Source organism: Nasonia vitripennis, chromosome 3 (genome assembly GCF_009193385.2).
Source record: "Nasonia vitripennis strain AsymCx chromosome 3, Nvit_psr_1.1, whole genome shotgun sequence".
NCBI classification, from domain to species: Eukaryota; Metazoa; Arthropoda; class Insecta; order Hymenoptera; family Pteromalidae; genus Nasonia; species Nasonia vitripennis.
The window spans coordinates 11,684,971-11,967,642 of record NC_045759.1 but is presented as its reverse complement, the minus strand read 5'-3'; the positions used below and the strand labels follow the sequence as shown (position 1 = coordinate 11,967,642).

Genomic DNA, 282,672 nt, shown 5'->3' with positions numbered 1-282,672 from the left:
CGGCGCTGCGTTTTTGATCCAACATCAACTCGTCATTATCGCTCATTTTGAGTGTTTTGCCTATGTGCGAATGCAAGGCGTATAAAACTTGATTTTAGCTTGCGAGCCGCTTTACCACCGTATAATCTCACGAGGCGTATACTGTGAAGCGTTCAAATATAAGTAATTGGCAGTTGACCATGAAGAGAACCTCGCGTACACTGGACAGCTTATTTGAATATTGTGTGTGTTGTTGTTGTTGTTGACTTGATCGCTCGCGTGAGTCGATGAAAGTCTTATTTGGCACTGTGCAGGGCAGCTATCCGTTATTGACAAACGAAGACGCTGCTTTATTCAATGCTCGGTAAAATCGTAGAAATGATTTCTTGCCTGTTTCTTCTGCGCAGTGTTCCTTCAGAATTTTGTGGAAATTAATCTTCAGAATTGTCTTAATTTTCGCGACACTCTCCTTGAGATTAGAGATGCAGTAGTGTCGTATTTATGCTTTTGAACTTGAAATCGTTCGCGCAAGCGCAACTGACTAGCTCGACGTGGCAATCACGCAATATTTCGACGATAAGAGAGGGGCTAACTCCTCGAAATAACAGACTATTCTTTTGAATTGTAACGGCCTAAACAATAGAGAAAAATAATTTTCATATTAGTTAAAAATTATTATAAATAATCTGCGGTTGGTAACAGTTGTGCATGATATATATTAATGAGATACTCAAATGAAAAATTCGAAGAAAGTTTGATAATAGGTGAAAAAATTTGACGCGCGCGTATAAAAAGATTTATTTCATACTTTACGTTTTAGTTCGTTTTAGTTCAATGTGACACATTGGGCGTATTCCGAAACTCGAGCGTCCAGTGCAAAACCGTTCCGAAATACTTACATAAGATTGCGTGTGTCTGAGAGAGACGGAAAATGCGGACGCTCGAGTTTCGGAACACGCTGATTATCAAATACCTATCCTACTAAGACAATTTGTTAGTGCGCATCAGAAGCCATTGTCAAACACTACGGGCGACCGTGCGTCGACTGTTTACATTTTCCTTATACTAAACTCCAGATTAGTTGTACGAATTAATTGACCTAAGTCACAGTTGGTTGTAACCAATTTGACAAGGTCACAAAATAAAGAAAGTACGAATTAATTATACGCGTTAGAGGCAGAATGTATTATATTTATAAACCTTTGTTTTTCAGAAAATATTCGACAGACGATCCTAAGATGCGATCGGCCCTTTTCACGTGTGCAGTACTAGTCTGCTCCATATTGGTAACTCATGGCCACTATAGGCAATGGGCAGCGACAGTTGATTCGTTGATACACCTAACCGACATTGTAAAAGCCAAAGATCGTCTTTACACTGTGACATTTTCAGGAGACGTAGTTACCATAACCTCAATTTTTGACAGTGAATCCAAGACGTGAGATCTCAACGTAATGCAGCCGAACGAAACCTTGAGTGACATAGATTTCGGGGTTTTCACGTTGGGCAATGGTAAGATAGTCGTGAGGGCGAGAGCATTGGGCAAAAGCAAAGCGTATACAGGAAATAACACTCTTGGCCAGGATTTGTTCATCATAGACGATCCGACAGACTGCTCGAGTCTTAAGACTTTCAGAGTGCAACAGCAAGAGCATCGAGTACTACTAGCCTTCATACCATATCAAAATACCTTTGATTTAATTTACCGAAGTCGTCCTACAGAGAATCTGCAAAAGGCTCCTCAACGATATAACGACCAGGGAGAGCAAGTTCAGTTGGATTCTTTTCTCTGCAACGAGCATGAAGTCTCGCCGAAGTTCAGAATAGCAACCATAAAGCCGTACGACTCATCAGCGGGTTACATTGCAATTAATGGCACTAATTATCAGCTGGTACTCAGACAACTTGATTCGCGATTTGAAACAATAATAGAGACACCCATAGATGAATTTGAAAGTCTGTCGACAGCCCATGGTAATATCACCTATTGTCAAATAACATCGGACGCTATTTCAGATATAAATAAGAACGAAAAACAGCAGCGCTGCCACTGCCATTTCCTCGATGCTAAACTGAATAAGAAGGCGACTTTTATGGTAGCCAAGAATAAACACGCTCGTCAGGCCGTTCTCTCTAATTTGCCTAACGGTGGAGCTGTAATCGCTGTGGCCTACGAAGATAAGCCTAATGTTAAGACTGGGAACAACGATCCAGATGTGAAACAGTATTACCTGCAACTCATCGATACCGATAGAAAATCCCGAGAACCTGTCATGATCACGGAAAAGTCAATCTGGAACCACAAAATGAAATTGTTTGATATGGGAAACGGACAGATTTGCTTTTACATCGGCGGCGAAACGGTTCATTTCAAGGGGCCTGGAACCCTAAAATATGGCGTGTGGATCCATTGCGTCAATGTCTCAGATTTGTAGATATATGCCAAGGTTTGTTGTTGCCAAAAGAAGAGCTGATATTCTTGACAATTAACTATGCACATCAAACGAACCTTGAAAAATTAGTTTTATTAATATTTTACCAAATTTTAACGACATTACAGAATGATTGTAAGAATGTGTATTCATGATTTTATTTTGTACGTTTAATTTTTTCTTATTGGAACCTATTGTAAAATAACATGCACGAATTCTGTATTCGAATTGTGGAATTATTGAATAAATGGTTCAGAAACAAAATTTCCACTGCTTTAAAAAAAGATTCTCTCATTTTACACGAGCCACCCCGAATATGGAATACGAAAAAATGTGCAAAAGTATTCTGCTGCTCTCAGACAAATTGTTTTTCGCGAAACCAGGTAAAGACAATCAACTGCATGCGCATTTTACAGCATTCGAAAGCCCTTCTCGTATGTATTTCTAACCGAATGTTCGCACACAATACCCTTTGCAATAAAATCCATGAAAATCATTTCTACATGTCAATAATTCTACTGTAATATAATTGTCTAATTCAACGATGCGTTCGGCTACTCCATAAGAGCTCAGCTGTTTCACAGCCATCAAATAACAATAATCATCAGCTATTATTGAAAACAAAGGAAATAAATAAAAACAATAATCCAGAATGGAATCGCGAACGCACGAGGTCTCGTAAAGTTCCGGCCGCCGATTTTCACATATACATTCTTCAAACGGCTCAATTACACAGTCGTAGAGAGCGACTAATAAACACTCGGTCCGGTTCGTAAAATCCGCGTGTATACACGCGCGTATAGAACCGCGCGAGACTGGAACCTTTCGTCGGGCTCTTAGAACGGCCAGCGATACAGCTTGTTCTAAAGAAAGCGCGATACACAGACATAAACTCGTCGTTATCACGAAGGGGCAGCGCAATAACAATATCGCGCGCATAACGAGCGCAGCTCGTGCCGCGATCGTAACAATCGATTCCGAGCTGCTGCCGTCGCTGCTGCTCTTCCTTCGGGATCTCACTTTCTTTCTTTCTTTGCGGCCACGAAGGAGAGGTCGGGGAAATTTTCATGGCACCGCACCGCGAGAGAGCTTTGGGATTATTATGCTCGTGTGTGCGGTATACGATGGTTCCGTGCACAAGGGGAAACGGCACGGAATTCGCGTGAGACTGGTAGGAATGAAATTTGATTGTTCTGGCCGCTATCTTTTATTTACGATGCTTCGCTACTGCTGCGGCTTTAGTCGCCCTGCATTATATTCAGCGTTTATGTAATTTTAATCGAACGTTTTACTCGACTACTGTTTCGGAGACTCGTAGAAAACGGATGACAGCCTTTCGAAATTTCGATTCCAGCTCGGCTTTTACACAACTATAATACCCTCAGATTGTATCTAAATTGTCGGAGCTATTAACCTCGGGATATGAGCGGGCACGCAGGCGTCACACTAATTCACCGAAGATGCATAATATGGGTATAATCTTCTTCGGCGAGATAAAGTCGCGCGATAACACTTGCTGAAGCTTTTATTCTCATCTCGATCGAAATCGGCGTCGACTCGACAGGACTTTCGAGCGTCGGCTCGTGTCAACGAAAATAAGTTTATCGGCTCATAAACTCGTGCCGTTCATTATCCGGCTCGTACATAGACCAGCGCTTCCGGCCTGATCCGCCATAGATCCAATCCAATTAGCCCAGAGTCACGTGCCACGAATCAGCTGCACATATACTGTGGGCTCCAAAAAAGCCTTTCTCGCGCAGATTTATCGTCTCGTGCATACGTACACGTATACACAGGCGCGTCTGCTGTCGATTTACAGTCGCGCGAGAAGAAAAAATCGAGAGGCTTCGACGGCTCGTGTGTACATGTATTATGGGCGCCCAAGTACCTAAAGGGAAAAAAGAGCGTAGCCTTCGTGCATCTATAAATAATATCGCTCTCTTGGAGAAAGCAGCCGCTCGCTTTGGCAGTTCCGACAGTATGAGATGGCATCTTTGCCTGTAAACTCGCGCCGCCGCTCTCCCAAGAGCCTGTATATTGTATTATATTGTGCAGCTAGAGAGGAAAAAGCCTTCGGAAACAAGAGAATGTGTGTTTTGAATATGTAAAAACACTTGTGCACGCAAGGCTGCGCCGTAGTCTATCGACACGTGTACGGCTGTCACCTTTGTATTTTACGCAATAAGCCTGTGTGCATATGTGGTCGAAAGTGCTACGCATATAGAAAAAGAGAGAGATATCGGATTATCGATTTTCTCTCTCTCTCTCTCTCTCTCTCTCTCTCTCTCTCTCTCTCTCTCTCTCTCTCTCTCTCTCTCTTTGGGTCTGCTGTATGGCGTAGGTGTGCATTATTAATTTTACCGCTGCTTTTGTTTACGAGGGCTAACTATATGAGTCATTCTACGAAAAGTCGGACACTTTCCTATCGAAAAATCGAACTCTTATAATTTTGAGAGCACACGTACCAGACCAAGTTTTTTACATGCGTTTGGGAATATAGTATGCAAAAAATCTGGGTAGCACCTCCAAACCATATGCCAACAAAAAGTTATGGGCCAATTATTAATTACCGAAAAATAGCCAAAGACGGATTTTTCCACGTTGATGTTGCAGAGGATAGCCAGGAATACTTAGCGTTTGTTACACCATGGGTGCAGTACATACCCTTGGTAGCACCGTTTAGATTCTGCAACTCGCCAGAAATTTCCACCGATATAATCGGAGTTAATAAGAGAAAAAATAATGGTTTTATAAATGGACAACATTTTTATTAAAGCGTCAACCGAGGAAAAGGCACTGCAGTGCCTAGAGCGGGCGCTTAATGTAGCAGCGAAGCACGGTCCCCATTTTAACTGAAAGAAATTCCAACTAGTGCAGAGACGAGTAGAATTTCTCGGTTACATCGTCAAGAATGGCACTATTAGGCCATCGAAAAGAAAGGAGAACGACGTGAGAAATTTTCCACAACCGAAGATAGTGAAGCAGCTGATGAGGTTCCTGGGGCTCTGCGGATATCAGAAAGTTTATTGAAGGCTATGCAACAATTGCAAAGCCGCTCAATGACTTAACCAAGAAGAACGCCAAATTTATTTGGAGAGAACCGTAGGGCAAGCGTTCATCGCACTTAAGAGAGTGCTCGTTAGAGCAGACGTGCTGCACTTGTTCAATAAGAACAAGGAGACAGAGCTCCACACGGACGCGTCGAAAGACGGTTACCGTGCAATCTTGCTCCAGAGATGTCAGGAGGACAAGCAGATGCACCCGGTCTACTTCATGAGTATGAAGACGACACCGGCTAATAGGAATTACCACAGCTACAAGTTGGAGGCTCTAGCAGTCGTAAAAGCCTTGGAGGAATTTTTAAATATACTTGCAAGGCATTTCATTTGAAATCGTTACAGATTGCAAAGCATTCGAATTAGTGATGTTTAACAAGCAGTTGAAGCCACGGATTGACAGATGGGACATGCTCTTGGAAATGTTCAGGTATAAGATCGAGCACCGCCCAGGCAGCAAGATGCAGCATGTGGACGCATTAAGCAGGCGAGACTGCATCCTTGCGATCCGTGACCCGCTAATCGACAGACTGCAGAGAGCGCAGCAGCACGACTGTAGATTGAACGCGATACCGACGCTATTAGAGCGAGGTCCATACAAGGATTATATCCTTGAAAATGGATTAGTGTTCCACAAGGGCGAGTGCAATCGTAGGTTAGTTATGCCTAGATGCATGCACAACGAAATAATCAGAAGAGCGCATGAGATAGGTCACTTCGACAAGAAGAAGACGGTCGAAGCGATCAGAGAAAACTACAATATCGATGGACTTCAGGGCAAAGTTCCGGATTACCAAAGAGACGACGTCAATGCACTCTATCCACATCGATCACATTGGACCGTTGCCGTCTACAAGCAAGAAATATAAGCATTTGCTAGTGATAGTCGATGCGTTCACCAAATACACTTGGATTTTCCGAACGAAGTCTAACGAAACAGAAGAGGTCATCAAGAAGATGAGTTTCTTGCAGCAGCATTTCGGAAATGAACAGACTTTTTGAGGCTGCTAGAAATACAGCGAGCTGATTCTGATTCATTGTACGATATAGTCAAAAGTTTCATCGATGATATTGTAAGAAGACATTTCCGCGCTTCCCGATATCAGAGGCCAAGCGACGCTTTCTCGTTGCAGATGGCGGCGAACGAAGCGATGCTTTACCTTTCCCGCACGACCGAAGTACGTCGCGGGGAAACCCCAAACCCCGAACCCCGGCGAAACAACCCAAAGCCTCCCGAACGAGCGGCGGCAGCAGCGTCCCAACCAGCCCGAGCCCGTAGGGCCCAGGGAGGGAAGAAAGCCGTCGGCCGAGAGCCTCGACGCATAAAGGGCCCGACGCAGGCGACGGAGCTTAGTTTTTTAAAATTCAATCGAGTAACTTCGTTCCAATCGACTGTATAGCCTTTTTCGAATCAACTAGGTTGGTTTGAATCGATCAGGAGTACTACCCTGGTAGAAATGAGTCTAATAACAGGCTAGTAACTGGCCAGTTCTTAGGATTTAACCTAGTTACTACCTAATGAATGGCCAGTTCTTAGGGTCATTTCTACCAGGGTACAGACTCTGTTGACAGGAGCTTCATTAACACGCAAATCTTCATGAAGGATGAAGAATAAAGGATATGTTAGACTTCGTTGCACAAAGTAAATTTCAAAATCTAATATTTGAAAACTTCATGTCTGAATATTTCCGATACATAAAGGAATGTCATTCATAATATTATTCAAATATGATGCAATAGTATATATTCTAATTCACTTCATGATACTGCATTAAAAAAGTAAATATCGTCGCCCCTACGAATAGTACACGGAAAAAAAGGTTAGTAAGAGTAACAAACCGCTTGGCAAAATCCGCACCAACTATTGTTTCTTAACACGTGCATGAAAAAGACCCGTTTCCATGCCTCTGAAGTGAATGGCAAGCTGTTCATTTCGAGCGTGCGGGAGGGAATCATTCCCTCCCGCTACTCATAAACACTCAAAAACACTCAAAAATAATCAAATTTTTGAAAATTTTTGAAAAATATTGATATTTTTTGAAAGAGAGTGGTTTATGACTCAAAATGCGCAACTTACCATTCACTCTATATGCATGAAAACGGGTCTTTACAGGAACTTGTCAAAAAAAGTACAGTGTGCAACAAGGGGGGGAGGGCAATTTCTACCTCGGGTGAAATTTGCGCACGAGTTGGAGTCGAGGACGCCGAAAGCGCCCGAGACTCCAACTCGTGCTCAAATCTCACCCTCGTTAGAAATCGACCTTTCCCCCTCCCCCCCCCCTAGTTGCACAATATACTACTTTGGTTAACCTTACCAAGTACTTGGTAAGTATAATAAAATGATTGGTAATTTACCTGCTTTTTTGGTAGCATTTATCAAGTTATTGGTTAGGTTAACCAAAAAAACAGTCGGTGCGTATTTTTCCAAGCGGTTTGTTACCGTTACCAACCATTTCTTTCCGTATATGAGATTTCATTTTCACGCGACGAAGAGTTTTACATTTCAAATCTCGCCACGAAGAACTTCACATTTCAACAGTTGCTGCGAAGAATAGCTTACTTCACCCTTTTGCCACCAAGACTAATACATTTCACGTTTTTTTCCGCAAAGGCTAACACGTTTCACATTTTGCCATGAAGACTAACACGACGACTATTGTGTTTCGGAGGCAACATGTTAAAACAGTGAATTAATGTAACATGTTAACATTACATCCGTTCGCGCAAACAATCATATTGTATAAATGAGTTACGGCCCTATTGAATCTCCGATGTCCGTTCGCCTTTGGTGGTATGTGGGTAGTTTAATGAATTTTTTATTGAACGTAGGTATATTTTATTATTAAATCAGGACTCGTTATATATTATTATTACGACTAAAAATAATCAATAGTGCGCATCTGCGGTTATAAATTCTAGAAAAACAGGATAGCTTTTATAGTATTGAATCTAAAGTATTTTTATGTTTGTATATTAAGCTACTTAGAGCTTTTCTTCAATCTAAGCAATTTTCTTTATTGAGTTTAGGTTTTTCTAGTTCAGTATATACACTTGAATTTTGAAAGTGAATTGTACTAATTCAGCTTAAAAGATTTAATTAATATAGCGTACGTCGTTATATGATGCCAAGTTACACGGATTGTATTCGGCGATTACGTATTTCCTAAATTATGCATTTTTTATGTAAAACGTAAATCCGTAATGCTTTATGGCAATTGGTTTTTTAGCTGTAAAAAATCGATTTTGGGCTGTAAACTCGAGTTCTAGGCATTTTCATGATTTGATGTTAATAGGAAAAAGTTGTATTTTTCAAAGATCTATAATTTTTCCATTTAACTTTTTTTTGTAGAATGCTTAGAATTCGACTTAGAGCTAAAAACCGTTTTTAGCGATTCTTGGAGGTAACCGCATTCTGCGTATACGTGCAGGATCAAGCCCAAAATATATCTGTCAGCTTCGTATTACGAGGGGAGTTCGCAAGCAAATTTGTAGCCCGATTGATTGAAGTCTTTCCGAGATAATCGCATCACAGGAAAATTTTTATTAAAAAAACGCTTAAAAATCGAACAAATTGTGCCCGTATTTCAAAACGACGTAGAGGATCGGGATAAAAAAAAATAGTTTTTTAGCTTTTGCAAAAGGAGACCTAAAATTTCAGCCCGATCGGTCGAAAATTGCGTGAGATATCGCATCTCACACATTTTTCGCACACGAAACTATAAAGCACTTCCATGTCGCGGTCGTGCCTAAAAAGTTGTGTGAAAATTAACAATAAATTTAAAAAAAATTAAAAAATAACAAATAAATTTTATGTCAAATAATATATATATATATATATAATAGTAATAAATAATAATGATAATAATAGTAATAATAATAATAAACGAAAGTATATACACTGGAACAAATATTTTATTACAGTTGACAGAATATAACCTATATGAATTTTAAGGCGGTTCTGTTGGTATTCTAAATATCTTTTTAAAACATTCGCCTTTGTATACTTTTCTTTCAGTTTTTGTTATGAATTTTTGTAAACTAATATTTGATGAACTATATTGTTTTTAATGGCGATAAGTAGATACCTCTACGCATAATAATTAATTACTGGCAGGGCCACAACGCTTCTAACGTCGATTGGTTGATTAGGTATATATATTTATAGTTCTAAAGAAAATTAACTACAAAAAATTATGAGGTTACGCTATTAAAAATTTTAATGAATTTTTATTAACAAAATTGGATGCTCGATTTTGATTTCGATGAATCAACCAATTATGGAGAATGATTTAGATAGCATGAATGTAATATGTGCATTCTACAATGCCAAACATTACAAATTCGAAATATTATGTGATAAGAGTTTTCTAATCGTCGCAATAGAGGTATCATTTTATCTGACAATATCAATTATCCTTAACGTTTCAAAGAATTAGTTTCTGGATCATATACTGACGAAAGTTAACACTTTTCAAATAATATTAGACAATATAAACTGCACTTGCGTTTGCAAGTTTTAATATAATATACGTGCACTCCCCTGTTGAAAATATTTACATGAAATTTTACATAAAATTATATGTAAAGATTTCGAACTTTTACATGTAAAATTTTACATGTATCAATGAAATAGTAAAACTGTACGTCAAATTTTACATAAAATTTTATATAAAGATCTTTATTATTTTAATGGGATATAGTTTGGCACGTGACCCATCGATGTGATTTTTTTCGGGAGGTTATGACGTTTAGTTTCAGAGATTTTTTTTTTATTTTTCCATTACCGGCGCAGCCTTTTCGGCCTAGCTGCCTGGGGCCTTCCACCACCTCTGTGTGGAAGTAGTGCCCCATCCTATCTCTTTCCTACGTCACTATCTCCCATGCCTATATTTTTCCACCCTCAGAGATTTCTCCGATGAGGACCATATTTTCAGACACACACCATGCTGGTTAAGCCAGCACTCTCTGCCCCCTAGAGGGCATCGGGTTCGTCTCTCAGTGTAGCTTTCCACGGAGAAGGTCCCGTATTAGACCAGCTCCACACCGGTAAGGCCGGCCGCTCCCTGCCTAATGCATCGGGTTGGCTACCTGAATTCCTACCTTACCTTCGGTCCCTACACCACTGTTTCGCATTCGCCCAGGCTTACGCCTGTGAAACAGGGAAAAATTTGCAATCACACTGAAGGAGAATTCCGATTTCCGGGGATAAAACCTGCCTCGAAACAGCCAGAGTCTGTACATGATGTAAATTTTATGTAATGTACAATTAATGATTTAGCCTTTTAAATCTTCGCGCGTTTCAACTATATTAGTGTCGCGTTTGATCAACGTAGTATAGCTGACGCGTACGTCTAATTTGCATATTAATTCGAGCATTCTTCTCTCTCGTCGCAACCGTCGAAGGATTCAGACGTGCTAGCTTCGCCAACTCTCAATAAAGCTACAAGTGTTGAATTAAAACTAGAGTGTCTCATCTTTAATTTACGACTCCACAACCTAAAAGCTTGCGAGCTTCCCTATAACTTCAGGTTATGGGCCCAGGACACTCATCAGCGGAAAACTGAACAAGTTATCTGTTGCCGAAATTTGTAAGTCATCGGGGACGCTACACGCCTGTAGGCATTCATGACAGGTAGCTACAAATTTAAAGTGAGAGGTAAGAAAGCGCAAGGATCGCGACGGAATTCTAACATCCGATGCTATAATTGCAATAAATTCGGCCACTTCGCGAATAAGTGCACCGCTCCGAAACGCAGTAATGCGAACGCGTGTACAACAGCAGCAGATGGTGAGAGCGACGACGAGGACCCTGTGTGTACGCTTTTCGCCTCGCATTCTGCGGGATCTACTCACACAGCGGAACTTCGCAGAGCCTCAGTCGACTCCGAAACTCCAGCGCCGAGAGCAGACGACACATTGTTTGCAGCGGGCCTGCTGAGTGAAACAAATAAACATGAGTGGATCCTGGACTCTGGTGCCTCGATGCACATGTGTTGCCAAGGAGATCATCTCACCAACGTTCGTACCCCAAAGATCAGAACTGTCACAGCAGCCAACAAGGCGAAGATACCAGTAAAAGTGCAAGGAGACATCTGTATTCAGAATAGTGGACCAGTGGGACGCAAGAAAATCTTGCTCCAGAATGTTCCCCACATACCTGATCTGACTGCTAATCTTGTTTCCGTGAGTGCCATAACTAGACAAGGTGGCGAAGTGACCTTTCGAGGTAGAAAGTGCCAAGTGCTGGATAACAGAGGCTCAGTGGTCCTGGAGGGAAGCTTGAGTGCGAATAACATCTACAAGTTGAACTTACAGTCTGATTTTACTCCAGCCAACGAAGTCAGTAAGCCAGTTGCATTGAAGGACACACAGAATACCAGCATAGCCCTGTGGCATCGCAGGATGGGGCATCTCAATACAAGCTACTTAAAGCAACTGCGTAGAGCAGCGGTTGGAGTTGATTTCAATGATAATGAACTGTATAAGTGTGAGATAAGCTCACAAACAAGCCTTTTAGAGCCAGTGATAACAGAGCTTCCAAAATACTTCAGTTGGTACACGGTGATGTATGCCAGGTAGAGGATTTGTCGCTCAGCAAGTCCAAGTACTTTGTGACCTTTCTGGATGATCACTCCAGAAAGTTGTTCGTTTATTTTATTAAGCACAAGGATGAGGTTCCAGATATTGTGCTAAAGTTTATTTTGTTTGCAGAAAAACAAACAGGTCACAAGCTCAAGGTTTTGAGAACGAACAACGGATGAGAGTACAAGAACATCAAACTGCAGTCATCTCTGGACCAAATGGGAGTCAAACACGAGACATCCATGGCGTATCATCCACAGCAGAATGGAAGGGCGAAAAGAGCTAATAGGACCCTGCTGGAAAAGACCAGATGCATGTTGGCCGAGTCAAAACTCCCCAATAGGTTCTGGGCTGAGGCGGTATCAACTGCATGTTACGTCTCAAACAGGAGTCCAAGGAAATGTCTAGGTGGAATTACACCAGAAGAGATTTGGTCAGGTCAGAAACCGGATCTAACGTCACTCAGAGTATTTGGCAGTCGAGCCAGAGCGTATATACCTGGTCACATGAGGAAGAAGATAGAACCTACGTCAAAGCCATGTATCATGCTAGGTTATTGTGAAAACCAGAGAGGTTACCGGTTATGGAGCCACGAAGAGCAGAAAGTTTTCACAGCCAGCAATGTTGAATTTTTTGAAGAAGATCAACCGGCAGTCTCATGACGTAACTAAGTATTACTACCTTTAGAGAACGAGGGTGTTCTAGAGTTTCTAGAGTTTTGTATTCTTTTAAATTTTTATTTTGTGATAAGAATTGTTAGTTGCTAGCAGGAGAAATGTTTGTATATGTAATAATCTATGTGATACTAAATCATTTAATTGGGGTGGCGTGATGTAAATTTTATGTAATGTACAATTAATGATTTAGCCTTTTAAATCTTCGCGCGTTTCAACTATATTAGTGTCGCATTTGATCAACGTAGTATAGCTGACGCGTACGTCTAATTTGCATATCAATTCGAGCATTCTTTTCTCTCGTCGCAACCGTCGAAGGATTCGGACGTGTTAGCTTCGCCAACTCTCAATAACGCTACAAGTGTTGAATTAAAACTAGAGAGTGTCATCTTTAATTTACGACTCCACAACCTAAAAGCTTGCGAGCTTCCCTATAACTTCAACACACTTTATTACTACTTCAAATAGGGTTAGGGTGCCACTTTTCAATAGACATGTTGTACATCTACACACTCTTGGTAATGATTAATTTTTACTAAAATTTCTTACTAGTTATATTACATATATTTTATCTGTTATCAAGGTTTCCACATTTCATTTTAAACACCTTAAACATTTCTACCAGGGTTATGAATTATGACTGTTTTGAGGGTTATGCATTTAAAGCGCGGTTCTGATCTCGTTGCCTAGGCAACCAACCAGCAACCAATCAGAATCACGTATTAAATGCTTCACAACAAAGGCCATCATTTTTTTAAGAGAGGAGGATTGAGAGCTCACGTGATCAATATGGCGGCGCAAAGGATGAAAATATATATGGATGTATAAACGCATGTAAATTTTAATACATAAAATAACCTTATTGTTTTCTTTAAAATCATAATAGAGATGAGAGATAATGCTTCAAAATCAAAATAGATTCATGATGACTGAATTTATATACTCAAATGCCCGTATGTTAGGTTAGGTCTTTATCCTTTGAGCCGCCATATTGGAGAGCTGCCGTTTTAAAAACTACTCAAACATAAGAATTTTTAATTAATCATATTAGGGCCTAGAGGTATTAAATCAGCAAAAAATTGATGCATAACGTATTCTTATGCTATTTTCTACTGTATATAAGTATTTACATTTATATAGCAGAACCATGTCTGTTCCCTATTGTTTGTAACTCTATGAAAAAAAAAAAATAGTTGAGAAAATAAAGAATAATTGTTTTCCGAATTTAGAATCCAAAAATAGATATGCATGTCAAATTTTATTGATATTGACGAAGTAGGTTCAGAAATATTACGGTAAACGTACACACACGCACGCACGCACGCATACACGCATACACACACACACACACACACACACACTGAGCAACTTTCCGCGCGTCTCATACACTTGTGTAGGAGCGCCCGAAGCGCCATGGGTCCAGCGCATGCGGTGTCTCGAAACGGAACTTCCCCTACTCGTATAACGCGAGCACTGCATGCTCTGAGTGATCGGAGTATGGGGTACTCCGATTGTCGGAGCAAACTTGGAAGATAATGCGGAAGCGCGCGTACATCACTACAGCGCGTACTTTTTAGGGTGAAAGTGATCATTAGCATTACATGTTTTATTGTATTACTATAATTATATAGTTTATTTTTTTACTTACTTTTTTAAACAATGTTCGAATGTTGTAACAAAGTAGTCGAAGAAATAAAGCAATGGACTATCGATTTTTTGAGTAGTAAGACGGATCTCAATGCGGTCTTTTGCATTCGATTCGTGAGAGCGTCTACAAATTTTGTGCCCTAGTGTGATTAATTACTTTTTTGAAAATGCATTATTGCAACAGTATGCAGAACAATATGCATTTTAATAATGCATTTGTAAGAGACACTAAATAAAAAATTGACAACTCGGTAAATATTGATGGAAATGAGTCCAGTTTTGCTTCTCGGGGGTTTTTGGGGTAGCTGAACACGAATATCGCAACGGAAACGGTCTCCGAGGTACCTGGTGCCCAGGGTGGACGGTATATGAACGTCGTCTCCTAGAGTTTTACGGAAAATTGTAACACAGTGAGTCGAAACTCGTTACTCGGGGGTTTTGGAGGTCGCTGAACACAAATATAGCCACGGCAACGGCCTTTGAGGTACCTGACGCCCAGGGTAGAGAAGATGAACGTCGTCTACGAGAGTTTTACGGGAAATCGTAACACAGTGAGTCGAAACTCGTTACTCGGGAGTTTTTGGGGTCGCTGAACACAAATATCGCGACGGCAACGGTCTCCGAGGTACCTGGTGCCCAGGGTGGACGGTATATGAACGTCGTCTACTAGAGATTTACGGGAATTATTAACATAATTAGTCAAAACTCGATAAAATCACGATATAAATAAATACTGTATAAAAATATTTATTTTGCTTATAAAAGTTGAATATACAAAATATTATAATTATAATACATAACGTGGTATAATCCAATAATGTTCTCCTTTTTTTAAGGCAGCGACAGTTGGCATACTCGGTATGTTACTATATTTAAGCGTTACAATTTTTTCGGTACTAGCAATGACGTAGACCATAAAGTGGTCATCGAAGTAAACCTCTTCGTAAATAAGAACAGTGAATTGTACCAGTGATTCAATTTGATCTCTACTTTGATCAGTCAATGAAAGTTTTTCAATTTTAATTATTTTTCCAAATTGAAAATCTGGTTCATATACACTAATGACTATAAAACATTTAAAGTAAACTCCAACAAATTTCTCCACACTGAGCGACTTTTGGAGCACCCCATACTCCCGAAGTGCATAGGGAACTCTGAACTGGTGTAGCACGGGCTACTCTTGCCGTCGGAGCATGGCATACTCCGATCGGAGTATGCCATGCTCCGAATCAGTGTCCCAGAAGCGCCACGAGACGGTGTAACCCACGAACCTTACCTCAAGAGCATCTGTGATACTGTTGAAGCGTTCGATAAGCATGTCGATTCTCGGGCGGCTGATGCACGTGCACTCGTGCACACGCACGCACACACACATCTATACGGACATTTTCTAAAAACACTTGGTTTGAACTTCTAACACATTAAAAAGTATTTTCTAGAAATTTTGACGAAAATAAAAATTTTACCATTACAAAGCTTCCTCTAGGAGGAAGCAAAACTTGGTCTGGTGCCTCTGTTTTTTTTTAACGTAGTGTGCATTTGCAGATCACGTATATTTAAACAATGAATTTTGCACACATAGAAACCTAAACTTTTGGAGAAAGCCATGTCCCAGCTAATCGGCATCGATTTTTTTAGCGTGTCACACCGCGCGTTTCACCTTTTGGATACAGTAAAACCATCAATTCGCACTCAAAATTTTACGAACCACTTAAAAATCAATTAATTACAATACTCACACCTAGCGGGATGACGTCAAAATTGATGCCTACCGGCCCCAAGAGCCAATACTTCATTTGGCTTCCGGTTGCGCGGTATCGATCATCCCGAATGACTGTTCTCCGGCACGAAGTAACAGTAGTAGCATTGTGAGTCTTAAAAAAAGCAAAATCATCTAAGGACCTCCCGGGCGCAACACAACGTTCGAAAGGTGCCTAAACACAAAGCGAAAGTCGCGCCTATATGTATACTTAAATCGGGGACACGATTGATGTTTAGCAATCATCAAACTGTTTTTCGGCTGACAGTTTCCCGAATCATAATCATGCCGCTCGCTGCGCACAGCCACCCGTCCTCGTGGAGCTCGAAATTGAAAACTACTCGTAGTAAAATCGAGCTACTACGAGCCCCGCCGCTTATTAACAAAAAGAGCATCGCAAAAATTCAATCAACGCGCGAGAAGTGTCCAGGCAGTTTCCGATTCGACAGCTGGTGGAAAAGGGAACCGTATTGACAAATTCTGTGTACGTATACGCGCGTGCGAGAGAGGGTTATTGCGCAACGTTGCGCGATATATTCCCGGCGGCTAATTACGAAAGGCTTCTTTCTCTCCTGAAGAAAGTAGTCATCGCCGCTGGATCGCACACACTACGCCAGAGTAGACTCGAGAGTGTATACTTTTTCATCAAGAGGGAAGACTGCGTTCGGCGAACTCGAATTTCGCCACGCTGTAATCGTCCCGATTTATTTGTAGATATGCGATTAGAAACTAATAAGCTCTGGGAACGTGTATGGTAGTAAAATTTTTGTATATTTTCACCTGACCCAAAAGAGTAGTAATAATCACTCGCATGAAGTAATACACTCGTGAGGATCCATATTCAATTCAACTCTTCTCGAGATGAGAGAAGAAAAAAAAAGAAATATCATTTCACGCCGACGAACACAAAAAGACAAAGAGCCCCCCAGTCACGAACGCCCCAATCATCGAATCGTTCTCCGCGCGTTTCCTTCTCTGCCAATGCATCTGCACATCCATCAGACTACTGTTACACTCCGATTTGCTTTCTCGCGATGAAGCCCGACATTATCGCGGAGGACCGATGAAAAAAAGTCGAATCCGAAGGAGGATGCGGATATGCATAGCGACGGGAGGAGAGCTTTCGATAATACTTACCGCCGCATCGCAGCGGCGAAAGTTGCCGCGTCGAATTTTCGTGAAAGTCCATTCGGGAGAAGAGTCTTTCGGCTAGAGCAGCGATTACACGCAGTAGGGGCAGTGGCCGATCCGCGCTGATTCGAGAGCAGCGTAACGCGGCCTAATTACACGTGCGCCGAGATCTGCATTCCTCTCGGTTGCGTGATCTTCGCGCTGCGCTTGTAATCGAGCAGCGAGTGATAACTGCCATTTTTTCACGACGACTCTACTCTCTCGCGCGTGAAAAGAGCCCCATCGGAGGGGGCGTGACGTGAATCATATCCGCGAGAGGCTGTAGTTACACGTTTCGGGTGAAAAGCCCGCATCAACGGAAGGGAAATTTACGCGTATATGCATGAACGTCTCTGGGCTGTTTACGAGGGCCATTAGACGCGGCATTTATGTGGGAATTTCGACTTTTTTGGAGCCTTGAACGCGACCGCGCGCGAGAAGGTAAGGACGTGACGAATGCAGATTTTGGCGGACGATGAGTTGATTGATGGTCGATGTGTTTATGTGCGCGGAGGAAAGAGCCGTTTTCTCCTCCAGTGCCGCAGCAGCGCAGGCGTGGCTGTCCGAATCGTGACGTTGGTTTCGGCCCGCGTGCAACTATTATGATGCGTTTCTCCGCGCAACTTTTTCTTCCTCTAAACGCCGTTCATTATACACTGAGTGATTTAGCTGCGCCCGCGCGCACGTACCTATACTGGAGAGAATATATTTACGATATAAGTTGAATTTATCTCAGCGCGCGGCGATGAGCCCATTGTCTCTCTCTCTCTCTCTCTCTCTCTCTCTCTCTCTCTCTCTCTCTCTCTCTCTCTCTCTCTCTCTCTCTCTCTCGTGAAATTGTCAGTCGCCCTCAGTCTAATACTGCCGAGGCCTCTCAACATTCGTCTCAGCGCGGGCCTCGCCCAATTGTGTTTTGTATACGCTTTAAAAGTATTTGCGTGCGCGACGATGTATTGCGAGCGAAGCGAGTATTTGGCCCACTCAAGTTTAGCGATATCTATCCAGGAGGTAGTGGCACGTTTATCGAGATGCACGATATGTTGTCCCCGTTTCTTCATAATTTACGCTTAGCTGTGAAAACGCGTGCAAATGCCCTAGGCTACAAATATGTTTGGGTACGCGATGATAAAATTTTAGTTAGGAAAACAGACGGGTCTGAAATTATTCCGATCGTTACGATTAGTGATCTGGAGCGCATGGTTTGACAATCAGAGCCGAGTATCCCTAAGGCGGTCCCTGCACCTGTTCGGAACTCTAGCAAAATTCGTATTGCCCACCTCAACGCTAGTTCTATCAAAGCCCACTTCAACGAAATAGAAATTCTTTTATCTGACAATAGTATCGATGTCTTGATTATTACTGAAACCTGGCTTACTCCACCTGTGCAGTCCTCACTTTTTTCTATTCCTGGCTACAATTTTATTCGCAACGATCGAGGTCTTGTCTCCCAGAGAACTCTCAACCCTGCCAATGCGAAAGGAGTTACGTATATTCATGGCGGTGGTATCGGGTTTTATATTCGCGAGGATTTGCGTTTCTCTCTATTGGAAGCTTCTAACATCAATAATATTAATGAGACTGAATATATGCTTGTTAGCATTGATTGTGGTTCAAAAATTTTGCTTGGCGGTGTTTACCGCAGACCAAAAGGGCATACTCTTTCCACCTTCTTTAACGCTCTGCAAGATCATTCTCACCGGTACGGGAATGTTGTCGTTGCGGGCGATCTTAATTCCGACTTGCTCTCTGATAATTATTACGGCAATCATCTCCGTAATCTGATTAATGAAAATAATTTTCACCTTGTACCGTTTGGTGCTACGCATCATACCAATAATTCCGACACGTGGATCGATGTCATTCTATCGGATTGTGGTGACAAGGTCGTGCACTATGAGAAATCCACTGCACCTTTCATCAATGGCCACTATTACCTCATGATTGATTTCACGTTTGATCTCCCTGTAAAGCACGAGCTGCAGATCATATCACGTGATTTTCGAAGGTTCTCTTCAGCTGCTTTTCTGGCTGACCTTCTACCTGATCTTTCCCTGCCAGCTTCCTTCGATCCTTTAGCTAGTAAACTAGTAACCTACTCCGTGGTTTACACTAGACCTCAAGAATCGTTGTAAAGCTCGCGATCGGCTATACAGCGCCGCTAAATTCTCCAGAAATCGGTCAGCTATTACCCGCTACAAGATTGCTCGCACGGAGGTGAAAAGTGCAATTCGAAATGCACGCGAGAAGTATTTATTACACGGCTGCTCTGATAGAGCGAAATGTTGAGGCTTTCTGCGTCGAATTGGTTTAGTCCCGGTCAAAAGCAAATCACCTCTCCATTTCTTCGATAAGGATACCCTCATCAAGTATTATTCCTCTGTCACTTGCGCCCATCCAGTTTGCTCGTCTGATTCTCTAGGTGCTATCCTCGATGGGCATTATAATAGTTTTGCGCATGAATTCAGGTTTAGGAATTTAGATTGCGTCGAGGTTGCGCAGTATATGTTAGCTTGCCTCTCTAAAGCCAAAGGTCGAAGCTGTGACGAGTTATCTCTCTCATATATCTCATATTTTGAGCAAGTATTACCTCAAATTGCCCCGTTTTTTACGGAACTTTTTAATCTGTCGATTGCGAGTGGAGTCTACCCGTCAATTTGGAAAAGGTCGGTCATTTTGCCACTTAGTAAATGCGTGACACCTAGCTCTCCGGGTGATACTCGCCCTGTTGCTAACATCCCGCACTTTGCCAAAGTGTTTGATAAAATAATTACAGACCAGGTTATTGCTTACCTCGAAGATAATAATCTTATCTCTCCGTACCAATCTGATTTTCGTAGCAACTACAGCACGCAAACAGCACTATTGAATGTTACTGAAGATATCAGGCGGGGCGCGGATAAGGGCCTTCTGTCTCTGCTTCTACTGTTTGATTTTAAGCGTGCTTTCGACTCGATTGACCACGCTACCTTGCTTACCAAGCTGAAGTCGATTGGTTTTTCAAACGATGTGGTTCGTTGGTTTCACTCGTATCTAACTGGTCGTTCACAGGCTGTTGTCGGCCTTGATGGCACCCTTTCCGATTTTCTTCCCAACACGTCGGGTGTACCTCAAGGATCTTCTCCAGGCCCTGTGATTTTTCTCATCTATATTAATAAGATTATTTCAGTCCTTCGACACTGCAGTAAGTCGTACATGCTGTTTGCCGATGATTTGCAAATATATATACAATGCCTACCTGGTGATATTAGCAAAGCAGTCGCATCCCTTAACGAGGATGCTAGCCACATTCTCAAATGGTCTCAGGATAATGGCCTCCTTTTGAATGTTGGTAAAACGAAAGCTATGATTGTTGGATCAACTCAGCACCATATGCGTCTGGGTTTGCAGCAAATTGAAGCAATCGTTGTGGGTGAATTACTGATTCCCTTTAATGATTCTGTGAAAAACTTGGATGTAATTTTTTCGAAAACTCTCTCTTGGAATGCTCATGTATCTCGCACCTACTCTAACGCGCATTTTGCTCTCCATCGCCTTAGGTTTAAGGATTATTGCCTTCTTACTAGTTTAAAAATCCAACTAGTCCATGCTCTAGTTCTTCCATATATCGACTATGCTTGTCTCGTTTATATGGACCTTCCAGATTAACTTGCAATCAAACTGCAAAGGCTTGTAATTCTGCGGTACGCTTTATCTTTTTTTTTTTTTGAGGAAAGACTCTGAGCTTGGTCCGTACTATGCCAAGTTGGGCTGGCTATCACTTAGCCACCGGCGAAATTATTATTTAGGAATTACTTTGTATAAGCTCTTCGTTCATAAGCGGCCTGGATATCTTGCTGAGTTATTTGTGCCACCTAACGAGGACTTATGGCGCTCGGCTAAAAACCAGTCGTCTGCGTTTGCGATACCGACTGCCAGGACCGAGAGTTTTAAAAACTCATTCACAGTTAAAGGCATGCACTTTTGGGATTCTATCCCTACAACTATTAGGCTTAGCAAATCGCTAGGCGTATTTAAACAGCGCCTTTATGATTATCTTTTAAGTCTGCCGCAATGTTATGTGTATTATTAACTTTAGGTTAGATTTGAATGTTACTGCGAGTTTACTTTGTGCTTAAATATTTTGCTTCTGTTGTGCCATTGAAAATTTGTTATTATTTTGTTACTTTTATTCTGTATTTTTATCTTGCTTTGTTGTATGATTTGCTCCTCGCCCTACGGCCATCTGGCCACGGCGTTAATAAATTTGTTTATCAATCAATCTCTCTCTCTCTCTCTCTCTCTCTCTCTCTCTCTCTCTCTCTCTCTCTCTCTCTCTCTCTCCGGGCAAAAGTTTCAAAAGCAGCACGTCAGCCTCGGTCCTTGTTAGCCGACAATTTGTTTGTCCTCACGCGCGCGTGGAGGAGAAAACAAAGCAAAGCAGCAGATAGAAAAGCAATAATTTTTCACGACACGCACACGCCGCGGAACAATTAAGCCGCTGCGATGACGGCGAGATAACATGATAGCTCGCGTTGCACAATCGCTTGTACGCGTACACGCATTAATCCCATAAACGTCCGCGAATAATATCCAAAAGCAGACAAAGCGATGTCTATCAGCGGCAGCGCGCGTCGTCTCGTCGATTATAGACGAGGAGAAATTCGCGGAAAATTTACGCAACGCGCGAGCGCTGTCTCTTTGGGCATTTCTGCGGTAGCGGCGCGTGGGCGGGACACGAGAAAAGAAGCGCCGCTCGCTACCGCGTTTCTACCTCGTTCAACTCTTCTTTTCTTACACACAGCTCTATGAGATTCGCGCGGCGGCGGGACATGCACTATCGCTGCGGGATCGCGCTTTGCGCGGACGTTTTCACCCGAGAGAGCGAAGCTCATTGTGATATGTGTTTGTGTGTGTACGTATGTATATGCTTTTTTCAGGTTTTGGAAAAAGCGTGGGAGTGCAGCTCTCTGTTACACATCACGCGCGTGTTGATTTTTTAATTGGCTCTCCTGGCGCACCGCTTTCTAGGATATAGTATAGGATGTAGCGGGCCACTGATGTTTCGGATTTTACGATATTGTCTGGCTGTCTTCGATCGGCTGCTGCAACAACGGGACGAGAGGCCGTAACACGCTGGGATTGATTTTACGCCACGTTGAAATTATATCACGCGTGTTGCGTCGTCAGGGCACGAGTACACGAGTGGCTGTAAGAATCGTACTGCCATCCCTTCGTGGCCGGTAAACAGTGGTATGGATCGTTGAAGCTCCACCCATCGCGATTATCCTGCGGAATAATCCCACAGCTTACGAACACACACGCGCGCGTCCACTTTCGAACGCGGAAAGGCCGCGAGGTCAGATGCTCATCGCGCGGGAAAAACGAAAACCCGCGCTCTGCGGCGAGCTCAATGAAAACGAGAGTTAACGCTGTACGCGCGTCCTTTGCACCGACAAGCTCTATTACGAGCGATGCCGCTGCCGTTGTTTACGGTTTTGCACTGATTTACGGCTGGGGGGAGGGCCGCCGCAGCTGCGCGAAAAATTCGGGGAAAGCTCGAGAGGATTCGCGGCCGATTGGTGTATACTGGCACTGCGTGTCTCGCGCGATTCATCTCTCGACAAATCCTGCAGCGCGTGTAATAACAACGAGATAGCTTCGCGCGATCTGTACGACCTCCGCGTAATAGATTTCCCGAGTCACGAACGAGCATCGACGGCGGCGCATCACTCGGCGTCGAATCGGCCAAAGCAAAGAAGCTGCAGCTCTCGATGAGCGAAAAAGAGTCCAGCGACGGTCGTTAAAATCCCCGGGCAGGGCCATAAATCAGCCAGGGTTCCACAGCCAGCCCCAGCCTACCCGGTGCACTATGGTTTGTATACAGCTCCGCCGGATAAGTCGCCCGCGCGCGCACGTACACACGACACACAGGAAAGTAAAAGGATCTAGGAAACGAACGTATGTACCCCGGCGGCGGAAAAGTATCGGGAGGATGTGCTCGTGACTGCAGCGACAATGGGCCTAGCGCGGAGGAAGGCGTGGAGGAAGTGCGCTCTCGCATAAGGGTACACGGCGCTGCACACGTGGGCATCGCGACTTACATCGACCGGACGCACGCGAGAGAGCTTTTTCCGCGCGGATATACGGCGACGACGGTCGATGGGATTGTGAATTTTCAATAATCGTATAGGGCTCAAATCGTTACGTAAATTAAAATAACTCGAAAATTCCGAGGCATCGCCGTGAGAACCTCTCGATGGAGCTGTCCTCATCTCTCGCGACAGCGCCGATTTATACACACAGACAATCGAAGCCGATCACTGGACAGATCGACCGAGTGAGAATCGGCTCGCAACAATGGCGAACTGCGACTGTCACGTAATCCCTTCTCCGCGGCGCGCATCCTTCCGGCAGAGCGGCGCCTCGTGTATGTATGTATTATATGTACAGAGGAGAGATAATGGTCTCAATTAAAGCCGACTCCCACGCCGGCGTGTATGTGTGCGATACTTTCGCCCGGATTTTTCGGAAGGCCGCGATTTTCGACTAACGCGCGTGCGCTCGTCCCCTCGATTTCCTCATGTATAAACAACCATCCTCACAGTAACAACGACGACGATCACAAATTAAAAATAATCGACAGGCATCGCGGTGCACCGCAGAGCGCAAAATTGAAATCCGCGCGCGCGCTTAATCAAAGAGCGCGTAAATTCGCTTTTACCGGTGCGCGCTCGCGCTTCCTACTTCATTAGGCCCCGCAGACGCTCGTTTTCATTACACGCCGACAACTGTTGTGTCGCTGCTGCTGCTGCTGTTGCATCTTCGCTTGTCGCCTTCTTCTCTCCGACGGCTATAGAGTAACCGAGGGCTGCACAGCTATAGATGCCACGACGTTGCGTTCAATTAAATATTACAGCCTTCGGCGCGGATGTATACTTACTTTCCGGGTTATTGGCCAATCTCGTCTGGCTGAAAGTGAAAGAGTTAGGCGAGACGAAAAGTGCCGCTGCTGTTGTTGTCGACGAGAGTGATGAGCGGAGGCTTTTTTATCTCGGCTCTCGGTGTAATGGAATTCGCCGCTTTGTTATTAGCCGGGCGCGCGTCCCGTAAGAATGTAGTTTTCGCGCAAAGCAGCTATACAGGAATACACATTAGCATCGTATTGAATTCAATGGGGCTCATCATTGCCTGATCGGTAGAGGGAAAAAAGGACTCGATTCGCATCGGTAAAATGTAATGGCCCATACCGTTCTAGCAGCGGCGCTTACATAAAGGTTTAAAGAGCAATCCATAGAAAAGTGGTTAAATCGCGGCCGGGACGTAAAACGCGAGGAAGTACTGCGCACTATTATAAGCTCTCAAGCAATTTCGCGTATCCTCTAACGCTATTAGCGGCGTTTCGACATTCGCCGCTGCCGCCGTCGGGTTATTAATTAAGCCTGCGTTTCGAGTGGTCCAGAAGATAGCACTTTTCAGACTCCAATGCTCCGTACGCTTTCTCCCGCGAAATCCAATAGGAGAGAAGGTCGTGGATAATGGCCATTGTATCGGCTTCTCTATATACTTGGGAGGAAAAAAATCGCGCCAAAAAGCGACTAAACACACACGGGCTGCGCAATTTCGCGGCTCGTAAATCATGTGTGTCCCTCGATTTCGCAAGCGATTATTTGCTGATGAGAGTTGCGCGGCTTGATTTAAACGAGGAGCCGACGAGGATATCTACCTATGTGCTATGCCTTTTTTCAACATGTGTGCGTATGGCTTGTTTGATTGTCGATTCTTGATGCAACTTTGCACATTAGTCCCATTGACCAATCGCCGTTTAGAGACTTTCCAATCGTCGCATAATTTCGCGGAGAAAAAATATCAGTTGTACGTGAATTTTTGGGTGCGAGTAAAATTACTTTCTAAACATGAGTTTCGTTTAAAGGTAAAATGTCTATAGATTTGTGTAAAAAATTATTCTATTTTTATAAATAAAGCACAATTTCTAAGCAAATACATTTGAATGAACTATTGTTTTTTGTAGCTATATACAACGTTGTTCTGCGCCTTTATAGCATGAGTGGCTCTAGCAAGCCTGAAAAAAGGCAATTTTGGCATTGTTACAGATGGCACATATAGAAAAAACCTAATGCCACACTCTTCTGTTATTAATTTGGAAAATTTCTGAAAGTCGCGACATAATGCTTCATGTTAGGTATGGTATCAGTGAAACAATGAGAAAACGCAATAATGGATAAACGAGTATGCCAAGTATACAAATGCAATTATTTACGACGAAGATTTGTGATTTTATTTATATTTTTTTTTTATCTAAAATTCCTAAAGTATAGTATATAGCCAACATATAATAATAATATAGTCAACTATCAAAATTGAAGCTTAGATGAAGAGCTGCAACTTGCAAGAGTTTAAAAAATATGTTGCTTTTTTTTTAAATTTATAATATTTTTTCTCGGAGAATGTACAACGTTGAGGCTATTATTCCATATAAATCAGTTTATTCCTTTTAATTAATTGCAGAATTCTTGTTACAAGTAATATATCTTTCTGCTTAGTATAGGTTGTGCAATCGAAGCATGAGTGGCCCAAGCAGATGTGATGAGAAACCTATCTTTTCTGGCCAATCCTTCTCACATCGTTGATTATAAACGCTGCAAAACAGTTCGCTCTACCTATACTATATCCAAAATGTACCTATATGTATACGTAATCTAAGCATCGAATTTCGAAAAAATACAAAAAAACATCTTATCACACTCTGAGTGCACGGGTGGGTTCGTGCTACTCATTGATGTAATGACGAAAATGGCAAAAAGTGAATACCATCCGAATTACGACATGTACACTCTGATATAAGTTCGTGCACAGAATTCCTCAATATCAAATCCTTCAAATATATTCAAATCAGACAAAGCTTCGAGCCATTGTGCGTATAGAACCTTGCAACGTTCCGCGCCCGAAAATTTCAATTTCCACGAGAATCCTCCGTCCGTATGTGTGTATACGTATATAGCCCGCGTAGTGCAGTCAGACTTGATATAAAGTCTCGTGTAAATCCCTGGGCTGCGCCTCTGATATACCTATACGTACACGCGATATACCGCCGGCACGCCGCGGGCTTCCAGAATTTACGATCTCATATTCCGAAGATTCACTGAATATTCAGCCCTTTTAATTTATTGCGCCAGCGTATATAGGCTCGTCGTGACTTCGGCAAAAAAAAAAAAAAATAGAAGAATCAAACGGGAAGACCGCGGAGAAGACAAAGGAGCGCGCCGAACGAAAGCACAAGCTCACGGCTTTTAATGCGTTTTTAATTAATCGAGCGCGCGCAGGGAAAAACAGAGAAGGTGAAGTGCCGTCGCACGTCTGCGCTGGAATAGAAAGAGAACTTCCGTTTTTAATTCGCATTAATCCTTAATGACTCGGATTCGGCTCGGAGCGCATGCATAATGAATTTCACGCGCGCGGCTTTCATTATTCGGCTTTTAGAGACGGCCCGCGCGTATTAGATCAGGATATGAAACGCGCGCGCAGACATAGAGAAAGAGAGATTTCGGGTATGATACTCTTTTTTCTGAACGAGCCTTTCGAAAAGTGTGGGAAAACGTGTCCGCGCGCCGATTGTTTACTTTGGCCGCCGTAATTGAGAGTAACGAATTCTTTACGTATACATATACTTGCGCGCGTGTAATGCGATGAAATCTGCATAAAATTGCATGCCGCAAGCGCTTCGAGTTTTGACAGTCTGGCTCTAAGCTCTCGACTCGAGAGAAGGAAGCTTCGAGCTAATTTTCTCGTCAAACGTAATACACAGAGGGATACCTCCAGGAACGAGCAATTTCATGCGCCTTCTAATTCTGTTTGCGCGCGGGCGCCTAGGCGAAACAATGTCGAGCTTTGCGCGCGTAACGCATCCTCCCGAAAGCAGCAGATGCTCGCACGCGAGCGAGTTCTTCAATTAAAATGATAACGCGGAGTTATTTTGACATAACGTTAATTAAATAATTGGACTCGCGGCAATTTTGAATTACGAGGCTGACGATCGGGCCAAATTTGTTTTATGTAACGCAAATACCTATCGCAGATGTCTCAGCTGATTATTCGAAGAAAGGAATGGAGTGGATGTGCGAAGATTGTGTGGAAGAAACAATGGCGGACGACGGCTCGTTCGAATGGCGAATATATATAGAGCAAAATCTAGAGTAACTATTCACCTCGTTTACTACTCCGACCTTTGCCAATCTCCGTTTGCAACTACGCGCGCGCGCAACGTATACAGAGCGATTAACATTACATGCAATAATAACAATGACGATAATGGTAAAAATAATAATAGAAAAGCTGAGGCGGAAGTGCGCGACCGCGAGGCTTCGTGACTGCCATCTCCTCTTTCGTTCCACCTTCTCTCAGCGGCTCTCCTGTGAGAGCGTTTCCGCGGCGCCAATATTCATCACGGCCGTGCGAAAGATTCCAAGAGGCTCTTCTTAATATACCTACATATATATAATAGCATATACCCGCGAGGAGGCAACTGGCGCGTCAAAGCACGTGCGTCGAATTATCTCTCAGGGGACCGCGCGCATATCGTAATGCTTTGAGAGGAGTATTCGTGAATTTTCGAATGGCAATATTGTATACGATTTATAATGTATTTGCCGACGTTTTTCTAAAGATACGACTACACGCTTTCACACCGAAAATTTTTCCAGCCATCAACGCGGAACGAAACGTGACTTAAAAGTAGAAGAAGAAGAAGAGGACTCCGTATAACGGGAAACTCGAACGGGGCTATTACAGCCGCGCTTAGTTTACATCCTTGCTTTTTGCGTTCGTCGACTCCGCGCGCGAAATATGATACATTATTTTCAGAGTCGCGCCATCAGAGAAATTCCCGATATTTTTATCCATCGATCCGCGAAATTGCCAGTTGCGCCTCGCCGGCAGCCGTTGTTTTTCTTTGCTTTATATATGCACAACGGCCGCGAAGATTGCGACGTCGCTGTGTGGAGCGAAAGTTTCAATATAGGGCTATGGCCGCTGCATCGAAATCATCGCCACGGAATGATAGAAAGTGAATTTTTCCAGACGCCCCGCGCGATCATTCTCTCTTAATCGTATGCAAAACGTAGGAGGAAGAATCTTCCGGCTAAGTTGTAAATAATTCGCGCTTCCAAACCATTGCCGAGCGTCGTTAAATCATATATAGCGCGCGCGCGTGTTTGTGTGGACAATGAATTGTGTGACAGACGAATGGATTTGCATAGAACTTTGCAGCGTCGCTTAAAAATCCGCACGCGGTAAAGAGAAAAAGTCGGAAAACATCTCCACCCCACGACGCTTATATATCGAGGTAATGCCATCCGCGCATATACCCCCGAGGAGCTCTGGCTCGCGTTGTTTGTTCAGCGAGCCGCGCGCGATCCCGGCAATAACAATAGAGCCGATTTCCGCGCTCTGTACGACGAAGGCCGTGAGCGTCTTCTCTCTTCTCCGGCGCACTTACTCTCCGCACGGCGCATCGGGGTCTCGCGGGGTCATGCTTTCACTATGCGCGCAGCAAGCCGGGCTTGCCCCCGCCGCCGGCGAAAATGTCACGGAGAGCACCGCGCCGCTAAGCAACTGAGAGCACACCGAGCGCGAGATCGAATCGTCCCGCGCGCAAAAATACCCGTCGCGCGCGAGGATACTCTCACCTTGATGCGCGGGCATTTCGCACACGGGATCGAGGCGAACCTCGCTCGATGACGATCGAAATGTGCCGAGGCAGGTTAGTTCGGATTTTTCAGGAACGCCTTCTCGAGTTAATAAGCGATCGAGCCGTTGAACGATCGGCGCGTCTGGACATGCCCGGCCGGTATCTACTTGCGCCTCATTAAACGCGCTCGCCGAAACTCCGATCAATCAGTCGGCAGCATTAATCAAACTCAACGACGTTTACAGAGAAAGTCAAGTGCACGTATCCACGTGTACTGACGGGTACAAGTGGATCGTGAAGTCGACCAGTCGACCCTGAAAAAATCGACACAAATTCAATTGTCAAGATCGTCCCATTTCGCTCCAAGTGTACTTCTGATGCGCGCGCGTGAGCGACATTCAACTCGAGAGCGCGAGGCTTCTCTCTGATTTAGGCGCTCGGAATTTCCGATTGGAAATCGATGATTGATGACGACGCAGCCGTGTGTCTTATCGGCGTCAGAGCCGTCGTCTTGTGTGTCATATTGTCGTGAGGCGAAAAAACACTGGAACTATAATGCTCAGGGATAACGGCCGATTTCGCGCCTATTTTATGTACAAACTATACGGAAAATAGTCATAATTTATTCGATTTTGAATTCTGAACGGACTATCAAGATGGGATAAACGACTGCACGGCAAGCAAGCAGCGCCAAAAGTCAGCGAGAATATAACAAGAGGTAAACCCCAAACGGCAGGAAGACAATTAAGCGTAGCATACCACGACCCCACCTCTGGCCAAAAGTCCACGTTTAACAAGCCTACACAAGGTAATCCTGCGGCCGAGTTATACGTACGCGGAGTAAGTACGAAAGGTCGCTATGGTCAAACCGCTAATCATTTGGCGAGGACGCGCATATATAACGGGAAAGCCCCGTGTGTAGGAGTATGCACAGCGAAGAGGATCAGCTCACATGGTCTTCTAGGGAAAGGTGAAACGTATTTATGACAGCGCCGCCGCCGTCTAGAAAGTCGCTCCGCCGCGCGGCGACAGTGGAGGATATAGGCTCGACGATCTTTTCCCCTCTGTCCTTGTCTCTTATAGGTCGATGATAATTTCAGCCAAGATCTTCGTTTCTGTATTCTCGCCCTTTTGCATCCACTGTTCTTGGCATATCTCCTGCAACTCCAGCAGCAGCCATCTCCACCGGCGCATAATTGCATATTTGTTTTTCCTGTATACTGCCACTGGTTCGCTCGACCTCCGACCCCCCGCGCAATCGATATGCAATTAAGAATGCGGCAGCCGAGCGCTCGCGATGCATAATCGCTCGCGAGGGATTTTCTTCTCGGAAAGAGCCGCCGCCGCCACGATTCGAATGCATCGAGCGGAGTAATTAAGACGTAATTAGGAGACGAGAGTTGCGCTCGGAGGGACAAGCTGTACTTGCGATGCTGCTGCAGCCGTGAGCTGATGTACATACATAAGAATGGTTAATGGCTGAGAGGAATTTCCATTCATTTGTTCGAAGGGAAGAGATAGGAGAGGTTGGCTTTACGGCTTTGATGGGAAAACGAAGAAGAGGCTGTAATGTATGCGTCGTTGATTATAAAAACCTTTGATTTACATGGAAGACGAGCGAAATGTATTCTGTCTCCAGGCGTTTTGATATTTTTATTTTTTGCTTCCTCCTAGAGGAAGCTTTGTAATGGTAAAATTTTCAGTTTCGTCAAAACTTCTAGAAAATACTTTTTAATGTGTTAGAAGTTAAAATCAAGTGTTTTTAGAAAATGTCCGTATGAATGTGTGTGTGTGTGTATGTATACCGTAATATTTCTGGAACTACTCCGTCAATATCAATAAAATTTGAGATGCATATCTATTTTTAGATTTTGAATTCGGAAAAACCATTTATTTTTTATTTTCTCAACAATTTTTTTTTGCCATTTTTTGATTTTTGCAAAACACTATTTAGCGTTTTTTTCAATCATTCCATTATTACAAATAATTTAGCTAAAATGTATATCAGAGATAATAAAATTACCTACTTTTCCTTGTTTGGTCCTCGGGATCGACCGCTTTGTTCGGCAGATAAAATGAAAAAGGTAATTTTTTTTTAAATTCATATTTCTAAAACCAAACATCATAACCTCACGAAAAAAATCATGTCCATGCCAAACTATATCCAATTAAAATTTCAAGTGATTTGACCACTTATTTTTTCAATAATAAATCGAAAACTGAAAAAAATGAGTTTTTTTGTGCCTCGATTCCGGACGTAAAAAGACCTTATTGCACTTTAGATTTTGGGAAAAAGATATTTTATGTGTTTTGGCTAAGTTCATTGCGCAGCTTTCAAACCCCTATGGTTCTTAAGATATCAAGGTTTCAATTTTTTTGAAAATTTTTTTATTCCGTATATCTCTAATACAATGTAGTCAAATGCTTCAAAATTTTATTTGGCGATTTAGCATAAAAAAGCTGTCAGCTGCTAAAATTTTAAACGATTTCGTCAAGCGGTTCTCAAGTAAAGAACTAAAATGTAAAAATCGTTTTCTCGAAAATTGCGCGAGCGACCTATCTAATGAATAGCCTGTTGTTTTGATGGTTAGATTGGTTAGGAACACGTGTAAACATGCGTGAATTTTTGTGAAAAAAAATTGACGGCAGTGTTCGTATTCTATAATAAAAAAACAGAGGGGCCTGCAAACTTTTGGACAATGAACCATCCAAAACTTATATGTTAAATTATGTATCAAAAACCGCCTCATACATTAGCAGACAGATATACTGTATATTAAAACAATATTTTATTTATTGGACCTATAAATTTAATTCGATAAAGCTACGTGCCAATGAATTGGCAGCGATTTTTTTTCTCTAGGGTTTCGATACGTCGTAGGTCCGGAAAAGACAATACAAATGTATTATTTCATGCTGACACGATTCTCATCAACTGTTTTATTGATTAATCTCTTTCGCGGTAAAAGGACATTACAGTGATGAAGCTGGTCACTCGGGCGAAATTTCTTTATTTTATATTTATTCTTATCATCGTTTCTCCAATTTCCAAGCACTAATCATTGTCTTTTCTCATTCTTCTCCATAATACATACGTTATACGCTTCTTTAATGATGTGCACACTCATACACATACGCCAAGCGCATAAATATATATATATATATATATATATATATATATATATATATATATATATATATGTATATATATATGTAATCTTTTATTTGTGTGTGTATACAATATACTTTATACCTTTCAATTTTTCCTTACACATGTCTCGATATTTCATCTTTTTTTTCTTTACTTTGCATGTGTATATATATATGTATACTGTATAATATAACTGTATTGTACATGTACAAGCATAGACGGTGTGTGTAATGATATTCCCTTTAATTTTAGAACTAAATAACAATGAAGCTTTGCTATAGATATAAGCGTACTTTTGTCAAATGAACTAGTCGCGCATTTCCTTTATAATAGAAGATGCAAACTGCATCTGCTGTACACTTTGCTTTGTTCAAACAAAAAGTTCAGATACTTTTTGCATCTTCTCAAAAAATTGTACTCAATACTAAATTTTTAAGTATCTTCAATGATTCAAGAGGAGTCTGTGCTCAATGTGTTGAGAAAACTTACATCATCATGCGTTCATAAAAAATTGTTGTAAAAATTTAGCAAAAAGATAATTTAGCATAATACATGTAACAATAACATTCTTTTTTTTTCAAATTTTGTATACAAATATATTGAAAATTGTGCACAGCGTTGCATGCAACGATTCTATAAAAATTATTCGTTGGTTATGCATACATTGTATTAAAAGTTTGAATATCAATGCCCGTTAAAAAATGCGTATGATAATTTACTCAAGACTTCCCTATAATCAAAAGTAGATACCATATAAAGTAACTTTCGGCGCTGAGACTCTAAGCCTCCGAGTTCAATTGACAGAGTGAAGTGAAACACGTTCTTAGCATTACTAATATACAGAGACTATTTAAAAGCAAAAACTAATTCTACTGTTCAAGCGCGACTAGTCGATTCAACTATTCATGATTTTTTTATTACGTCAATTTTCTTTACTCAAAATTATATCTTTTTCGTAACGAGTCAACCCGTCTCTTTTTTAATATACACAGAGAAATATATATATATATATATATATATATATATATATATATATATATATATATATATATATATATATATAACTCGTCACAGTTCTGCCTTATAGTTTAACGCTATTGTATGTGATATAGTATAATATTGTCCTGATACGCTTCATAAACCGTTTTAGATATTATATTCTATTTCCAATGTCGAGTATTTTCAAAGGCATGATAAACGGTCTTTGCCAAAATTACGCTAATTGTTGATTGTATATCGTAAAGTACTCTATTTTAAAATAATTAAAATGACGTTCCTTCGAAAATACCCGATGATAGCAGGTAAAGCTACAAGTTTAAGGTTTTGCAATGCATTCTATTCTCTTTATGTTCGAATACCTCGGAAAAAACGCTCTCACATCGTATATTAATCTTATTTATATTTTTTTCTATGCGCAAATCATAGCTAAATAAAGACTTGCGAGTAGCAAAGATATACAATTTTACTTTTATAATATATCTGTTAATATCACGCGTCCATAATTCTTTCGGATATGCCACATTTAATAGGCTACAGTGGATTTTGTTTTCTTTTTGATAATTATATATATATATACTTTTTCAATTTCGAGATACACATTTTATACAAGTTTTTCGTAATATATTCTAATAATTGAGGAGTTCGATATCGCAGTGTGAGGAAATTATTTTTTCGTCACGGGAATGAAGAATGCTAAATACTTTGAAAGCTAAATTTACTTTTGCTTTTTATTTATTTACATAATCATATCTTCGATGTTGCATAGTGATTACTCTACATAAACGATCGGATCACTAAGGAAAATTTTGTTATTTGTCTTGATATCATATATGACAATATTTCATGCATGTAGAATTCAATTAGAAAATTTTCCTCAGTTTTACAAAAAATATGTTCACATCTTCACCTGTACATGCTTAGAAAATCGAAATTTCTCTAATATAAATGGGTACACAATAGAGTAGCAGCTACGGAAATGATAATAAAAAAGTAACATATTTGTACAAATAAACATAACTGTATACAAAATATTATCGACACTTTTACAGATCAACTAACTGAAAAATTTCATGCTCAATTTTTCGATTCTTCAAACGGAACGATAAATTCTTCGTAGATAATACAAAACGATTTACCTTGCGTGAGCTGTAATATAAATTCTCAGAAAAACAATGATTAATAATAGAAATCAAAATAATAATTTAATGATGACTACATAATAAAAGTGTCAGTTTCAAAATGGACGATATATATATATATATATATATATACATACACACCGTCTTATTGAAATGTTTGTGCCTGCTTCTCTTAGGTACGCTAAAACATGTCATACCTAACTGATAACTCCATGATTTTAAGCTATATTTTATGTATATATATATTTATATATTTAAAATTTACAGTACAGTCCCACGTACAGCCACGTTCTATTTGTTTCTGCTAAGGAACTCTACGCTTTCCCAACGACGCCACTCTTACTCTCTTTCTCGCATTTATATATATATATTTTTTTTTTTCCACCCACTTTTTGTTTATTACAGTAACTCCGTGCAGGTGCGAAAAATTATTGCATGTTACAAGATAATAGATGATAAAAAAAAAGAATAAAAAATAATATACATGATGAATACGAAAATCAAATTTTAATAAATATGTATATACTTCGTAAAAGTTTCACTTTTTAAATGCTCGCAAGTTGCATCCATATACATATACGCATTATATACTCGAATTGCACTCCACAGTCAGGTCAATTTCGTACACTGATTTTTCATTTTGTTATTAGGCATTGACCATAAGCGATGTCCTTTATTCCCGAATGTCGATATTTTTGTTATTTCAAAACGGATTAAAAATATTTGCATACATAATAAATTATTTGAATTAAATATTTTACAAAGCTATTTATAAAGCATAGATATAGGTATTCGTCCTAAAATCGGAGTTCTTCTTTTTTAATAAATAAGGTATTGATACAATTACTCTGTTTCAAATAAAACTATCGTTTTCGAGTCATGAATTTCTACGATGCTTTAGTCGATCCAACGAAAATAACACAAACATACGATGACACTAGCATGCTACACACAAACATTTTTCAACAATGTTACTATAGTACGTATAGATTTTTGTTTTTTTGAAAAAGAAAATAAAACAATACACACGACGAAAGAAGAATATTGCGAATTCCCAGAGCCAATTCAACTTAAATTAACATAATTTAACTTCGTGATTGTTTAACGTCGCACTCTGAGAAAACAATGATGCATCATGTTAAATAATCATTAGATAGAACTACGAATTCCTTTCAAGGACTACTACTTTTCTCCGCGTTTAAAGACAAAATTATTCATTTAAAATATCACAAACTTTTCATGATTTATTTTTTGTTTTCGTAATATATAATCTAAATCATTAATAGAAACACAATGTACCACTTTTGAAGCTATATTTTGCCAAATCACAAAATATGCCATGTTTATTGTAACAACAGTGCTCTACATGCACAAAGCTTGCAGATAAATCAAGCGTATTTGTTTAAAATACAAAAAAAAAAAACAATAAATAAATTCTAGTAAGACAAACGGATTGAAAGCAGTGTAGCAAAGTATTACTACAACACGACACGAAAAACCAAATACAAATAAATTTGGAATCACGTATGGTTTCTAGTTTATTGATGACATGGGAGAACGTTTCGCTCTTTGGGTACGACGATGATAGTTCGGAATCATTAAAATATATCATATTTATACACATACATAAGAGTATCAGTGTGTTTCTCTTATATACTCGTTTACGTGATGTAATTAACTACCTAATTAAGATATATTTAAACAGTACAATGATAGAACGGTTAACGAGGAGACGGAAACCACACAATAATTGTTTTTTATATTTTTTTAACGTCATTGTCGCCGTAGAACTTGGTCGACCTTTCAATTGTTTATTCATATGCGCCTTCGCTCTTATTCATACGCTAACACTTTAGATATTACATTATATTTAATACTTCAACAAAGAATATCTCGGTAAACGCGTCTCTCTCACCCGTCGATCGCATACAATAATAATCATCATGACAATAATATTATTAATAAATCGCAATGATATAATAATATTGATAATATTATATACCTATTAATAATAATATTGATAAAAATAAATGAAAAAAGTAATAATAAAGCAAATGTACAATTCAAACACAATTAATTGCGTTCCTAGCATCATAATTTTTTCTTCGGCAAAGAAAAACTAATTATCAGCCGTCATCTATTATAGTAACCTTTGTAGACATATAAGGACCATGTAACATTTTTCATTTCTCGTATACGCTGCTCAAATAAAGCCGTGTGATGTTCGTTGCCGATGCTCGTGAAAAGCCTCGAAGTTATCTCGGCCCGGCGTTTTATTCTCCAGCAGTCCTTCACGCAGTTTCTCGCTGATCCGGTAACGAAAGAGAAGTATGGTTCTTTGTATACATGCTCTTGTTTCGTCGCGCTACGGGTGAGCGAAAGTCCGAGAAGCGAAAATAGACGGAGGAAAGTAAAAGAAGCCAGGGCGTTACACATCTCGGTAATATAGGCATTATTACACAGTATTTACAAAAATTGGTGCTTCGTCCCATCCTTACTTCCAATTGAATTCCTGAAAAGAGCGGAAAGATACGTTAGTCTATACTGCAGCGTTGAGTATGCCGATAGATTTTTTAATGAAAAATTTTAATGATTGAAAATGTTTTTTCTCCAGATATTAGTCTGTACAGCATGTGCTTTGAATTATTGTACATTATTATTATTTGCTTAGCGCGCAGTTATTCACAAGGTTGGTAGTTATTGTTAAAGACTTTATTATCTCAATGTTTACTTTGAATTAATAGATATACGTGCGCTGTATTAAGAATTAGTGTTAGTAAGTGATTTCACTATCGTGAGGAAACTACAGAGGGTAAAACGTGAATCTTGCCCTCCTCCGGACCCCTCACGATTCGGTGCATTTTATATATATACGTGTTTTATAACTATTGTATAGCTGTAACTTCTAAATCTTCCAAACATAAAACTAAGCATCATACATGATGTGACGAGTGTACGACCACTTTGTTTTGTCAGATCTTTATTCGTACAATTTTTCGCCAACACGTTTTCTTTTTGTGTCGAATGAACGATAATACTTGGAAACGAAAATCGAGCCACCGCCTACCGACGGAGCAATGATTCTACATGGGAATTCATCTGGATGATCTGCCGTCGGTAAGCTGGATGGGCTCGCAGGAGCTGCTATAAATGACGATCCAGTTGTGGTGGTATACCTAGCCAGCTCAGAGTGCACCGAAGGGATCAAGCTGCACTTGGTTGCCTTGGGGTGGCTGCTGGGGCTGCGGCTGCTGCTGTATCGGTGCTCCGGGCATTACCGGCTGTCCGGCCTGCGGCGCGCCGGGCATCATCGCGCCAGGCGCCCCCATCATAGGTCTCACGCCCTGCATACCCTGCATGCCCATTGACATACTTTGCATACCCTATACACAGACACCACCAATAACCACATGACCCTCAGTTGTTCTCGTTGTTTCATTCTAGCTCGTATACGAGCTGTCATATAATATACATTTTCTTTCTTTTTTGTTTATTTTGAGAGAGCGACAACAGGTGATTCATTGACTTGTGCTCGGCGTTATCGACTCCGCGTGTACTATGTGCCGCTGATGACTAGATTTTATTATTAGGTGTATCTACACATACACGCGCAGTCGGCCAAGCGACGCACGAGTAATATTCCACATCTTTAATGTTGTCGCGCAGAATTGACACTTTTTCAATAACATTTTATGCTAAATATTCTCATTCATGAGTAATCCGATGTAATAGTACATTCTGCAACAAGGGACTAAAGTCATTGACTTTAGCCCCGTGGTGCATATAAAACTTTATTCACGACCTAGCTGTGTAGCCACTATGTTTCCTTGAATAGTAGGACTTCCGTCAATACAAATAAACGTTTCAAAAGTTTGAGAAGTTTCTAAAATTAAAATTTTTTTTAATTTTCCAAAAAAATTTTCTCCCGCATTCGCGAGAATAAAGTGACTTTATTTTCTCATTTGCGGGACAAAAAATATATGAGGGAATAAAAAGCTACTTTAGTCTCGCTTATCAGGGAATAAAGTGGCTATTATATTTAATCCGTGAATAAAAATATAAATAAAGTAAATTATCATCGTTAATGCGATAAAGATAGATTTATCAGAAGTCCATTTAAAAATAGGGTTTTGATGTGCTGGCACGGTAAATGAGGAAAAAATTATTCCCTTCAGACTGAACTATCGCACTACAATAATGGCTCAAAATTGAGTAACGCCATTTTAATTTAAAGTCGATTCCGCTAATTTGCATACAATGTGAATGATAAAATCGTCGCCAGACATTTGACGGCGAGCGTGAAGCGAAGATAGCTTGAAAGAATTGAAAACTTGCTTCGTATTCAATTGTGCGCTCAACTCTGTTAATATAAAGCTGCAACAGTCTTTTGATAGTTGAGTGACTCGGCGTAGATAGATCAAAGGTAAAAAGGAAAATGGAGCGTTGGGCGGGAAAAGTGGCTGTGATAACAGGAGCAACGTCTGGAATATGTTTAGCGACTGCCCAAGCATTTGTTCGCAAAGGGTTAATCGTAGTTGGTCTCGCTTGGAGAAAAACAGCGATGGAGGTATGAATAATTTTAACAGTGACATTTTTATGTTACTGCAATTCTATGTATAAACTTCTTAACATTTAGAATGGCATGAAAGACATCAAAGGACCAGGAAAATTCCATATGAGGGAATGTGATATATCGTCCGACGAGAATATCGAAATTTTTTTGAGTGGATAAAAGAAACTTTCGGAACTATTCACATTTTGATAAACAATGCTGGACTAGTAAGACGAAGCTCCATAGCTGGTAATAATTTCGAAAACTTTTATTCTGTGAGAATTTCCGGAGATCACTCACTATATTCAGATGATTCGCTAAACGTATTTCTACTTATAGATGCCAGTACAAAAGATCTGCAATTTTGTATTAACGTCAACTTCGTGGGAGCCGTCATTTGCGCCAAACAAGCTATGTAGCTGATGACAGAGAACGGAGAGGAGGGCTACATCGTCAATATGAGCAGATAAATTAATTTCGTTTTAAGGAAGCAGTGCGAAATAATGTAATGTGTTCTCGCGTAAATAGCACTGCAGGTATAGAAACGATAAAGGCACCAGACAAAAACTTTAACGTTTATTCCCCGACGAAGTACGCTATCAGATCATTGTCGGAAACTCTTGCTCACGAGCTGAAGGATACTAAAATTCGCGTTAGCGTGAGTATTTTTTTCAATTAAAAAATCAATTCTTATCTGATGATTTATATTGGTATATAGTGACTACTTGTCTATCGTAGAGCATTAATCCAGGATTAGTGAAAACTGAAATTTTCGCAGCGGCAAACTTGCAAACGGATTTTCTTGACATAGTTCCATCGTTGACGTCAGACGATATCACCGATGCAATAATGTACATCGTTGGATTGCCTTATCACGTTCGAATATCTGAACTGACTATCAAGCCAACTAATGATGTATACGATTAGTTCATCGTAATATAATGCTTACTAATTAAGTCACACGTATCGTAATGTACTCTTATTCCCGCAAATCGGGGACAAAAAATATATGGAATAAAAAGCTACTTTAGTCCCACTTTTCAGAAAATAATGTATTTATTATAGTTAAGCCGTGAATAAAATACTTTATATTGCTACGGGGATTAGACTCGAGGATACTGTCGGCTATTTCCAAAGTGTCAATATTGCACTGGCTCCTGTTTTTTCGAATTATTGTCAGATTGTATCGTCAACCAACGTCTTATATAAGAAGTGCTGTATTGAAAAGCATCAACTAATTTTCGTACTGTGTGCGATTATGCCTACGTAGAGATTGCTGTATAAAATAAATCTCACATGCATCAATACTGCGCAAGCTTGATTGGTGCAATAATAAAAAATATCAAGATGTTTAATAAACTAGCTACTTGTTAATCTCATTTGTTCAAAAATTCAAAAGATTCCCAGTTGACAAATTAAATAGAGTTTGCTTTAAAGTGTCAAGCGGGCGATTAAAAAATGATTAAAAAACAGTGCATTAATATTTGCTTATGGTTACTTTGTTAGTGACAGATTGGTTCACCGAACAACAGCTGCAAGTTCCAGTGTAGTTACGAGAGATTATGTTTTTGCTAGCACACATAAGAGACCGAGCGGATTATCAAGATCTTAGTATATAAACGGCAGAACTGAGGGTTTGGAATAATTTGCACAAATAAATAAAAAATAAAAAAAAAACGGAGAACTCGTCGGTGCCTCGTAGAAATTAAAACTCACCAGCGGCGTAGGCTGGGGAGGGAAGCCCATAGTGGTGGCCGCGGGAAGTTGCGTCATTCCTTGGCCCTGTAACAGCCGGTATCATGCCGTATGCTGTGCATGCATCACTTTGCTATTTATGCCGATTCTACGCAGTTGGAGAATTTTCCAGTTTCATTCGATATCTTTACAGAAAATTTTAAACTTAGGTGTCCAACTTCAAGTAGTTTACTCTGTTACGCGTATCTATCTCCAACTACGTAAAACGTGAACAAAAATATTTCTATCGGCTAAAATATAAGTAAAATGCCAAGAAGCTTGCTAGAAACGTTTACCATAATTAAATGCTAATATATCTATTCGAAACTGTATAACTTAAAATTATAAAAAAAAAATACGTATAAAAATATGTATAAAAAGTGTGTGAAAAGGAGTAGTCATACTTTATAAAAAATACCAATACTAAATTATGTGATCAAACTGTATATGCCCCAGTTGGGTGATCGAAACGATCGAGTGCGTTTTGTTAATAAATATATATTTACATCGAGTATATATCAACGTGCTTGATTAAGAGAAAAACTCGGCTTAATAATAGTCAAAGCGCATATTATTGACGCGAGATCTTAAGATGGACTCACCATAGGACGATAACCAGCACCCGTTGTGGCTGCCATTGGCTGAGGCGTCCACCCAGTCGTTCCACCGGATTTCGCAGTATTCTTCGGAGAATTCCATTGCATGCCTCTGTGAATAGAAAATTAGTCGTAAATAAAATATGTTTGATCAACAAAACGAGAGTCCGGAGTTCGATTCGAGTGTTTAGCGACGGCAAACATTAAGCTTTGAAATACTAACTTGACTTGCTGTTGAGCGCTCTTGTTGATGCTGAGATTCTGGGCTAGACTGGCGAGACTGCTGTCAAGGTCACCAGTGAGCACCTTGCCGGGGGCTGCAGCCGCGGACGCGGCGTTAACTGGCTGTCCAGCTGCTGAAATGTTACTAGCTACAGGTACACTGCTGAAGGGTATAAGGATAGCAGCCAAATCGTCAAAATCTAAGCGGTGATGCAGAACATAAGACGAAAAAAGAAACAGAAAGCGTGAAAACAAAAGTAAAAGCGCAGAGATAGAGATATATAAGCAAAAGCCAGGCAAGAGTCATATGTATGCCCACAGCCATCGTTAGAAGGTATAAGAACTGCTTTTATCGAATACTTCGTTCTACGGTATTATTTGGTGATGCCAAATTTTTAAAAACAGTTGTTACGACCTTAACAAGCAAGCGAGATAAGAGTTATTATTATAAAGCATGAGATAAGCAGCGATAAAGCAGTCTCTAGAGGTTGAAAACTCAAATGAACCAATCAGATAGATCATGCGGTAATTCTCGTTATTATGTGTGTGAGGAAGCATTCCTTCTTTTACACGCTAACCAAGTGCTTTGATTAGGACTGTTGCTAATTTGTGTGGGGGAGGGGGGGGCTATAATTTAAGGTGGAGGTATCGACTGTTCTTACGTCGATGAGGAATCTGGGATGATTGCGTAAACGATACAAGTTAAATTTTTCTTATCCGAATTTTTTGACATTCGCTCTCGTCATTAAAAAAAAATTCGTTGCGTAAAAATTTAAAATGCAATTACTTTTAGAAAATAGTTTTTTAACTTATGTTATAAAAAAATATTCCATTGTTAAGCATTTAAATGACATACTGTGATATCTATGGAGACACTTGTCGAATGATTTTAGTCAAAGATATAACCATACAGCAACTATCTATTTAGCCTAATATTCCATTAATCAACAATTATTAAAACTTCTATTCTATATAACTGGAACTATAAACTAATGGTTCGCAAAATTTATATCGCTATTTTTGTATTAGTGTCGATTTGTAAGCAAAGTATACAGACAAAATGTATTGAGCAGTGATTTAAAAAAAATCAATTTGAATTTATTTTTGATAGACACTTTTCGTGGATTTCTTGAATTATCCATCTCTACGGTAGATGTAATGATCCATAAAATAACATAAAATAAAAATGCTTTCTCTAAAAGTAATGATCGTCGACATCCGAAGGACGATGAAATTTTCTTTTTATTTTGGAATAGTCACCACTAGTGCAAGGCTGCTCGCTCGCTTTTATCGTACCAACGAAACGAGATATTTTTAGGCACATGTTAAGGATAGCCTAGTCTTTATTCTCTGGCTCGTGAAAATAACTGATAAACAAAATAATGAAGAATAATAATAATAATAAAAAAATTAATTATAATCGCAATGACAGCCTATCGTAACAGAATACTCGATGATTTCTATAGAAATTTGTAAATGTGAAAGTATACGATATAAACAATTCACAACCAGATAAAACAAACAGCGAAGAAACTATATTGATTACGAATGGGTCGCTTGAAAAAATAACTTGAGAAAACCAACGCAATTCATTTTTGCAGTCAGAAAATATTCATATTAATACAACAGTTTCTTCGAACGACTCATACGCATTGTCAAATCATTCAAATACGAAGCACATCTTTAATAACGTAAAAAAAATAAGTAAATAAAGATAATGACCGACGATAAGGATTGAACGTAATATCGCACGATATCAACTGTAATATCTGATTGTAACGACGCATGCGACGACAAAGGTGTACCACTGTCTTTGCTTATCAAACTTGCGGAAGTATAGAAAACTGGACGTGTCGCTAAAAATCTAACAAAAAAAAAAAACAGTGGTACACCGTAATACGTGAGCAGTTTCAAAAAATAGTAAAGTAACCAAACGAACGACGACTTAACAAACGAAATGAACGGATCAAAGTATACAACAGACTGTTCGTAATCGTGATAAAATAAAATAAAAGAATAAAAAAAATACTGAATAAATAATGACAAGAAGCGTGACTCTTTTCTCTTTGTCGGATAGTCCCATCACCTGCCATCGGCTGCTTAGCCGGGGATCCGTATCCCATGGGAAGTTGGGCTTGGGAGGGAGCGACCCCGTAGCCGATCATCGGTCCGCCCTGGGGCATCATCGGCTGCTGCCCCATATCAAAGACCGCGAATCCCTGCTGCTGTTGCATCTGCTGAGCTTGCTGCTGCTGCTGTTGCTGCTGCTGAGCAGCCAAAGGAGCCGGACGTGAGGGAGACCCGCCCAGTGCCATCCTAATGCTGTCGTTGAGATCGTCGAAGGCGCTCTTGTTGGGCTGGGCCGGCGAGGCCGAGCGCGGCGTGCCCCCGGCAGTGGGAGGCGGCGGTCTGGGTGGCGGCGTGGCAGTGGACTTGCCGAGCGCGTTGGCCTGCTGCTGGTCGCCGAGAAATCCGCCGGCACCGGCCTCGCCCGGGGCACGTGCCACTGCCGCGTCGGCCCCAAATAAGTCTGCCGTCTGACCACTGCTGGCACTGAACAGGTCTCCAGATGCGCCGGGCTGCGTTTGGCTATCCGCACCTGGTTGCTGATACTGTGCCGCTGCCGCTGCTTGCTGCTGCTGGTCGAAGCCAGCCGTGGCTTGGGGAGCCGAGGATGGGAAATCGGAGGCGAAGGGATTCGGTATGTCGGCTCCTGGGACAGCAGCTTGCGCAAAAAGTGACCAAGGTGCATGTACGATTAGTCGATTAGAGAGAAAGATAGAGGCGGTTGTTTTGTGTTTCGTTCGTGTTAGTCCGTGTGTTGGCGATGTAGGTGGCAGAGGTGGGATGAAGAGCGGTTCATTGGCACACCCACAGGCAGTTATGAAGAGAAAGAGACAGGTTGTAAGAAGAGAGAAAGAAAAAGAAAGATTAGTTTTTCATGTTTGGCGTATGTTGTGGTTATGTGTTTTATCAAGACAGTGTTCGCACGATGCCACATGTCGACAATGTCCCGCAGCAGAAAGAGAGAGAGAGAGAGAGAGAGAGAGAGAGAGAGAGAGAGAGAGAGAGAGGAACCTTTAGCTTACTACTTAAGTATCCATCATCACCAAGATTATCGTATCGATTCTACAGTTCTCTTTGCATAAGCGAAAGCCTCCTCGAAAGTGAAAGTATTTTAAGTAAAAAAGGGTGCATCCAAAATTATATTCACATGGGATAACAGATACGGACAAACTATGGACTAAACTAACGCGTCACTAGTACGCAAAACCGTTATACTAAATAATGAAACGTCTAATACAAACAAAATAAATGTCACATTTGTGTACTCCATATTTGCATGTACCTGATCATATGTGTTAAATACAAAGAGTAAGTATATAAGATAAACTAAAGTCAAATAAAAGAGAAATTCATTATTAGCAAGTCCTCAATGATTTCCCTTTATGTTAATAATAAATCACGTTTGCAAAAATATAAATATATATATAGGTATACAGGCTGAGCAAGTAAACCGATACAACTAACTTGATGCTATGGGTTTTATACATAAGTTTAAAAAAAAAACAATGATAGATAGACAGACTGGACCAAATATACACCGCAAAACGAAAATGCGGAACTCTTTGGTGTACTCACCCGCCTGCTGGTCCTGATTGCCAAAGACAGATGAGAAGTTATTATCTGTAACAAAGTTATTAGTTGCTGGTGGTGCCACGCTGAAACCTACAAAACCAAAAATGTACGTGTGCTTGATAAAACTGAAATAAAACAACTAAATCGGTACATAAATAGCGTGCAACAAAATTAATGATCAATATCGGCGTAAAAGTTCTTATCATCAGCAATACTAACTTACGCTACCGATATCGGCCGTCTACAAAAAATACGATGAGATGGCACAAATAAAATAAAAATTCTACGAGTCCTGTATTTACCATTACCATTGGTCATCCACATATTATTCTGTACCGGAGCCGGCTGTACCGGCGCAGCAGGTTGCGCGGGTGCACCGAACATATCTGCGAATGGATTGCCTGCCAGTTGCAAAAGATCGTCCGATGCTTTCTGCTTGTAAAAATGAGATCAACATTATTTCCGCAGAAAGCCTTAAATTGAATCGTTCAATGTTATATTATATACTGCACGATTCTTACTTGACCATCTGTTGCTGGCGCTCCACCGAACAGATCGACAATAGGCTGGCTAGCATTGTTGGTTGGAGAGCTGAGGAATGGATTTGTACTTGGACCACCAGTCGGAGATTGAACTTTAGCCTGCTATATTTCATTGATCATTAGTATGCATTTATATCTTTCGACAAATATTTTCTTTGATTCTAATATCACAAACTTTATTTTGAACATCTCGATATTATAACACTAGATAAGAAATTTATTAAAATATACAGTTCTACACCGATATCAGGTAGAAGAAAAGCAGAACTAGAGAGGAGAAAGAGAATGAAGAGCCGGTAACCTTGTACTGATTCATGACGGCCTCCTCCTCGGCAAGCGCCTGCTGCCTGAGCGCCTCGTCGATGTGCCCGTTGCCAGTCTGTTCAAGCCGCTGATTGCTCGCCGCTGTCCCGAAGGCAGTGCTGGTGGAAGATAGGGCGGACACTCCCGACTTTACATTCGTTCGATTGCTGCTTTTGGGTCGTTTTGTACGGGAGATGTCAAGAGACAGAGAGACGGGGAGAGATAATGACGGTCGAGAGGAGTAGGAGGACAGTAGCGGGATCAACGCGGGAAAGTTGTTTTTTCGAGAGAGACGGAGAGAGAGAGAGAGAGAGAGAAGAGTGTTGTAGAAGAGTGTGTGATGACGGGATTTGATAATTGAGAGAGAGATAAAAAAAAGGAGAAGACAAAAAGAAAAAAACCGTGTAGTACATATAAATGCAGATTTACGTAAATTTATGTATACGTGTTAATGTTAGTTTTATTAAGTGTTTGTATTTAAAAAAGACTGTTTCTCTGTGTATTAGTATAGTGTGCTGTTCTTTTAATACGTGTATTACAACATACCTAACAACTAACTGAAATATATTGCCATGTTTTTGGGCTTGGGTAAAAATCGAACGATTGCTTCTTGTAAACAGTATAATTTTGATAACGACTTTTTTTACCCAAGCTACAGCTTATTTCAACGTGTCGAACTGAATGTAATAACATTTGCATAATTTGTGCATTGCAAAGATAAATGCTTTTGCTTATCTTGTGATACATCAACGAAGATTGCCATGCTCAATTAGAATTATGTTAGTGTCAAATTGCTATTGCTAGTACTATATTTTATGTTAACTTAAACACAGATACATCAAGCAATTATGGATTAATCAGTAAACGCCTGGAGAGTGGACATAAAGTATCAAGCACTGCATCCATTAATGAGCTCTGGTGTGCATACATCCTGAGTTCATTGTACTTGTAATAATACGTTAATGAATTGGACATGAGATATTACGTGAAAAATGTTTATTAGTACTATGAGAAAAATTACTTTTTACATTTTACACTGACTAATCGATGTACTTTCTATCTTGTTTTTTTTTATGATTTGTGATAAACCAAACTACTGGTCAAAATTCAAAAAAGTCTGTATCAAAATTACGGAACTCACTTCGTATAATCATCATAGATGAAATACTGATCAACGAATAAACGGCATACACTCAAAAATCAAGCAACAGCGTTACGGATTCAAATTATTCAAAACTCATGTTAGTATCCAATTTTTGACAAATATAACAGATCGATCAATTTTGTGTGGCTCACAAGAGAGGGACTTGTATTGAAATTTGTGTGTTATTCTTGTGCAGTTAAAAAGAAAACATAACTTGGTTTGGTGAATGAACGTCTCAAGATTTTGGTGCACGTGATTTATGATCGATGTAAGGTTAAAGGACAGGGCAGTGAAGAGGAAAGGAGCCAAAACGGCATGTCCACGTAGCCATTTTTTAAAAAAACATCGTTGCTCCATTTTTCAAAAAAAGTCTCTAAGGTTTCATTTTCTTTCGGATAAACGCAATAAGTTTTGTGATTATGAATGAAAAAGTAAGCAACGAAAATCATCGCGAACTCAGGCTAAGCAGTAAAAATCCATGGACATGCCAAGAAAGAAAATTTCAATTATATATCCCAGACATAGAATCAATTGTTAGAAAAAAAAAGGTTTAAGAATAGGCAAGTTTGAATTGTCCAACAGAAAGATAATTAAGATCCATTCGTCTCGACATTCATAGATAAAGAACAGTGGGAAGAGAAAGCAGCCTTCCTTTAGCTATTAATCGACAATATCTCGTGTTAATAATGTCGATATATACACGTTATTGGTTATTAGTCAGTTAGTATGTATCAGTTTGTTAACAAAAATTAGGACCATCTTCCCACTGGTGCCCGTTTAACATTAGAATACAGAGATATAGTATAAGTGACGCGGAGCATAGAGCTTACCTGGCCGATTGAGTCGGCGTGTTGGCCGCCGAGCCTTTCCTTCCCTCTAGCGAGGCAAGATGCTGCTCTAATGCGTCGAGCAAACTGCTTGGAGCCTGCAAGAGGAAAAATTCACGAGATCAGAGTCGAAGACGCTAGACACGGAAAAGTATGTGAACGACAAGAGCAAACTGTGTACTTTACCTTAGTGAGATCTGGAATGTCACCTTTGTCTATGCCTACGTTCTGCAAAGAAAAAAATACGTTGGTTATATTAACACACCATTGAGGTAGATGAACCTTCGAAAAGAATAGTCCAACTCACCTCCGCAACTTTCAGGAATTCCCCTACTCTATCCATCCTTATGAGGAATTTTTTATACAAGTCCAAGGCGTCCCGGCACTGCTTCTTATTCATATCGAAGTATTTTTCTGAAAGCAAAGCACATCGTCGATACGTTGTACGCTGCAGCGTGAGAGAAGCAACGTAGCAGAGACGGACATATCTCACCTAAGAGATTAATGATGCCGTCGTTGTAGCAGGCGAAGAGCCGAATGAGATCTCGGAAGAGGAGCATAAAAGCCATGTTAATGACTCCGTTCGTGAGATCGTTGGCCGAGCAGTCAAACTCGAGGAGCGAGTCGAGCTGGGCCTGCAGCACCGGCAGCGTCTTCAGCAGCTTCTCTGCGTTCATTGTGCGCAGTGTTCCATCCTCCTTCCTGCAATAACAGAAAAATGTATCAGTGCGCATCTATCAAATATCGTAGACAGAGTTCCGTATCTCTCACGTATTCACTAATCAAGAGCGGCGCGAAAAATCAAGATGTAGCCGTATAACCGATCACATATACAATTTGCTGATGGATCGTTTCCGTGTTTAAAACCGTGCCGGTTCGATAGCGCGAGCTTTACAATCGAGCGGTGACCGTATAAATGGCATTAAGACGGTAAACGGCCCGTATCTGGTATGTACTACATTACTCTTTTAATGATCAATGAAATTAGACATTAATCCATCAACACGACTAGAAGACTCTAAATGGCACAGTAGCGGCTTTATGAATACAGCTGTTGTAATTGAAATAAGAATAAGATTGTGGAACTTACCCTCGTTTAACCTTGCAGAAATCAAAAGCGACAGTCCTGTACGAAAGAGCCTTCTCGTTTAAGTATTTCGCGTACCTCCTGATGAATGGCGACATGTCGTACCCTACAAATACACAACGCAATCAGTGAACCGTTTGATCGGTCATAAGCAAGAAGCTCGAGTGGTCATTACTTTCCATATATTCTACATACAAAAAATTTGTATACCTACGATATTAGACACAAAACGCTACAAAAAATTTTAAAAAGAAACATCAAGAACTCGAGCTTCTCGCGTGGATACACAGTGATTGAAAATAACCACGAAAAATAAAAGAAAAAACATTAAAACGAAAATGAAATCAAACCAAATGAGAATCAAAGAAGGGTTAGTAAATTTTTTCTTTATATGTATAGGAGAAGGTAAAAACAAGCGAAAGGAATTCCAAAGTGATGTAGGACTCACCCACGCGTGCTCCTGCTGCGCCCACAGAACAGAAAGAAAATTATTCCAGGTTAGTCAAGTCGCCAATAGAGGAGAGAGCAGAGAAGAAGTCGGGCAGACATGGGCGCATTTCGTTTCTCGTTAATCTTTTCTCTGTTTCGGCGACGGCGATTGCCGGTTTTTGTTTTATCGCCCCACCGACGCGATAACTGCTGTAAAATCGTCACAGTCGCGTATTGTGTACTGAACGCGGGGGCTTTTAAATTTCATATACCGAGCAAATAGCTAGTATGTTTTGGAGCAAAGCAAATTTTTTATTCGACGCCTAAGCGCGCTCTAGTCACGGATATCCAGGCCGCGATTTTTCCAAGATAGCGTTCATGGAAAACATCGATGACTGCAGTGTCTTATCGGAATTTCCCGCAGTTTGCAATTTTTGCGAAGTTTCATTTCGCCAACAAACAAACGATTCCTACGAAAATCTCCCATGTCTGCGAGACGATAACGCGCAGGTGTGATGCGAGAATATAGGTTAATATGAAGTTCGTCTGCATGGATCCATGAAAAAAGAAATCGGTTGGTTAGTCATCGTTCATACATACATAGAGATCGAGTATAATAAATCTCCCGTCTCGAAGCATCTCACCCTGAAAGTATGCGACGTACAAGACTAATAATGCCGAGGCTCGAAAAGGGTCCGAAGTCAGTTGTTTTCCGCGACTGAACGCGAGTCGGTAAATTATCGCGAACTCGTTACACGCGTGATGCTATTTTTTCCTGTGCCGTTCGCCGCGCAGCCGACGTGTTTGTATACGGCCTCGCGTGAAAGTAAGAGCAGCCATAACGCGCGGCCGCAAGCTTCGCCGCGGCGATACGAGCAATCCAAATTAGTTGCGTAATAAATTTCGCGACTGCGATGAAAAAAGTAACAAGGCGTGCGAGTGCGTCGAACGTTATTACTCCGGTGCTTAACAAGATCAGCGTGTCGGGAGGTGGTTGGCCTTTTTGCTCTGCTGGGTGCTTAAGATTGAGATTGATTGCTTTTTAAAGAGTTAGTTTTGTGCGTGTAAAGTGACAGCGGCGAGAATGATTAGTTTTTTAGTCGTGATGTGATATTCGAATTCGAAATATAATTATGTATAGATTGTCAGCTCATTTTGATCCGAGGTGTGCACTAATATCTGCTATAACATAAACATTTTGCAATAGAGACTAAAAATATAAAAATTTACAATATGCGAATCAAGATGCACACGCTTACGTAACGTTGTGTAATTTCGATGCGCGTAAAAAAAAAATCAGAACCAGAGCTTATGTGAAAAATTCCTAACTAGTCGTATTCCCAAAAGAGAAAAAACCTTAAGTTAAAAATTGTTAATCAAGCCTCATCGTCGATGAAAAGTAATTAGTAATAAATTAAGCAAGAGAGTAAGACCAGCCTAAACAGAATCACCCCAGGCACATTTCAAAAACCGGAAGTACTCTTGAACCCGGAGGGGCCAAGCCCGCGCCATTAATTTTCGTCGTTCCTACTATACACATATATAGCCAGTGCTCTCTTTTCGAGTATTCTTCGTCGCACACATCGTTCTTATATATATAGTTACCTTGTACGCCGCTTTTGTCGAGGAAATTACTGAGCTGAAACGTACTGTTGCTGGAAGCGAGGTACTGCGTAAACCTCTGAAAAAAAGCCCAGTAAAAATGCACGGGTTAACGATTGTACTTGGAAAACTTTGATGCGCCGACGCACTTTGGACTCGCAGTCGTCGCTGTTGCTGTTTCGCTTTTTAGTTTTTCGGCAAACGGATGGCGTTAATCATTTCGCGCGCATATAGGCTTTTGATGCGTTTTTGTCTACGATTCTAAAATTGTCCTTGTCTGCAGGCTTGGCGAATGCATGTAGACGGCTGCGTCGAAAAGCGTAATTACTCTTGTTTTTTCGTTAATTTGTCAGAAAACTCGAAGGTTGCACAACTGCTGCTGCAGTGCAGTGTACGCCTCTTTCGAATAACAAACTATGTGACTTCCTGTCATCATTTCGGTGCACAAAAGAGAAACATCGAACACCCGCGTTTTTTCGAAATTATTTCTCGTTCCATTCTGAATATAATATGCAGAATATTCTACGCCTTTGCAGATAGCAGAAACGAGATTTTGCAAATTCGCCAGGCGGAGAAATCCATAATTCATCGTAATTATACAGAAACTCTGTTTACGCCGTCGCCGCGTGTATGCGAGAAGCAAAGGTAAATATTGACCGGGAAACTACGGCGATTCGTAACGACGCAGAGCACGCGGGCAACGGAACAAAAATCGGCGCCGGGAATCTCGTCAAGGCTAAATTAAGCTCCGGCCGTCTATGCACGTCCAATGTCAAGTTGAAGCGCGCAAGCGTGTAGAGCCCAGGTGTCTCTCTTTCCCGACTGCTCTAAAGCGCCGCGAGTGTAAAAATAATTATCGCATGTGGTCAAACTGGCGCGTCGGCTGCAGCTTCTTCTTTGAGAGAGACGAGCGGCGTAAAAACGGTTCAGTGGCCATCCGTATTTTTGAATTTTTCATCGCCGAGTCGATAAACTCGAGCCCGGTGAAACAGCAACAGCCACGGACGCCGCGAAAAGTTATACGAATAAATTAAAAGATTGTCGTCGCGCACTCACCTCGTTCCCGTAACACATCATGTGATGCACTGTGATTAGAGCTTTGAACACTACCGTCCAGTTTGTGTTTTGCGATCGCTCGATCAGCAGGTTCGCCAGCTGTGGAATCGACACATTTGGCTCGTTCGTACAGTGGACGAGGTCTGTAACACATCAAGAAGAAAAGGAAATCAACAATCGCTCAATTATTGGTACTAAAAGTATACACAGTTGTTTAAGCGCTGGGATGAAGCACGAAGTGCAAAACGGGCGCCAGCCTCTTCCCCGGGGACTTACTCCCAGGGCCCCCGTCAGCGAAGGAGATTCGTTAAATCCAGACGCTTTGAAAACTCGCGACTTGACCTTGACCTACATCAGAAATTTCTCCCTCGCAGCTCGATTAAGCCCTAAATCCCAGAGGACGGGTAGAAGTACACGCGCACGCATCCGGGAAAACAAGTTGAGTCGCAGACACGTATTACCTAGCTGATAAGAGCAAATTGCAATTGTACATAAAGCTGGGAGTACCTCGCGAAAAACGCGTCCCCAGCGCGTCATCATATGCACCGTTGAGCGACTCGACTAGAGCGGAACTGTGGATAGGTGCATATCTTATATGGGCAGACGCGCGAGAATTGCCCCGTGTTTTATGCCTCGATCGCGTTGCCTTGTAGGGTCAGCGCGGAAGAGACGCCCCTTTTACGCGGGACGAGTTTGTGCATGGCGTAATTGTTCTTTGTACTCGACTTGATTAACTCGAATTTCTGTTTGCTTTTTACTCGCAGTTTCTCAATTACAAGCTAAATGATGTACACCTAAACCCAGGCTTATTTAAAGGAGAACCATGGCAACGCTCTGTCAGCCTCGCATCTCTCCGAGAAAGCTCCGCTCGTCGTCGTACAAATCCCGCGAATTAGCGCGACAATCACGGCCTCATATACCACATCCAGCGCGCGGCTATGGTACTCATGCACGTATACAGAAGAACACTCACACACACATACGGCAGCAGCGGTATCAGGTCAAGTCGACGCGTTAATCAGCACGGGCAGCAGGAACTCAAGAATCCGAGCGCCGACGCAGGCGTTATTAGATGAAATAATAGTCAAGACGACACAGCAGCGCAGCCTTGACCTTCCAATTACACATCGCAGCTCACACACGTCCACGCGCCTCTCGAGTTCAAGAGACCTGCTATGCACACTTCATTCTCTCTCTATAGCGACAGCTGATTTATGTGCGTCAGCGATATCTCTCGGCCACGTCGATAATGAAGCGCGAGCGTGAAAAAACAACAACACTACAAGTGGGCGTATAAACGAGCGCTAAAGTCGCGCTCTGTATGTGTGTGTGAATGAATCCAGAGGTCCGGCGGGAGATTATTGACTTTTGCAGCGATGCGCGTGTGCGTTGAATAAGTTTGCGGAAAACAATGTGAATGGGATGAGTAATCGAATGGCGCATGCGCGATTTTTGCGAGGCAAATCATAATGATGAGTCGACACGGAGTACATTCCTTAGGAATTATCGAAGGTTCGAAAAAGTCGAAAGAGATTAGAAAGTTATTCTTGCTACTTATTGTACAACGAAGATTATTCAACCAGTTCCACGTTAGGCTATATAAGCAATAACGGGTTTATAATTGCTCTCGCGGTGCTTGTCTGGTCGTACAATAATTCTTCGGTACATGGATAAACGAGGCAAGGCAACTTGTCTAGGAAACCGACGGCTGAACAAACATCACACACACACAACTTTCCACACCCCTTTATAACATATAACATCCCCCTCGACGCATAAATTCTCTGTGAAAATTCACGGCACAGTGATAAATTAACGCTTGCCTGTAAAGCCACAAATCGCAACGCCACAATACGAAGCAATATATAGTCCCTATATATATAATTTATATGGAAACTGACAAATCACTTTCGCATTCATATACGCGTGCATCTATGCAGTGTAACATCGCACATAATGCGCCTTATCGATGAGACAGCCGCGCCTATACGCGCAGTGGAATCGCACTTTTTACATACGTAATGTCTCAGAAAGTTACGAAAGCGGTTTCACTTTCGTAGAACGGGCGCGATACAGGTATACACGCACAGACGCAGCGTATAATGCCCGATGGCGTAATAGAGTTGTACACTCTGCGACGGCGGCTGAATCGGATCGCTGCAGGAGTCGTCTCGAATCTTCGTTTGTTTTCGGGTAATTGGGAGCAACGTTTACTAATGCGCCAAGTAACGGTGAATCCGCACAGTCGGCTGCGCGTATATACACACCACACGGCGCCGGAAAGGAAGATAACGGGCTTGTAATTGGCTGAATTTTTTCCACCTTCGCGCTATTCTTACGTATCGTTAAAATTAAATTATTAAAACAATTCTTTTCGCAAGAAAATTTGTTTGCGCGCACTATAGAGCAAATATTCTAATACTTCTGAGCAGCTTCTTATACAAGTTAGGTTAGTTTTTTCCACATCTCGAGGAAAATATACGCGAGAGCGCTATCTCTGTTTATTAGATGCTAGTGTGCGTCTGACTCGGTTCTTCCGTTATCTACTTTGACGTATCTGCAAGGTGCCTAGTATACTTTGGCTATTTCACCTCGAAGTTAAGTAGTTGACAAAGTTTATGAATTCATGCTGCGTTCTCGTTTTGTGTACGCAATAAACTACGAAAGATGCATCTCCGTCGCATTATTATCCATATGAAGAATATGCGAGAGAAAAAACAACCGCTGCCAAATCTAGTACACGTAGCTTCCTTCAACATAATGTATTGCTTCGATATCAAAATTGTTTTTACTTTAGATATAATTTTCTTAAGTTTTTGTACTTTTTTGTTTGATATATAAAATGATTTCTAATCAATTTCATATGCATAATTAATTGTAACTTTCTCTCTCTCGCATAGTTATTGTTTAAAGTATATACATATGTTCTGGCGCTTAAACATTATTGAGTTTAAAATCGACTTTCAAAATAATAGTAGTGCACCAATTTATAAAATTGTGATGATTGGAATATAATACATTTCAAAAATATTTTGATATAACTCAATCTAAAATTTAAACTCAAATAAAAAATAATAAAATTAAGTCTAATTGAATTCGCTAGGCAGTTACAGCTTGAGCGGCCAAAGAAGATTGTTTTGATATAGGTGACAACCACTATATAGATATGCACTGTACTCGCACATATTGTGATGACGTGAAAGGACCTATATGCGCCACCTAGATATCTTTGTTGTCCAGAAACACGGAGAGTTATAGCGGTCGGGGCGAGTCCAGTCCAAAACTGCGTTGTTTTGCTACGACATGTCGCGGTGGCTATACTTAATAGTTATCTAAATGATAAAAACTTTTGTTAGAAATATTAAGTTGAAGGAGAGAGAGAGAGAGAGAGAGTGAGTGAGTGAGTGAGAGAGAGAGAGAGAGAGAGAGAGAGAAAATGCACATCAACACAGTACGCCTCGTGCCGCTCTTCACAGGCAACTCACCATCGTCCCATAAAATGTTGTCACTTAAAAAAAAAACATTCGCAAAACGCGGTCTAGCGCGTAAACATGCCGATGATAAGCCGTACGACGTCAGCAGCATCATAGCGAGGATCAATTCGAGTTGGCTCGAGATCCAATTCCGCGCTGATTGGCTCCGAGTGATTCCATCAAGTGCGCGCTTGCGCCTATGAAATCGCGGCGCCGATAAACCCTATAGATATAATAATACACCCACCGATTACGCGCACAGCATATGCATGCGCGGTATTCTAGCCGCTACGTGCACCAAGCAGGTTTTACGCTTGTTTAGCCGCACCAGATGTAATTTAGAAGCGATCGCTGCACGGCTGATGGGAGGGAAAATTTTCGTCGAGTTTTGAAAAAAATCAGAGGAACGTGCTTGGCTTTCGAAACGCGAGTCGTGTGTCGAGGCAAGGAATAAAGCATTCTATCTGAGCTAGCACGAACTTCGACGGACCGGTCAATATGCGTGGTGCTTGCTTGCGAGGAAATGCGATACAAGCTGATGCGAATTTGGTTTGTTAACGAAAGCTATTCATTTCTTGAATATAAACATATAGTTGTGCGCTAAGTCTGCGAAACAGTAATGAAAGTAATGAAATCTAAAGTTTTCTAGTCCAGTTGAAAGGCGCGCGCAACTTCGCAAATAGAGCAATCTAAAGCTGCCACCCAGTATTTCCAAGAAAACTCGAGCAAGATTAACATCGACTCGTCGCATTAAAAAATGTCCTCGTAAAAGATAACCATCCTCCCATACATATAGTATCATTATTATCTAAAATGCCAACGCCTTACAACCGCTCCAAAAAGTCAAAATCACGAGAAAAGCCAGAGGCTTAGTCAGCATTACGGACTAGACTGCAGCGAAATACATGCCACGACGAGACGGCCAAATTAACGGGGCTAAAGCCTCATGGGGCCGCCATAATGCGATCAGCTGGAACGAGCGGGAAGGCGACGTCAGGCGCGACAAGTCGAGCCGCTGCCGCCGACGACGACGACGACGGCGACGACGACAAGGGGAAAGAGAGAATGCCTTTGGTGCCGGCAAGTTGCTGGGGAATATTGATCGGAAAGAGAAAATACTCGGCGGCCCCGAGAGAGAGAGAGAGAGAGAGAGAGAGAGAGAGAGAGAGAGAGAGGGAGAGAGAGAAATATCCTTTTCTCTGGGTTATTTACAGACCTGTAGTTTTTCTTAGTCATTGCGATATTGAGTGGATTTCGAGTTCAATGATTCATTTCGCGCAGAGGTTCATTTATCAAAACACCCCTGGATGCGAGGACTGGACCGTTAATATTTCAATTATTGCTTCATCATTTATCTGCGGATAAGGAGCTTTCCTCGCGTCAAGGCCACACTGTGTATTAATAAGTTAATACTGACCTACATTAATTCGACAGCTTCAATAATTGAAATACTAATTTTGCACGCGTACAAATCTGAGTACCTCAATGCACACAGCTAAAACAATACGCCAGAGAAATGCATCAAGCGCTTACAAACTCGAGATTGACTCTGGGACGCAAAATTCTGCGCGAGCGCTAAATTATCTTGCAATAATATTCCAAGATTTCCAGGCAAGTTCTATTGTTAGAACAATTCGAATACAATTCAAACGAAAACAGCCGTGATTGTGAGATACATCCCGCACGTATTAGTAAACCGACGAGAAAAAAATAGTAATGCCATGCGCAGAGCATAATCTTTTCAACGACCGGAAAATAATACGCGCGCCAATAAAATAAAAGTCAGCTCGCGAGTCTAATATTCATATCACAGTGTGACAATGAAAGTGCATTGCGTGCGCGAGCAAGCGAGCGTCAAGAGCGGCGCTGATAAAGGGATATGTAGCGCTACACAATCAGCGAAGCGACGAGCTTTTCCGCAGCTTTGGCCGCCCGCGTCGAGGTGCGGATGACTTAATTGTCCAAATGCGCTCGGCCGGGCCGGAAAAACCGAGTTCTAATCCGGGCCGCGTCGTTCGAGGCACGAACGCTGGAGTCTTCACGTGCGCGTGCGCGTGAGGTTTGTATATGTGTGCGCGCGTGTGTGAGTGCGAGTGTGTTAGCGTGTGTTTGTGCGAGTGGGTGCTGTGTGGCCACCACAGTTCTACAAATGTAAAGAAAACGTCTACGACTCCTTCCCTTTCTATAAAAAGACCGTCTTCTTCTTACCGGAACGACGATCGAGTCGAATTCTCCAAAATCCTTTTTAGCAGAAAAAAAGACCAGCAGCGCAACGGTCAGCCGATCCTGACAACCTTAATCCAGCCATACAACACACAGATGACAATTCGCCCAATGCACGCAGGCACGCAAGCGAGGAAGCTCGGTCGCCGCTCGCAATCGTGCGTTAACCCGCTCGATTCGCCGAAGGAGGGATCGAGCCTGGGGTCATCATGCGCGCAAAGCACACACTCTTGACCGTTAACCTGCGCTGTACGTTATACTCCGATCGTTGTGTCCGCCCATGCAGCACGCGCGGAGTACTGCGGTGGTGAGGAAGGGTCAAGTGAAAGATCAATCGGCCGAGTGTGTGCGGCATGTGTCTCAAATTTTCGTGCGGCCGCCACACTCTCCGTCTCGATGTTTCGGTGATTTTATTGGCAGTATTCGAAGTATCTCGATAAGATCGAGGCTGGCGATAAGGCGTGTCGCGTGTGAGACGGCTGTTAGGCTGGTGTTTTTCAGCGCTCTCGACGTTGCTCCATATAACTCGGAATTATATGAATAAGTACAATTAAACGCGCGCGTTTTTTGCTTGTATTTTTACAAGCGAAGTAGGCTGGAGAATCTAGAAATTGCTGCTTGCATTAACATCGTTCCTGATCCATCATTCGCAAAGCTTACCGATTATACGTACTCCATTATACGCATTTCTTTATCGTTTACATATTTATGATATTTTTGGTATAAGAATAAAATCCACTGCTACTTTATTCTGCTTTAACAAAATGTTTCTTGAATTCGCGTCGAAATAATTTAATCGGAAAAGACTCTTTATTCGATTCGAAAAAGTTAAGTCTACTTTTTCAGGATAGGATGAATCAGATGGAACTCTTATAAGATTAAATTCAACATAAAATGGAACACAGTAGTGAGTAAAGAAAGAAATAAAACTATCAGAAAGTGAGGGAATAAAACCTTTCCGTATATTTCTCTTTTTTTTCCTACACTCCTTTATATCCTCTTACTTTATAATCTCTCTAGGTTAAAGTAATTGAAGAAATAGTTTAAACTCGATCTTTGAACGGCAAGTTGTCAAAGAAAATATCTGCTCTATCAACGTGCTCACAAGTTAATTTTTCCAAAACCTTCGTGGTTAATAACCGATAACTAATTTGGCCTTCGCTAGATTACTTTGGTCGAACACAAAGTCACGAGTTCCTTGTTCAATCTTTAAGCGCAAAAAATCATAAAACCTCACTCTTGACAATGAATGATTTTAAAATTCTTTTATAGCACAGTGTGGCTAAAATCCGCTGTTAAGTCACGCCTATCTGTGACTAAAGTAGTCCTTTTTTGCACCGTGTTTATCACACTCGCTACGCTCGTGCGCTAACCTCACGGTGCAAATAAGGACTACTTTAATCGCGAATAGGCGAGACTTACGAATTTTAGCAGTCTGTGCTATAAAATTTTATATGATACTCTTGACTTAAATGGTTCAGTTTTACACGGCGGTAAGCGGACTCGCTACGCTCGGGTGCTAACTGCTCCGTGTAAAAAAGAACCATTTAAGTCACACGTATCGTAATGTACTATTTCCGATACTCCCCAGTTTATTAATTTCCGAGAAAGTAATTTCTTCGATAAGAAGGGCGTAAAAGCGTTTCTTTACTCTCTCTCTCTCTCTCGCTCTCTCTCTCTCTCTCTCTCTCTCTCTCTCTCTGTTGCACAACCTAAACCTAAAACTTTATTTAACAAAACACGATATTACATCCCTCTAAATATTCACATCCAAGCCCAGTTCAAGCCTTTTTGATCCTCCTGCCCTCTAAATCTTTCATCTCGACCTAACCTCGGATCACCCCGTAGTCTCCCCCCAAAAAGGAGCATCCGCGAGAGTAAGGTAAACTTCGCTTCTGTACACTTCTTAATCTCTCCAGAGTGCAATCTCTCCCTCCCCTTCCTCGTCCCATCCAATCTTCGCGCGAGAAGCGCATCGGTCTCGCTCTTATGTACGCGGGTAGGTATCGACGCCCTTTAGCGACCTCGTTCCTTTAACGATTTTCCATGCGCGCCGCCTGCCAAGCCCACGTGACCCTTTTGCCAAACGGCGTACACCCTCTCTCGGTATACCTATATATAGCTATACGTGGGCGACGCAGGAGGTGGAGGGGTTTGCAGGACTGTAGTCGCGCCATTCACCGCGTTACTAGAATTATGTGTCTCTCTGCTCTGTGTGTGTGTGTGTGTGTGTGAGTGCACTGTGCATGCGCCTTTCGCCCACACGGATCGTGACGTTGCGGATGACGCGAGCGAGTGCGCGCAAATGAAATTCTGCGAGCGCCGGAGTCCGCGGATGAAAGTCGAGCTTTGGAAAGCAAAGCAGCGGCTAATTAGTCTAGTCGGTTCTGTTTGAGTTAAAAGTGCTGCTGTTGTGAAGCTGCGGGGAGACAAATATTTCCAAACTGGCCAGACAGCGGATGTGTACTGCAGCAGCGAGCCGCTAAATTGAGCGCTTGATTGTGTTGGATTACGATGCGAGCATCGGTGTCATCGATCCGGACAGATTTCAACGTCTACTGTAATGGCAGTAGGAAGCGTTTCATAATTAGTAGCAGCCTGCGTGAACTCTCCTTCTCTCTGTTCTGATACGGTTGCAATATCGAATCGAAATTTTCGGCTCATTACCTCTCATGCGATTGGGGTTGCATGAATAAGATGAAGGGAGATTCCATCACAGTAGAATGGATCGTGCTACGGCAAGAGGCATTGTAAGCAGATATAACAATCGGATTTACATCTGAAACGCATTTCTCTGAAGGCACGTAATAAAACTACATTTCTCTTCTGATGTTCTGTTCGGAATTCTAATTGTGACTTCCTCATTTTTAATCTGTTTAGCGAATCCCTGAACTGGTAACCCGCTCTGAATCGTCTTTCCAAGTATAATAAAGTCGAGTCGTAAGGTAACATAACGTAATAAGTAACGTTGGACTCTTACGTTCTTAATCACAGAAACTCAAAATTCACCCACAAAACTGCCATAATATTTTTATACGAGAATCTAGTAACCGATAACTTGCGGGTGCTGCGTTGAAAAAAATACACCACATGACATAAATCAATCTGCATTTTCTCTTGAAAACTATATATAAAAATACTGGAATATCAAATGTTTTATTGAACAGGCCATTACGCCTTTTATGATTGAATGCGAGTAATAATAAACGCCATACCCAGATTGAAATGCATAAAGCTCACACAAAAGCTCGTAAAACATTCGAAAGCTTTTATCTAGCTGCAGGCTTCTAATTTAAAAAAACAACGAAGTCCTAATTCCCTCGCGTGCATCACAACGCACGAGCGACAGCATTGCACTGATAATTCGCAACAACGCTCGACTCGAGCAAAAAGCGCGAAAAAAGGGTTCCCGGGTCGCGGCGTCGGTGGGCGATATGTATTTCACTTTGACCGAGTTCCCGGACCGGCGGCAACAGCGCCTGCTATCTTTAAAGGGCCGAACAGTAGCCGCTCTAGCAGCGAACAAATAAGTGTGTTTGTGCCAGGTCATGAATTCGAACCGGATTTTCGTGGCGAGTATTCTAATATGCTACCAGCAACGCAGACAGATTGTGCGCTGCGCGTGTACAGGAAAGTTACCAGGCGAAAGTGAAGCGCGAACGCGTTGCGATTTTACGTAATTCAACGAGAGGGAAGTTGTTTTAGTATCCGAGATCTTCTTTATACCGAAAGGTGATATATCGAGAGTTGAGGAGGTATTACGAGGTTAGAGATTACGAGCAAACTTTTTTATTTGATTTTAAAGCGAGGGAAATGGAAAAATGGAAAGGAAAATGGCAATTAAAAGCAAACCTCGTGGCATTCGATACGAATCTAATTAAGGCGCAATTTATCGCTCTGGAGAGAGTATATCCAGGAAAGCCGGGAATAATTGATGGGAGGCCATCTCTTGGCCAACTTTCGTCGTTAAAACTTTGCGATCGATTAAACAAGATGTTCGAACAGCTCTGGTACAAGCTACCTCCATATAAACATATCACTATTTAGCAGAGTAAAGACATTGATATTTCACCTCAGAATAATAGGTCCGAACTGCAAGCGCACTCCATCCATTCCTCTGCACATATGACTCATCAAATCGAGATCGAATGCAAGCACAGCTGTCTCTCTGCAATCGAAAGTCATTCCGCACAAGCTATAATAGCGAAAGAAATCCAAGCGTGCGAACGTCGCGAGCACCTAGCAAAACACTCCTAGTGAAAGAGAGATAGGAGGAGGAGCGACATTACAAAGAGCTGTCACTGGTCGACGGCCTAATGGAATCAATTTACGCAGCCGCGGAAAAATTAAGCTCCTCTGTCGCGGCTCGTCATCGATGAGTTGCCGGCTTCTTTATATATGGACTATCGATCGGTCACCGAGGAGCTAGTCACGAGAACAGAGGAGGCCGAGCCCATAGGAAAAAGGAGCTTATTTGCGCTCGGCAAATTTGTCGAGCGCCGACTGCGCGCGCCGCGGCTGTTTGTGATTGTGAAGTCATGAGTTTAAAATGGCTTTGTTTTCCTTGCGAAATGAAAGAGCGCGCGATTGCTTTGCCTTAGAACACTTTGCAGTTCGACGTTTTATTAAAAAAGAAATAAACTTGAAAATATATAAATGAAATGAGATAAATAGTTTGACAGAGATTAAATCCGATAACACGCGGATCATTCAAAGGCGTCGTATCGTGTACGAGACTTTCCCAGCGCGCGAGCGAGCTGTTACTGGATCAAGTGTTTAGCGGCTTCTCGCTTTTCCGCCGAGAGTCGCTTTTAACCGCTGCTGTACACCGGCGGTTATACCGACGCCCACGGGATGATGCACGCCATCGCGCGCGTGTGCTGCTGCTATTATGGTCGGGCGAGAACGAGGAATTCGTACAAGTAAATTCAACATTTTTTTATCGCGTCATGCATCTTTATAATCAATTAGAGAGTATCCATGTGATTGTATATAGACCCCCAACAGTGGACGAACGCGGGGGCGGAAAGAGAGAAGAACTTGCAGCGACGCGCGTGCAGGACCTTGATTGTTTAACGATCTTTCATTGAAGCCCAGCAGCTACAGCATCAGAGGTAGGATTGAGTGGACGACATCCGTCTCGAGTGAGCCGACAGTGCTTCCACCCTGACGTGAGTTCGAAAGATTCGACGTACGTGCCTGCAGCGATGCTCTCGGTCATTATGCCAGTGAGTCGACGTTCTGTCGAGAAAAAAAATCGTCGGCTCGTTCGTTGTGCCATGCGAAAAACGTACAGCGCGTTGATTATTATGCTTTTATTGTTGTTTGAAATGGCAAGCGTGTGAAGAAAAGTATGCTTCTAATCGTTTTTATCTGAAATTTTTCATTGCGTAAAAAGTTGGATTTGTGTTACATAGTAATTATTGTTTGAAATTGAAAGTCGGATGATACGGATCAGCTTCTATCAAGTGTAAAAAAGTATTTGCGTGATTAATGCATCATGCAAAATCCCTTTATTTGTCAAACATATGAAACAGAAAAATAATGTTTTTTGAATTATTACAATTCCATTTAACGGTTCGTCTGCGGCAATGGACCAATTACTTCCGTCCGAATGTGAATACACAACAAAAAGCTCAAACAATGCACATTATAAGTCGCGTTTCGAAAAAAAGCAAAAAGGAAAACGCTCGCCGCGCATGAGTGCCGGAGTGTATGCCAGCTACTCATTCGCGAGTCGCCGAGTGCACTTTCCCCTCTCTCCACCTGCAATTAGAAACGTGCGCTCGCTCTTCTGACGTTGCATCGACTCGGTCGCGGTCGTGGTAACGCAATTCTTGCCTTCTCATCATGCAGTGTTGGCAGCGAAAAGGCGAGTATTGTACAAATTCTTTATAGGATTTCAAAAAGTATATTGTTTTTTTTAAAGCACAGAATTCGTATCTGGTGTATACAGCGAAATCGATCTCGCAGACTTCACTTCAAAGAGGCTCTTAAAATCAGACGCCCTGGTAAATATATTTTAAACAACAGCATACGAGTCTTTGGCTCGACTCCCGAAATTTCATGCACTCAATTAACCAGCGAAATTTAAGAGAAGTTTCTCGCTAGCAAACGTTGCTCATCGGGACTAGATAATCTCTCGTTCCGGCTTAATAAGCGACGTAATGTATGCAGGCGCACCAATTAATAGCAGAGCAATAGAATCTTTATTATGGTGAGTCATATTTTCCTACGCGTGGCGATAAACGTTTTATCGCGTCGCTTGAATATCAAACTGCGCTCGCGCTGTCTCTGTTTATATTGTATGTACGAAAGTGTGTAAGTACGCGTGTGCGAGAAAATTGAGGTACAACGATACGTTGCATTACCTACAATACTCTTGGATGAAAGAGGCTTAGCGTTGGACTTCAAAAACTACGGTTTTTAGTAGGAAAACGTGTATTTATATTCTAAACGACTGCAAACGAGTGTGTGTTACGAAACAGTAGCTGCAAATTCAAGCTTCAGTAATTTGACTTTCCCGTATTAGAGATTGTACAACAACCGAGTTACAAAATATTATAACCTGCGCTAATATTACATCTCTCATATTCTCCACTTCGTCGAGCTAGAAAAAACTTTCCGTCCTCTCTGGCGCTCTCCCCGTCTAAATGCTAACCAGCTCCAGCAACTTTCCGCAGATCCACGCGATGAAAAACTAAAAAACGCATCGCGATCTCAATAATCCATGCACCTCGCTCGCTCACCCAGCAGCTCGCGCGCGTCCATTACATAAACTCACTCCGCACCACAGAGACAACAATTACGCGGGCAAATCCCACGAGGCAGTCTCGCCGATCCCAAGAAGATCTCCCCACCTGCCTCTCTCTCTCTCTCTCTATATATATATATATATATATATATATATATATATATATATATATATCTTCTCTCCAGAGTCATTCACCTATTACATGCACGCGACTATCCGCGAGCCATTCGATAACTGCACATAGTCCCTCTCTCGCGAGCGCGCGCGAACTGTGCCGTGAGAGAACGCGTTTGCTCATTATACTCACACACACATATGGATGCAGATGTATAGAAGAGTACGTAGCGATGCCGCCGCGGCGATAGCATAGTCTCTCGCGGAGGAGCTTTTGTGAACTGAAAGGAAAACCTGACGACGCGCCGCGCGGAGGGAAGAGAGAGGCAGACTAAACGAGCTTGATTGAAGAGGCGACGTAAGAGCATCGTTTTCTATGAATACGTGAATGGATGATTGGATTATAGGTGTATTTAAGTCCTGATGGTTTTCATAGAAAAGTCGCCACCTTCTGTTTTGGAGATTAATTCATGCGTCACTGTACAAAAGCCACTGTAATTAAATCATACGTCGTCCACTGCGAACTTCGATACACCCAGCGAAAACAGGTTCAATTTTTTTCTAAAAATGCGCAACGAATAAAGTCGAAGCGTGTCGTCGTAAAATTTCTCCACGAGAGAGAGAGAGAAAGAGAGAGAGAGAGAGAGAGAGAGAGAGAAGAAAGTACACGCGCAGAAATTTCGCAAATCGCATACCTCAGCGTCGGTACAATGTTGCCGCGACAGGAGCTCGGGGATCGTAGACGTCTAATTGCCGCCGCGGCGCAACATCAAGTGGCCCTAAAACGCGCGGGCTTCGCTTTTCTATTCCGTCATGGCTCTGCTGTAGGTATATGTATACCGTAGCGGCGGCGGCGCTGCGCTTCTGTTGTTGCCGTAACGCCGACGTGAGATACCGTAAAATTAAATGAGCAGAGAGCCGAGTATACACTGGAATCTCTTCATCATACTCTGTTCTACTGCAAAGTTCTTCTTTACGAGTATGGTTTTTTATTTATTTAGCCTTTGCCGTGAGAGCTTGCGAGCGTTAACGAGTCTTTTGAACTATATTTCGCGTTAATCTATTTTTTTTTTTTTTTTTTTACATGGCATTTGGAACTCGAAAGTTCATCGCCTCATCTACGCAAGCCTTCCACGCTGCCCTATCTTGTGTCAACCCCACCCAAGATGCACCTCTCCGATCGACACCCACCCGTCCTATTTCTACTAGATCCGCTTTTACGTTGTCCTCCCATCTACGTCTAGGTCTACCTAGAGGTCGCGTTACCATCGGCCTGTCCTTCATGACACGCGCTGCCGTACGGTCGTCTCCCATTCTCGCTACGTGCCCTGCCCATCCCAATCTGCGCGATTTTATTATTCTGTTAATATTTGGTGACGCGTACAGATTGTGTAACTCATCATTGTGTAGTCTCCTCCATTCCCCGGTTTCTTCATCTTTCTTCGGCCCGTATATTTTTCGCAAGACTTTATTTTCAAATACCCTAAAACGGTTGTCCGCCTGCTTAGTGAGAGCCCACGTTTCGCACCCGTACAGAACCACCGGCAGTATTATTGTCCTGTATATTCTTATTTTAACGTTTTTAGACAACAGCCTCGACTTAAGTAAATTACTCACGGCGTAGAAGCAAGCATTACCCGAATGGAGTCTCTTATATATTTCGACATTAATCTCGTTTCTATCATTTATGGTCGTACCCAAATACCTGAATTCGCTAACCTTTTCAAAAGTAAAATTCCCAACTCTGAGATCTTCCTCCCCTCTGCAGATGCCTAGCATATCCACAATCATGTACTTTGTTTTTGATTCACTCACTTCTAACCCTGTATACTCCACCGCTTTTATGAGGATTTCCGCGTTTCTTGCTACCGTTTCCCTACAATCCCCCAGTATATCCAAATCATCTGCGTAGCCTAGTATCTGCGTTGTTCCATTAAGCGTTGCGCCCAGCTGGCTAACCTGCATTTTTCTAACGGCATACTCTAACGTTAAGTTGAACAGCACCGTAGAGAGCCCATCCCCTTGTTTTAAACCATCGCGTATCATGAAGGGTTCTGATACATTACCGCCTACTCGGACCTTTCCCGTGCTTCCGTTCAGACATATTTGAATTAATCTCACGAGTTTTTTCGGTACACCGAGAAGTACTAGAATTTGATACATTTTGCTTCGCTTAATAGAGTCGTACGCTTTTTTAAAATCTATAAATAGTTGGTGTATGGTTTCGCAAAATTCCCACTTTTTCTCTAACAACTGTCTTATGGTAAACATTTGATCGCTCGTCGATCTGTTGCGCCGAAATCCGCACTGATAATCTCCTACTATATCTTCCGCGAATGGAGTGAGTCTAGCTTGTATTACGTTTGACAGAACTTTGTAGCACGTTGCTAAAAGTGAAATACCCCTATAGTTATTGCAGTCTGTCGTACCCCCCTTTTTAAAAATCGGTATAATGATAGATTCCTTCCAATTTTCGGGTATTGTTTCATTTTTCCAGATGGCACATACTAGTTTATAGATTTTGAAAGTGAGCTCGACGCCCCCATATTTGAGTAACTCAGCTGGTATAGAGTCATTTCCCGCGGCTTTGTTGTTTTTTAGTTTTTTAATCGCGGCCTCTACTTCTTGGTAGCTCGGTTCCTCCACGTGGGGTTCAGCAGTGTGAATTTCGTCCCCTAATTCTTCGCTATTTTCGTGCACGTTTAATAATTTATCGAAATAATTTTTCCACAGCGACAGTAATTCGTTGTCATTTGTTACGAGGTCCCCGTTTTCGTCCTTCATCAATTGCGCTCTACTTCTAAAATCCTTTCTGATGGCGTTAATCCCTCTGTACATTTCGCGAGGGTTATTTTCCTTACTGTTAGTTTCTATTCTCCTAATAAGATTCTTTTGATACTCCCGCTTCTTATTTCTGTAGATCGCGCTCGTCTGTTTCCTTACGTTAGAATACTCTTCTACGGTCCTATCGCTTCTATTTTGTAAGCTATATAATTTAGCCTTTTTGCGCCTTTCAAACCAGAGTTTGCACTCTTCGTCAAACCATGGTTTGCTCTTTGGCTTTTTCTTTTTACCCAGTACTTTGTTCGCGGCCTCTTTTACCGTTTTTTCGATGTCCCCCCATAATCTATTCGGTTCGTCATTCCTCTCCGGCGATGTGTTTGCTTCTTCAAGTGCCTGAAACCTGTTATTAATTTCTATCTGGTACCTAATTCGCTCTGTTCTATCTCGTAGTTTCTCAATATCGAAGCTTTCTACCTTGTTTGCTCGCTTACTATTTTGATTCGCTACTAGTCCAGCTCTTAATTTGGCTACTACTAGGAAGTGGTCCGAGTCGCTATCTGCCCCTCTGTAAGCCCTTACGTCAAGAACATTAGTATGACGTCTTTTTTCAATGAGGAAATGATCAATTTGGTTCTGTGTGGCCCCGTCCGGCGATGTCCACGTTGCCTTGTGTATGCTCTTGTGCTTAAAACACGTAGTTTTGATTATAAGATCTTTTGCCGCCGCGAAATTTATGACCCTAATACCGTTATCATTGCTGGCTTCGTGCAGGCTTTCCTTACCTATAGTAGGCCTAAACATTTCCTCCCTACCTATTTTAGCATTGAAATCGCCTAATACTATTCTTATGTCGTAAGACGCGAACTGGTCGATTACCTGCTCTAAAGTTTCGTAATAGAGATCCTTAGCTTCTTCTTCTTTGTCCTCCGTAGGACAGTGTACATTAATAAATACATATCTATACCATTCACCTTCGATAATGATGTACGAGAGCCTATCATTGACGGATTTGAAACTTTTAACCGAATGTACGATGCTTTTGCTTACGAGAAATCCGGTGCCTAGAGATCCCCCACTCCCGGCCCCATACAGGTACGTGAAGTTACCCGATGCTAGTACTCCGCCATCTGGCCACCGCGATTCCTGTATTGCTACCAAATCTAGATTGTACCTATCAGCTTCCTTTACGAGTTCTTTAAACGCACCTGCTCTGTATAGACTGCGAACATTCCAAGTTCCGACCCTTAAGTCCCTTTTGGTTCGGATTTGATTTTTTTGAGCCATGATGTTATGTTAAACCCGCGCGCTACGGATCCTGTTCCGATCGCAGGTGAGTCCACCGTTCTAGAGGTGATAACCTCCATACCTCTCTAGAACTAAGTATGAGAGCCTTCCGACTTTAACGAGGACAGTGTCAATTCGTCGTCAGACACACTACGGTTTCATTCTCGCATCCTAACGCCCCCCTGCAAGGCAGCATCCCCTTTCGGGGCAGTTGTCATCGCTCCCGCATCCTCCTCGGCAGCAGGATTTTTGCCCATTTTTGTAATGTGTGATGAAAGAGATAAGAGATAATGTGAAGTGTTTTTGTTGTTGTGGTGCTTGCGTAGTGTTTCTAGATGAATGCGTTCGACAGTGTGGGCTCATCACACCCACGCCTGTTCCTATCGGCTGCCCGCGGCTGCTTATTCAATTTATTCGCAGCTAACCTGTTTCTCAGGGGCTGTTCCTCTATCCGCAACCTAAGGACGCGCTGTGTAGTGGTGATAGGCACCCACCCGTCCGATCTGGACGACAACGCCCAAGACCCGCTTAGGGTAGCGGCATTGTAACAGCGCGTTAATCTATTAATGAGGGAAATTTCTAATTTTCTCGCGAATAAATTACGTACCGCCGGCGACGCAAATTATAATGAAATTTGTTTATCAATCGGATACGAGACGAGCAGGGATACACTGTTGCAGCGTCCGTCAGTTTCAATTTTCTATATTAGAAATTCGATTTGACATTTGGAACAATAATTAACTTTGCAGAGGGACGCGTGCGTTTGCAATGCCAAAGCGACAAACTGACAAGTCAATAAAAGCCGGCGTAAAAAAGATAACGATATTCGTTGAGCCGATGTTTGCATTTCATAACGATAAAAAAGATTTTTTCTCGGCAGTCAATATCATCACGCCGAAGAATACCACAGCGCCGCTTTTCACATTAAATCTGGTATTAAGGATCATGAAAAATAACGACAGCTTCGATCTCAAGCGTCCTGCCTATATGAATCAGAGTTTCCGGATCTACATAAAAGCAACTTATATATACGACTGATGCAGACCCGTACACAGCCTCGCATATCCTACACCGACAGACACTTGCGAGGCAGAGGCCATCGTAATGTCCTTTTCAACGAGCGACGAATTTACGAGCTTCGTCGCTAGGAGACCTTCACTGATGTAAATATTGCTCGTTTCATTGCAGCTGCCATATACGTCGAGAAGATTTGATTTCTGCAGCTCGCTAGCTGTCGAGATTTTATGGGCATAACTCGTAGCGTATGAAAATCGAAATTTAATATTGCTAATTAGACTAGAGCTGGACGTGTGAGTATTGCTGCGGATATGTATGTCGAGATAAAATTCGCCGATTTGACGGCGAAACAGTGAAATTAACAATTTTAATTTTAATTTGTACTTCGTATAAATTTTTACAGTTAATTAGTTGGTAAAAATCAATAATTTGTTGTTTGCTGAGAAAATCGTTTTAAAAAACTTGGAAGGCAACAATTAAAAACTCATATTTCATTGCTCCGTATCAAACTTCGGGCGCACACGATCGCAAAAAGCTCTAGGGATTTCGCAAGCTTAATTAATTATCGCATCGCTAATGCCTTCGCATGAAATTAATCTGCAGATCCCCAAGCGTATCGCCAATAGCAGCGTTGCACACGCTATCCAGCGAAAGTAAGATAACAAAACGTTTCAAAAATTGATTTTTGGGCGTAAATCATGTGTCTCTGGAAATTGTGACACAGGCCATTACATTGCGGTTCGTATCCGAAATCTAAAAATAACGTATAAATATTTAGAAAAGAGAGCTTTTGTACGCGGAGAATAATCTATCGCGCAGAGGGGTGTTGCAAAGACGACGACGCAACACATACACACACTGGCCATCATCAGGCCGGTGGGCGTACGCCGATAGGGGAAATCACTTTGCCTTCCAGATCCCGAGACTGGAGTATATTGTGCAGCGCCGAGAGAGCCGATAAAACAAGAGCCGAACCGATAAGCTACGGGGAGTCAAAGTGAATTTTAGAGAGAGAGAGAGTCGTTTTTTTCTTTCTTATCGTCGGTAGGCAGTCTCGCGTAAACAGATGCAGAAACGATGATGATTGTGCGTATTTTGAAGAATCGTCAGGCGGATGAAAATATGTTTGATACAGAAGAGAAACGCGTCTCGTTGCATCACTTATTCATAAATTCAAGAGAGGCCACGCCACTTTGAATTTCCATGACAATACAAAGCAATCAAATTAACATTCACCCCCTATAAATCAAAATACTTATCGCATTCAAAACTCTTCATAACTCACTTCTCCCAAAAAAGAGAGAAAGCAGCAGCCATCATAAAAAAAAATTTCATAAAAATCCTCCGCAGCTTGTACGGTTGTTCACGGAGAAGTCCCAGCCTCTCATGGGGTAGAAAAACGAGCCTGGATAAGCCGGCAGAGGTGAAAAAGAAGAGTTGGAGGCCTAACGCTTCGAGCGTCGAGAGAGAAGATGGAAATGTAGAGATAGCGGCAGCGGCAGCAACCGGCTGTGGTACTGCACGCGAAACAAAAAAGCCAGAATGAAAGGAGTCGAGGGAAAGAACACAGGCTGCTTCTACGACAAGCATCTCTGTGATGCTTATCCGCATTATACACACACCGAGGTGTAATATACTTCTTCTCTTTTTCCCGATGAGTGAAATATTACAGACGCGGACGAGCTCTGTTGACAAGTCCAAAGCTTGCATTGATTTGTATTTTTCGAGTTACGCTCACTGATTTGAGTCGTTACTCTGCCTGCGCTAACTATAAAGGACGTAGTCGGTATAGGAAGCCAAAGACAAAGGGGAGAAAGAGCCTATATCCGAGCTCAGTCACAAGTCACGATCTCGGCCCGACGAGAAGAGGTTCAGCCACATTCTTATGCACCCCCACGAGGAGAGTAGCAGGAGCGAGTGAATTTATTTTGCGAAGCTGAAGCACAAGTCGAGTGTAACGATGAGTCGGAGTTGCTTTCTTCCTTTGACCTCTCTCAAACTGCATTACACAAAAGACTACCGGAATAGCAATGCTCCCCCCGACGAGGACGGCGACGTGTATTTGCTCTAGTGAGAGTTTCTGGTTATTTTAGAATTTTGCAAGATCACAAATGGACGAGACCATTCATCACCTCAGAACAGATGTCTCTCAGAAAAAGCCAGCCGTTCAATCGTGTGACACATGACGCGGAAGTGCATCGCTCACGAGAGATTTTTCTTATCTCGAGCACTTGACACATATAATACAGTCCACGCACCAGAACAGCGAACGATATGCCATCTCTCTCCCTCTTATTATCGGATCAACAGTATGCGAGGAGATGCATTAGAGACTCGGGATGCGGCGCAAGCGATGCATCAAACCGCAAGAACTCGCGAGGCCAAGCTACTTGATTAAGCGAGGAGAGAGCGAGAGAGATGCTGCCCTTTCTGCTAAACAGGATCTCACCTTACCGGAGTGCTCGCTGATCTCGCTCTAGTGCACTTCGTCAACTGGGGACCGTAAACGCCACGAACATATACTAACAACAACATCACAAAAAAGACAACCACATGCTACGTGTTTGTTACTTACATTTTTGTCTGTCCAGATTAGAAGTTTTAATTAAATATACGTCATGAACGATCGGACTGTGTATACGAGACATTTAGATGCAGCGGCCGGGAATTTAGCTTGCTGGATCAAGAGCCTTCATGGTCTACATACAACAACACTTGCTACCAGTCCAGTTTCATATTTCGCGCGTTCGAGCGAGGAGAGTTGAATTTCTGGTTCTTTTTTGGTTTTTGTTTTCAACGAGTTTTGAGAAAGAATTTACTCGGTAAACAACGCTGCTCATCGTAAAGCTGGAGAACCACCAAACCCCATCTCGTATGTTGCTCTCTTATCCAGTTGGATGCATCTGAGTTACAACAACAAACCAAACACTGATTTGAAGTTATATTCGAAATTGCTACACAACTGCCGTAACTACCAAAGGAATAATTCGAATAAACTTTGGGTCTAAGAAGCTTACGCGGAAACTCTATTACTATATAGATCCTCACGCGAACAAGCCAAAACTTCATTAAGCTCTCTGCACCTGCAGGAGGCGCCCGAACTGCCGATAGCCTAGAAAAGCACCAACACCGCATACCGGTAACCTCAATGCAGACCCGAGCAGTGCCTAAGGGCAGGAACAACAACAGCAGTAGTAGTAGCAGCAACGCAGAGAAGGCGATGCGAGTGCGCCGGAGTTGCAGGATGATGAAATCAAGTTCGGAGATCCGTTTACGAGTGCGGGCATAATATAGTCGAAGGCTTGTTCAGCTCTGCGGAGCCGGAAAATTTTGCGCTGAACAATAAGGTGCGCTCTCTCCGCGGCGTTGCCGCCTTTCGTTTTCAGTGCGCGCGTTTGAAGTTGGCACGCGCGCAACTTTGCTTCCTAGTTCGAGCAACGGGACTGCAGTCTCTGATGATGTTTAATGGATGTTTTTGTTGCTGTTTAATTGGATGTTCACCGCGAGAGTTGGTATAAAGTTCGAGACGCTCAATTACTGAATCGCTGATAGTGTGAAAAGAAGTAATTATACATTGCATGAATTTTCACTGTATACACGTCACAGTATTCTCCGGAGGAGTTTCGCTTTCTGCGCTCACGATAGCAACGCGTACTCGTGTATATAATCGAAAGTGTATTAGCAAAGCTGCTGCCGGTATTATACACAAAAAGGAAAAATAAAAATAATGAAAGATATATAACGGAGCTCGAGCAACTTCCTCTTTCTTACTGGGAATGCGAAGTGCGTCGAGGAGAAAGCCGCCGGCGATGCAACGTATGTATAGGCATATGAGTGTGTATGTGCGAAAATACGTGTGCATACAGAGCGTTTCGTAATCGAACGGAGTGTGTATTGTGTCACGCGTCGTTGAAAACTGATCGTAATTATTTTTTCCTTTTATTTTCTTTCCTTGTTATTCGTCGAGGGGTCACCTGCGTAAACAATTGCGTTGCTCTCGTGGATTGCAACATTTTAATTTAATGAGAACCGAGAGGAAATAGCACGTTATTTTTACTTTTGGACAACCTTACATGTTATTATATATATAAAGTGTATGATTGTATACTTTAAGCGTCAGGAGGAAATGAACTTTAATAAAACTATAGTGGCCTTGTATATTTAGACCTATACATTTACTATAATTAACAAATTAATAGAGGTCGACGATTCCAGGCTAAAATAAAATGGGCTTCCAAACGAGCTTACAGCTCTAATCAGCAATATCGAAAAAAAAATATTCTGCAGCGTATTTTTACAGCCCCTAACGTTTACGATCTCCTCATCAATACAAAAGATTTATAGCTAGAGTTAATGAGTACTTTCAGATCATGTCTCGCAGTGCATTAATTTTCTAAGTCATAACCCGATTCCAACTGAGTAAAAATCGCTCGCCGACATTCTAAACCAGAAAAAAAAAATAACAACCTCAGCGAATACCTCCCGCAGTGCGCGCGCTGAATTCCCACTAACACAATACTCGCGAAAAAAAGGAAGCCCACGACGTCTTGTGCAAACGCGACGGCGGTGGCGTTGCATCGAAACTTAATTGCAGACCCACGCATCCGCGAGAGATTCTCTGTGCACACGTCATTACAGAAGAGAAAAAAGTACGCTGATGTACGCACACTGCAGGCTTGGGAGCAGTAGCGTTATCGCGATGAATCGAGAGTACACACAAGCTAGCGGCGTCTGCGGCTGGTGCTCGGCTGCTTATACAATTGATATAATTAAAACGACCTCAGGTTCTACTTTCGTATACACGCCGTCGTCGTTCTGATGTATCTTTGATGCGGCGACGACGTGTCAGTGACGTGACGCTGCGGCTAATAATCCGAGACGCCTTAGCCGTCAAATCAGACTATCTCTATTTCGCCTTTTAACCCCTTTTAGTAGTCGTTCTAATTTTCGTCCCTGTGCCTAATGCGCGAGCCAGACGCCGACGACGATTCTCTATTCCGGCTTTCTTTATTTTCGCCTATTGTATCTGTGCGAAGGTTATTTTTGGTCAGCCAGGAGATGGAAATAGTATGTCAATGTCGCGATCGCTTTCAATACTGTTTTCAGTGTGTAAGCTTCGGATCGATGGCATTTAAATCCGAGAGTGGGTGTACAGCGGCTTATTGTATGTTAAGCGAAGCGATTAGAATGTTAAGAGGCAACTTTAACAAACGAGACTGAGTCATTTTAGCTGATATCTGCTCCGTACTACTGTTCCAACATGTACAGAGCAATTTGTTTAAGCTTGATTTATTCCGGCTATAAATATTAGATAATACGACGACGACGACTCGACGTACGCACGTCCATATTCGAAAATAAAAACCAAGCGAACAGAATCACGTAACGCGCGGCGCAAACTAAAATTTTTCAAAACCCGCGCACACACGGCTGATGCGCTTATACCATTTGCATAAAACCCGCAAAAAGCGCATTCAAAAAGCAATTCGCTCACAAAGAGCATGTTAAACGTCATTACGCGCTCCGTGCGAAAAAATATTTTTTACAATCTGACGCACGCGTTATGTATATGTGTATATGTGTATCTCCGATAAAACGCATAGCGGTGTTTCCGCGCATTGTTGTGAAGCGTAGTACGAGGCGGAAAAAGAACGACACATTTTCGCTCTTGGTTCCATTCACACTTTGCTAGCAGAGAGGCTTTTCTGCGTGAGAATTCGCCGCGAATGTATAAGAAAGCGGTGCGGGTTCTAGGCGTTTTATAGTCTCGAGTAAAAGGCTTATGTCGTGTAATTGTATATAATGCACACCTGCTTATTGTATCGTTCATTTCGATTGTGGTACAGAAATAAATCAAGATAGACGTGAAAAACCTCATCGACGAAAAATGTAGCTGTTCCTCCTCCCTCTCACATCCTCTTTCGGCCGCCGACAGACATCCCATAATATACCGTTGAGCAGACGTTGGCTCAACGCCTCGCTATCTCTCCGAAAACAGGATTCGCGTGGCTCGCACGTATACATACATATATAGGCGAGGCGAGGAATTCGCGATACGCGTCGGCGGCGGCTCCTCCCACCTCTTTCTCTCTAAACTCCTAAAGCGCGCAATAAAAAGAGAAGCCCGACGACGACGATTTTATTTTCTCAGTTGCCTTGCAGCGGCGGCTCTCGTGAATATGCGCTGCTATAGGTATTTCGGGTTCGATCACTTCTATCGAGGTATCATGCGGTGGCCCAACGGCTTTAGCGTTATCTTTGAATATTCAACATCGCGGGTGAACGACCTCGCGTAGTCGCTAAGGCGCCTCGCGAACTTTTTCTTTTCCGCGAGTTTGCAGTTATTACATGAGGACGTCTGTTTGAAATGACAGAGAAGAAGAGTCCCAGGGGGTAATTAAAAAGGGGGTTATGATTAAAATTTACGGAATACGGAGCATAAGTGCTTTGTGCCGGCAATTTTAATAAGCGCACTCCTGCGGAGTGGGTTTATTCAATATATGGAATCACGGCGGTTTCAAGGAAACGTACATTTGAACAATCGTATACAGCTCCGCGGTAAAGAGACGATTTTGAATTTTGTGAAATTCTGGTTCGATCTCGTAGAGAGCGCGGGGTATATGAATACCACTTAGGCAACCTTCACCTCCTTTTTTTCTCGTCGAGATAGTATCGTAAGCCGGAGTGTGACGTGCCACCTGAGGCTATACATATTGCCGAATCACGAAGAAAACATGAACCAATGTACTAAGAGCTAGTCATCGTCATTTTTCACCAAAACACGCGCATACGTATTTTGCAGTTTAACACAAAGGCTGTACGAGCCGAACGACCAGCGAGAAAAGCCGTTTAGCAACCCGCTCTCGCGCATAAAATCGAAAAAAATCACGTTCCTCTGCAGCGCCCGTGAGAAAGAAGAAAACGGAGGCCTTCTCTCTTACTCATACACGTCCTCGTGACGCATCGCTATCCTGGCGCGTCGGCGGCGCACCCACACCATTCTCTCTGCGATTTTCACGAGCAAACAACATTCGTCCCGAAATCCCCTAAAGCAACCTTCCATCAAAGCTATCGGGTATACGTATATGAGCGCAGTGAAGAACAGAAAACTCTAATGCACATAGCTCGCTCGCGTTCGCACGCGGAAGCTCTTTCCCCTACTTATCTCTCGTTGCTGCTCTCGGCTCTTCGCAGTGCCGGCCGGCTCCGAAGCGATTCGCGCTTGGGAGATAAAAATCGCGCGCCGCTGGTGCGGAAACGCTGCTACGGCTCTGTGTGTACGCTCTATGTGAGGCGTTGTTTTCAACGACGAGATCGTACTATATGGAGTGGATGTAGGTGCATCGCCACTACTATATAGACGTTTACAAACATCGATAGGCTGTGCAGTTTTTAAACAATGTGTATTCCAACGAAATCGATTGGGATATCGGTCCAGTTACTAAACCTGATAAAAATATAACTAGAAAACTCAATCCACCGCTGCAGGCTGTGTGTTGATGACTCAGCCTTGAGAGGGCGAGTGCGTCGAGCAAACAAGCAGCAGCTGTGTTTCAGCGGAATTAAAATCAACATTGGAAAACGGATGCAAGCGTGAAAATAATCAAGAGAGTCTGTCCCGGCGTTATCGAAGCCGCAGCCGAGCGTAATGTATAACGAATTTCGTGAAGAAGGTCGCCGCGCGGAGAGTGTGGACTCGGTGCGCTCCTGCTGTCTGGCGCGCGCGTGCAGCCAACGGGCGAAGGGGGAAAACGGGAGCAAATCGATACGTAAGGGGCTCGCTACCGCCGCTTCTTTTCTCTCCCCGCGGCTGCTACTTCCTGCAGAAGCCGAACTTTCGCTTATTCTTTTTTTTTGTCTCCGCTGCTGGTTTCGGGGGTCGCCGAGTGATCGATTCAATAAATTTCGGAGATGAATTGATTCGTTATAAATAATGATTCTTTCTACTGTTTTCTTTTTCTTGCAAGCGGTGGTTAATTTTTTCGGAGTAAAATTTTCAACTCCTTCGAAAGCGAGATTGAAAACTCCTGTGCGAGAAATCACTCTTTTTTCCGGAGAGAAAATGCTTGCAGGAATATTGTCCTGTATTCCCGCGAGGAAAATGTATACACGCCGGGCGGGGGAAATTCTAACTTTTTAAAAACTTGGGACGTGATCGAGAAATGCCATTTGCATGCCATACGCGCAAACTTTGCGTCGAACAAAATCGAGCTCCATTATTTCTCTGAAAGTCTAAGCATCCCTCGAACTACGTAACGAACTTCTTCGCATGAAAGCACGCCCTTACAACGAGCGCTCCGTAGCAGTTAAGGCCGGCACTCCCGGAGAGTGTAAAAAGTATCGCACTATCAGTGTCGCAGCTCTCGCTCGATGAACAGAGCCTGGGCCACCCTTTGTAAAGCGCACAATGTACGAGCGCCCAGATACGTATAGGTGTACACGTATATATGTGTGTATGCGTCTATAAAGGCGACAACGACGAGTTTTCCCTTTGCTCATATAAGTACGTACGAAATCCCCGCGCTTATCGATCGTCCGTGACCCACGCGACAGCCGGAAGGTTATTTGCGTCGAGAAGAGCGGATCTCTCTCTCTCTCTCTCTCTCTCTCTCTCTCTCTCTCTCTCTCTCTCTCTCTCTCTCACTCTCGGGTTTTCATATGGCTCACGCGTAGCTCTTTATGTTAAATTTCGTATAACGCGAGTCGCGATTCGCTTTTCGCGCCAGTTACGGTAATGGAAATGTTCCGGAAGTGGGTCACGCGAATTTGCATCGTGTTTGTTGCTCAGGATCGTTAAAAACACTGTACCATTCGTAGAGAGAAATGCTTCATGGCCTTTTCGCTGCTCTTGAATTACACAAATGTAACACGAGACGACTTTGGACAGGAGATAAGTAGCATAGCTCTGGGAATAATGGGAAAGAGTAGCGAAGCGCATCTCCTCGCTTTTACGCGTCCCGCATCTTATTTTCGTGTGCTGATTGATGAGAGCGGAGAGCTTTTACGGGTGAGGTCAACTCCGCGAGGCTGATAAATGGATTCCTCGCAATCTCTTTTCAATTCACCAATTTTCAATCCCATCACCTAAACTACCACCATTGTCTTCCGTATGGATGGAAAAAAATAATGTTTCCCAATCCTAAACGGCCAATCTAGCCGGCGACACACTCGGCGTAATCCAAGCCAAAAAGAGCACATCGCTCGCGACCCACATCCGCGCTAATACCCCGCCGCAGGAGGGTAGTCTCTCTCTCTCTCTCTCTCTCTCTCTCTCTCTCTCTCTCTCTCTCTCTCTCTCTCTCTCTCTCTCTCTCTTCCTCCAAAGGTCATCTCTCTTTCCCAGTCTGCCTCACTCCCTCGTGAAAGAGACAGCGGCTCGTTCTGAAATTCCGGAATCGATAGAGACGCGCGCGCGCGCTTCTACGGATTCCCTCTCGCCTGCCAGATACCGTGTGTGTGTGTGTGTTCACATCGCACCGTCGCGCGCACGTGTAACCGAAATAGCCCGAGCTATACTGGAGAGGAATTCGTCGTCGTTGTCGTCGTCGTCGCATTGTAAGACGAGGATGTCGCGCCGGAAGGGACGTCTTTCGCGCAACGCTTAACTCTATCGGCGGCGAAGACTTTTACGAGAGGCGATCACGGCTTATATTGCTTTCTCAATTTTCGAAGAGGAAGCTCGAGGTGAATTTACGCCGCGTCGACGTACTTTTAATTTGCATTTCTCGTATGGAATCTCTTTGGTATGCGGCATCTAAATCAACCCTTATTGAAAAGTGAAACGAGCTCAAATTGAAATTTCCACCTGACCAAGCTTGAAAACGCAGATGAACTATGCGCAAAAAATTAAAAACCTCTCGCATCGCGAAGCCAGTATATCCAGAGTCGATGTAGCCCAAGGACAAAGCCTCTCGCTGTCTCTCTCTCTCTCTCTCTCCCTCTCTCTCTCTCTCTCTCTCTCTCTCTCTCTCTCTCTCTCTCTCTCTCTCTACCGCCTCCCTTCTCAACGCACACTACAGGCTCACGAGAGTAGAGGCTCGCTAGTGTAGAGCAATGCCGGCTGGAACTAGCCGCAGCAGCGGCAGATAGACACGTGAGCCAATGCTCGACGAGATAAAAGTTCGCTCGTAGTCAAGAGTGCATCGCGCCGCTGTCTACCGTTCTAGTTGCGAAAGTAAGTATAGATTTATCGCTGCAGCGGGGATCGAGAAAAGAGAGATCGCTATGAACTTGTAATTTTTCAAATGAACCGTTGTCTTCATAACCTCGATCGTCTTTGCACGATTGAGGTAAGCGAAGCCAAGGTGAAATAAGCAGGGAGAGAAACAAGGGAGAACTCGCAGAGAAACCGCGGCGAAGCGCAAAAAGCGCGTAAACTCGGCCGTGCACTTGGCGACACACAGAAGGCACACGCATACGAGCAGCCGATACTTCCGCAATCTCGTCACGTCAATCAGCGCACGAGCTGCGCCGATGGCTCCCACCCACGTAATACACGCCGGCGAGAAACGCCTACCGCGTGAGCGCGACCGCGATATATGTATACACCTCTGCAATACATACTATACTCTCTCTTTTACTCTTATCTCGGCCCGGCTCTCATCGACTGCGGACAGTGAGAAAGAGAGAATGTATACAGCGGTCGAGGTTTCATTTCGTTTTCTCCGCGACGCGCGCGCGCGTGTGTGTGTGCGAAAGCCGCTAGTCCGTGCTCTTGGCCAATTCAATTAACTCAAGGACGACGCGTTTCGGCCTCTCGCCGGGGGAGAAAAAGGAGCCAGCTGTGAGCCGCTCGAGATTCGCCGATGGCCATCTCGCGTTATGTATACGCAGAGGTGAGCGGGTGTCGGGTTGTTGTGTATCGCGGTGATGCGGACACGCTGAACGACTCTCTGACTTTTGGTCATTCTTTTGCTATATACCATCTCTCGGCTTTCGGGGTTGCTGGCAGAAGCAGCAGCTCCATCATCTCCGCACGGATGGTAATCTTTTCTCCCTTCTTGTACACATGATATAGTATAGTTTACATCCCGGAGCAACTGCTCGACTTCGAGCAAACTTCACGAAGCTAATTAAGCATCAAGGCGAACTGCACTCCCTTGCAGAGGCTGAATCTTATCCTCGCACACATTTCTAATTACGCGAAGATAAGCCGTACATATAGCGCCGGTCTACTCTTACGCGCAAGGGAAGAACAAAAGAACTGCCATTGCACGATCCATGCGTGAACTGCAGCACTCTAACAGCGAAGTGCGTAAATTTGACAGCAGCGAAGAATCTCTCGCTTTATTTACCCCCAAGAGAGGCGCTCGTTACACATTACACGGTTGGAGTCGCGCACAAAGGACGAAAAAAGCCGGGAGAAACTATGAATGATCGCATCGCGCGCCGCGCGAGCAGAGGAGCCTATAAACGTGCGTGCATTATGTTAGTTTCTCTCGCAGAGAGTGGAGAGAGAGAGAGAGAGAGAGAGAGAGAGAGAGAGAGAGAGAGAGAGAGAGAGAGAGAGAGAGAGAGAGAGAGTTAAAGAACGTGTCCCCCTGGCACTAGCAGGTATGTGTGCACCTATGTACGCTCGTGCCCTCGAAGCGGCGGCCGGAGGAGAGAAACCAGTCCTTTTCGTAATCGGAGTGAGTGACCGCGCGGCGTCTCTCTCTCTCTCTCTCTCTCTCTCTTTCTCTCTCTCTCGCTCTCTCGCGGCCGTGTGCGGCTCATAATGCGCCGGTACGAGGAGTCGTGCCGGCATGAAAGCCTGTTGTTGTGCACCGCGGCCGACTCTGGTACTCTCTAAATGTACAAGAGTGAAAAATCACTCTAATAGAGTCAAATATCACTCTTTTGGGAACATAAAACAGAGCCAGTCGGAATAGAGTGAAAAGTAACTTTTTTCAAGAGTGATTCATGTCACTCAAATCCTTGAGTGACATGATATTTCTACTAAACTACAAACCTAACCTAAAAGTAATTAAAAATGTATGTTTATCATCACGCTGCGAGTAACTTTAAAAAAGATAAATTTTCAAAAATTTATTTATTTTTACTATTATATTTTAGATTCATTATTTATTAACTCATTATTTAATTTATTGTTCGTATTATTATTAATTTATTATTCATGCATTTATATTATTATTACCTAATGTATTGATTTAGTATAGAGAATTAAGGAAATTAAAATTTTTTGATGGCGACGGGATTTGAACGTGGACCCCCGCTTGACAGTCGAGTACACTAACCACTCATCCAAACAGAACTCATGTGTACACAGACTTTCGGATCGAATATATCAACTACTTTACATATTAACTAAAGTTAATAATATATGAACAATAATTAATAAATAAAATCAACAATACTTGCATAATGTCACTAAACATCTGATTATTAGATAAGTCAATTTATACCTTTTAAATTTGCATTATTTTCCGTGCGACATCACTCCAGCATCGAGTGATTCAGAGCAGGAAAATTTTATCACTCGATTACTTTGAGTCATTTTTATGACTCTATAGCTAGAGTGACAGAAAATCACTCTATAAGAGTGATTTGGATCATGTTATGACTCAAACTTGAGTGATCTTACTGATCACTTCTTTTTAGAGTGAAAAAATCACTCTTGGAAATTTAGAGAGTATGTGCCTATAGTAGTATTTCCGCGCGCTGCAGTCCTGATTCTTGCATGACCAGGATTACTTGTACACTGTAGTGCAGATTACCAGCAGATTACGTTCGTAGGGACGAATCGGAGAAGTGGATTCCACCTTTGCGAGAAACATTGTTTCCCCGGTCCCCCACTGCCGTCAGCAACTCATCGACGTTGCCGGCAATTTATAGATACAGTCCCTCATCTTCAGAGCAGCTCGACCCACGCACACACGCACGTATACGAGCGGCTCGACTTTGGCCTCTCTCTCTCTCTCTCTCTCTCGCCCCTCCTCTTCCTTTCCTCGCATCGTCCGTCCGTCCGTCCCTCTTTTTGTCTCTAGCTCCCTTCTTCCTCCCTTTCCCCTTGCACTTCCACTCTCACTCCTTTCATTACGCCGAGCTGCTGTATGCAGTACACTGCGAGTGTCTATACACACCACGTTGTAAGCCCGGTCCTTATGCGTAGCTATACACATTCCCCGCTTCGACTCTCCCTTCATCTTTCGCCGCGGCCACCGCCACTAACTCGCGAGTCGTTAGACGCGCAGGATATACACCTATATAGCATCGATTTTTTCTCGCTTTTGTTTTATATAAGCGTTCCGTGTCTCCGGCTCGTTGCCCGCGCTCTCTCTATAGTCGCTCTATGGGTGGTGGCCGATAACGACTCTCCCGCACGCGCGCGACTGTTTTTCCCTGTACGTGCAGCAGCTCCGGTTCAGGCCTGATTGGCTTTGTTTATTCAAGGGCGGTGGTGCTGATGACGGTTTTGTCGCAGAGAAAGAGACACTGATTGTGCCGACGACATTGATTTTGCTCGATATGAAAATCCACAGCGATTTTATTCGATTCGAACGTCGGTATATCAGCTGATTATTCCTGCGATGAACGCAAAACGGAGACGACTTTCCTGCTCAGAAGAACGCCGCTATTTGTTTACACAGAGCGCAATGTTATCGCGGTAAATTAGCGGCTCCTAGATTATGTACGCCGTATAAACGCGTTCGGTGCTAGTGTTATAATATACGTTTGAGGAATTTTCGTACAAACGCTAAAGGCGTAGCGAGATATAATTGAAACGTGTAATCTACAGTGTGTTTACGCTGCAGGACAAATATTTGAGGAAATTTCTGATATTAGCTTGGATTTCAGAAATCATTATACTTGCTTCCAAAACTCAAAGATTGTGTTGAGCAGAGGCACACGATATCTCCAGTATCGCGCGTTTGTCAGAATACAGCGCGTTTTTATCTCGCGATTCTGCTCCAAAAACTCCGAAATGCCAAATCGGCGACGTATAGCAGCTGCTGAGTGTTATCGATTCGCATAATTGTGCCGAGCGATATTCATCACATCGACACTCGAAGGTACTTCCCCGCAACTATGCTTAAAACCGACTCGAATTCGATTACAATAAGAAACGCGCAGTCCTAATAAAAATCGCTCGAATCACGACACTCATTCACCTGTCTTCGTAGGATATCGCCTCTAATAGATCGCGCCCAACAGGGCGCCCCTCGTGTACACGTGTATACGCATTTCATTTCGAGTCTGCACGAAACGTGAGCCTGAATGTGTATACTCACAGATAGAGACTTTAGTGCAGAATCGTGTTCTCGCAGTATAAGCGCGTGTATATCGATACACATTGCGAGATCGCTCGTCAATAAGTGAGAAATGTACAGCTTGTAGCTCGTGCACGCGGCTGGGAAGAAAGGAAAGAAGAAACTCTCGGCTCTTATCATAATGGAGCTTTAAGTGGCACTCGTTTCGATGCTTTGGCTCTATGGATTTTCAGCGGACTTTGTTGCGAAAAACGACGAGCGATTTCGTGGGCTTTACGAGAGTTATGAGGAATTTCGTTCGTAATCCCGGACGCGAACGCAATTTCTTCTTTCTCGGCTGGAATGAGAAAAAATTTCTATTTTCGTCCCGATAAACGTGACGACGCCTTGAAACTCTCGTCTATACGTACTCGAATACAAAACGATCCGCGAAAGGTATATTAAAGCCGGCTTATTAGTTTTGAGCGACGCGTGGGTCGTGGCGGGGGCAGATATCGCGTTCAATAATAACTCAGACATTCACGTATATACATATCGTACGTACGTTTGCACCATTAAATATTGCCGGCTGCCACAGCAGCACAGAAATCGATAATGCTTGTGTGTACTATATTAAGCGTTCTCTCGCGCGCGCGCTCCGATATTGTATACACATAAGCACATGACATAACAGCCGAGCACTTCAAAATTAGCGCCGAAAACAGGTTCTCTCTGCACGGAACAGTCTATTTTTGCCGTCGTTGCTCGAAACAACTCGATTCCATTATATATAACATGTTCAGCGACTACTGCAACTTTTTCAATTCGCCGATCTAACCTATTCGTTTCAAATTCCACTGGGAAAGTTCGTACTCGTAATTTCGTCCGCGCTCCTCGACGCTCGAGAAAAGTTAATCGCACCTTTAGAATTGAGAGTTGAGCGATCGCCTCTCCTCGCCGCTACGGAGTTTCGCGTTACGCCGTTAGTCGCCGGGAATTACGGGGTCATTTAATCGAGTTAAGCGAATATGCGCGCGGGGATGAAGTCGGAGGAGTAAATTCGTTACTTGATTAGGCGCAAAGAGGGAAACAATTTTCAGCGCATCGCGGGTTGCTCCGAAATGTCCATAGGTCGCTAAGAATTTTTTCGTGCGCCGTGACCCAATTTTCTCGGTAAATCAGAAGCCAGTGTAGCAGCAGTCGGTGCTGCAGCGAAATCGGAGCAGGTCAGCCGCGAGCGAGTCTTCCAAAAAAACGGAGAGCGAGTGCATAGGGGGTAGATATAATATAATACATAAATCGCGCGATGAATCGATAAGGATAAAGTGGCGTGTGTACTCACAGTCCAAGTGCTTCTTCTTAGGTCCGATCATCTCCTCGGTGGTGGCCTTGCAGACGGACTTGGCAAGGCCCTGGCCGGCGAGGCTGTGCCTCGCGGCCAGCAATCTGTCGTTTATCGTCTGTCCCGCCATACTGCCTATGATTGCGCCTTTCTGTTACTACTGCTCTTCTTCCTCACGACTACTCTTGTACGAGGGCGGCTGCACTCGCGCGATTCTCGATCACTGTCGGTTATATCAAAGATTGACTAAACCGCACCTTGCACTTTTCCGAAACTCTCCTTCTCTCTCTCTCTCATATACAGAATACTCATTGTATCACGTATGCAATGTGAATGTAAGTGAAAAGAGTGCGAGAGTGAGAGAAAGGAGAGCGATAGCGCGCGCACACACAGTCCGATAACGATCAGAACCTTCCTCCCTAACAACGAGTGAGAGAGAGAGAGAGAGAGAGAGAGAGAGAGAGAGAGAGAGAGAGAGAGAGAGAGATCCATACGTATACGTCTCTGCTATGTCCTCGCTGCTCTAAGAAGCGAGTCGACGCATACGCGGGGATCTGTCTCTGCCTCTCCTCTGTAGGTTACAACAGTAGGCGATGCGTGTACGGGTATTGTGTGCAGAGTAAAAGTACCACTGCAGCGGCGAGAGAAGCAGCAGGTACGCAGAGTGCGAGCACTGCGGATAGACACGCGCGACGAAGGGCACACACGACGGAAGAGGCGGCGCGCCTCTATGTCGTCGTCGTCGTCGTCGTCCTCGGCGTCGGCGTCGTCGCTCGCACTACAATCCTCTCCTCCGGGTGACTGCTACTGGAGCACTGGCCCTCTCTTTCTCAGCGGCGGCTCGACTGCCTGACACCCACTGCTCGCTTCGATCGCCCGCTGCCGCACCGAGCCTGCGCAAGCTCCCTCTCTCTTTCTCCTCGACTCGACTCGACGTACTCGCTGCCTCTGCGTGTTTATGGACTGTACGTGTGCGCGGCTTTTGACGCAGAGATAGCTGCTGCTGCTGCCCACGTATGCCCAGCCGGGGTTCCGTCGATATAATGCTCTCTTTCCGAGTTTGAGGTTAGAACCGCGGGGTGTGACTGCGCGATCGATGGAAGCTGTTGCTGACCTCGGGTTGCCCGGCAAAGGCCAAAGACGACGGGTGTATTCTATATAGACTCGCGGATCTCCGTGTATGTGTGTGTTGTATCCGCGGAGCAAGATGGCGGCGCCCGGTTTTCTGTGCCCCTCTCACTCTCCTCTTCCGAGTAAACTATTATCTCGCTGTGTCTACTTATAAACTCCTTTCTCGCTCTGCACTGCGGGTATGTCTGTATCGCTCTCGAGTTCCACGCGCAAGCACACTCTCGCGGTTACGGGTTTACTGGATGGATTATGGTGCTGCAGGCAGCTGCAGAGCGCAGGTGTTTGACTTGACTGCACAGTGCGCAACTGTGCCAACTGAGCGACAGAGCGAAATAATGACGATAAGGTAGAGACTGAATATGGTTCGCGGAATGAATCAGAGAGGGCGGGAGAAACGCGAACTGCGTGAATCAATGAACGATATAAGAATAACCAGTACCTATACTTATATATATATATATACACACGTACTTCGACAACCGTGAACTTGTTCCTCGAAACATTTTTTATAATAGCATTAGATACTCCATTAATTACCCATAATTTTGAAAACAAAAATAGTAAAACTGTGTTTTCTTGCCCCCGAAATGAAACTTTATTTTCTCGACGAATTTTGTATCTATATTAAAAATCTAAAATTATGATTAAATTTTTTAATTTTCTAAAATTGCTCCCATTAATTCCTTTTATGATCAGTTAATTATTGTTTAACAAAATTAATATGACTTCGAGTACAATGCTTCGACGTTATGAATTGTTCGCATTTCTCGAGGGCGGGTAATTTGAATGGTTACAAAAATCATCGAAAAAAGTTGTCGGAAATTTTTTTTATATTCGAACATTTTTTTGCTATTGAAAGAAGAAAATTTATTGTAAAAAAATTATTTTTTAACTTTTAAAAAACCATTGGAACATCTACGTATTCTACTTCAATAATGCGTATCGCTCAAATACGTGGACAATAAGTCGATTGATGTATCCCATAGATAGGCCGTGTACATACATATAAAATATACTCTATACTATTATAATTATATACAATAGATACATTAATAATAAGACTAGTCATTTATGATTGGTCAATTCTTGATCTCGAGAGTTTTGAAACCGCACCTAGTGGAAAAAAATGTAAGAAAATGTAAGAAACGGTACCTTTTTGTTGGATTTCGGACCTTTTTTCTCATACGTTTTTGTACACTTTCTTACATTTTCAGATTTGTTAACTTTTTTTTACATTTTATTACATTTTATTACATATTTTATTTTACCGCCTAATATAGACATTATATTTTTGTATTCATTAATTTTATAATAAAATGTAACAATGCATAAGAAATTGTTAGAAAAAGTAAAAGGATGTAAGCAGAAGTAAGAAAATAAAAAAGTCGCCATTTTCTTATATATTATTACGCTTACAGACAATTTTTTACATTTTGTTATACTTTTTTACGTATTATTACATTTGTCATTTCAAAGAAGAGGCCTCCATGAAATCCTGGATCAATGGATTTGTAATAATAATTGTAATAAAACGTAACAAAATGTAATAAAATTTAGCAAACTGTAATAAAACGTAAAAAAGGTCCGAAATCCACAAAAACGTACAAAATGGTACGATTTGTTATATTTTCTTATATTTTATCACACTTTATTACATTTTTTATTACCACTAGGGGCAGCATTTTTTTTTATTTGTGGAAGTACAATACCGACAACACACGGCACAGCGATGATTTATCATTATTAGTTATACACATTCATTACGTAGAATAGTACATACATTATTTCGCAATACTATAGTCACGATTGAAGTAAAATTTTAATCCTGAAAAAAAAAACTCAACCGATTAGGACCTTAGCGACAGCCGCATCGTATACTTATTTATCCTCCAAGCTTGATGCGTAAGTCTTATAAGTACTTGGATAATCGCCAGCTTCAAACGCCTCGGGAAACACCTTGTTTTTTGCGTAGCCGAGACACAACGTCTATTTGAATTTGTTGCGTCGCCCGAATATATATAAGAGTGTGGAAAGAGCACAAGCGAGGGCGCTGCTAGTCCGTCGTGTGCGGTGTGTCGTATCTACGGAGCACGCGGGGAGTTTAAAAAAAAAAAGAAAGGCGCAGAGAATCGGCATTTTCACAGCAAAGAAAAAACGGCGAGACAACAAAAGCAGGAGAAGATCGATAGATAGACTAGCAGCCTTACGAGAACTTTGGGTTAATTTTGACCGAGAGACGACGGGAACCCTGAGCTAGCGCCCATCGGTTTTCCAATAACGAGAAGTGCCCCATAAGCGACTCGAGAACGACTTTGATTTTTCAAGCGAGTGAGAAAAAACAGGTATGCTTAACTCGACCGTTATTGAACGTCAATATCAAACGGTCAATTTCGACATTTCATTATCTATTGACGACAGGCGGTGAAGAAATTGCAAAATAATTTTTTCATCAAAAAAAGAAATTATTTCGCGAAGTCTTTGTTTGCCTTGAGAGCAGACAAGACCGAATTAAGTTTTTAGATATATTGAGATTCGAATGATTTTATTATTACTGATTTTACGATTTTCACTGATTTTAATATTTTTGAGGGAAGTTAAATAAAATAACACTTTTTATGGGAAAAAGTCCGCAGACATAAAAAACCCAATTTATTAAGAAGAACACAAGAAAAAAACGTTGATTAAGAATACAAAACTGCGAGTGAAGTCGACACAAAGAAAAACGCCGTTGAGCGCGCACGCAACACGCGGTACACGCAAATCACACATTCACATGCACACACGATTGTTCAATTTTATTGTTGCTGTCACAGTTTGACAAAAGAAAAGAAAACCGAACGTGGGTCGGTTGATGAACGCAACACGCGACTCGTGGGGTCCCGTATATACGTCGCTAGGCCACAACAAAGGCAAACCGCTCGTGGGTCGGTTATGAATAAAATGCGATTTAATTGAATATTAAACTCGCGATATTAGTTTGAACTTTATAATCGTAATCGCATAAAGCAAAGTCAAAAACGAGGAAGACTTGGGACCGCTCGTTGGAATGGCTGTCGACTGACTGACTGGCATGCACCCGCACGGGAAGATGTCAAAAAACGTGGCGCGAATGCGCGCGCAAGAACGAAGCGCCCGGCAGGTGCTGCCACCACCTCGTGAGCCGTGTTGCGACGCAACAGGCGGGATATCGCATATCCTTAGCCACAATCATTTCGCTACACTACTTCTTGCACAAGCAACTCTATAAAATGAAAATAGGAAACAATTGAAATCTGTTAATAAACATGCGAGAAGCCTGCTGGTAAAATATGAAATCGATAACCTTAAGGAAGTGAAGCGTACAACTGGTGCTTACGTCTCCTCAAAATTCACTCCTTTTACCTGTGTAAACCCCTGAGCAACCAACCTGGCCTTGTATTTCGTAGACCCATCAGCTTCCTTCTTCTTCTTATATACCCACTTGCTTCCAATGACAGGTTGCCCATGGGGAAGATGGCATAAAACCCAAGTGTTGTTGCTGAGTATAGAGTTGAACTCAGCGTCCATGGCTTCCTTCCATTGAGCTGCCTCTAATCTGTCAATAATTTTCCTCCCATCGATCACAGGATAAACCTCTCAACTGCGTGAAAAAGCAATTTTGGGGGGTGTTTTTTGAGGTTAGGAACAAACGCTTGAGGTATCGGTAAAAAATACCGTCGGTTTCTTGTTCAGCAGCTTAAAATACATGAAAATAGTCGTTGCTTAGAATTTTTCTGAGCCCCTGTGATTTCTGACAGCTTGATCATTTCGTAAAGTAGTAATTTTTTAAGGTTAGGGAACACGTAGCTCCGTCTGGGAACAAAATTTTAAAAAACGCCTCTCACTAATTGAAAGTACATAAAAAATGCTAAATTTTCCATATTTTTACAAATTTTTAGATCAAAAGGAATTTTGGGCAGAACTTTGTTACGTTTGACGTGGAACGTCCCATATATATATATATATATATATATATATATATATAATATATATATATATATATATATATTTTTCAACCACCATTCTAAATCTAATTTCATATCGTCTGATATTTGCATCTGTTTTTCATAATTCCCATTGTTGTTACAAAGAGCTAAACATTTTGCTCGTTCTAATCTTTTAGTGTAAAGCCAACCGTAGCACACCGCAGGGCAGGCTGATATGAGTGTACCTATTACTTTCGCAAGGTGTATGATAATGAAAGATTTCCCATTATATAATTCATGAATTACTTTTTTAATTTTTTCACGTTTTTCAATTGTCAAATAAATACTATATAGTTGACTGTCTAAAAAATCTAAGAAATTTACATTGCTTCGACGGAATTAGTTGACTTTTCTTTGTATTGACTATAAGTCCTAAAGAGTTTAGTAAATTTTGTACTACATAAATATTACTCAAGCAATCTTCTCTGTTTTAAGATATCAATAAAATGTCATCCAAATATATAACAAGCAAAATACCGTATGTTCGCAATTTTTCTATAACGGGTTTCAATAGTTTCGTAAATATATATGGCTATATATAGCTATAAATATATATAGCTATCGAGAGACCGAAAGGAAGAACCTTAAACTCGTATAACTGATTTTTATATGTAAATCTAAAAAATTTCCTCGATTTTTTGTGAATTTGAACATGTAAATAACCGGTTAATATACATATATATATATATATATATATATATATATATATATATATACACACACACACGAAGAGTAGCACTGTTCAAATTTCCCGTCATAAGTATCACAACTCATTTCACTCACGCTAGACTAGCACAACTCAAACTTTCTCACAGCTTAAACAACGAAGTCCTATAAAAATTTCCCGGTTTTTGCGAAACTGTCCTAAATGAACATTTTTAAATATTCACAATTTACAAATTTTTACCGAATTTGAAATTGTTTTCACAAATACAATAATTTATTACAAACATTTTTTTAAATTATTCACTTTTTTTAGAAACCTTCTAAAATTTCCGCGAAACCTTTTTAAACTCTGAGGTTTATCTGTTGTTGTCCAAGATTTTCATGAACTTAACCAACAAAATAACCCAATAAAAACGTAAAATACTCACATTTTAAGTAATATAAAGTTGCGAGTTGTGCTACTCTTGACCGTATTTCTGAACTGTGCTACTCTTCGCGGCAAATCGCGAGTTGTGCTAGTTTTCGTTTGAAAATTTGAACTGTGCTAGTGTTTGTACGGAGCGACGATATGCGCATTCCTGAATAAAAGCTTTAATGCTGTTTTGATATTTTCCATTTTAAAATGTGGAGCATTTATGAATTTGTTTAATTTTTTGAGGTTCAAAATAAACCGATAATTTCCGTTTGATTTTTCACGCAAAAAGTAAGTCGAAATAAATTAATTATGGCTAGGTTTACATTTTGATATTTTTTTTAAGTAATGTAAGTATCGAATTTTCGCATGCTAAATTCTCGTTTTTCGAAAAAGATGATTCTGGCGGTATATTAGACTGTATTACATTGCGACTAAACGTAATTTTATAACTTCGTACACAAGAGAGAACGAAACGGTCACTGGTCATTTTTGCCAAGATTTCTCGAAAAATGTAATTCGACCTCCGATTTTACTCACGTCTTCAATTACTTCTTTCTGTAGTTCTTGTCTGGCTCCGATTGTTGTATTGTCGTTTCTGCCCCCTCGGATAGCGTAAGTATGTCGTGTTGCGTCGGAGGGGGCCCCGGTAGTTTAAATCGGTTCGTTGTTTGGGTTGGTTCCTGATGTAGTTTTTTGGCCCATAATAGTTGTCGGATTTCTTCTCAAAACGGTTCTGTTTTGTAACGTCATTCCCAATCTTCTCGACCTTGGCAACCTTCAATTTTTCGGGAAAATTATGACCAAAAGAAAATCGTCAGACACACTATGGTTTCATTCTCGCATCCTAACGCCCCCCTGCAAGGCAGCGCGCCTTCGCTGGCATCGTTACCGCGTAAGACCAGGTGACGAATCATTCTACACATCCCCTTTCGGGGCAGTTGTCATCGCTCCCGCATCCTCCTCGGCAGCAGGATTTTTGCCCATTTTTGTAATGTGTGATGAAAGAGATAGATTGAGAGATAAGAGATAATGTGAAGTGTTTTTGTTGTTGTGGTGCTTGCGTAGTGTTTCTAGATGAATGCGTTCGACAGTGTGGGCTCATCACACCCACGCCTGTTCCTATCGGCTGTCCGCGGCTGCTTATTCAATTTATTCGCAGCTAACCTCTTTCTCAGGGGCTGTTCCTCTATCCGCAACCTAAGGACGTGCTGTGTAGTGGTGATAGGCACCCACCCGTCCGATCTGGACGACACCGCCCAAGACCCTCTTAGGGTAGCGGCATTGTAACAGTTCTTAAGTCATATAGAACCCAAAAAATCTTGGGTTCCCAAGATTAAAAAATACCTATTTTTTGCCGGATAGTTTAAATTCTCTTATGGGAATTTAACATGGGGAAAATTATCGAAAACAAGCCACGATTCAACTTTACCCACTCAGTGTACGAAGGTGCAATCCAAAAATGTGTATTGCTAGAATCGAAGTATCAGAAGAGAGCTTCAATTTAAGGGCTTGTGAGTTAAAAATAATTGCCTGCGCAAATAGTTGTCTAGCCTTGAAAATAGTAAGAGTTACTATTACTAATTATTGAAAGACAAAAATATTGGAGCTCACAGCCAGAGTTTTCGTGTTATATGTAGTATTTCGTGGTATATTATAAGAAAATAGTAAGAGTTACAAAGAGTAAGATGTTTTACGAAAATCAGCGATCTTTCTCTTATTCTTAAAATTCTTATAACTTTTGATCCAAGCGGCCAATTTTAATCATCCAGGGCTCAAATTAAAGCTTTTTTATTCTATTTTCGTTTAAAAAAACTGGATGGATCTGGACAATTTGAGCCCCTGATGGTCGAAATTGATCGCTTTTTTTTGTAAGTTCGTGATTACATATTTTATGCGAATAAATTGATTAAATTTTAGGACAGAAAAACCTTGATGATTTAATACAAAATGAAAGTATTTTTCAAAGCGATCGCTCAACTGTTGCATATTCAACAACTGAAGAAGTTTCTAATTTCACTGAATCTGACAAGGCGTGGAATCAAATTGGGTGTGACGATGACTGTATCTAGGTAGAATTTCAAGATACAAATTATTCAGATGAGTCGAATAAAGAATTTGAACCGAATTCTGAATTCCAAGCAACAGATTCAGAAGAGGACGAAGACTGAAGTCGAAATGGATACACCAATTATACCAGATAAGATATAATATTTTACCAATCAGGAATGAAAATTCAAAATGTATTTCATATGGTTCAAGCCCTGTACCTGCGGTATAACTTATCAAAATCAGTTAGACAAAGTATTTTAGAAATGATAAAATTATTGGCTGCACATGATTTTGATTCTCTCAATATTTCTGATCATTTCACACAAAAAGTGTATAATGTTAAAGATGACAAATTATAATTTTTTTTTTTGTAAAGAATGCAATATACCTATCACAACGGTGCTCGAGAAAAGAGAAATCAAAAGAAGGTGGTTTGCACAAGGTGGTTTGCAAAAGAATGTTTCAAAGGAACATTATTTGCAAACTACAAGGAAGGTGCATCCCACCCACGTGCGGCCAGGGCTTCTCGTTGTGCCGTCCACGTTCGTTGCGATAAAGGTAGGAGAGCTCTCCAGCGTGCACAAAGGTACCTCGCGGCGATATCGTTAATTCAAGTGCATTTCTCTCTCTCTCTCTCTCTCTCTCTCTCTCTCTCTCTCTCTCTCTCTCTCTCCTTTATCTATCTTAGAGTCTCTTTCATTTGTAAAATTTATTTTGTTTAATTAATAAATAATTCGCTTGCCCCGGCTTTTCTCTCTAATTCGTGAGTTTTTATGCTAAGACAAGTCGTCTTTTTTCCCGCGAAATTTGTGTACGATTGATTTAAATGCCCAACCTTCCCTCACTCATTCCACCATTTTAATTTAATGTGTGTGTATATATATATATATATATATATATATATATATGTACATATCGATTGAGTTTCCGGGCATCGCATTTTCCGGGCATTATGATTTCCGGGCATCATATATTCTGGGCATCCTCTTTTCCGGGCCTTACCATTTCCGAGCATATCATACGTCTGGTGTTATAAGAATAGTCATTCATGTGTATTACTTTTACATGTGTCGAAACCTTTATAGCTGTATGGGCAATTACGAAGGCGGTTTTTTTCCATCGTCATCACCGGCCGCATACGACAACGAACAAAACGCATATAGCCAAACGCATATGTACAAAATATAATATTTACAATTTACTAAAGTCAATCAAAATGGAGGAGAATGAATCCGATGAAATACTTTATTGTTTTATGATAAAAATGGCAATGTGTTATGCAAAAATCTAGATTCTGGTAATATTTATATTATTTATTTTATTTATTTATATATTATTATTCCAAAACTGTTGCTTTTACATTGCACATTTCTTTGCCTCTTCTTGACTCTTCCTCGAGAGTACTTCTTATCTTGCTGGGTACACGCAAACCTGCCCTTAGTATCTTAATGATCACATATATTTTCAAACTCACTGAGCTTTACACTTTAAAAAAAAAACTTCACTACTCTGGTTTTAGACAAACACTTCACTTTGTTTTCTTTTTGGAGTTATAAACTATTAGCTTTAACCCCAAAAACACTACAAACACTACTTAGATTAATTTGAAAACACTTCTAAAAAATATCAGCTTTTTCTATGTATTAAAACATCGGCTGTGTTTGAAGTAATTGAAGTAATTGATGTAGCTTTCTAGGTTAGAATACTGCACCCTGAATAGGAATAAGAGGCAGGTTACCTGCGAGGAGTGAGCTATTGAAAAAGCAGAGCTTAATACATATCTCTTTAAAAAATTAACTTTTAAACAAGTAAAGGGTTAGGCGAGTTTGATCTATTCCGTAACGAAATTACAGATAAAAAAGAACTGAGATTAATCAAACAAAGTCAAGTTTATTATATTGAGGGCCAGTACTAAATTTTTTATTTAAATTAAATTATTGAAAGACAAAAATATTGGAGCTCACAGCCAGAGTTTTCGTGTTATCATCCTTATGGTAACACCAGTACTGGCCCTCATTATGTGCAATTTGTAAATTTTACTTATTTTAAACAATTTATAATAAATATTTAAAAGATTACAAATTTTGAATGATTATCACCTGATTATCACCTGATTATCATTAACATTTTATATTACATAAACGCATATTTATAACTATCAGCTTCAATAAAAATATTGAGCTGAAATCACCTGATAATCAGCTGACGTTTTGGCATGATTATCAATTGATTATCAGCTGATTATCAGCTGATTATTAGTTGATTGTCCCCTGATTTTTTTCAGTAGGGAAGACAGTATCTTTCTTCAAAACCAGACAACTATGTCTCTTTGACTACAGACTTAATAATGCCAGCCTGATTAGAGTTGGGGATATAAGGGACTTAGGAGTTATCCTGGACTGCAGCCTATCCTTTGATAAACACATCAATCACGTTGTTAGTAAGGCGTCTAGAGTGGTAGGCTTCATAGCTAGAGTCCCAAACGGTTATTGCACTTTACAAAACGCTTGTCATTCCGTACTTTTATTATTGTTGCCAAATATGGCGTCCATTCTTAAATTATGATGTAAATTTCATTTAATCAGTTCAACACCGCTTCCTTAGACTTGCGGCTAGAATAGGATATGTGTAGTTTCATAGGTTTGATCACGATTATACTAGGATTATGCAAATTATGAAAATTAGCCCTATCGAACCTGTCTTCGATTTTCACGATGCGCTGCTAGCATATAGAACCATGAATAATCTAGTAAACATCACCGATATCTCTGAAATTCTCGCTCCTAGAATAGTTTGTTACAATTTTCGTAATCCTAACGTGGTAATGGAGTCCACAGAGGGCCCTCTTAAAAATATTTACATGAAATTGTATATCAAATTTTATGTAAAGATTTTAGACTTTTCCATATAAAATTTAACATAAATTATTTAAATTGTAAAACTTTACGTAAAACTTCACATAATTTTATGTAAAGATCTTCATGTAAAATTTGATGTAAAAATTTACATACAATTTTACAATGTGAAATGGTATGTGCAAAAGTCTAAAATCTTTACATAAAATTTGATATAAAATTTCATGTAAATATTTTTAAGAGGGAAGCTTTATTCAGCCGCCTTGAACTATCATCCCCTTGGCCCAATATGTACACTATGGGAGATTTCACCTTCATTATTTCATATGGCCTTCCCGATAAGCTGTCAACTTCTTTGTCGTACTATTCGACAAAACGTGGGTCATTTATATGACCCAGTCGCCTTGTTGGAAACTGACATCTTTCCTCCCTTTATTGTACACTCTCTCCTGCTTCTCTGTAGCCAAGCTAGTGAATTTTGTCACTAGGTCTCTCAGCGCATCCAATCATTTCTTTCTCTCAACCCATTCCTCTGGCTCTCGTCTTTCGACTGGCTTTCGACTCTTGACTCCCCGGCATAGACTTAACACGGGACGAGGATGTTGTCCGTAGTTTAGAAAAGCCAAAGAGACTTTAGTGGATGCCTGAACTGCTGTATTTATAGCGTGTCGAAATTCCTGCAGGAGTATGCATCCCAATCACGATGATCATTCTTGACGTACGTCGCGATCATCGTTTTAAGCGTGCGGTTTGTACGCTCTACGGCCCTGCTAACAGTTGGAGATTAGAACAGTTTAAAATATCAAAATGAAGCAGAAATACCGATTAAAGTAAATAAAATGCTAATTAAAATCCATTAGTTTAATCTATTTTAATCGGTATTTGTGCTCCATTTTGATATTTTAATCCGTTCTAATCTCCAAATGTTAGTAGGGGGGTTCGCATGCGGATAATATGGCGAAGTTGTGAGATGCTTCACTCCATACATCTTCAACGTCTTTTTCAGGAATTTGTTATTAAACTCTTTGAAGTTATCTGATAGGAAGTACCCTGTTAAAAATAGTCTATAGGAATTGATTTAATTATTAATTGAATTCTAAGCTATATCTGAATTCCACTTTTCGTATTAAAACATGATTAAAATCAATAAGATCAATAGGAGTCTACAAAATTCAATATGAAAAATGACAATAAAAATCAATAGCTAATACAAACTGATTGATTTCTATTAACTCCAATAGTTATTTGTTTGTAGAATTTTATTGATTCCTATCGATTTTAATTGATTTCTAATACAAAAAGTGGGATTCAGATTTCGCATACAATTTTTGATAATTTAATCGATACCTATTGACTATTTTTAGCAGAGTACTCCGGAGTTTCCCACTTTAACAGGATTTAGCAGCGAGTCGTTACGCTAACGATACAGCATGCCGTCCTCTATTCTCCATCCCTGATATACTTCTGCGAGAATTTTTCCCCCTGCTTAAGCAGTTTGAGATACTCTGGATCAAAGATTTCCTTGAGAGCAGCGACGGCGTCTCCGTCATCCTCACCATTTCGAGATAGAGCATTGGGAAAATGATTTAATTCACCTTTACGGTGGATCGCGTCAAACTCTCATTGCTGCAACTCGATCGCCCATCTCACCAGACGACCAGACGGATCTTTGAAATTTCTCAACCACTGCAGGCTCTTGTGATCGGTTATCACGTTGAACTCGTATCCTTCAATATACGGCCTCAGCTTTTTGATCGCTGCCAAGCATTCTTTCTCCGTCGTTGTGTAGTTCCTCTCTACGGCTATTAACACGCGGCTGATATACACGATTGGGTGCTCTCCCTCCTGCGTTAGATCAGCTCGTATAGCTACGCCACTGGCATCGCATTGAACTTTAAGGGGATGTGGGAGCTAAAGCTTCCCAAATATACCACGAGGTATTGCGTATTTCAAATGACAAAAAAAAAACTAAAAGTCTAATCAACTCTTTCTTTCGGTAGAATGATTCATTAAATTTAATAGAATGGCGCTGTGCTGTTCATATTTGTGGAAATTCAAATAATAAAAAGTTTATTGGTAAAATAAGGTACTCCCTATTGCAAAATCTCATCTGTTATTTTGGTCCAGAAGCTGCCAGATCCTCATATTTGTTTAAAAAGTTTGTTTTTTAATATTGGTAGTCGCCTATAAGGAGGAGCCTCCCCCCAAATAAGTTCAAAAAACTAGTTTTCAAAGAATTTTAGACATTTTTTTGATTTTTAAAAATATCTCATCTAAAATCTCACCTGAGATCTCAGATAAAAAATTTTTTAAAATCAAAAAAACATCTTAAATGCTTCGAAACCTAGTTTTTTGAACTTATCTGAGTAGGAGCACCTCCTTATAGGCGACTTCCGATATTAAAAACCTTATTTTTTATTAATTAAGAGGATCCAGCAGCTTCCGGACCAAAATTACATATGAGATTTTGGCATGAGATCTCACGCGAGATCTCAGGTGTGATCTCATGTAAGATCTCACGTGAGATTTTACAATAGGACTATACTTCGTTTTAAGGTTAGCGCTGAGATCGCGCTGAGATTGCGTAAACACCCAGTCGTATTTCAAAACTTGTTAAAAAACGAAGAGTTCAATTGACAATTTCTTTCGGTAGAATGATGCTTTGAATAAAACACTGTTGCGCTCTTATCTTGGTTTTTCATTACATGCTCGCGCGCTGCGCAGCTTGTCTGTGATCGAGTCCATGTTCGGTATCGAATGTTGATCCTTCTTAGTCATTCGATTAAGATTTCTGTAATCTACGCAAAATCACCGAGTCCCATCCGATTTACGGATTATTACTGGCCTACACTAGCCGGCCACTCGATTTTTCCCTTATTGAAAAATTGCTCTACCTTCTCTACCGCCACCTGTTGCTTCGCAGGGGATTCTCGACGAGACTGATGTCTTATCGGCGTAAAATACACCAACTCAATATGGTACTCGGTTAGATGAGTCATTCCTAACAAAGAACTTGATCTCGAAGGATCCTCTCGACTAACTCTTACACCTGCTGCCGCTTCTCATCATTGACGCTCGAAAGCTTTGCACACTCGGCGCGGACGTTGACTTCTCCTCCACTAACTCCGTTAGCGAATGGTTGATATTCGCCCTCGCCTGTGCGCCATAAGCCTCTTCCTAGATGCACGTCGCAGTCGAACTTTTTGCAGAAATCCATGCCTAAAATCATCGGCTGTTCGAGTGACGACGTGGCCATGAAAGTCACGGCCTGCATTTCTCCTCCAACGTCCATCAACACCTCTAGTTCTTCGAGTACCTTGCTAATGTGCCCCGTGGCGATGCGTAGTAGCGTATCACTCTAACGCTGATCTAACGCAGGAGGGAGAGGAGGGAGAGCACCCAATCGTGTATATCAGCCGCGTGTTAATAGCCGCAGAGAGGAACTACACAACGACGGAGAAAGAATGCTTGGCAGCGATCAAAAAGCTGAGGCCGTATATTGAAGGCTACGAGTTCAACGTGATAACCGATCACAAGAGCCTGCAGTGGTTGAGAAATCTCAAAGATCCGTCTGGTCGTCTGGTGAGATGGGCGATCGAGTTGCAGCAATGAGAGTTTGACGCGATCTATGAAAATTTCGATTTTCAGTATTTACTCCAGCAATAGTCTCTTCGGTATCGCTTGACACCTCCTGTGTGTTGAGAGGGGTAAGAGTGGCAGGTGGTTTATTTTCCACATTATCCGTAGTTGTTTTGCAGCGGAATGACCTCTGAAGGAGATTGCGAAAATGTCACTCTACTTCCTAGCCTCGCCAGACCAGATTGTTTGCCTTAGGAAACAGTTTGGCTTTTCCCTGTGCCCCCAATCCCAAGTTTCTCATACCTGCAGTTATTCGATTGCAGTCGGGGCACTTGAGAAGTGTGTAACCAAATCGACCGCACAGCTGGCAATGTACCGATGGTTCCTCCTTCTGACTCCAAAGAGGGCACGCCTTGGTCGTTTATCCCTTTTGTTTGCAGAAATAACAGGTTACCTCAGGACATGCTGAAGTCCTGTGTCCCACCCGGTGACACGTGAAACATGCTCCGAAAAATTATTCGTTGCTTATATTTGTGGAGCTCAGGCCTAACTGAACCGCCCTCCACGCCTCCCGGGTTAGTGGCGCGTGGTTTTTTCTCTCTGCTGCCTTTCTTGTTTGCCGTCTTAGGAGCTGGTGCTGCTGTCCCTTCATTCTTCTTCTCTTTTGCTGGCGTACTCACGCTAGCCGCTTTCTCTAACTCCGAGGAAGATGGCGTCCTTGCCTTTTTTGCTTTCTTCCCCTTCTTCCTTCTTCGGAGCCTCCTCTGTTTCCTTGACAGTCGTCTTGACGGTTGCCTCTACGGCCGCCACCTTTTGATTCACCGTTGCGACACTAAATGCCGCGCCGAGATCATGCATTTTCTCGGCTGGCAAGGGTGGCACATAAGGGCTATTAAGGTCTCGCTGTTTTTACCAGCGACGGTCGTACCGTTGCAAATCTTCTAAGCTATCAATGAGCTTGTCGTTGATAGCTTTTCTATACTCCGGGAGTATATTCCGGTAAGCGATGTATACTCAAACTTCGTAAGATACGTAGCGATTTTCTCGCCCTTGTGATACCCAACTTGAGTTAATGATATTATATTTTTCCGGTCTATCTACTAAAATCCATACATTGTTTTTATACATTGAATTTAATTCATTGTTAATTGATTACCTCAATACCCTATTGAAAAACATCACTTGAGAATCAGGTGAGATCTCAAGTGATTCTCAAGTGATAATCATGCCAAATTGTCAAGTGATTCTCAAGTGATTCTCAAGTGATTATCAAGTTGAGTTTTACTAAAAATTTTAATTGTAAATGCATAATTCTGTAGAAAGAAAAAAGTTTTTGGATGTCATTAGATACGCTTAAGACGTTCGAATTATAATTTTTCCTAATGTTTGGTTTATATAAAGTTAAATAGAGTTACATGCGCTTTCAAAAATAAAAAAAAAATAAAGGGCAACCTTTATTTAAAGTTAACATAAATTTTATTTACTGAAACAGTTTACCTATTGAGGTCGGGAATTCATGCATAATTAGTCGCGCGCGTAAACAAAGAAGACATTTTTATAGGTTATGTCGTACATTATACTTTAGTAGCTAGAAGCAGACAATATAAACTAAACATAATTTGTAAAAACCTCCTTTTATGCAAATACTTATACTTTTAAAAAAATAAATTTTTATAGGAAAAATTAAACACATGATATTACATAAGTTAACGAAAGATAATTTATTTATTCGTTACATGACTGAGCTTTTTTCTCATCTCTGATATGGAAACTAAGACTTTCTGTCGAATTCTTTATAAGAATATCTTTGTTATCGACATCGAGATGAGCGTAATACCTTGATTTATTTAAATAATCGTTGTATAAACCTATAAAACAAATGAAAATATTAATATTTATTTTTAGGTAAAAATATCTAATTTTGATCTATTTTTATTACTTAAATATAAATCTAATTTTCTAGGTGATAGTAGTTGAATTGGCTGTCCATTCAATTGCTTTTCTTTGGTCTTTGAGATATCCAAGCATCGATTGGCTAAGGTCTTTTTGGTCCATAAAACAGCTCCTAAATCTCTTAAAAACCTGGATTTTCTTTGGCGATTTATCATTCTCCAAGTTTTTTGACCCACATCGACATTTAATCCAAGATACACCTTATCATTTACTATCTCATACCTTTCATGAGTTTCGTGAATTTCTATAATAATAAATATGCAAATATTACGTATTTTTATTATTTGAATATAAAGATTATATCTGTTAATCTGTTAACTTTACCTGATTGAACATCGTACCCTGCTTTAACATACTTTTTAAATAATTTTGGTTTGTATTCTCGAAGCATTGCGAAAGCGCTTTCTGCTGCTTCTGCAAAATATTTTAATTTTTAATTAATTTACTATAGGAAATTTTCTACTCATTTTTGCAAAAACAAGTAATTATTAATTATAAAATTCTTAAACGTTATATTTTTAAAAGCAAATTGACTAGATTGAACTTTAAAGAAGTACAATAATGAATATCAGGCTATAACTATGGATATAAAAGATTTACCATGGTTGGATGCAGTAGCTTGACTGACATCTCCTACATTATCCACTGGTCTGTTCGTGCGATCTTGCAGTGGTGGCCTCTGTATTGTATTGACTGTTTTAGACCTTGGACCAGGCCTTCTAACTGCAGGTATAGGAGATAAAGAAGGACCGCGAAATGAAGGTAATTGTGACATCTGGGAGCGTGACCTACGTGGCGTCCGAGAACGTGAAGCCCTACGTGGCGTCCGAGCACGTGAAGCCCTACGTGGCGTCCGAGCACGTGAAGCCCTACTTGGCGTCCGAGAACGCGAATGTCGAGAACCTGACGTATGTTGGGTGCTCGATCGAGAAACCTGAGATCGGGATCGATGTGGTGTTCGTGCACGTGAAGCCCCAGAGCGTGAGCGGTGTCGTGACCGTGAACGTGAAGGTCTAGAGTTTGAACGAGATCGCAGCCGCGGACGCGAAACCTGCAAACGTGATATACGCGATCGTGACGATGGAGAGGGCGATCTACGTGACCGTGCGTGGGAATCCCCAGAACATGAGGGACGTTGTAACCGTGATCTTGAAAGTCTAGAGTCTGCACGAGATGGTGGACGTAAATTTGAAGCTCCAGGGAGTGCGGGAGATCGATGGGGCGATCTACGTGGTGACCGTTCATATGAATTCCCAGAACGTGAGCGACGTTGGGACCGTGACCTGGAAGGTCCAGCGTCCTCACGAGGTGGTGTCCGCGAATTTGAAGCTCTAGAGCGAGCGGAAGGTGCTCCAGAGAGTGCGGGAGATGGTGTCTCTGAACGAAGTACTCGAGGTGGCCTCCGCGAACGTGAAATCTGCGAACGTGACAGGCTCGATCGCGAAGGCGACGATCGATGGGGCGATCTACGTGGTGACCGATCATATGAATTCCCAGAATGTGAGCGACGTTGGGACTGTGACCTGGAACGTCCAGCGTCCTCACGAGGTGGTGTGCGCGAATTTGAAGCTCTAGAGCGAGCAGAAGGTGCTCCAGAGAGTGCGGGAGATGTTGCAGAGAGTGCGGAAGGTGCTCCAGAGAGGGCGGGAGGTCCTGTCTCTGAAGTAGGTACTCGAGGTGGCGTCCGCGAAGGCGAAACCTTCGAATGAGACATGCGCGATTGCGATCGCAATCGTGAGGGCGATCTACGTGACCGTGCATGGAAATCCTCAGAACATGAGCGACCTTGTGACTGTAACCTTGAACGTCCAGCGTCTGCACGAGGTGGTGTCCGCGAATGTGCAACTCCAGAGCGAGCGGAAGGTGGTGTCTGCAAACGTAAACCCTGCGAACGTGACGTAAGCGATCGCGATCGCGAAGATTGAGAGGGTGATGTACGTGGTGACCGAGACTCTGAAAATCCAAAGGATTTTCTTACTACTGAAGGAGAGGATTTATTAAAATTATCGGACTTTTGCTGCACAGATTTTTTTTGAGAGGTATGTGCTATCTCTGTCGGACAGGTCTTCGGTGTTGATGTAGAAAGTGGCATCTTAGGAGAGAATTCGTGGTTTTCATAATCCTTCATAGTATGATCTAAAAAAATATATATACAGGGTGAGTCATTTTAATCTTTAATCTCAATTATCTCGTTGGCAAAGCATGCCAGCGAAAAAAGTTTCGGGTAAAAGTTTTAGGATTTTTCCCTGGCTATCTAATGATGACCTTGACAATGTCATTGAGCGCGACCTTCAAGGTCATTTGAAGGTCAAGTCGATTTTTTCAAATAGAAACCCCTACTTTTGGCACCAGAAATGAAAAGAGCGGGAAATTTTACGTTTGAATATGACCTTGCCTTGACCTTGAATTCAATGGTCAAGGTCATTGGTCATGCCGATAACAGTACAACTGGTTAGCTGAACTCTAATGCATTCAAGGAGAAAATGTTACCCACAAAAGTTTTCAGTTTTCTCCCCGGCTGACGAATGGTCATCTTGACCCTGTCGTTAAACAGGATCTTCAAGGGCATTTCAAGGTCAAGTTGATTTTTTGAAATGGAAACCCCTACTTTTAGCCCCATAAATGAAATGAGAGTGACATGCGTTCAAAAATGAAAAAATTTTCAATATTTCCAGAAATTTTCAAAGTCATTCCATCATTTTGTATTAGTGTCCATTTTCAAAATTCTTGATGTAGTTGTCATTCCATTATTTTGTATTAGTATCAATTTTTGAGAGTGAACTACTCTTAACAGTTATGTAGATAGCAAATTAGTGCAGAAAAACATAATCGTATTTTTTACTTCTTGTAAATCGATAATTATTATTGAAAAAAATCTGTTTCCCTGTTTACTGGTCTGTAACAAATTATTTTGATTTTGATCATGGCTGATTATGGTCCCAACGAAATCGTTGATATGATCATGATTTTGGGAGAAAGTCGAAATAATTATGCAGCAGCTGCCAGACTTTATGCTGAACGCTATCCCAATAGGAGACACCCAAGTAATGTTACTATTCAAACCTTAACTCAGAGAGCTCGAAATGGAGCTTTTGTTCGTCAACGCCGTCATCATGAATACGACGAAAACGATCCTCGTGTTATTACCATTCTAGCGATTATTCATCTTGATCCTCACATTAGTACTCGACAAATAGAAAGAGAAATAGGTATACCTCAATCAACAGCATCCCACCCTGTATATATATATATATATATATATATATCTCTTCCTATATTATATAGTCATTTTGGCAAGACTCCCCCCCACCACCACCCCACTACCCCCCCACCCCCCCCCACCACCCCTCCACCACCCCCCACCTTGGCCCCCCACCAAAACACGTAAAATTCTTTCATTTTTCTGTTATTTTCGAAAATCTCAAAAACCCCCCCACCACCCCCCCCCACCGCCCCCCCCCCCCCCCCCCCACACCACCATCGCCCCCCACCACCCCCCCGCCTGGCCCCCCCACCAAATAACATGACTGCTCTCTGCGTTATCGGGCTTGAGACCGTCATACTTTCACAACGCTATTGCGTAGTAAAATAAGGCCGCATTAACAGTCCAATTAAATACAAATTTATAACATATTATGATTAAATAGATTTAAATTGGATAATATTAAATAGAATTAAGGTTTAGGTTAAGGTAAGAAGTATCAGTTCCAAGAGAACCAGATATTGAAGATCTCTAATTTTATTTAAGTTATAAGATTAAAGTTAATTATTAATAACGTGTAAATAAGTTAGGGAATAATTGAGTTCAAAGAACTCAAAGAACCATCATAAAGTATAATCATTATAGATGATTCACTGATTGAATAAACAACAAAATGGACAAGATAAGCGAGATCAAAGACCTCGATGAATTTTCAGGTAATATGAGTAGTCAGACAGAACTAGAGAGACAGAATAAAGAGACAGTTTTCCAAATAATTTAATTTTCAGGATCACCTCACGTCTCCCAATGGCGCGCAACTCGAAAAGTCTATCATTTTATAGATGCCTTTTGCGGCACAAAGATTTAAACATTAAGAACATTAAAAAAAATTAAAATTAATTTTAAAAAAATATATATATATAAATTCAAATGATGAATTTCAAGCGTCAGAAAACTTCAAAAACTAGCTAAAACTATTTTAAATGCCATTAATAGTAGAAGTTCAATGTTAAACAATACTTTTACTTCCAGTAACAGGTTTTCTTATACAATAAGATCGATCATTTTCAACCATCCAGAACATAATTATCAGTTCATGAAAATAAAATTTTGAAGATAAAATCACACAGAAACTACAATAGGGGGTTGGCGAGCGAAGCGAGCAGGGGGGCGGAGCCCCACTAGTATATATATATATATATGTATATATTTATACACATATATACTAATGTGGCTTCGACCCTTTGCTCGTTTCGCTTGCCAACCCCCATTTTAGTTTTTGTGGATTAATCAAAACACGTTTTAGTCGGCTTTACTTTTCTCTGTTCTTTTTTATAAGAAGAGATGATAATCACGTAAATACACGTGATTATGCTCGTGATTATATATGTGATTAATTACGTGAAAATTCCGAGCATTTTATCACGTCAATAGTCACGTGTACAATCACGTATATAATAACGTGATAAGGGAAAAATTTTCAAAAATCCATGCACGTGAATAATCACGTGATAAAGGAAAAATTTTGAAAAATCCATGCACGTGAGTAATTACGCGCATAATCACGTGTACAATCACGTGCATAATCACCTATACAATAACGTGATAAATAAAAAAATTTGAAAAATTTGTCAAAAACATACGCATGTATAATCATACGTGAATCTTTATGTACATGTTTTTTGATAAATTTTTTAAAGTTTTTCATTTATCACGTGATTACGTACGTGATTATTCACATGCATGGATTGTTCAAAATTTTTCCTTCATCACGTGATGATTCACGTGCATGGATTTTTCAAAATTTTTCCCTTATCACGTTATTATATACGTGATTGTACACGTGACTATTGACGTGATAAAATGCTCGGAATTTTCACGTGATTAATCACATATATAATCACGAGCATAATCACGTGTTTAAAGTGGGATTATAGTACCTTTTTATTCCTTCACATATTTTTTCCCCAGCATTTGCGGGAATAAAGTAACTTTATTCCCCTCATTCGCAAAAATAAAGTTACTTAACCCCTCCCCTCAAAATGCGCGAAATTGTTTTAAAAAATAAAATAAAAATAAACAATTGCTTATCTTATAATTATTAATGAATTTTGGAAACAAAAGATAAATTTAAATTCAGAAATTTGACAATTTGATTTGTATAAACGTAACTCCCACTTTTCAAGGGAACAAAGTGGCTACACAGTTCAGTCGTGAATAAAGTTCTATATGCAACACAGGAATAATCTACGACTTTAGTCCCTTGTTGCATAATGTACTATTTTGTTTTAATGCTATGTAAAAATACTCCAGCATTGTGAAAACTCTCTAACACCTTATAACTGTCAATGATATAATTCCAAAAGTGATTTTAATATCACATATATCTTGTAAATAAAATATGAAAAATAAAATCCACAAAAACTAAAATGGGGGTTGGCAAGCGAAACGAGCAAAGGGGCGAAAAAACATACGCATGTATAATCATACGTGAATCTTTATGTACATGTTTTTTGATAAATTTTTTAAAGTTTTTCATTTATCACGTGATTACGTACGTGATTACTCACGTGCATGGATTTTTCAAAATTTTTCCTTTATCACGTGATTATTCACGTGCATGGATTTTTCAAAATTTTTCCCTTATCACGTTATTATATACGTGATTGTACACGTGACTATTGACGTGATAAAATGCTCGGAATTTTCACGTAATTAATCACATATATAATCACGAGCATAATCACGTGTATTTACGTGATTATCATCTCTTCTTATAAAAAAGAACAGAGAAAAGTAAAGCCGACTAAAACGTGTTTTGATTAATCCACAAAAACTAAAATGGGGGTTGGCAAGCGAAACGAGCAAAGGGGCGAAGCCACATTAGTATATATGTGTATAAATATATACATATATATATATATATATATATATATATATATATATATATATATATATATATACAGGGTGGGATGCTGTTGATTGAGGTATACCTATTTCTCTTTCTATTTGTCGAGTACTAATGTGAGGATCAAGATGAATAATCGCTAGAATGGTAATAACACGAGGATCGTTTTCGTCGTATTCATGATGACGGCGTTGACGAACAAAAGCTCCATTTCGAGCTCTCTGAGTTAAGGTTTGAATAGTAACATTACTTGGGTGTCTCCTATTGGGATAGCGTTCAGCATAAAGTCTGGCAGCTGCTGCATAATTATTTCGACTTTCTCCCAAAATCATGATCATATCAACGATTTCGTTGGGACCATAATCAGCCATGATCAAAATCAAAATAATTTGTTACAGACCAGTAAACAGGGAAACAGATTTTTTTCAATAATAATTATCGATTTACAAAAAGTAAAAAATACGATTAAGTTTTTCTGCACTAATTTGCTATCTACATAACTGTTAAGAGTAGTTCACTCTCAAAAATTGACACTAATACAAAATAATGGAATGACAACTACATCAAGAATTTTGAATTTGCATTTCAGGCACAAAAAGTGGCCATTTCGGTCGAGTGTGGAATAAAATACTATATGCAACACGAGACGAAAGTAGATTTTCCCTCGGGTGTTTACTGCCCTCGCAAATAGATTTTTAATTCTCTCGAGACAGATCTACTCGCTCTGGCGGTAAACCCATCCGCGGGAAAAATCTGCTACTTCCGCCCCTTGTTGCATAATGTACTATTTTACCACACATGCACGATTTCCGCGTTTTTTTGACCTCAAATTAGGGGCCAAAGTCGTCGTTTTTTGACCGATGGGAGAACATCAAATTTAGCGGGAGTTAAAACTCTTTTTCTTACCTTACGCTGCGCGGTCGGGAAATTGACGCTTTCTGCCGCTAGGTAAGAAAAAGAGTTTTAACCCCCGCATATTCTCAAATGCGGGAGCAAAAGAGTTTTAACTCCCGCTTCTTTGACATTACGTAGATCTTTTTTTTTATTAATATCTATTTGTTATAAATTATGTATTTCCCGAACCAACAAGAGAGTTCTGTCGAGTCGAAAAACGACGACAATCAGTCCCTATTTTCAAGTCAAAAAACCGCGAAAATGATACATGCGTGGTAAAAGAAGTATGGTATGCTCCATGGGGGAGGAGTCATTCTGCTCCCTTGTGTGTTTGCAGTACTCGGGTTCGGTTCGTACTGCAAACTCACACGCGGGAGAAAAAGGCCTCCTTGGTGCATAATATACTATTTTATCTATTTTCAGTTCCGAAAGTGCATATTTTTGTACTAATGGAAGAATATGCGCTTTCTGCACTGAAAATAGGCACTAAAGAGTATATATTCCATGGAGTTATACAAAAACGTATCGTATATGACACGTGCAGAACGCTTTTGAGCAAAAAATGAAGTAAATAAACCAAATTTTTTGTGTACAATTTGATTGTAATATAATATATAATATAATGCAATTGATTCAAGTTACGATAAATAAAAGGTTAATTCACAGAGTATTATTACTATAAATTTTTTCAACTTAATAATGATTCATGAATATGATTTTTTTAGAATGCTTCTGATGAAGAATCAGATGGATTGGATTTGTACGATTATCTACATAAACTACTATTGCAAGATGAATTAGAAAAGAAAGATTACTCCTATAAAAATCCTCAAAATTTAGAAGAGATGGTTAAAAATGAAGATTTTTATAAAAAAATCACTACTCCTGTTAATATTACTAAAGGAGAGTTATTTCTAATGATTTTAAAATTCAGTATTATTAATAGTTTATCAATCACAGCTATAAACAATTTATTTAATTTAATTAATGTAATGTTTGAATTGCCAATCTTGCCAGAGTCTCGTTATCTTTTAGATAAAATAATTAATCCTAACGATAATCCTGAATTTCACGCCGTTTGTCATAATTGCTCAGCATACATAGGAAAATTTGGTGAAATTGCGTCTGTAAAAGTCTGTCGCATTTGTCATGCAGAATTGGATTTAGGCAATCCAAGTAATTCTAGTTATTTCATTATTCTTAATCCATCAAAACAAATAAAAGATTTGATTTCCCTTTACGAAGTTCACTATGATTATGTAGTCAAAGAGAGAACTTCTTTCCCTGGAGATTTAGAGGATGTTTATGATGGAAAAGAGTATCGTAAATTTGTAAATAGTCTTCGGGAAGAAGATAAACATAGTTATGTAAGTGCTATTTTAAATACTGATGGTGCACCTAAATTTGAAAGCTCGCAATATTCTATTTGGCCCATATACCTCATGCTAAATGAATTGCCAAAGCAAGAACGGACAAACAAATTAATTACATGCGGATTGTGGTTCAATAAAAAAAACCTGATATGAGTGTTTTTTTAGGAACGTTTATTGATACTATCAATAAATTAACCGCTCAAGGAATTCATTGTCCTATAAAAAAAGAGGAAAGGCTGCTAAAGCTCCACATAGTAGGATGTACTGTTGATTCTGTCGCTCGAGCTCCTATACAGGGTATTAAGCAATTTAATGGTAAATGTGGATGCAGTTGGTGTCTTCATCCAGGTGTGTGGGCTGAAGGGAGCATGAGATACCCATTATTAAATTATGTTACTAAGTTTCGGGATCACAAAGATACTGTTAGTAATATGTTTATTGCAACTCCAGAAAATCCTATAAATGGAATCAAATATCCATCGCCTCTTATAAATTTGCCCAAGTTTAATATCATATCAGGATTTATTGTCGATTATCTGCATTGTTGTTTAGAAGGTGTTGCAAGTCAAATAACCGAATATCACATAAAATCGATGAGCAGCGATGATCTAAGAGAACGATTGGAAAGCACGCGAATGGGAGAATTATACCCTATATTATAGCGTTCCTGTTTTAAGAGAACACTTAAGTAGAAACCTGTTATATCATTGGTGTTTGTTTGCTGAAAGTTTACATATATTATTACAAAGCCGTATTTCTATAACAGAACTGAATCAAGCTGATAAAATGTTACATGAATTTGTGTCAAAATGCGAAGAACTTTATGGAATAAAAGCAATGACTTATAATGTTCACCAGCTTCTTCATATAAGTAAAAGTGTATTGAATTGGGGACCTCTGTGGTGCAATTCAACGTTTGCTTTCGAATCAGCTAATCATAGTTTATTAAAAGCCATACAATGTTCAAAAGGAGTTACGCAACAGATAGCTAGATTCATTAACATAAATCATATTATATCATTAGTGCAAGAATATGTTTATCCAAATGCTGATGAATTGGTAAAAATGTACTGCAATGATATTTTAAGTACAAAAAAAGTGCAAAATTTTTATAAAACGTCAGAAATAACATATTTCGGTTTAGGAAATCGAGTTGATGATGAGATATTACATAGATTACATTTATCTGAAAATTCGGCAAAGTCGTATGTAAAAATAATAAAAAATGGATGTCTGTATGAAGCATCTTTGAAAGCTAAAAAAAGGTCCAATAATTCGTTTGCACAGTTGCGTGATAAATCATTTGTACAAATTGTTAATTTTATTGTCGATAATAAGAAAAATGATGAATTCACGGTTTCCAATGTAATACATACAAGCGAAGGTATTCCTGGTCATTATAACCAGCTCTGAAGAATAGACAGTATTGATGTAGAACCTATTATTGTACCTACAAACGAAATTGTTACAGTCTGTATTTTTATGAAAGTACTTGGAGTGATGTATATATGTCCCTTACCAAACTTGATCCATTATTGATGTCTGCACGCGATCACTATTTATCGTAATTAGGGTAGATTATTTGTGCCAGCGAGCCGATGTCTCGGCTTTTGTTTATGTTTCTATCTTCTGCATATTTTTTATGTATTTCAATTATAAATAACCTTTCAAAGGTTCTTATATGCATTGATTAAACAAACTTTATATTTGTGTAAATAAACAGAAACAATTAATATTAAGGATACTCTAATACCTACGCATAAGGCCTAATAGTATAAAACTCACGAAGGGTGTGATAATATTAAACAAGACACTTTTGTTGTAAAATACCGATTATCTTTTGTATGTTTTTAATAAATTTGTTAAAAAACGAAATTAATTATTTTTCTAAAACCACTATCTTGTCTACAATGCATTCATTCTTAATTTAATATATACAATTATTTTGTCTAAAATAATTATTTATAATTTAATTATTTCTTTTATTTAAAAACATTTTTTTTCTTTGTATAAAATTATGCATTTACAATTGAAATTATTAGTAAAACTCAACTTGATAATCACTTGAGAATCACTTGAGAATCACTTGAGAATCACTTGACAATTTGGCATGATTATCACTTGAGAATCACTTGAGATCTCACCTGATTCTCAAGTGATGTTTTTCAATAGGGTACATTTGTCTTTATCTTTCGTCAACATGGCATCTGAAAAGATGCTGAATCACCATTTATGTTCGCATAAATGGTGATCCAGCATCTTGATAGCATTGATTTCTTCGTATGCCAGATGTATTTCTATTTCATCTCATGTTTTTCTCGATTATCCCTTTTTTTGTTTTAAATCTTCCTCCGTTTTTGTATTCGGAGTTTCTTTCGATTCCGCTTTGTTCGATTTATCTTCTTTCGAATGCTTCGTTCGATTTATCTTCTTTCGAATTGGAAACCTACACATCGAAATTTGGAACCAACCTTTCGTTGTACTTTCATAGAAGTTAGTTATCCAAATCGTTGAATCTGGGTCAAGTCTGTTTTGTTTTTAATATTCTTTCTTTTGAATTATTCGCGCACTTAATTTCATCAATTCTTTCGTCAAACATTTTGAAAATAACGCGTAAGATGCTCGGTCGCACCAAATCAGCAAAAAATCTTACTAATAATTTTCCTTTCTCGCATGTAACGTTCGTTCTTACGTCGTTTTATCACCTCTTGCAGCCATATCCTGCGCATAGAAAGGTAGCTGAGACTTCAAATCCTGATAAATCGTAGATCCGAATCAGGAAAAAACCGTTGTTTAACTTTCAACAATAGAACACTTTTGTAGCTTTATTTACAATAACAGGGTTCGGATACCTGGCTTGACTTGTGTCTAATCGACGAGCAGGATCGCCTGCTGTCAGACTGGAAGACAGACTCACCTTTCATCAATGGACACGACCTTAGCACGGCCACTCTCGATGTACAGATTCCACGATACGTACCTAACACATACTCCTACAGAAACTTTAAGGGAATCAATGCCGAGAAGCTAAGGGACTTTCTTAGCGCATGTGACTGGTCATCCCTCACCGCTTCATCACTTGATGAATGCATCTCTACACTTAACGCTAACCTCACTAACGCCATTAATTATCTCGCCCCATTACGGACTGTAACAACGAGAAAACGACGTCACCCGTGGTTCACCACGGATCTTCGTGACCTTGTATCTGAGAGGGAGAGACTTTACAGGCGTTTCAGGGACTCCAGGCTTGATTTAGATCTCCGCTTATACAGACTAGCTAGAGACAATGCTCACAAACAGGTCGAGGAAGCCAGGCTGAATTATTACTATTCACGCCTGTCAACCTTGACTGATGTTGCCGAGATCTGGAGAGAGCTGGAGAAACTTGGAATTTCTGCAACTAAGGCCCCTTTGCCACCTCGCTTTAGCACAGATGAACTCAACAAGCATTTCAGCTCGATCTCCAATGATCCATTAGCTCCTGCTGTTGAGGAGTATCTTCTAACCCTGGAAAGTCTTGACCTCCCGGAACATTTCGAGTTTGGCACCATAACGGAATCGGACGTGTTGGCTGCAGTATCGCACTTCGACACCCAGGCCAGGGGAAGCGACGGCATCCATCAGGTTGTTATCTCAAAAGCACTGCCAGTTCTCGCTCCTCTACTATGTCACATTTTCAACCTGTCTCTGAGCGAAACCCGTTTCCCATCTGCCTGGAAATTGTCACTTGTGCGTGCACTCAACAAAGTCAGTTCACCAACAGCCTTGACTGACTACCGTCCGATTACACTTCTCTGCTTTCTCTCCAAGGCCCTGGAGTGGCTGGTGCATAGGCAAGTCTCACAATACCTTGAATCAAGGCTCTTACTAGACAATTATCAAACAGGCTTCCGCACTGGCCACAGCACTCAGTCTGGCCTAATTAAGCTAACTGATGATGTCAGGGTCGGGATAAACAAAAAGAAAGTGACACTCCTTCTACTCTTTGATTTTAGCAAGACGTTTGACAATGTATGTCATGTCCGGCTCCTGAGGAAGCTATCCACCTTCGGCTTCTCTAAGCAGGTTATCCGCTGGTTTTCCTCCTATCTCACTGGGAGAGAGCAAGCCGTCGTTGGTGACAATAGCGAGCGTTCCTCTTCGCAGTGTCTTAACATCAGCGTCCCACAGGGCTCCGTCTTAGGTCCCCTACTGTTTGCATTGTACATCAACGACATCGGTTTCTGTCTAGACTCCGATGTTTCCCATCTTTTTTACGCGGATGACTTGCAAATTTACAGTCATTGCCACCTCGAGGAGCTCGATTCTTTATCAAACAAGATGAGTGCTAATGCCGAGAGGATAATGGGCTGGTCAGCACTAAATAGGCTTAGGCTGAATGTCAGTAAGATTAAGGCAATCGTCCTGGGTTCCCCCTACTATATCAATGCTCTTCCCTCTACTGCCAACACCTATATAAATATAGGGGGAGCCCAGGTCGACTACGAATCATCTGTACGCAATCTGAGGTTGGTGCTCGATTCCAAACTATCATGGAAAGAGCACGTCACACAAATTTGCAAACGTGCTCACTCTTTAATGTATCGTCTCTACTTTTTTCGGAAGAGCACTAACTTCAGATTGCGCCAACATTTAGTGCAAGCACTCCTGTTTCCCATCATCGACTACTGTTCACTGGCTTACTGTGACCTGACGCAAGAACTCGACCTGAAGCTTCAGAGGCTTGTCAACACGGGGATCCGTTATATCTACGGTGTAAGGAGGGACGAGCACATCTCCCCTTATAGGCGTGAGTTGCAATGGCTAAACTCGTGCGTGCTTTGTGTGTTTTAGTGTGTAGGAGTGCGTGTTTTGTGTATTTAGTGTGTACTTGTGTAGGTTGGGGTGTACGCGTGTATGTTGTGTGTGTACGCGTGTAACCTGACAGGCTACACGTCACATAGGATTATCCTCAAAATAATTTTTTAGATGATTTGTTATTTAGGAAATACGTGGCAAGTTGTCACGAAAAGCTTTTATCATTTCTTATAAAGAAAACTGCGAATCTTCAGTATTCATAAGTATATGGTTAATTAGGGGCCATTTGAAAGAATTTGGACAAAAATCTTGATTCACTTGGGGTCACAGAAGAATGGTGTAACTTGGTGAAAATCTTCGTTTTTCAGTGTACTTTCGGAATCAAAGTACCTCGGAAAGATTCATAATTGCGATCTATGTCAAACCTGCAAAATATGATAGTCATCCGATTATGACAATATTTTCATTAACGCATTAATTTAGGGGCTTGAATTTTTTTGATGAGACTTATTCGAAAGTAGAAAAAAAGAGCTCTAATTTGAGTTTTGTGTGCTAAAAATTAATGCGTTAATGAAAATATGGTCATAATTCTGAATATTGAAAAAAGCGAAAATCGGTTAAATCGGAAATCCTATTTTGCAGGTTTGACATAGATCCCAATTATCAATCTTTCCGAGGGACTTGGATTCCGAAAGTACACTGAAAAACAAAGATTTTTACCAAGTTACAGCTCATTTCTCTGTAACCCCAAGTGAATTAAGATTTTTGTCCAAATTCTTTCAAATGGCCCCACTGTGCGGTGGTGCCAATTATGAACGGCGTCAACAGCTGCGTGAAAGAGGTTCATCTGGTACGTCGCTAGTCATACTGTGTATAATTTTTTTAAATTCTTATTTTGTTTTGGTACAAGAGCTATAATTCATTCAGGACTTATACAAAACTATAACTAATAATGATTTTACATAAAGAAATCGAACTAATTATATAACAAAAAAATTCAATATAGAAGACATTTGACTCTGTTTTTGAGGTTAAGTGCACATATTTTTTGTTAAACGAATTAATTTTTATGCATAGAGGTACCCATTGATCGTTTTCAAAACCAATTTAAATTCGTCCAATATTAGTTTTCTCATACAAAAATTTGCAACGGAAACTGTTTGTTAATACAATAAATATTTACAAATTAAAACCAGGAAATTGCGATTTTCTAGAAGGCTCCATGTCAAATTGAAAAAAAATACTTTTATTTATATCTCGTCAGTAGGGTATCCCAATGACTTAAAATTTGGCATAAGCTTTTGATTTATTCAGATCTATGTGTGTGATTTTTTTTTTCCTGAATATGTTTGCTATTTCTGAATCAGATAAACCTTCTTAAAAATGGGCGACCGCGACCCGCCTACGGTGATATACTGCGTCACAACAGTAATTAGACACCAGTGAAGTTTCCACTTGTAACAATCTTGTGTAATGGTTACTAATAAAAATGTTCAAACATGATTTATTAGATCTTATCCTTTGTACCTTTAAACTATCACCGTGATTTTTTATCACAAAAGTGATTATATGGAAATATCTAGGTAACATTTTATCAATTTCACCCTTTTCCACCCAAAAAGATCAAAACAGTTTTACAATTTGTTAAAAACTCAGGTTTGTTTATAGTTTTTTTTTTCAATTCGTCGTGATTTTTAAAAATTTTATGAACTTACTGCGTTTAATTGGGACATTTTTCTCTTATTTTAATACCTTTCTGCACTTTTCTAACACATACAATTTTTGAGAATTCTCAGATTTAACCATATTTTCTTACATTTCGTCCAAGCAAATTCGCATTTTTCTTCCAAATTGTGAATTATCGTAACAGCTAGGCCAAAAGATACCAAAAGTGCAGAAGGGTGCCAAGAGGTGCCGAATCATTTCCGTGCCATTTGATCAACATCAATTTCAGATATGATGTTGATCAAGAAGAGTTCGGAATGTTATTAACGAAAGATTTTTTTTTTTTTGAGTTGGTAGCGTTATTTTACTTTTAATTCTAATCTATATATTTTTTCTAATACGAAGTAATTATTGAATAATAATAGAAATAGAATAAAAACTTGAAATAAGCAACAGTTTTGGAATTTTTTGTAAATATTGATCAAATTTATAAAAAAATTTACGTTTCTTTTAGATGCTATGCATAATCTACACATTGAATCCGACATCGCTTCTTACAAAGATAAACTGAATACAATCGATTCTCAGGAAATGCTAGAAAGTATCGAGGAAAATTTTGAAGAAATAGATTTTTTGATTTAGTATCAAATCATAATAATATAAATGAAAGCATTCAAACCAATTCTCAAGAGATTCTTGTAGTTAACAATGTAGACTTTGATAAAATTGATGCAAATTTTGAAGAAGTTTTTGGGGACAATGATGTAAGCTTTGAAAAGATTAATGATGAAGATGAGATAAAGCTATGGTTTGAAGCAACCTCTCTAGAAAGTCTTGGAACTGATGAGTTAAGCTTTCAAGAAACGGATGACATCCCTATGGAAGAATCACGCTTACCATCAAATGGTAACTTGACAAAACCTTTGACTGAACACGAAATGGATGATATTCCTATGAATGATGTTGAACTTGAAGTAGATTCATTATCTCTGGAACTTCTGAAAAGTGTTGATGAATATGCGAGTTCTTGTTGGTCATTTTCGTTTGAAAATAAAAACAGTGCGATAGCCAACGATATAATAAACGACTCATCCACTACAAAAAATGATTCGCTTCCATGCCTCCAGATTAATTCACCAGAAACTATAAAAACTAATTATCAAAATTTTAACAACTTTGAACTGTCACCCACTCTTCAGAGTAGAAATAAAATAACTAACAACTTTTCGAAAGATGATTCAGACCTGAGCCTAGGAATAAATTCTCCAGAATTTCTACGAGCTGGTCCTTAAAATCATGACGAATCTATTACATTCATGAATGAAAATATGACGATTCCTTCTTTGGACGATGATTATAATAGTAGCGTTAACGAAAGAAATCAAAAGAGATCCGCTCCTTTCGATTCAGACGATTCTCATTTTGATATAAGTGAATTTCTGAATGTCCGCTGTCTGAGTCGTAAAGGACATCCTGAAACCAAAATTCAGTATTCTAAACAGCAAGACAAAGTCGTTAAACTCTTAAAGGACAAACCCATTGACTTAGATTTAGGAATAAAGCTTATTGGCCAAATTGAAAAAAATAATTCTAATCACGAGGCTGGAACCTCAAACTCTCATGTAAGTAAAACTAAACCCAAAAGAAAAGCGACGATGAAAGTGAAAGTACGGGATTCTTCAGACAGCGAATCAAAGGATTCAGATGATGACTACAAACCAAATCCAAAAGTTGATGATTTTGAAGAAAGTTCTGAAGAAGATTCTGGCATGAGTGAAGAGGAATTACTGTTCAGTCCGAACGATAACTTAAAGAAGAAGAATGCAGTGAAGAAACGGAAGAAAGATGAAACAAATAAATCATATGAGGTCGTTGACGATAACAAAAACTTGGAGGTGGAGTTTCTGAAAAAATTGCATGTACCCAACTCTGCGGAAGGCGGAAAACATTATTCTAAAGAAGGCTGCTGTCCCTTTTGCAAACAAGTTTTTAAACGACTTGATAGGCATTTACCGGTAGATCAAAAGGAATCTAAAACTGTACGAAAATTGTGTAGTTTGCCAAAAAGCTCTAAAGAAAGGCTTATTTAAAACTATAAGATTGAATGGTAATGCTTTTTATAACACAAATCTAATAGTAAATCCAACAGGAAAACTACTAGTTAGAAGACGTATCGCTAGGAATAGTAAACTTACAAACAAATCGGAAGTGAATAATAAAGAAGTCGAAAACTTAGTTGAAAATAATACAGAAAGCGATCAGACAGCACATAAAGACAATGACGAATTTGATTTAGAAGAAGAAATGCAGAAAGAAATGTTGGCGTTTACTGAAAAAGTTGATGAAACTATCGAAGAAACAAAAAAAAACCGCTTAGAAAGAGTAAGATGCGATATTTGCAAAGCGTATATATCAAGACGCAATATTTCAGTTCATTGTCATACTCATCACCCGGAACAGTATCCTAAGTCTTCATCAAACTCCGTCAGAATTCTCAGCAGTTGTAGGGAAGGATCTGGCTACTATCATCCCAAAACGTGTAGAAAACTAAAGGAAATTATGTCTAAAATGCACGAAACTGAAAGTTTTTGGAATTTCAAGTATGATAATGCCATTATTTCGTATCTAAATCTCATTTGCGAGCGATACGATGTCCGTGATCAAGATAAATTGATAGCAACACATGGTCGAACGCTTGGAACTTTTCTCACCACAATGAAGAATCTAAACCCAGCAATAACAGACCTACAGAGTTGCATGGATTCTCCTCACTGGGCAAATACAGTAGCGGCAATAAGAAGCATGGCTGGATTTGATGAAAAAGAAAGAAAATTTGCATCTCCATCTACAGCTCAACTGATAGGACTTCTGCTTAAAAACGTTATGAAAGTGCTAAAATCAATTTTCAATATAACTAAAGACAAAGTCGGTTATCGTAAACTAGCATCGTTTAACGTAGAATTTGAAGCGTACTGGCTTCCTATGATTGGGAGCAAAATCGTTGCCAGCCAGAACTCTAAAAGAAAGAAAGACGAGGGAAAAACCATCGAAGAGGTAACACCCCACGATAAAAATATAATGATGGAATTTTTATCTCGAAGACGAGATATATTGTTTGATAAGGCGCTGAAGAATTTAGACGGCGTTGTTTATACTGAGCTTGCATCAGCACAAATGATTTACGTACAATGTTGGAACGGAAGAAGGCCTGGCGAGAATAGCCGAACACATTTAGAGGATTATACAAATAGAACGATTACGAACCAAGATAGCTGTCACTTCCAAAGCTTGACTTGCGAAGAGAAGATGCGAGCTGTGAGATTCCCCATAATGTATCTGGCTGGAAAGAAAAACGAAGGACTTGATGGCCGCGTATATCTAGATAAAAAAGATGAGAAAATAATCGATTTCCTGGTACACAATCGATCAAAAGTCGGTATAAGTACCAAAAACAAACATTTATTTGTTGGAGCAAACATGAATGAAAATGACCATTTAGATGGGCACCTTGTCATGAAAAAATTGGTAGAACTGTGTCACAAAAACTATAAGAAATTTGAAAATCTCTCTAACGCCACAGCTACTGGATTTAGAACATTCATCGCTACACAATATAAAAGACAAACAAACGGACAGCACTCTGACGCGTTGATAAGACATTTGTCTCATACTAAAAAAACACACGACAAGTACTATAGACAAGTACTTCCGCAAGAGGCTGTGCAGGTTACTACATTATTAGAAGAAATTATCTCAAAGAATGCGGAATCATATGAATCTCAGGATGTAACTGACCAAGAATCCGCTGAATCTAACTTCCAAAAGGAGAATACTTCTACTAAAAAAGGTACGATTTAACAAAATACTAAAAATATCCGAGCGTTTCTTACAATAGCTTATTTATGTTAATTGCATTACACTAGAAATTTTATGTTACTAGCAAGTTTAGATGCACTTCGCGCGTTCTTATCATGTTTACTCAATTTTAACTTTTCGAGGTTAAGAAAAACGAATAGGTGTTCAAATGTCATTTTATTAGTAGGATTGCTAATAATGCTTTCTCTCTCTCTCTCTCTCTCTGTTTTCTTCCTGGCTTTGTCCCTCTTGCTTTATCTTTCTTCCTCTCTCATTCCCACTGTCTGTCTTTTCCTATCCACCTCTCTCTCTCTCTGTCTTTTTTTTATGTGGCGAAGGCAGAGCAAGCTCTGCACAAGTGGCCCTCCGACACCGGAACCCCACAGGCACCATTGTTAAACAATACTTTCGTGGGGCCCCTTAATTAGCCAGTTGGCTTCCTCTTTAGGGTTTGACATTTCCATACATCCCCCATCTACTGAAATGATTAAGGGTTTAGGATCAAACCTCGTCTTCTTTTTTCTGCATTTTTCAGCTGTTGGCTCCTTGAACCATCGTCCAATCGTATACTTCTTACAGCATCGTCCGATCATTCTCTGGACAGACTTAACCCCTACACCTGCGTTCCTCTGCTTCGGGTGTGAGAGTTTGGGCTCAACTTAGTTACCTACGTTTCTCAGCATCAGTCTGATGAGCACTTAAAGGTACTCAACTCTAGCTCCTACGTTCCTCTGCAACGGGCAGGCGAGTAAGAGCTCAACTCTGTGACCTACGTTCCTCTGCATCAGTTCAAGGAGCGTTTCGTCTTTACGACTTAGTGGCCTTCATACAGCAACTTTCACTCGGCTATTGCGCCTTGTCTTTTCCTTCTTTTCTCCTCGTCATTTCTAACCTTCTTGAGAATTGTCCTTACGTAGTTGTTTACTGCGTACCAACCATCCTCTGACGTCAGCATAGCTGTCATCATTGACTCAGGTGTCACACTAGTCTGGAGGTAACACTCGACTTCTTCTCTCTCCATTTGGTATCGCGAACAGTCGCAGAAGACATGCTGTGCATCTTCGTTAGCTTTCAAGCAGACTGGGCAGTTCAGACTGTCGTCTAGTTTAAACCTGTGTAAGTACGCCTGGAAGCATCCATGCCCGGTCAGAAACTTCGCGAGGTAGTAGTTGACTTCCCTATGTCTTTTTCCAATCCAGTCTTCTATCCTTGGTATAAGGCGATGAGTCCATCACCCTTTGTCACTAGCTTCCCATCTTATTTGTCATTTGGCCAATGTCTACTATCTTGAAGCATCCCAGATCTCCTTTTGTTATTCATTCGTCTCCTAGCTTCGAATACGTCCTTCCTTTCCAATGATAGAAGATCAATGGGCGGCATGCCTGTTATAATGCAGACCGCATCGTCCGATACCGTACGCTAAGCGGACGCCACTCTTAGTTCACTTCGCCTGTACACAGTAGTCAACTTTCATGCATACGATTTCACCCGCATCGCATCTGCCCATATTGGGGCTCCGTATAGCATGATCGATGTGGTCACACTGGCTAAGAGTAACTTTTGCTTCTGAGTTAGTTCTCCTACATTTGGCATCAATTGCAATAGAGCAGCATCAACTTTTGCTACTTTATCACTGACTATTTCCAGATGTTGTTTAAAACTTAATCTTACATCGATGGTGATGCCCAAGCGATCTCATGTCCATCCACGGCCAGTGTAATTTCCTCTATCTTCTTCCTACTAGAAATAAGAATAACTTCCTTTTTGTGACTGGCTTGTTCCAGACCCATTTTCGTTAGCCATTCGTGTATTATACGGGTTGCCTCTTCAGCTATGTATGCCACCTATTCTTTATGTTTCGCTACTAATACTACGACTATGTCGTCAGCGAATCCTACTACTGTTGCTCCTTAAGGTAATTGTAGCCTTAGTACCCCGTCATACATGATGTTCCATGTCGGTAGACCAATTACTGACCCTTGGGGGACGCTTCCTGTAACTTTATAGGTTTTGGTACCATCCTCAGTATCATATAATAAGATTCTGTCCTTCAAGTCGTCGGACATCATACTCCTTATATATAAGGGCATATCCTGCTTTTGAAGTGCATCATGCAAACATGCAGAGCGGTTTGTATGATGAGGCCTCTTCGGGTAGCTTCTTTCCTTTTGGCAGAAGCACGAGTCGCTTTTTTCTAATTTGTGGGGAATGTTCGTTTTTCTAGACATGCATTGTACAAATCTACAAAAACCTCTGGGTGAGCGTGAATGGCATGCTTCAATGCAATGTTAGGAATACCATCCAGCCCTGGAGCCTTGTTATTTCCTATTCTTCTGCAGGCGGCTGACAGTTCCTCAATCGTGATTGGCGGAACAGGCTCTTCATTCTCACCTCTTTCGATGACATTTGACTCTTCCTATTGCCTAAGGAACAGTGTGGTCATTACCCGGTGTAATAGTTCAGTGCATTTTGAAGGAGGCACGTAGCTTCCTTGAATCTTTTTTATTACTGTTTTATACGGTTGACTCCAAGGGTCCTGTTCGACCACGATCTGTAGTTTCTGAAAGTACCGTCGTTTATTTTCACGGATTTTCCTCTTGAGACTCCTTTTGGCATCCTTAATTTCTTGTCCGCTGTGGTCGTCCACTGTCTGCCACTCTTCGAGGCATAGCAGCATCACATGTTCCTCTAGTGCTAACAGAAACATCTCCTTATCATAATCCTTCGTTTTCCAACTAACTGTATTGGTCATTGTACTTGCTTTGGGTCCCTGTTTTTATATTCCTACCCCCATTATTATGGCCTGGTGATCACTATATGTGTAGTGCTCACTTACTGTCCATGTGTCGACTGAGCCAATAAGGCTGCTGCTAATAAATGACCAAATCCAGGAGAGCGAATGCTTCTAGGAGTACTCGACCTCTTTGGTTAGTTCTTATGCTGCCCCACTTCACAGCCCACACATTGAAATCGCCTGCAAGCAGTACCGGTTTCTTCCTCACTGCGGCTTGTACGAGCCGACCCTTACCTTTTTCTTTTTTCTTTTTTCCCTTCGTACGCCTTGTTTTCACCTTTTGGCAGCCTGTCTGTGTGGTCGACTTAAGCACTGGCAGCTGTGCCAAGTGACTGGGAGACTCGCTGGACTTCACCGTTTTCCTGATCTGTCCTGTCAGTTTCTGTTCCTCGTCCCTGGTAGCAAATGGCCGATAAGTTCTAGTCCGTTCCCTAGCGACTCGGTAGAAATAAAACCTAGAATCCGTCGAGAAATATGCGTAGTTTCTACGCAGGAACTCGAGTAGCAGAAGTGCTCTTAATATTTTGCGCATGAGCGAACGGTTTAGGCCAGGCACAGGCATACTAGAAGTATACGACGCGTATGGTAGAAGCTGTCTGCTATGTTATACAGCAGAATAGCATAATAGCAGACCAGAACTACAGTTTTCACAGTTTCAATCAATGTTAAATAATGAATATATACACTGTTAATTCACCTAGAATGTTTTTTGAAGGGAAAACATGATTTTTAAGATGCACATAAATAGTGAAAACCTAGCCCTACACATGCATACTAGCTGACATTGTGATGTTCAAGTGCAATTACTGTGTAGAAAGTGTCATCAATGTGCTCAAAGTCACCAATGATGAGGTTTGCACAGGTATTTCAATCTCATCAGTATGCAAGCGCAGTCACCTTTAACCACCAAATCTCTCAAAATCATGCTAAATCCATGATATTAAGGTTTGATATCTGTTGTTTTGCATGGAGACTGGTTAAATTATTTAAAAACATACTGCCGTGTCAGTTTTTAGTTAACTGTCTTGGTTAGATGGTGAGTCTAGATGAGACGATATGTCCGTCGCCCCTTTTGGCTGGTATTCCTTCTGTTTTGCCACTTAGCCAATGTCTGTTTCCTCGCGGAATTACAGATTTCTTTCTTATTGTTTTCGCCTCAAAAATCTCGTTCCTCTCCGTTGATAAGAGATCAACGTCCGATACATTTGGCCCTCCTACATTTGGCATCATTCGCGAGAGAGCAGCGCCAACTTTTGCTGTTTCATCGCTTACCATTTTAAAATACTTTTTGAATGTTAGTCTTGTATCATTGGTGATGACCAGGTACTTGATGGTCGGTTGAGAATTAATCTCATCTTCATCTACGATCAGTTTTATTGTCTCCATCTTCTTTCTACTGGAAATGAGAAGCGCTTCCGTTTTGTAACTGGCTAGTTCCAGACATATCTTCGTCAGTAATTCGTGTATTATACGAATGACCTCGTCAGCTATTTCTGTTACCTCTTGTTTGTGTTTGGCAACCAAAACTACTGCAATGTTGTCAGCGAATCTAACGACTGTTGCCTGTTGCCCCTTTGGGTAGTTGTACTCTTAATACCCTATCGTAAAGGCGCCGCACAGTGGAAGAAAATAAAAAATCTGTGTCAAAACTTAACGACTCTGAGTAGAAATGAGTTAGCGGGCTAAACATTTATAGAATGCAAGTTTAAATCATACAGATTAGAGGAAAATTATTGAAAATGTCATCCGGACATGTTTAAGGTGGTATGTACGGCCATAAAGGCCACAGCTGCGGAATTCCATAGATTTAGCACTTATAGCCATACAGACCACCTTAAACCACCTTAAACATGATCCAACGACTTCTCCAATAATTTTCCTCTAATCTGCATGATTCAAACTTGCATTCTGTAAATTTTTAGCCCGCTAGCTCATTTTTAATCAGAGCCGTTGAGTTTTGACACAGATTTTTTATTTTCTCCCACTGTGCGTCGTTTCTTCCATTTGGTGGAGAATATTCCCTCTTTGAGATAGGAGTTGTACAAGACTACCAAGACATCTGAACGAGCCTGTATAGCATGCTTTAATGCAATATTGGGTATGCCATTCAGGCCCGTAGCCTTGTTGTTTCCTACCTTTTTGCAGGCAGCCAGCAGCTCCTCCGTCGAGATTGGCGTAGTCACGACCCAGTAAAATAGTTTCCAGCATTTTAGAGGGGATACATGGCACCCCTTAATCTTCTTCATTACTATTGTATAAGGTTGACCTTAGATATCCTGGTCGACCTCATTCTGCAACTCTTACAAGCACCAACGTTTATTGTTGCGCATAGTCTTCTTAATCTTCCGCTTAGCATCCTTATTTCTTGGTTGCAGGCATCCACTGTTTTTTAGCCTCTTTCGGTTCTGTAGAATTTCTTCCTTGCCCGATGCTCCTGTCTCCTAGTCCTGTGACACTTGCTACGAGCATTCTCTACCTCTTTGTCCTACAGTACACTAGTGGTCAACTTCGATTGGGAACTCTTCTTGGCATAAGCACGTCACAGGCTCTGATGACGATTTCCATCGTCTGTTCAGCCTTGCTGTCCCCATCCAAATAGTTGCATTTCTCCCAATGCCAGCAGAAACACCTCTTAATCGTAGTTCTTTCTTTTCCAACCGACTATTAGTCTTTGCACTCGTGCTGGATCTCTGCTTTGATTTTCCTATCTCCATTATTATGGCCTGGTGATCGCTATTTGTGTAATTATTATTATTATTATTATTATTTTTTTTTTTTGTAGTCTTCACTCACAGTTCACGTATCAACTGAGCCAATTAGATGGCTGCTGGCATACGTCAGGTCTACGATAGATCCTGTATGTCCTCTTCTAAAGCTGTAACTGCTACTCTGGTTGACTAAGACCAAATCTAGGAAAGAAAATGCTTTCTGTAGCACTCGTCCACTTTGATTAGTCCTTTTGCTGTTCCATCTACGGCCCATGCATTAGAATCGCCTGCGATAATTACTATCTTTCGTCCCGCAACATCCTGCACAAGTCGATCTAATACTCGTTCAAACTGTTCGATTGGTGCGTTAGGCAAAGCATAGCAGTTGTATACGTATATACCTGCTACCTTTGCACGAACAAATCTTTTCTCTAGAAGTCATCATGTTTTCCTAGAAAGCAACGTGTCCTGATCGCTGCTTTGCCAGTGTCGTCCGTTTCCAATCACGGCTCATTCAGATTCCTGTGCTGTTCACATATAACGGTTACGTCAACCTCCGTCTCACGGACGTACTGTCTTTCTCACTCTCTCTGTCTATCTGCATGTCTCTCTCTCTATCTCTCTCTCTCTCTCTGTCTATCTGCATGTCTCTCTCTCTCTCTCTCTCTCTCTCTCTCTTTCTCTCTCTCACTCTCTCTGAGCTAAAATCACTTTTTCACTTTTCTGTCGAATGCTTTTCACATCATTGTCGTCTTTGGATCTATGGTGCCTTAGCGAGCAAATGAAATAATACAAAGGTCGTCAAAAGCTCAAGGAGTCAAGCTTGAGTCAAAATTTGAAGATTTTTGGAAGTATAAGTATGAATAACTTTTTTAACTTAGAGAAGACCTATTCCACAATTCTTTACCACTTTTTTAATAATGAGTTCAGTCTTTCTGGTCACTTTATTCGTTCTAGCCTCAAGACATTGATTTTTGATAAAATTTGTCAGTTGCCACAATTTTTCTTAGCAACTGCTTGAAAAAAGAAGTTAAATTTTAGTAGCGATCTTCAAGACATATACCTATTCCAAAAGTAAATGTTACATGTGTATATATTTTATGAAGGAAAAAATAATGTGTGTGTATGTATGTGTATCGTATATACATACCCATTTACTTTAGATTCTAAAGGAAACATGTCCTGATGATCTTTACAAAATTTCAGCCTGTTTAGATGAGTAGTTATTGAGAAAGGTTGTGGCAACTTACAAATTTTATCAAAAACCAATGTTTAGAGGCTGTGACGATAACTGTGACCGGAAGCACTATATTCATTAGAGTGTCCCTTATTTCCCAAACTGACTCTAGCGAAGAGTACAGGGCTCAAATCGAAAGTTTGTCATAAAAAAAATATGTTTACAATGTTTTCAAATTTTTTTTGGCCCTTCTACCCGTGCCTCTCCTCGTCTTACTTTGCACGAAAAGTAGCCATTGTTCAGCAGTATACACTTCATTTCTGGGGTCATAAATGCAAAATCCAGATTACTAGGATTATAGTACGGAAAAAGAGCTTTAGTTAAAAAAAAAAACAATTGTTAAAAATGGTTGTCTAGATAAAACGTTGTCTGCGTTTAAAAAAAGCAAAAGGTCATAAAAATCGCGAACTTGAAAAATTAATAGTAGATCACATACCTCGGCCAGTAAAATAAGAAATGTCTGAGATCACATATAATTGTCGGTCAAGGCAAAGCCAAGGTTAATGAACATGTGATCTGAGACTTTCTTTTTTTACTGGCCTAGATGTGTATTCTATTTTTCTGCTCGACGTCACCGGAAAGTGGCAATATCGTTTTATGCAGCGGCCAGAAAGTTGGCGCTTCCCGGACGGAGGGAAGAAAACAATTTTTTTCCTATTTTAAAATGCTTGTAACTTTTGATCCCAACAGTCATTTTTACGTACCAAAAGTTAAATGAAAGCTCGTATCTTGTACTTATATCTCAAAAGTTTACTTTACTAGAGTTTGAACAGCGCGCGTTGCGCGCCCTAACCTAGAAGACGTTTAGACTTCCTGACTTAGACGCATGCGCACTACATGAGCCAATCACATAACGTCTATCTTGGCTTCACAACATATGGTCATGACTTTTTTATATATCTAAACACTTAAGTGGCTGGTTAGCTATATATGTAGTAAATACAAAGGTCAAAGAACAGCCGTAATTGATATCATGTATATAGCTAACCAGCAATCATAATATTAATGTAAACTTTTGAGACATAAATACAAGATAAGAGCTTTCATTTAACTTTTGGTGGATAAAAATGAACGCTTGGATCAAAAGTTACAAACATTTTAAAATAGGGAAGAAATCGTTAAATTTTTCAAAAATCGTTATTTTTATGATTTTTTCCTTTTTTGAACTCAGAGAACTTTTTACCTGTTAGACAACCATTTTTAACGATTTTTTTTAAAATTTAAGCTGTTTTCCCGTACTATAATCCTAGTAATACAGATTTCTCAATTAAAATATTTTTACGTGTTAAAAGCATCCAAAAAAATTTCGAAAAAATTGAAAATCTATTTTTTTATGACAAACTTTTGATTTGAGTCCTGCGCTCTTCGCTAGAGTCAGTTTGGAAAAGAAGGGATACCCTAATATTCATAATTAAAAAGTAGTAAATTAGGGCGGAATATATCTACTTTGAGTATAAACGTTGTTTATATTTATGCTTAGAAGAAATTATATTTCAAAATGATAATATTTTGCGATTTTTCGATTTCAACACAAACTTGACTCCTTAAGGGGGTGTGGGAGCTAATGCTTCCCAAATCTGCTACAAGGTATTTCGTATTTCAAATGCCAAAAAAACTACAAGTCTAATTAACTTTTTCTTTCAGTAGAATGATTTATTAAACTAAATGGAATAGCTTTGTGCTGTTTATATTGACGGAAATTCCAATAATAAAACGTTTACTAGTACTACTTAGTTATAAGGTTAGCGCTAAGATCACGCTGGAGACGCGTGAACACCCATTAGTATTTTAAAACTTATTGGAAAACCAATAGTTCAATTGACAATTTCTTGAAAGTAGAATAATTCTTTGAATAAAACACTATTACACTGCGGTATTGGTTTCACATTACACGTTTTATATACAAATTTTCATAGACCAGAAAACAGTGGCATTTGAACTATGAAATACCTCGTGGCGTATTTGGGAAGCTTTAGCTCCCACAACCTCTTAAATGAGCTTCGGTTGATATAAGTTTTTGGTGACTACGATCGTTTTATTAGGTAACTAGAAAGAATATGAATGAAGTCATGTAATGATTTGTAATAATTCAATTTGAAAGCTTTTTTGATATAAAGATGAATTCGATGCAAATAATACCTTCTTTCAGTGTAATTAACGTAGTTAAAGTATTTTTATTTCCTAACAAAGATTAAAGATAAAGCACTTAAACAATTTATTTTGTATTACAGCTAAACGAAACCATCGAAGGAGCTGGACTTCAGAGGAAGATAGGGATTTTGAAATCGCTTTCAGCGAAGAATTAAGTCATAAAAAATACGCGTCGCAAAAAGAGATGTACGAAGTAATTGAAAATTTCCCTAGTCTTGCGAAAAGAGACGTAGCGTCACTAAGGTCCAAATTTCAATATTACTTTTAAAAAAATGCAAAATAAATCGAATCATCGTTCGAGCCACAAATACATTTTAAGTAACTAGTTAGTCTTATTAAATTATTCACTAAGCATCATACAAAAAAAAATCTACGTCAAGTTTGTGATTTGTCTTATGACACTGCATAACCAAATAATTGCAACTTTTATCATTAAAAGTGAATGATGGATTAGATTATATCTTTAAAGCTGCAATTTGGTAAGACAGTTCGTCGTTACAATAGACTCAATAGCCAATTAAGATGGTTGTTTATTGATTAAAATTCTTTTTATGAAAATAAAGATAAGATCAGGATAAAATTATATATCCTTCAAATAGGTCATAGGAAGTATGTGATACTATGCTATATTAAAAACTTAAAATCTTTAAGATTTAAAGATAATTATAATCGATTTAAAATCAAATCGTAAGCTTTAACTTTTGTAATAAGTATTGTGATGACTAGAATCCCAATCCAAGATCTAAGTATAATTTTCAACGTATTTTATACGTTTAAATATGTATTTTCCCACACTTGAAAAATTATATTGTTCCTATTAGATTTAAGTACAATTTTCTACGTATTTCATACGTTTTCAAATGCATTAAGGACAATTCAGCGGTAACTAGTACGCCAGGAATCAAAACTAAATATGCAATATGATACTATACTGTGAATGTAAAATCTTTAAGATTCAAAGATAATTATAAGTATTTATAGATTAAATCATAGAATTTAATTTTTGTAATAACTTACGCATTGTGAAGACTAAGGATTCTAATCCTAAACTCGAGTATGATTTAAAATGTTATTTTATACGTTTTGATATGTGGTTTTTCACAATTGAAAAATTATCCTACTACTATTAGACTTAAGTACAATTATCTACGTATTCCATACGTTTTCGAATGTATTTTTCTAGAGTTGTACAAATATCATTTATTTAATAAAATGTTTTTTTTTGCACATATTATTTAAGCACTTATTTTATCTATAAATTAAAAATATATTTATGACACGCCGTGGCGTAAACCTCGATTTACCGCACGCTCGTGCAAAAATGCACTCGCTAAATCTCGGTTTACGCACGTTGTGTCATAAAATATCGTACAATACTGGGGGGGGGGGGGGGGGGGTAAAGGGATTTCACCCTCGTGGGGACGTGATAAGTCCCCACGAGGGTGAAACTACTTTACCGCACTAGTATCGTAATATATTATTTACATTTTCAGGAAAATCCAGCAGTACCCACTACGTCGAGAATTAAAATTGAATATAAGAGCCCGTTATACGTGAGACGATGAAAATAATGGATTAAAATAGCTCGTATATAATTTCTTTGGATGTTAAAATTGTAGCGGGGCCCTGACGAACAAAGAAGTGTCGTAAAGTCGACTTTATAAAAAGAAGTTAGCGTTCGCGATTCCCTCGAAAAAGCAAGTGACGAAAAACGTACGATCCAACCACGCTAGCAATAAGGGAACCTGCTTACACATGTAAATGTTTATACCTAGCCGCATAGTATGATATGCACACATATCACGGTACCTTTAAATAAGATATGCAGCCTTATTAGCTAGTAAAAGTAAAAAAGAAAAAGATGACTCAAACTATTTTCCATAACTTAAAGCAATATCCCAAAAATTAATCATGACAAAATTTAATTTAAATAATTGAATCTGACATAACTGATACTTAAAAAATCAGTAAGTAAATAAAAAAGGGTTGCTGAATATTAAATTAAAACAGAATCACCGTCCGTATTTCCTATTATTTAAATCGCTCTAAGGTATTAAACTCGATTCATAGGCAATGTAAGCGCTTATCCACGAATCTTTAAGTTTTATCCGCATGAGTATACTTTCAACAATCAAACTAGTTTGAAAAAAGGAATAAGAAATTATTTTGATGATAAATATCTAAATATATCCTAGAAATGATTAAAATTTTAAAACCAAACGAGAAATTTACTAATCTCATTCACTAAAAGCGAAAATTTTTATTGAATTGTACAATCCAACAAATCTATAAAAAGCAATGTGTTTCTTACCCTTTTTCACATAGATTAAGATACTATAAGCTACTCGCTTTATTTTTATCAATACTTGCTAACTAGATAAATTTAATCATGCATTAAATAATTTCATTTGCAACCTATTACGGGAAAATTCGATTCTTAAGTTATTTGAAAGCCATTGATCGGAATGGGATTCGACAGCTTTACTTGACTTCAATCATTATTATCTTGGAAATAGATATAATTATGTCCAGAGAAACATATACTGCTACAATCACGTAAATCTATAAAACGTCATCTAATTTGATTGGTACTTGTCTATTGAATAAATGTAATTAGATGTATAATAAGAAATTTATTTAATGCCGTGTCTTATAACCATAGAATAAGGTGTCCTAAACAGCTTGCGTAAACTTTAATGACACTGAAACATCTAGCTATATCTATGAGAAAATATTAAATTATTACGCATTTTAAAAGACATAGATTTAAGTGTGATTATCAGCTTGTTTACTTCCTTTTTTTTAATCAAACTATCAACTAAATCTATGAAACGCAATCTTTTTCATACCCTGATGCAGAACCATAGATCAAGATGTTAAGAGCTACTTGAACTAATTTTTTTGGTACTTGTCTATTGAATAAATGTAATTAGGTACCAAATTACTTGATACGCAATCTTCACTCTAACTTTGATGGTAATTTAATTCGTTTGTTATTTCGGAGCTATAGATTAAATTATGATTTGCATGCCTTTTTCGCTGCTGTCCTTATTGTTTTAGGGTGGATACAGTTGTGTAAGAAAAAACATATGCTGCTACAATAACCTAAATCTATTAAAGATAATTATTGCTTTTATTTAGAGTCATAGGGTTGGGTGTAAGCAACCATTGTTGTACGATCAAACGAACTTACCTTGTGAAGTTCGATCGTAATTATATTTCATCTCGTTCGAAGATATTACCATGTAGTACTCTTCGCTCCCGCGAGATGTCACAACCTTCAGCGAAACAAAAAAGAGACTGACCGCCGGCCCGGGCCCGCGCCGCGGCTCTCTACCTAGCTTCATATTCTTCAGAGACGTTGTATCAATTGTTAATAAAAAAAAGGGGGGGGAATTTGTGAGGTACGAACAAATATTAAATCATGGGTGGGACTGGTAATATCTTCGAACGAGATGAAATATAATTACGATCGAACTTCACAAAGTAAGTTCGTTTGATCGTACAATTATATTTGATCTAGTTCTCAATATTACCATGTAGTAGTTCAGAGATAACAATTGTACAACAGTGTTTTTGAAATGCATAACTTTTAATACGATAAAAGAAAACTGATATAAAATGTATTAAAAAACAACATTAATTCTTCTTTCTTTCTTACTCTATTCTATCTTTTTTTTTCATCTGCTATATAGTTGATTTTACTATAACTAATTCTTTAGTATTGAGAGTGCGAACTCCTGTGAATCTAAGGGCAAAATAGGCTTATTATAAAACTTGGCAAAACTTGCGACTGTGCAGACCAGCCCGCTGTTAGTCTGATAGTATCTAAGTTAATTCCCTTAACATTGGCTAATGATGTAGCTGCATGTCTAATAGAATGTGCGGAAAAGATCGTCAGATCAATACCGCTCTTACCTAAAATCTCTTTGGCCCATCTACTAATCGTTTGAGCACCAACCTGCTTGTGAGGTTTTCTTATCGCTATAAATAGTTTATCACTTGTCGCCCTAAGGGCCTTTGATCTTGCTATATAACTTAACAATGTCGCGGTTGGGCATATCTTTGGATTCTGACTATAAAAGGGTAAAATCAAAAGGGGTTGACAACGCCCCACGGCTGATATTTTTATGTTATCACTAATATGAATCATAACCTGGTCACTAGAAAATGTAATGTTATTCAGTCTAATATTTGCTATGGTTTGTGCTCTGTGAGCTGTACATAATAACAATAACATCACAGTCTTGTACGTTAGATCAGAAAATGAGAAGTATAAACCTATCTGTGCCATCTTTCTTAGGAACTAGGAAATAAGACGAAAGAAATTGGTCTTCGCGAGGCTTACATACTTTTATCGCGCCCTTAAGTAATAAATTGTCTACGGCTCTCTTATACCTATCAAAATCCTTGTTCGAAACCTCATATCCTGGAGGGCTAAGTTGAAAGGGTTCCTTTACGAAGGGTATTTTATAGTTCCTAATTAAGTCAATGACAAATTTGTTAGCCCTGATTTCCTGCCACTCTCTAACAAAATATTTTAATCTGCCTGCCAGACTTACAGATACTACTTCTTTTGGGAGGTGTTCTCTTCTTTCTGGTTCCTGTTCTGTGAATTGAAGAACTGCTGTCTGGATCGGAAATTTGGCTTGTTGGATTGATTTCCCCGATTGTACCCGGTTCGGTTGTAGTAATTCTTTTGATTGTAACCCTTCTGATTGTAACCCGTCTGCTGCTGAGAGAAAGGGCGTCTCGACTGCGGGCTTTTGAATAAAAAATTCCTCTTAACAGTAGCAGTTGGCTTGGATTTCTGCTGAAAATCCTCCGAGAGCTTTGTGAGCGCTTTAGATTCCTTAATGCGCTCTGCCAATTTATTTCCGAACAGGGTATCGTCAATCTCAGCTGTCTTGATGATTTCCGCAGCCTGAGGAGCCAGATTGGATATAAAAATGTTGCTTCTTCTTGATACAGAGATGTCATGATGCATCTGAATGGCCATCTTTGCTATATCATTAAGTAAACTAACAATTTGTAATTTGTCGCAATCCTCATCTTTAATCAACATTGTGAGAATAGTTCCCACGGCCATCATCGATGAACCAGCAATTTTTTGCAGTTCAAGCATGTAAGAATCCTTTTTCATCTGTCTGCTATCTCTGGATTTAGCCTTTTAGGCTCAAATTCCGGCAATCTAAAGCGTTACCATTTAAAAACAATTAAAATATGCTCGTAATGCTACAACGTTATTTGTAGCTTTGTGATAGATTAAAAATCATAGATTTATTACCTAATATATTTTTTCTTTAACTCCTCTTTAGCTTCCTTATTTAATCCTTGATTTACGAGTTTATGCCATATCTTAACAAGCGATGAATCGATGGTTACAGTTTTATCGTCATCATCTTTGTTGTCTATGCCCAAAATGTCTATGACCTCTCGATCATCATGTGGCATCGAATCCTCGTCATCATCATTGGACGCTCCCCTTTCCATGTCTGGAAGCGATACAAGTAGCATTAGGACTAGATATGTCTCATAAAAATTAAATTAATGAATAAAACCCATAAAGGTATAATATCTCTATAACTAATAGTCGTAAAGGCATCTTAGTTATATCAGAGTTCAAAGGCGATTCAATAGGCCCTATGTAGCTGTAATAGCATCTAACCATTATCGGTCTAGGTAATACGTAGCTGTAATAGCTTAACCACTAGCGATATAGGTAATACGTAGCTGTAATAGCATAACCATTAGCCGTAAGGGCATCATAGTCAATAAACTCTCAAAACAGAATAGAAAGGAAAAAACAATTCTCTATATACTCATATTGATATGCCGTAAGGGCGAACTCCAACCAACAAATATTGGATAAGTATATAATGTCTCTCCAATACTAGGAAAGAGAACATATTATCATTGGCGCGACTCTAACTGCTTCTGGAACACACAAAATTTTTCGTGACGCGAAAAAGAGGGGGGAAGGGGTTCTGAACAAAGACAAGGTGGAAAGAAACAAAAGAAAATGTTTTGACTTCGCAAATTAATACCTTTGCGATCTGTACCTCCTTCTTTGTCTGGGTCTGCCAACGGAGATCGTTTCTGAGAAGACGCATCTACCTCAAGATCCGAATCGGAATCCTCGTCGGATGTGTGAGGGCTTCTCACAAATAACGGCGGTAAATTCTCCATCTCCTCCTGCATCCTTCTGAACTTGGCTTGGAACTCCTTCCATTTTTCGTAGTCTCCCGGACCCATACGTCTTTTAGACATAGCAAATGCAAAAAAACGGAATCTAACACACAAAGAAAGAAAGAGTCGTCTCGAGAAGGTCTTGACGCTCGCGCACAACGAAGTGATATGAAGCTAGGTAGAGAGCCGCGGCGCGGGCCCGGGCCGGCGGTCAGTCTCTTTTTTGTTTCGCTGAAGGTTGTGACATCTCGCGAGAGCGAAGAGTACTACATGGTAATATTGAGAACTAGATGAAATATAATTGAAATTGTTTTTATTAAGTAGTAGTTCAAATCTATAATTCACAGAAAAGATTCAAATCAAGATATCCATTAAATGTATAAAAAGAAATTTATTTAATGCCGTGTCTTATAACCATAGAATAAGGTGTTCTAAATAGCTTGCGTAGACTTTAATAATAGTGAAACATCTACCTATATCTATGAGAAAATATTGAATTCTTACGCATTTTAAAAGACATAGATTTAGGTGTGATTATCAGCTTGTTTACTTCTTTTTTTTTTTAACAAACTATCAACTAAATCTATGAAACGCAATCTTTATCATACCCTGATGCAGAACCATAGATTAAGATCTAATTGGATTGGTAATTGTTTTAGGGAAGATACAGTTGTGTAAGAAGAAACATATGCTGCTACAATTACCTAAATCTATGAAAGATAATTAAATTATTACATTTGTTCAGACTCATAGGATTAGGTGTAAGCAACCATTTGTTAAAATTGTCTTTTATCAAGTAATAGTTCAAATCTATCATTTATAGAATAGTTTTAGATCAAAATATCGACTAGATGTATAAGAAGCCATTTATTCAATATTGTGTCTTATACCCATAAAATAAGGTGCCTGAAACAGCTCGCGTAGACTTTATTAATACTTGAACATCTACCTATATCTATGAGAAAATATTGACTTCTCACGCATAACAAAGGACATAGATTTAAGTATGATTAGCAGCTTTCTTTATCATTTTTTTTCAAGTCGATTAATTAACAAAATCTAGGAAACGAAATCCGTTTTATACGTAATCCAGAATCATAGATTAAGATGTTATAAGCTACTTGCTCTTATTTTAGTGGTGCTTATGTATTGAATAAATGAAATTAGGTACAAAATCACTCGATATGCCATATTTACCCCAAACTTTTTTACGTTACTTTTCAGATAAAGATTAGAGTTAGATCTGTTGGCTATTTTGGACTTTCACTATTACTGTCTTAGGGATGGATACGATTGTATACAGAGAAATATATTCTGCTGCAAATCACCTAAATCTATGAAAGATTATTGATTTTTCACTTTGATACGGAGACATAGGTTTAGGTCTAATTAGCAACTGCTTAAATTTTTTTTTAATGAATAAGTATATCAACGCTAATATTCACGAAATAAGTTATGATTAAACCCTTTACTTATTCTATAAAAAGTGGTTCATTTATTACCGTGATTCATTTTTACATTAATTCAAAGTCATTGATCATGGTATGATAAGCGAGTGTTTTCTATTATTACCTAGAGGATGAATGTAATCTTGTACTAAGCAACTTTTTTTATACACTCTCCTAGATTAATGAGAAATACTTAACTTCTTACGTATTTTAAGAGACATTGATTTAGGTAAAATTCCTTAGCCAACATTCTGCTAACTATTTTACCAACTGAGACGGGACCTTGGCCATTTAAATTATTTGTACTTAATTTTCAGTCTAATACACTTATATTATTTCACCTCTCTTACAATTGCTATTGATTTGGCAGAATGGGAGTTACAAAACCGTTTTGACCTTGAAATCGCATAAAAATCCTTCATTTTTTTGGCGACCATTTTACCCTCTTAAATATGATCGCGGCAATTCAAACTATAGTACATACTTTTCAACTGTATACCTCTATACTTCTTCGTCATTTTCTGCCATATTTGGCATGTGTATAATCCATGTTTAGAAGATAGGCGAGTGCCTTATGTGAAAAGCAAAACATTTCGCTTTCAGCGATGTTTTCTTATTTATGTTTTCAAAACAATAAAGCATTTGACATAGTCTGAATAATGCCAAATAAATAGCTATTGATTCTTATATTTGTAAGGCTTGAGCCTAAAAGTTGATATAATTTCTGTGGATTTAAGAAATTAATTATTAGATTTAATTAGGTACGTTTTGGGATTTCTTGGATCTTAGGATCAAGGATCGTGTGATGGCAGAAAAGTGTAGAAGTATTAATAAAAAAAGCATAAATCTAATGTATTAACGATAATATATTTTTCTTACAAAATGATCTGATTTACAACTTTTCTTACTATAAAATTGCTAATTTATTCCTAAAATTTCGTTGATAGTATTCATTGATAAGTCTGATAAGCTACTATACTTTTAAGAAAATATCGTTTGATTTTCAAGCAGAGTCAGTGCGAAAAGTCGACTCTTCGCGAGTTCGATTCATTATTCAATTTTTTAAGTAAAGGGTGCAGCGGTGCCTTTTTTACATATCACGAGTGCGAATGTTAGTGCGAGAGAGAGAGAGAGAGAGAGAGAGAGAGAGAGAGAGAGAGAGAGAGAGAGAGTTTAAGGAACAAGTAATTAGAAACCGAACGGGATCGGAGAATAAAGAGAGTTTAAGCGTATTTTTGAACGCTTCAATTTCAGATTTTCTGCTTCGTAACCCGAACGAAGTAATGTGGTTTGGTGGAACCTTGTTCAAGATAAGCGGGAGAAGAATTTTGTTTGTAAGAAATAATAGGTCGGGATTTTTGGGCCTCTGATTTCCCGTTTATGACGACCACGAGACATTCCGTCAAAAGAGTAAAATTTTTCTTACATAAAGGGATACAATTGTTTTGTCGAACTTATGTTAAAATTACTTTCAAAAATTCGCCAGACTCACCTTTTACATATTTGTTTTCTTTTTTGCATGTCATACATTCACATTCGTCTGTCTCGAAATATTCCAATCCGTAATTCCAAGTTATTTCTTCTCCGACGTGTATATTCCTTGTAGCTTGTAGCTGACAGAGTTCTACGTTCATTTTTAATGTATGCAATTTCGCATTTGGTTGACAGTCGTGGTTAACATATGATCCAGGACCTAGCCACAATTTTTGATTTTCTGAGTCACTTGTTCCAGGCATAATCGAAAAATCTAAATGAGCGTTTGTTAAATACTCTAACTCTTTTTGAGTTAATTTAGTTGTATATCCATTTAAATACTTCAAAATGGCATTTTTGGGCCAAAATTTTGTAGCGCATACTTTGACACCCTGATTGACATTTTTAGAATACCTGTAAAATCATCAATTTTCTACGTATAGTTTTGGATGTCGAATGACTTATAAAAAGTGTGTACACATTTTGTATCACAATATAGCATACGTACCCTACTGAAAAAAATCACGTAATTAAAAGCGTGATTTTTTTTAGTAGGGTAGTATACATATATATATATATATATATATATATATATATATATATATATATATATATATATATATATATATATATATGTATATATATATATATAGCGCACCCGTCAACGATCCGTGGACCACGTACCGTACCCGGCGCACAAGGAGGCTACGACGTACCGACATCGACTGGAGGGACGCCTCCAGTTCCAAGAGAGACCTTTGCTCCTATTGCTGGGAATCGCCGTAGTGGACACGAGACGACGAGGCATCCGCGTTCGGTCAGCGAGCGAGCAAGTTGTGATATACTCTCCGAATTCCCACACGAAGCTGTCGAAGGTCGAGGCTCGCTGCCACCGAGTCTTTGGCCCGGTTTCGTGTGAGATATCTGCGCGCGTTCCTCTTGCTATTGCGCGCGCGAGCTCTGTAATACCATTTGTAATACTTTGAAACGAGACAATATACTGACTCTTTCTTTATCTAAACCACACGCTTTGTCATTCGAGTAACCCGAACTCCTCGTCCACTGTTAGGACCTACGGTCATACGCGGAGGAAGCGTGGTGCACCAGGCGCACCACGCGTTTGTATTGACGAATTGGCGAGCCAGCGCACGAGCGATAGCGTTGCACTCTGCAGGTAACGTCCGCGCGCTATCGCCCGGCTCACATCGAGGTATAGAGTCGAGATCGTGGTGACGTACGGCATCTTCGTGGCCGTACGGTGTTCGCCAATCACCCCATTACAATATATAAGATTAAAAGATAATTATCTGTATCACAAAACAGATTTGTTTATGCATAAAAGTCTATTATCTACAAAATTGCATTCACATATACTAACCTATTACATATTCTAACTGCAAATCCAGAATCTGGTTTTACTATCAATAAATATGATTTGAGTTCGCGTTTCAGCATTTTCTCTGGAATATTTACATTCTTGAGATGCCGTTTTATTATGACTAATAAATTATCAGTTATGTCCGATATAGGTATACGAAACTCATTAATTGCCATCTTAATCTCTTCTTCAAAATTTTTATCGGTAGCTAATTCACCCAAAATGTTCTGATTTATTTTGTGGGTCTTTTTGTTCAGATAAAATATATCAATAACCAATGAGTTAGCAATATAATCAGCAAAAGCAAATTTATGTGTACTTTGAGTCAAACATCTTTGATTTCTATAATGTGATATAATTATATAAGAAAATATTATTTTTAAGATATATTTATGATTTGTTATGATTTTATTGTTATGAAATCATATTATTTGTCATGCAATTTAAAAATCAGGCATAATTTTTTTCTACCAAGTCTATTTTTTCCTTGTTTTCAATTAGAAACAAGATTATGTCATTATTTTCTCTAATATAATTTATTTATTATTATTAACTATGAACGATTTAAAATATAACTTTCTTATAATATAGTTAATTTTGCTTGTATTGTGTTCTTATGTAAAGTTATAATGAAACCTGTTGCATACTACTGCGAGGTTTATTAGGTACTTTTATTACGTTCTAAAACATATATAGTACATCAAGATACCAGTGCGCAAAGTAAATCTTTCCCACACTTGCGGAGTTTATCGCCCGAGCGAAGCAAGGGTGACACAAGAGGGAGTAAGGGTACACCTACTTGGAGTACGAGTATCTTACGATATTCTTCCTACTGATGTGCACAATTTTCGATTTTGCAGACGCGTTTGGGTGCAAAGTGTCACTATTACAGGTGCTTAGAACAGTATGTGTGAATGTAGCTGAGCATGCGGGAAAGTAACGAGTGTGCGCCTATGCGCGAGGAGATTTGTGCACGAGTGAAGCGAGTACGTACAGAGGAGCACGCTCAGCTACTTTTTCGAATGCTCATTTAAGCGTGTGGGAAAGTGACACTTTGCAAACGCAAATGTGTTCGTAAAATCGAACTTTGCACACGTAAGTAGAAAAACTATTTATGTGGTTTGCTCTTGATTACCGTGTAATAAGTACGTGGTATTTAATTTACAAAAAAAATTAAAATGAGTATTACTACTATTCTTTCTAACAAATATGAATAATATTATTGAATGGAACATGTTTTTACTATGGAGATTAGAACGGATTAAAATATTAAAATAGAGCATAAATGCCGATTAAAATATATTAATTTAATTTATTTTAATCGACATTTGTGCTTTATTGTAATATTTTAATATGTTCTAATCTCCAATCATTAGCAGAGATGGTAAGCAATTTCAAAGATAAAGAATAACTGACAATTTTTAAGCGTCGTAACACTAATTGTCTTGTTAGTTATTATGAAATATGTATTAAACCTATTGATACTTACATTGAAGGGTTTTGAACATCAGATGAGTTCAAGAGTTTTTCACATTCTATTTTTTCATTTAGATCTGTAAAATAAATATTTTGTCATTAATGATGTTCAGTTCGTTTTATTCGTTCAAGTAGTGTAGGTGTAAATTTAGGCTTTTTGAATTTCGTGCCGCTGCTCGCTCTCCGTTGCGACGTTGAGAGCGCGCGCGCATGCGTCAAGTTGCGCGCCGCCGGCCCCGCTTGCGAGCGTGCGAAGGGCCCGCGCGCGCGGATTCCTGTTCGGACTGCCTAGCGCTTCGCACGTTTGGCTTCCTTACGCTTTTCGATTTTTTTTGTCTTCTGACGGTGAGCCAGTGACTTGTTCTTCTCAGAGCTATCACTGTTCACCTCGTTCTGCGCCGTGTTGGTAGTGTTTAGCGGAAAATTCGCGATCGCGTCGTTCGCGTGTGTGTATTTGCGCGAGTGTGTGAGTGTGCCTCGAGGCGATAGTCTTAAGGTTTGTTGGCGAAGGTGTCCACGTGTTGTACGTGACTCCTTCGGGGCGAGCGAACAGCGGCAACACCCCTTGTTGCCCTCGTGCCAAGCGTCTGGCTCCCCGAGACGTCGGGGCGCGCTTGGTGCACGGTTGCGGACCATCCTTTCGTTCCCCAGGCCCGGCTTCCAGACCTCCAGGCCAGGACGGAAGTAGCGGCGGACTACGACGAGGCCTGCTCAACGCCCTCTTCAGCGGCGGTTTTTGCGTTCGTCTTTGCGGTAAGAGAGCTCTCTCTGCGTGCGGAAAAGGTACCTCGCGTCTTTGCGTTTGCGTGCGTTCTTTCACTTGAGTTTTTTCTCTTTTAGAGTCACTGTTCTCTTTCTTTTATTTGTATAGTTTCCCTTTCCTTATTTTCAATAAAGCTTACACTTGCTGAGGCTTTTCCCTCTAAACCGTGAGGGTTTTTACGCCAAAGCAAGTGCCTTTTGTGTACCGCGAAATCGTGTGTGTTAATTAAAAAGAACCCTTCACTCACTCAACCCTTTCCTTTTGTTGGAACTCACTCTGAGTTCTTTCACTCGTTCCAAGATTAATATTCAAATGAAAAGTAATAAGTAATATTCTGGTTTGAGGAGGGACCAGTAATTTTCAATATAGATAAAGGTTTTTGTTTAGTTAGTTATCCTAATCCATATAATTTAGAAACAAAATATTTTTGTTTTTTTTTATTACTAAAAATAATATAGTTCTGTTGAAAAAATAATTAATGTATAAAGTAATTCTTTGAAACAATTGTTTAGATCGTACCGTTTGATTGTATTTAAGATGCATTTTTTAAATCTAGTATATTAAGAAACTATAGTTGTTAAGTTCTTTAACTAAAATATGTTATTTTATAGACCAGAGTAACATAAATCCGCGATTATGTCACGTCTACCCGTGCCTTTAGTAGTCCATTATTGCCCCGATGCTGCACATCCGTGCAAGAATGGACTGCTTATCGTACCAATAAGTGTGAAAATGTATGCAATCAGTGCTATAAAATATTCGCGGATAGATGTAACAGCGGATTCATGCAGACAGTGCTATAAAATATTGTACAATTAATAATTGCAAGTATAATGTACGAGCGACGGAGTAGGGCGGCACTGGATCAGTAGTAGCGTACTTGCCTAGAGATCTCGGGGACGCTGGATCGAATCCTGCACCCGCAAATAAGAAGCTTGAGGAGGAGCATCGCGATTGAGAAACTGAGGTGTTGCATATGCGAACGGACCAAGAAGGCAAAGAACGTCACCTTAAGGCAGCAATTGAAGAGAGAACCCTAGCGAAAAAATCACGTGATTAATAGCACGATAAATCGCGTGATAAATCACTTGATTTCTCACGTGATGTATCACGTGTAAAATCACGTCAGAAATCACTCGTAAAATTTAAATATTTGTTTATATTCAAATAAATTGTTTATTTTCTATCTAAATAATTATAAAATAGTTGATGATATTGATAATTCAAATAAATAAATCGCAAAAAAATGACCAAGACTTGAACCCCTGTCCTCCACTTGACAATCCAATGTCTTACTACCTGAGCTATTTGTGCTGTTGCAAGTTTCAAACACCTAATCTTATCATACACAAAAAAAAATTATATTTATAATTTTATATACATTATACACATAGCACATATATTTATAATAATAATAAAAACACTTTCGAAATTTCCATTATTTATCTTGCAGTATCCATATAAACTATATAAAGTGATAAATATAAATATATTTTATGTATGATTTGATTAGGTATTTAAAACTTGCAACAGCACAAATAGCTCAGGTAGTAAGACATTGGATTGTCAAATGGTGGACAGGGGTTCAAGTCTTGGTCTGGGAAATTTGTTTGCGATTTATTTATTTGAATTATCAATATCATCAACTATTTTATAATTATTTAGATGAAAAATAAACAATTTATTTTAATAAATAAATATTTAAAATTTACGAGTGATTTCTGATGTGATTTTAAACGTGATATATCACGTGATGAATCACGGCAAATAATCACGTGAGTAATCATGTGATTTTTCGCCAGGGAAAAGCAGGTCTGCATGCAGAAACTCAGAACTATGGCGAATCCTCCAGCAGAAGTGCGCTATTGGGAAGAATTCGCTTAAACACTCTTCGGGTTTCCTCTACCGCGACCAGAATTTTATGGCTACGACCATGATAATCCCAAAACATACTTAGCCGTATACTATACATTTTTTCTGACAACCAGAAAGTCTTCGCTCTGAAGGGGTTATAAGAGAAAAGGCAGAGAAGTGGTGGCAGTGTTATCGTACTGTCGGCGTAGACTGGCCACGCTTTCAAGGACTCGTGCGCACTTGCTACGATAGTAATTCTAGTAGGTCATCCCCTACAGACTTGGGTGGTACGCCATGATGTTAAGATTACAAGCCTACAAACATTCTAACTCCCGATGCATCATCATTATGGCATAAAGAACAAGATTGACAAGAAGGTGCAACCCTAGCGGAAATGATAAATGTGAAAAATTGTAATAAATCGGGTGCAAATGTGAAACATTGTAACGCAAACCAGTAACTAATTTACCGCAATAATTTCACAGGATATGTGCAGCCTCTCCCCCCTGGCGAAAAAAATCACGAGATTAATGACTTGATTAATTACGTGTAAAATCACTTGACTTCTCACTTGATGTCACACGTGACTATTTGGCGTAATTTCTTACATGAGACATCGCGTTAAAAATCACATCAGAAATCACTCATAAATTTTTTTTTTATCAAAATAAATTATTCAATTTTCATCTAAATAATTATAAAAAATGGTTTAATTGATAATGCAAGTAAAGAAACTGCAAACACAAAGTTAAAAACAAAATTTGTTCTAACCCAAGATTGAACATCAATCCTCAACTTTACAATTCATTATCTTACCACCTAAGTCATTTTTACTTCTATTACTAATGATTATTTGAGCGTTAAGTACGAAGATTAATAAACTATTATTTAAATGACAATTAGCGGATGTTTAATAAATTAATTAAAATAATTTTATTTTGTTAGAAAATTTCCCGTAGAATTGCTCCTGAATTCCGTTTATCGAAAAAAAATTTTCCTGTAAAATTATAAGTCAAATATCTATAAAAAATTTACCTATTTTTCGTAAAATTCCGTATTTTTTATTTTTTGACAATAGGTACGATTTATAGTTTAAATTTCAAGTTTCATCAATTTAATGTAAAAGTAATTTTCGTTCTACATATAAAAAATATACTATTTTTTAACCGTTTTATATACGTATCCCGGCTGAAAATAATCATGTGCGATACATATGAGCACTCATATGAGAATCATATGATTCTCGTATGATATACCGCAAGTTTTCATGAAAACAAATAATAAATACTTACTTATTTTTACTGCGCTCTGACGCTTATTATTTCTTTTTTATTACTACTGCTTTGTAAGCTGCTTCTAGAATTTATTTTTGAATAAATATTACAGTGAAAAAAACTCGGACTCGTGGAGATTTGAACCCGGGACCTTCAGATTATGAAGCAAGCGTTCACTTTTATTAAAACATATTAAATGAAATCAAGTAATAATAATAAATAGAACATACAAGGACGTGTAATTTATAATGACGATTTAAATCTAAAGATATCAAAGATCACGATGGCTCAGTGGTATCGAACGCTTGCTTCATAGTCTGAAGGTCCCGGATTCAAATCTCTACGAGTTCGAGTTTATTTCACTGTAATATTTATTCAAAAATAAATTCTAGAAGCAGCTTACAAAGCAGTAGTAATAAAAAAGAAATAATAAGCGTCAGAGCGCGTTTTTATGAAAACTTGCGGTATACCATATGAGAATCATATGATTCTCATATGAGTGTTCATACGATTCTCATATGATTATCATATGATCCTCATATATCCTCATGAGTGCTCATACGATTATCATATGATTATCATATGATCCTCAAATTAGTGCTCATATGGTTCGCATATCATTATTTTCAGCTGGGATAATACTTTGCCCTGCTGGAAAAAGTGAATAGAAATCGATTGGAGTCGATTGGAATTCACCATTGAAGTCGATAAGATTTCAATTAACTTAAATTCTTAATTCTACTCTTGCATTAGAACTTGATAAAACTTGATAAAATACGATCAGAATCGATATAAGTCGATAAAACTCAATATGAAAAATTAATTGAATTCGATAGACCATAATCTTCTTGAAATTTTATCAATTTCAATTGTAATTTTTCATATTAAATTGTATCGACTTATATCGATTTTTATCGTATTTTATTACGTTTTATCAAGTTCTAATGCAAAAAGTAGAATTAAGATTCACTATTCAAGCCGATAAGTGATTTAATCGACTTCTATCGACCTTTTCCAGCAGGGTGCGTATATATTTCAGTGAATAAATTTGAGCGTATCGATTGGAATTTATTTATGTGTTTTTTCAAGATAAATTTCTTATTTCCTTTCTCATGTATATCATCCTAGCTAGCTCCGATCAAAACATAGGAACATTTACTTAAATAGTTATTAATTCAAATACTGTGCGCAACCTGTAGGATAGATTAGATTCAATGTGTCGGAGAAAAACAGAGCGAACGTTCCGCGGTTCTGCTAACAGGCAGAAAATATTTGAAAATAGCTGATAAAGTACTAGGATGTGATTTACACTATGTAAACAAATCTGATACCTAAATGCATAATAACAGCTGATATTTTTCAAAAGCTTATTTTTATTAATTTAAGTAGTGTTTGTGATAAGTGTAGTGTTTTGGGCATATAGCTTATAGCTGATAACCCTAAAAAAAATAGTGGAGTCTTCATTTAAAAGCAGAGCAGTGAAGTGAAGTTTTTTTAAACAAAGGGTAAAATTAAGTTTCGTGCCAAAATGTGTGATCAGCAAGATGCTAAGAGCTGGTTTGCGAGTACCCATCTCGATAAGAAGTACTCTCACGGAATAGGCAAGAAGAGGCCAAGAAGATTTTTTAGGACGAACTAGTGAGAATGAACCTAGCAACAAATCAGGACCTTCAAGATCAGCAAAAAAAATAGAAACTCCAGCAGCGCAAGGAACCTATGAGGACCTGCGGTCAGAAATATATTGTTTGATATAAACATTCTATTTCCTGAGTTCGTGGAACTATTGATTTGTCCCCAATGCCATGGCAAAGTCCAATAACTTGACGAGTCCAAGGCTCAAGGATTAGAATTTAAGATTGAAGTAGTGTGCATTGCGTGTGGTCAATTGGCAGCTTTTAACTCATGCAAGAAAGTTGGCGTCAAAAACCATGCTTGGGAGAGCAACAGAATATCAGTAGTTACATTTCGTACCCTGGGACTTGCTGGTCTAACAACATTTTATGGGTTAATGGATTGTTCAAAATCCATGGCTCAGTCTGCATATGATGCAATCAACAAACAATTCAGTGAAGTGTGTGAAAAAAGTTGCCATGGACTCTATGAAAACTCCTGTGATAGAAGAAGCTATAGCACCAAGGAAGTACGAACCCTCAGGAGGAAAGCCAGGCAGCTACAAGAAGACGACTCCGATGCTGCAGGTGCACACTTAGTACATACTGAAATACAACTGAGGTCACTTTGTACACCTGTACTTTTGGTATGAGTGCAGGGATTTTAATTTAAATGAGTAGAAAATATTTTATAAACAATAGGTGGTATAATAAGCGTAAAAAAAAAGGAAGAAATTCAGTATTTTCATTGCCAATTATTTTATAAGTATTGAAATCAAAATCCCTGCATTCATACCAAAACTACAAGTGTACAAAGTATCCTTCTAAAATTTTAGCCCAAAAGATCCACTGGTTTACTTGGAATCTTACAAACATTAAAAAAATTCTCAAATTATTGCATCGAGTGCCTTAACGGACAAGTAGGTATGATTAATGTTTTAGCATGGTAAAATTAGAGAATATTACCAAATATCACTAAAAAAAATTTTAAATAATTTAGTTTGATTTTGTAATTTTCCCTCATGAATCTTCAGGGATTAAAAGGCTATTTGGAGGTTATCCAAGGTGTCTATGGTTTTCTGGAGTCACCAACCACAGTATGTTTTTCCAATGCTAAAAAAACTGAAAGCCCATAATCGACCTTTAATTTTTTACATAATGATTTAATGTACTAAGCACTACGCTACCCTGCTTTTGATTTTGAGTTTTATTTAGATCTTATTTAGAAAGCTATACTTAATATGAAAACATTTTTAGATGTTTTTCGATATGGTTGCCCCTTAAGGTAGTACCGTCGCTACGTGTCTAGAGAAGAAGCTGCATAAATGAATATATACCAAATAATGATTGTGCATAGAGGTTAAATGATTCTATTCGTCCTTAATTATTAATAAAAACTTTCATGCAAAAGCTGATTTGATTATTACTTTTTAAGGTTAAGTATAACTTTTTTGCTTTATATAAATTCTTCCCCACGGGAAAGGTCCGAGTAGGCGGTAATGTATCAGAACCCTTCATGATACGCGATGGTTTAAAACAAGGGGATGGACTCTCTACGGTGCTGTTCAACTTAACGTTAGAGTATGCCGTTAGAAAAATGCAGGTTAGCCAGCTGGGCGCGACGCTTAATGGAACAACGCAGATACTAGGCTACGCAGATGATTTGGATATACTGGGGGATTGTAGGGAAACGGTAGCAAGAAACGCGGAAATCCTCATAAAAGCGGTGGAGTATACAGGGTTAGAAGTGAGTGAATCAAAAACAAAGTACATGATTGTGGATAAGCTAGGCATCTGCAGAGGGGAGGAAGATCTCAGAGTTGGGAATTTTACTTTTGAAAAGGTTAGCGAATTCAGGTATCTGGGTACGACCATAAATGATAGAAACGAGATTAATGTCGAAATAAATAAGAGACTCCATGCCGTGAGTAATTTACTTAAGCCGAGGCTGTTGTCTAAAAACGTTAAAATAAGAATATATAGGACAATAATACTGCCGGTGGTTCTGTACGGGTGCGAAACGTGGGCTCTCACTAAGCAGGCGGACAACTGTTTTAGGGTATTTGAAAATAAAGTCTTGCGAAAAATATACGGGACGAAGAAAGATGAGGAAACCGGGGAATGGAGGAGACTAGACAATGATGAGTTACATAATCTGTACGCGTCACCAAATATTAACAGAATAATAAAATCGACTGAATAATAACCTCAAAAAATTGAGTCAAATCAGCTTCTGTCTGAAACTTTTTATTCATAATTATGATAAGTAGAATCGCCTAATATGTTTACGTAAAATCATTATTTGTTGTATCTTGACTTATGCAATCTCTATTATTAATTATATCCCACAAATTTAAGAAATAAAAAGTCGACTTTGTTTTAACTAGCTACCTACCGGTAGAACTACCTTAAATAAGGAAAAACTAAAATACTTATTACTTTTTTCCTATGTACAGCCCTAAGCCTTACAAAAATTTTTTTGAGTCATTTTTCGTGTCAAGAATTACCATAATAGCACAACAACATAAATAACAACTGTCATAATACCATACTATAATATTTATGCTAATTGTGTCTAACTATTGTGTTTAACTATCTCGTTAAAATATTTTTTTTAAGAATAAATAAATAGATAGAAAAAAATCTAAATAATACTTTATAAATAATTGTTTAAAGCGATAAAAAATATTACAAAGTGAAATGCATGTCAAATAACAAGTATATCGAAAATTACACTTACCAATATTGTTAGATTCAATGTGTTCTTTTGCAGCAGTGATGATTTCATGTCTATTGTTTTTAAGCGTGTTTTCCAATTTTTTTAACATCCACAGGTCGTACACTTTTTTTTGATTTTTTACTACCCATACAAAAATCTCTTGGTTCTTCTGAAGGAAGGTTATATACTCTTATTAAGATATTTTCTTTTATCTTCATTGAAAATTTAAAATTTTCTGATTCCATCCATTTTTGGAAAAAAGGAAAAATATGTGTGCTTGTCATCACGTCTATTAAAGAATTTTTATAACAATTCCACTCTTTAAGTTTTGGAGCAATAACATGCTGTTCGAATACTATTGTGTGAAAAATAGAAAGTCAAAAACATTAAAACAGTATTTATTATGAATTAATTCAAAGGAGATTTTTTTAGAAAGAGAATGGAAAAAAAACTTACAGGAATAATCGAGAATAATTTCCTCCATATACGTGTTTATGAAATGTTCAACATTTTCCCGATACTGTTTTTCTTTTCCGTACACAGGGTAAATTTCTTGCGATATTTCCTTTAACTTGTATTTTAGCAAGTCACTGATTTTTGCAGTTGAATCAGCTTCATATTGTTTTAAACCTAATAAAAGTTTTTTATGTAACGTGGAATCCCACTCTAAACCTAACCGTCGTGACATTTCTCAATGCTCATGAAAGTCTTTTTCTTTAAAGTAGGTACACGTCTGATGATGTTATGATTTATTAACAATAGTTAATAGTGCGTGTAACAATGATATCTGATCTTTTTCTAAAATCTTGTATACCAAATAACCAATTATCAACAAATCCCATTAATAGTAACAATCACTTAGCAACAAAATTGTGCATGTAAAGTGCGCTAGGATTTTACAAGTAAAAAAAGGTGGCAGCAAAAATGAAAAATTTTAGTAAAAGATATGTAACTTAAATAGAGATCGTCAATCTGACAGGCAGTAAAAGAGAATACTTTGCTGTGATAATATTAATATAAAACACATTTACACTTCCTTAAAAAAATTGTATACGATTTATGTAACTGAAGTAGAGATAGTCAATCTGACAGGTAGTAGAGAAGAGAAAACTTTGCTGTTATAATATTAATATAAAACACATTTATACTTCCGTAAAAAATTGTTTGCAATAAAAAAGCAACAGTTAAATTTTGCTACTATTTCCAGGCAGTACCGGAATATGAATGAATTATTTCCGGGCATGCCCGAAATGTGTATAAATTATTTCCGGGCATGCCCGTAATGTGTATAAATTATTTTCGGGCATGCCCGGAAAATCAACAATATCCCGGAAAGTCAACCGAAGTATCAAATTTTGGCCCGGAAAGTCAACAGGCGCTAATGAGTAAAAAAAAGTGTGTGTGTATATATATATATATATATATATATATATATATATATATATATATATATATATATACACACACACACTTTTTTTAACTCATTAGCTTTTCTTTAACACTCTTTATTGCATCTAGTCGAAAATGTTCGCAAAACAGGCCCTCTTTGGTCAACTTCAGCTTTTCCTTTCGAGAAAACTCGTCTGCGGCTCGGGCTAACTGTTTTGACACATATAGAGACAGATACTTGTACTTTGCCAGTGTCTCCTGTACTTGTATCAGGAAGACGGAATAGGACAAGTTCAACAATGACACCTGCTTTCAAACAGAACAAGATTGATACTGGTAATTTGCCATTATCTGCTATTCAAGCATTAAGAACCAGTAAACGCATAAGCTCAACAGCGAAACCAGCTTTCACACTGAACGAGACTGATGCTGATAATTTGCTAGTGTCTCCTTCACTTGTATCAAGAACCAGTAAACGCTTAAGTTCAACAGCGACACCAGCTTTCACACTGAACAAGACTGATGCTGATAATTTGCTAGTGTCTCCTTCACTTGTATCAAGAACCCGTAAACGATTAAGTTCAACAGTGACACCAGCTTTCACACTAAACGAGACTGATACTAATAATTTGCCAGAGTCTTCTTCTCAAGCATCACAAAAGCGTAAAAGATCAACTTCAACACCTCAAGCGACAACCATTTTAACACTTATGGAGATACCTGTTTCAACTTCAAAAAAGGCTGCAGATAATGGTAAAAGTCTATCCTCTTCTACACGTCAAAATCATCCAAAAACATATTCAGTGTCTTCTGCTGCTACAAGAGATCATTTGCCATTCTCTCCTGATGTCCACCGACAAAGCTAGCACAGAAATCTGTTGCTTCTACACCACCTACATCGCGAAATTCGCACTCAAATCCAATGAAACCACGTCGGATATTGGCATTCGGTGAGTTGTTACGTAATATAAATGTATTATGTTACTTAACTAATAAGTGTAATGATATACCATTTTTTTTTTCATCAGAGGACAATGCAGTTGCAGGCCCATCTGGCGTTAATAGGGCAAAGAAATCTAAAGAAGAGAAAACACTAACAGTTAGTACTAAGGGCAAATTTACAAAGCAGGTGGAAAAGAAACGCAAGTACAAAAACAAAATTAAAGAATGTTTTTACGATTCTGATGACTATTCTAACTCCGGGATGGAGAAAAAAAATAAACTCACAAAATGGGAGGATACAAAAATTGACGATAATAATGGGAAAATAGTGAAGGTACAAATTAATAAACTTATATAATCATGAAAAATATACTTTTATCAAATAATTTTCAATTTATTATTTCCAGACTAATATGTTTCATATCCATTACGGGGTTTCTGTACCGTACAAAAACTGGAAGAGAGCTATAAATGCTACAACTTCATACAAATTTTTACGTGAATTAGTAGTACCTCACATTTGGAATTTGCGTGAATTCGTACAAAGGGCTGTACAGATAGATAGGACCAACAGTCAAGAAGAAAGGGTGGAGTTAACTCCAAGAAAACGAGAAGCCTTAAAACGTATGAATTATATATATTACGATCTACGCTTTGCAAAAATTATATAAAATTATTGTACATTTTTTTTCCATTTACAGGAGGCTACGTCCAGTATTTACTTGAAAGAAATTTTATACCATACGATGTTTCAACGGAACGTGATGCTAAATCAAGAAAAGAACGAATAAATAAATTTGGAAGAGAATTGGGAGTCATAATTTGTCAAGAAAGATCGAAACTGTTGAACAGGCACGATGAAGAAGCTGATGATTCATCACATTCACCACGGGAATCAGATGATACTGATTCTTAAACCTTATGTTTACACTTTTGAATATTAAGTGTTTACTATATTATGCATTCAAGATGTTCATTTATTTTTAGATATTTTTAAAGTTTATTTTGCGAATAACGCATAACTGCGTAGCTCTTAATACGTTTCATTTATTTTTAAAACATGTTTGTGATACGTTAGAATTATCACTTTTCCAAAGATATGGATTACAATGATCGTTCAGTTTTCGTACATTGTTTAAGAAACATTTACAGTTTTTTCTTCGAATAATGTTTAACTGCGTAACTATTAATACGTTTCATTTATTTTTTAAACATTTTTGTGATACGTTAGAATCATCACTCTTCCAAAGATATGGATTATAATGATCCTTTATTTTTCGTACATTGTTTAAGATACATTTAAAGTTTATTCTGCGAATAATGTTTAACTGCGTAGCTATTAATACGTTTCATTTATTTTTTAAACATTCCCTGCTAAAGAAAGGTGATAAAAGTTGATAGAAATCAATCAAAATTCCTATCGATTTTGAGTCCAACTTTTAATACCATTTTGTGCATTAAAACTGTATAAAACGCGATAAAATCAATTTAAGTCGATAAAATTCGATATGAAAATGTTCAATCGAAATAGATAAGAGTTTGATAAAATAAATTCTGTAGCTTTTAATAGTGATTCGTCGTATAGAATTTTATCGAATTAAATTGATTTTATCGCGTTTTATAAAGTTCTAATGCACAAAATGGTATTAAAAGTTGGACTTGAAATCGATAAGAATTTTTATTGATTTCTATAAACTTCTAACACCTTTTTTTAGCATGGTTTTTGTGATACGTTAGAATGATCACTCTTTCAAAGATATGGATTAAAATAATTATTTATTTTTCGTAAATTGTTTTAGATAGATTCACAGTTTATTCTGCGAATAATGTTTGATTGCGAAGAAATTAATACGTTTCATTTATTTTTTAAAAATTGTTGTGATAAATTAAAATTATCACTCTTTGAAAAATATGGATTTAAATAATCCTTTATTTTTTATAAATGGTTTTTATAAGCATTCAATAAAATGCCTGATGACAAAAATTTAGTCTATGTTTTCCCTCTCTAATATTTTTAATGAAATTAAATTATAATACATTTGAAAAAAAAACTTTAAAAAATTATGTCATTTTCGTGCAAGAGTAAGCATCCCGAAAATTACGTCATTTCCATATACGTATTAAAATAAAGCAAAAAATGACGTCATTTCTATATGTGTATTAAAAATATAGCAAAAATGACGTCATTTCCATACATATATATATATTTTTAAAAAGCAAATAATGGCGTCATTTTTTGTTCCAATTCCTGACATGACAAATGACGTCATTAATTGACGTCATTGTTTTCAATAGGGGATCGCCATACCTCGTATTGATCACGTTTGGAATTGTTTTTTATTTGAGTATAAAATTTGTATATGATAGTGTTAGAAATAATGCGAGCACTTGGGACTCAACGGCCATCCCAGCTCTGCGCATGCGCGGGCTCGCTGCGCCGGAGCGCTCTCGCCCGCACTGTCAGTCCGTCACGGAGTCTCATAGAGAGCACACGTCCTCAAGATTACACAAGTTCTTTGTTTTCAATAAATCACACTGTTTTTCATAGAGAACCTCCGCCTTCTTTATTTAAGCCTCACTCACCAGATCCCAACAGATAGTTACATAAGACAAACGCTGTAGTATTATAAACTAAAACAAACATTTTCGTCATTATTACTGTACATCTAACATAAGAGGTGGAATGCATATAAATTGCAATTTCTTTTCTACATTTACTATGATTAACTTTATTTTTATTTCACTTACGCAAACGCTGCAATCCTCTTCTTGAATACATTTTACAAGAAATATATGATTCTGTTGGAATATCAGGAATATGCGTGAAGTATGTGACAAATATAAGGATACTTTATTTATTTAACAATGATTAAAAAGATGTACAAGACTGAATATTTAGAATAACTGTATGTATGATTGAATGCTCTGCTCGGTGTGTTGCTCTGGTCGTGTCCGTACTGGAACTAACGCGCTGCTGCGCTGGGGGGCTTAAGTCCGGCGGGGGTGCAATAAAGTCCAGGTAGTGGACCCTCTCTGCTTTGGCCTCTGTACGCTGTAGTCTGTAGCTGTATGTGTGTGTCTGTACTTGTGTGGGTGCGTGCATAAAGTGTACACATTTTCGGCGTATTCCAACAGATTCAATTCCATATTATCAATTTCTATGCTAGCAAAATCAATGCATCTTCCTCGCATAAAACAATTATTATCTTTAAAAAAAAATTGGATCTATCCGTTGATCCATCAACTCTACGATTGTATCGTTTGTTTAAGTTGGACGTGCGTATGCGTTGCAATGATAAGAGTCTTTACGGTGGCCTATTCGTGCACTTATCATAAAAAGTACGGTGTGTAACAAAGGGGTAGTGGCTTTTTCAGACTCATGTAATGTTTTGAGCATGAGTGTGAGTCTAGGGCGCCGTATGTGCTCAAAACATCACCCTCGCTAGAAAAAGCCAATTTTCCCCCTAGTTGCACAATATACTATTCTAAAAGTTTTGACGAAACTCAAAATTTTACTATTAGAATGCTTTCTCTGGGAGGAAGCAAAATAATACAGTAAATTGAATTGTTTAATTTATAACTGACATTTATTTGCAATTAATTGTAATATAATAATTTTAATGTTTCTTAAATATTTGTTTCTGGACGTCAACAACCAATTTTTTTCTATGTTGGTAACAAATCCATAGTAAGAGATCATGGACATTAACTAACGTTTTTTTTTCATTATAGACGCAGCCTATTGGGCTGTCTCGCCGACGTAGGTAAATCCTACTAAAGTGAATTTAGTAGATTCAAAGTTTTTTTTTCTCCGTGTAAGCTATTCAACGGCCGTAAACTAGGAATCCATCTGGCACCATTGAAAATACCTGAGGCCAGTCAAATCTAAAGCATGAAATCTCTACTAGGCAGCCGTTTTCTAGAAGCTCGTGGCACTATAGAAGACTATCACGTGGAAGCCTCAGTGATAGATCTTGTCAAAGTTCAGTGAGAGATCTTCTGATACTACTAGTAACAGACTAAGTAAATGTTCTATTGACTCTGATTAATTTTTTCACCCCATTCTATATTTAAATGCAATCTGTACAAATATTGTCCTGAGACAGTTACAGGATTTTACCACCCCTGGGGCAATTTTATAAATATGATTCTAGGCTGTTTATGGAGCTGAAAATTCGTGTATAACTACTTTAAACCAAGTTCTTGAAGCCAAATTATGCGAATTCAAATGTATAATGCGGAGAGCATGGAAGGAAGACGCCAATCAAACCAACATTATTTTTTGCAAAATTACTGCTAATTTTGCAAAACCTAAGGCACTTGTTGAATGCGCAATTAAATTGCAAACGTTTTATGCTACTCTTATGCCATGTCTCGCGAGTTGGAATTTTTAAAGTTTTTATTGGCATCTGACAATTTTCTACAATAACAGATCAATATCATTAATGCATTATCTAATGATATGTATATTTAACCACAACACCAATTAGTTTATTAAAATAGAATTACAGGGTACGTGAATATCCAATGGGTTGACTGATGGATATCATGTAGATACAAATTGAATTACTATTATAACAAAACTAAATATTTTTAACTACTGCATTGTATTATTAATGCCATTGATTCAAATTTTATTTTTCATTAATCCTAACACATAAATTCCCTATGTCATGGTACAAAGCGCAAACATTATCGACGATACATGTAATATTTTATTAAACCAAAAACATTAAATATTCCAAGCTTAAGCTTAAACTTTTGCTAAAACTTAAACCCAATTACAATAAAATCCCCCACAGGGGGGCGATAATCATATGCAACTTTCAAAATTGTATAAGTAACGTCGGTGGCTGTGGTGGCTAAGGCGCCATGCTAACGTTTTTTATGCTGAGGTTCGAATCCAGCTCTCAGATTTTTTTTCTTACTTCAAGAAACATATTCATCCAACCAAATTTTATTCATTTAGTTTTGATTATTTACGCATTTGTGTTTATAATTAAAACGTACTTGATACAACGACAGTTAATTGTAGTTATTTGCTAGTTCATATTTCGTTTCTTGGAAAATGTTTCAATTAATTAGTTGGAATTGAGTGAGTTCAAAATTTACAGTAGCTATACGTACGTTTTAATTAAACACAAATGCGTAAATTACAATTACAATCAATCGTAAATGAATAAAATTTTGTCGAATACTTATATAAGTTTCTTGAACTATTATAGGAAAAAAAATCTGAGAGCTGGATTCGAACTCCAGCTTAAGAAACGTTAGCGCGGCACCTTAGCCACCACAGCCACCGATACCATTAGCTTAACAATATCGAAAGTCGCATATGATCATCGCCCCCCTGTGGGGGCTTTTGTTGTAATTGGATTTAAGTTTAAGTTTAAGTTTAAGCTTAAGATTAACGTTTTTTGTTTTAGAAAAATAGTACAGGTATGTCGATAATTGTCGCGCTTTGTAGTATGGCATAAGGAATGTATGAGTTAGGTCTAGTCAATAATAAATTTATGTATCAATGGCATTAATAATACAATGCAGTAGTTGAAAATATTTAGTTTTGTTATAATATTAATACAATTTGTATCTACATGATATTGTTGGAAAATGAGGTCAATAAAAACATTAGAACTTTAGACGCATTTTTACCACGCGCCAATACGGGCGAAAGAAACTGTATAGTGTATTGACGCACCACGCATGCCGCATGGCGGACCGCGTCGGCGAGTAGCGCACTCACACAAACGCACGTATTCAAGCGCTGAACGTAGGTGTGCATCATCTGGTCCACTGTTTCTGTGGCGCCGCCACACTGAGACGAAGCGAAGGGCTTCAATAGTTCAATAACAATAACTGTTACAAAGACAAAGAGTGGGGTAGGGGGCAGTCGGTCCTCGGTCCTCGGTCCTATATCTTACACCGTGGAGCGTGGAACCAGGAGCACCCAAGCACCGCGAGTTGATTCGTGACATTAACCTATAAAAATCAGAGTTTGAAGAGCCGATTGTTATCCAAGTTTTACACAAAAATATAAATTATGCTATGTTGTTTAATACGATACAATTGTAAATAGTCCAAATCTTATAAACATGAGCAACAATGCCAGATTATTGCTGCATAAAAAGGTTTGCGTTTGTTCTATTTACACAGAGGATGTTGATTAATTTTTGTATCACCAAATAAAAGCAAAATGCTTTAGATTTCACAGGTTTTGCAGGATGGTGAATCAAAGTCGAATATTGTAGCTTCGTTGCTGAATTTGAGGTTTGATAAATCCAGCAGGAAATTACTGTTTTCACTGCCTCTTAGATCTAGACATCATGATATTCGCAAAGATGTATCAAAGTTTTCAAAAAATGACTCTGAAGATTTTTTAGAACGTGTAGAAATCAGTCAGAAGAAACCAGAACTACATTTTGAATTATATCGAGATCATTATGTCAAAAACTTACTCGACTCCATACAAGCCAAAGTGGTTCCCCCAGAATTTATGTGTGAACAACCGAAGAATATTCTTGTGGATTTCAGTTCTCCAAATATAGCCAAACCTTTTCATGTAGGTCACTTGCGTTCTACTATGATAGGAAACTATATTGCCAATATAAATAACTACTTTAAAAACAATGTAAAAAGAATTAATTACTTAGGTGACTGGGGAACGCAGTTTGGTTTTGTACAACTCGGACTGTCTCTATCCAGAGTGTCAGAAGAAACCTTAAAAAAACATCCCATTGAGACACTGTATAAAGCTTATATTTATGCCCACAAGTTAGCTGAAGATGATCCAAATATTGCTGATCAAGCAAGAGAAGTTTTCAGAAAGCTAGAAAATGGAGATGATAGCAGCTTGTCAGAATGGGAAAGCTTTAGAAAATATACTATTGAAGAGCTCGATAGAACTTACAATAGACTAGGTGTTGAATTTGATGAATATGAATGGGAATCTATGTATAGTATCAATGCGAGCAGAAATGTAATAGCAGAATTGCAAAGACTAAATTTATTGCACACAGACAGTCAAGATAAGAAAGTTATACAGTTGAATGAAAAAAGATGTGTAACTATAATTAAGAGTGATGGATCATCATTGTATATTACCAGAGACATTGCTGCAGCCATCAGCCGATATGAGAAAAACAGATTTGATACCATGTACTATGTTGTAGATAATGCTCAAACCGACCACTTTATTAATCTAATAGGCGTACTAAGTGCTATGAAGTTACCATGGGCTGATAGGTTGAAGCATGTTAAATTTGGAAAAATTAAAGGAATGAGTACAAGAAAAGGAACTGCTGTATTTTTGCAAGATTTCTTAGATGAAGTAAAAGCTGTTATGAAGGAGAAACAAATGCAAAGTCCAAGTAAGACTGACTTTAAAACATACTTCTTTAAAAAGTTTATTTTCTCGAAATATATTTCTTTTAAAAAACTCATTCTGTAAATATTTTATTCTTCAGCTACAAAAGTCAACTTGGATTATGATGATCCAAGTACAGAAATTCTAGGTGTCTCAGCTGTTATTATTAATGATTTGAAACATAAAAGACATCAAGACTACGAATTTGATTGGAACAAAGCTTTAGAGGTAATTTCAAAATTAATATTAAAGGCACCAGCTATATTTTAAATTTGATAATTTTTGGAATCTTATTTTTCTTTAGATGAAAGGAGATACTGGTATTACCCTTCAGTATGCCCACTGCAGACTAGTCAGTTTAGAGGAAAACTCTGGTGCTACTATAGCATCGGAATGTATACCGTCTCTTCTAACAGAACCAACAGCCGAAGATCTCTTGTACATAATTGGGAAATTCGACGAAGCTGTGATAAAGTCTTACCAGGAACTTGAGCCTTACACACTTGTACATTATTTATTTCAGTTGAGGTAAATGAAATTTTATATCGTTCACCAGGAAGTTGTGATCAATAAAATGCACAATAAACTGAAAAAATCTCATTTTATTTCAGTCATGCAACAAGCAAAGCATTGAAGGTCTTAAGGATCAAAGGTGAACCAACCGAGTTGGCCAACCAAAGGCTTTTACTAATGAACTCAGCGAGAAAAATACTTGCTCAGGGCATGAAATTGCTGGGATTGAAACCACTCAACAAAATGTGATTTGGAGACAAAGAGTTGACTGTTATTAAAAGACTTTATTTATATTGTAACAAGACGTTTTTAATAATACAAAGAGCCAACAAAAAATTCGACTGTTTTCTCGTTTAACGCTTCTTCCACGTGAACTTCCTTCTAGCGCCAGCCTGTCCTGGCTTTTTACGTTCGTGCCTACGCCAGTCCCTTGTGAGCAATCCAGCTGAAAAAATCATTATCAATATTTGAAAATCTTGTTTGTACATTTTTAATCAGGATTTTCAATAATTCAATCATAATGAGAAATAAGTTATTAATAAAAGTAGTAGCGTGTAAGTTATACATCCTCGATGCGATCAGACGATAAATTTTGCTAAAAGCAGAAACTGGTACCTAACGCGACCTCTATACTTCTCAAAAGAATTTTCTTCGAACTTTTTTTCAGCGATACTTAAATTCTCATAAATTTTTCGTAAAATAGTTTAATTCTCTTCCAATGCAATAATCAATCGTCGGAAGCATTTACGATATCATAATTTTAAGGATTAAATAAACTCACCTATTCTCATCTTCTCGACCATGTCTGTATTGACGAAGCTCCTCAAGCCCCACGCGATTCCCCAGCGGATAGCTCCCGCCTGACCGGACGGGCCGCCGTTACGTACTGTGGCTTCGATGTCTACCTCGCCCATCATTCCGGTGAATTGCAGCGGGAAGATTACCTGCAAACAAGGGTGCGGTACTTCTATTAAATAATGTACAAAATTCAGCATAACGCTACTTGCATTTCTTATATACTTTAGAAGAAATGACCGATACTAAAGTTTGTTTTTTAAGATTAAAATGAACCAAATTAGTATGACAAAATTTTAAAACATCATAATTATCTTTTATCGTATGTGACACGCAAGATTCCGGAAATCGCTTCCGGATAGGAAAGGTCATAGCCTTGAGCATTCGAGACGTCAATAAAAACTAATCTACTTTAGGATTTAATTCTCTCTAATGAGAGTGCTTTATATCGAAATTTTTCACGTACAAATTTAAATGAAATATCATGGGATGTATGAAGATTGAGTACATATACTATTAGAGTAAAATGCGTTTGTTTTATTATAGAGGAAAATAAATATTCCAGAAATCTTATAAATACATCGATTTAATTTCTAGTATAGTATTATTTACAATTATGCGAGTTTTCGCCGATTGCGACATAATCTTTTATTCAAATGTGTCAATTTTGTACTATTAATATAGACGATATAGACATTCGATCGAAAGTAGTGGATGTATCACAAGATGTTTAAATATTTAAATCGTTTTACATTTAAGGCAATAAATATTATTTACACACAAGCAATAACTAATTTGTCTTCATAATTATGATGTAATACGAAATCTTACAATATGTCCATACCATTGATTAAAACACGGATTACAATGCATTGTATAAAAATGAATATTTTTCATCTTATACGGAGAAAGAGCGCATTAAATGTTTTGCTGATGCGACCATCAATAAACATTATGAATCGTTTCGTACAAGTAATATAAAACTCTCTAAAAGAATAAAAACAATTAACAAAATACAGATTGCTAAAATCAAATCAGATCATACCGCATCACACTCACATCATCGAAGCGACTTAACAAATAAATCCCATTTAAGCAAATCAGCCTGTACGTATCTCGAAGAAACTTTTTCCAAACATCAGACGTTTCACCTCGGTTGCACTCTTCGAGCCACGAGATTCTTCAGCATTTTGTTCGTGTCCAGCAGCTGCTCTTTGATCACCTTTATGTCGTCCTCTGCTGACTTCATCTGCGTGGAAAGCTGATCTATGGTCGAGTGTAGCAAATAGTCGCTGCCTTCTTCGCTCTGCTGCTTCATCCAGGTGACGTGTTCGTCCAAACTGACGTCGTCCTCGTCCACGAGTGGAGCATTTCTCTGGGCTATCTCGTAAGCGGCTTTCATAATGTCCTTCGGCAGTCTCTTCTCCAGCGGATTGAGCGGCTTCACCACGAGCACCCTCTTCCGGTTGTCCACATCGATCTTATGATCGGACATCCACTTCTTGAAGGTGTAGGGTATCCTACCGTTGTACAGCACCATCTCCGTGAAGAGGATCAACTTCGTCTGCCTGACCAATTTGGTCAGTCCCGCGTGGTTTCTCAGACCTTGGATATCGTGGACGGCGATGCCCACCAGGAGATTCATCAGGATCACCGTCACGAAGACGATGAACAACGTGAAGAGTATCTGCGAGCACACCGACAGCGGATGATACAGCACGAACGATCCGTCGTGCAGTATGTCGTCCTGGTTGATCAGGCCCTCGAAGTCCAACTCCCCGGCCATCATCGCCAGCACCTTGATGAGCCCGGTGAAGGGATTGCCGAACGAGGGCTCTCCCACGAAGATGACGCAGAAGCTTATCGTGAAGCCGATGAGCAAGCCGGAGTAGGCCAACAACAGCTTGGCAAATTCGAACTGAATGTGTGTGAACATGGCGACGTAGGTGCCGAACGCCGGCAGTTGTCCAACCATCAACATGAGATTTGTCCAGGCGCAGAGGATGGCGAACGCGCCCACGTAGTTCTGCCAGTCGTAGGTCCTGCCGGTGTAGATGAAGGACGTCACGAAGACGCTCACGATGACTATGGCGTCGAGGACGTTGTCTATGTTCATGAAGTACTGCCTGGCAGACTTGTAGACCATGAAGCCGAATATCTTTCTGGGTATGGTCACGCAAGTGAGTATCAGCGAGACGTACCACTCGATCTCGATGACGTGTCGCCGGAAGAGGAATCCCGAGGCTCTGTTGTTGTTGCAGATCTTGGAGCTCTTGGACTCGCTGAGGTTGTAGCACCTGTAGGCCAGAGCCGTGAGGACGTAGGTCGTCATGACGATGACCGTGAGAGCGTAGAGGAAGATGCGCATGAGGTAGAACTTGCGGATCTTCTCCCACTTGAGATGGAGGAACGCCATGACCAGGGGATGCGAGAGCAGGTCCTTCTGGTGCTCCTGCACGAAGGTGTTGATGAAGCTGGTCTCGCACTGGTTGTTGCTCGGGAACAGCAGGTCGAAGTGCAAGCGCATCTCGAATTCGCGGTTGTGGGGCACCGGGCGCTTCAGCCTGATCGAGGCGTCCAGCCGCTGCCTGAAGACCTGCAGCGACTCGGGGATCTTCCGCAGGATGATGTTGAGGGCCGTGAGGCCGGTTTTCGTGGTGGCGCTGACGTCGGCGCCGGCCCAGATCAGCGCGTCCACGCACTGGGACTGCTCGTTCAGCGAGGCGATGTGCAGGGGCGTCAGCTCCTGCTTGTCCTTGACGTTCACCGCGGCTCCGTGCTTCAGGAGCAGCTCCACCAGTTCCGGCGCCGAGCAGGTGTTCATCACCGCGTAGTGCAGAGGCGTCCTGTGGTTCTGGTCGACCGCGTTCGGATCGGTGCCCGGGCTGCAGAGCAGCAGCTCCGTGCAGCCAATGGACTGGACGAAGCAGGCGACGTGCAGCGGTGTCTCGCCCGTGCTGTTCTTCTGGGCGACGCTCGCGGCCTTCTCCAGCAGAAGCTTCACCACCTTCTCGGCTCGAGCTCTGACGGCGCAGTGCAGCACCGGCTCCACGTCCTGGCAGTTCGAGGAGTTGAGCTTGGCACCGTGCTTGATCAACAGCTCGGCGGCTTCGCTGGAGTTGCCGAAGGCCGCGAAGTGCAGCGGAGTGTAGAAGAGCGCGGTGTTGGCGTAGTTCACGTCGGCGCCCTTCTCGATGAGGTATTCCAGGCAGGCTATGCTGCTGGTGAGCGAGGCCACGAGAATGGGGTTCATCCCGGTGCAGGGCTCCACGTAGTCCCTGTCGGCCCCGCACTCCTCCAGCTTGGGCAGCAGGTGCGCGAGGCCGCGAAAGCAGGCCCAGAGGAACATGACATTCTTGAACCTCTGATCCGCGTTGGGCAGGAGCTTCCCGTCCGGGCCCTTCTCGATGTTGCCCTTCTCCATCTCCAACAGGTCCTTCATCTCGACCACGTTGACAGCCGCCCACATGGCGGTCTTTAGGCTCGTCCCGTCGATCTTCACGTGCTTCAGCGCCTCGAACTCCCGGTCGAAGAAGAGCGAGTCGTCCACCGGCGGGGGCGCACCCGCGTCGATCTCCACGTGCTCGGCCGAGTCCTGGGGCTCCGTCACCACGACCTTATCCGGGCAGATCGAGGGCCGCATGCCCTGGCGAGACTTGTACAGCGAGGCCAGTCGACCGGGCAACAGGTCGCGCGAGGTGCGACGTTGACGCTCGTAGATGCAGCCCAGGGAGTAGTGCCGCGGCTTGCGGCATTCCGAACGGGGAGAGCGGGGGGCTCGGTTCAGGTCGGACATGTCCACCCTGTCGGACGGATCCTCCTCGACGACCTCGTCCAGTTTCCACGAGCGCGACATTCTTGCTCTGGAAAAATCGGCGCTGGTTAATTTCGGCACATCGGTTCGCGGCCAGTCGCGTCGCCCGTCGGACGATCCCCCAATGAAACCGACCACTTTCCCAATCAAAAACGCCAAGTGCACTTTATCTAATTACGGCAAACAACCCCGTCAATCAAGCGACGAACGAGTCGGCAGTTTGATACTCCGGCGAGAAATTTAATTTGATTAAATGAATCGGATGAGTTTCGACGCTAATGGCACGCGATCGCCCGTGGAAGCTCGAAATTTAATCCTTATGCATATTGACGAAACCACTTGCGCGACTCGAGAAAAAAACAAGATTCAGCGTGAAAGTTCATCCTAATCGCAATTCATCAAGGCTGCGCGCGCGCGCACGACGGAGCAGCTTCTCAATTGAATAATAATCATTAATAATATGTCGGAGCGAGTCGCGGCAGCGAACCTCGTAACAGTAAATCCGAATTGGAAAACAATCGAGCCTAAAAATAAGGCGATAGGCACAAATCTCGTTAACGTCTATGACCGCGGCGAATTTCCGCGATTCCTGCCGCATCAGCGATCCGCATCGCGAGCATCCCCTCTCCCCCTGGCTCGAAAAAACGCGCAGCGTTGTAGAAACAAGCAAATACCAACCTGTCAATCTCGAAATCTCTCTCTCTCTATCTCTCTCTCTCTCTCCCTCTCTCTCTCTCTCTCTCTGCTCATCCCAGCATCGTCGGCAACCCTCTCCTCCTACTCCCGGTGCGATGCGCAGTACGCGTTGTCGTGCAAAAAATAGCGAAGATGGTCACAGCCGAGTGACGTAGCCGGTCGTCATGAGCACTCCACTGTGCGCTCGTTTGAGCCACTTTAGCCTGTCATTTGCGAGCCGGTCCCCCCGCGCTCGCCGACTCTTCGCTATATAGACCACTGATGCCCACACCTCCGTCGGCTCTGCTGGCTCGACGCGAACTGTCAAGACGGCGGCGTCGATCGCTGTGCCACACTATACGCGCTGCGGAGAGACAGCGCGTGTGTCGGCCTTCTCGTCGTCGTCGTCGTCGTCGGGGGTGCAGAGTTCGTCTTATCACGCTTTCTCTCGCTCGTGGTTTCACTTCTGCGCGCCGAGGCGCGCGATCTCCAGGCGGCCGGTTATATTCCACGGAGCGAAAGCTCCAAATCAATTAGCGACAGAGGAGTCGTATAATAACTGTCCAGGCGCATCAATCACGTCCTCTTGGCTCCTCTCGCTCGCCGTATAGCCGCGCGAGACCGCGCACACCTGTGCGCGCTTCGGCGGCCTTATAGAAAGGCCGAAAACGCGCGTGTCTGGAATTTCAAATCCAGGCTGACGCTATGCCTCGCCGCGCGGATGTACACATACTAATCGGGCGAGCCTCGCGGCTGATAAATCAGCGGAGATCTGCGAGCGTTCGAGAAATCGCGATTTTTATTTCAACCTTTCTCTATACGGGCTCGCGTGTTTATCGATTCCGATAAAGGCGGCGAGCGATAACGACGCCTGCAGAGTGTGCAGCGGTGCTGGAGGTGGACTGCGCTAGAGCCGTGCAGCTTGCGACGGTTTTCCGAGCTGGATTTCGACAGGCGCTTATCGGCCAACTGGGGATTAGAACTGCAGTCGCTGTTATCTCGGCGGCTTTTAATTAAGTTTGTCCAAGGGTGCAATTTCCGGTAGAATCAGCTGGTCCATCGGTTGCGATGTGTACGTTACAGCGCCGCGAGGAAAATCACTGCACAATCAACAAGCAATCTAGCCGCACAAGGGCAGCTGATTGCTCGAAAAAATTATCCTCCTCCGAGCTAACCACACCGGCACTGCGGATGGGATGTGAAAACGGTGTAACGATTTTCAAATTGACCACCGGCTCCTCGATGTTCTCGTCACGATGATGACTCCACGGAATCTCGAGGAGAAAAAGATTCCAAAAAGTAAACACCGCACAGCCGTAAACAAAACGTCCACACCGTCGCGAAGCGGTAGCGAGTATAGGACGGACTTGCCGGAGGCGCCGTTTAAAAATGCTTTTATAAAAATATGCCGGCTGCTGGTGGGGGTCCGCGAACACGAGAGGAGGACCAATCGCGCGTATAACGGCCCCTTGGCGAGTCGCGTTTTTTTTCCTGCGTTTTCCCGCGGGAAGAATTCATACGCACGGCGTGTCTCGATTTTGGTGTCGCGTGCCCGCATACCTGATGAATTACATATCGTACGTGAGCTATGCTAGGCTGCGTGTATTTATTATTTTACGAGCGCGCCACGTTGGTCTTTTTTTCGCGTATTCCGCCGGCGCTTCCTCCTTGCTCTCCGGGCCATTAGTAATTGGGATTTTTGTATCAATTTTCTCGTCGACTTCAAAATAACTTTGGAATCGCCAACATACGCCACCGAAATTACGCCACAACCTACTGATTGGCGGGATCGCGAGTATTCAATCGCAAATTATTCAGCCCACGAAAATACGAAAATTTGACACACGGCGCGAGCTTCGCCGAACGATACTGTTCCTTTGTCTCCTCTCCGTCCGATGTACGCACGCACCTCCGTCCCTCCGTATACCCGCAGCTGCGAAAATTACAATGTCCGCGGCCTTGTCGGCATTTGCCTTCATTGCTGCACTGATCGCTAGTCGCGCGCGCTACACCGAGCCAACGAGAATAGACGAAAATTTCGATGCTGGACCCCCTCGGTTGTTTTAACGAGCTGATCGCGCTTGGCATAATAAATTTTTCTCGAGATAATTTGAATTTTTGTTTATACGAGTTACTATAAGGTGCAGAATGAGAAATCGGGTTGGTGGTTTATTGGACGAGTTTGTTGTATAATAATGATCGACGACATTGAGTATAATTGCGCGCGCTTCTTGGAGAGACTAGTTTGGGGACTGGTACCTTTGTATTTTTGGGGCTCCTTTCAATGCAGATTTTCAATTTTAATGATAAACTACAAGATTTAGATAAACTACCAGACTTTTAATAACTGGTAAATAGATACTTTCTTGATAACACGCAGATAGTCTTGTATGCGTTCAAGTATCATCTGTTTTGATCACAAAGCTGCAAACAGTTATTTTAATTAAAAAATCGCGAACCATCTGACACGTATCCGCAGATAAAATGACAACGCAATGATAGTACTGTGGATCAACACTTCAATGTACGATCGTATAGGTATCATCACGTATTGAAAAAATTATTTCTTTCTTTTTGGAAAAATATTATTCCGCACTACGGTTCCTATTAAAACTAGATTATATCATTATCGAATAATTGTAGAAAAGAAATTGCAGAGTATTGAAGATTATCACAATATGAAAGATATCATCGCCCCACCTCTAAGAAGTGTCACCGTCTGGGCTAAATTATATATTTCATAATAAATCATACACATTTGTGATTGTCTTAATTCTTTCTTTTATTGCAATAACATTACTCATAACATAGTAAAATATGATACGCGACTTATTTAACCGTTACTCAATATAGATATATTTACTTATCGATATTGATAAACCATTATTTGTAAGTTTATCGATTATTGGTTTCTAAATAAAAGTATAATGTTATCATTACATTTTAATATTACCAACAATAGATCGGAACGAATTAATCTTATAAGTAATATTACTGTCAGTATATATAAAACAGTATCTATATAATATAGCAAAGAAATAAAAAAACAAGTAGCAGTGGTATAAATCATTTATCCACGAGGAAACCGATCGAAATCGTCATTTCCAACTCAAACAATAACTCCCCAGAACAATAAGCGTTAGACTACCTGTTCTCCGCCGATTAAATCAAAACTCCATAAATCTATCGTCCCTCCAAAAGTCGATCAATAGGTCGTAAACTGGCATCAGAATCGAGATCTATCTTCGGACGATGGATATCGCTTTCAAGACCGGCCAGACGACAATAAATAAGCTCCGTCCACTCGTAATTCCCAGAAATCGCGCGTATGTGCAACGTGAAAATCTTATACGAGTCTTGTCACGCGCGGAAAGAAGCGGCGGATGCGGGCCTCGAAAGTTTTCGCTCGAAAGATACGAATACGGACACCGCTTCCGCGTTTCCGCAGCCTTCGGGGGACTTCCGAATACGCGAGTCCGGTGCGCAAGTTCCACACGACGTGTCTGAGACGTATATACATTTTGTATTTATATACGTGAGGATGGGCACGTTGCTTTGAAAAAATACGCAACGGCGTCGCGTGTGCGATCGCGTGTTTGGATTTTAACGGCGACTTTTTCGGGTCTTTTTCCTTGGTTCGCTTGCGGGAGCCACGGTAGTTTGGCGAATGTCGCAGTTTACTGCCGATTACGAAACGATTGCACCATTCGAGTTGCATACAAACTTTTACCGTACTGTATAAGATAAATATTGTCGTAATTAATTATTTTTATGAAAGCCGAGTGACCGAAAACCAAATCAACGACACATCGCTAATTACTTTTATGTCTGACCAGATACAGTGGTTATCTACTCAGGCGTCTGATAATATGTTGAATCTTCAATACCGATAAATCTTTTTAACGACGGATAAAAAAATCACTCGACACCCTCCATCGAAGATAAGAGACATATAGATAACCCAGAGCTTTCCAAGTAGCGATTACTCATCTGCATAAATCCTTGACGCGTCCCCTCACGGCGGGGCAAAGTTCGACAAACGCGATCGAAGCGCGAGCGCGCACCTTGAGCGCACAAACGTCGAACACTTTACAACAGAAAGCGAGTTGCGCAAGCCATTACACGCTCGTTTCTCGCAAATTCCTTTTGTTGTTCGCGACGCGTTGATGAATTTATTACGAGGACTTGCGAAAGGATACGTACCGTCGTATGCGCGAATGAAGCGCAAATTTTCTGTTTTACACGGGCGCTCCGAATGTTTTTCGAGCTCGTTGCGCGTATGCTGCGGCGATTTGAGCAAAGGTTAATGGATTTTTGAATCGACCGTCCTCAGAGCTGGTTCACGGATGGATTATCCGAGTTTTCGTATTCGCGGTGTGCGCTTGGATATATCATTCCTAAGCAAAATTTTAAAATCGTGACGAGGCTTAGAGCTCAATTTCTTTTTTTTTATTTTCTTAATAATTGCATCGAGTTAAGTTAACAAATATGAAGGTTTGTAGCAGTACTGAGTAAACTACTACTCGTTTATACAAATTTTATCGTAATGAGTAATGGCAAAATCATATGCATTTTTAAAAACAAAAGCACATGTCACAAGAGAATTCTGTTCGCATCACCGATAAAATTTATATTTCTTGCGTATTACATAGCAATGATAACGTCACTTCTATACGTGAGTTTGTACATATATTAATGCACGTATCATTGGCATTTGATGAATCCTTAATTTTCAGGGTTAAATGAATGCAAGTGTCGATAATATAGAAACGCATTTTATTCATTATCTACACTTATAATAAACATATATATGTTTATTTATGTTATAATAACAGCTCAGGTCCCATGCAACTTTCGAGTCCATAATGTGTGCTAAGACATATTTATGTCAATAACACTAAGCATATGTTTACAACTTCCATAAAATATTTATCAGAGTAACAAGCATTAAAATTTTGTTAAAAATTTTTTAATATATAAAAACGCTGTAAAAATGGCACTTTCGACTCCTAAATATCTGTATAAAAATTTTCAAAAGCTGCTTTCTGAGTTGACAATTTTACGTGACATAATAACTAAAATCATGTATATAACCTTTCGTCTTTTTCTATAATCTGACGCAATTGACCCTCCGACACTCGTATTACACTTAGGCTCAATTGCTTAAAATTAGATTCGGCATAACGACTTTGTATGTATATGTATATAAGATGCGCATCGACGAAAAGGATGAAACTGCATACTCTCATCACTTTATGTTTATTATTTAATTTCCTTTTATCTTGACTACTATTTATTATGTTACAATATAATAATCAAGAATAATCTTTCATTAGACAACGTAACAGATGTCAAGTATTATTGGTAGGGAAAAAATGTCATCGATGCCGTCGCGTCTAGATTGTATATTCTATAAAAGTTAAATAAAAAATACTCACTATACCTATTGTGAATGTTACGAGAATTACAAAAAATAAAATTAAAGTTATCATAACCTAGATCGTCTAAATCTTTTCCGAAAATCTACAAAATAACAAGAGGCTCAACTTATTGCTCTTCCGAAACTTATACATAATTTTTAAAACCTTCATTACTTATACAAGATTTTTGCATTATTTGTTTAATCTCACATGTGAACCCTTGATTTAGAAAATGATGTTTGGATTTCAATGCATTGCCTGGTAAGAAAATTAAAAAAATGTACGAAATTCTAAAGTCTTAGTAAAAACAAATTGTTAAAGAAATCAATCGAGCACCTATTGAAATCCAACTACTTCGATCGAATATTTACACTGTACAAAGTTAACTCTAATCAATATCGATGTTATGAAAAAATAATAGCAAAAATAAAAGCGCGTACATTATTGACCGCGATCGAAAATATAGCAGCATTCTCGGTACTGAGATATAGCAAAGCACGAAGTAATAGCAACTTGATATTAACGAATCTTTTTCATAAAATAAAGACAAAAGTCAACAACAACTAAAATGTATCTCTTAAAAACTATCAAAATAATCTCCACTGTTTGTTTGTACAACATTCGACGGCCCTGCCGCTACATAGTATAGCCCTTTCCTTTCTCTCTCGCAATAACTTTCACCGCGTCGGCGACCCTTCCCAACGCCAGGCTAACAACCTCTCCCACGGTCACTTGCCAAAAGTAAAGCTCTTGACCAGCTCCTGTATGAGCAGGTTATTGCTTTCGCAGATCTTCCTGAGCTCTGCCACCTCCTCCTTGAGCCTCGCCGCCTCCTCCAGCGTCGTCGCCGGTTCTTCGTTCATGTTCGTCCTTCTCCTCACCGAAGCATTCAGATCGAATTTCTGGTATCCGTAGATCGTGCTATTGTTGCTCCGCTTGCTCGACAGCGTGGAATTCAGTAGGTTGCCCTTGCGCTCGCGAGCGACTTTGTAAGCACCGGCAAGGACGTCCCGGGGCAGTCGCTTCTCGCGCGGGTTCAGCGGTCTCACGGTCAGCACGGCCTTCAGCGGTGAGGGCAGCACCAGCGCTGTCCACCTCAGCACCTTCATCAAGCATTGCGGTAGTAGGCCGAGGAACAATGCCGTCTCCAGGTCGCAGATCAGCTTCGTCTGTCTTACCAGCTTCGCCAAACCTGCCGTTTTTTGCAGGCCCTTGATGTCGTGCACGGCGATACCAACCAGTAGGTTCATGAGGACAATGGTGACGAAGAGAAGGAAGAGGACGAAGGACAGTTGAGCGGAAACTTGGAGGAGGATCCAGGAGGTGCCACCGACGTCGACGGGCCGGCCGCCTTCTTCCTCGCCTGGGAAGAACAATTCCTCGAAGTCCAACTCTCCGGTCATCATGACCAGCACCTTGATTAGACCCGTGTGCGGACTGCTGAACGACTTGGACCGAGGGAATATCACGCAGAAGCTCGCCGTGAAACCTACCAGTAGGCAAGCATAAGCCAGCAGGAGTTTAAAAACCTGCGCCTGGACACTGGTGAACATAGCGACGTAAGCTCCGAACATGGGCAGCTGCCCGATCATCAGCATGAGGTTGCTCCAGCCGCAGAGCACGGCAAAGGCGCCCACGTGGCTCTGCCAAGTGTAGGTCCTGCCGGTGTAGACGAACGACGTTGCGAACACGCTAACGATCACGCACCACTCGACCATGTTCTCGGCTTGAGTGAAGAACTGTCGGACGGTGGAGTAGGTCAGGATGCCCATGAGCTTGCGCAAACCCTCGAGTACAGTCAGGACCACGAGGGCGTACCATTCGACTTCCAGGACGACGGGATGCCTGTACAGGAAGCCGTTGAGGCCTGTGGAATTGGCGCAGAGGGGACGGCTCGAATTGTCGAGCTGACCGTGGGACTCGTTGTAGCAGTTGTGCGCCAGAGCAGTTATCACCCACGCCGTGAGAACTAAGACGTAGAGAAGGTAGAAGAGAAGCCTACCGACGTAGTACTTTCTGATCTTTTGCCACTTGAGGTGCAGAAACGACTGACACAGCGGATGCTCCAGTATCTCCTTGTAGCCCTCCTTCACGAACGTTCCCAGGTAGCCGATTTCTCCCTGCTGCTGATGTTGAAGCAGCGGATGAAAGTCCAACCTCAGCTCGACCTCGCCGGCGGCGGAACCGTGCTGATGCATGCTGATTGAAGCGTCCAGCCTCTGCTTGAAGCAGTTCAGCGACGACGGGGTCTTTCTCAGAATGATCGACAGCGCGCTGGTTCCACCCTTGGTCTTCGCGCTCAGATCCGCTCCGTGCTGTATGAGGATGTCGACGCACTGGGAGAGCTCGTTGAGGGCGGCCACGTGGAGGGGCGTGTACCCGTACTTGTCGGGCTTGTTCACCTGGGCCTTCCAGCTGATGAGCATCTCGGTGACGTCGTAGGCCAGCAGCGACCTGCCGAGGGCGACGTGCAGCGGCGTCCTGCCGTCGTGGTCCTCCGCGTTGGGCTCGCTGCGGCTGTGCTGGAGCAGTGCTTCCACGCACTCCAGTGAGTGAGTCCTCGCGGCCAGGTGCAGGGCCGTCTGGCCCCTCCTGTTCCTGACTGCCGGATTGGCGCCCTTGGCGAGCAGGAGCTCGAGGCTCTCGGCGCATCCGGCCTCCGCGCTGAGATGGAGCGCCGTCTCGCCCTTCCTCGTCGACACGTTGACCAGACAGCCCGCGGCGAGCAGCACTTTGAGGCAGCCGGAGTCGCCGCGCTCGGCCGCGTAGTGTATCGCCGCGTAGCCAGCGCTGTCCAGCCGATTCAAGGTGGGGTTCTTCGGCGCGAGCAGCCGGAGCACGTCGAGGGCGTTGTTACGGGCCGCCGCGTGGAGGACCGTCTCTTCGCCGAGCGGCGACTCCTGGCTCCAGCCGAGCTGCGCGAAGAACTTGGCCACGTCTATCGCGTTGCCGAACGCGGCGAAGTGGTACGGCGTGTGGGCCTTCTTGGAGCCGACGTGGACGTTGTGGCCGAGCAGGTAGCGCACGCCGGAGAGGCAGTTGCTAAAGGCGCAAAGGTGCAGGGCGGTCATGCCCAGCTCCGGCTCGGAGTGGTTCAGATCGGCGCCGTGGTTGTGGACGATCGGTATCAGCTCGCCGAAGCCGAGGAAGCTCGCGTAGAGCAGCAGCGCGTTCAGCTCCTGCGGCTTCTTGCAGCCCTCGAGATACTTGTCGGCGCTGGCCAGGTCGAGCTTGCCGGCCTCCAGCTCCTCCACGACCAAGAGTCTGCAGCCGAGAGTCCGGGTGTGCTCGACGAGCAGGCCCTTGAGGTAGTCCCTGTTGATCTGGACGGCGCAGCTGCTCTCCTCGCTGAAGGAGCTCTCGCTGAGGCACATGGAGTAGCAGTGGGGCTCCTCGATGGGCGGCGGCGTGCCGTACTCCATGCAGCGGTCCTCGCCCACCCAGGTCGGATCCTCGGTCGAGGGCAGGGAGACACGGCGCGTGGTGCTGCTGCAGTTGCTGCTGCTGAGGCAGCGGCCCGTCAGCAGGTTGGACGAGGTCTTGGATTTGTGCGCCAGGGCCATCGCCGAGGCCGGGAACTGAATGCTGCTGGAGCTGCGCTCGAGCTGGACGCGTCTGTTGCGGGTATTGTTGTGGTTCACCGTGGTGGTGTTGTTGTTGTGGACGGCGGAGTTCGGACTAGCCGGAAAGACCTTGTCTAACGGAGACGGCTCCTCGCTGCTGGGCTCCGCCATTCTGTCGACGTGCGCTTAGGCTTTTATTTCGGATCACTGAAAGAATCATTTGCTCTTATTAGACGTGACGTATATTATTAGGGGTGAGAAGTTGCGTGCGAGGGAGGCCGATTTGTTAGGATCGTTCGTTTTGGTAAAAATATTCTCGCAGCGTATTACCGAGGCACCGATTACATCGCACGAATTTCCAATCACTATGACGTACGGCCGCTTGTCGAAGAAAAGGAGCCAAAACTGGGCACCCAACAAAAACACGCTCTCGACTGTGAGCAACAAAAGTGTACCGACGAAAGAAACCCGACCTGCAGTGACGCACTACTCTGCTCCTTTCCGTTCGATCGTCAACAATTAATAATTCGAACAAAAGTCAGCGTGAGCCATTGAGCAGGTATTTTCCTTCGCCGGTTTTATTGTCGCTCGAGGGTATATCATCGCGATCGACAATCTACACGTACATGCCACGACGCGGAAGAGATTTCACGATATTTTTTTCCAAAAACACGTTTGTATCTTCTTCGTGAAAAATCAGCGAGAGATCAAGGTAAATGGCGACGCCCACGCATTACGGCACGCTGATCGGATGGACCGATCGTTTTCCCAAAATAGAGTCAGCTCGACGCGAGTTAAGAAACCGGCCGCTCTTCAAAAGTAACGGCGAAATATTCGAAGGAAAGGTGCAGTTTTGCCGTCGCGTGCAAGGCCAAGGTCGCGCGAGGGATCAGCTACTTGTAACACGCACTTCTTTCGTCAATTACCCGCCGCGGGAATTCGTCGTTCCTTTTTTCACCGCTAATCAAACATAATAATCAGCACAATGAAGCGCTTTCTCACTCTTCCATTCAGTAGCTCAGCCGGGCCTATTTACCGCTGCTCGAGCTCGCTGTACGTATATATATTACAATTAAAATACGACGGAGGGATTTTACGTACTTCTTTTGTGGCTCTCGGGATTCGAGCGATGAGATCAGATTTGAGTATGTAATTCAATTCGATCATCGCGACGATCGAATATTTTTCTCTGCGTAATCAATTATGGCTACCGATAATAAACGGCTAAACGGCTAACGCGAAAAATTTCGAAAATTAGATTAAGAGACAGCTCAGCAGAATGTACGCGATATTTTAATTGTAACAATTGGATCTTCCTCTGAAGCGCACGCGGGATACGTCACTTTTCTCTGCGCCCGCGTCTCTTTCTCGGCTCCGCGCGCGAGCGGATGTCAATTGGACAATCGTGCGAGCATTAGCTATGCTCCCGTTCGCTCTTCTCTCGCGCCCGGGACATGTGTAGTACCTACCTTTAGCTTCGACGCTCGTCGCGCGCGCGCATATGTGCATTATATTTACGAATTCGAGCCTGATATCACGTGCAAGACTGAGTAGACGAGTGTAGCGTATGCTTTGGTATTAACCGAGGAAAGACTATCAAATTTAATTCGTACAGATTAGAGACTATAATGGCTCGTTGTGCCGATGGAATTTTCAATCTTATTATGCGATTTCATCTTGAAGAGACTCTCGACAGTTGTGGATGGAAATTTAACGATTACGAAAAAAATGAATTTACGATCAGATTAGAGTTATTAATTAGTAAAAAAACGTACCTCGAACAACTACTTAGTACGTACACAGTTAAAATGACACAGAAGAATCTCAACGCAGGGAAATTAAGCGCAGTTAAATGTGACACTGGGTCACTTGTAACGATGAAGTTTCTGCGCGTTTCCGCGGCTCTTGTAATTCATTTTACACACGCGACCTGATGAGGTGGTTATGCAACGATTATAATTAAACTCGAATCAGACAACTTACTTCGACAGTTGCGGTACTGTAAACACTTAGTTTGAGAGCGAGCTGGAATTCTCGGAAATATTTGATTCGATGACAGGAGAATCTGTTGTGAGAAGGATCCTCATAGTGAATCGAAGTCGGAATCGGCGTTACATATTGTTACATTTTAATAAACGGACATTTAATTCCAGGAAGCAAGATCAAAATGTTTGTCCCACCATGCGATACATTATACGATCGGTACTGCCACATATCTAGCATCGCAATATCTACACGTCTCCCGACAATTCAATCTCGAGTAGTCGAAAAATTCGCGTAAACGTTCGAGTTTTCTCCCCCCGATACGCTCCTGGAATCACACAATCCGATAAAGCATGAACGTTACGATAAAGCCTATATATGACACGAGATAAGAGTCTGGCCGATCGATTGTCGACTGATATTCGCATATATTCGCGCGATTTGTTTAATCTGCTATTTATTCTAAAAAGCTCGGGGCGAGGAGCTAGAGTAGGACAAACTGATACGGAGATTGGTCTTAATTAGGAATAAAGAGCTGCGCGTATACTTCAGTGATTCATTGTGCTGGGTGATCAGTTTGGATTGTCGCAATTAAAAATACGCGTTACAGAAATATTTAGAGCCCTTCGCGAGTCGATTAGGAATAAGAAAAATTACACGACATGCGCGACAGAGTCGTGAATTGCAATCATCCAACAATCTCAACATTACGAAATGTCGCGTCACAAGTCAGGATCGTACTGCATCAAAGCGCAACCTTGAGGTACCAACTGCACCAATTCCTGTACTATACGTACATCGGGCGTCACTTATGTTCTACGCCCGGACGAGCAACCGTCGCAGTCTGAAAACTGCGGATGGCAAAAATTGCATCGCGATCATTCCTTCCTGGAGTAGGATGAATTTTCGAGCCTTATTAATTAATTAATCCTTACATCATTATCATCATTATATACGATTATTGTAAAGTACTGGCGTAAATTGCGTAAATATATGTGCTACATTTTAAAAGGCTCCATTCCATGAATAGAAAAAATGAACTTATAACGGTCGCATGCATCGTTTTATTCATTCACTCTCGCGCAGCTTCGCTCCATGAAAAGGCTGGGCTGCGTATACGCGACGGTTCAGCAATCATGTTATCACTCGTTAATCTATACCGAGAAGCTTCGTAGACGAGCGGCGCGAAGAGTCCTGTATGAAAATATTACAATGCCGCGTGCGCGTACAAGAACAATTTACAAGCGTTTCCATTCTCCGACAATATTTTTACCATCACTGCAGGAGGAAAATCATTGGACACGTTGCTCGCATCTTGGAATTTCCTGGAGTGAACCGTCTCTAATAACAACTCCGTCACACGATACAACGACAGCAGCAGCAGCGCACGACAGAGCACGAGAGTCGACACAGAAAATCCTCACTTTCACTCCAGCAAACTCCGAGAAGAGGCGAAATGTAAGCAATTCATAAGGAGAGCACATCGGGAGATATCTCTGCGAGAATCACCTTGAGGTAAAAGTAAATTCGCGGCGAGTTGTCGGAGCAGTTGCCTAGCAGGATGATGAACCTCGGGGGCGAGAAAGGTGCGTGCGGCATGATCCTGATGGCCGGCTGACGGGGAGCAACATCGGACGGGACGGCGCGCGCGCTTCGACTGACCGATCGGCGATCGCCGCAGCCACCGACGCATCGAGAAAGAAGAGCTGGCCGCGCTCGCGTGCCGACGCGGAGGAGGGAGAGAAAGAGAGAGAGAGAGAGAGAGAGAGAGAGAGAGAGAGAGAGAGAGAGAGACCGATCGCCGATCGGGGGCGTACTTGCCGATGGTACTTGGGCGTATTGGTACAGGACCACTGATGGATTATTTGGGAACCATTTCATTTTAAATTGACAGTAGAATACGAACCGCGCAATATAACAAGATAAGAAGTTGCCCAGCCAACTCAGAAAAAAATGATTCGCGAGCATAAAAATTTCCATTCGAAAATAAAATCGAACATTCCAACGAGGATTTCGTTTCTCGGCAGTCGTATATTAAGCCTTCAAGTCGAACCTCAGAGCATTTTTTATATCTCGAATATAAAAGCATTCCAAAAGCTGAATTATCGCAGCGACTCTTTTCTTGCTGCATGTCGAAAAATAATTATGCACCTCACGTGTAGAAAAACTCACACACTGCAGATTCCATTTTAATCGTCATTCGTTTACAAGCTCGCATGAGTGCATACTGCTGCAGCGACTTCTTTCCTCGTTCGCCTTATCCGCTGCTATAAGACCCGCATCGTCTGTTCAAACGAAAAAATTCCTGAGCTGCTCTTCGCCAAAAATCCTTTTAGTTATATGGCAACAGCCCCGAGCTCATCCCAAAAGAAGCATCGAGAGGCTGTAACATAACGCGCACCGACTTCGCACCGACCGTTTCTCTTTTTTCGGCAAACGACGAACTCGCAGCAAGATGTTATCCGAGAAGCAGGAAGGTATATAAGCACGAATTTAAACAAGGATAAGGCTTTGATAGTCACGTGCAATTATTAGAGAAGCCGTCCCAATAACGCGCGAGAGTGATATATATATATACACACACACACCGGTCTGCATCAGTGCTTGCGTCTCTCTGTTCAATGATGCACTTTTCCGTGATCCGTTTACATTTCTGGATAGTGCCGAATGTGTTATCGATCATCAAATTATGTAAGTTATTGGTGACATTGTACCCAGATAACGTAGATTTCTAATGTAAACATATCACCTAGTCAGTATTGGGCATGATCTCGTCATTGATTGCAAAGAGGAAAAACGTAAACATCCTCTTATACTGGCAATGAACGAGTGCCTCTAGACCAGCCAGTCGCTGGCGCTCCTGAATGAAATCGTCGCGTCCGCATTGATAGGTTCTATTTTAACCGGCGCGACTACGACTGCGTGGGGATTTCGAGCGCAAGTCTGCTGCGTGCAATGGACATTTGCAGCCCCGCGCGCACAAGTGACGGATTGAGCCTGGACAATTGTTCCATTGAGACCGGGCCGCGTTACGCGATACAGATATACCGATGAGTAATTGCAATTTTTTGTCTATTTTTCGAATAAATACTCGCGTCTAGTTTTTCTTTAAACGATGACATAACAACTAGGTTGATGTGCGTTATTAACAAATCCAACTACAAGTATACGTGTAGTTGCCGACTTACGTGAAGATTTTCCTTGTTGTGAATTACGAGATTGCTATATATTTTTTAATGACGCGGCGTTATAAGATTCTACTTCTGCATGCGAATAGCCGGTCGAGCCCAGACTGGTTTTATAATATTCTACTGACACGATAAGCGTAGTCGGTTTTGAATTTGAGTCCTTTAATGACACGCTTCAATTGAATATAATAAACCAACGGGGTATGTTTGAATTTTCTACAACGAATTTATGCAAATTAAATATTCTCTAAAGTGGCATTTACAACCCACCTCGCGTTTGGCGTTCCTGCGAAAGGCAAAAAAAGAAAGTTTGCTATTTATAAACTTAGGCGCATCTCCGTCCTGATGCCGACTCTCCGAGTAAACAGAAATTTCATCAACGAATCGACAAGCTTGTAAAAAGTACGAGCTCATAAATTAAACAATAGTCACATTGTTTACGACGCATCTTCAAGCATCCTGGCCGATCGAGATCCTGGCCTTGCGCAACGACACACCGTATAATCCGATTTTTCCAGAGCCAATAAATAACGTATACTCGCCGACTGTAAAACGCATCTCCGCTCCGCGAAGGTCGTGCCGATTTTTCGCTGATGTTCGCATGAGAATACACACTGGCTTTCGCGTAGTGAGAATTAATAGAAAATGGAGAAGGGTGACGGATGCTTGCGGAATGCGCGGCTCTGAAGGATCTGCGGCTTTTCCACGCCAAGTGGCTCTCATTATTGCGTTCGTGGAAATCTGCGGGCGATTGTCTAGAGGATTGAGTTTTATGGGGTTTTCGGGCGCGAATCGAATGCGCGAACAACTTTTTCCTTGACGCGAATTCGTGTCATCTGATGATTATTGTTATAGGAAAGTGGACCTATACGAGTTTTTCTTTTGCAAAAGTTTTAATAATAATTAATGGATTGCAAAAAAGCGAGTTCGATTTGAAAAGTTACGCTGGCGCCAGGGGATAGTGGGAGGCTACAGCTTTACGCACCGGTTGTAATCCACGGCTACGTGAATAATGTAACGCTTAAAGGGATTCTTCGAACGGAAATATTTTGCGCTTCTGCACACAGCCCAAGGAGACTTTCGTCGTGTGCGTATTTTTTTATGTGCCAGACACCGGTTCCGTTTGCGGTGGATTTTTATTGCTATGTGATGTGTACGATTATTTCGGAATCATGGCTTATTGTTAACAGGTTTATCAATCGGCTCCTTCGCACGCAATTATAAGACTGATTGCGTTTGATTTCTGTTCATTTAAGACGTATGATTTTGTTATAAATTGTATACAAGTTATAATGCTCTTGGGCTCTCGCCTGCAGACAAAAGAAAATTTCGTATACATGGACATGGAGTCTTAGTTGAACAGAAAACAACGGCAAAAAAAAAATCAGTTCCTATACCTGATGTAACTATTGCATTGATAAGTAAAAAAAAAGAATTACTCACCTTATTGCTTCTCCAACACTTTTAGTTGATTTCGTCACTGGTAATTTCTACTTTTTTTCATACGGCGCGCACAATACGCAATTTATTCAAAAGTCTCAGCGCTAACTTCTTCAGATAAATATACACGATTACGTTCAATGAAAGTTATTTATCAATGTGTCATACTTTTAATTCACTGCGGTGTGAAAAAATACGGAAGAACAGAGTTTCACCTCTGTATATTCAACGGCGTGAACAAAATTAATTGTAACGTTTATAAATCATTTCTCTGACTAAAAGAGCTTCTGGATAAAATGTATAATTTGATTTAAAAAATAAAACTACATCACATACCTGTTCACGGGATTGAGCGTACTTGATGAAGTAATTGATGAGGGGTTTTCCGTTAATTATGATTTTTCCGGTTCCTTTGCCTTTAACGGTTACACTACCTCGTGCTTCTTTTCTCATGCAATCTGCAAGAAACCAGTACACTGTATTAAATATATCGCAATCAGCGTGTTTAATATTCGTAGACTTATATCAATTTACCTGGTACTGTGATAAAAGGTCTGCCTTCTTCGTCATACTCCAGCTACAATTACAAATGTATGTGTATAATATGGTGTTCCACTAGCTTTTATTAAATATCGATCGACCAATTTTTAAATATTGTATAATACCTGTGGTATCTCGAAGGAATGTGTGAGAGCCCTCTTTTCCATTCTAAACTTCATAAGATAATCTTTGGCATGATTCGCATAGGGATGGTCAGTCAACCTTTTAATGCTTGAAAGGAAATATTCGTACTGAAAGTATATTCAAGAAATTATAACAAAAAATTTTAGTATTAAAATGAATTAATAGATTTACTGAATTACATCAATATCTCCCACTTCTTCCAAAAGAATTTTTTGCAGTTGTTCATGATTAACCCAATCTGAAGATTGGAGCTCCCTAAAATACAGATTTATTTAGCCAAGTAAAACATTGTGTTATACCGTGTTTTAAAATTTTTAAGCTTACTCTGCTGCATGTTGATCAGGTGGAATACCTTTTCTTATCATCTTGTCTTCCAGGTCATTTAATTTTAGCAAGTTGTCATATATATCCTAAAAGTAATTTTATACAAGTTAATTTCATTCTCACTATCATTATAATAGAGCATACAATGGTATTTTGTACTAACGTGGAGTGCTTGGTAATAATTTGGTTTTGTTGTATAAAAGAGAGAATGAAATGGTCTTCCTGATTCATCAAACTCTGCTGCTTTTTTAGGAGGAAACATGTCTTGGGGTGGTTTCATAACAGGTCTTGCTGCCTTGTCAAACAACCCTGAAGGAAACAAATATTCTATTGCTCTCTACAAAAAATGTAAGTGCATATCTATTAATAAAATCAGATGAATATGAAGATCAATGAAAGTACTTTGTATGATAACTCACTTCTACATCTGCTTGAGTAAAATGTTCAGGATCTTCTCCCATCATATTTGCCAAGTGGCGCTTGCCTATATTGTAGTCTTCTTGTTCTTGCCGAATGAATGTATCTAGAAGTGGTAATTTTTTTTAAGTATGCAATTGAAATCTCACCATTTCAATTTGATAAACAAATTGCGGCATACCGTGAGCTTTAGCACGTTCCAAATAAGCTATCATAGCTTTGCTGATTTTCCTTGGTTGCTTCTCAGTAGATGCTGGCTGTTGCATTTCTGGTTGAGCAGCAGTTGCAGTGGAGTACAGGGAAACATTGTTCTATAACAAAATTTAATTATAAATCCTAAATCAATAAATTGTGTGCCTTATAGACAAGAGGTTATGTATAGTATTCATGTGCCCCATCGACTTCAGACCATATTAGACTACCATTTATAATTGTAAATCTTACCATACGATGCACTATTCTATTTAATAAACGAGACGTGACAACATTTCTAAACGTTGTTAATTGTGAAAAAATAGAGCTGGAAACTGACATCGTAAAATGTTCGGCAGTCGCCTCACTCTCTGCACTTCTGCGGTGTGTGTCGGCCGTTTGTTTTGTTTTTAGGTTAGGATTTCAGTATCGTGCGCAGTGCCAGCCGCCACTTTTCAAAAGTCCCGCACATCTAAATCATCTCCGCTGCTCATCTCCGTTATAAATTTGCTGTGTAGCAGTCCTTAAATAATTATAACTACAGGTATACATTTTTCGATACAATTTAATATAGAGACAATGCAGAGATCGTGTAAAACATTCCCGACGGAATATCAGTATGAATTTACAAAGAAAAAATCAAGGAAGTCCGAGCCGTAAGTTTATAGCTTCGTTATCTAAAATGTGCATTCGAACGCTGTTTTTTATATCAATATTTTATTGCAATATTATACTGCGCATACCTATATGAAAAGACTTTTCACGACGTCATAAGCAAAAATTTCTAATTTACAACATTTACATATTCATATTCACATATCATTCTATTTATACCTATAATATGTAATAGGTGTATCTATATATAGGTATGTATCTGCATACGCGCAATAGCACTTTATACGATATTATTATGTCGATATTAGAATATCTGCATAAAGCATATATATTATAATAAACCTTGATAAAACGAATTATGTAATAAAATCGATTCTAAATAGAAATAATATTTTTTTCAAAAGTGAAATATTAGTACAATATTTATTTATATAGATGATAAAATATTTTATTTCACTTGAAAATTCATAATGTCGGAATTGTTATTCATGTGTGTATAGCTTTCGACCTGCAGAATCTTGGGAATTAGTTGGGACGCCGGAAAACTCGAAAGATTGCGAAGAAAAGGCGGAAAAACTTCTCAAAAAATTTGCTCTAGAACGCTATCAAACCGCCTACCAGCTGCACTACAACAAAAGTCCAGATGAGAAAGAGGAGGAAGAGGAAATCGACTTGGGAAACGAGCTGATAACGTATCTGAAAAAATTGTACTACGATCCGCATACCGACAAGACTCTCAAACAATCTTACACTACTGCAAGAGGTATATTATATGGACATTTATGCAACCATCATGAAAAACAAAAATTGCATTTCTTTTTTGTATAAAAGCTATGCTCATGATCGAATAAGTTTCGCTTGAACCGTTGCAGTGTTCGGTTACGTGAGTCCAGGAACCCTGCACGCTCAATTGTCCACTTACCAGGACACTTACGGGCGCACCGGCGGAAAAGTCATTTTGAAAAACGTCCAGAAAATGATTGCCGCCAAGCGTAGGCGAATCATCCAATCTAAACTGCAGGCCAACGTGCAGTCTTCTCATTAATTTCTTCGTTTGCGCTATACGGATATTTTTAATTGGCCGATAATTGATTATTTCGCCGCAAGTATAGTAATGAGAATTAAATAAATTTTGCGACTGTCATTTTACATTTGGCGTTTAACCTTTTAAATTATCATCACGCATCATCACCACGATCCGGTCAAACCATTGAACTCCTTTTCGTATTATAAAAGTGTATAGTGACATAAGAACGCAAAATGAATTACGAAATTGACGATGAAATCCGAGATTTTGTAACATCTTACTCGAAGGAGTATGGTCCAAAGCGAGTTCAACAATTTTTCAGAGCAAGACCATTCTTCAGCGAATACAGAGAATCGAATCCCATAAAGGACGCTTACAAGGAGTACTTGAACCTTCAGAAAAAGAATGAACGCTTGCCGCCTCGTAGACGCACCGAAAATCCGCAAGATCTTCTCGACAGAGTGAATCAAATCACAACATATTTTATTAGCAAAATAATTTTATTATTCGGTTTTTTTTTTCGTTACACATTTCATCCATAGGTGCGAAGCGAGCTTTCGCATTTGAAAACGTTCTTACCGCGAGATCCCCCAGATGAGGCGCTTGTTGAGCGGCAGCAAAAACAGCTGTTTCAAAGCGCCTACCAGATTGAGTTCGCCAAGAACTTATACAATTGCTCTTCTGCGCTACGTATGTTGCTGTGCTTTTTTATAGCTAATATCAAATAAAATGTTTTCTATGTATTTTGCGTGCCGACTCTCTCAAGCATACTTTCAATATAGAAATTTCGAAGTTTTTTATGATTGTCCAACACTTGAATAAACGTTGCTCGTAATAATTATAGTGTGTTTTGCGAATTATCTTTTGGATAATAGTACTTGTATCACATTTTTCGAAGTACATCTGATCTGATGTATGCTTGAAAGGGTCTGAGACTGAAGCTATTGTCAGTGCATTCATATAATAAATCATATATTCCGCATCTGGGGCTCAGTCTGTCGAATGTTTAATTAGATTCTTGCTTAAATACATAGTTGTGTGTATGTGTATATACATATATATATATATATATATATATATATATATATATACACACACATCCTTTCATATAATTAAGTCTTCTTCTTGTCAAGGTATGACTCGGTAAAATAGCTATTCTGTAAAATTGGTTGGATAATCGAATGATTCACTTGTATTAAATACCGAAGTCATAACGTACGTATTACATTGCATATGATACACAGGTGATCAAATCAAAGAAAATGACTCGATGAACATGACGTTATCGGAAAAAAGCGCAATAGCGGAAACCGAGCAAAAGAAATCTTTTAGAAATCCTCGACACGTGGGCGGTGATAATACATTAAGGACCCAGAAATTAATGAAGCCGCCGGACAATTTGACTGTCGATAAAAAGGAAAGAGAGATACTCCGTGTTAGGTAACGATTATAATTTTGTCTGTTAAATATTCAAGTTTATGAGATCGATTTTTTTCATCAATTGATTAATGTTGATTTGATCAAAGGACCGGATTTAGCGAATATCAAGACATTATCGGTAAGGCAGGGCGACGAATAATTCAAGAACAATTTTTAGGTCCATCAGTACCTGTAGAGGTACCAGACGAACACACCCGAAATCCAGACAGTGCAAGATCAAGCTGCTTACATATTTTGAGAAACGCTTCAAAACATCATCTTATGTCGCAAGTTTTTTAAAAGAAATTTCGGATTCTGGCAATCAAAAAAATTGTAAAAATCGTTTAATTTTTTGTTTGTTCTTTCTGTTTTTCGATTATTAATTGTTTTAAGTCCTTTGTTAAGAATGTCAATCTTTATAAATTAACGCTATTACATCATCCTATTATATTATACCTTTCGCTTTCCTAAGATATTTAAATTATTTTTTCGCTTGCATACTTACAAAACAATCACCTATTCGTGCACACTTTCAGGCATTTATATACAGAAATAGCAAAGAGAGTCACGTACTACACGAGATTACACAGTATACAAAATCATATAACGTTTTTGAAACTGCAAATAAAATAGCAAATATAGTTTGAAGAATTTTATTGCTATTTGACTCTCCTTGCGCTTAAAATTTTTTCATCTACTACATTAAATTTTATCTATATCAGTACGAGAATGAATTCAACGCCTTTTGTTCAGCACTGTGTGACAGTAGCAAAAGTGTAACGTTCAACTCAATATTACTAAAATTAATGTTAATTGTACTTGCACTCATTCTTTTACGAGTTTTATTTTTCTGAATAACTAGATCCTCATATACGTTTGCAAAGATAGAAGCTAAAGGCAATGTTTGTTAAAGGACCACCACACCAGTTATATAGATATACTAGTGAATGCTAATTTACGCGACCATTTGCTCCCAACTTCTGGAAAAACGAGCGCTTTTATGACTCTCAAAAAATTACAGGACCTAGTTGTGGGTACAATCGTTGCGCGGTAGTGAGCTGGGCATTATGCATCAATGGAATCCTGGAGAAAAAGATACTTCACAGTACGCTTTCCTTCCGAACCACTAACCTCGGCCAAAATAAACAATAGACGATCGATCTGATCTAACCCAAAATATTTGACATATCTGGAAAGTATTTTTGAAGTATTCTTTTCCCTTGGGAATTTCCTGATAAATGCTGTCCCGCTCACTTCCGCGCAAAGATTGTACCGACAACTAGGTCCTGTAATTTTTTAAGACTCCTATGTACAGCCGTTTTTCTAAAAGTTGGGAGCAAAGGGGCGCGTCAATTTAATACGGTTAATATATCTATATAACTGGTGTGGTGGCCCTTAAGAACAAACCATGGGTTATATATTAATTTAACTTGGGTAAGTTCTAAATTTTCCAACTGACTTTTTCGTTGCACGAAGTTTTACTCTCAAATTACTAGAAACATTAGACTTGGTGATCCTGATTTAAAAATCCAACATTGTAAGAAAAGCTAAATATGAGGTCACTATCGGTTGTCGGTTAAAAATTATGTAGGATTTTTGTCAAACCGACTTGAATATGTCAAAATACTTTACACAACTCATTCCGTAGGATTAATTCAACTGAACTGGACTTATATAAACAAGCTTTTTTTACGAGAAGACGTTAGTTAGTCTAAATTAAAAATTGATTTGAGAAATCAACCGTTTTCAATTTAATGATATCCCTCTTATTAGAGCTAATACCATCAACGATTATGCAAGCGTAGCGCTACGCGCTGTGAAATAATAAATATATACACCAATATTGATTTACGTGTAGTGATTAGTGATACAAAACTACTTCTACTTTCAGAGTCTTCCATAGATCGCATACTTTCACGATAAGTTGATGAAACCACGCATAAATCTTAAAATAAAATTATAAATTTATCCTACACATCCTATTTTATGTCCACTAACGTTCCATCGTTGATCATATCTGGTAAGACATCTCCGCTGGCTCCATTCTATAACACACATTCATAATTGACGCATAAAAAAAATTTGTTTATTGTTTTTGAAATAGGCATAGATAATTATTACCTCTATGATAATAGTGGAGGTCATATCAGAATTGTGCTGCATTCCAGCGCTTGAAACTGGTATTGTTATAGTTCGAATATTGTTACCAGTTGAAGTTGCTATGTGTTGGGCCATCATTGCGTTATTGTTTGTTCTACTGTAAAAATCGTGTTATTACTCAATTATAAAAACAAAAAATGAACAATATTCATTTAACAACCATAAATATTTACCTCCTCTTTTTCACTTGTCCAGAGTGAAACCGACCACCCTCTCCTCGTATTCGATTCATAGCATGTCGGTGTCGGGACTCGTGAAGGTATTTCTGCAATTCATTAAAGACAATGTCAAAAATTGACTTTACTTTCAGTTGTTTATTTCAGATAAAAAATAGTGCTTACCGGTCTCTCTTTAGGAATTTTTCCTTCAGCTTCCAGTTTTGCTCTCGCTTGTCTACGCTTAAGAATACGTCTGTACTGTTTAGCGTTGACATAGAGAGGTTCCTCCTCTAAAAACTCAGCATTTGGAAGAGCTACTCGTTGGAATTGCGGTTGCCCGCTGTTACCAGGTACCATCTGTAAAAAACGGATACAATTGAACTTTTCTAATAATTTTGAAGCATTGTTGTTTCATACCACTTGTACTTTGAATCTAGAAGTAACAAATCAAGCAAGGTATGAACATTGAATCAATTTGTTTTATGTGCTGTAAGATAAGGCTCTCATATCGTGTATTGGTGTTAGACAAAAGCATTTTTCAGAACAAATAGTGTTAATTTTGTGCTGAATATCTGCTTTTATCAGTGCTGTTATCGTTTCACAGTGCATGCAATGTTGCTCTAAAATCACCACAAGTCTGCATAAGGTGTGTACACAAACTGTGCTAGTGAAAGAGACTTTTTGATGTAATCACCATGACAATGTTTCCTGCCTGTGTTGCTGCTGCTGTCGGAGTAGCAATTTGTTGGACTGGATTCGATGCAGGAGCAGTGGCTGTCTGGGTCGTGGGGTTGGCTATTTGCATCAGGTTTCCGTTGATATTTATAACTACGAGGCAGAGTGGTGCATAAGTAATAAAGTACTACTTTTATATTATATTTTGGAAAAATTGCACAGAGCGTTACCCACCAGTAGGTTGAGCCTGTTGCGCAACTTGTCCCTCGAGTTGCACAGGCTGATAGATATACGTCTGGCCATCTGGTGTCTGTATTATCTGTGGTGTCTGTGGCTGTTGAATCACTATCTGCTGTCCTGCTCCAGCTAGACTAGAGACGGGAACTACTTGGATCTGGCCATTGGGTGCTGCTACTTGAATTGTCTGAGGAAGCATCATGGCTTGGCCACCTTGGCCCATCTGTACAACTTGAACCGTACCTCCAGCCCCGCCAACCATCACGGTCTGGCCTTCTTGAAGCTGATCCATCACACTCTAAATGCTGGAGAACACACAAATTCAAGAGAACATTAACGAATGCAAATGTAAAATCCAAAAGTGGGACTCTCATTTTCAGTCTCAAGGAAGTGACCTAGACCACCAGAACTGTTTTGAAAGTCAAATCAATCTGCGTACACTATAAATAGAGGAGTACGGACTCCCCAAAATATCATCAAAGCCAGGACAATTGTTCAACTCGAGCAGAGGACAAGCCATAAGAGATGTGCGAAGCCATCTGGTCACCTAGATTACATAACAAGAGCAGACAAACGCACCCCCAACCCTTGCCGTCGGTCAACTTCCGCACAGAACACCAGTCTCTCATTGTTCGCGGCTGGCATTACACCCTTCCGAATGCATCCACCTATCTCTCTCTCTCTCTCTCTCTTTCTCTCTCGGCATCACGCACACATGCATCAGCACCGCGAGAAAGGACTGCGCGTACGCACGGCCGCGAAGTGCATCGGAGCTCGCGCGCGCCTGTGTGGCACACATATGCACTGGCTCTCGCCGCACGAAATGTCAATACCTCCTCGGCGTCGGCGGCGGGCATAATTCGATTAGGACACTAGCCGAAATCCAAGAAGAAGCAGTGGAGCAGCGCATTCCGGAACAATCAACGCGCGGGCACTACACGACACGACACTGCAGACGAACCGAGACTCACTCCGGGCGAGGCGAGCACTGCAGAGCCAGGACGGCGCGAGGCGGTTGGCCCGCGGAGGCCGTCCCCGGAGAAGACTCCAAGCGAGCAGCTGCCAACGGGCCGAGGGGACGGACAACTCGCGGAGCAGTAGCAGAGCAGCAGCAAACATGGCGCGTGTCCCGAGAAAGCGAAGGCGTCAGTTCTCTTTGTCGCGGACACTCGCGGCAGTCGCGACACACGGGCACAGGAGGTGCGGGCCCCCGGGTGGCCGGGCGAAATCGGATTTTCGCGGGCCACGTCGTCCGGCTGTCTGATAATTTGTGGACTTACATTGGATATTTTCGTCGGGCTGAGTTTCCCAATGATTGGTCGGGCGCAATCGAGGACCAATGGTCGGGCCGCCGAGCCAGCCGTGCATTGGTGGCCGTGGTAGGGGGGGAACTGCCGCTCGCCGAGCTGCCGAGCAGTGATGAGCGCCAGCTCTAGCGGAGAGCGTGCCCCACCCGGCCGCAGCCAATCTACTTGTGCGCGGCGCTGCGGCCGCGAGCCCGCGTCGGTTCGAATATCCACGGCACGCTTCTCCATTGGGCGCGGATGAGTAGCCTGTCTCCTCGGCTCTCGCCGCTCGTGCACGCCCCGATTCTACGCCACCCTATTACGGCACTCAACCACTCATCTGCTCTGCGCTGCTGCACAGCTGCACGTGTTTTGCTTGCGTCGTGCTGCGCTTGTGCGCGTGCGGATGCGGCCCGCCAGGGGATGAACATAATCGAGCAGCTTAAATGTACCTACTTACTTACGCACAAGCTGCCTCTCTTCACGCGAAAGCCGGAAATGTGGCCGTCGCCCGGCTCTCGATTAGATAAGCCGGTTTTTCGTTGCATCGGACAAGTGAACGGGACCTCGGCGTGCAACGGTAATGAGAGTGTACGGCCCCGGCGCCACTTGAACGAGATTTTCGTCAAAAGTTCAAGTACCTTAACGGTAATTTTCCTCCAGCTATCGCCCGGCTGAGATAAACGCCTTTCACTCGGTGCTTGCACCGGACGGAATGTGAAATGTACCAGGCTCCGAAATCGCCCACTACTATAGCTGTTATGAGCGCGCATGGTCAAAGTATACTTGATACTTGTATACTATATATATATTATGCGTTGTAGAATGAAAGTGCCCGCGACGCCGGTATGGGCCAGCTGCGCACAGTCGAAAACAGTCTTGGCTGCGATTGTTATATTATCAATATTATATCATGATATATACCTATGTATTTCAACGAATAATTGTTCTATTATACGAAAGGCCCATAACGTACGTAGCAATGAGATGACGAATGAAAAATTGTAATTGTTATTAATCAATATCAAACCTAATAATAAAAAATTTGTTTTTTAAACTTGATCAGCAAAGGCAGTTTACTACCTTATCCTCAGCCGATCCGCCGACAGTTGATACACACGACACACGTGCAATGTGCATCGCGAATAAGCAGATAAGCTCCCCTCGCGCTCGCCACGTCGTGGTGCTCCGCTAGGCGGCGCGTCGGGCCGCGTGTGGCGGAAGGAGAGGAACGCCACATGTATGCCATATTTTTCAAAGCATGGAAAAATTTTTCATAAAATGGTACATCTCTAAACCCCAAAGTAGAAAAATTGACGTTAGGAAGTATAAATAAATCAGTTTACACTTTAGGAATAGAATAACTCCTTAGATTTGTACTTTAAGAAAGTTTAAATTGATGACTTTATACTTTCTGAAAAAGTTTAGATTGACAGTTATAAACTTTCCAAAAGTTTAAATTGATAATTTTCAACTTTCCAAAAGTATAAAATTTAATGAGACTGTTTCAAAAGTTTAAAAATAACATTTTAAACTTTCGGAAAAGTTCAAATTTGTAATTTCAAACTTTCTACTTTGGGCTTTAGAGTGTAAGAAAACTATGTGCGTGTTAGTATCGTATTTTGTGCATTAATAATGGATACAAGATTCAATAAAATGTGACGGTCATAAGCGGGTTGCATCTCACATCTCTCATTCTCTCTCTAATGAGAATAAGGGGTAGCGAAAATGTTGGCGATAGAGTGGGGACGAGCAAGCGCGGTTGCGAGAGCGACGCCAGAGGGCCAAAACTTGTAGAGCCTTTGAGCTCGTTACATCGAGAGAATTAATAAAGTTGTTCATTAGGGAATTCCACCGTGTCTTATTCTCCCAATATCTTCCAGACGCTGACCTGGAAGTCAGCAGCTTTACCAAGCGGATCACCTCCACGGACAGCTTCTACTGCATTTACTCTAAAAGTGGTGACATCTAGGCCAAACACCGTAGTACTACCTACGAGACAGTATAATTTGCTTTTTTTTCTTTTCAGAATAATCTTAAAGAGCTCTCAAGAAAGATAAGTATTCAGATGTCTAAAAGTCCGCCAGTGTTTATTGGGTAACTGAACAATCGATTACTTGAAGCTTTAATCTAAAGACAAAAAGTTTTCAAACATGATGAAGTACTTGTATAGTAATGTATCTTTTACTTGTATATTGATTTTGATGTATGCAATAGTTGCAAATATTAATGCTCAAAATAATTGCAATCAATCAACGTGCGAACAATTTTGTGGAATAATGAAATTGAATGGTACCTGCAGACAAAACGAATGTGATTGTATATTAGGAAAATGCAACGTAATATTCGAGAAAACTTGCGAGTATATTTGTAAGAAAGTAGAATTGAAGGGAGAGTGTAATAAAGATGGTTACTGCATTTGCAAAGCTGAACTCGAACTTTGTTATCCGAGCGACTGCGAACAACAATGTATGGAAGATGTTAGAGCTAAACAATGCATGGCGCAAGGTGGATTTGTAGTACCTGGTTTTTGTATGAAGTATGGCCCAATAAAAATGTGCACTTGCATTTGTAATCTTCCAGGAAAGAAGAACAAATTTTCAGTGCCACTAAGAAATCATTCAATGTTTTCTACCATTTACAATGCTAAAGAAGTCATTCAAATATAATCATCGCTAATTTTTGTAATTTTAAAATAAATGTAATGAATAAATTGCAATGAAAATACATTTTCAATGATAAAATTAACTCAGTGTTTTACTTCTTCATTTAAACTAAATTCTGTACGCAGAGTTTAAATTAATTGGAGTTCGTAAAGGTAGGAGGTCTTATATTAAACTAATGAATAAATTTCAGTCACAACTTAGACAATCATTTTTTTACGTTTTTTCTTGAATTACATGCTCAATTTTTTGCAAACGTTTAAAGATGTGCTAGAAAAAAATCAGCTCAAAACTTGCATTATTTTACCTTCCAGTTGCCACTATAATTGCAATTTAAATTTTTTATTTAACATATATACCATTTTATCATTGGATATAGTTAAGCTACAATTAACTTTTCGTCTCAACGGTATAAGCGGTTTTTTTTCTTCAAGATACTCAACAAAAAAGCCAGAGGACTATCATTTTTTAACCGAGAGTATGGAGCTATAGCCTGTTACCTTTGATAAGTTGCAAGTATGCTGTAAATAAATGAGCGCTAATGTGGCTTATATTATATCCACATAAAGAACGTTATCATTTGATAGCTTTGCTTTTACGCAGTGAATACAGTCTTTGCATCGTGTATTGAGCAAATTATACAATTGAGCTTGGCAACTTCAAAAAGTCTTCATGAATTTCCACGAAGATATATGAGCCATTCTTCGAGAAGTCAGACACACGGTCAAAAAAGCAAGGTCTTGTATTTTTGAGGGTACACGTACCAGAGAAAAATGTCTGAAACATAACGAATTTGAGTTTAAATTATTCAGCAGCTTTTGGCACTTCCAAAAAGAGTATAACATATCAATAGGTTTGGATTTGTAGTTCAGAGAAGATGTTATCTTCTAAAATTGAAAACCACGACCCAATGCTTAAAATTCATTTGAATTTTTTGGATAGCTTCTGAACTGTGTAAATCAAAATCTATATTGATATGTACTCTTTTTGGGAATGCCAAAAGCTGCTGAATAATTTAAACTCAAATTCATTATGTGATCATTTCAATTGGCTGATTTGAGATTTTGGTCCAAATCACAGATGCCTAAATTTTTTTTTTTTACGTGGCATTTGGAACTCGAATATTCATCGCCTCATCTACGCAAGCCTTCCACGCTGCCCTATCTTGTGTCAACCCCACCCAAGATGCACCTCTCCGATCGACACCCACCCGTCCTATTTCTACTAGATCCGCTTTTACGTTGTCCTCCCATCTACGTCTAGTCGTTCAGACATATTTGAATTAATCTCACGAGTTTTTTCGGTACACCGAGAAGTACTAGAATTTGATACATTTTGCTTCGTTTAATAGAGTCGTACGCTTTTTTAAAATCTATAAATAGTTGGTGTATGGTTTCGCAAAATTCCCACTTTTTCTCTAACAACTGTCTTATGGTAAACATTTGATCGCTCGTCGATCTGTTGCGCCGAAATCCGCACTGATAATCTCCTACTATATCTTCCGCGAATGGAGTGAGTCTAGCTTGTATTACGTTTGACAGAACTTTGTAGCACGTTGCTAAAAGTGAAATACCCCTATAGTTATTCCAGTCTGTCTTACCCCCCTTTTTAAAAATCGGTATAATGATAGATTCCTTCCAATTTTCGGGTATTGTTTCATTTTTCCAGATGGCACATACTAGTTTATAGATTTTGAAAGTGAGCTCGACGCCCCCATATTTGAGTAACTCAGCTGGTATAGAGTCATTTCCCGCGGCTTTGTTGTTTTTTAGTTTTTTAATCGCGGCCTCTACTTCTTGGTAGCTCGGTTCCTCCACGTGGGGTTCAGCAGTGTGAATTTCGTCCCCTAATTCTTCGCTATTTTCGTGCACGTTTAATAATTTATCGAAATAATTTTTCCACAGCGACAGTAATTCGTTGTCATTTGTTACGAGGTCCCCGTTTTCGTCCTTCATCAATTGCGCTCTACTTCTAAAATCCTTTCTGATGGCGTTAATCCCTCTGTACATTTCGCGAGGGTTATTTTCCTTACTGTTAGTTTCTATTCTCCTAATAAGATTCTTTTGATACTCCCGCTTCTTATTTCTGTAGATCGCGCTCGTCTGTTTCCTTACGTTAGAATACTCTTCTACGGTCCTATCGCTTCTATTTTGTAAGCTATATAATTTAGCCTTTTTGCGCCTTTCAAACCAGAGTTCGCACTCTTCGTCAAACCATGGTTTGCTCTTTGGCTTTTTCTTTTTACCCAGTACTTTGTTCGCGGCCTCTTTTACCGTTTTTTCGATGTCCCCCCATAATCTATTCGGTTCGTCATTCCTCTCCGGCGATGTGTTTGCTTCTTCAAGTGCCTGAAACCTGTTATTAATTTCTATCTGGTACCTAATTCGCTCTGTTCTATCTCGTAGTTTCTCAATATCGAAGCTTTCTACCTTGTTTGCTCGCTTACTATTTTGATTCGCTACTAGTCCAGCTCTTAATTTGGCTACTACTAGGAAGTGGTCCGAGTCGCTATCTGCCCCTCTGTAAGCCCTTACGTCAAGAACATTAGTATGACGTCTTTTTTCAATGAGGAAATGATCAATTTGGTTCTGTGTGGCCCCGTCCGGCGATGTCCACGTTGCCTTGTGTATGCTCTTGTGCTTAAAACACGTAGTTTTGATTATAAGATCTTTTGCCGCCGCGAAATTTATGACCCTAATACCGTTATCATTGCTGGCTTCGTGCAGGCTTTCCTTACCTATAGTAGGCCTAAACATTTCCTCCCTACCTATTTTAGCATTGAAATCGCCTAATACTATTCTTGTGTCGTAAGACGCGAACTGGTCGATTACCTGCTCTAAAGTTTCGTAATAGAGATCCTTAGCTTCTTCTTCTTTGTCCTCCGTAGGACAGTGTACATTAATAAATACATATCTATACCATTCACCTTCGATAATGATGTACGAGAGCCTATCATTGACGGATTTGAAACTTTTAACCGAATGTACGATGCTTTTGCTTACGAGAAATCCGGTGCCTAGAGATCCCCCACTCCCGGCCCCATACAGGTACGTGAAGTTACCCGATGCTAGTACTCCGCCATCTGGCCAACGCGATTCCTGTATTGCTACCAAATCTAGATTGTACCTATCAGCTTCCTTTACGAGTTCTTTAAACGCACCTGCTCTGTATAGACTGCGAACATTCCAAGTTCCGACCCTTAAGTCCCTTTTGGTTCGGATTTGATTTTTTTGAGCCATGATGTTATGTTAAACCCGCGCGCTACGGATCCTGTTCCGATCGCAGGTGAGTCCACCGTTCTAGAGGTGATAACCTCCATACCTCTCTAGAACTAAGTATGAGAGCCTTCCGACTTTGACGAGGACAGTGTCAATTCGTCGTCAGACACACTACGGTTTCATTCTCGCATCCTAACGCCCCCCTGCAAGGCAGCATCCCCTTTCGGGGCAGTTGTCATCGCTCCCGCATCCTCCTCGGCAGCAGGATTTTTGCCCATATTTGTAATGTGTGATGAAAGAGATAATGTGAAGTGTTTTTGTTGTTGTGGTGCTTGCGTAGTGTTTCTAGATGAATGCGTTCGACAGTGTGGGCTCATCACACCCACGCCTGTTCCTATCGGCTGTCCGCGGCTGCTTATTCAATTTATTCGCAGCTAACCTGTTTCTCAGGGGCTGTTCCTCTATCCGCAACCTAAGGACGCGCTGTGTAGTGGTGATAGGCACCCACCCGTCCGATCTGGACGACAACGCCCAAGACCCGCTTAGGGTAGCGGCATTGTAACAGACAGATGCCTAAATAAAATGTAAAATTTTTATCTAATTTTTATGTACTCGAAGCCACACTGAATGTTCCAATGGATACATTCTGAGTTTAGTTTTGTTAGATAAGACATTTTGCTCTATTGTCATGTTCATATAAGCAATATCTATTAATTTTTTTACTCAGATAGCATGACTGAATGAAATAAAAGTCGATGACTTGGTTCGCTCAAGTGAAATCAAGTGCAGTGTATGCGTATAAAATAAGCTTTGTACAAATAGTGAAGTAGCACAGTATCAAATACAACAAATTAGAGTATTAATGAAATCAAACTGATTATCATTAGCTGATGATTATGCTAACTTTTTAACCTCGCATTAGCGTCCCTCTATACCTTTGCCAGAATTTTCAGCAGGTTCTGCGCAGAAACTCTCGGCAGACGCGAATTTCCTGGCTCGAATCTGGGCAAAACTATCTGGGCAGAAATTACTGCAAATTAACTGCGCGGCCAGAAATTATGATGTAATTTCTACCATAGTGAGCCGCGTTTGCTGTTACTTCTCCCGTTCTCCGGGTAGTAGGCCAGGCTGTAGGGATTTGAAACTGCCTTATTGTGACATAATTTGTTACAGCAAACCGATTGTGCGATCATGTAAAGGATGATAAGCAGATGAAAGGGTATATGTTTTTCACTCGCATTTCCGTTCCTTATTGTTAGTCATTAACAATTTATTGCAAAAAAACACACGATTTTTGTCTTATTTTGCTTATAACTTTAAAACTAAAGGAGCTATCCAGTATGCCTCAACGAGATGATTTGTAGAGAATAAAAATATCTAGAAAATGAGAGGTCGAACGCCTCAATAGGATAATTAGGAAAAACCGAAAAATCAGGCGTTTTTTCGAAAATTCATAGCTCCGTCATTTTTTAGGCTGGAGCGCTTAAATTTTGGGAATAAGTAGAGATTATAATGTTCTTTATATGTGCAAAAGTTGGGTGCAGTCGGATTATAAGTTTGCTCAAAATCGTGATTCAAAGTTTGCGGTGCGTTTTTTCCGGCCGGTCTTGTATGCTGTACCGTAAGTTTGATTGACATTTCAAAAAAGGGTTGAAAAGTTGACATCGTGCACTACAAAACGTAGATTCCAGTTTTTCGATCAAGCGCCTGGAAGCATGCGAAAAACTAAATCGGCCGAGCGCGCTTACAGTCGAGTAGTGGGAGACGGAGCAAGGTCGGAGGAGAGGCGTATACATATATTTAGTCTAGGCGCTGAGCACTTTTCGTCGGACTTGAATAGCCAGTAGATCACCAAGGCTTTTTCTATGTAGTATTTTTGCCTCCTGAACACGAATTTCGAGGGTGGAATGCCCAAAAGTGGCGATATATATATATATATATATATATATATATATATATATATAAGCACTGGGCTCTCCGGTGACGGCTCCGGTTGCTGCTGCAGAGTGATGTGCTTGGCGCATCGTCAGCAGGGAACATTGCGTGCAGTTTTGCAGACTTTGCAGTTTTGCAGTGGGACAGCTCTCCGGTGACCGTCAAACTTGGAAGCAAGCAGAGCTCTCTTTCCTTAGAATAATAATAAATAGAGACGTATCAATGATTCTATAATGATTTTTTTCAAATGCGCGGTCAGAATTGTAATAATTCCAACAAAAGATCTGGAAATTAAATTATAAAATGTTACACCACATAATTATTGAGTGAAAATCTTTTACAACACAGGCTGCTTGCTGCTTTATAACACCATGCAATATAATAAGAAAAATATTTGGGGGATATGCGCCCAGCAGTAGTTTTTAACGTTTTGAAAGTCATACTTCCAGGTCATGTGTTGCTCGAGCGAGAGGGAAAAAAGTTGATTGGAAAGTATTGTTTTTCGAATTTTTAAAGCTGTCGAAAAATAATTTCCGCGTCTCGACAGATCACTATTAGGCAAGTTCAATGACTTTTACCTCCATAGAGGTTTTAAGTTATTGAACTTTCAAAAAAGTCCGCGGAGTGAGCACTATATCGTTCATCAAATTCAAATCGCAACGAGGCTTTTCTCTCCATGCCTGCATGTTGACTGTGTGATTTTTGAATGTAATAAGACTTTCAAAACGCTTGCAATAGCCAAAAAAGCATTGCTGAGCCTGAAAATGCCTTGAGCGAAGGTCGAAGAAAAACTGCGATATACGTCATATCATCTCATTTTTTATAAATCTATACATGTGTTTTAATTCAACGACGAATAATTGTATAGAACTTAAACATGATGGAAGATTAATTTTTGTACAAAATCTGTAAGTGTGTATCCTGACTTCAATGACTTTATGAATTTTCAAGAATTATAAGCTGCGTTTTCTTCCCTTGATTTGCGCCCAGTCTAAGACGCGTCTGCATCGACTAGATAACCTCATTTACAGTAGATCCTTTCAGCTTGGGGCCTCTCTCAGCTGTAGAGCAAAGTGGGCCATATAATTGCACCGAAGTCAAATTGCACTCTTTGCATATGTCTTTTGATAAAACCCAAGTAAAAATGCGCATTATAGGAATTAGTCGTATAACCATAAAATTATACAGCTGCAAGGTTGTAATTGTAATTTGTATGTCTTCTTATTCCAGAACTTTTTTAATTGGAAACTAATGATTATTTATTCCCGCACATATATAATGCATCGAAAATAAATTCAGTTACGGAGATTTTCAGACTAAGGAGGTCTCAAAAATAATTGAAAATTGATGTGACATAATTACTTTAATACAATATTATGTATATAATATATATGTTCGGTAAAAAATATTCTTTGAGATTATATATATATATATATATATATATATATATATATATATATATATATATATATATATATATATATATATATATATATATATATATCAAGCATGGCAATTTACATGAAACAATCCAATTTATAACAAACAATAAGAAATTAATTTATAAAATTAATTAAAAACCCATCAATCCACGAGAATTATTTTAACCGATTTTTTTCCCACTCGTATATCCTAGCTCTGTCGGGTTTTTGCACGGACATCCCTACCATCTTCGTGTAAAAATTGATCTTCATCCCACCTTTTTCAAAAATTATTGGACTGTTTGAGTTAGTCAAATTCGTTTCTACAGTAATCAAACCCACTGTTCCTGCATTCGCCCAGGCCGACCTCACCCTGTGACGTGGGGAAAACTTGCTACTGATCAAGAAAACCCACGCCAAGATTCAGTTAATATAGGCGAGTCATACTTAGGCATTTATTATACTCCCATGCGAAATTCCACGTCTTTCTTATTATCAAGATCACCTGGGCGGTCATCCAACCAAGAATTAATTGCACATGCCTACTTCCGTGACACTTCCAGCCCGCCTATTCGTACATTTTGTGACCCTTTCAATGATACCAGTTTCAAATTCACCTCCTCTGTCTGCGATTATCCGACAATTTATCATTATATTGTTACAAGTAACCATAATGACAAGGCTTTTTATATTTTTAAATAAATTCCTCCTATTGGGGCTTCAACGCGATACTCCATGCGCATGTTTTATCGCAGACATTGACTTTAAATTTATTAATCAAGGCAATGATCCCCACTTTCGTCTGGTAGTTTGAATATCGCGCCGCTGAAAAGCAATAATACCCGCATTAATTCTAAATACAATTATAAATGTGATAAATACATGACATTTACCAATGCAGTTATGAGGGCCATTGCCGAATGGTAAACAGTTCATTGGATGCCTAGAGCCTTCATTATCTTCGTTAAACCTTTCAGGTTCAAATATCTCGGGATTCGGGTAAAGATCAGGATCATGATGAATAGCCCAAACAGGTATAATGAGAGTTGTATCTGCCGTTGTAGTCACCTCCGTTCCAGTAAAAGTATACGATGCATTTGATCTTCTTTGCACAATACTTCCAGGTGGATATTTTCTTAACGTTTCTGTGCAGTGAAAAATTTAATAATTTTAATTTATATATGCTTCGAAACAAATTTGAAAAGCCCTATTCCTGTTAGATGGCATTTAACTTCTACTGCGCAATTTTTGCCTTTCTATACTTTGTCAAGATACTTCATTCTTTTGATGCTATCATACGTTAGCTTCCCGTTATTTTTTTCATTTCCTCCCTTATTTCGTTTCGAAGCTTATCTTGGATACTTTGATCGAATGCCATCTCATAAAGAGCATTACTTTTCAAAGCCAGCAGCGAAAAACGCTAAACACTGTCCAGCAAGAAAGTCATCACTGAATTCTATAAAAATTGCATCGTTTTGTTTAAAAATAATATTGGCTATAAGCCATAACAAATATTTACCTATATTGCTTATTTTATCGGGTTGATCCTGCAAATCCATTAATAAATCAACAAAATCGTTTCTTCGAATTTTATTGTTTCTCCGAAAGTCGACGATCTTTTTTGTTGATTTAGCGAAAAATTTGACGGGTTCGCTAGTTTTCAAAGGTCCTAACATTTCATAAATCCTTGGCGCCAATGATTGCAAGAGAATCCTGCTCACATTTGCAGAAAATCGCTCTTTTCAGCCAGTGCATTTGTGTCTAATCCCAAAACACAAACGCCAATAGCCTGTATCGTAATAATTTAGATGTCAGTTCACGAACTTCCACTGGTTCATCCCTCTCAGTTAATGTCTCCACGTATTTTTCGAAAGCGTCAGCACAATCAACAAGCAAATAGAACATTTCTCTGAGTTTACCAGACGTAAAGACATTTTGATTTACAGGATCAGCTTTAGGATTGACGTAGAAACCATGATCGGGAAATACATTGAAGTCTCTTATCAGTACATCTTTAATGAGTTCGGGATCTCTCATAATTAAAGACGGGGTTCTTATCCCATAAAATCCAATCATTGGTACTGTTTTGTACTCATCATAATATCTCTTCATGAGTAATCCCACGTGTATTTCACCGAATAGAACCTCCCTTAATTTGCCAAAGAATGGCTTAGCCCCAAGAACATTTTGTTTTTTCCAAAAGTCGAAATTATAGGTAAGATAGTAGTGCAGAATGGATAATAGCACGCCAAAAAGCGCTAAGATCTCCGGTGCTCCTACTTCCATTGCATTACCTGAAAAATATTGAATATTAATCTTACAAATAAAATACGGGAATCAACAATTATAAAGAATTATTTCTCAGTTATTTTCAACCTATACACAATTACTTGCAAAGTGCTCCAAATTCTTATAATTCGAACTGTTAAATAAATCTTGCCAGTAAATTGAATAGCAAAAGTCATTCATTCTTCCAAGTTATTAATCCCCAATCATTTACGTATACAGAGTAATCATATCTGAAACTTTATATAACTCATAAACTCTTTAAATATTCTGAACGATAATCACAAACGAGCAAGATACGACTGAATAAGTATAATATTTCTATACAAATACACTAATAATAAAAGAAATCATTTTTAAAAAGTTATTTTAATGAAGAACATATATATTATAATATATTTTTATAAGACAGGGTGACATGAGACATTAACGGAGGAATTTTTTCATTTGTCGATAATAATCAACTATAGATATAAATGCGTGTTTAATTGTAGGTCAATATAAAAAAATGCTGCCAATTCTTTGGCGCGTATAGATTCCTTCAACATTATGTATAACTTTAATATCAAAATTGTTTTTACTTCACACATAATTTTAGAAAAATTTGTTTACTTTTTTACATTTTAAACCTACATTTTAAACTTTATAAATATTAAAAAGTGATTGATATCCTCAAAATGATAATAGCATTACAATTAAGTGTAAATCTGTAGAATTGATTTGCATAAAGATTAAAATCCATCAATTAATTCTCTGTGATGATACCATATTATAAATACTTATAAAATTTAAAATGTATAGGTTTTAATTTTTTTACTTCCTGGTTTTCGGATCGCGTCACGCAGAAAAACGACTTACGACTTTTTTAGCTTTTGATGTTTTTCTCCAAATCTGCTGCTAATAATAGTAATAACCTTCGATAAGCATGACTTTTTTTAGAAAGATTCGACATTTAGTTTTCAAGTTATAACAGTTTCAAACAATTACACTTTATGGCGAATAATAAAATATTTTTTAGTTTTGAGGCCTCAGTTTTTTTCTAATAAAGCCATATTATTGAAGAAGTTGATGAAAGTAAATTGCTTAATATGTATATAAACTGAGGCCTCAAAACTAACAAATCGCTATGAAAACAACGCGTCCACGAAATTTAAAAACGGACTGTTTTCCCGTTATGTTATAATAAAAAGATGAGACTTAGTGGATTAAAATCCACTAAGTAGAAGCAGTAATACAGATGTACGAACGAATACATACACACAGACACACATTTATACGTACGTATATTTTCAAAAATCATACTTCCTACATGTTTTTACACAAACTCCAAAAATTACTATTACAAGGCTTACTATTTATAGGAAGGAAGTAAAATATATTAGCTACAATGATATTACTTTGATGCTTATAATATTCTAGATTACTAATTTCTCAAATTATTACATATATGAACATAAAAAAAATATTGTAACACTGAATACTTTAGTTTTTATTAAAGTATTTTATTATCGTATTAGGTGATTGCAAAAACGCATTTTATTCATTGAACTCTAAAAATGATTCATTTTAATAAAAATATTTAAAAAATTCAAGTCAATTGTATTTCAAACATTGACTTATTTGCAATAATTATAATATTTTTATAATAAATTTCATCAGAAGTATACGTATAATTGCAGTAGCCACTGAAATTCTGTGATTCTCCAGAAAAACTGCTCAAGTCTAGTTTTGTCGTAATTTATGCGTAAAACAAGTACTATTCATGTACGAATCTCGAAACAATGGCTGATTTTATACATAAGCATATACAAAACAAGATAGAAAAGGTTCGAAAAAATATTAACTTTTGTTAAGTACTGGTCAAAATATATATGTCCAAATTTTTAGTATTGATGTAGGCGAACCTCTGTGCGCAAGCGACTTTTTCAAAACCTTGAATTTTAGTGATTATTATTGATTTTTATATCATAACTTTTGAGTATATGTATGTGGACGAAAATGGCCCAAAATTAGTAGGCAACTTTCTTTTATCGCCACAATCAAGCCTCCAAAATCTGACAATGAATGAAGCAAATTCAGTAGTGTGTTAAACATCATATCGTACGTAATCATTGATTTTTCAGATATCATTCAGATATCATTCAGATAACATACAGATATTTCCCGCAATATTTTGTATGTATACTATAGAAATCTATAGTATACATACAAACTGTTTTTGTTTCGTATAGAATATTTGTAAGATCTACACGAATATGTTAGCAATCGAATTGCTCCTAACGTGTGTACATATTTACGGCAATGTTATCGTTCTCTCAGTGCGATATCGGCAATAAAGCAGTGCCGCGCCAAAGAAAAGCTCGGATGCGAGCAATATGTTCCCTAGTGGATATAAAAAATGTAATAAAGTGCAATTAAATATGAGAAAATATAATAGCTTACGGAGGCATCTCAGCTAGCTTCCACGCACAAAGCGCACATCAAACAATATTATATATTTTGCCCCAGGCCGTAAAATGATCATTTCCGCTCCGCTCGGATCCAAATTCCAAAGTTCTCCTCGGGTCCAAAAGTTTGCTCTCCCCAAGATAATCCATTTTGCGTCCTTGGCGCATAATGTATACTATTTGCCCCAAGGTCCTAAGTGCATCCGTTTGCTCAAAAGTACATCGCAAAGGGACCCGTCCGTACGGACGATTTCCTTGTTTACTATACATATAAAAGTTGACTATAATAGCGATATGCTCGAGGGCCCTTTTAAAGATAACAAATTCGAGTATAGATTTCAGTTTGGTATAATTTATTTTACAATTATTAAAGATGTACACGTTATGTACTATCATACATTCACATAGAAACTTTATAGTATTTAACTTTTTACAATCAAGTAATTTTTTCCTTACATTTACTTTGAAAAAAAAATAGTATAACGCTACTCAGATGTATTTCGTAATGAATTACATATAAATAGTCTTCATTAAAATCAACTTAGATTAGAAAAAAATTTATAGAACAAACAAACGTGCGCTCGTGTAAATCACAAAAAGAAATAGTATATTATGCAACGGGTACAGAAAGACTGCATTTTCAAAACGAGAGTTACGCTGTAACGAGTTTTGAAAATGCAGTCTTTATGTACAAGTTACATACGATATTTTATACCACGAGAGTAGAAAATTCACATTAATGTTGTAATTTTGAGGTTAGAGTGGTATAAACAATGATTAAAGTATCTCCTTGACGAGAAAGCTTTTCCTCGGCATTGCCCAGTAGTTATTACTAGCGCATTGCGTCTATTGGCAATTCGCTTGAAATTATATGCACACCGATGCATCATTTTACAATTGCTTTAATATTAATTTAGAAAAATTAAAGACACGTGTAAAAGAAATGATTTCGTGAAATTTTTAGCCAAAACGATTTAATACTTGACATAATGCGAGACCTTTCTAAAATTCATTATATTACGTCTTGTGAACGTCTCGCATTTTCTTTTATACAAAAATGATCTTTCATTCACAAAATTTACTGACTGTATATTATTTATCCGTGGAGTATTACAAAGCTTGTAAAGTTTCGTACCAATACTACAACTTTAAATACATTTATTTTTCAAAATCATTATCGTAGTAAAGTCTTTAATGTTTGAGAAAAGTAAAGTTTTCGAGGTGAAAACGATAGAAAAAAAACTATGATTTTTTATATGCTAATTAACTTTTCTCAAAAATAAAAATTATTTCATACAGATGTTATTAACTACATATTTACATGTAAAAGTTTGCTACAGTGGAATATATTATGTTGCAAACATTTTATAACATTGTAAAAGAATTAGCATCTCTAAAATATGACTGAGATAATTTTGAATGTGATTCAGCTTCTCAACCTGACTACAGTACTACGATTAATATACAATGTACAGTAAATTTTGGAAAATAAAAGGATAAACAAACAGAGAAAAGTTATAATTTGTCATTTTTACTGCCTTAGTCGGTAAAGTATGACTGCACCCAAATTCCCATTAACTCTTCTTGTCTCGCTAAGAATTGAGTTGATGTAGCGCGTGATAATCCGCCGCGGGAATTCGATGGTGAACACGATGATCACGATAGAAATGGAACCACTAGGTCCTCTTTGTGCTCAACTTGAACTTCGCCTAACGCCATCACAGATTTCTGCATAAAGTCTGTAATCTATAATTTTGAAAGAAAATTATTAACATGCCTCCATTCTGCAATGATTTTGTAATGAGTCATACGTGAATATAAATATAAATCATCTAATCTTTACGTTGTAAAAGCGAAGAACACGAAAAAATATCATGCCATAGAAACTCTTTTCATTCAGTTATACATTTTAATATAATGCACAATGTCAGAGTTAAAAAAAACTTACAAGTGCCTTATCACTCTGAGTTATCGGTTCTGATGACAGAACTCGCTCTGGAGCTGGTATATCTCTTAATAGGCAATATGAGACATCTGGTACTTTGATTCCCACAGTCTCTATTCGTTTTGCATATGCTCTTGATCTTTCCAAATATTCATGCTGTTCCAAATTATGAGAATCTAATGCTCCTACATCTATTATATTTCTGTAAAAATTAATAAACTTTGTTTAAAAAGTTTTTAAACCGAAAGAGAATTTTAAATACAATGAGGGGTAAAAGTAAACTTTGTAAAATAAGCTTACGCTGCAGTCTCATGAAGAATTCGATTAAGTGCGCTTTGCTCATCTGTCTTTTTTGGTACTGAACTAGCATATTGACTTACATAGTCATCGCTAAGAGATTAAAGTAAAAAACATTCATTATAACAAATCAAATGTTCAATTCTGAATGAGTCACAGAAATATGCAAATAAACCAACCTATGAACTCTGGGTATGTTGGTGTTGTTACTGACAGGATCAACGAGTAAATGTGTACGTTCATTCACTTCGCCACCCTAGAATCAGGAAATATAATACGATAAGAAAGATAAGAACCTTAAAAAAAGTTAAACCAAAAAGTAAACCTCATTATTGTACAGATTTGTATCTGCGAGCAATTGCAAAGATTACACTATAACACAGTAACTCCGGAACTTCCATAGGAGCATATCTCGCTCCTTGATAAGACAGTGTATCAGAAGCATATCCAAAAACGTCGTTTCATATAAGTAAAGTACGATAATTTGTTATGGTTTTTACCTGCTGGCTATTGTCCTCCTTGCACAGACTGTAGCAGCACCCCATTTTGCGAAAATTGCGTTTAAAAACTTAGAGCCACAAGACAACGGCAATAACGACAACCCCGGACGGGCCGTTAAAAAATCATGTTTTCGTCTTTATTTCAACTTTGCACTTGCGCTACCTAAGTATAAACAACGTCGCAGTGCGTTGAATCAGCTGTCGTCGACTCACTCTATATACCATCCATGAACCGAAAATACACACTACATCTACACCGCTTTGCATTCTTTGAAATATGCTCAAAAATACTGTTGATGCCGGTAATTCTCGTCAGGAACTCGTAAAGACGCGTCAGTGACGGAGTAATTACTCTTTAAACTTTTTAAATGCATGCCTCTGCAACATTTTAATACAAAAAAATTTAGATCTTTTATACCTACTTAAAAAATTGAAGAAAATTAATGTAATTCTAAACTTAACTATAAAGTTGTGCAATAAAAGCCGCGCATTTCCATAAAGGAAACCTTAGGTATACTTTGCCTTGCAGTTTAGGTTATAGTTTAGCCAGGCAACCAATCAATACGTTATTCCATATGAATAACTGCCTAACGATTGGTTAAGTTTCTGTTTACGAGGGAAACCGCTGCAAAAATGTGTCAGTAGGCACTTATAGCTCTGCTTATAGTCGTATACTCGTTAACTCGTATCTATACAGATTCCATGTGCAGCTAAGCAATTCTGTCATTACTCTCTCTCCAAAAGGTGCAAGATCAATTTCGTAAAAAATCTAAAAATAATCGCTACGTCTATAGATATATGTGTATTAAGTTTCTGTTAACCGAGTCGTGCGATTCGATACACGTTTAATAAGTGCAAGATTACCTTGTTTGGAATCTCGAGTGAAATTATTTGGTTTATACCAGTTTGGAACTGAGCTTGTATACTTACATATTCAAGGTTTAACATTTTAGTCGATTGCAGAGGATACATTTTGTTTTTAATAATTGTTACGGAGATAAAGGTAAAAATATTATTTTACGAACCTTACACAGTTTTACAATAATGTGAGATTTAAATCTGTTACTGTTATTACTATTGTTATGATTACAGATACTTGTTGGAGCGATGACCAGATGTTTTAGCACAAAACCTTTAATTTTAACTTCAGATTTTAATATTCAGGTAATTTTTTCATTTTTAAAATTTATTGTAGTGAGACAAAATTATTTTACTATGGAATGGATTGAATAAATTTCTGGAATACTTGTCTTATATTGCAGTATGAAACAAAATGAGAATGAAGAAAAAATTTTGTTACAGGCTAGCAGGTTTATATAAAACTAGTTGTGTTGTATTAAAACCTAATAAAAATTCAAATAAAAAAATAGGGCAAATATTTTACTAACACACTTAATCATATTAATATCATTTGCATAAGATAAAATATAATGAAAAAAAAATATTTTGGAATGAAAATGTTCTATTATTTCAGATTTATATGAGGCTGTCTAGTCTGGAGAATATTCAATGGAATTCGTCACTTTAGAACTCAGGCCACGTTTACGCTCGTTGAGTGCATATATTTCTTTAGTAAAGAATATTGATACTTCTACAGTTAATATTAAGATACTTGAAGATGCTATAGAAATACATATTGAAGCAAAAGTGTTTAAATTACCTCTGTCCAATGTCAAGTTGTTGCCATCTTCACTATCATCTTTAGGGATAACCAATCGTTGGATATCATTTCGCATCCTAACACAACCTAATTCACTTTATGGCACATTTGAAACGGAAATTATCAATACTGAAAATAGTTTAACTAGCAGTTTTTCAAGTTACTCAAACAAAGTTGAATTTCCACCAAAGAATACAGCGTGTAAGTTCTATTGTAAATGCTGCAAAAATGAAATCACCAAGACTGTTTGTTTTCAAAGAATTTTACCACTACCAAGCAGTGACTGTGATCCACAGGAATGGTTTTGTTGTAAACACAGTGGCGAGGAGTCATTTTCATTAGATCCTAAGGAAACTGATTTATTTTACTCAATTAATTATTCTGTTTTGAACAAACGTCTATTTGTAGAGAATCTCAAATTTAAAAATTCCATAATTCACTGTAATAGATGTTTATCTATTTTGGGTTCATTTGATGGTCATGAAACCAAAAGTCTAAAAATCTGGAACTGCTGTGTAGAATACAAAGGGAGTAATGATAGTATTTCCAAGAGAATATCTTCTCCATTATGTGACTTTTTGACATCTGTTAAAACGACTGCTGAACTTATCATTGGTGAAAAAGTACTTTTGGAAGCTCAAGATGTGAATAGCTTACATTATATTTTACTAAGGCCAATGGAAGCTAAACTAGATCTTTTTACTGAAGACAAAGAACATTTTGATGGACAAATATTGAACTTAAAATCATCATCTGTTGTTAAAGTTCTGTACAACTATGGTGAAAACAAAAAAACAATAAAAAATAATGATCCTGATACAAAACATTGTGAATTAGCCTTACCTAGTATCTTAGCTGGAATGGATCAACTTGTGTCTTCATCCACACGATTTCCCCCTGCTTATAGAAGAACAGATGAATTTTATATTGGTTATCTAACAATATAATATTTTGTTTTGGTAATGAAATGTAAAATAGTGCCAAGCAAGTATTTATAAACAACTCCTAAAACTTTTTAAAATTGAAAATTAAAAAAAAATAACATTTTAAATACAACGAGCAAAATAATATATACAGAATTTTTTATTTTATATGATGATGATATACTATGATATACTATATTTGCTCTTAAAATTGTAAATAACTGTTTAAAAAGAATATTATGGATGGTTGAGAGAAAAATAAATATTTTATTATGTTTTTCAACTATCTTGAGTAATTTATTTTTGCAAAAGAATCATATACAACGCATGGATACTGTGTAACATTTTTCATTTTAATATCTATACTCTATTTATACAGTTTGATTTCTAAATATAAGTCTAACTCTAGGCCAAAATCAGCAACGTATATTATTAACCTTTTTTTATGATAATTACTAGTGACATGCAAATATTACTTTACAGGATTATACCACCACTATTAACAGAGAAAGCCCTTTAATGCTTATTGCAAATGTACATATGATAGCGCTAATTTAGCATAATTATTTATAATATTTTGTATTCTACTTTAAAATAATATACACTTTTGCTTGCAATAAGCTTTTGCACTGCCTCCTTAAGAGGAATAACATATTTCATTTTTATGTTTCTTTTATGACTTTAATATTACATTAAATATCATCTCATGGTCTCTAACAATATTTATAAATTAGTTGCAATTCAATTACCAATCACATACTTAATCGTAATTAGTAATCATTGAATACTAATTCACATAATAAACGTATTCACTCTTAAATAATAAGAGCATTTAATTACGATTTAGCATTCTAAAAGTGACCCTTTATTAAACTACTTTATGTTCTATATATTATATTTATGATCGTAAATTAAAATTTGCAATTTCTCAAAATGAATTGAAGTAATATTTCGATGTAGTTAAATACCAATGATATGTAAAACTTAACTATTTAAAATAAGTACAACACACATGCTATAGACGTTATGGTTTGTAAAATGGTAATAATACATAAAAAAGCAAATAAATTTTAAACAATGTATATAATCAATACCTCGTTAGGCAATCTCATTAAATCTAAATTTAACATAACATAATATCAAACTTGCTTACCAACAATATTTAAGAGTGAATACAATCCCTATCATACGCATAAATGCATAGTTTGTTCTATAATCCCCTCATTGAGACATGAGTGATCGCACAGAAACACACCTATCATAATATTATATCATCGTCGTCGTAGGTAGTTCATATCTTCATTGACACGCAAAATTATAGGGATCGTCCTTTGTCTATCAAGGAGTTCTCTCCTTTTTTCTTTTTCTACCTCGTAATTTCTTCAGATATTAATTCATTTAAAAATGGAAGAAGAATTGGGACCGAATTATGGAGCAGACACTGCGCACCTCTCTATTTAGTCCCCGTCTCTATTTAGTCGAAGGCCACTTGGATAGACTCAATCTACAACCGTCATATACCAGACAGACGTGTTCAAGGTCGGCATATTGTCCATTTAGTATTTTTTACACTTAGAATTTCTCGCTTTTCTTTGCTTCGCTGTAGGGAACTACGTAATTTTATTTTTGTTCTTTATTAACAACGGTTTTGTTTACTGCAGTCAGGATAACCCGAATCTCAAGCAAATCCATTTTCAATCTCAAAAAAAATCATGTATGAGTATTTCTTTTATAACAAATTAATCCAATAATAGTGTTTATTACAAAAAAATTTGTTTAATTTTAAAAAAGGAACAGCTTTGGATTTGTCTTTGTTTTAAATAATGATATAAATCGAATATAACCATACAAATTTTTTAAATCAATAATAAAACTGCATGTTAGTTTTATTACAGATATAAGGTCTCTTTAATATTTCAACTGTTGTAAAAAATGTCAAAAAAGTATACGGTTTAAAAAGTTGAAAAATTAATTATAGGAATTCAATAAGCTCAATAAAGCTGTTTATAGTTACAAGCAATGAATATTAAAAAAGAGGGAAGAAAAATTGCAAATAGTATAACATGCGAGATCAAATTTTCATTCTTACACATTTCATTTTTCGTTTTTTAAGACATTCAAGAAGTGCGCTCCTACGATAACGACTAAAAATGCAATAAGAACTTCCAAAAAATCGTTTAATATATATCTATATGTGAAAATCGTGCCAACTATAAATTCTCGCTTTTTTCTGCTTTTCGCTATAGTCTCTTCTATATTTCTATTTCTTTCGTGCTTTACATTTACGAAATGTAAGTACCGAAATCCAAAGAGATTGACATCAATAATTATAACGTTTGTCGCTTAAACAAACCTTTAACAATTAGTAACAAACAAAAATAGTACTTAATAGTTGAAGGAAATTTTTATAATTTACGTACAAAATTATGTCTATCTTGTAAATTAACAGATTTGCAAAATTTAAATCATGGGAATATCTTTATGAGTGGTTTTCAAAGGGATGTGAAATATCATTTGATATTTGTACAGACATTGTAAAACACTAGACACAATGCAGTGGATTACAATTCTATTGTATTGCGTATTAATTAATCGTTGAGAACTGCACTTAAATTATTATTATAACGCATGTATAAGATGAGAAAAAAGATAAATAAGTACATGTTACGAGTCAACTTCATTTCTCTAAACAGTAACTAAATTTCAGCATTAAGAAATTTGCCAAAAAAAACTTATATTTTTCTTGCACGAACATATGAATTTCACATCCCCTTATAAGATTACCCAAAAAGACTTGAGAAAGTATAGTATGTATATAGGCCTGCAACGTAAATAATCATTTATAGTTATATTATAATTATTAACATTACTGTGTGCGATTAGAAAATATGCGAATGTTATTCCCCTTATGTGCTGGATTGTGCCGACGATGCGTTCGTAGAGTCTTCGGTTCCAGTGCTTGAAGCAGCAGCACCGGACGTCGCGGCTTCAGCAGTCCGCATTCTCATCTCTAGCGGCGACGTATACATCCAGCCGCCGTCTTTGGTTTCCTTAAAAAGCTGCAACAACGATATTTAATTTGCACTTATTTTACAGTATCCGTATGTTTTGACAATCTAACATAATTTGAGAAATACTAAGAATAAATAAATGAGGAAAACTCTTAAATCCAAACCTTTGTTTGCCATCCAATGTTGTTCTCTTTGCGGTATCGCACGTCGTCTCGTTGCTTTTGTTCTATTGCACATTTGGCGGCTGTGGCCTTATCCATGTCATTAATGCGGAGACCCATGGTAACTTCACGCCAAACTTTTCGAGATTCATCCTCGTCTTGCTCACTCATCGGCTTAACCATCTTCTTCTCTATTCTCTGTTCCCTGACATCCGCAAATATTTCTGTTTTCTGTTCGTACGAGAAAAGCATCAACGTTAAACTATGGTCTTAATAAGTATTCAAAATCTTCACGTACGGAGCTTCATTTATATTCGAAAAAGTCTAATTTACAGTACTCAGCATATGAATTGGCATAGTCCGTATCCAGCGTATACAAGTTATACTTGCAAATTCTATATACATTCACTACAACCCGTGTAAATTGTACATGAAGTTATTACATTATCAAAGTTTAAAGTTAAGATTACTTTGCATAATGTGTAGACTGCGCAATCAAAAGTATTACAGCAATAGAGTTTAAATTCAAAAATTCATATCTTTTTATTTCAAAGCACAATAAAATAATTGAGATAAAACTGACCCCGTCAGTCCACTTGGCCTCCATAGCTCCATTCCAGTCGCCGTTGATCGTCAAAAACGGCTTTTTATCACCAGGCCCGCTAACCTGGCACGTTATTCTATTGCGTTTGCCGCCGTAGAAGGGCTTGGTGAGGAACTCTATGTTGGCTTGATACCCGGTACGAGCACAGACAATGGTCGTGGCGCCACCTAATTCGATCCATGGTACGGTCAGGATCGACCTAGCGTAGCCGTTGGGAAACGTCAGCACGTACTCCTCGTCGTGCCGGTGTACGTTGACCCATCCCTTGCCCACATTGTGCACACCGATGCTCAGACCCAGGAACTTACTTTTCGTCCACACGTGCGCGCCAAAGCTGATTTTTTTCGTTGGATGCTCGGCGTAGAATGCGCTCACTGGAAAATTCAAGAACAAAATTTTTACTGATTTTGCTGCTCTATTTGAAAAATAATCTGATATGAATTTAACTTGAAAAAAATCGTCTATACATGAATAGAGATATTTGTCTCAACTAACAACAATCAGAAAACCCCTGATAAAGGTACAACAGAATCGATTACGCTAATAGCATTAAGTTAATCTTGTAAAAGTGGCGATGGAGTAGTTCTTTGGCTAAGTACTTCAGGTAATCTTCTGAGAGGAAGTGCGCGATTAGATCAAGACTCGTTTGAAATTTACGTAAGTAGAAACATGTTAAGTATACTCAGACTATGCTCTTTTTTAAATTTTTGTATTCCTTAATATAACTTTGCGAATAATTTGCTTTTATTAAGGTACAACTAAATTTTGATGCTGTGAGTTATATTCACATATTCTTTGTAGAACACATACTAAGAAATTCAGTTGAATTAACCAAAAAGTACTAAGAGAAGAACTTTTAGTTTTCCTCGTCTTATACTGCATTTAACTTCGAAGTTTTGCAGCACATAATAAAAATGGAAGCAGCGTAGCGGTTATTTGGCTGATTGTCAAGAAATCGCGTTCTTTTTATTAGAGCTCGTTCGGAGCGTTATAGCTTATTGATTATATGTAAAAATACCATTGCCGCGTGTGAGGGCAAAATAAAGAAATTACAGTGGGAAATAGTGTCTGTTTCTCTTTTAACACGCATGCATACAACTACTGAAGGAGTATATATTTGGGCTGCGAAAGCTGTCAAATATTTAATATCGTTTCTATTCTTGTAGCACAAAGAATGCGAATTGTTATCTGTCATATGATTAATAATCGAAATGTTTTTCATTATTTTAATTTAATTCTCTACAATGAGTTTGTCAGTACTTTTAGATCTAAATTAAAACATAAGCTTGAACAGTAAGTTGAAAAAAAAAGAAAACGCATGTGAAATTGCAAGTATGTTACGGTAACAACCATTTTTCTTAATAAAAGTCACAATCTCCCTTTCTTCTGTTAAATAAGCCGTGAAAGTTTTGTTGAATCGGCGCTATGGCGCTTCACAATAAAACTTTACACAGTGCGGAGGATGCACGTAAAACTATGTTTTTTTTTAGATTCTCCAGTAGGTCGATAAAGTATTTCAGGAACTTGAAATATACATACGACCAAGACAATATTCTCATACAAATTCACCGCGAGATTAATGTCGAGGAAGAACTTCTTTGACATTGCGGTAAGAATATTTGAGATTCTCCTTGATTCTTGGACGCTCTCGTCGTTCCAAGGTGATATCTGCTGCGACTCTATCTAGTTCGTTGGCTCAACTTGCTCAATTCTCTATGACATCCTCTTCGTACATTAGTAAACTAGGTACTATGTCAACGTTAATTAATTAATTAAAAGTTAGTGTTTACTGACGTAAAAATGTTATGTTTGAGGAGTGCAATTTCACTAAATTGATACAATTATACTTATAAAATAAATTTTCCGCAATTATATAGAGAATGAGCATTTCTATAGCGCAAATAAAGATAATTGCTTTTGGATAAGTTTTAAACTGTAAAGATCATTATTTTTCTGTTTTTCCCTTAGTTCGTAGATAAAAGTAAATGCGTATCACGCTGCAGCTGGTATAAAAGACCCGAGTGATACAACAACTTTTCTCCACATATCGCAGAGTTAATTGCATAGTTGTGATAGGTATAATACTAGCGTCATGAGGCGTAATCAGAAAAGAACAGAATAGTAAGTATCAGACGATTTAAAAGAGAATCATCGTTCGCACTTACCAGGCGGATGGTGTGAAACTTGTTCTGCGACGAAAGTCAATTGGTTCTCGTTGCACCAGGGAATCGGCCCGTTCTCAGCCAAAGGCGCATCTTTATCGATGACGACAGACGGTAAGTCCCAGTAGCAGCGGAAGATTTCGCCAAGCACCGGGTTGTAGGGTTTCTTGGCGACGCCAGACTTGCGGCCCGCGTGGAAGCTGCACATGTACCACTTGACCACCTGCACCATCCGCTCCTTAGGTGTCGGCATGTCCGCGATGCTATGGATAAAAAAGTCAGACGCTCTTTTTAGTGGGTCGATCGAAGGGGACGTGCTTGAATAAACCACCACCGGTGAATGGGCGTCTTTGCGAGAGACGTTTTCTTTAGTAAATGGGTCAAAGCAAAAGAGAGGAGGTTGTGAGGCTGGATTGAGTGTTCTAATTAATGAGGGGTGAAGACTGAGAGAGGGTGGAGCAGCCCAGTCAGATGTGTATTATCGAGGGGTGAATAGCTTAGCTTGGCCGATGCAGTTATGTTTTGGTGAGGTGGACCGAGATTTATTGATGAATAATGCATGCGACTGATGCCCTTCGGATGAATCATTTTTATTATATTTCAAAGGAAAAAACAAACTTGGCTTTTTCTCTGTTTGCCATAGAACGACGCTTATGGCAAATAGAGAGGCAACGCTTTTCACGAACTTTTAAAGACGGAAGTGTACACAAAGTATACAAGTCCCCGAGGAATGCAAACAATACATTTCAGCTTGAAAAATTCTTCAAATAATAAAGGCACCTGGGAGCTCAAAATTCTAAGGGGATTATGTAAACGCACTCTACGTTATACTGGTCTGCACTGAATACGGGCAGATTTGGCACGCTTTAATTGGCCATTAACTCGACTACGATGTTTATTATTATCGAATAATTTCCAGATAATTGATTCGATTACATCACGGGGAAAGCTTATCTTAATGAACTAAAAGCGCGCTTTTAATTAAATTTCGCATTTTCGTCAGATAAGAAAATCCAATTGAGCCCAGTGCAATTACATATACGCAAGGAAACTCGCAGTGTCTAGTTACCTCACAAACTGGTCCGGATGGGCAAAGTAATCCGCGTACATTTCTAGCAGCGATCGTCGCTCCAAGATGAAAGTTGGCAAGGCAACTTTTGTGAGGTCCATGCCAATCTTCACCTGGGACAGCAGATGGGTCACCACCGATCCATGGCTCTCCATGGAGTCCACTGAAAAAAGTTGCGTCGTAAGCGTTAGATTCTCTCACGCTTTGTTTTGATTACGGGTATAAGCGGCTTGTGAATGAACTTACTCTCTCCGTCGTCGCTGTCTTCCTCGTACAATGCTGTAAACAGAAATACGTTTGCTTGAATCGATTTGCCTATAGCGCGTGAATAAATCATTTGACGGTGCGGATTGATTATTAGAAACTCGGTAATTCAATGATTTTCATTTGGACGAGGATATAGATTACAAGTATTTCGATGTCATAAAAGACTCGGACTGTATACTAGATTATTGTTCTCCTACGAGACGTCGTAATCCTTGGCTATTCCTGCGTTAAGGCGTTACTACGGACTCGTGTTAATTACCTAAATAGGCTAAAATTAACCAACGCAATAATTACGAAAATTAGAGTTTATTTCTGCCGATTTATACTTATAAACATCACGTGACAATGAAAGTGACGTAATTTTTGTTATACCGTTATCCTTTTTTGGCCGCATTATATGTACTTAAATTTATTATCCTCGCTAAAGAACGTCGTTCTCGCGACAAGGTACTTAGTGTCGTGAGCGTTATTTTTAGTCGAGAATAATTTGTCTCCAACCAGTTTAAACTACTGCACTACAAACACTCTCGCACATCCAAATCATCTTATCAGCTGGACCATATCCGTCGGAACTCACAATTTACGTTGGTTTTCAACATCGTATCGTTGTGTCTTGTAGCAGCACGTATCCATTACTAAAGATGCCTCTTTGCTGATATTGCGACAATCGCAAGATCAGGCTTTTGTCGTCTCTCTAGTCCTGGCCAAGGATAAGCTGCTGCTCAGCGCGAGGAATCTTATCGTCGTCGCAGCGGCGTCGCAAAGTCGAGATCTTCGTATTAGGAACATCGACGCAGCAGCGACGGTGCGATCTCGAGGTTTCAAACGTCATGATCGATGCTAGCTTACAACTACTACTCCCAGTGTTACCGGACCAGGACAGACTGAGCCTCAATGTTTGGCTGGCGGTGACTGCATCTGTGGCTTGCGTTGCGCGCCGCGCAAGTGCTGTAAGTACTGTCCCGGCATATAGGTCGGCGGCGGCGGCGGCGGCGGTGGTAGTGGTCTGATGGTTCGGTGTACTATGTTTAATCAATATAAGCTTGTGGACGGTAGGTGGGTAACAGAGAGAGCGACTCTTGCTGGTGTCGATAACGCACTTTTTCGCGGTTCACGCAAATATTTTTATGCTTGCTCGAATAATTTTCTTGTATTTCGTGCCATCGAATTTTTTATTAATTGCATCAGCTTCTTTAAATTATTTACTGATTACAGTTATTATAAAGAACGTCCAACTTTTCGAAAAGAACCCAAAAACTCGATGAAGGTCGTTACACCTAATTGAATGTAAATTAGTAAATTGCGTGACTTAAATAACTTCACCTATGAACTTGACATTTTTAAGTTAGAACTCATTATGGTAATAGAAACAAGAGTGGGCATTGTCTATTTCGCTTAGACATTTTCATTGGCAAGATAAAATATCTAAAAAAAAGTATTTAGCGATCTTGATAAGATCTTCACGATTATCATAATCATGCAGTAGTGTTATTATTTTTTTTTTAAATCGATGTAGCGATTTATTTTTATAGAATTTGGTTGCTTTCAGTGTATGGCTTTCCAACAATACTTCATTTAATGCAGCAACGAGCAGCGATCATTTTTCCAATAAATAAATGTGCGATAGAAAATTAACGTAAAACTTATCCGTGCGCGAAAGGTCAATTACAAAAGCACCTTGACGAAAATACAACAAAATTAAAACGGAACAATGCCGCATGCGTGTGAAGTACACACGTGTGCGGAGCACAGCATTGTATAAAAATAAAAATTCTACCGTCATAATCTATCGATCCGTCGTGCTTAATGGGCGGCGGTGCTGGCGTCTTGGCCACGGGACGGTTGTCCGTTGTCAGGCTGCTCTCAGTCACGGACGGTATTCTCTCGGCTTCGCGTCTTTTCCTGCAATTTAACATTACCACGCAGACGTCAGCACCTGCTCTTAGAGAGGCTACACTAACGAGCATCTCAGTTCCGAATGTGGAGGCGTATTCGTCGAGTACGACATTACGAAAAGCTTTGAAACAAGAATGTACTACGAGCGCAGAGCAAGAAATTTAATTACTCACCAGATATCTCTTGCTCTGATAAAGTAGAACGGGTCTGGGATAGGAATGCAAACATTATTTGGAAGTGAGATGCTCAGATGAGAGGTAAATAGTCAACTTACGCAGCTGACTGCGATGGTGTTGGCGAGATTTCGTCGGCGGCGTCGTAAAAATCTTCATCTTCGTCTGAAGAGGAATACGAGTACTCTGGCACAGGAAGGTTTCTGGTAGTGGCTAAAAATTGAAAATTTCCAATTATGATTGATTCGAATAAATAATTCAATGATGGTCATCTGAAGTTTGACGGATAATTATAAAACAAATGAAACTTTATTCATTTCAAGCGCGCCATTTTTGGCAATTCCAATCTTATTTTTGTTTACAAATTTTACTTTTGTTTGCAAAAAAAATGAAAACTTTGAAACTCAAATTATTTGAAACAGAATAACGCTTAAATGTTTACTGTCAATTTATGCACTCGCAAACAAAGTCTTCTCAGAAATCCGTAACCCGATTGATATCCATTCTGAAACGAAGCAATTAATATGACAAACAAATAAACAGAGCATCGACAAACCATTTGAATTGCTAACTCGGGGCTCGGTGCATTCGGAACCTAGTTCGATGCCCGTCTGCACCGTTGGATCCGGTTCTCTGGCTGTAACTGGAACATTACAAATACAGAGTATAGCAACGTAAAATAAACGTTAGTTAATAAACACGTAATTGATTAATATGCTGATAAGAACCATGTTTTAGTGGAAGTGCAATGTTTACTGGTTCGGTTGGCCCCTGGTATATACCATTGACTGGAATGGCAGTGTTCTGCAATTCAATACAAAATCTTGTTAATGAATTGTGGGAATCAAAGTCTGTTCAATGCAACGATGCAAAAAAAGCGTTAAAAGATCTTGATAATCAAAAAAATCTTTTATATTTTATGATTCAAACAACATTGAAGTTCGACAGGACAAACATAAAAGAATAATCAGACATGCGATTCGTTGGGAGAAAAAAATTGAGCTGAGGAAAAATGCGAAAGAAATGAATTAGTAAATAATGGCAAAATAAAAAACAAATCGGTCTGATTACTCGACACAAGGCATCATGCGTATTAGACACACATGCCTTGGCAATTTGCAGCTGGACGATGGCGTGCTTGACCGAGTTGAGCATGGAGTTGGCCTGTCTTAGAATTTCCGTGTAACGCTGCTTCTTCTCCTCGTTGTCGTCGCCCAAATCCTTCTGCTTCTGCTCGATCAGCTTTATCTGGTCGATGAGGAGTTGCAGGTACGCGTCCGCCTCCGCAACTTTCCGGTCGAAGTCGTGCTTCGGAGGTGGCTTGCGCGGGTCCCATCGCTGGAACGTGTCGTGAGAGCAAAGATAACTTTGATTATCAGGCTGATACGAGAAATATCATTGGTTATATTTATTACATCTAATGCATTCTCGCATGTATATATAATATATAGTGTTTACTACATTATGAATATATCTTCAAATATTTGAATTAAAAGCATTATGCGCAGTAAAAAATGTTACATCGTGCGTTTTATACGGTTCACTATAAAGTTCGAATTGTGTCGTTGCACTTTTATACGCCAAATAACTGCGACATAAAGTACACTTACCGCACAATCCGCAAAATCTGCGCTATGACGCGACAATGGGATTTCAAATGCTAATGCATTCTCTACATATATAATATATTGCGCGTTGCGACAGAAATGAAAGAGGCAGAAAGAATAATTTTCTAATTTTTTTCTCTGCTTCCTCCTATAGAAGCGAAAGCTTTGGTTTCAAGAAAAACGTATTATTTTCAAAAATCTCATCATCGCCAGGTATCTTTATAAAGTAAGTGGTCAAATGCTTCGAAAAAATTCACAATACACACAGCACAATAATATCTAAAAACAGCCGAAATTTCAATGCAAATTGTGAAGCTATTTTCTACAGTTTGCAACATTGCACAGCATAAAATAATGTTACCGTGTGCGAGTGTCGAAGTATCGTATCCTCGAGCGCGCGAACCCATCTCTCGCGCTCTTCGCCGTTGCGCGTCTGGAAATGAAATGTCTTGGGGTCATCTTTGCTCGAGGAAGTGGTGATAGTGAAGGTACTGTCGTCTTCGTCGTCGATTCCGATCACGGCTCCCTTTAGCCTGACACAGCCTCTCCTGGCTCCTCGCATCATCTTCTCTTTGCTCTGTAACGTTAAAAATTGTGCGTTGCTTTTTTCAACATATATCGCGATAACGATGCGATGAATTGGAATAGTGATTTCGACTTGATTTTCGACATGATAAAAAGTGGAGGTGTATATAGGAGTTTATCGACGTTTTTTCAAGTTTTTCAGAGTCGCCAGAGCTTTATTTGAAATGGAAATTGCGACGAAATTGATAGGACGAATTAGTGATAAATATACGAGACTGCAATTTAAACAGGTATGGCTGATTATCCGAAGCTTCTGATTAAGGGGAGAATGAGAAATTAGTCGGTTGGATAGTCGAAATTCTCGAAACTGTTGTTGAGTCACGTAGTCGTATAAGCGACGTTTGAACGATGCGCCAAAAGTTAGCATTCTACGATCACGTGTACGCGAATAGGAAGTTGCGAAACAAATCTACTTGCTCGCACAATATTTAAGTACTTAGTTCAATGTTCGCTCTCTTTTCCCGCAATTCAACAGTTGAGGTGTGTAAAGACAGCAGTTATCGGACAAGTTTTTATCATATACCTACTCGAGACATAACGATGCACGAGCCGCGCAGAAAGGAAAAGCAAAAGTTCAAGTTTAGCAGGATAGAGGTCACACCGCAAAATATAAATCTAGCGTGAATGAAATTTATCCTGGGCGATACAAATGGAAATTGAATTTTCAATGGTTAAAAACAGCTAAGACTCGCGGTTAAATATCTCCAAACTATATTATGTTTTTTTATTCGAAAACGCGGTGATTTGTCGCTTACGTTTCACACACCCTGGTAGAAAATTAACGGTTGAAATTCGTTAAAAAGTTAAGTTTAATTGGCCAGTTTTATCAAATTTTAATGTAAAAAAATAAATTAAAATATTGCTAATATTTTAGTGATGCGTATCTATAATACCACATCAGTATTATTATTAAGTTAAAAATTGTTTTTCCCTTTTTTTGGCATTAAAACGTATATATGTCTTATTACGAATATTTGGATTTTTTACGATTGTAATGTATTTTTCTATAATTTTTGGATTGTAACAGTCATTTGACAAATTTCAAGCAAAAGTTTCGTTTTATCATGAGTTAATGCGTCATATCTATGCATTTATAACGGTTAAACGCTTATTTAGTTAAATCGTTAACCACAACTTACCTAAGTGTCTTAAAACTTAGCTTATTAACCGTTAACATTTCTACGAGGGCAGCCGAGCTGCTATTACGTAAACATTCATAAACCCCGAAAAATCATTAAAATCCACAAGTTCACAACGTCAGAGCTCAAGGCGAAAACGTAAGCACTCTGCAGTCTATTCGCGGGACCCATGCCCTGATGCGTTGACGACCTCCCATCTCTGCAGCTGCACACACCGGCAACGGTCTATTCTAAAAGATGCGATCCGCAAAAACTGCTGAAGCTACGCAAAGAAGCCTCGTAAAAATCCGTAAAATATGCGCGCAATTCTCCGGGTATTCGAACAAGCTCTTTTTTTTTAACAAAAATTAACAGCGCACGACTAAAGCGAAATTCAGCGCTGTCTGGCCTCGATAATTCTGCATGAATTTTCGAGCTCTATTGCCTTTGTCATGTTATCGTGTCAAGAGTCAGAGTTCGAATGTGTTAGACTCGCGACTGTTCGTATCAACAGGTGTTGATTGGAGAATGTATGTACGGGGGCACGTGCGAATGTTGTGAAAAAAAAATCGATTTGCCTAGTTTTACTAGCTCACTACTGCAGGCTTATGACATATCAGAGGTCCAGCAGAAGCTAATAAACATCATCGACAGCACAACAAACATAATAACCCTGGGCGAATGCATCAGTTGATCGGATCCGATAGAAAAAATTATAAAAAGAGTATAAAATAAGGGATTTCCAAAACGCAAGCGTGACGTGATTAGACGCTGACTGTTTGGATAGTCCATGATCAAGTAACATTGAACGATTGAAGCGACTGGACCAATAATGATTTGTTTATCAATAAGTATCATTCTGAGATATTAAACATGTGTTGAAGCCTTCAAAAACCAGGCATCACACACGAATGATCTACAAATTCCTAGTCCGCATAGCTCCATCAGAAGTGATAAGCAAGTTACAAGAGTTTATACCTAAAAATGTTGTAAATTCCATTGTGAGCGTATGCTAAAAAAGCGGAATTCGCTAGTCGAAGTTAGTTAACACTTTTTTTCCCGGAAACAAGAAGGAAAAAATTATGGATGCTTCACGGTTCTTCAAACGTCTGAGGCTCATTAGATATTACGAATTAGAGATTATATGGCACTGGTGAAATATTTATTAAATTATGGCATCTACTTGCATCGAGTTCCTCATACTTCACGTGTTTTACATACAATGCATCACATTTTCTCATAGCTTACGAAAATTCAAGGCCAAGATTTTTTCAGTTCAAGATCAAAAGTTTCGGCATCTGGGATTGCAGCTCGTTCGCAACAGTTACTGCTCACATATCGAATGACTGAAATTATCGCGCGATGACCGTTCGATTGCGCGAATGCGATTGCAAATTTAAAACCAGCTATACTCCTGAAAGTTCAAATTCGTCAACAAACCGCGCCGTATTTGGTCGTGATATTCCTAAAAAGACGAAAATTTACAATTTAGATGGGCGGAATTAATAGAGAGAGAGAGAGAGTGTGTGTGTGTGTATAGACAAGATACTTGGACAGTGGACACGTGCTGTATCGATCACATTTATATAAGTTACAGTTGCTCATACGATGATAATCAATAAGAAGAAGAACTTTGATTGAATCATCGAAATAAAGTAGTCTTCGTTGAAGAGTTGATATGAGAATTTCAGTAATGAGTTTTTGAATTCCTTCGAGTGCTTCGCTCTTACACTTCATAAAACAGCTGCACTCTTTTTCATGATCGTATTTATATAATATACTCGGGTATAAAATAATACAAAGAAATAACATAATCCTCATGTAAAATATATACTAAACTCAGTCACACACGTGGCGCGCGTGTAATTGACTATGTATTAAAAAAAAGCAGAAGTTAAATTGCAATGATTATTCATGAGATTGATATTGGTTTGGTTCAAGCAAGCATGTGAACGTTACCATAATGTACGACTGATGTCAGTTTGGGATCAGCGGTAGTTCAACGGACAATTTTGCATATAAAAAAGCTCTGCTCGATCGAAAGATGATCATTTTGAAAATAAAATGAAATGTTCTATTCTATGCGTATGTACCACAGCTATAGACATATACGGAACTGACCTTTTCTTCGAAGGGACATGTTGATTGTCCGAAACGAGTGAATGATCTACGGTTAAAATAGTGCTCAATCAAAGAGACGTATAGTAATGCTCGAATCGGACTGAGCTAGATTGCAGAAATGAATGTCGAAAGCAATAAGCCGAAGACGGTGGCACTGACACTTGGAAAAGCTGATCCTTTCGCCTCGATGAATGCAGCCCGTCGGGAGAGGGATGGATATTGGTCGAGCGAAAAATTTGTCGGCGCGGCAAACTTTGAAAGAGCGGCCGGTCGCGCCAATACCGCGGCGAGGCCCGTGTATCACGACTAAATTTGTTTATTGCGCGTTCGGCGTTAGCCGGCTTCCCCATACCATCGCGGCGGGCACAGCTCGAAGCGTGTGCGTGCACCGATCTCCGATGACACTGCACTTAGGCAAATCGCCGTGATTCTCTCTTTGCCGCTAGTTTTCCAAAACGAAAATCACATGCTAATGCTATTCGATTTCGCGCTCGCGTTGAGCCTATCCCGGCGAGCTTTTTTCTCACTTTAATGGCGGCGGCGCTGGCTTTATGAATAAAGCACGAACAGCGGGGCCAGTGGCTAGCGAAAACAAAACCGATGGAACGAAAAATTTTCAGAGCCGATCGGCCAGTCAGTCTTTAACCATCGAGGCGCGCGCAGCTCACGGGACTCATCGGCCACCTCTGGTCTCTGGCTCTTGGACGGCCGTCCCGCGGTACAAAGTACAGAAGTCACAGAAGTCGCATAGACACTGACCATCGTTTTTCACGTTGGACATTTCGCTCGGCTCTTCGCGATCTGCGAAACCCTCGATCGAGATGGAGATTTGGAACAGTATCTACAAGGGCTACCTTGACACCGAAAAGGGTAACGATACTTGCACAGCTTGATTCGGTGCGCGATCACGGATGCTCATGATGCTTTCGACAATAGAATCTTCTGCGACGTCTCTAAATAGTTGAAATGAACAAGAAAAATGTTCAGTGTATCGGTTAAATCGTCGAGTGCTTTGATGTATGCGATCGAAGTCCAGAGGCGTCTTTACGATTCATGAGGCGCTAGGCCCAGATCGTATGGGGGCCCCCCAAAATTTCATCGAAATATTAAATTCAAATGCCTTATTTAGAAAAATATAATACGTAACGAGTAAGTGAAAATAAATTTATAATAATTGAACTGCCTTTTGTAAAGTTAAATATCCCAGGCATATAGAGTCTGATGTACTAAATTTTATTTCATTTGAAGAGTTAATCTCAGATTTTGCAACAAGAAAAGCAAGAAAAAAAATGTAGTTTTTTTATAATAAATCAATTATTAAATTCTATAGTTGCAAATTATTTTAGTATTTACGTTTTATATTTGCAACTTGCGGTGCGTGAGACGTCGCTACGCGCCGCGTATATGGATACGCAACAACGAGCTATTCTATATCGTCGCTCCGTACGAAAACTAGCGCGACTCACGATTTGCCGCGAAAAGTAGCACAGTTCAGGAATGCCGTCAAGACTAGCACAACTCGCGACTTTATATTACTTAAAATGTGAGTATTTTACGTTTTCATTGGGTTATTTTGTTGGTTAAGTTCATGAAAACCTTGGACAAAGACAGACAAACCTCAAAGTTTTAAAAGGTTTCGGAAATTTTAGAAGGTTTCTAAAAAAAGTGAATAATTTTAAAAAATGCTTGTAAAAAATTATTAACATTTAACATGGTCTCGAAGTCAAGAGTAGAAATTCAAATTTCATATTCATAACACTTCTCAAAAATGGTTCTCGTTTATATCTTAAAGCTTATTTCGTTATTATTACCTGTGATTCGACATGGTTTGTTATTTAGCTTGTTGCGTAAACGTTTTATATTTATATTTGGTTATTCGGGGTTATTGGGTTAATTCTCAGATTTCGGGGCCCCCCAGAACCTCGAGGCCCTAGGCCTGGGCCTACTAGGCCTCTATACAAAGACGCCCCTGGATCGAACGCAACAGCATTAGATATTCAAGTTGAAGGGGACATTACGCGCGGTGCACGTTTCTGGATATTCCGCGCGCATAACCGCGGCGTTGAACTCCTTGTGTATGTAAATGTGCCCGTTTGAATTAATGAATTTTAATTTAACATTGACACTAAGCTCGTTTGGAGAAAAAAATGCTTCGCTCCGAGTGTGCGGCACATTCGCTTGGGAGGAATCGGTAATTTTTCACCGAAAAAATGTGAGTATTTTCGTGAACTAATCAACTAATTCGCGCATTGCAGATCCAAGAACGACAGAATGGTATTACGCCAAGTATCCGCAGATAATGTACCTGACCTTCGCCGGGTACCTGTACTTTGTACTGCGATGCGGACCGAGGTACATGGAGAACCGACCGGCCTACAGTCTCAAAACCTTCATAAAGTACTACAACATATTCCAAATAATCTACAACTCGTGGATCGTCTACGCGTGTATAAAGAATGGCATGTTCACCGACATAGGCCTGGGCTGCGTGTTCGTGGATAGGTCGCCAACGGGAAAACCCATGGAGGTGAGTTTCCGCGAGAAAGTCCGTCAATTTTTCGAAAACGCATACTTTTCTGCCCTGCACTAATTGAGCAGTGCGGCTAAAGAGATCTCGCTTTTTCTTTATGCTAATCTAAGATCGCTCTTACACATTTTTACTCTGCACACAATGAGGGATATGTTAAGTACCGAGCAGCTCATTAAAACGTGCGCGATATAACCGCTTATGGATGCAATGATTCTTGAAAAACTCCAATTTTGCATCTTTCGAAAGAGCTACTCACTTAAAAACGAAATTCAAAGTTTCCTTTCGCGATAAATTGTTTCACAATGAAATGCGCTTCTGTTTTCAAAAATTTAGCTGGTTCACGTTTACTACTGGACGAGCATGCTGAAGGTAATTGATCTCATCGAAACCGTCGTGTTCGTCTTGAGGAAAAAACAGCGACAAATTTCGTTCCTCCATCTGTACCATCACATCTCGACGATTTACATCTCCCAAATGTCTATCAAGTACTACCCCGGCGGTATGGCCACCTTCCCGATCGTCGTCAATTCGAGCATCCACGTTATCATGTATACGTATTATCTGCTCAGTAGTCAGGGACCCAAAGTCCAGAAGATAATCAACCCTTTCAAGCCATACATCACAATAATGCAGATGGTAAGCGAATTATTGGACGACTCGTCATGAATGAATGATCTTATTCGACTTCTTTCTTTCAGGTTCAATTTTTCGTTTTGTTGGGTCACACACTCCAAGCCTTCTTCCCGTACTGCACTGTACCCAAATGGGGAGCCATAGTCATGTTTACCAATCTTGTCATAAACTTTGTACTGTTCTACAACTTCTACAGGCAAAATTACAAGAAACCAGTAAAGCCCAAGAAGAGCTAGATTTTTACAAAGAAATTGACTCATTTAGTAAGACTTTGTTTGGCTTACTTCCTTCGATGCGGACCACAAAATTGTTAGAATTTGTACCATCATAGAAATTAATTTATTGTTGCGCACATTGTCTGTATTTTTTCTGTACGGTCCATGTAAACAATGATATAGTTTTAGATTTTTTTAATTATCACTGCATATAATTAGAATATAAGCAGTTGTAACAAACAAAAGTCTATGAAATTCAGCGGTCGGATCTGCACGTACAGAGTAGAACTAATTCTTATTGAGGTGACAATAAATTTATTAGTTCATGACAATAAAGGTTGCACCAAGTGATCAAATATTTTGTTAACATTTTGTAAAATAACACAAAATCTCTGAAGATGATCTTTAAAAAATTGTATTTTATAAAAATATAGAGCTAAATAAAAATTGTGAAATCGAACTGATCAAATGCCACTGATGAAGATTTGATCAAAATTTTATAACTACATGATCAAATGAATAAAAAAACACTGACCATCTAAAAATATAAAGTTGTGTACTTTTCTTTGTTCTCGTCCTGTTTGTTTATTATATTTATGCAATTGATAATTTACAACAACAATTTCCTTAAAAATAAAGATAATCTTGACCATAAATCATGAATTTAATGTTATCTGCTCAAGACTCTGCGTTTTTCATTGTGCTCCACCCCACTTATCTCATAAAACATAAATCAAGCACTCAGCTATTGATGCTTTTGTTTTTTTTTATACCTGCCACTTGTTTTCATAACCTAAAGTCACCCACTGGCCACTACCCTGCAGTTTTCACAAGATTCTACGCATAGTCCAACGTGAAACTACAACTGTATCAGCTAAAGGAACGCATGACTAATCATTTGAATCCCTCAGCTATAAAAAAGCCATTTAAATCGCCTTATAGAGACACCAAGCAAACAACAATTGACTCTTTGACAAGTGCGCCTAAAGTTGACACAGAAGCTCTAAAAAAGCTCCAAATTCTTCAGAATAACCAACGAGTACTCACAGTCGACACTGAGAATCAAACTCAAGACTCCACATTCGTAAAAACTCGGAAATCTTGGAAAAATCGCACTCGAAAGGCCACTAACCTCGAAATCACCTAGCGACTCTCCCGAGACTCTTCGGTACGTCTTACATGACTAAAATCCCAGAAAAAACGCAACTCACCGTGTAGTAGGAAAGCAGTCCGGCATTGTCATCGAGTACGAACCAGCGATACTGCCACCCGTTGACGACGTTCGTCCACTTGCTCAGCGAGCCCTCCATCGTCGATGTCGACATGTTGTTTTGCGCTGCCACTGCCACCAACGAATATAGACTTCCTATAGAAGAACGGTTCTGGGTTAAAATGGGGGGACGAAAGCTTGGGTAACAGGCCGTTAGTTCTGTTACCCAACCGCTCGGCGGCGCCACCTATGAGTTTCCTACAGCTTGGCGCGCATATGAGCACGCACAAGCAGACGATTCATCATTCATGCAGTATATTATGTAAAATATACTTTTTAACAATAATGAAAGTAAATAAATGACAAGAAAATGAATAATGAGTGTGTAAGGAGGTTTTACAAAAGTATTGGTTGCGACAACCATATTTTTCTGACTAGGAAAAAACCGCGAAAACGCAGCTCCTGTCAGTTTCCCGCTCGATCCTGCTGTGTAAACAGCGCGAAGAGAGCTTTACCGCAGTCTCTGTGTTTGTTGGTCATTGTAGTCGACAGTTTACAGATTTTTTTTGCAACAAATAGCGATAAATAATAGTAGTGAATAGGGAAGTACATCGTTCTAGTTTCGTGAGATTTTTTTGGATAGGTTTATCGTGTTTAGCGAAGAAGATTTCGTGGTCAGCATGTCGCCTCCACGTGCACTTTGTGTCTACACCGATTGTGGAACATCGAAGGCAAAAAATCCTGATTTGACCTTTCACAGATTTCCCAGTGATGAGATACGGTAAATCTGTTTATCACGAGTGTTATTAGAGTAAATAAATGTGAAAATTCAGTAATCAGAGGTTATAATAACGTCCGAAATTCATGAAAATCTTTATACATTAGTAAAAGTTTCAGATGTAGATAAATTAAAGGAAAATTGCAGAAATAAACAAATAATTTGATGATTATCAAGGTAAAAAGTCTATACAAAACATTTTTAACGAGAAATTTGGTTTTTTTGTACCAAAAATAGTGATGGTTTTGGATTTCAATTTTGCATTTATTGGTTTTTGGTTTTGATGAGCAAGTGATATTTTATTTAGATATAATTTATTCCTTCCTAGGAAGCCTTGTAATAGTGATTTTTTGAGTTTGTCTAAAAACGTGTGGGAAGTGTGTTTTGATGCATTCTGAGTCGAGAAATGGTCTTTTTGGAAAATGTCCGTACGGATGCGTGTGTGTGTCCGTTTTTACCTTTTGTCTACTCGTTTTTTTTTATAGTGATTTTTCAGTTTTGTGATTTGAGTTTTTTACGATAAAGAATTTTAAGTATCACGTAATAATTAAACTATTATACACTATTACAATTTTCATAGTGCGTCACATATAATATTTATTTATTATTTACATCTACGCTGCTATTATTTAATTTTATAACATTCATGTAGCAAGGAGATTGACATTCGGCTGACTTGACGACTGCAAGCTTAAAATTTGAATGGCGCCGTGAGAGTGAGAGAGACAGCACGATAGAAATTGATGGCTGCCGCCATCTCGCGGAGCGTACCGAACTATCGCTTTCCGTCCCCTCGCCGCTATACGAACCGTTCTTCTATATGAAGTCTATATTCGTTGCTGCCACTGAGCTGCTGCTGCTACCGCGGCGCGATGCAGCTGCTGCTGCAGCGCCAGCGCTTCTCACTGCCTTGCGAACTCGTCGCGCAAGTCTCTTCATCCTCGCATCGCGATATCACTTCCATCGGCGGTATATTCGCTCTTGTATTTCCGTCCGGATAAATTTTGCTTACTCGTGCTACTTAATTAGACTCTCGATGCTCTGGAATACGTAGGTGTGGCTGTGCGGTGATCTCGGAGCGATGATTTTGGAGTTTGATGTTTACAGGCGTTTAAAGGGACTCGCGCACACGGGCTGCGGGATGCACGCACGTGCGTGCGGACTGCGGGCGTCGTCTCTGTGTTTACGTTTTGAATTCCCACGCGTCTCTCACTGCACCAACAGCCGTTTACCCGAACATTTCCTTCGTACTTTATCACAGAAATCGTTCGCACAGATGTTTGTCACGTGTGTCCACTCTGTATAATCGTTGCTCGACAAAACGTTAGAAAAAGTACCCACTCGCACTAGCTGTACTTATGATAACCTCATTAGACACCATTATAATTAATCCTCGTCCCGAACTCTGCAGACTGAAATTCGTTATTAGACACTCGGTACATCGCACAAAAACACTGACCATTCGCTGCTGATCGCAACCTTTTTTACACAACAGCCGCAGACACTATATATACTTATCTTTGCGTGCGTAGTCGCAATCTGGGTTATCTTTCGAATTTCCATGGGAATACTTATACTTATATAAATGATCGAAAAGGTCCCCCCTCGGAAGTCCGCGAGCACACACACGTCAACGTACCGTAATCCACTTAGCTTATATCCAACTTGTGGCTCAGAGTGCACTGCAGTACTTACTTCAAAGATTTTCCTTTTTCTATTGCATCGCGGGACGTAAGAGTACGCGTTTTTATTGCGCGAGCTATATAAACAATACTTTTCACCTGCGACACTGGCTGCAAGGTAAACGATCCGGGAAATTTTTTTAAATTTCTACCTATACTGCGCTGCTGCTGCTGCCGCAAGGGCGTAGCGACTTTTGCCACGTGCGAACGGACTTTAGATTGACGGGTTAGGCTGCTTTCACAATGTCAGCGAGTAAAAAACGTTAAGTTTTGTGTCGCGAACTCGCGATCTATATATAGCTGACGCTTTTCTATATATAGATGGATTATTATCTGCAGCGGAATGCGCGAGGAAACGGTTTTACAACTTAGTTTAGGGTATTTTTTTTAAGCTCGCGGTTCGGCGACCTATATATTATATATATATATATATATATATCTATTTTCAGAAGAACGCAAATTGTTCAAAATACTATACGTTAGTATAGAACATAATATCAATTCCTGGGGCATGTTACCTACTACTTACTCGTAATAATCACTTTTCTTTCAACAATATCTATAATAATGGCCATGTTCCCTTGGCAGTTTAAACACTTTAACTTATGCGTACTGCACGACCACTTTGTTCAAAAAAATAAAGTATGATTTATAGGTTCAATCGCACGGCACCGCAAAAATACCGCCAAACCGCTCGTAAAAATAAGCGACGTTATTGAATATTGATTCAACATTTCCATTTGATACTTAAAGAATAAAACGTCCCTCTCCCCCGCTCGCAATTTTTCACAGAACACTTCTGCAACCACGGAGTGCAATTGTGTACAGCCGCCTAATCTCCAACTCAACTGCTCCGAAAGCAGTTCACATGCGAACGCGCCTATAGTCGTGCGTCCGAGTCAGTCGAGACTCGCGTATATCTCGCATCCAAATTAAAACCATGTAAGTACGATCTGTCATTTCGCGAGCGAGCTGTCTTGGGAGAGAGAACTGCTGGACGCAGGATTGTAAATAAAATAAAATAAATAAGGAGGAAAATAAGAGTATATAGTTGCGCTGCTCGCGACGAGTCTCGGCGCGCTGCTGGTTCTCGTGTTGTCAGGACGAAAGGAGAGGCGCGAGTGTGACGTGACGTGCAAAAAAGCGCAAAAGCCTCCGATCCCTGGTTGAGAGCAGCTTCATGGAAGTCCGTCGTCGTCGCATCGCGGCCGAAGAGCTTTCGGACAGTCCGTCGTCTATGAGCTTCCAATAACAACAGCGGCGACAGTGACAGTGTCAGGAGGATTCTCTATTATAGTCAACCGCGGGAGCCTGCTCTAAAAGCCAAAAGCTTCCATTGGTGAGTGGTCTCTAGCTGCCCTGTGAAGAGCTTGAAGGGACTGTGCTCTTGTTTGGGCAACTTGTATGGAACCTTTGTGGAGTGTCTTTTTCTTGTCAAAGGAATCTGGAAAATTTGCGCGTATTCCGGTTGTTTGTTTACTGGATGGGTATTTATCAAATGATACTGAGAGTAGGCATTTCGCTCTGCTAATATAGTTTGTCTGTATGCGATTGGGTAATTGAGTAATCTCAATAATAAGCATGAATCAAATTTTTGTTGTTATAAGCAGGTATAGAGCAATTTGCCACTTTCGTTCACAGTAATTATAATAAGTTCATCGGATTGGTACGATTGCTTGGATCTATTTGTATTATTTATAACTAGTGATTTTGCAATTTCAATGCCTTTATAGAAGGTAAACTTAAAAATAGTTCGTTTAGAGTTATACTACACGAATATAACTTTATTTGCTAATATAAATATCGATTGCAAATACTTTTATCTAATTGTAAGTTAGATTATCACTTCTAACGAGTGTAGTAAATTCACTGTAGATTCAATGACCGTTGAAACTTTCTAATAAACAGTAGTTTTTCTGTTTTTTGCAATTTAATTGGTTTGTTATTATTTATTATTTATGGCATTCACTATTTCCTACAGTTAATTAACAAATTTTGCTTTGAAACATTGATATTTCTTGAGCATTGTGTATATATGCCATTATATTATAAATAGAACTACTATGCCCATTTATTTATTCTAGCAAAAGTATATACTTGAACAAATATTGAAAACTAGAAACAAAAAGATGGAGGAAAAGAGAAGTAAAAGTACTGGAGAAGATGAGGAGTCGGAAGATTCAGAAAATATCATTATCAACGAAGTGGACGGTTTACCAAATGTACATCCCAACTTTGAGCAACTGGAACTGAATTGTGAAAAGAATGATGACAGAAGTAATGAAGATGTGTCTTCAAGAACTTTAGAAGATCTAATTCATGATGAAGACTTACCAACGTCTGTTATTGTTACAAATGTGGATCCTCGAGTTTTTAAATCTGATGAATTCAAGGTACTGAGTTAAAAATTATTTATTAAGTATATTTTTCTAATTCACTATCTTTATGCAGGTGGAAATGGAAAAACTATTCAAACAGTTTGGACAAGATGCTACGTTTCAATACTTTAGATCCTTTAGAAGAATGAGAGTTAATTATAAATCCCCCAGTGCAGCTTCACAAGCAAGGATACAGTTACACCAAACTCATTTTGGAGAGACTGACATTAATTGCTATTTTGCACAACCTGTAACGCCTATAGGTAAATCCTTTTAGATATATTTTTCATAAAAATCAGAACTTTATATTGAAAGTTGAATTATTTTCTACTTAGACGTTGAAGATCGACACTTGCATCCTCCTGCACCTCATAAACAGTTCCTAATATCTCCACCAGCATCTCCTCCTATAGGCTGGGAGCCTCGCGAGGAAGGCGAACCTCTGGTAAACCATGATTTGCTTGCTGCTATTGCTAATTTAACTCCAGGTAAATTCTTTTATCGTAAAATATATAATTCACTATATTTCAAATCTATGGAAAAAAAATGTTATCTTTTATTGTAGGTGAAAGTCATGAACTTCATCCAGGAGGATCAAACCAGCCAGGCATTGTTGTTCATATCTGCGAAAACGCAGCAAACGCAGTCAAAAGCGCCGGCCGCATACCGCACACTCGCTGTCCAGACGAATAATTTATGATATCATTGGATACGCGTAAGGAGCGAAAAACGTAAGACGAAAACGTTGGGAGTCGGGGGCCTCTGGTGACTGTCTTTTTTAAATCAAAAGAGCTTGGCTGCTTCTAGAATTTTGAGTATACTTATCTTCTGACTTATTTTCAAAGAAATTATTTATTGACGGATGTTTTCGCATGTATAAGTAATTTGAATACTTTACTAATCTACACTCGAATTTCGAGAAAATTCTTTAAGCAGATTAAACGATTTAAATTAGCAAGTAAATCACCAGAGACGGCTTTTAGAGAAAGCAAACAAAAGTAAATATTTAAACAAGCACTCTCTTCCTTTGCCGTCTGCTCTATATAAAATTAACGAATCATAAGTATACACATATAAATGATCCATCCAGAGGGCAAATAAAAAAGCGTTTGTTCTTTATCGACACAGTTTATAAGCAAGCAGAAAAGAGCAGGTAAACGTTTAAGGATGTGGGCATGTTAATAATTCCGATTGTTCTATTATCAAGCCGTATTATCGTTGGTGTTATCGTACCAGAAGAAAAGAGCGAGGATAAGCAAGAGAAGGGCTTGAGTGTTACGATAATCAATGTTAAAACAAAAAAAAAATATATATATATATATATATATATAAATATTGCATACGGCGCGCGCTGCTGGCCGGCTTTTTCGTATATCCGAGCCGCGTATGTTACGATATCTCTTGGATATATCAAAACGCTAATAAGGGGATAGAATGATGTTAAAAACTCGAGACCGTGCAAAATCGGGAAGCCTGCGAGGTTGATCTTATTTTCTACTGCGTTCTGATTTGCCAATCAAGTTTTGGAATAACATTGTGATCACGAAAATTCGCGACGGTGTTTTTAAATCACCATTATTAAAATTGTGCAACACTTGACATTTTTTTAAGCCTATAACTTCAGGCTTCCGTTAAGTTTGAAACGTACATTTATATTTCTATATAAAAAAGATGACGCTATTATACATATATTTATGTATGTACATAATTTTGTGTATACAGGATAAAATGTAGCTGCATATTAATTTTTTTCTAGATATTTTTCTACCTAACAAATATATCATCTGTTCTCGTGTAAATCGCTTTCTCGGACTTTTAATTCAACTTTTATCCCCTTGAAACACGCTACTTTAATCTGGGAAAAAATTACGTATACGTATATATAAGTTTTATTTATAAATCTTGTAGATCTACATTAAATTTTTGTTGGCGATAGTCATTAAGCTTTACTCATAAGTCGTTTCGCGTACGATTTGATTAGTACCTAATTTTTTCCCTCGAGAATTTAGTCATTTGAACAAAAAATATAACAAACGGCTGCCTAACGAAAAACATTAATGATAAATATACAAAATGACTTTGTAGTGGCATGAGTTACTTAGGAATTGAAAGCGAATAGATCATTGATGGCTATAAGAATTACCGAGCACAGCATGGACACTTTCAAAAACATCTTTCCGCATATTTTGTGAAACTATTAAAATTTATCGTAGAGAAAGAGAAGAAAAACGAAAGATTAGTGTCAGTGCTGTACTTCAATTCATATGATCGATTATTTTCGTAATGACAGAGTAAAGAATTAGTTTTATACAGCCTGTGTGCATATTCAATAAACGAAAACTGGCACAGATCAATCAGAATTTTCAGTATATAAAGATATAAAATATACATATTTCGATTTCAATATCAATGAGCGTTTTCTGCTTCTGTAGAAAACTTACTGGAGCAAATCTATATCGTATAAACGAACATTTTGAACAGTCAAATCCTATTCTATTCCCGAGAAAAAACTGAGTTAACATTTGAACTAACGGTCTCGATTTAAAGAAGATACAGATTATAAGCAAGTAAAGAACTAATACCAAGTTGTTCAATGTAATATCTAGATCCTAGAAGGATTTTTCTGTTAGTCGTTTTTCAAATCTTAACAAAAATTAAAAAAAAAAAGAATCGTGTTAAATGTTTGGTCGCCTCTGTATCGATGGTCCATTTTTCTCGTGCAAGTTTTTTAGTGTTATATGGCGTTTGAGAAGACTGGGAAATTCGATCGATCAGTCGACAAATGAAATTCTATTATACGTATACAATCTTTCCAAAGTAGTATACGTTCGACACCGGAGGAAAATATCGTGGTTTATTTTCAAATATTATTATTATGATTTTCTTGATTACAAAAGTATTAGTTGCCTTAAAAGAGATTTTATTCAGGTTCAATATGAAACACATTTTTCACGATCAAACAAAGATTGAATATAGTATTTTTTTATAATAAAACAGTGGTATAGTCGTAGATGAACTAAGTATTTCCTTCAATTTCCGCTATGTCTCGATTTTCGGAAAGCAATTAAAAAATATATATCTGTCCATACGTAGTAAAGTAAAAAAAACTTTTTCTCCCGCTTGACTGCAGTACAAAAAGAGGGGAAATCTCACTCTTCGATCGCTTAATGCTGCAATTCGCCGTGTATAAAGTTGTTTCTTTTTTATTTGCAAACTAATTATCGTGCCGCCTCGAATTATCGTCTAATTACTACTTACTAATACGTAAAACTTCAACGAACATTGCATTAATGGCGGGGCAAACTGTTGATTCGCGAGAAGCTGACGCGCGTCGTCCAGAATTGGACCTAGGAATAAAAGTTCCGAGCCAGGGAACAGTTATGTATGAATTTTGCATAAATTTAATAATAGGTGTTTCGAATGAAAAAGTTGAAAATTATTTTAGAGATCTCTAAGTATAATCGCGTGTGATGTCAGGTATGATTTTTTCGTGGGGTACCTTGTGAGAAGAAATTTTTTCTTTTTTTTTTCTTGAGAAAAAATATAGATCGAAATCCAGCAGCTATTTATGTAAAACGGAGGCGAAGCAAATAAATAGTGTTAGTGTCATCGGCGAAAGATATGGTATGAATGTATTCCATTATTACTTGTGAATATGTGTATATATGTATGTACGTATACGTAAAACGCATATGTATAAGAGAAAAAAAGAAAAGTAGAATGGACTAATATGCTTTTCTTTCCTTTTTATTTAGGGGTGCAGCGAGTCTTAAACCCACCGCACTGCAAAGTCTGAGTATTGCGTACTTAACAAAAAGAAAACAAAAAGAAATCGTATCAAAAAGTTCAATAAAAGTAAAAGAATCTGTTATTAAGCGAGATAATTTAACAGAAATACTGTGTCAGTTTTGATGGAAATAATGTAAATAAAAGGAACATGAATTGTTTACAGCTTGTTTTGCTGCGAATGTTTTCATTCGTTCACCACCTTCCCCATGATTTTGAAAAAAGATAAAAAAACTAGTTTGACAAAAATTTTGACATTCCTTTAATCCAAATGTTAAAATTCAAATGTTCAAATTCTTACACTCCAATATTCTCAACGCTTAAATATTACAAAGGCTTTATACAAATCATTCTTATGCATTGACCTCGATCAAGTAAATGACAAATAAATTTAAACTCATCTCAACAATCTCTGCATAATTTAAGTTCTTTGATCGACTATAATACTATCCTGTGCTTTGAAAGCTAAGTACGAGAATTCCACTTTTTTATAAAATTTAAGATAAAATAAAAAATAAATGTCAGTTTGATCTTGCTCTGGTACATTGTATTCATTTCAAGAACAAAAATTTGCCTGGCTATAGAAGCTGTGTATAAAATAAATTCATTGTGAACGGAAATTAATATTAATAAATGAAGCTGTTAATACATATCATAAAATTATTTATAAATAAAAAATATAATATTCAGGCCTTTGTGTTTCATTACATTTTTTATAGAAAGCCATATACGGTCAATCAGTTCATCAAGTTGGACACAATTTCATGTTCAATTTCTTCAATATCGATATTAACTTATAATGGTAAATTCTTACATGAAAACAGATTATCATTCCCGAAAAAATAATTATGTGTAAATATACTTTTCTATTGTAATTTGTAATTAAAAAATGACTTGATGTGAAAATAAGATTTGAAGTCTCAAGTTGAATTTATAATTTTTAACAGTATGTATAAAAGAGTCTAATCGTTATAACGTTGTCATTATTAATACATAATTTTTTTCCGGAACTGAAGTTTATCGTACATAAAAAAACCATAGATGTTTATATAAAGAAAAAATTCAATTACGCGTGGTCACTTGAAAATCACAGTTGCAAGTCAAGCGATTGAGAAAAACAGGATATCAAGAACTTACATATTATTTATTTAGCCTAAAATTATTCAAAGCTAAAACTACTACCTTACAAATGCATGTACAATTCATCTTGAGTTTGTCTTATTCTTTCATAAATTTTAAAGCGACCTTGACCCATTATAATTTTTTTAGCCAAGAGGCAATCACCATTATTGATTTCAACTGCAACACTGCAGTTGACGGCTGCAAGTATGATTTTTCACTTAATGCATAACTTGCGCATATACCACATTTTTAACTTGAGATTTTGCAAATACTAACTCAAGTTATTACAAAAATATAGTGCATTAGTCGAGAGCCAACTCGAGTGAGTTTTTTGCATAATCGTCGTTATGCCATGTAAACGAATGTATTGATGTCATTATCATGCCTCTTAATATATTTATGTTCAATAAGCCACTCAATCTGTTCTTTGATCATCTTTTTACTAGGCAAAAACATGTTCTTCAGTATGTCAACTAATTCTGTTTGTAGTTGGCTGTTAGTGATTTTCTTTCGCATTTTTAGAATTTTTATGATCGCTTCCTGAAAAATGTCGTGATCCAATGTTAATAATAATAAAGAACAGTTTATAAAATAAATGTATTGTTTCGCTAACTTACTTGCACACGTAATATCCTAAGTTGCACAATAGATTGATTATCCTCTTCTTTACTACGCTCAGTCGACAATTGCAAACGTCCAATCATATTAATCTTTCCTCGTTTTTGCAATTTGCCATTTTTTCTGCGTAAAAAATGTTTTATTAAGACTTCTATATTTTTTACAAACACATTCGTTATTCGTATAACTCACATTATTGCAAACTCTTGATTAACCCAAAACTTGGTGGCTTGTGAGAAGTCTTTGGGACTTTGAGCGGGAGGATCTGCAATGATTAGCTGGCGCTTGATCTTTGGGAAAGCGCAAATTGACCAAAGAGTTCGCCTTAATTCTGGGTCAGGTAATTCAGTCGCCAGTCTCAGATTCTCATAGGAAATTTTTTCGAGTGGCCGCTGATTCCAGGCAAACAGTACGGCCATTTGGAACGTCGTTACATCCACGTCAAACTTGCCTACTTGATTCGAAAACGTTATCTACGAGATGGATTTTACTGTTCATAAAGCAGTTTACGGAATAATGAATGTCAAAGAAAGTAATAAAACATACCGTGCCATTGGACATGTGATGATACCATTGGAGTTTTCTACCACTATGCTTTTTCTTGTAAAACTCCTCAACCTCAGGTATATAATCTTCTAGCTGAAGTGGCAAACTAACTGTGACGCGTTCACTACCTCTTGCCCACGCACCTGCATTCAATATCTAAAGAAAAATAATGTTATTGTTACTTAAATTTGTTTGTTTCATTTTTAATAAGAACAATTTAAAAAAGCTTTATAAAAACCTTAATATTGATGCTGTCAGCAATAGCAGCTCGACATTGCTCTTTGAATTGTTGGTTTAAGTCTTGCGAAACCTTGACGTCCTGGAACATTCGAGCGAGTTTATTGACGTAATCGGCCGGCATCCCAACTTCTCGCAACCACTCTACCATGTTCTCTTCCTTTTCAGAGTCAGCAGACGTGTCCAAAATCAAACGTCGCGTCAGATGTGCTTTGTGATAGCGCATAAAGACATCCTTGTTTTGAACGTACTTTAGTACTAGAAGCTGTAACATTCAAATAAGTCAGCGATCTCGTTCATATTATCATTCATTTTTAACACATACCACATCTCTGAGTTTGCTCTCAATCTCATCAGAGGTGAGCTTCTTGCTGAGTGGCGTCTTCCTCAACAGCATATCACAGTAGTTAGCGAGGAGTTCAGGGCACTTAGACTCGGGCAGCCCATTATTGTTATTAACAGGCTTACTATTGGGTCCACCCAGGCTGGTGATGGTACCTATGAGTGGAGCAGCGGCGGCCGAAGCAACGGCGGGCGCACCACCGCTCCCCTGTCTCATAGGCAAATCAAGCTTGAAAACGGAGGAGTCATTGACAACAAGCTTATAGGCCTTATCGCGTGCCGTCAGAAAGCGAGGATCGTCGTCGAAGGCTTCTTTAACCAGATTTGAAAAGCGTCGAAAAAGGTCGAGAAGCCGTTCGACATACTTCTCTGAATCTTGAGTGATTATGTCCACTGCGGCCATCATATCATCCAAACCCGCGGTGGCTATGTGATCTTCTAGGTCGACCAGCATTGGCGTCACGCCTTCTGGCACACGATCCATTAACTTGAGCATCAGTCGAAGTTCTAGGGGTGAAAAGAACTTTTTTTAATTTGACGCTTTCTTCACTTTTGTGAAAAATTAAAATAACTCAAAATGATTGCTTACTTTCTGTTTGATGTTGCTGTATCATCCTGGGACATTCTGAGAGAATAACAGTTTTAAAATTAGCAACCAATACTTTTACACATCGCTCCATCAATAGTTGTACACTAGCGCTATTGGGTTCAAGGTATTTTTGTGCACGTAATTCCTCTTCTTTCAGTTTTGTTTCAGCATACCTCATGTACTTTTCCACCCCATACATATACAAATGTTCAGGTGCTTTGACCCAGTAGAAGGCTTCTGTTTCTTCAATGTAAGCAGCTTCAAAATTATCTCTATAGATTTCTAGTTTATCTGATGGATTTGAACAAAGGTTTACTGTAACAAATGAGAGAAAAAAATTAATACTCGAGTGCAAAAATGTTAAGCTCCAAGTTATACTTATTTTATTACTCATACCATATGATTCCCTAACACCAATAACAAGTTGTGAATCAAAAACTTCACCATTCCTTTCTGTTCGTACCAATCTCATAGCTGAGTCTTGAAGTCTTTGTTTAATATCGTTAAATATGCTCTGATTCCAACTGTCTAACATTAACTTTCTTACAATACTTTCTTCAGGCTGATTCTTCTTTTGCATGCTACTACTTGTTTTCCCTCGTAGCGATGCTTCTAGCTGCCTAAAAGGGGTTGGTAAATAATTACATTGAGTAAAAAACTTTTGCCACTCTGCTATGTAAGCTTTTAGCAAAGCTTGTTCTTCTTGGTGCGCCATGACTCTCTATAAATGAACAAGAGATAGTTTTTTTATTAAAACTGAAATGACTGCAGCCAAACAGCGCAGTCAAAATAGTTCTCAAAATACCTGTTGAGCTTGTTTAATAAAATCCATGATGTCTTCTTTTAAAGAATCTCTTAATTTGGGTGGGCCTTTCTCGTCCAGGCACACCTGATGAACCGAGTAAAAGAGATCCTGCCATTCTCCCTGTGTTACTGGTTCTTGCTTTAAAAGCTTCAGAATAATTGGACGCATACATGGCCAGGCACCTTCGAATGTAAATTGGCTCTGAACAAAAAATCATCAATTTAATATTTTATGGATAGTTGAATTTTTGTTTGTATAAAAAGCAGGCTTAAGATTGTGCAACCATGAATTGTACGAGAAAAGAAAGTTTGCTATTCATTCCACTGAACTTGACACAAATAAAGTGTCAGAAACTCTTACAATAAAATTATGAGATTATTAAATCGGATAAAATTACAACATACCACGTAAGAAATGACTTTTTAAATATTAGTGATTGTAATTTTTTATCAGAGACTTCGTTAACAACGCCCCCAACGCAGTAATTTCCTTTTTTTTATTATTATTTACATTCCACACCAGAGCTCAGTTATTGTCAACAATCATTGAAACCGAAAGTGTCTCGCGTATTTTGTTTATCTTTTGCCGAAACTTTCTTTGCAGAACAGCCAGGAAAACGCATGCCACTTTTCCACGAACGTAGGGAAACATTCGAAAAGTTTGCTCCAAAAATATACAACCCGAGGATCGGCTACCACAACTTTTGAAAACCTATAGGTGAACAAAAAGTCGCGGAACTTCAGGATAACTATATTTTCATAGTACTAGATGAAATCCCAGTGAGCCGAGCTCCCTGTTAACGATTTTCAAGCAATTTCCCGCTGATTTTGAAGGACTAACCTTTAACAACGACATTACAGAAATTTTGACATGTCCCGTCGTCGCCGTGCATACGAGGTTATGTGACCACGCCAATCCAATGGGGCAATTTAGCAGTTGTGCACTGGTGTGCAAAAGCGCCTTCAAAAGCGGTTGAAAAGGGAAGGGACGGGGACAAGGAGTAGGTATACCTATAGGTGTGTATACCTATATTGCACAAAAGAGCGAGAGAGAAACATCTCGAGCGCGGCCATTGCTGCTGATGCATATATAGATGCGGGATGCCGCATCGGTAAAGTCGTCTGCTAGACCATCTTAATATTTAAATAACTGATACCTATATGTATATATATATATATATATATGTGTGTGCGTGTGCGTGTGTGTGTGTTCTTTCCAAAAATTAGCTTGATATTACGTGGAAATCGTTGATTTACACATTTTACCGAGTTTGAAAATAAGCGATGCATATGAGGTAGAGAAAAAAAATTATATATTCAATTATTTATTATCTTAATATTTATTATAAGGTTTCAGATACATCATATCATAACAGACATTCATTCTAATAATAATAATAATAATAATAATAATAATATTAATAATAATAATATAATTATACGTCTTTAAGAAGCGTGTTTCGTCAAATATTCATAAATTTGTCATATTCATATAGATAAAAGCCGAATCTCATAAGATTCTTATTTAATTTCAACAGGCAAATATCAATAGTACGAAATTTTCGTCAAATTTTGAAACGTGAAAAATTTTTCAAATACTTTTTCACAATAATATAATTATCACAAGGCAGGCGCGTATTGGCATTTTAATAAAAATTATCATCGTAATCTACTGGATTAGTGACGGGCCGTGTACAAGTGTTGGCATACAAAATTTGTAGTACAAAATTCCATCTGTTTGGATATTGATTTTCAGTCGGGTTGTTACAGATTCGGGCGTATACAATAGAAAAAGTTGTCTTCCTTTTTTGGTTCCTACATACGTAAGTAATGGTGATATTGTGGTCGAGAGTTTTATCATGAAATTTTTTTAGATATCTATATATTCCTTATTTATAGTTCATAGCTGGCGCATTTTTAGTGTATATTATATAAATCGCTCAATGTCATCCACGCAACTTAATCGGACAAATATTACGCATTACTTTGTTCTTTTCTGGTTTACTTTGCCGTAGTTATTGTGTCTATTGGTAACGTTTAGCATCTTACATAACAATCATTACAATTGCGATCGCGCTTTATTAAACGATGATAATCCAGTAAATACACCAGTTATTAAATACATAATAACGTGACAATAGCTGCATAATGTTATTACATTTTTTCTTTCTTAATGAGTAGCGTCAACGAGCCGTTTTCGATATCGCTGATTAATGAGTGACAGTATAAGAGCAGCAGCAGTATAGCAGCAGTCTATCGCAGGAGCGGAAGAGGCGAGTGTAGCTACATATATAGTTTTTGAATTTTTCTCAGTGTGTACTTGTGTGCGATATCGTGCTTAGGTATACTACATAATAGCGCGACGAATCATCAATAATATTGGACTCTAACGGAGAAGTCCAAAATCATACAAATCCACGTACATATACATAATGTGTATATATAAATATATCCATTCGATATAACAATGTAAAGAAATAAACGTTACATTACACTTAATAAAACACGTATGACATGGGGGCGTGATATGGGGAAAATTTAAAAGTTTACAGTAATCAATAATTAATAATAATATAATAATAATAATAATCGATTTTCGACTCAACCAAGAATAGAATATCGAGCTCGTCGTAACTGATTAGTTTGTCAAGTATATGAACACTCTCGGGATCGCGTGATGGCGCGAGTCATGCAGAGAGAGAGAGAGAGAGAGAGAGAAAGAGCGGCCCTCCTGAAGCGATGAAAGCCGGTACACGTTTCCCCTGCGCTGGTCCTTCCTTTTGATTCTCGTTCGCGTCTGAAGGGGCGCGCGGTCGCGTTTACCAGAAGCCGCCGGCGCTGCGTCCACCAGGTGGGTTGTTCACGCGGATGCAGGACCGCGAGGCTTCCTTCGAGTCCTCTGCAACGATTCAAGCGGAATGTTCAGCATGAGGCGCTTATAAATTAGTAAATAAAGGGGAAAAGAAATAAGAATCGAGCGAATCTCGTACCGCTGATGGAGAAGGTCGAGTCCTGGAGGTTCCTCTGGCCCTCCATCCTGGGCCCCTTGACCGAGGGCGTGGCGACGGCCGAATTGGGCAGAGTAGGCGTGCAGGGGATGGTGTTGGGTCTGGCGGGCTCGTAGTGCGTCCCGTTGGTGTGGCCGTTGTTCTGGCTCACAGCCGCGGCCGCCTCCGCGGCGGCCTTGGCCTTCCTGGCGGCTTCCCGGGCTCGGGCGAACGCGGCGTCCTCCTCGGCGAACTTCCGGGCGTCGGCCTCGGAGCGGGCCACTCCGCGGGGCTGCTTCTCGCGCTCCTCCACGGCCTCGTACACGTAGCCGGGGTACGGGAGGCTCTCCACGAACTTGCCGAAGCCGTGGACGGCCTTGACGTCGCACTCGTCGACGCAGACGCGGCCGCCGACGACGACGTACTCGGGAACGCCGTGGACTTCCATGCCCTGCAAAATTACAATTGAAGCGTTACGCGAATGCAGTTCAACTGTTGCCTTTAACCAACCGCGTTGATTAGCTCTAACGATGGAAAGTAAGCTAAGTGAATTAAACATCGGCATTAGATTTCCCTGTTTCGGCTCTATTAACCGCGGATTCTCCAGCTCACCTCGAAGATATTGAAATCAACCGCCTGGTGGTGGGTCTGCGCGGAGATGGTCCTCTTCCTGCTGGGGTCCCAGACGACGATGTCGGCGTCGGAGCCGACGGCGATGACGCCCTTCTTGGGGTAGAGGTTGAAGATCTTGGCTGCGTTGGTGCTGGTCACGGCGACGAAGCGCGACGGGTCCATGATTCCGGCGTGGACGCCCTTCTCCCAGACGACGGACATGCGGTCCTCGACGCCGTTCACGCCGTTCGGGATCTTCGAGAAGTCGTCCTTGCCGATCGCCTTCTGGTCCGCGTTGAAGGTGCAGTTGTCGCTGCCGGTCACCTGGAGGCCGTCCCTGTTTTCCGCGGCAAACAACATAAGAATATAATATGAAAATCACGATCTTGCGATAACCAGCTACAAAGGCCCATACTGAAACAGAATATGCAGCGAAATCGAGAAAGGCGAGCGAGAAAAGAAGAAAGCTCTCTCTCTCTCTCTCTCTCTCTCTCTCACACACACACACACGCAAAACGTCTTTCTCCTGCGCGGCCAAACACGCGTTTCCACGAGAGCCGCTCATGTACGAGTCGTCGGGACATTTTCTAATTGAGCGCAAAAGGCGCTGCACCTGCTGCAGCGGCTCAGCGCCTGGTTAATGGCGCAAAAACCGCACGAGCCTCGCGCAGCTGCGTGTCTGCGTCTGCTCGCGATAGAGCAAGAGAGACGAGAAGAATCTTCCAAGAGAAGGGGTACGCATCGCTAATCGTGATTGTAATTGCCGCTGATGGGTGACGAGATGTAATCGTCGTTCTTCACGGAAAAAAAACGAAACGAATGCAAAAACCAGCACAGCGCGTCTTCCTCCTGCGAATCGCAATCAATATACTCACTGCGCGAGCTGTTCCACCAGGTAGGCCGGCGTCGTGGGATCGGGCCTCAGAGGCGGACAGGTGACCAGTCTCCTGGCCTTGACCACGTCCCTGCCGTACTGCTCAGCCCCGTCGATTCCGAGGCTGGAGGCGAGCGGCTCGCCGTAGATCGGCGCTCCGTCGGCTCTCTTCGCCGACACGACGTCCGCCACGGATTTGCTCATCACTGCCGTCACGTAGAGCGGGCAGTTCAGCTGTTGCGTCGTTGGACAACAGGCAGATTCATAGACACGTGAGTCGGGCACGGACCGTTATGAGAGACAGGAAGAGAGGACGGCGGCGACGACGACGTGTGCTTGATTGAATTGCTCGATGCGGGTGCAGTGCGAGAAAGCTTTTACAGAATTAATTACACGCTGCGAAGCCCCTTTTTACAAAATCATTCGGTTTCGTAAGCCTGCGCGTGGCGCTCTTCCGAAATTTCGAGGAAACCGTACAAAAATCTTGCGTAAACGCCTCGCCGTGCGCGCGTCGAGCTCCATTCGCAAACAAACGCTGCAGTGTATCTTATCTTCCGCGCGCTATACATTAACTCGCGGCTTTTGAGAAATTCAACGGGAATAGAAAAGTCGAGCCACGCGCTAGTGGGCGTAGAAAGTCGCGCGACCGCGCATAAATTTCTTCCTGCGGCGCGAGAGCATATTATATCGAGTGGCTTAATGAAAAAAACGCCTCTACACTGCGGTTCGTAGTCGCGTCCTCTCTTTTCTCACGCGCGCGTACGAAACAAATGCTATTCTCTTATGGGGTAATTGTATAAAGTTGTGGCGGAGGTGGATAATGCAAGACACTGGAGACGAAGTGTATAGAGAGAGAAGACAACGAAATGGTACAACGGATAAACAGTCTATTTTTTTTTTTTTTTTGCTTTTCTTGACGATAACAGGCACCTGACAAGACATGTAAAGTGTTTATCGAGATCGAGCAAAGTGCGAACAAGATTCACGACCAGCTAAAAACGACATGCTCTGGAATGATCGCTACCAAAAATCTCATCGATATACGCAAGACAACAATATCGCCAATACATACAAAAAGCGACATTCGCTAAGTTCATGCTTATCCTAAAAAGTAAAACTTCACTTCAGGCACAGCGTGAAAAACTTAAAATAAGCATGCGACGTAATCGGCTCTCGAAATTTCTGCCTAGTGAAATTTGTGAGACGCAGGAAAGAGGCAGCGGCAATCGCTCGCTTGCAAGTATTACGAGATAAGATTATCGAACGGACGGTATCACCCAAAAACAATGCCATACGTGGGTTTATCGATGATCGAATACCCGTGTGAAAGCTATACATACAAACGGTTAATCGCGGCTGAGCCAAGTTCTATTTTTACAGAGCGAATAATTTCGAAGTACGCGCACGTTTAAAATAATAGCGATTAGCGATGATTTTCGTAAAATAAGATCACTCGTGTTATATAATTTTCAGTGCGTGACTAATTGGCTTTTCTCCCGCGGCTTAATTAAAATTGACGGTTCCAAGATAGCGCAGTCCTTGTCAAACTATATTCATAGGCCCAATTAAACTATAAAGCTATCCACTCGCGAGTGCAGGGCCTAATCAGCGCGTGAGGTAAACAAAAATTTCAGCCCACAGAAGCCCGCCGCTACACGCGCGTTCTCGTGCAACGTCTTACACAATCATCCTCCTCCGCGCGGAGGAACTCGATTACATTGCCGCAGCGGAATCCCGGCGGACGTTATCAATTACATCCATTATACGCGCCACACAAGCAGTTCGTAGACCTTTCGATTGTACGATTATAGCCCGCCGAAAAGGCCCGAAAGGAATCTAGCGTTCCTCTTGTAAAACGAGCTCGGGCAAACGTCTCAATATGTACTTTTACGCGGCGGGAAAGCGCGGGAATGACGAAAAGTCGCTCCACCTCCGCTGGATGCCGATACACGCCTGGTCTCGAGAAATCTCGAGCGTCTCCATTAATGGCTAAAAGCGAGCCCCGGCCTACAGGCTTCTCTCTATCGCGCGGTGCAACTCGCGAGAGATACGCGTGCAGAGAGTGTGTGCGTGCGTGTGCGTCTGCTGTATACAGTACGCGAGAGACGCGGAAAGTCGCGAGTGTTGTCGCCCGGGGACGATTTTCTCGCGCTTTCTTGCAGCCGCGTCGTTGTACGTTATATCTACTGGTCGCGCGTCTGCTGCTTTTGGCGAGCCGGGAAAAAGTTGCCGGTTTAGCTCTGAGATGGGGTACTTGCATTGCAGATTAGCGTCTCTTTCTTTCCTGCGCTTTTCTTTCGCTGGCGCGCGCCGACGTGATTCGGTTGCCGGATACGTATCTCTCTACTCGCAGCGATAGGAATTTTTCATCAAAAATACAAACCATATCGCGCTCCGCTCTCGACGTGGATCCTGAAAAGAAAGGCATCTGCGCCCAAAGAAAAGTCAACGAATGTTATACTCACGAGTTGAGCTTCTTCATGAGCTCCAGCGGAGTGTCGGGGTCGGGCCTGAGGGGTGGGCTGAGCACGTGTCCGGCGGCATGCCTCCAGCAGCGGTGCTGGTAGTTGCTACCGTCCGCTCCGAGGGCCGCCGCGAGGGTCTCGCCCCAGACGCAGACGCCACGACGACGCGCCTTCTCGACCTCCTCCGCCGCGCTCCGGCTCATCACGTGCACCACGTACAGCGGGCATGCGACCTATTTTTTTTTTCAACGCGAGATGCAGATCATTCGGTTTTCCTTTCTTTTTTGCTTCTTTTGTTTGGTGCGGGTGAGTCTGGCGTTGTTACTCGATGGGCAGGTTAATCAGAATGGGAAAGCTCGGAATCGTCGTTAATACGTGGAACGAGCAGAGTGGACGATCCCACTCGCAATGTTCACCCCGCAGATTGTTGCAGTCTACTCGTTTAATAAACGCACTGATAGAACTTAATCGCGTAAGTGGAACGGCCCAGGAAGGGCTCCATGATGGGTGTCACATTCTCCTTAATTAAACGCCGTTCTCGATTTTTCACGAACATAATACGCCCTCGATCCTCTCCGACCTTCCTAGTGCTCTCCAGTGTTCGCGGTAACTCGAAACGGATTGCTATAATAATACTATAATAGTATAATGTATCTCAAACTGTACAAAACGCGCGAGTACTTTTCTCCAAAAGTCAATATAATAAATCAATCGCTTTCTGCCCATCGCGCAACGCACCAGAGCCAGTTCCCCTCCGCTTCTTCGTCTTCCTTTTCGTTCTCTTTCGTTTCGCTTTACGTACTTCGCTCTCCTCCTCTCACTTTCAATGGCCTGCCGCGGTACACGTATATACCAATATTATATACCACTACTCTTCGGTGCTTATCGTTAACGAGAGCAATTTGGCACACTTTTCTCGCGCGGCGCTTCCTCTTTTTTCGAGCTCTGCTTTTCAGCGAACAGTAGAAGATAAGGCGAGCGCGGTCTTTTCTCTCGCGATTTCACGATCAATTCTAACGCGCATACAAACGTGGATATTTAGAGAAGGAAGTTTACCGAGAGGGAGAGAGAAGTGAAAAAAAACTACGCGGACTCTGAGCCGATAACATTCTTGCGGAGAGATAAGAAGGCGTATAGAGAGCGTGCACGAGCTTAAAGTTTTATGCATCCCGTCGACGGATAAACGTTTGCGGTGTAACCACATGCACCCGCGGAAAAAATCGTTCCGAAGGTAAGTGCACTCGCAGCGGAGTCGTTGACTCTTCTACAGAGTCGTGTTTAGACTACAAGTGCATCATGCTTATAAAGGTACAAAAAATGCAAAAAAGCACGATACTCATGTGTATGCACTGCCAAGTAATATATTGAATGAAATCGAACATATACAGTAAGCGAGACATCGATATAGCGAGAAGAACGAAAATAGACGAGGAAGAGGAAAACGGGGAGTATGGAGTAAACAAGGAAATGTAACAATAATAGTCGAGATGGAACGGCACGGATAGATATGGACGATCCAATCATACAATAAGCAATCGTTAAGAGACAGCAAAGCTACATCCGGCGTGTTCCATCTCGGAAATGCTACTGCTGTGTGTGTATATATATATATAGAGAGAGAGAGCCATGCCATTAGACTCACCTGGTTAGCAATGACGCAAGCCCGGTTGACCGCTTCCGCCTCGACCTCCTCGGGCCGGGACATCTCGTGGCCTTCGGGCCCGGTCACACCTGCCGCCAGCAGCTTCTTCGTGTTCTGCAATCGAACGACACGTTACACATCACTTGTTGGTAAACAAATGTCAATGTTATGGGGAAAAAGCGCGATAACTCGTATCTCTCCGCTCATACGCGGTGTCAGAAGTTTATCGCGGATCTTCCGATCCGTATATGCGTTGATCTAGCGATCAAAAATTCATTTTATCAGCTGCGCGTTGCCGCGCGCACAGCGGAAATTTCTGATCCATTTGACTTTGGCGTGAATATCGATTCAAAGACCGTCCCTCGGCGAACAATTAATCGCTCGTCTGTGGCATTCCGCAACTGCTATAAGCATAACTACGAGCTGACTGACTGAATACGCACCTCGTATATGAGATCGCCGTTTTCGGCGTGAACCATAGCCACGGCGCCGAGGCTCTTGCAGACCTTGAACGCCTCGATGAGCTCCGGATCCCTCAGCATGAAGAGGTCGCGGTACGCCATGAAGAACTTGAAGCTGTTGACGCCGTGCTGCTGGACCAGCGTCGCCATCTCCTCTCGGGTCTGTTGGCGTTGAAAAAGTTTGTCATATACCATTTGCATTTGGGAAATACGCTTTCCAACATAGTTATTAAGACTAATCGCGCTATTGATCCCGGGGCTGTTAACAGCGAAGCCCCTTTCTTATATGCGCCGAATCGATTTTTTAAAAATTTGAAAGCCGACTCGATTGCATTTTTGAGAGTCAAGAGCGGCCTTTCCAAACCGCTGCCTCGCAGAGTCGTCGAAAGCGAGCAAAACTGCACGATCGCCGTGTCGTCGCGAGAGACGAGTCGAGGTCGCATCAGCTCTGGAGCGGCAACTCAACGCGGTTCGCACGGACGGCTCGACTGCACGCGATCGAAAATTAAGGAAGCCAGGAACACATCCGGATTAGCGTTTCAGAAACTCTCTCGCGGCGTTTTCTCCAATTAGGCGCGAGTGCGCTGCTTTTCAGGCTCGCGCTTCCGATTGTTCTCAGCTCAGGGAAATGCGGCTTGTAGTAGACTCGTACTCACCTTGGCAGTCCAGCTGGTGACGCCGACGTGAAGCGCGTAGTCGCAGCAGACCTTCTCATCGGCGATCATCCTGTACCTCTCGTAGGCCTCGAGCAGGCCCTCGTCGGGCTTGGGTATGGCGAAGTCGATGATCATGGTGGTGCCGCCGGCCACCGCGGCCTTGGTGCCCTGGTAGAAGTCGTCGACGCTCGTCGTGCCCTGGAAGAGCTCGAACTCGAAGTGCGTGTGCGGGTCGATGCCGCCGGGCATCACGTACTTGCCGCGCGCGTCTATCGTCCTCGTGCCGCCTGGGATTATCAGGTTGCGTCCGAGCTGCCTGCGAAGCGAACAGAGGATTGTTATACACATTTTTTTGTTTCTTGTTTCTATCTCAGCTGAATCACTCAGCCTATCGGTTCTCTGCGGCGACCTCGAAATTGGCAAAAAGCAAGTCAGAAAGGGTCGATATTGTCTGCTATATCGCAAGGACTCGATAAGCTGCGATATATTCCGGGAGGATGACACGCCGGTTCTTCATCGTGTAATTTTATCGAGCGAAAACTCACTTGATGATGCCGTCCTCGACGTAGACGTCGGCGTCGAAGATGCCGTCCTCGTTGACGACTTTGCCATTCTTAATCAGCAGCCTGTTTTGCGCGCTCTGTAACAGAAGGAGAGGCAATGCCCTCGTTAAAAATGTACACAGCGAGGTGAGCAATTTGCAGCGCGGCGACGCCGTTTGAATTTCAAAAGGCCCGCAAGAAAATGCACGCGTCCTGCCAAGCACCGCATTTTCCACTTAAAAGCCAACCTCTCGTTTTTCGGTAGCGGCGCGTCGCGCTCCAGATACCCTAACGGAACGCATCTTCCTTGAATCCTCATTAGCGCCCGAAAGCCCATCGATCATAACGAACTTTACACAAAACACTCCCTCAGCTCCCCAACTAATAATTGCAAACGAGCGCGTCTCGCTGACCCCCGAAAAAGTATCAATATCTCTCGGCAGTGTACAGCACCCCAGCACAGGCTCGTCGTAAAAATCCTCCCCCGGCCGCAGGCTTCATTTCCATCTCGCTTAATCGCGACCCGCATCCCCGTCATCCCCTGCGCGTATACGTGCTAAAGACGAAGCGCTGCTCCTGCGTGCAGAGACTGGCATGCTCGTGACTTATAGATTTTCCGAGCGGCGCCGCAGCTCCTGATTCGTCATCGCGCCCCCCTCTGATGCTGCTTTACCGCCGACGACGCGCACAAAGACCCGACGACAAACGGACGCCGCACGAGTAAAGTGCGCCGTGTTTGAGAGCTGGCGAAGAGGGTCTGCGTATTTTTATTTACCCCGCTGGCTCGCGCTGGAAACATTGTGCTCTGATAATTTTTGTCGAAAACTCGCGCGACTAAACTACGCAGCGAAATGGATTCGATCAAAGGATTTTGAAGCTTTTGCGCACACTCTGCGCGCCTTTTTATGGCTCGTAAAAACTTCCTTCCTGTCGGTTTGCAGAAAGGAGCCTCTCCTTCTGCAGCATGACGTCATGGGCGCGATCGTGTCTTTGAAAGGAGCTCTCGCGCAGGGAACCACCCTCTAAGTGAAGTATGTCCGATGGGGTTTGCAATGGAGCTCTCGCCTTTGTGTGTGTGTGTATCGTATATAGCGACAAAGTTATTTTCGAATTTAAATTCCAATCAAATGAATTTTGCGCTCGAAACGCGTCACACAAGCCGTCAAACGAGTCGACGTTTATCGACTCGCCCTGCGCGAGCGTGTTACATAAATCTTTAGAATTTCTTCAATGAGGAGGATATGGAAGCCGCAACAATAAATGCAAGGGTGCGTCCAGTAGTTTATTCGCACACTTCCTGCCGACCGATTAATCAGGAAGATTATTATTGATTGATGCTAATTAATTGCTACGATTATAATACGCCGGGCGTACATTCTGCGACGGTTCATCATCGCGCACGCAATTTGCTCGAGGCACGAAAAAATGTCTATTGTATAATTGATCAAAGTTATTTTCGAATCTGCCTTATTTCACGCATAAAATGAAATGATTAATTGTATTTGAAGAAACGATAAATAACAAATGCCTCATTTTATTCAAACATACAAACTGTAAAGAGCTGTATTATATACGAAAAGCATCGCAGCCCGCTAATTATATGCGTGACTCACGCGGAGCAGCCTCGCGTCCGAGTTGATCCCGATCGCCGCGGGAGCGCGTTTAGCCGAAAAAAGAGAGGGAACATATAACCGGCCGCGAAAAAAGCCGTAAGTATAAACGGCACCGACTGCGACTCCCATACAAAAGAGCAGAATCACGGCGTGCCTAGATCGCGAGCTATGGAATATGGAATAGAAGAGAAAGAGAGAGAGAGAGAGAGACGGGAGTAGGAAGAATAACGGAGCGAAATCGCTCGCGGGCACTCACACAAAACGCCGCGCGCTTTTTATATCCTCTCCGCCGCCGACTCGATTTTTCCACGCCGTGCGCGATACTCCCGCCGTTCTTTTGTGCGAGTTTGGCAATTTTTAGATACAACTTCGTGCGCATTGTACTCGGAAAACTTTTATCTTAATTGAGATTTAGAATGATACAGTCGAGAGCATTCAGTCATCGCTGTCTGTAAAATCGACGGCGTTGCGCGATTCAGCTGTATAAAATCTTTGCGCTCGTCGAAGCGTTGAAAACTTTTAGCCGCATTTTAAACGAGTCCTCTTTTTTTTGCGGCAGAATCGATCCCCTTTATGCCTTTACGCCAATGTTTACATCGAATATCTAGACCTACGAATTGAGATCGCCGTGGAGCGGAGCGGAACATCCATAGTCTAATCAGGAATCTGGAGCAAGAGGCATTATCGGTGCACAGCGCACTGTGTTTAAATCTCCGCTGCTGCCGGTCGACTATATAGGTGCGCGCGTACTATTATAGACCGCAGCTCTCTGTATACCCACTACGTTGATGATCGCTTTCAATCGTTTTCATTGATGGTCTGTTATTTTTCCCGCGCGCCGTTGCGACCGCGCGCGGATTTATTATGATTGGGGCGTGTTTGGTTCTGGAAATCGGCGCTACTTAAAAATGAATCACGCTTCGGCTCGTACTCTGTGCTCGAGGAGCTTCCTGTTGCTAAAATAGCATCGGTATATTCAATTTATTCGATGCTAATCAAGGTATACTCTCGTTGTCTGTCGCTAAACGAACGCATTTACGCACGAATGCATAAAAGAGCACACGAAAATTCCTGCAGCGCAAAGGCTGAATTAAGGCTCCCCTCATTCCCGCAATACACGCCAAGGTCCCTGAATTTTCCCACAGCCCACACGCGAGAGCTGACACAGAGCGAACCCAAACAAAATAGCTCTCATCAGTATAGTACAGTCCGCAGATATGCGCCAAGTCGCCTCGCCGTCGTGACGATCCGCACACAGCGCGTGGGCGGAACTGCATATGCGGGTTACGTATGCGCGCTCGTCGTACTATAGAATGCTTACTACTCGGCTCTTATGTATACGAATCGCGATTCGCCTTTTCAACGCGCGCGAAGCTGATGCATACGTGCGCGCACGTGTGTGTACGTGCCGGCGGCACTTATGGGCGCCTGTACGTGTGCGGCGCATCGCTTACGTTCTTATGCGTGCAGCCGGAACTCGGTTTTTAGTCTCCTCTTCAGTATATTTTGTCGTCGGGTGAAAATGTTGAATGAATTTCAGGCGGGTTGATGTGATCGCTGAATGGTGCGGGACGGTCGAGAATAGAAAATCCATTTTTCGCCCGTGAGTCACGGCTCTAGAACACGTGGAAATCATTATTTTCGGCTATTTTTACACCCACCCCAAGCGCGCTCGCGATATATCTGTTTTCAGCGGAATCTATAGTCTGTTATACAAGTATGTTTTATTGAAATTGAAAAATACATCCGCAGGACTTTTCATAGATACTCGCTCTCGCGCAATCTCATCTCTCCCCATAACCAGCTCGTAATATTTCTTTCTCTCAGCAGCTCCTCCGCAGCACTTGAAAACTGGAAATCTGACTCTCTACTCTCCACGCTCCATACGCTGTATATACCTATGGCAATCGTAAACTCGCGCAGCGAGACGGATAACGCTTTCTGCGCCTCCTTCGAATCTATCTACTGCGACGAATATTTTCGGTTTATTTATAGACGCGGAGGAGTATACGCATAGTCGCGGATATAGAGGAGATCGCGGAACGGGAGGAAAAAAATATTTCTCCCCCGAGACGCACTTTAGCGCGTGTAAGAGCTTCGCGTGGGTCTGGAAGACGACGTCGTACACGCCGAGGTTTCGCGAACGTGAAAATTGCGCTAATTCAGCCTCGGTATACGTGCGGCGCTGTCTCGTGTTCTGCATCGGGATTTCTGAACGTTTTTAGAAGCGCGTATTTTTTTAGATCTTTGGTAAAAGGAAAATCTATTTTTAAATTTTAATAGATTCGATATTGTGTTCGAACCGCGTGAATTTCAAGCTCATCTTCAACGCAGACACATACATATCCACGTCTGAGACAGCTGCCGGTCTGTCGCGCTTATGAGGAGCTTCCGTCGCGACGCGACGTGTGTGAAAAAGCTTCGAGACGCGCCGCAGCCGTGATTTTTCGTCGGACTCATTAGTTCGCTTTCTTTGGTGCGGCCCCTTTCGCTTTCTTTCCTTTTTTTACTTTTAGGTTTTACGGCTGCGACGAGTGATTGGATTTTCTGGAGGTTTGAGAGAGAGAGAGAGAGAGAGAGACGTCGAGGATTTGTTCGGATTAATCGAGCGTTGAGATATGTGAGTGGGAATAGTTTTTTCGTGCAGTTAAATTGATGGCTGTCTTGGGTGTAAAGAGTCAAGTTATAAAAACTTGTTTGTAAGACGAATAGAGTAATCACAACTTTCACAATTTAACCACGTGTTTTTGCAAATGTTCATGTACCTGCGCACGTTGTTCAAGCTCAAAAGCAGTAAAACGAACGGTAAAACGTTCATTTTAGCGATGACAAAGGTTACGTCCGTTCGCCAATGCGAGAAAGTCAATTAATTTTCGTATAGCTCGTAATAGCTCTATACATACTCAATAAGCCATGCGGCAATAAAATAACAAACGAACCGTCAGCGTATATTGCCCCATAGGCTCACACAATTGCGCAAAGCACCGCAGACGCAAAATGTTGTTTTGAATTTAAAATATGTACCGTTGTGTACACTCCGTAATGTTCGCGCTCAAGTGTTTGACCTCTCGAGCTCTACACTCCGCATACTAATTTGTTTTGAAATTGCTCAGGAGTATACTGAAAGGGGGCATATACTCGGTTTCGACGACCCCCTATTATTTTAAATAATATACGCCTATGTATTTTGATTCACCGTCACGCAACCGAAAACCATACACGCCCGTGCACTTCCTCGTTGGATAATAAGATGTATGTAAGAATTTAATCCAATTAGTCTGGCATGCGCTGGATTCGCACCTCGGCGAAGTGCGTTACGTAAAAAAAGTGAAATCCATTCAAATTATCCAAGAACTCTATTTTCACTCGTCCAACTTTTACATTTACGCGTACAAGCGAAATCCGATAATGATTCCCCCAAATAACTCACGGTCACTTGATTGCGTCACACAGTGCGCAGTTCCGATCCCCCCGAGCCAAAAAAAAAGAAAACAAAACAAAGAGAATAGCCAACAATTACACACGATACTCCATCGCCCAACGCCCAGCTGTATACAGTATACACCTCGGGCCTTTTAGGAAAGAAAAACACGCACAGCCAAGCAGCAGCAAAGTGTCGGCTCGGGACAGGTGCGAGCGTTTCCGGTGTATAAGCTGCCGGTCATTTGCAAATGTGAATTAGACCGTGGACGATCGGCCTACGTTGTAACCACGCGCGCACCGCGGCGGTCACTGTCTGTACACTTACGCGCAGGAAAAACGGCGCGCAGCGATAAGCCCGTCTCTGAATTTCCACCCACGCGTGCAGCAGTGGGCTCCCCCCTGCGATTCAGCGTATACCGGAGGAGCTGGTATTATGTACAGAGCTGTGTTTACGCATGCGTGGCGCCCTGTGCGTGGATGGACTTTTTCTTGCTGTTTTTTTTTATCTTTAGCTGCTTACCGGTGGACGGTTATGCTTACGGCGTTTATTGTTCTCGAGTGTTGCAGGAAAGAAAATCTGTTCGGAGAAATTTTTTTTACATCGCCTCTACAGAACAATTTTTCCATTCACGTTTCGGCACATCGACCGCCGGCGGCTCGGCACTGCAGCCACACCTACACCTGGAGTTACGCAACCGCGACGTACGCGAGCCTCTTAGCTCACCTCATCTCCATATCTGAGAAACTGCGCCGCTCTGTGTTTACAATGCTCCCACCAGCGTTGTATGAACGGAGAAAGCAGCGGCATCGTACACGATAAGGCGAGCGCGCGCGAATCGATAGTTCGTTGACACTCTCTGTCTGCGCTCTAGCTAGGGGGTGGTTCTCGCGCCGCCGTCGCCGCCGTGCAATATATCGGGGAAAACGTGCGTGTGTCTGCCAGAGCCACTATACTACGCTTTCTTTTGTCTCCCGCTGCCGCTGAATGGAAATTTCAATGAACGACGAGACTCGCGTATACAGGGAAAAGAGAAGAGAGAAGGTACTTGGCCCCGGCGATTGCTGCGCCGAGCTGTAATTGATGCGTAACGAGCCGCAAGGGGGGAGACGCGGCTGAGGAACGAGGAAACTCAACAGTTTGCGTATTCTTTTTGGATTTTCATATCATAATACACGCGGACGAGAAAACTTCAACTGGGTCGAGTCGAGTTATTTTGAATCTAGCTCAGAAACTTTTACTGCACCGTGTGTGTGTGTGTGTGTGTGTGTGTGTGTGTGTGTGTAACCAGAACTGGCCTGCGAGCCGAGAGTAATTTCAGGTGTTATATAGCGCTATTAACTGCAGGGTAAAATCGATGCAGCTACTGCCGGACTATTAGAGCTGGATAAGGAATGAAAAACTAACTTTGTTACATCGGAATTGATCGTCTTTCGCCGTTCGAGCCACGAGCTATCTGTCTCTATTAATATAGACGCTATACTGCGCCGCTGATGTAGTTTCGAGCTCACTTCGCCCCCGAAGTGTTTGATACGGATCTTATTCTATTTTTGACAAGGCTGCACGTTCCTTTCTTGCGCTCGCGGCGATTAAAAGTTTGAATTGTTTCAACGTTCTCCAATTTACGACTGCACCTGACGTACATTTTTAAATCCTCAGCACTAAATTCGCTAGCGAAGCGAAACGCGACACCGCGGGAGTATCATCAGTGCCGACATCGGAATTCCAGAACCCGCGCGATATTAGAGAATCCTCTCGGCGCTAATGAAAAAACTGCCTTTTCTCGACCTACTACTACTCGAAACGCGAGGGAGAATCAAATCGCCCCAGAAAAACATTATCGCCAACTCATCGATTCTCAATCAATAAATCATTCACTTCTTAGTCCGGATCCCTCGCACAAAAAGAAAGCCCCCCAGCGAGTAAGTGAGCGAGAGAGACAGGTTTGGCAGCACACCACGTCTCCTCCGCACTTGCCGGAGGAGCTATTTTTGAAGTTCCGCGCACATCGGAGCAGACTGCCTACTCCGCTCGATTTACCCGATGCGGCCCGGTACGGCAATCAATAAATACGGGAGTCCGCATCAGCTACTCCGGCGGCGCGGCTAAATCAGCGCAGCGAATCTTATCTGGCTGATGCGCGCGCGCGCGACGGCCACGTCGCAGAACTGGATATAGCGGACGGGATTATTGACTCTGAGAGCGCAGCCGATCAGCTGATTTACGATGACGAGCTTGGCGTCTCTCTGCTGCCCCTATTACGAGGCGCGAGATATTCTGGCGCTCTGGGCGTTTCCGGGATTTTTCGGTTCGTTAAGAGGGTTTGTTTTGCCCTTCGTGACTCGAATCTTTGCTGTGCTTTCGAGTGGATTGTCGTGGTGCAGCCTATATGGTGTCGGGAAATGAGTTTCGATTCGAGTCCGCTATATTGAAAACCGTTTTATTGCGGCGAAACAATTATAAGGGACATCGCTCATTTCAAAGTATTGATTTGTTACTCCCGAGCCGACAGTTGCGTGTCAGGCTTTTCTTTTTGACGTAAAATAGAAACCTGAGAGAAGAAAGTAACGCCGTAAATAAGTTATGGCATTGCTGCACGTAAAAAGCGTGAAAACAAACACTGTATACGTGGAAACGTAAAGATTTTCTTCGCGTCTGCAGTAAAAAAATTTAACGACTCGCTGTTAATCATGTTAAGTGATAAAAATTCCTTTATCGCTTATCGAGTCGACTGAAAAGCTTATCGGCCGTTTTATCAACTTTTTTTCCTTAGCGTATATCTAGCATTACGATCTATTACCTGCAACGATCGCGGCAAAAAATTCGACCTAATCATCGCCTCCTACTTTCCATTTGAACAGAAGCGAAAGATTGCGGGTGTTTAATTGATTTTCGCTCGGCCCATTTGCACGTATCAGGCGTTGAATATTCCCAGCGTGACGATATATGCTTAGACGCGAGGGAGAAATGTAGATAGAGTTCGCGCAAGGGTGGTATGACTCACGGCTGAATCAGAGTCTTGAAGAAAAGGCTCTTTACATACCCTCCGGTGCATGTGCCTATATGTATATAGTATACAAGTGTTACCGAACCGATCTAACATTCATTCCGCGAAAATCATCGCAATTGAAAAAATCGCATTATATCGATCTATGAATTTCCAGGCAACAGCCCGCACGAGGTAAAAATAGAGAATAATTCTAATTCACGCGCGGAAGATAATTTTGTGTGCTTTGAGCGGAGCGAGCCGTGTTGACTTTCGATTAGAGGCTAAATATAGGCAATAAAGATTCACAAACTCATTATACGCTATACGCTTCTGTGAATCGCCCGGCACATTCGATTTTTCTCTTCGCACCATTCTCCACGCTACTCTATTTCAGGCGAATAGTTTATCGGAATTCGATGCATTGCCTCCGCACGAATTGTTCATATGGTTTTATTAATAGCCCAGGGTCTCCGGTATCCGCTATCGACCGAGCAAAAATCAATGAACTCGCGAAAACCAATTCGAATCTTTCGCAATCCATGCCGGCCATCTCGAGCGAACTCTCCCAGTAAGCAGCCTCTGGCTCGGCGCTCGCGATCAAAGAAAACGTGCGCCGCCGCCACTCGGGGCACACACATGTTCGGCGAAGCGCCGTCCCGATAAACAAAGAATTGCGTAACGTCGGTAAAACACCGCTCGGTCAGCGAGCCCGCGCGACTAGCGGCGCGCATTTAAAAATAAAACGAGCCATCGCACGTACACCCGATGATTCTTCGCTCTATAGCTATGAGTACAGGTATATCCGTACATACAACCACACGGCGTGCGAGTGTGCATAATATTCCGAAGAGCCGAGCGTCTTGCGGAATCGCCGAGAATCGTGCAAAAAAAGGGGTCTACCAGCGACGGTTAAGTAACCGCCGATGCTCGCGCGGCGTATCGTCATCTTCGATCTTGATGCGTCAGATATATAATACGCGTGTATGATCGACTGCGCTGTCAATTTTCTCGCGTCGGCGAGTTTTTTTCCTCTCTACTTTTTGCGAAGCGCTGCTGGCGCATAATTGAATTGTGCAGTCCGTGCGTGCGCGAGCTGTCTGGCGTTTTAAAAATAACGGTCGTTATTTTTAATAAAGGAGCAAATATTGCACCGTGGAAAAAGATTGGAATCGCTCCTAACTGCAGTCTAGTTTCACGAGCTGCTACGAACTGTCATTGTCGAATCATCCGCTTTAAAGCCTCGTTAGCGGCAACCCACGATTACGCTTGTCAATATTTTTCGCGCGATTATATCCGCGTACAATAAAAGCTCCTAGAAAACTTGTACAGGCTGCAGCGACCGCGGTCAAATCTAACTTTACTGTTATTGCTCGCGCTATATTGAAAAATCTAATTGCGGGTGCAGTTTAGATAAGGTATAAGGTTATACTACTCTCTGCTCCGCGCGGCGCTTATCAGTCCCGCAGCAGTACGCATGTGCGCATGAGCCGAGAGCCCGAAACTCGCGTGTTTCGACCCGTCTGCAGATATTATATATCCCATGTACAAACAGCGATTACCGGTACACACAAACGAAATTCACAATAGAACGCCGTTCGCGAGTCGGCGACATTTGAAAGTAAAAATAAAATCGTCCGCCGGCGCTTCGAGAAAGTCGCGTGTTCGATCGAGCAGAGTCGTGACCCCGATGAAAAATTCAAAAATTACGACTCCCGAACAATGAGCAGTGCGAGCCCGGCGCACACAGAGAGCAGAATTCCAAAACAATCGATCGCGCATAACAGGTGTCCCGCTCCAATAACCCAAATTTTTCAATCAGGATTGTACATTGTTCTCGACTTACGAAAATCGACAAACTCAATCCGGAAATTACAACGCACGCGTCTGTTCTCTCAAATATAATGCGACAGTCCGATATCGGACATTTTGACAGCGCATACATTGCAAGTTATATAGGACGAGGAGAGTGAGAAAGAGAAGAGACATCTCGCGCGGCCGGTGAAAAGGTGCGTTTCCCGGCTTCTATTTGTGTTTCCCGCGAGCAGTTCGCCAACCGTTTATTTTTACCAATATGGAAAATTAAGTGTGTCACTGGCTCTCCTCTAGACGCGCATTATTCGCTTTCCACGTCGTGTTTTTTGGAAATTCATCGGGGTCGAGTGGACATTATTTATGGGCCACTCTGCGTGATAACCTGTAATTATATCGGTAAACACACACGCGGTTCGACGAGCATTTGAATTTTGTCACACGATAATGCGGCTCCGCGCGCGGTAAACTAGATTATTTCATCGAGATAAAGCTCGCTTTCGACCTGCGGAGCTTGGTTTCGAATTAGGTGATTGGCAGCGTTTAACAACAAACCACAACAAAATCGATGAATTATTTATGAGCCTCCCGTACTCTGCAAGGCGATACGCGCTGATTAACGTTAAATATTAACGCATTAGTACTGGAAGCCTTTCATACAGGTTTCAGTCCATTGTGTTTAATTCCTCCCCCCTCCCGGTCGTCCGGAGCCACCCCATAGCACACATCCATCCATCGGGCGAAATTCCGAAACCCGGGCTTTCCTGCACCTACGACAAAATCAATAGCTTTGGAAAACTCCCCTCGGAGGCCTATAGCGCGCGGCACAGGTGCGAGCTTTCCTGTACACGCGCAACCGTTGTAACAGAGGATAATTCGCGAGGGAACGTAATCAGCGGAATACACTTGTCGAGAGATCTATATAAGCGTCCGACTCCGCAGCACACACCTGTACCAGGCTCTCCTCTACACACACCCCCACACACACACACACGGGGCATCTCACTCCTCCTTCCGCCCGACTCTCCGTGGCTATACCTCTTTCTCTCGAGTGTACGAACCTGCAGGTGTATCGGGACCTTCTTCACCGGCGTGCTCATCTCGCAGCCTCTCTCTGGTCAGTTCGGGGCAGCAAAAAGGCGGCGATGCTATTCGCTCTCTTTCTCTCTCGCTCTCTCAGCGCGGCTGCACACAGGACTCGCCGGAGTCGTGTCTTCTCGCACCAGAAACTATCCTGTGTTCAGAAGCCGCCCTGATTTACGACCAGAGGAACAACTAATGCACGCGCGCGATCGAGCGGAGCTATTCCCCTTTTGCCTACTATTGCGCGCGCGCACCGCGTAAACACACTTCTCTCCGGTGTGTATGGCCCTCTCTCGCTCTGCAGTGCGTCTCTGTGTGTGTGTGTGTGTGTGTGTGTGTGAGAGAGAGAGAGAGCGCGCGCCACACCACACTCTGTATGTATATTGCACGGGAGAATATTATTCAACGACGACGAGGTGTAGTATACGAGTATAGCAGAGCGTTTGTATGTGCGGAGCGTCTGCTTCGGGCACTGGCGATCGACTGACGCGCCGTGCTGCGCGCGCTATTTTTCAGCGGCGGGAGCTACTGCTGCGCGAAGAGAGACGGAGACGGAGAGGAGTAGGGGATCGACGCCGGTGCGCGAGTTCTGTAAGGGGCGATGCTACTGATGACTATGTTGCCGACTTGCTGCGTGTGCTATATATATATATATATATATACGTTATACGCTCTGCGGCGAAGGAGTTTTGGAGAAGCTTTCCTTCTGCTTTTCCGAGCGAGCGGGGCTGCGAGCCTGGCCTTTTCTACTGCGGATCGAGAGCGAGGGCTGCGATTGCTTCCCGCATAAACTTTGTGGGGCATCTCGTTACTGTAACTGTGCGAATGTGGCGCGCAATCAAACGCGAGAGCGTATAGTGCAGGCTATATTCAAGCTGCGGATAAAATCGCGCTATTAATTGAAACCGCCTCTATTGTTCGTGAATATAACGATATCTACTAGCGCTCTAACATTATCTACTCCTCACGTGCCGGGCTCTAATTGTAATATTTCCCGTAATAGGGCACGAAAAGTACGGTACATTTCAGGAGTTTTCTCGGAAGCAGAATGCCCTGCTCTAATCCGATATAGAGGAAGCTCCTTGGCTCTCAACGGTATACTTCGTTTCTGTTTGTTTTTCCGCCGGAGAGGAGACTCGCCGACATTTTTCCGACTGGCTACTTGAGTTTCACTCGCCGTTTATCTTCTCATATATAGAGAGTATGGCTTTAGTTGGGCATTTTGTGAAATATTGCCCGCCGCCGATGTTCTCGCGTAACGTGAAAATGAGCTGTGAGTTTATTTTTAACAAATAAAAAATCCGCTGCAATATAAATCGTCTACTTAATAATTCTCAGCCCGGGCAGTACAGCAAAGCAAAAAATAAGTAAAAATAAGCACTGGTACGCTAAGCAAAACTTCCGCCTACAACACAGCGCGAGATCGAATCTCCCCTCTTCCTCGGCCATAAACTCCGAACCTGCATCAGCGCAGCCGCGCAGCCGCGCAGACACACGCTGTATGCGCAAAAATCGCAAACACTTGGATTTCCATTACGGCCTAATACGCAATTAACGAGGACTGCAATTATATTCCTCCTCCTCCAGCAGCGGGATACCGAGTTAAGACATTAAACGGCGCGTGCACACGTTAAAAGTATAATCGGCCCGACGCAGAGAGAGAGAGAGAGAGAGAGAGAGAGAGAGAGGGAAAAACGCCGATGAAATTAATTCAATCTGCACTAGGTATATAGCTTACGCGCTCCTCCGACTGACTCAACGATTCTGTGTGCACAATATCGAAACGCGCATTTCATTAGTTATGCCGCGTTTCAGAGCTATATTCCCATCGCCAGCGTACGAATAATGCTCTCGGCGCACGTGAAGCCGCGTTTGTGCGCATTATTGTTATGTGAATAATAAGGCAAAAAAGGACGCGAGAGCTGCTGCTCTGCTTTTCCGAGCGAGCGATGGGAGCATCCGACGTTGAGAGTGTTTATGCGCTGCGCTTATACTCCGCGGAAAAACAATTTCTTTCATATGCTTTCAGGTTGGGTTTCTATTCGTCCGAATTTGAAAAATTTGGAAATGGCTGTCATTTCTGTCGATTCGCTTTAACCTTGTTTTTTATTGTGTTCATCTCATATACGCCAACTTTTATTTATTTATTTTTTTTTTCAAATATTTAATAATTATAGAATTTGATTCATCGCTTATTTGCTATTCCAATTCACAAAAAGACAGAGCAGAATTTTTATAGTATTTTAGAAAATTATATTTTGTAAATCTAATCAAACCTTATACAAGGTCAACGATTTTCAGAACATAATGTTGCAAAAAACGACAAAACTGTACAACTTTAAGAAATGATGAATCGCAAAGAACAGCAATTCAATAATATGATTATATAAATAAATTGATAAATACCAATTTTATCAAATACTAAATATTCTATTAATACTAAAACTCATCATTGCATGATACCTATAGGTATTTTGGTAAACCGCGTAAAAACTACGGGTATAGATATAGAAATGTTTCATATCCTATGTGTTTCAAATCTCGGTAGATTATATGGTCAAGAAATAATAAGTTAGTGTGTGATACTTTTACAACAACAATAATATATAGGGTCTGGTTAAAGTGCTCTTTACACTTCGGCCGATGAGACTTGGTCCAGGAATGTGCTCTCCGTAACAGATATATTGATCAACATCGGTCATGGGTGAAGGTGTCTAGGTGTTTAGAGTAGCCGATGATAGGGTTCAGGTCGTGCACACGGAGATATCAATCTCTCTCGTGGGTTTATAGAAGGTCGTGGATCATTGTAGATTGCATATGGTGATAAGCTATGTGGCATATTAAATGACGTACAGGGATTTTCATTTACTTCAATAAACATTATATTCCTCTATAACCTTATACTATAGGATAAAAATATCCCGTTTTTATTTAACTGATAGTCACTAGGATTATTTTCGTAAAGCTGTTGCATGTTTATTAAGGGGACACAAGACCTTTAAATCCTGAAAAAAAGAATTAAAACCGTGCTAAAATCTCAATTATCCCTGCAGGCCTATTGTGGCACTCGGTGCACGTGCAATGTTTTGTTAATTTTTTCACCGTAGATTTTCAAGTGCATGAATGGTTCTTTTGGGCTCAAATTCAAGGAGGATACTTTGTACACTTTTAGTTTTGGCATGAATGCAGGGATTTTGATTTGAATTCTTAGAAATGGTTTGGTGATAAAAATACTGAATTTTTTCTTTTTTCGCTTATTATGCCACCTTTTTGTGTATAAAACATTTTCTAAATATTCAAATTAAAATACCTGCATGCATTCATACAAAAACTACAGGTGTACAAAGTATCCTCCTTGAATTTGAGCCCAAAAGAACCATTCGTTCACTTGGAATCCTACGCACAGTGAAAAAATTTACAAAACATTGCACCTGGTGCCACAATGAGCCAGCAGGGATAATTAAGGCTTTAACACGGTAAATTTATACTAAATATCACTAAAAAATTTTCAAACGATTTATTTTAATTTTGTCATTTTTACTCATAAATCTTTTTTTTTCAGGATTTTAAGGTGTTGTGTCCCATTAACTGAGGTCTGATTTTTCTTGAATTTCTATGACTTTAATTTGTGCTACAACCCTGATTAAAAATAGCCCTCGTAAATGCAACGGAGAACCCACTTCATGTCATTGGTATAATTTTGAAAGTGTGAGAGGAAAGGGATGAATTTAAAAAAATTGATAAGAAGCAGAATATCGGTATCCCCCGATTGATTGCGATATGTATCGAAAAATATCGAATGCATATTTATGCATATTGCTTCCTCCTAGAGGAAGCTTTGTAATAGTAAAATTTTGAGTTTCGTCAAAACTTCTAGAAAATACTTTTTGGTGTGTTAGAAGTTCAAATCACGTGTTTTTAGAAAATGTCTGTATGGATATGTGTGTGTGTATGTATACCGTAATATTTCTGGAACTACTCTCTGTCAATATCATTAAAATTTGTCGTTGCACATCGTTAAAGTCCCTCCCTATGAATTGTCCCTATGCAACATGTTTTGAGAGTAGAATTATACGGCACAATATATATTTGTTTTTTTATAGTAAAATTATACGTAAGTTTTTTTATATTACAATCTTATTCTCTTAATACGATAACTTTATTTTTACAGAGTTATCCTTTCATCAATCTCTTCTTTTTCGCGATTTTGATCGCGAAAAAGAAGATGATGATTCACATACTGTATTTTAAAACAATATTTTATTCATTGGAACAATAACTTTCGTTGGCGGAAGCTACGTGCCAATGAATTGGCAGCGGTTTTTTTCAAATCATAATCGGCCTGCCCCTAGCTTTTCCTTGAGATAAAACATGTTTAAAACAATGCAAAACCACGTTCCAATACTAAAAAAGTGCCTTGTGTTTTCTCGGTCACTGAAATTTATCGAAAACTAGCCATTGTTCAATGGGATGTACTCAATGCATATGAAGGCACAAACAAGAAGTGTGTATTAGTGGTATGAAAGCACGGAATAAGAGTTTGAATCAAAAACATCCGTTATAAATGCTTAAATTGGTTAAAAGTATAGTGCAACAATAGAGTACTTATGTCACGCAGTGCTATAAAATTTCCATCTCAATATTCATCTTTGCTTCTTCCTATATAGAACAAGCTTTGCAGAAGTAAAGTTTTCAGCTTCGACAAAAGTAGATGCGTCCAGCATGGCTACCTCTAGCTATTTTGGACGTGAATTTTTTATTTTGGCCCAAATAGTTTTAAAAATATTAGATTTTGTAAAAATACGCGATTATTATTAAAAATACTATTCTCATATTGATTAAAGGTCTCAGATAGATAAGTTGGTCTTCTCTGGATCACCTTTTCCTTTTAATTTGCATTTTTTTGTTTCAATTTGTTTCAAGAACCTTTAAAAAAAATCGTGACTTCACCAGCGGAGAATCGATAAAAATTGTTCATATGCATATAATAGCTGCGAAAGAAGTAAAACGATAGTAAATAATAATTTAAAGTCACAGCAACGTTTACAACAAAAATCCATCCCTATGCAACAGGGACATTCGCATCTCCAGTGCAGCATACTAGTACACGGACGTCAGCGTTTGCGTTAAGTACGCATCATGTGCGCTGCGCACCACTCGTCACCGCGCAGTGACTCCCTCCTCTTAATTTCTACGTCTGCTTTAATACACACGCGCACGCACACACGAGCGCACGCAGAATTACGCAGCGCGGCGCACTTTTCTTTCATCTGTAGAGAGAGTGAGAGAGAGAGAGAGAGAGAGAGAGAGAGAGAGAGAGAGACGAGTTGCCTCCACTCTCATTCATCGCCACTTTTGAAGTGGAGCCCCGCAGCGCGTGTCCGACCATGCGAAAAGTCCACAGCTCGCGCTTCTGATGCTGCATCTTTCGTCAGTGTAATATGTTACGAGGAGTCGATTTTTCGTTACTTTTTCACTTGTCTACAGACTAACAGGTACAAATGAAATTTTATTATTAGAGGAACATCGTATTCCATTGTTTCCTCGATATGCTGGGAATCCCGAAAAACTGTGATGGTCCATAAATCTTCTTTTTAAAAACGGATGTATAACCTTCTCAATTTTCCCGTAAAAGACCGGATAAAAACGACTAATAGTCGGTGTAAACACTCTTAGAACGATCCGTGTAACGATATCGAAGGCATAATATCTCTCTTTCACAACAGATCGACTCAAGCGATTCGTTTCGTTCACAGACGATCAGCACTCGCGCGCGAGAAATACAAGAAAATCTGGAAAATCACCTGCACTAAATTCCCCCGACAAAAAAGGCCTGCATCCACATTCTATCAAGCACATCTCGAGCTGCAGCTCTTTTCACTTTTTTCCTCCATACAGGCTTTTCTTTTAGTTCTCTCGTTAGAGCCTCTGCGCGATTATATTCACGTGAAAAACGTGACTGCGCGGGAACTTGCACAGAACGCACGTGGCTACACGCGCCTCACTTTCTATTGTCGGAGCGGGATTTTTTCTCCTTGCCACTACCGGCTAATGATGCTGCGAAAATTTCACCGAGCACGCACGCTCAATTTCACGCTTGTTTAGAAAAGTGGATTTGCCGAGGGAACACACACGTGTGCGCGTGTTGTTCCACATTATAATGTGTGTCCGATCTCGGGAGCAGAGGAGAAGTTGAATGACGCCTTTCAAACGCGGCGTGTTTTACGGCTGTGCGCGATTGAATTGAATGGAAAATGCCTGACAATGATTTTTTTACGAGCGAGATTAGAAGTGCACGGTTGCTGTGCCTTTCACAGTTGAAGTAATTATTCTGTACAATAGAATCAAGATAGATTTCCCATTATATGCGTTTAGATATTTTCTGATTCCATATTATAGATATATAATGTATATCCGCGATATTTTTCTCCTTCAGATTATCAGTAAAATTGAGAAGGTTAAAACGATTTAGAGGTCATCACAAAATGGATCTAGTTTTATTGATGGAAGTTGAGTACACGTTAATTTGTCTGACTGTTATTGCTGTTTTTATAAAATAATCTATATAGAGCTATCGGTTCCCAACACTTATTGCTTTTTTCAAATAAACAAAACAATCATAAAAACTAAAACGACGCGAGATGCATATACTTTGAAAAATTTGCATCGATCTCAAATCGGTGAACTATCCACTGCTAATAACTTTTTCGAAATTACTGCATGCTGCACTTGTAGAAATATGTGCAACTTCCAATCTATGTATATACCTACGCGTGATAACACACTATATGCAGCTAACGAGATCATCTTCCATATAGGTGGCGCGCTGCACTCGTTTTGCCCATTTACCATCTGGTATTCAGGAGGATCACAGCATTCCCACATGGGCCACTAGATAGCAGTACCATCGATTTCCAGTTGTTTTCAAAATTTGATCGCTGATCTTATTCGATAACTAATTATTGAGAGCATTCGGAATTTGCATCTAAAAATGCAAATGCACAAAAAAATATTATGAAATTAAAAAAAAATTTAATATCTTTGAAGTTTTTAATAATATTATTTTTATTTATTTATTTTTAGATAAACAAATATTTAACTTAAATCACGAATAAAATTGCAGATTATCATCATCAAAATAATTACATTTTGTATCTACTTTTTATAAGTAGCTATATAAGTATTTTATAAACTTCTAAAATGAACAACAAAAAGGAATATTGGGTACTAAATTCAATATTTTAAGATTATGCTCCTTTAAATCATTATAAAAACCGTCATGAGTCCATCCTAAACTCAAATTATTAATTATGTATACGGTGTAAACGACTATATGCAGTGTAAAACATAGCAGTTTTGAGCTAGCTTTTCTTTTACCTTTTACATACGAGTTTTGTTTATTTTCCTTATCGTTATCTGCGAGCTTTATAGCGGTGTTGTCGCCTATATCTGCGCGCCTGACGAGATCTAGTTGAACTTTTAATGTGTGCTTTGTATTTAGATTAAAATGTTCATTTTTTTTTTTGTAAAAGAAACGACCGCATGTTGCTTCTAATTTTTATTTTTCAATATAGCTTGTATGCATCAGAAAAAAACGAAAAGATGAATCAGGAGACAGCAAAGAGTGCGAAAGAGTGTAGTTGAAAGGTAGAGTATAAACTAGTTTCATGTTTCCTGATGTATCTCTCTCTCTCTCTCTCTCTCTTTTCCAACCCCTATCTTTCGAAAGCTGTCTACCCTGTATTTTGTTCAATGTGTAGAGTCAATTTTTAGCTTTCAGCCAAATTCGTAAACTATAAATACAATAGCAAAAAGTCTAAACGGCGGCAGTATCTCGATTACAAAAATAATCCAAGCAAAAACAAAATAAAAATACTCGTTAGTGAAATAGCATCCACCACCGAGACGAATACAGAAAGTCACTTCTCGACAATTTTATTTATACATCTCGGATATCTCCTCATTCACACTCCTGAAATTCCAGCCATGCAGCAAAAAAACTTCTCCACGCCATCATACCCCTCGGAACATCCAACAATAAACCACTATTGTTTTTTTGCTATCTCTTCCCGCGCGTATACGCACAATACACGCACTCAAAACCGTAAACAGATTTTTAACTGCTCGCACCCCCCCTCCCGGTGCGACGCATACTCTTCCCATACAACTCCATCCCCCTCTCTAGCAGCTCATTGTCTTAATCTCCTTCTCTCTCTCTCTCTCTCGCAACAGTCACTCAATCGACGCTCGACATACCATACCCCCCTGACAAAAAAAAAAACGCCGCGGCCCCCCTTTTTTTATAATCCCCCCTTTGGCTCTCTCTCTCTCTCTCTCTCTCTCTCTCGGATGCTGCGGCTCCAGGTGCCTACTGCCGGCGGCGGCACGCATATATTCACCCTTCCCCGCGAGAACGCGCTCCTTTGACCCCCTCGGTGGCGGCAAAAAAAAGTCTTCCCTCCAGCAGAGAGTAGTAGTAGTAGTAGTAGTAGTAGCAGCAGCAGCAGCAGCAGCAGCAGAGTAGTAGACTTACGCACCGGCGAATCTTTCGAAAAGGAGTCCTGATGCAGCCAACCCCACCCCTTTTGAGCGTGTGTGCGCCGTTTTTTAAGGGGGGAATGAACGCAGAGTTAGAGAGAGAGAGAGAGAGAGAGAGAGAGAGAGAGAGAGAGATGAAACTCGAAGGGTTGCTTTAAATAATAATATAAAAGAGCGTAAGCGGGGTGAGCGAGCGAGCGAGCGAGCGAGAGGGACAGAGACAGAGAGAAAGGGAAGAGCGATAGAGGTCGGCTGGAAAAAGTGCGCGAGACAGGCCGGTTTTAGTTGCTTGTCGGGATTTTGACGGGCAAGACATGCTCCACGTAACGTACGTGTCGCGAGCGCGAGTTCTCGGTGACGTGTAGCTCGGAGTCGGTTGAATTAGCGCAGAGTTTTGTTGCCGGTAAGTGTGGCTGAGTTTGGGAAATCACATCAGAGTGAAGAGTGTTGCACCTTGCTGATTAGGTGGAAAGTGCAATCGGGAGGATGATTCTGATTCTACTTTGATAATCTTATGCGGTTATACGAGAGTGTCGAAAATGTCGATATTCGAAACGATTTTTCGGTCGAATACTCGACATTTTTAGAGCACTAGAATAAAATTAATTCATCCAGGTTCTGATGAACTTGAGGTATCGTTCGAATAGATAACTTGTATCATAATGGTTAGGGATTTAGAAAAATGCTCAGCTAGACAAGTTCGTTAGGAGTTTCTGAAAGCATAACTTTGTTACATTAGTTGAAATCAAATATTTAAAAAAAATAATGAAAATTGACGAAGGTAGTGTACATCATAATAGCAATGCTGGAATAAAATTAATGACAATTGCTTCATCTCGAACATCCTATACAAACTAAAAAGTTGCAGCTAAATTGTCTCTAATCATCCGCACGCGAGCGGGAGAATTTTGTTTAATGCAAGAACCTCGATTGTAAGAAGAGCGAAGAGCGAGTCTGTAAATTCATTAGAACGTCTCCATTGTCAATGCATCAAGCTACGTTCGAATGTCTGAGTGAATTGAAATATTCGTGCCGAATCATCGATCCATTGCGGGTTGAGTAATCATTCGAGTCATACGCTTCGAACGTAACACTTCTATTTTATTAAGTAACTGCACGTGAGAGAGATCATTCCGACATTAAAACTCGACGCACATCGGCCGCGTCGACGATTCCCGTAATTACCTTCCTCCAAAGGCCGAAAAGGCCGCCGCCGCCGCCGCCGCCGCCGCCCGAGAAAACCGAAACCGCATTCGAGTAAAAAAGCGTTCTATATTAGCAATTTCCGGTGAAAAGGCGAAAGAGCGGAAAGGTGAGATGATCGTTACACCCAATACGCACAATGCGCACCGAGCATGAGAGACAATGAGAAAAAAAGCTAGCCGGAGATCGAATCGCCCAAAAAAGGGAAAGCCGGTCTAGGCCCAGCAGTGGAAAAAAAGAGAAAGAGAGAGAAAGGTGCAGGATTTTAAGGGGGTATAGATGTGTGCACCCTTGTAGCAGCGACCCATTCACTGCAGTACAGACTCTCGCGAGCCCCTTCTGTGTAAAATTGCGTGAACGTGAGTTGACAGAACGGGGCCCCGCGTAAAATACAGGAGAGGGATGGCTGGAAAAAATGAAACGAACGGGGAAAATCGCTGGCTGTGTGTGCGTGTGTTACTCGTAACAGATGTTTAACGCGCGGCGAGATGAGCTGCGAGCTTAGGTAGATCGTGAAATTTCAAATTTGCGCGGACGGGACTATAACTCCCGAGGAGGATGCGCGGGTCCGAACAATGGGGAGAGTTAAGCCGGTGTTCTTCTTCGCATTGTGCTCGGTAATGTTTTTTTTCGGCTGGGTTTTTTAAATTCGGGGGATTTTTGAAATCTTACTCGGGGGAGTAATCGCGGGGGGAAGCGATGCGGCCGCGGGGTCGTTTGTAATGTTGCTCGGCGGTTTTTTACGCAGTTGATCGTCATACGTCGACGCCCTATTTAAAGATTTGAAACACATACTAATAATTGTTTGTTAGAAAGTTAACCAAATTATTATAGGTTGTACTAATCAAGGATTTGACAAAAATAAGTTACTTACGCGTTAATAGTTTAACAGAGCAACAAAAAATTTAATGAAGAAATTAATAATCTACTTTATAGTCATTACAATTATATGGTGTTTAATCTATACGGAAACATGCGGACCTTGGTTGAACAGTTGACCTAAATACGAATTTTTGAGAATATTAGTTGCTTCCTCTAAAAGAAATCTTGGTACTGCAATTTCGAGTTTTGTTAAAACACCGTATTATATAACCTTTCCGAAAAATGTTCATCTCTGATGCGCGTGCGCACGCACTACAATATCTCTGTAGTACTACTTTCCTGAAGCCAATTCCATAATATGCGCTGTGTTGTTATTGCGTACGTTAACACGTGGTGGAATACACCAGTGGCAGAGCTCGTAAAAAATGTCAAAAATGCAAAACAATTTGTTTGTTCTTTATATTTTTTATACATAAAGGATGACAAATTAGTTTAAAGGAATGCTCATACGCATCAGTAAATTGGCAGCAGCTTGTTTCCTGCGGCGGTCTCAATCGGCCCCAATAATTCCTTTAGTGCGTTCTACGGGATACTTTTAATTCAACTTATTAATAAATTACGCTAAAGATAATTGATACGCATTTAAAATGAAAATTTTTCTGTATGCACTGTTTGGACCCAATTGAATGGGGCGAGATAAAACCTCTACTATATTATAGGCATAATAACTGATTAAGAAGTTTTTGATTCAAATATAATATACATAATGCTGACATTTAATAACAGGAAAAGCAAACATTACGTATAATAATTTGTATATTTAAATGGCATACACTGCAATTCACTACCGAGAGAAGAGTTTCTTTTTGTAAAGGAAAATTGGTCGACACGTAGAAGGCCATAAAATCTTTTGAATATCTATATTTTATGCCCCATTATTAAATATCAATCATTCTAAGCAACAACTCAACTCCGCAAACAAAAAGCCAAAGCTCCAAATTCATGGAAAAAATCATTTTTTAAGGTTAGTTCCGCCACGTCTTACACAATAGCTACAGCATAGAGCCGGGAGCAATCGCAGCTGAATCGCCACTCGAAAGCTGTCATACAAGTGCAATAGAGACTGTAAAAAAAGAAGAGAGAAACGATTAGTGGCATCCCAGTGACAGGCCCCGCATGGCACATAAAGCCGGCGCGAAAATTAGCAGAATTCGAGGACGCCATTTTGGGGAAAAACGCGTCGACTCCCATTGATAGACGCGAGCCGGCCTTTGCCTATTATACACGCGCGTCTCTCTCGCTCTCTTTCTACGACTATAGCCGAGGGGTGCTCTCTCGGGGCTGGACAATACCAACGCGCGCTTTTCCCTCGAGTTTGTATTCGCGCGCCTGCGTGCGACGGAGACGGAGAGCTGCTCGTTCGTGGGTTGGGGGTGTGTACCCAGTACTGCGACTGATGGCCAAAGTATAGGGAGAGAGAGAGAGAGAGAGAGAGAGAGAGGGGGGGGGATAAAGTTGTAAGAGGCCTGGGTGGACCGTGATGATAGTGTGTATCGGGAACAGGTACTCCAGAGATGAGGAGAGTTTCGAGGAAATATTTTCTAATTTTTTTCCTAAGAATTATAAATAATGTTCAATGATCGGGACTCTGTAGCATAAACTACACCCATAAGTGCCTATCGCGCACAAGCAAAGATGCAGGACAGCATCAGAAACGGGGGAAAGATCTAATACAATCAGCATCTCGGTATCAGCACCGCACATGAGTGTACAGGCTCGGTCTCTCGCGAACGCCGGCCATTATGGCCATCAGAATTGGCCGTACAATATCTCCTCTCTCCTTCGTCCTGTATCGATTATATAGCCGATCAATTGGCCCCGTCTCTCCACTGACTGACATTTTTCCTGGCGGAGGTGTGGTTTAGGATAGGAGGGTTCCCCTCCCATGTAAATTACCCCGGTTCATTGGCCGACACGCGCGGCACTTTTTTCGCTCTTTTCGGTACTTTTTCGACTCCTTGTATTACGTACCGAATGGCGGTTGCCGTTTGCAACCGCTCGTTCGAGTGAGCCGCGTCGCAATGATTTTGTCACCGCGGCGGCGATCGCCCAACGCACGCTTATCCGTACTACTAGTTCGTACTACTTGTCCGTCGAAGCTCGAGGAGTTTGAAACTCGCGCGAGGAAAAACCTTCTCCTAAGTATAGAGAGAGAGAGAGAAAAGCGAAACAACGAAGCCTCTAATGTAATCGAGACTTGCGGGTGGGGTTCTCCTCTCTCTCTCTCTCTCTCTCTCTCTCTACTTCGAGCCGCGCGTCGTATCTTCGGGAAAAAGCCGACGCGCCATTGGCGCTCGTTGAAAGAAAGCACGACAGGGCACTGTCAGGGGGGGAGAGAGAGAGGCTCTCTCTCTCTCTCTCTCTCTCTCTCGCCACGCGCTACGACTGCCTCCTTCGGCTTGCACTACGTCGCGAGCGTCCGAGCTAACTGGACGCCTCCTCCTCCTTCTCCCTCGTTCATTCAGACAATCGGGCTGTCCGTTCGATTATTCATCGGTCTGCGTGCACGAGTTCGAGGAGTTGCTCCGTCTTGAGAGGATTTTCCAGGGCAAAGGCGAAGAGGTTATCCGGATACGCGCGTGTACGCATGCGGATTTCCTCGGCTGTATAAACCATATAGGGTGCCCACGAGCTGTAGTGCTGGAGAGGAGCGTACGTTTTGAGCGGAGCTTTTCCATTGAGGTAATGACGTCTTTTGTATTTTTGGTTTCTTCATCCGATGTTGCTCGCGCTTATACTAATTTGCATTTTTTATGGCTGATTCGATTATAATACACAATGCCATTTTAATGATTCGTCGGTGAAAGCTTCAATCAATTTCAGCTGTAAGCGAGCTGTGCGCATTCTTATGTATCTTCGCGGAAAACGAATAACTTTTTCGAAAAAAAAGAAGAAGAAGAAGAAGAAGAAGAAGAAGAAGAAGAAGAAGAAGAAGCTGACCCGTCTGTTATTGAGGACAATCGTAAAGTCGTCCGTTAAGCTGACTCTTGTTTTAGTAAACCGACACTTAGATTTCGCAATTCTGCAGACGCTGTACATTTCGCGCCGGTCACTGTAAATGCGATCATTCGTCTCTATAAATAATCTAGAAGAGCAGTACGCCGAGCGCTGCAGTGCATTAAACATTTCCGTTCTGAATTTTCAACGCGGATTCCGTGCCGAGAACCGAGTTTGCAGTCGAAATCGAATTTCTTGCGCGCGCGAATTGATATCGCTGCAGTCGGGTGAAACGATATAATATTAATCATTCCACCGAAACAGCTAAAAGGAGTTCAACAAACCGCATCTCTCGGTTTCTCGCTGAGATAAATAACCTCGAGAGTAAAAAGGGGCATATCCTTCCGCTGGAGCTGCAGGGAGTAGAAAATCGCGGCATCCTTCGTGTAAAAACGCCTGCACTCGCTCTTAAAGGAGAGAAAAAAGAGGAAGGGAAGCGGCAAAAAGCGCAGGTTCTGGCGTAATAACGAAATCCCAGGTAAATCCGTGCGCGCAGCTCCCTTTCGTCATTCTCGCTCCATCCCATCATCGGCAAACTCGTTACGGTTCACTTGCGGCACGTAGTGCATACAGCGCGTAACGGAACGGCTTTTTCTCGAGACTGAGAGAGAAAGAAGAGAAAAGAGAGATGAATTTTCTTCGCGGAGGAGATATCGAAAGTGTGTGTATATATATATATATATATATATATATATATATATATATATATATATATATATATATATATATATATATATTTATATACAGTACACTCACAGCTCTCCGATGGACCGACGGACGAAAGTCAGTGGCCTCGTCGCGCGAGTGAGCTTCTTTTTTCGGTCTGGGCATCATGGGCCGCTCGTCTTTTATTGTCTCGGGCCCATTTTTACGCTGCCCACGCTGCGCTGCGGTAGTACCTGTGTAGGTATATAGGTACTTGCCTGCGGCCGAGCATTTTGCTCGATTTACGATCGGGCCATTCCTTTTTTCTTTGTTATTGTTTTTCGCGATGGGTCAGGGGGGAAGGCGGTCGGTAATTAAAGCGAGCATTAACTGAACGCATCCGTTATTGTTTTTGCGCGCGGATTCGTGTCCTTGGTCTTTGAAATTGATTATAGAATTCATCAAGATATCCGACATTGCCGTGTACAATGCATCTTGTTTGATTCTCGCCATTATTCGAATTCGCGTGGAACGCTCAAAAGAAACATTCCGTTCAGTTAACTCTTAGGTGCGCCCAATTATTTCCGAATGCGAGTTTTATGCAATTTAGCTAATTTTAAATCATATATTTAAACGAAGCAGGATTATAATATAACGTTTACTCTCAGACTGCGACTGTGACTTGACAAACTGTATATTGCAATTATCATTCGATAATGGGCAGTTCTCTTCGTGCCCGTAACATAAGAAAACGAGCTTCTCGGCGTAAATTGCCTGAAGGTCGAACCAATGTATACGTCCTGTATCAACAGCTGAGTGACAATAGCACAAAGCGTTTTATAACGTATGTCCGCGCGTACAATTGCAACATTCTTATGCAACGCGAACAATAATTTCCCACCGGTCGCTTCCAAAATGGCTCCTCGAAAGCATAGCGTCTCTCGTGTTCTACTGCTCGGGCCGAGGTCGTCATGACGACCGCGTGTACGTGGGACGATCCCGTGCCGCTCACGCACGCGTGGACCCCTGCGCTGACGCGTGTCGCGCCGCAGGGGTGCGCGCTTCGGCTCCTTATACGCGCGCTTCTTATTTCGATTCTCTCTCCCTCTTTCCCTCCCCACTATACATACATCCCTGGCGACTTGCGTGAAGCTCGATTTGCCCGATAAGAAAGTCGAGCCGGGGACGTGTGCGGATTGCGAGAATCGCCGGGACGAATTCATTCGCGAGGGGAATCGAGGATTGGCGCTAAGGACCGAGTGGTTTTTACGTTCGACTTGCGTCTTGTACATCCCTCATCATCGGGCTGTGTTATATTTACGGGGTCGCGACGCGAAATTGATGATTTCTGACGAAAGTTGCGATCGCAATACACACGCGCTCGCAATACGCTTGGATAAGAGGCTGCTCGCGCGCGCCAAAGTTAGTGTATACCTGCACCTGCAGCAGCAACTCGAGAACGCGGCCTCGAGGATAACGAAAGTGCCCGCGGCGCGCAACAAGCGCGAGTTCATCGCTCGGCTTCTTTCATTACCGTAGCTTCTCGGAAAGTCATGACTCATCGCTGCCTGCCTGCCTCCTCCTCCGCCTCCTCCTCTTCTTTTCCACTTCTCTCCGCTGCAGCCGCGCTGTCCGCTCGATTCTTTTTATCATCGCGCAGCTAGGCTTTTGTCCCGCCCGCGCGCGCGCGCGCGCTCGCGGCAGACCAATCTCTGATGGAAGTGCATATCGAAGGAATCGTCATCGTCCTCCGCGGGAGCTGCTATACACGTGCGCCTCGCGATTGCGCTCGTCATCCTCGGCTAGACTCTGCCGCGCCTGACGAGGAAGTCGAGGATTGACGAGGCTTTCTTAATTACATCGACTTTCCCGCGGTGAGATGCCCGAAAGAAACGTTCATCGTTCGGCACTTACACGTGGAGAACAAACGAACCGGCATATTCGTAGTCACTATATATACTGCATCATATACTGCGCATTATGCATCGTGCGAGGAATTTATTTTTTTATTTCGAACAAACCATCCAATTTATCTCCGCACTGCGCCTTTATTAAATCATTTTAAAATTTACATCCAACTTCCACTAGGCAGGAAACAGATAAAAAAGCTTTTACACGTCACGCAGACAAGCCTTCAATAGTATACAGATCCCCATCTATTCTCATCCTTCAAACTACGGCGCTTCTACTCCTTCAAACTTCGAGCCTCAAGATCGAAATTACGTTAAAGCGCAATCGTCCGGATAGCACTTTTCTTTCCACCTATACATATAAGAATACGAGCTCCGATTCATCATCCGAACACGCGCGCGTATACTTAACACAGACTACATGATCATCAATAATTCGAGGCCCGAGGAATGTGCGCGATTGCATCGCACCTCGAAACTTTCCTACCTCCGTCTTACGTCCATATAAACTAGAGCGGACGGCAAGGATTTCTGCTCTATATAAGTATACATGCAGTCGAATTCTCAAGAAGGTGAGCCGTATAGTGTGTATGATGAAGCGATAGACTTCCGCTTCGGGGGGGGGGGGGGGGGCTCGTCTTTCTTTAGTTTGTTGCGCCTGCCTTTGTTCTTTCTATTCTTCTCCGAGAGAGGCAATCTCATCTCTTGACGATTCAATTCGCCCGCGTAAATTGATGTTTCTCGTTCTTTTTAATTGTTGCTTCGGGGATGGGAGATTATAAGGTCATCTATCTTTGTCGAGGCGCACGAATTTCAAGGTGTACAAGTTTTGAATCAAACTGTTTGTTTTTAATGTGAGAAAATTAAATTTTTTTTAAAAACTCGTCGGTTCCCGAGTATATGCGATGGCTCTTAGAGAATTCATGCGCGAGTATTGATCGCATCAGCGCATTCTAAATTTGACAAAACTCAATTATTCACGACTTCCTCTGCGGCTGGAAGACCGCTATCGGAAAAATGTCCGCTCGAAATAGCAGCTGTTTCGAGCGCCTGTAGTATCCTATACTCATCACCTCCCCGCGCGACGAGAGTAAAAAGGCGCGCTTTCAAAATTTTTAACTCGCCAAAAAACCGAAGACTGTATCAAATGCATTAATCGCGTTCCCACAGCTCGTCGTAATCCTAATTAAAAGCATGACACGCTCGTTTTCCCTTCGAAATAAAGCCCCCCTCCCAGCTCCAATATGTGGTCTCTAAAGTTTCGTTCAGCGCGCCTGGGCAAACACTAATAAATCATCGACTCCAATTTAATTACCCGGCGGCGGTCGAAAAAAGCTGTACACAGTGTCCACATCGACGATGAAACAAAAAAAAAAAAAAGACTCGCGCGTCCCTCGGAAAAATTCGGCGGGCGTCAGCTCATCCGTACAGCGGGAAAGAAAACACAAAGTCGAGAATATCCGGTTGCACGGGCGAGAAGAAGTCTGGGGGAAAAAGGGCCGCTCGATTTTTCTCGCGCGCGAGAGAGATAATGCCGAGAGTTCGGCGGCAAAAAAGGAAGCGGTGGCGGAGAAAAAGAAATCAAAGCGAAACCTGCCGCCGCAGCCGAGCGGAGTCGATGATCGCGGCCGATTGTTGTCTCGCGCGTGTCAAATCGCTTCCAGGGCCTGGCCGAGCCTGCTGCACTTTCACCGGGAAGCTTTTGTTTTGCGCGAAAAAAATCAGAGAAGAAATGCCCCCGATCGAATTTCATCGGCCCAGCAGTATAATGAATCACTGAAAAATTCGAAAAGCGTTCATTACCCCTATACCGTTACTCCGTCTCCCTTCCACGCGTCCGCCTTCTTCACCCCACGGGCGAACGGTTATGGGTATATAGGAAAAAAGCAGCAGCGGGCGCCGAAAATCCGTCAAAAAGCGGCAAAGGGGGAGAGAGAGAGAGACTAGAGCTGCTGAGCGAGCGGCTGAGTGTAAAAAAGTGCGCGCGCGGAACAAATCCAGCGGTGGATTATATCGATCGGCGCACGCACTTTTGTGTCAAAACGTATCCATCGAGAGAAGGAGAGCCGGCTGCGATCATCTGGCCGCTTAAAACTCCCCTTTCCGCTGCCGCTGCGCGGCGTAATTGTTCTCCGAAATCACTTTCCAATGCCGAGTTTCATGCTCCCGCGCGCGACCGCGCCGTAAACCAATTTCACCTTTTTCTTCCTTTGTGTAACTGTTCTTGCTTTCTTTCGCTGCGCGATAGGATGTATAACTTGTATAGAGCGTAGCGCCGGCTTGCTCACGATTATGTTTCGAGAGAGGAATGGTGCTGCAGCGGTGCGGGCGGAGGACATCTCGTTTTTGTTCGGCTAATGGCGTGAAATCGAGGCTCTAAGCTGCGTGTGATTTGTCGGATCGGCTACTGCCATTAGGACGATTTCATTCGGGGTGTCTCGAGGTCGTCAGCGCACTATATTTGATTTATGATTTTTCACCTGCAATACCGATTATCATACACGAGAGGAGGCGAGCGCGCAGCCTTGGCGATTCCTGCAATGGAGCAGCTCCCGTTACGTTTCTGCGCTTGCAGCGCTGCTCGGCTACGTGCGCTTTGGCTAATTAGAGCTAAGGAGGGCACGGACGTTCCACTGTTGCGTTCTTTTTTTGCTACACTTCAATGGAGTTATTATATCCGATAAACGGTTCTACTCAATTTTACATCTCGCCATTATACCGCGGCGCTATTCCCGCCCCGATACCTCGGACGAACGATTTCTGCCTAATTGGTCGATTGCGCTCGCTCGCGACAATCATCCTAATTTCCCGGCTTTATCTCTAGCTGATTCCTTATTTATCATCCTATACCCGCTCACCTCTATTTTTCCGCGGCGCGCTTCTACATTCATATAGGCGAGTGCTTATATATGTATAGCAAGGGTTGAGCGAGTGCAACGAACCCGCCGCGCGGGCGACGATCTCGCCGTGAAAATTATCGAAAAACCAATCAGCCGCCCGGGACTTAGCGATTCCAGAAACCCAATTTGGCAGTATAATTCCGGGCGCCGCGCTTGTCTATCCGTCTTTCCTCTTTCCGTACGTGAATATGCACGTTTGCCGCCGATATGCGCAGCGGCGTATTCTGGGGCTGCTATGATTGACGCGCGTGTACGTATGCGGGATGCTTTTCCTTGTATATGCCGCGCGCTTCTCGCGCGCTGTCGTTCGCGCCCCCGCATGGGAGGAGAGCTATCGAATTTTCTCATATTAGATTGAGGTGAGGATCGTCAGGAAGTGTTTGGGAGGGCTTTGGTATAAAATTGTGCATCAGTTCATCGAACTTCGATAGATTGAACAATTATGGCCGTAATTATGCAAATTCGTAGGGCATAGCAGGAGCGGTTCAAGCAGGCCCAACAAAAGGCAGGTTTAAGATGGGTAACATATCGCGCTGTATATGTGCTGGGCTCGCACATACGGACAAGGGGAATAGAAAAGCCCCCGTGTGCCACCTATCTTCGCTGATCGGAAACTTGGAGAGTTTCCCATCAAGTAAAGTTGCCGAAAGTTAAAATTGCCGAAAAAAAGTCACGAAGGGTAAAAATGCCGAAAGAAAACTAAGATTTGTTCAAAATGATAAAAATTTTGTTCATTTACCGATCAACATGTGAATAATTTTTCGGCACTTTTGAAAATCGAATATTCTGACCGTTGACACTTCCATCTTTCGCTAAATTTACCCCTCGGTAAATATATATTCAGCATTAATATTTATCTGCAAAATTATCTTTCGTTGCAATGATCCCCACCCACAATTTTGATTTTAAAAGGTCAATAATTACGTGACCATTATTTCAGTCTTCGCTATTGAAGTTGGAAATGGATGCCGCATTCGTAGAGACTTGGAGAGAATAGAATGATTACCGCATTGTCCTT

At 40.4% G+C, this 282,672-nt stretch overlaps 21 protein-coding genes, 1 long non-coding RNA gene and 1 pseudogene across 86 annotated transcripts; 11 read left to right on the top strand and 12 right to left on the bottom strand.

The window, feature by feature from the left end:
- Window positions 1–998: 998 nt before the first annotated feature.
- On the top strand, window positions 999–2,695 carry LOC107980837. The gene is made up of 2 exons (XM_016983470.2): window positions 999–1,129; window positions 1,193–2,695. The coding sequence occupies exon 2, from the start codon at window positions 1,434–1,436 to the stop codon at window positions 2,412–2,414; it is 981 nt and encodes a 326-aa protein (XP_016838959.1). The 5' UTR covers window positions 999–1,129; window positions 1,193–1,433; the 3' UTR covers window positions 2,415–2,695.
- Window positions 2,696–33,842: 31,147 nt separating this feature from the next.
- Window positions 33,843–86,609, bottom strand: LOC100120513 (phosphatidylinositol-binding clathrin assembly protein LAP). 50 transcript variants are annotated; one of them, XM_031926885.2, is made up of 20 exons: window positions 86,464–86,609; window positions 85,185–85,407; window positions 52,005–52,147; window positions 50,952–51,027; window positions 49,366–49,389; window positions 48,921–49,023; window positions 48,324–48,532; window positions 48,138–48,244; window positions 48,017–48,058; window positions 47,834–47,928; window positions 45,858–46,029; window positions 45,536–45,658; window positions 45,317–45,446; window positions 45,018–45,104; window positions 43,462–44,100; window positions 41,377–41,575; window positions 41,160–41,265; window positions 40,540–40,605; window positions 37,448–37,654; window positions 33,843–36,783 (listed from the first exon to the last, which is right to left on the bottom strand). In XM_031926885.2, exons 2-19 carry the CDS (start codon window positions 85,312–85,314, stop codon window positions 37,457–37,459), a joined length of 2,649 nt encoding a protein of 882 aa, XP_031782745.1. In that variant the 5' UTR covers window positions 85,315–85,407; window positions 86,464–86,609; the 3' UTR covers window positions 33,843–36,783; window positions 37,448–37,456. The 50 variants fall into 50 exon arrangements, with proteins under 50 accessions (XP_031782745.1, XP_031782748.1, XP_031782744.1 ...); XM_031926888.2 differs by lacking the exon at window positions 86,464–86,609 and adding an exon at window positions 85,814–86,446 and having other exon boundaries at window positions 45,536–45,655; XM_031926884.2 differs by lacking the exon at window positions 86,464–86,609 and adding an exon at window positions 86,299–86,446.
- On the top strand, window positions 37,605–40,534 carry LOC100679601. Its single transcript, XR_004344804.1, has 2 exons — window positions 37,605–39,481; window positions 39,562–40,534. It is a non-coding gene; the product is annotated as an uncharacterized LOC100679601 (long non-coding RNA).
- A 47,612-nt stretch (window positions 86,610–134,221) lies between the features above and the next one.
- LOC107981250 lies at window positions 134,222–135,917 on the bottom strand. Its single transcript, XM_016986540.3, has 3 exons — window positions 135,471–135,917; window positions 134,711–134,918; window positions 134,222–134,614 (listed from the first exon to the last, which is right to left on the bottom strand). The coding sequence occupies exons 1-3, from the start codon at window positions 135,691–135,693 to the stop codon at window positions 134,563–134,565; spliced, it is 483 nt and encodes a 160-aa protein (XP_016842029.1). The 5' UTR covers window positions 135,694–135,917; the 3' UTR covers window positions 134,222–134,562.
- Window positions 135,918–151,295: 15,378 nt separating this feature from the next.
- On the top strand, window positions 151,296–151,862 carry LOC116416766 (cell wall integrity and stress response component 4-like). Its single transcript, XM_031926331.1, has one exon. The coding sequence runs from the start codon at window positions 151,296–151,298 to the stop codon at window positions 151,860–151,862; it is 567 nt and encodes a 188-aa protein (XP_031782191.1).
- On the top strand, window positions 151,848–153,807 carry LOC116415707. Its single transcript, XM_031926393.1, has 4 exons — window positions 151,848–151,946; window positions 152,025–152,272; window positions 152,346–152,562; window positions 152,640–153,807. Exons 1-4 carry the CDS (start codon window positions 151,919–151,921, stop codon window positions 152,852–152,854), a joined length of 708 nt encoding a protein of 235 aa, XP_031782253.1. The 5' UTR covers window positions 151,848–151,918; the 3' UTR covers window positions 152,855–153,807.
- A 3,923-nt stretch (window positions 153,808–157,730) lies between these two features.
- On the top strand, window positions 157,731–160,150 carry LOC100120462 (probable arginine--tRNA ligase, mitochondrial). Its single transcript, XM_001604051.6, has 5 exons — window positions 157,731–158,066; window positions 158,141–159,305; window positions 159,402–159,529; window positions 159,606–159,829; window positions 159,913–160,150. The coding sequence occupies exons 1-5, from the start codon at window positions 158,031–158,033 to the stop codon at window positions 160,061–160,063; spliced, it is 1,704 nt and encodes a 567-aa protein (XP_001604101.2). The 5' UTR covers window positions 157,731–158,030; the 3' UTR covers window positions 160,064–160,150.
- On the bottom strand, window positions 160,079–182,720 carry LOC100120356 (28S ribosomal protein S9, mitochondrial). The gene is made up of 11 exons (XM_001603955.4): window positions 182,562–182,720; window positions 182,299–182,428; window positions 182,120–182,223; window positions 181,864–182,037; window positions 181,701–181,786; window positions 181,556–181,631; window positions 181,358–181,483; window positions 181,227–181,269; window positions 181,029–181,150; window positions 160,596–160,758; window positions 160,079–160,259 (listed from the first exon to the last, which is right to left on the bottom strand). The coding sequence occupies exons 1-11, from the start codon at window positions 182,649–182,651 to the stop codon at window positions 160,168–160,170; spliced, it is 1,206 nt and encodes a 401-aa protein (XP_001604005.2). The 5' UTR covers window positions 182,652–182,720; the 3' UTR covers window positions 160,079–160,167.
- On the bottom strand, window positions 160,856–167,410 carry LOC100120411 (hymenoptera-specific transient receptor potential cation channel, subfamily A). The gene is made up of 2 exons (XM_001604007.6): window positions 165,102–167,410; window positions 160,856–164,472 (listed from the first exon to the last, which is right to left on the bottom strand). The coding sequence occupies exon 2, from the start codon at window positions 164,463–164,465 to the stop codon at window positions 161,757–161,759; it is 2,709 nt and encodes a 902-aa protein (XP_001604057.1). The 5' UTR covers window positions 164,466–164,472; window positions 165,102–167,410; the 3' UTR covers window positions 160,856–161,756.
- Window positions 169,858–180,984, bottom strand: LOC100120383 (water witch). 2 transcript variants are annotated; one of them, XM_016984310.2, is made up of 2 exons: window positions 180,696–180,984; window positions 169,858–174,288 (listed from the first exon to the last, which is right to left on the bottom strand). In XM_016984310.2, exon 2 carries the CDS (start codon window positions 174,250–174,252, stop codon window positions 171,247–171,249), a length of 3,006 nt encoding a protein of 1,001 aa, XP_016839799.1. In that variant the 5' UTR covers window positions 174,253–174,288; window positions 180,696–180,984; the 3' UTR covers window positions 169,858–171,246. The 2 variants fall into 2 exon arrangements, with proteins under 2 accessions (XP_016839799.1, XP_008210692.1); XM_008212470.4 differs by lacking the exon at window positions 180,696–180,984 and adding an exon at window positions 177,574–177,740.
- LOC103316808 lies at window positions 182,643–184,365 on the top strand. Of its 2 annotated transcripts, none has more exons than XM_016984311.3 (4): window positions 182,643–182,965; window positions 183,425–183,687; window positions 183,797–184,030; window positions 184,274–184,365. In XM_016984311.3, exons 1-3 carry the CDS (start codon window positions 182,889–182,891, stop codon window positions 183,967–183,969), a joined length of 513 nt encoding a protein of 170 aa, XP_016839800.1. In that variant the 5' UTR covers window positions 182,643–182,888; the 3' UTR covers window positions 183,970–184,030; window positions 184,274–184,365. The 2 variants fall into 2 exon arrangements, with proteins under 2 accessions (XP_016839800.1, XP_008210697.1); XM_008212475.4 differs by having other exon boundaries at window positions 183,797–184,035; window positions 184,274–184,363.
- LOC103316809 lies at window positions 184,058–186,021 on the top strand. The gene is made up of 4 exons (XM_008212477.4): window positions 184,058–184,412; window positions 184,494–184,641; window positions 185,196–185,391; window positions 185,478–186,021. The coding sequence occupies exons 1-4, from the start codon at window positions 184,185–184,187 to the stop codon at window positions 185,668–185,670; spliced, it is 765 nt and encodes a 254-aa protein (XP_008210699.1). The 5' UTR covers window positions 184,058–184,184; the 3' UTR covers window positions 185,671–186,021.
- On the bottom strand, window positions 185,726–190,018 carry LOC100120267 (nuclear transcription factor Y subunit alpha). 8 transcript variants are annotated; one of them, XM_008212467.4, is made up of 7 exons: window positions 189,040–189,854; window positions 188,598–188,905; window positions 188,383–188,516; window positions 187,872–188,045; window positions 187,704–187,795; window positions 187,492–187,627; window positions 185,726–187,415 (listed from the first exon to the last, which is right to left on the bottom strand). In XM_008212467.4, the coding sequence occupies exons 2-7, from the start codon at window positions 188,890–188,892 to the stop codon at window positions 187,350–187,352; spliced, it is 897 nt and encodes a 298-aa protein (XP_008210689.1). In that variant the 5' UTR covers window positions 188,893–188,905; window positions 189,040–189,854; the 3' UTR covers window positions 185,726–187,349. The 8 variants fall into 8 exon arrangements, with proteins under 8 accessions (XP_008210689.1, XP_008210691.1, XP_001603926.2 ...); XM_008212469.4 differs by lacking the exon at window positions 189,040–189,854 and adding an exon at window positions 189,881–190,014 and having other exon boundaries at window positions 187,214–187,415; window positions 188,401–188,516; XM_001603876.6 differs by lacking the exon at window positions 189,040–189,854 and adding an exon at window positions 189,881–190,013 and having other exon boundaries at window positions 187,214–187,415.
- Window positions 190,019–191,624: 1,606 nt separating this feature from the next.
- On the top strand, window positions 191,625–192,634 carry LOC107980967. 2 transcript variants are annotated; one of them, XM_016984771.2, is made up of 2 exons: window positions 191,625–191,844; window positions 191,916–192,634. In XM_016984771.2, exon 2 carries the CDS (start codon window positions 192,040–192,042, stop codon window positions 192,553–192,555), a length of 516 nt encoding a protein of 171 aa, XP_016840260.1. In that variant the 5' UTR covers window positions 191,625–191,844; window positions 191,916–192,039; the 3' UTR covers window positions 192,556–192,634. The 2 variants fall into 2 exon arrangements, with proteins under 2 accessions (XP_016840260.1, XP_031782181.1); XM_031926321.1 differs by having other exon boundaries at window positions 191,648–191,847.
- Window positions 192,635–199,220: 6,586 nt separating this feature from the next.
- LOC116416767 (cytochrome P450 6B3-like) lies at window positions 199,221–200,281 on the bottom strand (the record flags this gene model as incomplete). Its single annotated transcript, XM_031926332.1, has 1 exon — window positions 199,221–200,281. A coding segment is annotated over one exon (381 nt), but the record flags the coding sequence as incomplete, so codon positions are not given.
- LOC100120214 lies at window positions 200,254–201,411 on the bottom strand (annotated as a pseudogene).
- A 2,777-nt stretch (window positions 201,412–204,188) lies between these two features.
- On the bottom strand, window positions 204,189–206,872 carry LOC100120184 (ragulator complex protein LAMTOR1). Its single transcript, XM_016984060.3, has 5 exons — window positions 206,599–206,872; window positions 206,278–206,354; window positions 206,102–206,191; window positions 205,805–206,003; window positions 204,189–205,602 (listed from the first exon to the last, which is right to left on the bottom strand). Exons 1-5 carry the CDS (start codon window positions 206,641–206,643, stop codon window positions 205,513–205,515), a joined length of 501 nt encoding a protein of 166 aa, XP_016839549.1. The 5' UTR covers window positions 206,644–206,872; the 3' UTR covers window positions 204,189–205,512.
- A 263-nt stretch (window positions 206,873–207,135) lies between these two features.
- On the top strand, window positions 207,136–209,838 carry LOC100678327 (E3 ubiquitin-protein ligase E3D). The gene is made up of 3 exons (XM_003427333.5): window positions 207,136–207,601; window positions 207,691–207,762; window positions 208,073–209,838. The coding sequence occupies exon 3, from the start codon at window positions 208,108–208,110 to the stop codon at window positions 209,203–209,205; it is 1,098 nt and encodes a 365-aa protein (XP_003427381.1). The 5' UTR covers window positions 207,136–207,601; window positions 207,691–207,762; window positions 208,073–208,107; the 3' UTR covers window positions 209,206–209,838.
- Window positions 209,452–231,203, bottom strand: LOC100120129 (oxysterol-binding protein-related protein 9). 3 transcript variants are annotated; one of them, XM_031926650.2, is made up of 14 exons: window positions 231,017–231,203; window positions 228,545–228,699; window positions 220,493–220,708; window positions 219,632–219,862; window positions 219,253–219,328; window positions 219,081–219,167; window positions 218,626–218,737; window positions 218,233–218,357; window positions 216,435–216,467; window positions 216,189–216,351; window positions 215,123–215,382; window positions 212,937–213,331; window positions 212,357–212,584; window positions 209,452–212,240 (listed from the first exon to the last, which is right to left on the bottom strand). In XM_031926650.2, the coding sequence occupies exons 2-14, from the start codon at window positions 228,656–228,658 to the stop codon at window positions 212,088–212,090; spliced, it is 2,193 nt and encodes a 730-aa protein (XP_031782510.1). In that variant the 5' UTR covers window positions 228,659–228,699; window positions 231,017–231,203; the 3' UTR covers window positions 209,452–212,087. The 3 variants fall into 3 exon arrangements, with proteins under 3 accessions (XP_031782510.1, XP_032454635.1, XP_031782511.1); XM_032598744.1 differs by having other exon boundaries at window positions 219,596–219,862; window positions 228,545–228,675; window positions 231,017–231,174; XM_031926651.2 differs by lacking the exon at window positions 231,017–231,203 and having other exon boundaries at window positions 219,596–219,862; window positions 228,545–229,474.
- On the top strand, window positions 224,486–227,884 carry LOC100120094 (elongation of very long chain fatty acids protein AAEL008004). The gene is made up of 4 exons (XM_001603718.5): window positions 224,486–224,825; window positions 226,211–226,482; window positions 226,819–227,121; window positions 227,184–227,884. The coding sequence occupies exons 1-4, from the start codon at window positions 224,777–224,779 to the stop codon at window positions 227,352–227,354; spliced, it is 795 nt and encodes a 264-aa protein (XP_001603768.2). The 5' UTR covers window positions 224,486–224,776; the 3' UTR covers window positions 227,355–227,884.
- A 625-nt stretch (window positions 231,204–231,828) lies between the features above and the next one.
- LOC100120063 (protein sarah) lies at window positions 231,829–237,328 on the top strand. Of its 3 annotated transcripts, none has more exons than XM_031926652.2 (5): window positions 231,829–232,342; window positions 233,088–233,396; window positions 233,455–233,644; window positions 233,717–233,869; window positions 233,947–237,328. In XM_031926652.2, exons 2-5 carry the CDS (start codon window positions 233,133–233,135, stop codon window positions 234,072–234,074), a joined length of 735 nt encoding a protein of 244 aa, XP_031782512.1. In that variant the 5' UTR covers window positions 231,829–232,342; window positions 233,088–233,132; the 3' UTR covers window positions 234,075–237,328. The 3 variants fall into 3 exon arrangements, with proteins under 3 accessions (XP_031782512.1, XP_016839547.1, XP_016839548.1); XM_016984058.3 differs by having other exon boundaries at window positions 231,870–232,490; XM_016984059.3 differs by lacking the exon at window positions 231,829–232,342 and adding an exon at window positions 232,537–232,558.
- Window positions 237,329–237,405: 77 nt separating this feature from the next.
- On the bottom strand, window positions 237,406–242,533 carry LOC100120027 (cullin-5). Its single transcript, XM_031926649.2, has 10 exons — window positions 242,267–242,533; window positions 241,427–241,627; window positions 241,018–241,342; window positions 240,622–240,936; window positions 240,016–240,539; window positions 239,692–239,955; window positions 239,454–239,609; window positions 239,100–239,380; window positions 238,907–239,030; window positions 237,406–238,829 (listed from the first exon to the last, which is right to left on the bottom strand). Exons 1-10 carry the CDS (start codon window positions 242,279–242,281, stop codon window positions 238,635–238,637), a joined length of 2,400 nt encoding a protein of 799 aa, XP_031782509.1. The 5' UTR covers window positions 242,282–242,533; the 3' UTR covers window positions 237,406–238,634.
- A 213-nt stretch (window positions 242,534–242,746) lies between these two features.
- LOC100119994 (dihydropyrimidinase) lies at window positions 242,747–263,084 on the bottom strand. Of its 2 annotated transcripts, none has more exons than XM_001603632.6 (9): window positions 262,558–263,084; window positions 251,668–251,762; window positions 251,123–251,438; window positions 250,449–250,628; window positions 250,006–250,119; window positions 248,364–248,596; window positions 245,025–245,361; window positions 244,416–244,863; window positions 242,747–244,324 (listed from the first exon to the last, which is right to left on the bottom strand). In XM_001603632.6, exons 1-9 carry the CDS (start codon window positions 262,594–262,596, stop codon window positions 244,245–244,247), a joined length of 1,842 nt encoding a protein of 613 aa, XP_001603682.2. In that variant the 5' UTR covers window positions 262,597–263,084; the 3' UTR covers window positions 242,747–244,244. The 2 variants fall into 2 exon arrangements, with proteins under 2 accessions (XP_001603682.2, XP_008210684.1); XM_008212462.4 differs by lacking the exon at window positions 248,364–248,596 and adding an exon at window positions 245,900–246,132.
- Window positions 263,085–282,672: the final 19,588 nt, after the last annotated feature.

What these genes read in the sequence shown, in the direction of transcription:
- LOC100120411 (XM_001604007.6), bottom strand. Translation starts at nt 164,465, where the DNA reads ATGTCGCGCTCGTGGAAACTGGACGAGGTCGTCGAGGAGGATCCGTCC.
- LOC107980837 (XM_016983470.2), top strand. Translation starts at nt 1,434, where the DNA reads ATGCAGCCGAACGAAACCTTGAGTGACATAGATTTCGGGGTTTTCACG.
- LOC107980967 (XM_016984771.2), top strand. Translation starts at nt 192,040, where the DNA reads ATGATGAAGTACTTGTATAGTAATGTATCTTTTACTTGTATATTGATT.
- LOC103316809 (XM_008212477.4), top strand. Translation starts at nt 184,185, where the DNA reads ATGAATTACGAAATTGACGATGAAATCCGAGATTTTGTAACATCTTAC. An exon ending in CAATTGCTCTTCTGCGCTAC is followed by an intron (nt 184,642 to 185,195) that starts GTATGTTGCTGT and finishes TATGATACACAG; the next exon opens with GTGATCAAATCAAAGAAAAT. An exon ending in AGAGAGATACTCCGTGTTAG is followed by an intron (nt 185,392 to 185,477) that starts GTAACGATTATA and finishes ATTTGATCAAAG; the next exon opens with GACCGGATTTAGCGAATATC.
- LOC100678327 (XM_003427333.5), top strand. Translation starts at nt 208,108, where the DNA reads ATGGAATTCGTCACTTTAGAACTCAGGCCACGTTTACGCTCGTTGAGT.
- LOC100119994 (XM_001603632.6), bottom strand. Translation starts at nt 262,596, where the DNA reads ATGAGCACGCCGGTGAAGAAGGTCCCGATACACCTGCAG. An exon ending in GTCGAGGACGGCATCATCAA is followed by an intron (nt 251,439 to 251,667) that starts GTGAGTTTTCGC and finishes TTCGCTTCGCAG; the next exon opens with GCAGCTCGGACGCAACCTGA. An exon ending in TTGATTTCAATATCTTCGAG is followed by an intron (nt 244,864 to 245,024) that starts GTGAGCTGGAGA and finishes GTAATTTTGCAG; the next exon opens with GGCATGGAAGTCCACGGCGT.
- LOC100120462 (XM_001604051.6), top strand. Translation starts at nt 158,031, where the DNA reads ATGAGCAACAATGCCAGATTATTGCTGCATAAAAAG. An exon ending in GAAACAAATGCAAAGTCCAA is followed by an intron (nt 159,306 to 159,401) that starts GTAAGACTGACT and finishes TTTATTCTTCAG; the next exon opens with CTACAAAAGTCAACTTGGAT. An exon ending in CATTATTTATTTCAGTTGAG is followed by an intron (nt 159,830 to 159,912) that starts GTAAATGAAATT and finishes ATTTTATTTCAG; the next exon opens with TCATGCAACAAGCAAAGCAT.
- LOC100120267 (XM_001603876.6), bottom strand. Translation starts at nt 188,892, where the DNA reads ATGGATCAGCTTCAAGAAGGCCAGACCGTGATGGTTGGCGGGGCTGGA. An exon ending in GCAACAGGCTCAACCTACTG is followed by an intron (nt 188,517 to 188,597) that starts GTGGGTAACGCT and finishes TCTGCCTCGTAG; the next exon opens with TTATAAATATCAACGGAAAC. An exon ending in GGACAAGTGAAAAAGAGGAG is followed by an intron (nt 187,628 to 187,703) that starts GTAAATATTTAT and finishes CGATTTTTACAG; the next exon opens with TAGAACAAACAATAACGCAA.
- LOC100120094 (XM_001603718.5), top strand. Translation starts at nt 224,777, where the DNA reads ATGGAGATTTGGAACAGTATCTACAAGGGCTACCTTGACACCGAAAAG. An exon ending in CTACCTTGACACCGAAAAGG is followed by an intron (nt 224,826 to 226,210) that starts GTAACGATACTT and finishes CGCGCATTGCAG; the next exon opens with ATCCAAGAACGACAGAATGG. An exon ending in CAACGGGAAAACCCATGGAG is followed by an intron (nt 226,483 to 226,818) that starts GTGAGTTTCCGC and finishes TCAAAAATTTAG; the next exon opens with CTGGTTCACGTTTACTACTG.
- LOC107981250 (XM_016986540.3), bottom strand. Translation starts at nt 135,693, where the DNA reads ATGTCTAAAAGACGTATGGGTCCGGGAGACTACGAAAAATGGAAGGAG. An exon ending in AGGAGGTACAGATCGCAAAG is followed by an intron (nt 134,919 to 135,470) that starts GTATTAATTTGC and finishes TATCGCTTCCAG; the next exon opens with ACATGGAAAGGGGAGCGTCC. An exon ending in TTAAAGAAAAAATATATTAG is followed by an intron (nt 134,615 to 134,710) that starts GTAATAAATCTA and finishes GTAACGCTTTAG; the next exon opens with ATTGCCGGAATTTGAGCCTA.
- LOC100120383 (XM_016984310.2), bottom strand. Translation starts at nt 174,252, where the DNA reads ATGGCGGAGCCCAGCAGCGAGGAGCCGTCTCCGTTAGACAAGGTCTTT.
- LOC100120356 (XM_001603955.4), bottom strand. Translation starts at nt 182,651, where the DNA reads ATGTCAGTTTCCAGCTCTATTTTTTCACAATTAACAACGTTTAGAAAT. An exon ending in TTACTCAAGCAGATGTAGAA is followed by an intron (nt 182,038 to 182,119) that starts GTGAGTTATCAT and finishes CATTTTTTGTAG; the next exon opens with AGAGCAATAGAATATTTGTT. An exon ending in CCTGATCAACATGCAGCAGA is followed by an intron (nt 181,632 to 181,700) that starts GTAAGCTTAAAA and finishes TCTGTATTTTAG; the next exon opens with GGAGCTCCAATCTTCAGATT.
- LOC116416766 (XM_031926331.1), top strand. Translation starts at nt 151,296, where the DNA reads ATGACACCTGCTTTCAAACAGAACAAGATTGATACTGGTAATTTGCCA.
- LOC100120027 (XM_031926649.2), bottom strand. An exon ending in ATCACATGTCCAATGGCACG is followed by an intron (nt 239,381 to 239,453) that starts GTATGTTTTATT and finishes TCCATCTCGTAG; the next exon opens with ATAACGTTTTCGAATCAAGT. An exon ending in TTAGGATATTACGTGTGCAA is followed by an intron (nt 238,830 to 238,906) that starts GTAAGTTAGCGA and finishes GACATTTTTCAG; the next exon opens with GAAGCGATCATAAAAATTCT.
- LOC100120513 (XM_031926885.2), bottom strand. Translation starts at nt 85,314, where the DNA reads ATGGCGGGACAGACGATAAACGACAGATTGCTGGCCGCGAGGCACAGC. An exon ending in TAAGAAGAAGCACTTGGACT is followed by an intron (nt 52,148 to 85,184) that starts GTGAGTACACAC and finishes GATGTGTTACAG; the next exon opens with ACCTCGTCCACTGTACGAAC. An exon ending in AGCGCTCAACAGCAAGTCAA is followed by an intron (nt 41,266 to 41,376) that starts GTTAGTATTTCA and finishes TTCTATTCACAG; the next exon opens with AGGCATGCAATGGAATTCTC.
- LOC100120063 (XM_031926652.2), top strand. Translation starts at nt 233,133, where the DNA reads ATGGAGGAAAAGAGAAGTAAAAGTACTGGAGAAGATGAGGAGTCGGAA. An exon ending in ACAACCTGTAACGCCTATAG is followed by an intron (nt 233,645 to 233,716) that starts GTAAATCCTTTT and finishes TTTTCTACTTAG; the next exon opens with ACGTTGAAGATCGACACTTG. An exon ending in TATTGCTAATTTAACTCCAG is followed by an intron (nt 233,870 to 233,946) that starts GTAAATTCTTTT and finishes CTTTTATTGTAG; the next exon opens with GTGAAAGTCATGAACTTCAT.
- LOC116415707 (XM_031926393.1), top strand. Translation starts at nt 151,919, where the DNA reads ATGAAACCACGTCGGATATTGGCATTCG. An exon ending in ACGTCGGATATTGGCATTCG is followed by an intron (nt 151,947 to 152,024) that starts GTGAGTTGTTAC and finishes TTTTTTCATCAG; the next exon opens with AGGACAATGCAGTTGCAGGC. An exon ending in AAAACGAGAAGCCTTAAAAC is followed by an intron (nt 152,563 to 152,639) that starts GTATGAATTATA and finishes TTCCATTTACAG; the next exon opens with GAGGCTACGTCCAGTATTTA.
- LOC100120184 (XM_016984060.3), bottom strand. Translation starts at nt 206,643, where the DNA reads ATGGGGTGCTGCTACAGTCTGTGCAAGGAGGACAATAGCCAGCAG. An exon ending in AGGAGGACAATAGCCAGCAG is followed by an intron (nt 206,355 to 206,598) that starts GTAAAAACCATA and finishes TCCTGATTCTAG; the next exon opens with GGTGGCGAAGTGAATGAACG. An exon ending in AACATACCCAGAGTTCATAG is followed by an intron (nt 206,192 to 206,277) that starts GTTGGTTTATTT and finishes TTAATCTCTTAG; the next exon opens with CGATGACTATGTAAGTCAAT.
- LOC103316808 (XM_016984311.3), top strand. Translation starts at nt 182,889, where the DNA reads ATGCAGAGATCGTGTAAAACATTCCCGACGGAATATCAGTATGAATTT. An exon ending in AAATCAAGGAAGTCCGAGCC is followed by an intron (nt 182,966 to 183,424) that starts GTAAGTTTATAG and finishes ATGTGTGTATAG; the next exon opens with CTTTCGACCTGCAGAATCTT. An exon ending in ATCTTACACTACTGCAAGAG is followed by an intron (nt 183,688 to 183,796) that starts GTATATTATATG and finishes GAACCGTTGCAG; the next exon opens with TGTTCGGTTACGTGAGTCCA.
- LOC100120129 (XM_032598744.1), bottom strand. An exon ending in TGCACTTCCACTAAAACATG is followed by an intron (nt 219,168 to 219,252) that starts GTTCTTATCAGC and finishes GTAATGTTCCAG; the next exon opens with TTACAGCCAGAGAACCGGAT. An exon ending in AGGCCAAGTGGACTGACGGG is followed by an intron (nt 212,585 to 212,936) that starts GTCAGTTTTATC and finishes TCGTACGAACAG; the next exon opens with AAAACAGAAATATTTGCGGA.